Source organism: Myxine glutinosa, chromosome 5, assembly GCF_964187855.1.
Source record: "Myxine glutinosa chromosome 5, kmMyxGlut1.1, whole genome shotgun sequence".
In the NCBI taxonomy this organism is placed as follows: Eukaryota; Metazoa; Chordata; class Myxini; order Myxiniformes; family Myxinidae; genus Myxine; species Myxine glutinosa.
This window is the reverse complement of record NC_136265.1, coordinates 131,166,932-131,451,355: the sequence shown is the minus strand read 5'-3', so window position 1 is coordinate 131,451,355 and position 284,424 is coordinate 131,166,932. Positions and strand designations below refer to the sequence as shown.

The 284,424-nt window shown below is 46.2% G+C and overlaps 5 protein-coding genes across 10 annotated transcripts; 2 read left to right on the top strand and 3 right to left on the bottom strand.

Annotated features, from left to right (window-relative positions):
- Nucleotides 1-44,779: 44,779 nt before the first annotated feature.
- On the top strand, nucleotides 44,780-65,077 carry LOC137427066 (uncharacterized). Its single transcript, XM_078778726.1, has 5 exons — nucleotides 44,780-45,084; nucleotides 55,758-56,222; nucleotides 61,004-61,402; nucleotides 64,004-64,041; nucleotides 64,225-65,077. The coding sequence occupies exons 1-5, from the start codon at nucleotides 45,027-45,029 to the stop codon at nucleotides 64,312-64,314; spliced, it is 1,050 nt and encodes a 349-aa protein (XP_078634852.1). The 5' UTR covers nucleotides 44,780-45,026; the 3' UTR covers nucleotides 64,315-65,077.
- Nucleotides 65,078-78,532: 13,455 nt separating this feature from the next.
- Nucleotides 78,533-172,546, bottom strand: LOC137427067 (phospholipid-transporting ATPase ID-like). 2 transcript variants are annotated; one of them, XM_078778715.1, is made up of 30 exons: nucleotides 172,131-172,546; nucleotides 166,755-166,796; nucleotides 165,340-165,398; nucleotides 163,277-163,390; nucleotides 163,013-163,111; nucleotides 161,860-161,921; nucleotides 157,097-157,169; nucleotides 153,178-153,248; nucleotides 152,571-152,653; nucleotides 152,255-152,413; nucleotides 152,055-152,143; nucleotides 151,594-151,790; nucleotides 147,925-148,130; nucleotides 147,595-147,644; nucleotides 147,307-147,427; nucleotides 145,053-145,247; nucleotides 144,381-144,496; nucleotides 143,555-143,719; nucleotides 122,700-122,811; nucleotides 114,806-114,911; nucleotides 97,167-97,272; nucleotides 96,876-96,977; nucleotides 96,589-96,670; nucleotides 95,935-96,158; nucleotides 94,657-94,740; nucleotides 89,116-89,337; nucleotides 88,758-88,896; nucleotides 88,466-88,596; nucleotides 87,903-87,989; nucleotides 78,533-79,849 (listed from the first exon to the last, which is right to left on the bottom strand). In XM_078778715.1, the coding sequence occupies exons 2-29, from the start codon at nucleotides 166,783-166,785 to the stop codon at nucleotides 87,936-87,938; spliced, it is 3,252 nt and encodes a 1,083-aa protein (XP_078634841.1). In that variant the 5' UTR covers nucleotides 166,786-166,796; nucleotides 172,131-172,546; the 3' UTR covers nucleotides 78,533-79,849; nucleotides 87,903-87,935. The 2 variants fall into 2 exon arrangements, with proteins under 2 accessions (XP_078634841.1, XP_078634840.1); XM_078778714.1 differs by lacking the exon at nucleotides 87,903-87,989.
- A 17,095-nt stretch (nucleotides 172,547-189,641) lies between these two features.
- On the bottom strand, nucleotides 189,642-198,732 carry LOC137427068 (pre-mRNA-splicing factor SPF27). Its single transcript, XM_068116203.2, has 7 exons — nucleotides 198,519-198,732; nucleotides 194,406-194,498; nucleotides 194,183-194,253; nucleotides 192,135-192,296; nucleotides 191,895-191,945; nucleotides 191,703-191,783; nucleotides 189,642-190,121 (listed from the first exon to the last, which is right to left on the bottom strand). Exons 1-7 carry the CDS (start codon nucleotides 198,603-198,605, stop codon nucleotides 190,016-190,018), a joined length of 651 nt encoding a protein of 216 aa, XP_067972304.1. The 5' UTR covers nucleotides 198,606-198,732; the 3' UTR covers nucleotides 189,642-190,015.
- A 798-nt stretch (nucleotides 198,733-199,530) lies between these two features.
- LOC137427069 (uncharacterized) lies at nucleotides 199,531-231,315 on the top strand. 3 transcript variants are annotated; one of them, XM_078778711.1, is made up of 10 exons: nucleotides 199,531-200,746; nucleotides 208,555-208,752; nucleotides 220,799-221,174; nucleotides 224,305-224,368; nucleotides 224,645-224,697; nucleotides 224,802-224,925; nucleotides 225,896-226,050; nucleotides 227,147-227,230; nucleotides 227,333-227,524; nucleotides 230,637-231,315. In XM_078778711.1, exons 3-10 carry the CDS (start codon nucleotides 221,127-221,129, stop codon nucleotides 231,033-231,035), a joined length of 1,119 nt encoding a protein of 372 aa, XP_078634837.1. In that variant the 5' UTR covers nucleotides 199,531-200,746; nucleotides 208,555-208,752; nucleotides 220,799-221,126; the 3' UTR covers nucleotides 231,036-231,315. The 3 variants fall into 3 exon arrangements, with proteins under 3 accessions (XP_078634837.1, XP_078634838.1, XP_078634839.1); XM_078778712.1 differs by lacking the exons at nucleotides 199,531-200,746; nucleotides 208,555-208,752 and adding an exon at nucleotides 220,231-220,296; XM_078778713.1 differs by lacking the exons at nucleotides 199,531-200,746; nucleotides 208,555-208,752 and adding an exon at nucleotides 220,253-220,296 and having other exon boundaries at nucleotides 227,367-227,524.
- Nucleotides 231,316-232,399: 1,084 nt separating this feature from the next.
- Nucleotides 232,400-261,888, bottom strand: LOC137427070 (Y+L amino acid transporter 2-like). Of its 3 annotated transcripts, XR_013623572.1 has the most exons (11): nucleotides 261,672-261,888; nucleotides 259,262-259,778; nucleotides 254,717-254,842; nucleotides 253,893-254,037; nucleotides 251,676-251,799; nucleotides 251,314-251,417; nucleotides 242,048-242,144; nucleotides 241,717-241,863; nucleotides 237,624-237,804; nucleotides 234,472-234,684; nucleotides 232,400-234,396 (listed from the first exon to the last, which is right to left on the bottom strand). XR_013623572.1 is itself a non-coding variant. In XM_068116206.2 (10 exons), exons 2-10 carry the CDS (start codon nucleotides 259,737-259,739, stop codon nucleotides 234,629-234,631), a joined length of 1,458 nt encoding a protein of 485 aa, XP_067972307.2. In that variant the 5' UTR covers nucleotides 259,740-259,778; nucleotides 261,672-261,888; the 3' UTR covers nucleotides 232,400-234,628. The 3 variants fall into 3 exon arrangements, 2 of the variants coding, with proteins under 2 accessions (XP_067972307.2, XP_067972308.2); XM_068116206.2 differs by having other exon boundaries at nucleotides 232,400-234,684; XM_068116207.2 differs by lacking the exon at nucleotides 254,717-254,842 and having other exon boundaries at nucleotides 232,400-234,684.
- Nucleotides 261,889-284,424: the final 22,536 nt, after the last annotated feature.

The window sequence follows — 284,424 nt, the reverse complement described above, 5'->3', positions numbered from 1 at the left end:
AGTTTCATTCACAAATAACAGATGGTTAACATGGTTTCATTCACAAATGATGGTTGGTGTATATGGTTCCATTCACAAATGACAGTTGGTTTATATGGTTCCATTCACAAATGACAGTTGGTGTATATGGTTCCATTCACAAATGACAGTTGGTTTATATGGTTTCATTCACAAATAACAGATGGTTAACATAGTTTCATTCACAAATGATGGTTGGTGTATATGGTTTCATTCACAAATGACAGTTGGTTTCTATGGTTCCATTCACAAATGACAGTTGGTTTATATGGTTTCATTCACAAATGACAGTTGGTTTATATGGTTCCATTCACAAATGACAGTTGGTGTATATGGTTCCATTCACAAATGACAGATGGTTAATATGGTTTCATTCACAAATGACGGTTGGTGTATATGGTTTTATTCACAAATGACAGTTTATATGGTTTTATTCACAAATGACGGTTTATATGGTTTCATGTGAAGCTTTTCTTTCATTGTGCGACGTAACGATGAATAAGAAACACCCAACTCTGCAGAACGTTTCTGTCATATTTTTTTTTCTTGCAGATCTGAGGATGGATGTTTTAATGTTTTGAATTCCAAAATCAAGAATTTTTTTTGTGTCCACGCTGCGATATATATATATATATATATATATATATATATATATATATATATATATATATATATATATATATATTGTTACGGACGCGGTTAAGATGTTATTTTGACCGAGCGGTGGTATTACCGCGACCGAACAGTTTTTTTTTCCCGACGAGAACCCGATTCCACCCAAACGTTGGCCGTATCGCTCCGCGGCTGCTCAATATGGAAAACTCTAAAGCGACCGAATACAAAGAGGAAAAGGAATAAGACGAGAAGACGTACAGAAGAGTAATTGGATTTATTATTTACACATATAATCAAGAAGAAAGCAGTCACGTTTATTTACAGACGAGATTAGATACACAGTGCAACGCTAGCTTACCTACAGTCTTAATTAACCCAGGGACAGAACAAACACGGACAGACTCACGTGGGGAATGATGATAGGACTGGCGGGATAGGGAGGTCCAACTAGTTCTGCAGCTGATCGACTCGTGGGCAGCCGCCGCTCCTTCGCGGAGGAGCTGCGAAGCCGACAGCCGCCGCTCCGCTCCAGCCGCTGCTCCTCCTTCGCCCTGCTCCAAACTGCCGTCCAGGCCTCACGCTGCTGTGGCTGCAGTTTCGGTGGCTGCAGCAAATGCAGTTTCAGTGGCTCGAGCTGCTGCAAGTGCAGTTTCGGTGGCTCGAGCTGCAGTGAGTGCAGTTTCGGTGGCTCGAGCTGCAGTTCAACCCTGGACTTCTTCTCGTCTCTCCGTCAAAGCTCATCTCCCCTTGGACACACCCTGCCTGCGGGTTATATAGTTATAGGCCTGTCGAAGAATTTTGTGTATGACTCACAGGACTCCAATGACCGCACACAGGTTTACAAAAGGTCTGGTTTATTAACTGTATTTACTTCATTCCAATTACCAAAATGATACCGCATAATATAATGGATCAGGTTAACTCTTTTCGCTGGTCCTTCTCGTTCATCCGACACTCCCGTTCGGTCAGCGCTTCACGTAGCAAGTACTGTCGACTCCACGTTTGCTCTAGTTTATATGGACGAACTGGACTTAATCCTCTGTCCGCTGAAACGTTAATCCTTTCTCCGCTGATGCCCCGAGGTCATGCATTGCACCAAGTCCTGGCATCAACTCGCTCCCCTCCTGCTGTGATTTCCATTTACACAGTAGGAGGGTGCTCTAGCCTGGGGCCTTGACCAGGTGTTTCAAGAGATTATCATGTTCATGCACATTCTGCTTCGTTACCAGATTTAATCAATGAGTTACCAGGGCCAATCAATACGTTACACTGAGTTACACTTCCACAATTCCCTCATCTTTTTGTTTTTGTTTATATTAACCATTAATCTAAACATCAATATAAGTAAACAATCAATCACTACTAGTAAACATCATTACAAGTATAAGTAAATAATCAATCACTTTGGTAATCAAATTCCCTTAGGCATACACCGTCATCCTGCAAGAATCACAAAACATTTCGTTGGTCATTGACTCCTTCCATATTGTTCAATCTATTGCATTTGCATCACAAATATATTTTCAAAACAACACTTCACCATCACCAAGATACAACAATTTCACTTCATTTTCAAGTTTTGTAAAGCATCTGCACCATCTGGCAAAAAACGTTTGCCTCCACACAAATGTTGACTTTGTTTGAAAGGAAGGGCTGATCACTTGTGTTTGAATCCAGGTATGAAACATTTTCTCCTAATGTCTTCATAGCTCCTGCACTACTTCGTGTAGGATTTCGCTGTTGTGGTAACACTGCGGAGTCATAGACTGACCCTTCTCTCCATGTAGCATTCTTGCCACTTTTTTTGCTGTGAACCATAATGATTCCTTGAACAAGGCCTTCACCCAGTTGTAGTCGACTTGCCTCCTCCCTCATTGTGAGTGGGCAGCAAGTATTGGTGTGACGTTGATTGGCCAGCAAGATGTGGAACAGGGATGCCGGATGCATCCACACTGATGTTGGGACCATGGTGTTCAGGTCATTCATGGTCCTTACCAGGAGCAACCAGCAGAATCGTGCACAGCTGTTGTGACAAGGGCACAGCCGTTTTTTGCAGCTCCATGCTGGTTCCCCGGACGTTGGTGAAGTAATAACATATATCCCCGCATTTCACAGAGGTTGCAGGTAAAATGTCGTTGTCCTGCAACTTCTGATGTGGTGAATGTTCGAAGTCTTCGAACAAGAGTAAGTGATCGCCTTTCTTTCATATGTTGCAGTGTGATCCAGGCAAATGGTCACATAAATTTCCTTGGTGAAGGTAAGCATTCATCTCCAAGTTACACGGGAGAATGTCTTCATCATTCTTTGAGAAAGAGGGTGTATGCCACGATTAACTTCATTTTTTTTAGCCACAAATTTTCTTTCTCGAACTTCTTCCCAATTCCGTTAGCAATCCCTCCAAAATGTGATCTCGTCTTATCTTTATGCTCAGTCACATCTGAATCTGCTTTCCGCACACACTGGATCAGATAGGGTGCATCTTACCATGAAATCAGCATAATCATGTATATCTTCCGACAGTTTCACATTCAACAATTTGTTGTTTTTCCTTAACACAAAAAGTTATATTCATTTATATGCGTCACACAAATAATATTCAATCAGGTATGTATTTTATTACTAAACTAAGAATAGCATTGTATATGATTACAATCACAAACGGGAATACCTAATTCCCAACAACAATTTTCCCAAACCAACAAATTAAGCATAATGTATTATTACCATAATTCCTCTCCACTTTTTCTTTTCCCTCTTTTTTTTCCTAACAGTGTGTCACTCGTGGTGATATGAGTTCATTGATATTGTAATTGACACAACTCATAACATTGTCGTTATGCCATTATCTTAATTCTACTGTTTATGTCGCCATAAAAGTCTTCCTTTTCTGGTTCCACATTTCTTTCCTCATTTGTCACTTCATGCGTTATCATCGTGTTGTTGGTTACCTTATTCAAACACACCGTCACTAAGGCTTTCAAGCAAGCCACCACTAAAACAATTGCCAATATAACTACTAAACCAACAAACAAGTCTGCTACTCCTTGTATATATTCATACCTATGACATAGTTATATGTCGATGACATTTAACATTATATACCAAACTAACAAGCTTCCTAAAAGGTAAATAAAGAAAATCCCTTAATATGTAACATAATCAGATTATTTGTCTTACCCTGATCCCCCTATCTCCCGGGGTTGAACTCAATCCCCTGATCATGAGTGTAGTTGTGATACATTTTTCACTCATGCTGTATTAATATCAGCAGGTAATTGTATGTCATGTAGGCAAATAAATGTCACTATTCCAAGTAGGAATATCACATGTTGAAAATGTAATGTTTATCAATGCAAGGGGTGTTAAAATGTAATTCAAATGACTGTAAATCACGACTATCATTTATCTACCACTGAATGTTCTGCTGGGCTGCTAGGTGCAGCCTCATTTTCTGTGGGATCGTCCACCTTAGCCCCATGTGCTTGTTTGCAATGAGGGGCATGAATCCAACTTTCTATTTTGGGTCCATCTTTTTTTTTTTTTTTTTTTTTTTATTCTTATCAATCTCCTATGGTTTATCATTTCGTTCCAAGATACCGCAACCAAAGGTTTTAACCAAAGCTCTACCAAACTATTTCCAATTTGAACAAAAAATGCCAGTGAAACAATGATTCGAAGAATTAACTTCAAGGGGTCAATAAATTTATTCTATAGCCAGATCTAATTTTCCCATCCAATAGTTTGCCTTGCCACATGTCATATTATAACACCTTAATAAACCTTCGAAAAAATGTTTCCCATCTCAACAAATTTCCTTTTTTACAAATAGCCATGTGTAACTTACGTATTTAACTACAATTTCCTCTCAATTTGTTTGGCCTAACTGGCCGCAAAAGTGGCTGCCAGCATGCAGTACCGTTTTTTATCTACCAAGGAAGTGTTCCACACAAGACCTCTACCAAAATGTTGTTTGTAAAAAACAAATCTGGGATTTCTGATTACATGGATGCACACTCTCAGGACATTTTCAGGCTGCTGTTAACAATCCACTACGATGACTTAATTCCTTTACCCACAATCAAATAATTAGTACAAATTGAGGATATTATCCCTATCACATTCTTTTATAGATTCATTATGTTGGATCTAATTTTTCCCAATAATTTTCCACTGCTGTAAGGCGGAACAATAGCTCTCATAAGTCTTAGTAATATCGTACTTAATTTGCCCAGCAGAGAATAATTTATTTACTATCCTTTCTCATCTGTTAACCAGTGACTTTGTTTAAACTCCAGAACTGAAAACCCACAATAGTTCAAACCAGCAAAATTTTCTTTACTATTTTCCCATATCATCTATGCCTAAAACACATCCATACATACAGCACAATTTATATGCTGATAAAATTCAAGTTTATATATATAAAATCCATGAGCAGAGTATTCTGGGAAGTCAGTGTAAGACCTCTCCCAAATTTGGATGATTTTGTACTTCCTCATTTCCTTTTATGAAGCTCATATCCATAAATAGATGTTATTCTCATATACATTCTATCAAAAAATGGAATCCCAAAATTACTCACAATTTTACTATTAATTAATGGCTGCTCATAACCCAGCACATCAAATTTTTATATTCCATTTCCCTTGACAAAAGAGATAATGTTCATAATCAAATTATATTTCTATTTTATTTTACGGATTCTCTGGATATTCAATCCCATCCACATATCCCAATCCCATCCACATATAACTATCCATTTCCAGACAGGCACACTGTCGGTGTCAACAATCTTGTAAGATTGATACACAAAACACACACACACATGCATTATGCATATTTGTTTGCGTTGGAACCATTATTTACAGATCAGATGGGTGTCAATTTTATTTCAATTTCATAAAATTTGTCAATCAAATTCAAAATGCTTATAGACAAATAAACCAAAAGTCCATTCTTAGAAAACCCTTATGATGTCACATTGAAATTACCCTTTCTGCCTTCACAATAATCTATCCAAATTTTGACTACACACCCATTTGCATGTCAGTCGACCATTGACCTATCAATCGTGCGGAACAATAGTCCGAAATTCCCACCTGATCATCATGTGACTCTTGTCACTTGGTTTGCCAAAAAAATTGCAACGCAATTGTTCCAAACTTTGTAAATTTAAAATTGCTGTGCCCAAAATAGAAGATCCAATTTTGGCATTTGATCAATTAATTATTAATTTGTTAACAAGCAAAAAAGAAAAAATAAATCATTCTTGCTCTGAAAACTTTTCAGACACAAGAATCATCGACAGTTATTCATGTTTGTCCAGTAATCGAATCTGTTGAGGCCAATCATCATTTGGGATTTGCAGCAATGAAGGCCTAATCATTGTCTGAGGTACCGGTAAGCACTGGTACCCTTGATCTTGGTTTGCCCCATGACCTTGTCTTCCTGTTGACATACGGACATCTTCTTCTCCAATGTCCCATCTTTCCACACTCGAAACACCGGTTTCTGTCGTTGTCTGATCTGTGCACCTGTGCACTTGTATTGCTGGGCTGCATCTCTACATCCCTGAGTTGCCACTGCAATCTCTCGTTATCTCCTGAAACACGAAAAAATTCTCTGTACCGTCCTTTTTGGGGAGACAACTGGAAATCAGATGGGACAACTGTGACTTTCATTCCTAATTTCGAGGGCAGTTGTGCATTTGTCTCCTCCACTGTATCCTGTATCCTTTTTATTTTAAGTTCTAGTTCCGTTATCCGTTCTTGCTGTTCCCGTTGTCTGGATTCACCATCCCAAAGATGGAATGCAAGCCAGTCTACCGTTAGATTCTGTCTCTTCCTGGCTTTCAATCTTTGTTCCAATCTTTCCAATCGACTTCGCTCAAATGTACCATCTCTTGGAAACTCCTCATCATGTCCCTTTGTCCACAAATACCAATTCTCGACCTGCCTTATAGCTTCTGCACCATAACGGTCGTACATATGATGTGTACAAGTACCTTTTTGTGGAATCTCTGGTTGTCCTTGTGTATTCTTGCAGGCTCCATTTCCCATTCTGCCTTTTATCAAAGTAGCGTTGGATGTGTTGTAGTTTGTTCCTCTAAAGCTTCACTCGTACCTCCAGGAAGGGTCTCTCCACCTGTTCGCACGGTGATTTCCAGAGAATCTCCCTCAGCCGTGGCTTTTGCACAATCCAATCTCACAGATCAGTATTTGCAGATGAGCCGGAGGGTCAGTATGAAATGGGTGAATCCTCAGGTGTCCGCTCTGTTGACGGGGAAATCACACAATGGTAACCGCACATATATATCTGTATATAAACTCACCACCTTGCTCAATATTCCCAGGTTGTCTCCACATTGTTAATATCACGCAAAGATATCAAAGCTTCTTTCTTGAGACCGCATTTTCATCAATCAAACAATCAATATATTCAATTCAATTTATTCAGTTAAATTTATTCAATTAAATTCAATCAATTAGATTCAATCTCAATTAATTCATCAATAAATTAAATTAATCATTTTGGATGACTCCTTGCATAAGCCCTTTCCCCAATGATGTCAGGACAGGTCCATCCATTGACCGTCACCTCTGGTTCGTACCTCATGTTAATTGATGAATCACCGTCCTGTCCTAGGGTCATATCTGACATATTTCCCCATTTTGCCTGGTCTCCACAAATTTTCTTTGCAACCACTAAAGGCAACTCATCCTTCATTCGTGAGACAGCCAAAATGGATGGCAGATATTAAAGTTCATTGGGAAAAATATCTCATCATTTTTCTTTTAATAGTATCCAAAATCTCTTGGCAATATAAATTTCGTAAAACTCCTGAAATAAGACTGTAAAATTCCTTCAATCATGCTAAATTTTGAAACTCCATCGCTTGTAATACCCAATTTATCCCATAGGGCTTGAAAGTTCTTTCCCAAGTTCATGCAGCATTCTGCATTTGAACCCTATGATATCATTCATAATAATCATCATGATTTTATAGTCATGGTCCTATCATAATCATCTATTTAAACGAACATTTCCTTTATCACCACAGCTATGTGGTATAATCAACAATAGAATAAAACTGCACATAGCAACAGGCTACCTCATGGCCACTTAGTATACCTATTGACAATAAGTCATAACAATATCGAATAATCATTGAACAATTCAAAAATCGCTTCCCCTGCTCCAGCCGCAGCATCCGTGATATTTGTTTGCTCATTCACTATTCCTGATTCGTCATCAAGGATCTCCATCATCACACAGCGTACTTAATTCCGCATTCTAATGAGAATTCAACAGGAATTTACGACTCAAAGGAAAAAGAACGAGCAGACCTTTTGCAGGATGATCGTTACAAAAATCGTTACATATATTAAAGTATTTATGATGTCGACAAATCATATCTTAATTCTTACAAGATTTTGGTTCTTTGAATAAATCACAGCACCGGGAGAACCAGCTCCAAAAATGGATCTTTGTGTTTATTCAGCACCCTAGTAATTGGTTCTTTGTGTACTAATTACACAGCACCCAGGCCCCGCTCATATGGATCTTTGTGCAGCGCTACACAGCACCTGAGCAAAAGGGGTTTCATCTACATTTTCCCTATCTGGTGTACCATCCGTGATATTTGTCTGCTCATTCACTATTCCTGATTCGTCATCAAGGATCTCCATCATCACACAGCGTACTTAATTCCGCATTTTAATGAGAGTTCAACAGGAATTTACGACTCAAAGGAAAAGAACGAGCAGACCTTTTGCAGGACGATAACTGGAATTAGTCGTGAAAATATATCCAAATACACAAAAATACACACCCACACAAATAAACAACATTTATTCCGTTTAACAGAACAAACATTTCCTCTATCATGACATGCATGTCTTCAAAATTATATGCCCAAGAGAAAAAGTAAAATTAATTAAAACTGCGGGCAGTGATAATCCGGGGACCATACCGCTCCATCCTGATTGGACGGGTGCGTGCTAGAGTCGTTAATAACGACAGTCCAGATCCGATTGTTCAAAATTTTAACTCAATCGATCGAAAAATGAACGCAGGGATGCATTTTAAAGGTGCAGTGGCACTAACTGAGTTGCCACGAATATGGCCACGAAATTGCCAATATGGCCATCACAAAATATTTTCCTTAATCAATTGGCTCATAGCATAACCAATCTGTAAGTATTTCATCCGAAGATGTATTTCTGAGGACTTTTAATTAAATAAGTCATTTATAAATCAACGAGTTAATTTATTAAATGATTAATCAATAAATTAATATTTTCCTTGACAGCCACATCCCTTGGTCAGTGTTATGTCCAAATATCAGCTTCCTTAATCAAAAGGTGCCTGAGTTAATGTAATGTAATTACTGTAATAAGATTACTGCAATTACTGTAATGATTACTGTAATTACTGTAATTACCGGAACTGTAATTACTGTAATTACCTCAGGTAATTACTGTAATGTAATTACTGTAATTTAATAAGAAATGTAATTAATTAAATGAGTACTTCATTAATCGCTCATAATTAAATAACTCGTGAATTCTTATCCGGTTTATTTAACATTTGAGTGTCCCCAAAACGTTGGAGCAAAACGTTGCAACAACGAAAGTGAAACGTTGTAGCGACGTTGTGGAAACGTTAGCACAACCCAACATTTGAATGTTCCCAAAACGTTGGAGCAAAACGTTGCAACAACGAAAGTAAAACGTTGTAGCGACGTTGTGGAAACGTTAGCAAAACCCAACATTTAAATGTTCACAAAACGTTGGAGCAAAACGTTGCAACAACGAAAGTGAAACGTTGTGGCGACGTTGTGGAAACGTCAGCAAAACCCAACATTTAAATGTTCACAAAACGTTGGAGCAAAACGTTGCAACAACGAAAGTGAAACGTTGTGGCGACGTTGTGGAAACGTCAGCAAAACCCAACATTTAAATGTTCACAAAACGTTGGAGCAAAACGTTGCAACAACGAAAGTGAAACGTTGTGGCGACGTTGTGGAAACGTCAGCAAAACCCAACATTTAAATGTTCACAAAACGTTGGAGCAAAACGTTGCAACAACGAAAGTGAAACGTTGTGGCGACGTTGTGGAAACGTTAGCAAAACCCAACATTTAAATGTTCACAAAACGTTGGAGCAAAACGTTGCAACAACGAAAGTGAAACGTTGTGGCGACGTTGTGGAAACGTCAGCAAAACCCAACATTTAAATGTTCACAAAACGTTGGAGCAAAACGTTGCAACAACGAAAGTGAAACGTTGTGGCGACGTTGTGGAAACGTTAGCAAAACCCAACATTTAAATGTTCACAAAACGTTGGAGCAAAACGTTGCAACAACGAAAGTGAAACGTTGTGGCGACGTTGTGGAAACGTCAGCAAAACCCAACATTTAAATGTTCCCAATTTATCCCATTAAAATCCCATTAAATCCTATTAAAATTCTCATTTAATAGCAATCCCAATAATTCCGACCATAATTGAAATAAACAACGTCAGAACTTCAACAAAGATATGCAACATCTTGGTTGGTCAACGTCTTTATACTCATTTTGCTTGTCTGTCTACTTTTATTTCCTGGTAACACCTGAATACTTTCGTTTCCTAGTAACACCTAGTTTCCTTGTTACCTCTACCTATGATTTAATAACACTTTCCACAGTTAGACCCATCAAAAATTTTTTTCTAATAATCCTAAATTATTCACCTTCATCCGTTTTTCCACAAAATTACATGTGAAAAATGGAGATTTCATCAGTACTTGAAGGTGTAAAAATTTGACTTTGAAATTTTAAATCAACAAGCATTCTGATATGTGCCTAAACTATCTACAACTATTCTGCCATATTTTATTTGGAAGTCTTTTGCTGTCAGAACACAATTTGTCTGCTGTCAAAGGTTAAAGTTTGGCCTCTGTGACTCCTCAGCTAATGGTTACTTTTTTTTTTTTTTTTTTTTTTTTTACAAAAACAAATATCTTTTATATTTATCCCATTAAAATCCCATTACAATCCTATTAAAATCCTATTAAAATTCTCATTTAATAGCAATCCCAATAATTCCATCACTCAATTTTACCTTGCATCCTTACATTACATTACAACTCCAATTCATTCTTCAAGTCACAACCCAAAGTGACTTGAGAACTATACCCAGAGTTCTATACTACTAGGGCATGCCCGTACTATATATATATCTAAAATTATATCCCCCCCCTCTATTTACATGAAATGGTTTGGTCCATGAAATGTTTTGGTCCATTCGCAACGCCAAAGCGAACGGCGACAGAACCCTCGCCATTAATATCTATTGTAAGCGTGCCAAATCAATAAGTATCAATTTTTTCTATGAGCCTCGACCAGAGAGTGGTTGCTACTCACAAAACACTCGTCGCTAGCTGTTCCATTGTCTGCCGATTCCCACTCTGCTGTTTTTGTCTCATAATCTCCAAACAAGAACAGTACACATTTCCTGTAATTATCTCTCATAATCAGGATAAATTTGGAACAGCCCTTAAACTAACATCAAGCAGATCAATTTTTATATTTAGGTTGAGGTTTCACACAAACTGGTTAACTAAATAATACAGAATTATTATTATTATTATATCTCCGCCTTGGTGACCAGTTTATGTTTTGTATCCCACTGATAGGCCGGATCTGGATTCGGACCTGAACCAAAATCCAATCATTTCGTCGTGTAGTGATGGACCTGGACAAAATTTTATGCAATTTTTTTTTTTCCCATCGCCATCTTTCATCATAATTCTGGACCGGCATGAGGGGGGGTTGTCTGTCATGAATTTATTTGTTGATCGAACGAGGTTTAATTTGTCTAAATCCGACCAGTCGTTTCCAAAGATTTAAGCCTTTTTGTCGCAATACCATAAATTGGAATGAGGTAAAATATATATATATAAATATAATTCCCTTTCCCGGTTCCCTGTCGCTCGCCGAGCGCCGAGTGCTTTGAACAAGTGCAAAAAAAAGAAGTACTTTATACGTGTCGTGTGCGGGTGGGTAAACGAGTGTACCGGCCTTACACGTCCTGGAAGCAAGTGGTCGCAAGGTGCACACTTGCTCCGTTTGCTTCCAGGTCACAGTAAGGCCCTTTAATAACCAGCGCAAAAATACGTATTTACAGAAATCATTTAGAAAAAAAAACGAATAAATTGCTACAGTTGTTTATCGAAATCCCATTCGTGATGGCTCACGCCACCTATATCGCGGCATCGGTGCGCAAAGAAGCCCCAGACCACCTGCTCCCCCATGTATGTACACATAACTTCCAAGTTCGTAAATCATATTGGACAAAACAAGACACACTCACCTTTTACTTGCTTGTACAATTGATCTCAGCGGTGCCTCCAGATTGTCGAAGAATTTTGTGTATGACTCACAGGACTCCAATGACCGCACACAGGTTTACAAAAGGTCTGGTTTATTAACTGTATTTACTTCATTCCAATTACCAAAATGATACCGCATAATATAATGGATCAGGTTAACTCTTTTCGCTGGTCCTTCTCGTTCATCCGACACTCCCGTTCGGTCAGCGCTTCACGTAGCAAGTACTGTCGACTCCACGTTTGCTCTAGTTTATATGGACGAACTGGACTTAATCCTCTGTCCGCTGAAATGTTAATCCTTTCTCCGCTGATGCCCCGAAGTCATGCATTGCACCAAGTCCTGGCATCAACTCGCTCCCCTCCTGCTGTGATTTCCATTTACACAGTAGGAGGGTGCTCTAGCCTGGGGCCTTGACCAGGTGTTTCAAGAGATTATCATGTTCATGCACATTCTGCTTCGTTACCAGATTTAATCAATGAGTTACCAGGGCCAATCAATACGTTACACTGAGTTACACTTCCACAGGCCCCGCCCCTCAACCTTCGCGAACCTCCTCGATGTTTCTTTCCACACCCTCTCCAAGTCCAACCCCTTGTTCGTGGTTGGTTGAGTGGGGCTGACTCACTCCTCCCCTCTATGACGAGGTGGGGACCCGCCTTTCTTCCCCAACCCTGCCTCATGGTCAATGGCGGATGAAGAGAAAACCGCCCAAAATGCAGTTGGCAATGCGAATGGCAATTGACGAAAAGGGGGAATGGAAGTTTTGGGAGTGGGAATGAAGGGAATCTATCTCTTTCACTGGTGCAATGGAGTATTTCAATTAACGGGAGGCACAGCCTTACCCTAAAACACATAATAAGATATAAGCTATCGAACAGGGGTATTCTATGATTAGCTGTGGTGTGGATGCTTTATGGACTAATTATGGGACGCCCTTTGACCTTTACACAGCTCCGGAGGCAGGAGGCGCAGAATAACCATAATAATAATACACACAATAAAAAAAATACAGTCCTCATATCCGCAACAATATATATATATATATATATATATATATATATATATATGTATATATATATATATGTACATATATATATATATGTATATATATATATATATATGTATATATATATATATATGTATATATATATATATATGTATGTATATATATATATATATATATATATATATATATATATATATATATATATATATTGTAACGAATTTGAGAAGTGTAACGGTTTTGAGAAGTGTAACAATTTTGGAGAAAGTGTAACGAATGTGAAAAGTATGGTTTTGTTGTGTGTAACACCCTCGTAATGTAAATAATGGTCGCAGCCGTCCTCCTAGTTAATTCCATGAAACTTACACACAGGCCACGATATATCTTTTTTAAAAGTTTATTTCCTTAGTCTATGTAGGCTAAATATGTGTTTCCCACTAGATTGACTCTGCATTGCATCAAACGAAATAAAGCGTAGGCCCCTCCGATGATCCATGGCAGCTCAAGTGCCAGGGATTCCCCCACTTGAGCTTTGACAGCAACCGTTTATTGCAGTACTGAACTGCTGTGCAACGTGACGGCGCCTTACCTGCAGCTGCTGACCGGTTTTCGCCATTTGCGGCCATTACGAACAAGGGGAGTGGCTAGAGAAGACGGGTCGCCCCCCTCGTCATACGGGGGAGGAGTAAGTCGGCCCCGCTCATCCAACCCAGAACAAGGGGTTTGGCTAAGAGAGGGCGGAGCGGGAACCGCCGAGAAAGTGCGCGAAGGTTCGGTGAGGAAACCAACATCAGTCGCCGCGGGACGCACTCCACTTTCTTGCTCTTGCTCTGACCTGTTGCCTCTCTTGCTCTGACCCCGTCCTCTTGCTTGCTGTCGCTCGTTGTTGCTGGGGAGAAGGAAGACGCCTGAACGAGCAGGTGTGTGCGAGCCATCTTGCGACCAGCTGCGCTGCAGCTAAGGGGGCAGCTAAGGGGCCGCAGGCCACGAAAAGGACGCGCCAGGCAGCAATCCACGCTGGACCCTCCATTGCCTCCCAAAACAACCATCCATCCTCAAGCCAGACCTGCCTGCAATATCCCCCGTGTAAGTGTGAACGTCGTCTGTCCTAATCGTTGTCCTGGGGTTAAGTAAATTGACTAGTATAAGCTAACGATTCACTGTGTGACTGCTTCTTCCATCCATTGCTTGTAAATAACTTTGATCGCTCCTTCTTTTTGCTTGTGTTTATAATAAATCCTGTTATTCCTCCGTACTCTGTCTTCTTCTCTCTTCCTCTTTACATTCGGTCGCTTTAGGGGTTTCCCGATTGAATATCTGTGGTGCGATCTGGTCAACGTTGGGGGAGTCGGGCCAATCGGGGATCCTGTAACGGTCGCGGTGGACCATCCGCTCGGCCCAAAATAACATCTTAACCGCGTCCGTAACAATTGGTGTCTAGGAGTGGGATATGAGGCCCGAACCAAATTTTAAAAAACGTGTAAAAAAAAAATTTGGCCAAAATTACGAGCTGCCGAAATTTCGTTGTTTTATAAAACCCGAATTTTGAGATCGCGCCATGGACAATCAAGGCGATCGGATGTTGGTGGGGGAGATAGACGGGTTAGGGGTAACCCAGGACCTCGGGGAAATGTATATGGAGGATGTGGTTGAGGGGGTATCAGACGCACAAAATGGCGCTCTCGCGCACGAGGTTTCGGGCGCACAAGATGGCGTCCTCGCGCACATGGTTGTTGCGGCACCAAATTTAGCCGCGCCCATGGTCGCGGTAGCCGAACCCGAGATGCCAATGAATTGGAACCTGTTTATGAAACAGATGATGGCCTTTATGGTAAAAACAGACGATAATTTCAAAGGGATGGAAAACAGGATAGGGGGCCAAATGGAACAATGGGGAAACCAAATTGAAGCAACAACGAACGGAATGAGGGCCGATATGGAGCGAATCGACAAGATTGGGGACAGAATGGGTGACCACATGCAAAAATGTGGGGAGACCATGGATCGCATGGTGGGCGAAAGGGTCCCAGGGGTGCCCGAGGAGGTAACGCGGGTCGAAAAGCGCTGGTTGAGCGAAGCGGAGGAAAGCGCGGGTACAATGACGGGGGTAGAAATCGCGACACGGGGTTTGGAAAAGCCGGCGACCGATGAGGTAGAGGGAATTTTATTAAAGCCAACGGTCGTCGAGGTGAGTAAAGAAAAAGCGGAAGTGGGCATTGAAATTGAAGAGATGACGGAGGTAGCCCGGGAATTGCAGGGAGAAATGGAAAATGTACAAAGTCCCTGCTCAAATCATGATGATGTACTCGCTAATCCAAATGGAAGTTTGCAGGTTTTGGTGCAGGGAGGAAGAAGAACCCCGAAGGTGAGACGTGCTGTGTATGGTGCGGGGAGATTTTGTAAGAGGATGTTTGGTGACAAAAGAATTTTCGCGCGCTTGGGATCGAGGAGGCATCCGGGCGTTGGTGAAGGGTCCCGTGTGAGTGGAAATGGCACGCGTGGGAGGAAAAAGTGTGCGTCGGCGAGTGGGTGTGTTGTAAAGTGTGGGAGTGAAACCGAGTGCGAGCGAGAATGTACGTCGGCGTGTACGGAGTGTACGTGCGAGGGTGAGAGTGACACGAGAAGTGAGTTGGTGGTGGAGCGGGTGCGAGAATGCACGCTTGGAATGGTTGAGGGTGTGCGAGGAAGCACACCTGAGTTGGTCATGGCGCGAGTGTGGGAGAGCCCATCTGAGCGCGTTAGTGGGTGGATGCCAGAGTGCACGCCCATGGTGAGTGTTATGGAGGACGTAACGGAGGAGAGGTGTGGACCGAGGTGTGCGCAAGAGTGTGCACGAGAGGTGTGGTGTGTAACAGGGAGAGCGTTGGTGGAATGTACGGACGGCGTTGGAACGCCGGGTTTTGTGAGGGTGAAAGGGGTAGCGTATGCGTGTGAGCATGCCGGTGAAGCATCGACGGTAACCGGGTTAGCGGTTAGAGCGACGGATAGCCGATGCGAGCACTCGGTGCGAGGAGCCCTTTGTTGGGTGCGAGGCCCGGCGCGGATCGAAGCTGCGTCGTTTCTCTTCGAAGCGTCGTTGCCGATTCGGGCTTCGCCCCGCCCCGCACGGTCGAGTCCGGGCCTTGTCGGGCCAGGCGACCGGTCCGGTTCAAGGGCGAGTGGGAGGAAGCGGAACGGTGCCCCCTCGTGGGGACGGGGTTCCGACCGGGGGAGATTGAGCCATCGGGCCCGGGACCGCAAGGTGCCGCGCCGAGATGGTGCGTGGAACCTCGGCCCAACCAAACCACCTCCCTTGAACCGAAAGCCGGACGGATTCAACCTGCAGGCAACCAAACCACCCGAATTCATTGCTCGGCTTTGCGAAGCCGAGTTTAATGATGTCATGACGCACCGAGGCTAGGATATAGCGGACTGTGATGATGATGGTAGTGATTTGATACGAAATTTATAATAGTGGGTAGAATTGGCAGTAAATGCAAAATTTTTGATTGGCTGAAATTTGGTGAGCAAAATTGATAGTGGGACCTCCCCGATGTGGTGGGATGGGCAATCCACCATCCCTCACAGGGGGGGGGGGGAAAGGAGCACTAGCTTATGGGGTTTATGGCAGTGAAAACTAGCCCGGGTGGGTTAGGATATTGTGTGTAGGGACCTAGCGAAGATGACATTAGGTGACGTTAAGATTAGTTAGTGACAAGGATACCTGTAGTGGGGACACAGGTAGTTTAGTGTGGATGATAATGACGTGGGAGCGCAATAGTTTAAAGGGACGACTGGGAAGCGCAAGTTTCAGAGGGGAGTAGTTAGATGAGATGATGCCGTGTGTTTGAGGATTGAACAGGTGTGATTGAACAGGTGTGATTGCACAGGTGTGCAACTGAACAGGTGTATGGAGCAGTGTATGAGGGAGTAGTGGTGATTGCGTGTTGTGTTGACCAAATGGTCCAGGAAGAAAGGAGGGTGCAGGTGGCACCAGGTGTGAGTGCACAGGTGTGCACCAACAGGTGTATGGAATAAATGGTTGTGTGGAAGACATGGAGTGTGGAATATATGGAGTATTGGAATGGATGGTCGTGGAGTGAGTAGGATGGAAACTATGGAGTGGAGTGGATGGTGCGGAGGTGTGAATGGGGGAAGAGTGGACCCCCATCACAGATACCCGGGAAGGGTAGTGTAATTGTTAGGTAGAGGGTATAGGTAAATTGTGGTTGGATATTGGCATCTGTGGTGCGGGTGAAAGAATGGTCTTTGGATGGGTGCATTAGTGTTGTGGAAATGGCTGGGCGTGTAGCCTGTTAGTGTGTGTAGTTGGTTGGGCACTCCACCACTGTGAGGATGTCGGCCAGGTGAGGCTGCAGGTGGGCTCTGGGAGCCGGTAGTTGTTGTGGATGGGGCCCGAGGATCCGGAGGACGGACCCGGGTAGCCCAGTGCCAGAGGGCACCAAGGGGTGACAGAGCCAGGAGGGGTCTTCCCCAGTTAGTTAGGTTAGGGTGAGGAGCTAGGTAAGCTCGGGTGGCAACTACAGTGGTGGAGGTGTGCAGGTGGGTAGACCTGCTGGGAGAGCTACACGTCACAGCCCAGAAATTGTGCAAGGGCACCGGGAGATGAATCGGGGGAGTGAGACCCCAAATTGAGAAGCACCACAGTTTGGTCAATGGGAATTGGTTTTTAGAACCCATAGTGTAAGTTGGCCAATGGATTGGCAGGGAGAGACCCCGGGTAGTGTAAAGTGTGTTAAAATCATTTCGAGGATAGTTAGGATGAAGGATCTCCTCGCACCATCTGCATCCACTCACCTGAGGTGACAGGTACTCCGCACCATGCCATGTTTAATTATTTTTGATGCAAATGTTTTGGATTGTGAGACGCATCATGACGTGGGTGTGACATTGTGCGTAATTCCATCTCTCCCTCCTTATGAGGATTGATGATGAATTGGTGATGGCAAATTTTGAAGTAGAGGGATTGGAGACGAATTTGGTGTAGAAGGGAAAGATGGGGAAGACAAGACGTAGTGACGAATTTGTAAAGGTGTAAATTCTTGTAAATATGGGGTAAGGGCAAGGGTAGTGTAGGTGACAGGGGGGGTGACGTACGGTAGGGACGAGTTTTTCTCACTTCGCTCTCCGTACGCACTTCACCCTGCATTGCCTTTATTGACGTGTACCCTTGTGACCCTACCCCTCGCTCATTTGTCTTCCCCCCTTTTGTCTCCCACTTGAGGACCTGTGCGCCATTGGGCGCCGAGGGGAGCGTGCGTGAGATGGCCATTGTGCGCACGAGATTCTCAGAACCAGCATGCATTGCGTTGATGTACCACTTTATGGACCGCTGTTCTGTGGCCAAGTACCACTTGATGGACCCCAGGTTCTGGGGCAGGGCACCTCTGTTGGAGACCGGCCATAGTGGCCAGGGAATCTTGCTTGCGGACCTCGGTAAGGCGGCACCTATGCCAAACAGGTGGACCACCCTTAGTTGGCCCCTGCGGCCCTAAATAAAAATGAACACAAGTTGTGCTTTTTATTATTTCCAAGTAGGCCGCATGAAGCCAGAAGACGTCGGGAAGAACATCGGCCCAGCAGAGAAAGAGAAGACCACCACCAGTTGTTTTGTTGTGTTTATTATGAACCGTGGTGACTGTGCACCGAGTGGTGCTTTTGGTGCTTTGTGGTGCTTTTGGTGCTTTGTGGTGCTTTTGGGTGCTTTGGTGGTATTGGTACTGGTGCATCGATGCAATGCGTGCTGTCTCCTCCCTCCCAACAGGAATTTCTTTTTCTTGTTCCCTAAAAAGAAAAAAAAACACAGGTCCTGGGTTGCGTTGTAAATAAGAAATAACGTCACTGTAAATAATGCTCCCCACCATAAATGTATAGTTTGAGAACAATTCCGTAATTCGGTTAGCTGTGGGCTTGAGTCTGTTAGACAGGGTGCAATGCAATAGGGGGACATACTTATTTGTGTTGTAAGATTGTCACACTCAGGGTCAGGTTAATTGGAGAGGGAATTACACCTACGTGTCACACTAAGTTAAAGTTTTGTAGGCCCGAGCCCGGGCCTGATGAAAGGAGGGTGCAGTGTAACGAATTTGAGAAGTGTAACGGTTTTGAGAAGTGTAACAATTTTGGAGAAAGTGTAACGAATGTAAAAAGTATGGTTTTGTTGTGTGTAACACCCTCGTAATGTAAATAATGGTCGCAGCCGTCCTCCTAGTTAATTCCATGAAACTTACACACAGGCCACGATATATCTTTTTAAATAGTTTATTTCCTTATTCTATGTAGGCTAAATATGTGTTTCCCACTAGATTGACTCTGCATTGCATCAAACGAAATAAAGCGTAGGCCCCTCCGATGATCCATGGCAGCTCAAGTGCCAGGGATTCCCCCACTTGAGCTTTGACAGCAACCGTTTATTGCAGTACTGAACTGCTGTGCAACGTGACGGCGCCTTACCTGCAGCTGCTGACCGGTTTTCGCCATTTGCGGCCATTACGAACAAGGGGAGTGGCTAGAGAAGATGGGTCGCCCCCCTCGTCATAGGGGGGAGGAGTAAGTCGGCCCCGCTCATCCAACCCAGAACAAGGGGTTTGGCGAAGAGAGGGCGGAGCGGGAACCCCCGAGAAAGTGCGCGAAGGTTCGGTGAGGAAACCAATATCAGTCGCCGCGGGACGCACTCCACCCTCTTGCTCTTGCTCTGACCTCTTGCCTCTCTTGCTCTGACCCCGTCCTCTTGCTTGCTGTCGCTCGTTGTTGCTGGGGAGAAGGAAGACGCCTGAACGAGCAGGTGTGTGCGAGCCATCGTGCGACCAGCTGCGCTGCAGCTAAGGGGGCAGCTAAGGGGCTGCAGGCCACGAAAAGGACGCGCCAGGCAGCAATCCACGCTGGACCCTCCATTGCCTCCCAAAACAACCATCCATCCTCAAGCCATACCTACCTGCAATATCCCCCGTGTAAGTGTGAACGTCGTCTGTCCTAATCGTTGTCCTGGGGTTAAGTAAATTGACTAGTACTAGGGCATGCCCGCCCGTACTATATATATATCTAAAAGTATATCCCCCCCCCCCCCCCTCTATTTACATGCAATGGTTTGGTCCAAAGCTAACGGCTTGCGAGTACGGTGACAATCCCCCCCCTCTATTTACATGAAATGGTTTGGTCCAAAGCTAACGGCTAGCGGAGTTTGGTAAAGAAATCGCCATAGCGTGCACAAATGCGCAGGAAAGCGAAAGAATCGCAAATTAGTAGTTTTAAAACAGTTTAATGGCAACATAGCGGCAACATAGTTTGCCAACGTGAAATAAATGAATACGCTCTCAAATGTGCCAAAAAAAAAAAAAAAACGCTACCCGTACGCTCTACCCCGCCCGTACGCCCGTAAACAAAAAAAACAACGCTCTTCGCTTCCGCCCTTCGCTCTGACTGAATTGGGAGAAATAATGCGCATAAGAAATCGAGAAATTATTATTTTCTCCGGAAGAAATCGAATTACGTACCGTAATGGCGCACGCGCTGGGCTCGGCATCAGCTCGCTCTCACATCCGCCACGCCTACGCAATAACGCGTTCTGTGATTGGATGCCGGAAGTGCAGTCCTCACTGTCCGGAAGGTCGTATATCGCAGTTACGATGAATCGCAAAGTCGTTTTTATTAGTTTTAAAACATAGTTTAACGCGAACATAGCGCCAACATAGTTTGCAAACGTGAAATAAATGAATACGCTCTCAAATGTGCCATCCGAGGCAGAGTGTGTTCGCCACGTTCGGCACACGCGATAGCTCGCTGCTCTCTGATTGGTTGAATCGTTTTTTGGACATAGCTCGGTAAGTAATTGTCCGATTAATATGAAACCTTGAAAAGGCACATCCTCGGGTCCCCAGCAATATACCTGGCAAGTTTAAAGTATATCGGACCCGTGGTTGTCGAGAAACAGCGGTCACAGACAAACAAACAAACGTACAAACAAACAAACGTACAAACAAACAAACACACAGAGATTACTGGAATTATAGATAGATAAGCTAACGATTCACTGTGACTGCTTCTTCCATCCATTGCTTGTAAATAACTTTGATCGCTCCTTCTTTTTGCTTGTGTGTATAATAAATCCTGTTATTCCTCCGTACTCTGTCTTCTTCTCTCTTCCTCTTTACATTCGGTCGCTTTAGAGGTTTCCCGATTGAATATCTGTGGTGCGATCTGGTCAACGTTGGGGGAGTTGGGCCAATCGGGGATCCTGTAACGGTCGCGGTGGACCATCCGCTCGGCCAAAAATAACATCTTAACCGCGTCCGTAACAATATATATATATATATATATATATATATATATATATATATATATATATATATATATATATATATATATATATATATATATATATATATATGTATATATATATATATATATATATGTATATATATATGTATATATATATATATATGTATATATATATATGTGTATATATATGTATATATATATGTATATATATATATATATGTATATATATATATGTATATATATATGTATATATATATATGTATATATATATATATATGTATATATATATGTATATATATATGTATATATATATGTATATATATATGTATATATATATGTATATATATATGTATATATATATATATGTATATATATATATGTATATATATATGTATATATATGTATATATATATGTATATATATATGTACGTATATATATGTATGTATATATATGTATATATATATATGTAGGGAGCTGTAATGCCCCTCCCCCTTTGTATATCCTTGCTGCTTTACCAATTACCAAGTATAACCAATTATATGTTTTGTTTTGACTTGCTACTGTACTCTTTCATGATACTGAGTTCTTTCTACTGCATTGAGGATGTGTAATATCCTAATAAGGAGTTCTCTGCCTTTGTGCTCTGGCCTGCGTGGGCGCAATCTCTAGTTCCCCTTTTTTAGGCCTTGAAGGCAACTCTTATCTCTCTTTGCCTGTTTCCTGTTTTTGCCATTATCTTGCAAGTTGACAGTTTTACGAGTGACCACTCCCCTTTGTACTTTCCCAAGCCAGCTGCTATACAGAAAGTTGTAAACATGTTGTCACATAATGCTGACCATCTCCTTATCAGAAGCTAACCCATGACTGGCCTTGGATGAACTTCCTTTAATTAACTGAACAACAGGATGGGACTATGGTGGGGGACCCAATGAGCCCATTCTGTCTCTATGTCTTGTGAGCTAACTCCACCCCTGACTTTCCTTTATATAAAGCAATGTTAATTGAATTATTTCAGAGCATCTTGTTGTACTGTTGGTCATTCCTTGTGAGTTTCAATGCAACTTTGCTGTCCTCAAGCTTGAGTACTCGAGTTCCAATAAATATATCCGTTGCTCCTTTCTTCTGAGTCTTTGAGTCCCAAGTCCTAAGTCCTCGTTCTCGGCAACTGGTGGCAGCGGTGGGATCAGTCTGGGCAGTCCGGGACGCGGTCCCAGGCAAGGGAGTGGTGAGAGACCAGCTGGCAATTGATCCGGGTCAGGTGAGCTGTGGTTTTCTTTTGTTTTTTCCTTTTTAGCCCGGGGGTCAGTCCAAATTGTAACCCACTCTCTCTTGCTCGGTCGCCGTACGTTCCGTTCCCTGCTCATACCTGTTCCACGAACCTAAATTTAATTACGGACCGCTTGGGTCCTGGAGCAACTGATTGTTTATGGACTCGTTAGGGTAACGTTACGTAAGGAGAAGTGCCCCACGTTGGGCGCCTGAGGTTAAGGGGTAATAGATCTCTGGGTTGTGAGGGTAAGGATAAGGGCGGCGTCCCGATCCGAGGCCTACCCGGGAGACGTTGGGTTTTAAGTAAGATCAGAACTATTATACGGGCGTAGGACGCCAGGAAAGTGCAGTAAGGGTAGGATAGACGGCTGTGTAGGCGGGCGAGCCTCTCAGGAGAGTAGGTAGCGCGGCCGTACCACGCGAGGCGGGCGAACCTCACGAGTACAAGACTGCGAGCCTCTCAGAGTTAGGTAGACGGCTGTAAACGCGAGGCGGGCGATCCTCACGAGTACAAGGCTACGTCGGTAAACTAAATTTTCCTAGGATGGGTAACAGTATGGGTAATAAGACAGTAAAGGCAGGTGAACCGCTTAGACATACCCCAGCATTTTTTATGTTTAAGAGGTATGGCTATGCTGCTGTGAGACCAGGGAAGTCATGGGTTGCATTGACGAAGGATTTAGGAGAACCGTGGCCCGAAGGAGGGTCTTTTGCGCTGGAAAAATTGGACGTATTGTATGAGACATTAGAAAAGTTCGAACAGGCCACGAAACACTTTCCGCCTGACTATTGGAAAGTCTTTGGCTGGTGGAAGGAAGAAGCGATGAAGCGACACGCAAAGTCGAAACAGGCCAGCTTGGCCGGTGAGGTAACTAAACTCAAGGGTCTGAGGAAACAGGCGAATAAAGAGCAGGATGAAGCGCTTAAGGAAATAGAGAGGCAGGCCAACGCGCGACTGATGCCGCTCGTTGAAAAACCAGACCCCGCGAGAGGGGAGGCAGTGACCAATCTACCCTCCCCAGCCCCAGTCCTAAGCTCTGTCCCAGGGTTTCAGGCACCACCTATCCTTTCTGCGCCCCCGCTACCACCTCCCTATAACCCCGCTACCATCGCGCCCCAGATACCCCAGAACCACCCGAGCCAGGGAAGGCCGTTTGCACAACTCGGGGCTAACGGAATAGATGACGGGACCGACATCGCAGGGTTCCCGCCACCGATAGGACCGGATGGGTTATACCCCTCACTGGTAGGTTGTAAGGGGAAAAGGACCTCACAAACTACCCCATCGGAATGTCAGGAAATAGAGGAAAGGAAAACATTGTGCCCTGTACAAGTTATCGGGGTTGACGCAGCAGGTCATGGGGTTCGGGAAAGAGTACCATGGAAAGAATCCTCTTTAACTGTAATGCGGGCAAGGATTCAACATTTGCTTATTGAGGATCCACGGCAGATAGTGCCGACCATGTCGAATTGGGTTTTGGATGGCGAGTGCGACTATCGAGACATAACCCATATGGGAGTGTCCGTGCTCCCACCCAAGGTATGGGAAAGGGCTAGACAAAGAGCACACTGGCCGGTGGCAGACCCAAGGGCTGGTGCAAACCCCCTGTTAACACAAGCGCAATGGGATGCTCAAAAGGTCCTGCTGCTAGATTCTATTGAGCAGGCGCTGTTGCCAGCAGGAGGTCCGGATTGGGGAAAGATCGGGGCCATAAAACAAAAGGCAGGAGAACCAATTGGAGAGTACCGAGAAAGGTTGGAAAAGGCCATTGCGCGCTGGGGAGGACTGGGTCCGATGCAGCTGGGAGGGCTACCCCAACCATTGGTAAATCAATATCTAATCGAGGGGCTTCGGCCGGTGTTAAAGAAACAGGTACAGACCGTCCTCTTCGGCTGGAAGGGAATGACAACCAACGAATTATGCGACAAACTGGAACAATGCCCGGGCTCCTCCCTAGAGGAGAAGAAGGATATTAAGGAGGAAATATTGCAAATGTTTGTCCAAGAGAAACGGGCTCAATTTAATCAGAATAAAAAGGGGGATCAGAGTCAGAACTACATACACGAACAGTGCCAGAAGTGGGGACCTGTTCGAGGTCCAGAGGAACATAGGAGGAGTTGTTATCCTCTTTTCTATAAGGGCCAATTCCCCAACGGAGAGTGGATCCACAACGAAAATGAGAACTGCGACGGTTGTACTGAGGAAGATTTTGGACTAGTTGATATGAACGAGGTGAAACAACAATGGACAATACCACCCCCTCTTCCCCCTCCTCCTCAAAACCCTCAAACTTGGACTGTGCAAGGGCCCCCTCCCCAAAATTGGTATCCACCAAGACCCCTTCTCCAAAACCCCGGACCACCCCCCAATAGTGGGATGCAGAACGGACCAAGGGGGAACTGGGCCCCGCCTCGGGGTCCGCCGCAGTGGCAACCAGTGAACCAGTCACATTGGGGGCCGCCAGAACGCCGGCAGGGCGGAAGGGGCGCTGTAGAGGGACGACCTATGCCCTCCGCACCACCGGTTCCGCAGGAACCGTGCCATTATTGCAAGCAGATGGGACACTGGATACGTGATTGCCCAAAGGCTCGTAAGGGGTTTCAGCCCCAATACAATAGAGGGGCCTATTGACGGGACGCTGGCGAGTCGCCCAAGGAGTGTCCTCTCTTGACCATGACACCGGCAGAGGAACCAACCATGATGTTGGACGTGGAGGGAAGACAATTAGAATTTCTCGTAGATACGGGCGCGACTCGCAGCACAATTAACAAGGGGCAATTGCCCTCTTTGCGCCCGACGGCCAGGAACGTTCAAATACTGGGTGTTTCGGGTTTACCCCAAGCGCTTCCTATTTCGGAGGAAGTGCGAGTAACATGCGGCCCGCTGGAGGCTAAACATGCATTTTTGATGACCACTACCGCCCCGACCAATTTGTTGGGACGGGATTTATTGTGCCGCTTGGGCTGTCAGATCTCATGTACCGAGGAGGGAGTTTTCGTAGACGTCGTGGAATCTAAACGCGACTTGGTAATGACGGCATTGTCTCGGCCCGGCCCCACCGTGTATTGGTGGCGCATGGATGAAGGGGCTCTGGCTACCTGGACGCATATCATAGATAATGTGTGTTTGGACAACGCAGTTCTGCGAGATTGGCTACAACTGCACGAAATTTCGATAAAAACCTTAAAGGATAGTCCACCCCATTGCACTGCGTACTATGATGCAACGGGCGACGACGAGAATTATCGAGAAAAGGTTAAGGAAAAGCTGGGCGAGCGCACGCCTCTACACTTGTCACGGATGTGGATCGGCCGCGAGGGAATAGGAATCGAGGCAGTCCTAACCTCGAGTCAGCGTGCATTGACCCGATACCCCGAAGGAGCGGCCGCCCATGTTACCCTCACTACTGCCAAGGGGTGGCCGCCGGAAAGTGTAGGTTGGATGGTAGGGAGGTTACGTGAAGTTCCCCTACAAGGTTATCGGAGTAAGAAGGGCCGTTGGACTTTGAAACGGCTCCAAAATGGCGAAGGGTTCTCAATTGACTTCAAGACACAACGGAGGGATGGAACGTTCGAAGCAACAGAGTTGCCTCCTAAGGGCACCTATGCCATGAGGGCAGTGCTGACGGACCCGGGTGAGTCAGATTACCTCCTAGCGGAGGTGCCAGACAATTTATGGCCCAAAAGCGACGGTGAGGTTGGACGGATGCGAGACGCCGAACCTCTAGTGATAGCAGTGCAGCCGGGGATGCGCTTGCCAAATGTAAAACAGTATAAGCTACGACCTGAGGCCGACGTAGGCATAGCACCAGTGATTCAATCCCTAGTGGAACAGAAGATTATCGTGGAAACTAACAGCCCATGTAATACACCAATTTTGCCAGTTAAAAAGCCGTCAAAGGACAAATGGAGGTTTGTACAGGATTTAAGGGAGGTGAACAAGGTGATACAGGGCATACACCCACTAGTTCCAAACGGAGAAACCCTCATGATGTCAATTCCACCGGATGCAACATACTTCACGGTCATCGACCTTTGTTCTGCGTTTTTCTCTGTGCCCATCGCGCCTGAGTCACAATACTTATTCGCTTTCACCCATAGGGGGCGCCAGTATACTTGGACAGTACTACCTCAGGGGTTTTCAGATAGCCCCACTCTGTTTTCCCGGGCGCTGCACCGCGACCTGGCGGATGTGGAATTGAAGGGAGGGTCAGTGTTACTGCAATACGTTGACGATTTGTTGATTTGCTCCCCTTCAAAGGAGGCGTGCGAAATGGATTCTTTGGCCCTATTAAAGGCCTTGGCGGCCAAAGGCCACAAAGTAGGCAGACCAAAACTTCAGTTTGTGCGGCAGGTTGTAACTTACTTGGGACACGCCATTTCGCATGGAAAACGAGAATTGGATGCTGGACGGGTGACCGCTATCATGGAGCTGCCTCGCCCTCGCTGGCAACGACAAATGCTGCGCTTCCTAGGTATGACGGGATATTGCCGCACTTGGATACTTGATTTTGCGCTGCTGGCTAAACCACTGTACGAGGCGACCAAATCAAATGCCCCGGACCTATTGATATGGACGGATGAATTGAGGCGATGTTTTGACGGGCTGAAACAGGCGCTGGTTACGGCACCGTCATTAGGACTCCCGGATTATGCGAAACCATTTACCCTTTACACTCACGCCGTGGGAGGTTTCGCCCAGTCAGTTTTGACACAGACCCATGGGGATAAGGAGCGGCCGGTGGCCTACTTTAGTAAAAAGTTAGACCCGGTCGAACAAGGGTTTCCGGTGTGCTTGCAAGCCGTGGCAGCGGCCAGGTACGCAGTAGAAAGAACAGCGGACATTGTTATGGGACACCCAGTAACGCTACGAGTACCGCATTGCGTCACTTCGCTGTTGTCACAGCGAAGCACACAGCATTTGTCTAACACTAGATTAATGCAATACGAATCCGCACTGATCACTGCAGCCAACATCACGATCGAACGTTGCACGACGCTCAACCCAGCCTCACTGATGCCCACTCCTGAGGAGGGCGAACCTCACGTGTGCTCCGACGTTGTGCAGCTAGTCTCCACGGTGCGATCGGATTTAAAGGACAATCCCTTAGAATATCCCGACTGTACATATTATGTCGATGGATCAGCTAGGCGCGCATGGGACGGGTCTCTGTTGTCCGGGTACGCCGTGTGCTCGGATAGCGAAACGGTAGAGAGCGGGCGTCTTCCACCTACATTTTCCGCACAGCAGGCGGAGCTGTGCGCCTTGACCAGAGCGTGCAGCTTGGCGGAAGGCCTTGCCGTCAACATTTACACAGATTCGGCCTACGCTCACGGCGTAGTCCACGATAAAGGAGCCATCTGGAAGATGAGAGGTTTTCTCACATCTGCCGGTTCAGTGATAAAGAACGGCGCGCTGGTAGAAGGGCTCCTCCGAAGCATTTTACTTCCCCGCGCTATCGCGGTAATTAAGTGTCGTGGCCACCAAAGGGCGGACACTGACGTTGCCCGGGGCAACGCAAGGGCGGACGAGGCGGCAGGAAAGGCCGCCAACCAACAGATAGAACGCAACATGCCGATGGTGACACGAGCACAGAAGACAGCCGCACAGATTGCTGACATACCGACTGCGGGACCACCCGCCACACCAACTAAGGACGATATCATAAATTTGCAAAATGCTGCACCGACGGCCGAACACGAGGTCTGGCTCAAACGAGGAGCGATACGCCCTGGGCCAGGGGAAATGTGGACCCTTGATGAAAAACCTATAGCACCCCAGGCTTTACTGCCCTGGCTGGCACGCATGGCTCATCAGAATGGTCATGTGTGCCAGAGGGGGGTGATGGGACAGATAGACTACACTTGGGCAGCGCCAGGACTGTCACGGATTGTATCCGAAGTGTGCCGATCGTGTGTGGTCTGCCAGCAACACAATAGAGGGGCGCCACCGAGACATGCACATGATGGGGGACGACCCCCGCCTAGTGGGCCGTTCGCAACTATTGAGTTCGATTTTACAGAATTGGAACCAAGCATGTCGTTTCGCTATGTGTTGGTAATCGTAGATACGTTCACCAAATGGGTCGAAGCATACCCATGCGTCAAATCCGATGCTCCGACAGTAGTGAAGCGCCTCGTGCGGGATTTTATGTGCAGATTTGGCATTCCCCAGATAATTTCGTCAGATCAAGGAGGCCATTTCACGGCGCAGGTGGTTAAGGGCATTCTGAAGGCGTTGGGCGTTAAACAATCCTTCCATTGCGTCTACCACCCACAGTCCTCAGGACTTGTGGAACGAACGAACAAGACTTTAAAGAATAAACTAGCGAAACTTTGCGCAGACACAGGCTTGAGGTGGCCAGAGGCTCTTCCGCTTGCATTGATGAGCATTCGTTCCACCCCGGGTCGCACTACGGGCCTTTCCCCCCACGAAATATTAATGGGACGACCTATGAGCTTGCCCGTTTCAGCACCAACAGACATGTCCACCCTTGCTTTGCCAGTAATGGATGACATGCTTTTGAGATTTTGCATAGGCTTGTCGAATGTGGCACGCAGCATCCATGCTCGAGTACGAGAGGCGCTGCCTGAACCAATAGGCCACGCCATCCACAACTTTCAGGCCGGCGACTGGGTGCTCGTGAAGCACTTCACCCGCAAGGCTGCTTTGGAGCCACGGTGGAAGGGACCATTCCAGGTGCTACTGGTCACACCGACGGCAGTCTTCTGCGAGGGTAAACCTTCGTGGATCCACGCCACCCATTGTAAGTTGTCCATCCCCGCACCACAAGCCACACAAGACACCGCACCTCACATTGCTGCAGACACCACACCTCACACCGCTGAAGACAATGCACCGTCTAGGGCACCACAGTCTCCTAAGGGCGGCGATGACGGTCATGATGATGGGAATTCTGGGCAGCTGCCTAACAAACCCCGCCAAGGATAGGCTTCTGCAGTTTAACCCACTGAGAGAGGATCTCCCCAAATACCCAGGACACGACAACTACACGTTATTTAAACTTTACTCCGTCAAATACATAACGGCTCCCCGGGGACAGGGGATAGTAGTACATTGCTGTGAGTTGGAGACACATTTCAAGTGGTTATCTGTAAGATGGATGGAAGCCATGGTGGTACACAATGGGACACCACAGGCACGCATGACAACCCCACGCATAGTCTTAACTAAAGTTAGACAGGTGGAAAATGGAAGGTTTACTGGGACCGTGAATAGTCACGCCGCCGCAGGATATCAATGGGGCACGGGCATCGACAATACTACTCTCCTACTGTCGCATGCCCTCGTCGGCCCACACACCACGATAATACTTGAATGTGGAATATGGCCCCCGCGCACGCTGATTAGAAGGAACAAAAAGAGGGGAGATACCCAACACCAATTCCGGCCTAGTTGTGCCGCCTACGTCATTAAACCCCCTCCTGCCCAGGAAGTAAGAAGGAAGCCAGAGGAGAACACATACTGGAAGGTCGCACGGCATATGGCCACAGTACAGAATAGGACACAGTGTTGGATGTGTATGCACCTTCCCCGCACCAGCACAGCAGGCATACCAATGGTAGTGTTACCCCTATCACTCAATGATTTGTGCTCGAAGCCACTAGATACCAAATGCATTAGTACAACCCTGACAAGCCAAGGTTCTGACGGAACTGCGTGTAAACGAGTTTTCCAGTATTCACCCCCCATCCAGTCCCGACACTTTGAGGAACGTCCGGCGCCGGTTTGGGTCAAGCCGGCATGCGGGGCCCTCTGCTTAGAAGGAAAGGGCCAAGTAATGGTAGGCAAATCCGTGTGTAGAGATACCCTTCCCGCGGACCCGAGAAAAGGGAAACACACGCTCCTAGTGAACGTTACAAGCTCGCCCTTGCATAACCTCACACACCTCCAGTTGGCATGGAAAGGGGAAAACGGGACAAACACTATCCCAGGTCTTCTCACTTGCATGACCACCCATTTAGTGGCCCCGCACGGGACCATGTTTGTATGCGGGAATAAAGCTTACCCGTATTTACCTGATAATTGGGGAGGAATTTGCTATTTAGGATCAGTTTTCCCAGAGATGGAAATGCGACAGCACTTGCATAATACCACCGCACTCATAAGGACACAACGAAGCACCTATTGGCACGACGACGACACCACTACTTTACACGGCGCTGATTGGGAGAAAGCCGTTAGCTTCTTCTTCCCATGGGCTGGGACGGTCATGAACAGTTACCGCATTGACAAAATTGCGTTAATCTTAGAAACTGTGGCCAACGCCACCGCTACAGCACACGACGAAATGTTGGACACAGTTGTCCATCTGCGTACAATGGTTATGCAAAATAGGGTTGCATTAGATATGCTATTGGCAGAACGAGGAGGGGTATGTGGGATAATTGAGGGTAAATGTTGCACTTTTATTCCTGACCCCTCACAGGGTGTCAGTGCTGCTATTATAACGTTAAGGGAAAGCGCTCACTCATTGACAAGGGATCGCTTGGATCGGGAAGCCTCCCACCAGTGGCTTACCGACTGGTTCAAGGGGTGGACAGGCACAATTGTAAAGTGGGTACTAACCGCCTTGGCAATAGTCCTTGGAATCGTGGTTTGTTGTGTAATAATCAAGGCTTTAGTCCTTGCGTGTGTGAGGAAGTTTTCCACAGGATGGACACTGAAGACGACACCGGAAAAGGCCATGGTGATGATCGACCAGCGGATCGCGGGTCCGGATGACACACCAGCTGTCAACTCAACTGCCAGTCGCGGATCCTGGAACGACGACCTGAACGAGTCCCTGGGCCGTGACAATGAGATCTCCGCTTCCGAAGATTGTTCTTCCATTGCTGATATTACCGATAATGATGTCGAGTACACTTATGCGGACCTCGAAGCATTTCAGGCTACCAGGAGGCCGTTTAAACTGGGCCCCGACACGTCGGAAGAAGAAATCGACGATTTCCTGAAGGATTCCTCTCGTTTCTTCACGATATGCCATGCCGTGGCTATGACTATGGGCCGTCCACTCCGCAGGCCTACGCCACCTGAGAATAATGTTACTGATGATGTTACCAATGATGATGTGGGCCACTTGCGAGGGTCCCCGGCTGATGTTTATGTTTCAATGCAGGCTCTGCCTCTCCATGTTTCACGAGCTCACCTTTATGTCTCACAAGCCCGCAGAGAGTCAAACGCCACTGACCCAGTTCGGGATTTGGACCCAGCTGTGAACCCAAGCCCGGATGGAGAGGAACTCGATCGTGACAATACTCTGAGTTCCGAGTCTGATTGTTTTGGAGATTCGCCCTTGAATAACAGCGAAGCAAGCAGCATCGCCTCGGACGATCTCGACTTTGACCCAAAGGAAGTTTCTCTCCCACCTTTGGATCGTTATGCTTTATTTTATGGCCATAGGTTTGAGCCACCTGATACTGACGATGTTGTGTCTTCCCCAGATCACCAGCACGTAAGAGACCTCTTGAACATGAATATCGATTGAGCGCTGAAGATCGACAAGGATTTCACTTGGGGAAGCCTGGGCGAGCTCCAGTTGGGGAGGAGTCCGGCTGCACCTCTGTGGTCCAAGGGTGGGTCGGAGATCTTCCTGGGTGTGGACCCCGGTGGAACCAGAGGTCTTCGTTGTGGATTTGGCGCGCTATTCGATCTTCATGTCTCTACGGTCTCACCTCATACACCCATCTACACCCGACTTACATCATACATCCACTTACACCCACTTGCACCCACACACCCGCGGATCAGCCTGCTGGGTTCGTTGTGCGGTACTGGGTACGGGACATGCTCACTGGGCTGCATTCGTGTGGTACGTTACGTTTAGTTACACCCTCTCTCTCTCCCACCTCTTTTGGTGGATTTTGTGTGCCATTTGATCACTCTGCTTTTACGGCCTTACATTGCATACTCACATACAGACGCGAATCATCCTACTGAGTTTGTGTGGTGCTTTGGTACGGGACATTCTTACGGGGCTGCCTTCGCGTGATATGTTGAATGATTTTTCTGTTTTTGTTTGAAATAAAGGCCTTTGATTGGCTCGTAGATAACTTTGTATCTTAGATCCAAAAGGGCGGTATGTAGGGAGCTGTAATGCCCCTCCCCCTTTGTATATCCTTGCTGCTTTACCAATTACCAAGTATAACCAATTATATGTTTTGTTTTGACTTGCTACTGTACTCTTTCATGATACTGAGTTCTTTCTACTGCATTGAGGATGTGTAATATCCTAATAAGGAGTTCTCTGCCTTTGTGCTCTGGCCTGCGTGGGCGCAATCTCTAGTTCCCCTTTTTTAGGCCTTGAAGGCAACTCTTATCTCTCTTTGCCTGTTTCCTGTTTTTGCCATTATCTTGCAAGTTGACAGTTTTACGAGTGACCACTCCCCTTTGTACTTTCCCAAGCCAGCTGCTATACAGAAAGTTGTAAACATGTTGTCACATAATGCTGACCATCTCCTTATCAGAAGCTAACCCATGACTGGCCTTGGATGAACTTCCTTTAATTAACTGAACAACAGGATGGGACTATGGTGGGGGACCCAATGAGCCCATTCTGTCTCTATGTCTTGTGAGCTAACTCCACCCCTGACTTTCCTTTATATAAAGCAATGTTAATTGAATTATTTCAGAGCATCTTGTTGTACTGTTGGTCATTCCTTGTGAGTTTCAATGCAACTTTGCTGTCCTCAAGCTTGAGTACTCGAGTTCCAATAAATATATCCGTTGCTCCTTTCTTCTGAGTCTTTGAGTCCCAAGTCCTAAGTCCTCGTTCTCGGCATATATATATATATATATATATATATATATATATATATATATATATATATATATACACAAAGAATTAAGTTAAGCACCCCTACACAACGAATTAAGGTAAGCACCCCCTAATATATATTCTTTGTGTATATGTATACATTGGCATATATTCTAAGGTATGTGAGATCAAATAATGATTGGTATGACATTAGCAATTATCCATTGATGAAATTGAGTGATCAAAGTGAAAAAAAGTGATTGGTTGAGTCAGTGATCCGATCACGTGGGTCCTACACACGTTATTGACGCAAAGATCGCTAGAGGTCTTCTCAGAACAATGACTGTACGTTAGAAAACATAAACGTCATCCACACTGTCCGTGATGGACCTATAGCTCCATACTTAAATTGAGGTGAAAATATGCCTAAAATTCCCAAAAAATTTCACCTTAAATTATTCAGAATAAAATATTGAAAACGGCATGATTGTTATGTTTTTATGTGACCATAATATCACTTCTCCAGAAAATATAGCAATATCATGGGTATATTACACTGTTTTGACGACAACAAACTTGTAATGTGCGAGGTTGTAAAAAAACCGGGGGGGGTGCTTAACTTAATTCTTTGTGTATATATTGTTATGGAATCCGATGACGGCGTTCCCCTTACCAAGGGGGGGTTAGCCCCTTGTCTTGTATACTGGCCATCGCCGATCCTGGTCCTTGTAACGCTCCTTTGCGGGGGGGATTGATCAGGGTTATTGGTCCAGGTATTAGCCGAATACCTTTATCAATCCCTCCGCAAAACAGGGAGACAAGTACTGCTGGAATCCTGGACAAGATGGTATTTTGCCGAGCGGTTTAGCAGTCCGGAATCCGAGCCGTTAGCAATTACTAACCCGATTGTAAAGCGGTTCGGCCAAAAATCGTGTCACAGGTACTCAATTGACAGAAGGGACGAAAGCGATCGGATGAGAAAAAAACCAAACGGGTAAGAAATAACAGGGATTTATTTACTACTATCCAAGACTAAAGAAGAGGACGAACGAAGGTAATTTACAGAAGAGAAGACACAGTGCAATCCTTAGACAAGCTTACTTATACCCCACAGGACAACACAAACAGACTCACACGAATAGGGAATTGCAGGCAGGAACGAATGGAGGGATGAGAAGGTTCAGGTGGGACAGCAGAACGGCCGGGCCGGGAGCGAGCAGCCGCCGACTCTCCACACTCGGGTCCACACCGCCGGGCTGCTCACAGCAGCGCGTCGGAGCTTGACGTGGCAGGGCTGGTTGAAACAAAGTCTCCCTTACTCGTACTCCCGCAGGTTGCGCGACGCGCTTCTCTCTTCACAGAACTCAAGCGCCTTCCTTCAAGAAACTGCCTTCGTGCTCCCTCGCTCATCCGCCCGCTCTCCTTGCTCGTCTCCTTGGGGTTTTCACGCCATGGGTTTTATATCCGCCCCCCCCCCCCCCCGTGGAACTTTCACGAACCTGCTCGATCGTTCTCTCTCCACCCTCTCAAGCCATGGCCACTCACTCCTGGTTGGTCGATCGGGGCTGGATGACTCCTCCTTAGATGACGAGGGCTCTCTGGCTCCACCTTTGATGACGAGGTGGGGGCTTCTGCGAGATGGAGCACATGGGCAATGGTGGCTTGGGGCAATTAAACGAGCCAACCCAAAGGGGGGCAGCGAACGCTGCTTCATTGGCACTTTTAGGAAGCCATGGGGATACCGGATGGGATCCTATCTTATTTGATTTGATGCAACGGAGTGTCAATTACTGGGAACAGATCCTTAACTGAAACACAGAATAATGAAATAACTACGAAAGGGCCTATGATTTGCTACGTGTTACAATGTGGACTAACTAAGGTGCGATCATTTCAATTAACAGCCAATTAAGGGGAATGTACACACGGGTTATTTATAAGGAAATTTAATACTAAATTTACATGTGAAGGTTCTAAAAACCGTAACACAGCACCCTCATTCCTCTCGGCACGTCTCGGGCCGAAAAAACTTTACTTAATGTGACACGCAGGTGTAATTTCCCTCTACAATTAATCTGACCCTGAGTGCGACAGTTTTAAAACACAAATAAGTATGTCCCGCTACTACGTTGCATCCTACCTAACAGATTCACGCCCACAGTTAACCGAATTGCGGAATTAATTCTCAAACTATACATTTAGCCGGTGGGGAGCATTATTTACAAATGACATTATTACATTATTTACAAAACTGCAACCCAGGACCTGTCATTTTTCTTTTAGGAAACAAAAAGAGAATCCTGTGGGAGGGAGGAGACAGCATGCACTGCATCGACGCACCACCTCACATGCCCGGGGGATGCAGAATTGAGATTCTGTCATACATCCCCGAGCATGCAAACACCAAAGCACCAGTTAAAGAGCACCAATCAAAGAGCACCAATCAAAGCACCAATCGGTGCTACATTGCACAACACATTAAAAAAACACAGCTGGTGGTCTTGATCTTGTTCTGCTCCCTCTGCTGGCCGTCGTTCTTGATGTTGTTTTTCTTGTGGCTTGCTGCCTATTTGCACAATAATAAATAAATAAAGCACAAAGCGTGTCCATTTTTTATTTATAGCCCACAGGGGCCAGCTATGGGTGGTCCACCTGTAGGGCAAAAAGGGGGCCACCTCTCCGTGGTCCGCAAGCAAGATCTTCCTGGGCCATCGTGGCCGGTCCCAGCAGAGGGGTCATGCCCCAAAACGTGGGGTCCATAAGAGGTGCTCGACCACAGTACCGTGGTCCATAAGGTGGTGCATGGCCGCAAGACGTGCGGTCCATAAGTGGTGCATGGATGCAGGCAGCTGGTTGCGGGGATTCAGGCACGCAATTGCGGCTCCCACACGCTCTCCCTCAGTGCCCAGAGAGCACGGCCCATGGGGGGGGGGAAAGGAAGACAAAGCAGCAGAGTTAGCGAGGGGTAAGGTCACAAGGGTAGACTGGGGTATGTACAAATGTTTAGTAGAGTTTCGAATTTTTGGTTAAGGTTAAGGTTTGTGGTTAAGGTAGGTTTTGAGTGTTGTTTGTTTCCTCCCACCACAGGAGTGACGAATCGAAACGATTGTAAATATTTGATTGCATGATTGTTAAGGTGAGTAGCATGTTAAGGAGAACAAGTAGGAAGTTCCGGCTCACTTCCCACAGCCCTCCTGATTTATTTCATAGGGTAATTAAGTGTGAGACAGTAAGTGTTAAGACTGGAATGGTAGTGCCTGCAGTGAACCTAGCAGGAGCTATGGTTCCGGGGGGGGGGGGGGGGTGGGGGGGCTGTGTTATGTCGGGGGGTAGAGGAATATCTAGAGCCAGATAGATCTGTATAGGTAACATGCTTCGACTGTTGCGATAGGGAATCTACCCTGTAATAAGTTCTATGTTAGTCCGGTTTGTCGGGATAAGCTGTATTGGTGTCCCTGCTATGAGGGAGCAGGGCGTGCTAAATAGTGCAGGGATTATGGATAAGATTCCTTTCTTCGTCGTCGTCCCTGTCGCCAAACCTTTGTCCCTTATGGCAATGCATACTCATATAAACACTTAGATAGGTCCTTAGTGCGCAACATTAAATAATTCCCCTTCCCTTACAATGACCTTGGAAGAAGACAGGCAGGAAGCCAGATCGGGGCACTGCCGGATGGCCGCCGCCAGCCACACCACCAGCTGGCCTAGCAACATTGCGTGAGACAAGCTATAACCAAGCCACAGGGAACGCGTGATTGGTTGGCGCAGAAGGCGCGAGCCGTGAACCAATCAGCGCGGAAGGCGCGAGAAGGCTCGGCAGATGGCTGGCAGCTACGAGGCTCTGGTTGGTGGCACGCCAAAACTGACGTCACATGCAAAGTTAGAAAAAAGGGCTCGCTGATGTGCTTCGCCCTCTTCTTCGTGCTGGGCTCTTCACTCCTCGTTGTTCGTTATTGGCTCTTGGCTCTTCGTATTGAGAGGTCCTGCTGGTCGTTGGTTCGCCATCTTCGTGGTGCTTGGAGCAGTGCTCGCTGCTTTTGGTGCTGAGTGAACGGACCTCGTGGGCGGTCGACGAGGCACCTGGAGTGGGGCGGGTCGCTCGGGCCTGGTGGAGCGCGTGGGCGAAGCAGACGGAGGGTTTCTTCACGCCAGAGCTTGGAGTCACATTGGACGGTGGACAAGACTGCAGACAGTTAAGAGGCGCCACATTTCACACGTACACGATGGACAGTTATTTTTGTAATTCATTTTCCTTTGTCTCGTTTCTGAGGTGAGGTGTGCGGGATCCCGATTTAGGACATTTTGTTACCGGCGCGTATTTTGCTGTCCGCTATCTCTTGTAAAATAAACCCTTGTATTATTTTCTGTATATACCTGAATGCAGTTTTCCGGGTGATTTATTTAATTTGCAGCAGCAATGGGAGGCGCCCCGAGAACAGGTAAGACTGCAGGGGTCTTGCCTCCATCCCGCGCAATTTCGTATAGCTTTCTATCTTCGAGTCCGCCATTGAGTTTTCGCCTCGAGAGCTAAGGCCTTCGCGATCGGCTTCCGTGACCACCTGATTTTCATCAAAGGTGGCCACACGACAATATATTTAATTTAAAAGCAAAAACGATAGCACTTAGGTGTAATTTGTTTTGAAAGCAACTAACTAGACATATTGGCCGATGTATATTCCAAATTTCAGCTTGTTTCAATGTATAGCCCTTGGGATATGAGCGCCAACACATCTTGGGCGGACGGATGGATGGACAGACACCAAAGTGAAGTCGAGGGTTTTCTTAATAAAACTCAAGAATGCGGAATAGGACATTGTTGAAATTTGGAACATATTACCTTAACATACAAAGCATTTACTTCTGAAAATTTCAGCCGATTTCGCCCATTAGAAGCCGAGAAATTTATTTTCAGTCCCTATGTTAAAGTTGCATACAGAGAAACTATCCCATATATAAATGGAGGGGCGCTTTGTGCCTCCCTTTGATTTTGGAGTGGATTTACCCAGCCATACAGGTAGAAATCATAAGTTGCCTTTTCACCCTAGTGGGGGAGGAGGGTATGGGCAGGTGTGGGTACCTGTCCATAACCTGACTCTGGGTACCTCAAGCACATTTGCAAAGCTTGGTGGAGATTGGCGCAGCAGTTTTTTCCTATGGTTTTCAGGCCTACACATATATTCAGATAATTTATTTGTGGGCATGGGAGATTGGTGAGGGGAGGTAGCTTAAAACCTTGCGCAAATTCTGAAATACCAACACCCACAATTTGGGGCGTCGAGGTGCTACAGTTTGGCCGTGAAAGAATAACGTACAAATGCACAAAAAAACGCAACAGCAAAACATTTATGAGATGTTAACCTGAACAATCTTGCTTTTTCCTCCACCTTGATGTTACATGCCATTAGTAGTGGGGTACCATAGTGAAAATGTCGTTACACGGTGGACAAAAGCACAATTTTTTCACCAAAGCATCTCCATGGTATACCTTCGAGAAAAAAAGTAAGCTCCAAAAAAAATGATGATGGGAAGTGTAATATCTGACGTCATTATGACGTCATCAGCTAATTATGATGTAATCATATATAAAAAAAAATCAATGACTTAGAACTAAGGTGTTAAGTGCATTTTAACATCAAAATATGTTTCCGCGGTCAAGGATTTCAATGCACTTTTCATTTTTTATTTTAGACAATCTTTAAAAGATTTATGATGTCATTATGACGTCATAAGCGAATTATTTTGCAATCATAATTAAAAAATGAATTAGTTAGAACTCGGCTATTACGTGTATTTTGACATCGAAATATATGTTTCCGAGGTCAAGGAATTCACTGCAATTGTCATTTTTCTTCTTAGACAATGTTTAAAAGATTTATGACATCATTCTGACGTCATCCAGCAAAAAAAAAAACTACTAGATTCGTCTGCACACAAATTCGTTTGATTAGTTAACATCCACATATCGAGAGTTCATAATAATCTTCCCGTTGAGTTACAGAATTTAAAACACCACTAGAGGATTTTTTTCCAGTAATTTAGACTGAGCTATTATTAGTTACACTTCATCATTATGTCGTTAGCTGGTTTAATAAAGGGGTAAATGACGCAAAATTATATATGTTGCATCAAATGTATATGCATATACATGATACAAATACTCGTGATTCTGTCCCATTTTGTAGAAGGGGGGTACGGCTGATTCTCGTGGCAGAAAAATACACCTGGGTCACCTTCACGTAGCTGGTTTGCTATGTACAGACGACCAAATAGACTAACATCATTCTGCAGAGCAGCGATCTTTTTAGCCGCGTCGCAGACGCTGGTCATAGAGTGCCCTCTGCTGTTGTTGTTGTTCTTCTTCTTGTTCTTCTTCTTCTTGTTCTTGCAGAGAAGACAAAACCTCAAAGCTCCACCCATTCTGGGAACCATAGCTCCACCCATTCTGGGAGAGGCTTCATATAAACAAATATCCACCATTTTATTAACTCGCATAGCTTTGAGGCCTGTTTTGTAGGCCCGTGGTGTCTTCCTCTCTCACACAGTTTTATTTCAAATCAAATTCGATATATCATTTCATTTTTCACAGTCGCTAACATAGTTTTAGACTCGGTTGAAAAAAAACGGGAAGAAAATCCGATGAAAGTTGCCCTTTATAGAACGAAATGAATTCTCAAAGGCCTGTAACTTCAAGTCCATTGAGATTTTTTTTTTTAAATCGCGGCATGGTCAGTCATACACCGCCCGAAATAACAGACGGGAAAATGCCGAGATATATATATTTTGTTTAAATCGCGGCATGCTCAGTCATACACCGCCCGAAATAACAGACGGGAAAATGCCGAGATATATATATTTTGTTTAAATCGCGGCATGCTCAGTCATACACCGCCCGAAATAAGAGACGGGAAAATGCCGAGATATATATATATATTTTTAATCGTGGCATGGTCAGTCATACACCGCCTGAAATAACAGACGGGAAAATGCCGAGATATATTAAAAATTCGTCGCCACACACGGGAAATTGCCGAGATATATTTTCACTTTGCACAAAAATAACATCAAGTAATCGAATCAATAGGAATGTCCTGTGCCTATAACATCGACGTTATAGGCGCAGCTGCATCTAGGCATTGTGTAACATCGACGTGGCTTTTGTTTTAATTAAAACTTTTTGTACTTGTTAGTTTTAGGATTCCCCTTTGTCTTCATTGGTGTCTTGAAGAGCGGGAGCGAATTCTTCTTGATTGGTGCATGAATGGATTTTGCTTTATCGATGAAGACTTCCCGTCTGAATGTTTGGTACTGCTCAGAACCTAATGCCTCGATTCTCTGAACTGTCTCCACAAGTGATTCATCAGCACAGTCACGAGAGTGCAAGACCACCAAGTCAGAATGATCATCAAGGAAAGGATTACCGTATTCACTGATCGTCTGGATGAGGCTGTTAGTTTGATTTCGAAAGGCTGCTTGCACTGATTGACCTTCTTCATGATGTTGGTACTTTACTTCAGGGTCCTCTTCAGGTAGGTAGTCACTTTCAAATTGTGTCAGCAGCCTGGCTCGCTCTGGACCAGCTATCATCCAGCATCGGAAGGCATCTGGATTTTCGGTTAGGCCCACAGCTCCACCCTTGCCTTTTACTTTGGCATTCTCTTGTTCGTGGACTTGATCGATGGGAAGCGCGGTAAACCTCTTTTGTGTTTTGTTCACAACCCAGTGCTTCTGGAAGTCCTTTGTTAGAGCGGCTGGCAAGGATTGCATGTCTCGGAGGTGGACGGAAACCCGACGGCAGTAGTTGTAGTAGTCCAGTGCAAAAAATAGAAACATGAGACTTTGAAGAGACTCAACATAGAGAAGAAAGTTTTTCTCTCTGTGCGCACGAATGAATATCATGATCAAGATCTCTGTTCGCAGCACTATGTCCCAGTACTGGAAAGTCGGACTCTTCTTTGCCATAGCCAGTCTCCAGGCCTCAAACGTCTCACTGTCACTGGACACAGCAGCTTGCTCATATGCTTCTTGTTGTAACCGTGATAGAGCTAAGGCAGTCACTTGGTGGGCATGTCGTGTCCGTGTCACATGAGCGGCATTGATGAAAGAGTTAGCTGTACCAGATGTTGCTACACCTGAATCAGTTAGAGCTACAGTCCAGCCACTCTGATCTAGGAAATCTCCCAGTGCATTCCACAAGGCCTTCTCCAAATGGAACCCGCCAAACATGATCAGGAATTCATTTTCACCATGAGTTGCAGGCCAGGTCCATTGAATATACTTGCAGTTCGCAAAAATTGGACAGTCACAAGTGAGTACTGGAATCTGGCCAGGGTTGAGGAACTCTGTGATGGACTTCAATATGTTCATGGCGTGCTTGATCATGGCTGGTGAGTCTGCCTTCTCTTGAAATAGTGGTAGAAGAGTAATCAAGGCAGAGGGATCGAGCGGAGGTGATTGCTGAGATGCATGATAGGCAGCCCATGAGATCGTGTCTCCCTTCTCACTTGCATTTCCATCGAGAAGCTTGGAAGCATGCTGAATCCATTTCTCCTCCTTTTCTTTTGCTTCTTCAAGCCTCCCATTTACAGGTGTCATGATGACCTGTGGTACACTGGTATTTGATGCTTTCAGATGTACTGATTGAATTATGCTAAACGAATCTAGAAGGTGAGGTTTCTCATTTGGATTTGCAGGAAGAAAGCAAGTTGCCACCCGAACACGTCCGAGATTATCTTGTGTAGGAAATTGAATGACACTTATACAACTTCCATGGAACGATCCTTTGGCTGTAGTGGAAGAGGGATTATGGTCGATGTTATCCAGTGCACCAACAGTGAAGAGACCTTTCCTGAGAATAGATGGGCACACAATTTGGTCAGCAGTGAATTGGTCACACATTGCAGATGACAATTTATTCTCAAGTTGCAGAACCCGGCTGTATGAGATGCTCAACCCTAGTTTAGCCAGTTGATCACTGAGTGTTCTGTTCCTTGTCAATGTGTGGATATTCAAGCCAATGTATACTGGAAGTGGAGGTTCTCTCTCAGGAGACTGTCGTTTGGGAGTAGCCAGTTTTGTGCACCTTTTCTTTGAATTGTGGAGGAACAACTGGGCGATTGTTTGAGAAGCCTGTGTGTCATTAACATCGCTCTTCAAGTTTGGTCCATAAAGGATCATTGATGACAGGAGTGTAAGACTGGGAAGCATTGTCTGGCACTTAGGGGGGAAACTGCCAGAAAACCTGAAATGTGTTTCTCCAAACATTTCTTCTCTGCATATTTTTGCTACTTTTGCAAAAAGTAGCGCTTCTGATTGATAGTCATGTTCATGCAGAGCATCTTTCAGCATTTGTTGCATGCCTTCTGGAAATACAAGAACAATGTTCTTGCCATCTGTCTGTTCTTGCACACCGGTGTCGGCAAAGTGCTCAAGAAGCCTGCTTTTCAACCGGCTCTTGTTAATTGACACATCATGCCCAAGATTTTGAAGACAGCGTTCATACATCTCATGAAGATCTGAAAACTTGAACAGGTATGTCCCATCCTCAACGGCAAACTCAACATAAGACACCAACTCCACAAACGCTCTGGCATCTGCTTGTTCTCTTTCCGTGTTGGAAGAAACACCTTCACGGCGATGAGCCCGATGTCTGTTTCTGTATCGTGTTAAACAGTTGAGGTGGTACTTGGCTTCTAGGGCGATTAAATCACCCCGTTATTTTGTACAAGAGTTGGTCATCCTGCATATCAGTTGCCATCTTTCTGAGGGACTGATCAGCGCCAAATGTTTGGAAGTTGTGTAATTTTTGGTCGCCTGTTTTTTCACAGAAGATGCACACATGCTTGGCATCAAATACCGACTGCCGCTTTGACCGTCGCATCTCAAGAGCTTCGGCTTCATGTTTTCTTTTCCTCATTACTTGTCTGTTGAGTTTGGAATTGTTGAATTTCTGATGGCAAGAACGATGCCAGGAGGCATTATTTTTCACAAAAGTTTCTACTGTTCCTTCTGTTACATATTCTACATCAACTGGCAGTGCATTTATTTTTCTGAACTCCTCAACATTTCCCAGGAATGCAGCGTATACTTCTCTGGCATTACGTTTAAATCCTTTCTGTGGACAAGATAGTTTTTCCGGTGTAGTTTTCTTGCAGATTATGCAAGCACTCCAATCCATGATGACCTGAAATTGAAAGGAAATAGTCCACATAAGCATAAAAAGTACAATATCCAAACCAATATTATACGTTCCAATGCTGTAATTTGATGGAAAATTCATAAATACTTTTATTGGTTTCTTGCATGTCTAAATTTGAATAGCTAGACGAAGATCGTGTATATTCCAGGGAATGTATTGTTTGAACATGGTCTTAAATCACATTTGAGACCGGGCACCCTTGCATTTATCCCCTAATTCTTATGTTTTATTTTCATTTGTTTTGTTTTATTTTTTTTATTTTTTTACACATTTGAGTAATGACATCACTGCAACATAGTGAGCTTAAAAAGGCTTATATATAAATTACCTGTTTCTTGAAATATTAAATTAATGACTCAAAATCTCGGCACAGTACTTCACAACCTAATGTTATATTTGTGCTAATATCTTGTTAGTCTATTGTGACGTCATTATGACGTCATTAAATACACTTCCTGTCATCAGATTTTTTGGAGCTAACCCTCTTTTTGATCTTTATACATGGGCAAAGCTTTGGTGAAAAAATTGTGCTTTTGTCCACAGTGTAATGGTCCTTGGCATTTTTGTTAATAAGGTACCTCACTATAGTGAGTGGTCTTTATAAGTGAAGAATTGTTCTGTGTGAATAACATTTCCCTCCAGCGCAACATCCCCTTTTTTTAGTGAATGTTCTTTCCCAATAGTGTCTCCTATCTCATAAAGCCATCTGCTATTTCCTCCACATGTTGTGAGACTAAACGACAGAATTTCGAGAAAAAACACACTATATGAGGAAAGGACATTGGCCGGTGACTCCCGGCATCACACATTTTGATCTGGGGGGGGGGGGGGGGGGGGGTCGGAGGACTTTTGTATAACGCAGGTCAAGGTCGATGCGAAATATAAAGACCAACCGAATGAGACAAATAAAGCCACAAGTACGTTGGGGATCGGAAGAAAGCAGTGGAGAGACCGGTACCGAGCTGGTGGTCCTCAAAAGCGAAAGATGGCGGAGCCGTGTGGTCTTCCTAAAGCAGGAAAATGGCGGCACCAGGAAAGCATCGAATCATACAGTAGTTTCTACAGATATCCATGTTTTCAAAACACAAATTAAAGAGAATCGAGAAAAGCAGAAGTGTGCGGTTCGTGCGGCACATATTGTGTCAACCTAACGGTTAAAATGACACTGAAGTCCTTACCCTTGTGTGTGGTAATACTGCGCAGATCTGTTACAAAACCTTCAGAGAAAAAAAATGTAAAAAACGTCAAAATGTGGAACTGGGGAAAGAACTTATACGGGGTGTGTTCTCCAATACGAGATCATGTGGGGAAGAGGAAGCGATATTGTGTTTGGCATGACTGGGGGAGAGATCACCTGATGATATTTGCGGAGGTAGACACAAGTATTGGTAGATTGATTGGAGTCCTCAGTGTTGAGGTATAGATCTCTCACAACTCGTCGTCCTCACTTGATAACCTGCACCGCATTGACTTGGAGATCCTCGCTCCGATGAGACATGTTTTCCTTCTCTCTCTACGTTTCATTCCTGATGTTATGCGGGTTCTACTGCACAGGTAAGTTGTTCGGTGAACATTCTATTTCAATCCTCCTGATACATGTTCTTATCGTGTTTGTGAGTTCCATGTCTGCCTTCCCTGTCGGAATTTTTTAATACAGGAAAATCCTTTTCATAAACAAATAATTATTTCCCATCATTACCATGAAACAGTTACTTTACCTGTGTATTCACCTGCCCGCCATAAGCAGGTGAAGGACTATCTACATATTATGGACGGAAACATTATTCGTTTTCCCTCCGGACATCTGATATATATTTATTTATCTCTCAGGACTTTTTATAACGTTACATGTTTATAAAAGTTAAAATGTAACTTTGGGCTCACTTGTATCCACAATATGTCATCATCATCTCTTGTCATCCCCAGTTCTCTCTCATGATGTTTATCACCCCATTAACCTTTCCGAAGTCTACAAAGGGTTCTGTCTTCAATCTCTTTCCACATTCTCTTGTCTCCTTCTTCCCTCCAGGTCTTCAAAACAGTTGTTTACCACCATCTCAGATCATCTCCCATTTAAAACCATGATATTTTTTACCTCCGCCACCGAAGGTGGATGGAGGTTATGTTTTCACCCCTGTCTGTTTGTTTGTCTGTCTGTGAAAAAGATATCTCAAAAAGTGGTGGATGGATTCGGCCGAAATTTGGCGAAGAGGTAGCGGATGTGACGAGGACGAAATGATTAGATTTTGTGAAGATCCGGATCCGGCTAGTATAATTTTTTTTAAAGTGATTCTTCACCATTGGGAGATATAGGGCCAAAAACGATACATAACAGGATATCTCAAAAAGTTATGCACGGATTTGAACGAAACTGGTGGATCGGTAGGGTGTGTAATAAGGAAGAATTGGTTCAATTTTGGTGAAGATCCAGATCCGGATCCCGCAAGTATAATTTTAAAGTGATTCTTCACCAATTTGGTGATGGGGTTAAAACCCACATAGAGCAGGATATCTCAAAAAGTTATGGACAGATTTGGACAAAACTTGGTGGACATGTTTTGTGTATGACAAGGACAAATCGATTAGATTTTGGTGAAGATCTGCATATACAGGGTGATTGAAAAGTAACTCCCTATTTTAAAATACTTATAATTTATTTCTTAACTATAATGTTTACAAGAAATGGATATAAGAAGAAAGCGTATAGCATGAAGTTTTATTTAAAATTCGATATGGGCACCAGAATTCGCCAGCAGCTTCTCAAGCCGCTCGGGAACCGCGTCAACCGATTTCACCAGGAACTCTTGTGGGATGGAAGACATAACTTCTCGTATTCGCCTTTCAAGTTCTTCAAAAGTCGTTGATTTGGTACAGTAGACTTGCTCTTTTACCCAACCCCAAAGAAAAAAGTCACATGGTGTTAAGTCAGGGCTCCTGGCTGGCCACTCATACGGACCACGACGACCCATCCATCTCCCAGGGAAGTGGGCATTCAGCCATTCACGAACAACAATAGCAAAATGTGGAGGAGCGCCATCTTGCATGAAAATCAAATCTTCAACATTCTCCGAAGCACTGATAATTGGCCAGATTTCGTCTTGCAGCATGGTGAGGTACCTTTTGGCATTCATGGTATCGTGAAGAATGAAGGGACCTACAATCCTTTCCGAAGTCATTCCACACCACACCGTTACCTTGGGCCGATATTGCGTTTTTTCAGAAATAACACGAGGATCTTCTCCTGCCCAGTAATAGCAGTTGTGACGGTTCACAAACCCACCGATGTGAAATACCGCTTCATCAGACCAGAGGATATTTTTAAAGAGATCAGACCAATCTTCATACCAAGCCAGCATCACCTCCCCAAACTCCATGCGAATGTCGCAGTCTTCAGCAGAGAGTGCTTGACAGTAGTGTGGCTTCCAAGCATGCCATTTAAGCTCCTTTTTGAGCACAGTTCGTACTGTGTGAAAGGAGAGCCCACTTTCCCTTGCTGCTTGTCGAATTGACTTTCTTGGGCTATGTGTAAACATTTCTTGAACTGCTTGCACTGTCTCCGGGTCACTGGACTTGGAAGGGCGACCGCTTCTTCGAGTATCAGATACAGATCCTGTAGCCATGTTTGCATGACAATTCTTGATCGTCTTTGCCTCAACTTGAGCATGTGCTCCTTTAATGGTCCTACACCATCTTTGCACTTGAACAACGGATTTCCAAACTTCGTAACGTGCCGCTAGCTGTGCACGCTCCTGCAGGGTAAGACGCCCAGCCAAGTTTGTAGGGCTTCCGAATTTCAAACAAAAAATAATCTGAAAAAAAACCAACACAGATTAAATTCTCATACATTAAGGAACAAACACTAAAAATTTGAGAAAAATATTACAATAAATAAATAATGTCTAAATATTTTAAAATAGGGAGTTACTTTTCAATCACCCTGTAGATAGTTTAATTTAAGTGATTCTTCACCATTGAGAGATCGGGCCAAAACGATATATGGCAGGATGTCTCAAAAAGTTATGGATGCGTTCTGACAAAACTAAGTGCAAAAGTTGGTTTGGTGACAAGAACAAGCTGATTCGATTTTGATTCAAGTCTGGATCTAGATACGACCGATCAGTCGGATACAAAATGCAAACTGTTCACCTGGCGGAGGCATGCTCTCTACTGAATGCCGTTCTAGTTTACACCTGTTAAATCACCCCACCTACCTCCGCCCCTTCGACTATAACGCGCACAAAATTGTGCTTCTGTATCAAAGATGTCTACCACTTGTGTTCTCCACTACTCATCATCATTATCCACATCGCCTCTTTGTCTATTTCCATCTATTTTCTCCCTCAGCCCTGCTGTTGGAATTTCCTCCTTCTCCTTCTGCTGTTCCTTTTGATATGTTGTGCCCTGGTCTATTCTGAGTTCTAGCTCTTCCACGAACCTTGACTCTGTTGATACTTCCTTGAACCTTGATACTTCCTTTATAAAGTCCCACAATTGGCAGTGCAAGTTAGAGCAGACATTGAACCATGAAGTCCAAGGAACTGTCCGTAGAACTCCATGATGGAATTGTGAGGAGGTGTAGATCTGGGGAAGGGTATAAAACAATTTTTGAGCGTTTAAAGTTACTGGGTGCACAGTGAGCTCCATCATTAGGAAATGGAAGGAATATGGAACGAGCCAGACTCTTCCTATTGGTAGCTGTCCGACCAAACTGAGCAACCTGGAAAGAAGGACCTTGGTCAGGGAAGTTACCAAGAACCCAATGACCAATCCAACAGAACTACAGAGTTCCTTGGCTGAGAAGGGAGAACCTGCCGGAAGGCCAACAGTCTCTGCAGCAATCCACAAATCCAGGCTTTATGGGAGAGTGGCCAACTCATCCCCCATCTAACACCATCCTTACCATGAAGCATGGTGGTGGCAGCATCATGCTATTGGGATGCTTTTCAGCTGCAGGGAGTGGGAGACTTGTAAGGATAGAGGGAACAATTAATGGAGCTAAATACAGGCAAATCCTTGAGGAGAACCTGCTTCAGAGTGAAAAAACCTTAGATTTCGGCGAAGATCTACATTCCAACAGGACAATGACCCCAAGCATACAGCCAATCCCAGGTCACCTGTGGGCAAGGTGTAGAACCTGTCAGCCCCCCTTACCAGGGTAACGTTCCGCAGCCTTGCAGTTTAAATGGCAGATGGCTCTGCACATCTGGTCGATGAGAGTCCAGTCAACTCCAACAGCACAGGTGGAAGAGGGACACCATCCAACAGCTCCAACAGCACACCGTCTATACCACACACTTACTCGTGTGTACCAGCCATAGAAACACAACTTTTTTGGAGCTAACCAAAATGACTAAAAGGCAAATGACAAAAAATTGGCAGAACAACTCAAATTAGTGAAACAGTACTCTGATGACATTGATATGTAATTTGTCCCAGATAAGTGTGCCAAGTGCACATTCATATAAGGCAGACCAACAAAAACGGACAACATAAAAATTGACACAAATACAACAACACACGAGCTAGACAACGAAGCATCATACAAATATCTCGGAGTAGAAGAGGGCGACCAAATATGTCACAAATGCGCAAAACAATCACCGTAAAACTTCGACTATAACGCGCACTTTTTTTTACCCAAAAATATTTTAAAGTCAGAGGAGCGTATTATACATGGGTCTAATGTTTTTGTAAGTTTTTTTTTCAGATTGAAACGAACGTCGAGGACGTCTTCAAAAACGGAAGTGGCAATACTCAAAGAAGAAGAACAAAGAATAGCTAAATGTTTAATATAGAATATATAATCTGTAAGTTCACAATCATCAAGTAAGTAAACCAGTGTTCTATAAAGTGTTGATTTTAATGTCTGGCAAGTTCGAAAGATATTCTACGAATGAAAAAAATTATACTGGTAATTGAATTGACGTTGGAAAATAAATATATATTGTTCGATTATTCCCCTTGCCCGAGGAGAGGGTATTGCATTTGAGTCCGTTTCTTTGTTTGTTTGTCTGTCTGTCTGTCTGTCTGTTTGTCCGCACAGAATAAATATGATTTTCTTTGCAACCGTTGTTCGGATTGACAGGAAATTTTCACCATAGGTGCAACTCCACCTGTTGAATTTTTAAATTATAATAATGACGTCATGGGTCACGTGGTTCGGCCGCCATCTTGGAAAAACCATGAAACTTTGCACCTCTATGTCTCCAAAAGTGCTGAACAGAAAAAATTGAGACGTGGCTCATTGTAAAGAACTCTCCATGGGGAATAAAATATGTTAATGATCGTGTCACAGGTGCCTCCATTATGACGTCATAATTTGACAAGTACCAAACTTTATCCGATCAAGATGAAATTTCTTGAGTGCCATGTCGGCATGAACTGGTGGAGAAAAAAAATGATGACGTAATGGGTCACGTGGTTCGGCCGCCATCTTGGAAAAACTGAAAAATTTTGCACTTCTATATCTCCAAAAGTGCTGAACAGAAAAAATTGAGATGTGGCTCTTTGTAAAGAACTCTCCATGGGGAATAAAATATGTTAATGATCGTGTCATAGGCGCCTCCATTATGACGTCATAATTCGACAAGTACAAAACTTCATCCGATCAAGATGAAATTTCTTGAGCGCCATGTCGGCATGAACTGGTGGAGAAAAAAAATGATGACGTAATGGGTCACGTGGTTCGGCCGCCATCTTGGAAAAACTGAAAAATTTTGCACTTCTATATCTCCAAAAGTGCTGAACAGAAAAAATTGAGACATGGCTCATTGTAAAGAACTCTCCATGGGGAATAAAATATGTTAATAATCGTGTCATAGGCGCCTCCATTATGACGTCATAATTCGACAAGTACAAAACTTCATCCGATCAAGATGAAATTTCTTGAGCATAATCTAGGAATAAATTAGTTTAGAAAAATAATAATGATGACGTCATTGGTCACGTGGTTCGGCCGTCATATTTGATTTAACACAAAAGTCTTAAAAACCACTGAAAATACATCCTGGCGAGGGTTTGCAATCTCTGATTGCTCTTTTTCTTGTTTTGTGAGTTGTAATTATGTACAACTGATAAAACGATCTCCCCCATCCACGTGACGCCTTGAAGGTGACCATGTTTGGCAGCGTCTTCGCAAGCATGACAGCTTTCACACGCACCTCCGAAATGCTGACGTCACCGCCTTGTTGCCGACGATCTGTGACCCAATCGACCGAATATTCGGCTATTTTGCTTCGTGGGAGCGACTGCAGACGCTCTTTCTGTCGCCTCCAAAGTCTGATGTTCACCTCAGATATTCCATCGAATTCCCCTCGTGTCCATAGTCTGATGTTCACCTCAGATAGTCCGTTGAATTCCCACCCAGCACCTCTGTTTCCGTGATCTTCAGCGTATCGAACAATGTTTCGTTTTTCTAATTACGCTAAGAAAACTAGTGGAAATAGAAGTCTCTGGTAAATCTTATGAACAACTGAATGAAGCTGTTAAAGAACACTTGGGTTTTATAATAAAATATAGCCAGTTATCAGCAACTTGAGTACCACGTGATTGTCATCCGACAGCTGACGGTGGATGGCTTCAATGTTGGACTGAAGTGGGAAGATGCCAGTCGCTGACAGGCCAAATCCCACAAACTCATGTCCGGCAAAGCGAACATACACTTTTCACCATTCAATGTGAGGTTGTGTTTGGCGAACGCCTAAAACACTATGTGCAGGCGCTCGTTGTGGATGGGTGTATCAGTCCCGTGTACAACAATGTCATCTAGTTAAACTGCCACTTCTGGAATCCCTGCGAGGATCGAGGACATCACTTTCTGAAAACAGCTTGGGGCTGAGCTGAGCCCAAAAGGCATCCTAGTGTAGCGAAATATTCCAGCCTGGGTGACGTACGCCGTGAGGTCCCTGCTATCGGGGTGGAAGGGCACCTGGAGATATCCCTGGTGAAGGTCAACTTAGAAAAAACGGTGGAGCCATAGAACTGGGTGGTCAGTTCCTCTGATGTGGGCAGGGGGTATTTCTCTGGGATGACAGCCCTGTTTACTGCATGAAGGTTCACACAGATACGCAGCCCTCTCGACTTTTTCCTGAAAACCACCAAGTTGGAGATCCAAGGGCCGCATTGACCGGTTCAATAATTCCAGCTTCCAACAGGAGCTTGAGATCAGCAGACACTTCGTCACGGAGAGCAAGCGGAACGCGTCGCAGTGGCTGGATGACTGGGATTACCGTAGAGTTGAGTAGGTGCTGGTGGGTAAAGGCAGTGAGGCAACCCAGTCCATGAAACAGCGTGGGTCATTCCTGTTGCTATGGGGAAGCGACCTGCGGAACAGCTGACCCACTGGCATCCATCAGGGAGAAGCCTATCTTTGTGAAGAGGTCGAGGCCTAGGAGGTTGGCACCCCGGCGGGCAATGTGGAATGTGAACGCAGTCAGGTGCTTGGTGCCGTAGCGCACAGGCAACTGGAGGGTGCCCACAATGTCGATTTTGGAGCTACCATACCCGCAGAGGGCAGTAGTGGGGTGTTGTAGCGGCTGATGAGCGAAAAACCGTTTATAAGTGTCTAGGTTGGGCAGAGATACTGTAGCCCCTGTGTCCAATAGTAGGGGCACGCACACACACACATCATCTCGCTGAACGGCATGGGTCTTGAAAGCCACCGGTCTGGAGCACACACACATTGTGTATAATTGTGGGCGCTGTGTGGGGAGGTTGTGCCCTTTGTGGTGCTGTCGTTGTGGCAGGGGCAGAGCGACGCACTTTAGTAAAGATTTAGTTTGATTTAGAGATCTAAAATCTTTAGATTTGCTGCACTAAAAAATGATTTCGTTTGCGACAGTTTGCGACAGCTCACGTCTCCCAAGCCGAGCGCGATAATATAAGTTCCAAAGGACCGAGTCCAGCGAGTCCACGGAACGGGAGGCTCTCCTGGCAGAGAGAGGAAAAGAGGAGGTGGTGGAAGAGAAAACTCAGCCATCCTGGTCGCCAAAATGTTGTGTTAAAGGAGGGACACGACCGCAGAGATGAGTTTCGAGTGGACTGCTTCAATGAAGCACACAACGTCGGCCAACTCCAGCCCAACATGGCGGGTGCCGTAAAACATCATTGGCCGAAAGCAAACGTAAAGCAAACATTCATTCACAGAACTGACGTAACATGCCAGTGTGCAGACATGACGGGGGGAGGGGGATCCTTGTCACAATATAATTCATCGATTTAAAATGTCCACCTCTGAAAACGATTTATAAAAAAGATAATTTTTAATCTCTAAGTGAGATTTGCTGCACTTGTGTATCAGCTCCATTACGAGGCTTCGCCCATGTAATGTATAAAATGTAAAAAAGATAGTTTTTAATCTCTAAGTGAGATTTGCTGCACTTGTGTGTCAGCTCCATGACGAGGCTTCGCCCATGTCATGTATAAAATATAAAAAAGATAATTTTTAATCTCTAAGTGAGATTTGCTGCACTTGTGTATCAGCTCCATTACGAGGCTTCGCCCATGTCATGTATAAAATGTAAAAAAGATAGTTTTTAATCTCAAAGTGAGATTTGCTGCACTTGTGTGTCAGCTCCATCACGAGGCTTCGCCCATGTCATGTATAAAATGTAAAAAAGATAGTTTTTAATCTCAAAGTGAGATTTGCTGCACTTGTGTGTCAGCTCCATTACGAGGCTTCGCCCATGTCATGTATAAAATGTAAAAAAGATCGTTTTTAATCTCTTAGTGAGATTTGCTGCACTTGTGTGTCAGCTCCATTACGAGGCTTCGCCCATGTCATGTATAAAATGTAAAAAAGATAGTTTTTAATCTCAAGTGAGATTTGCTGCACTTGTGTGTCAGCTCCATTACGAGGCTTCGCCCATGTCATATATAAAATGTAAAAAAGATAGTTTTTAATCTCTAAGTGAGATTTGCTGCACTTGTGTATCAGCTCCATTACGAGGCTTCGCCCATGTCATGTATAAAATGTAAAAAAGATAGTTTTTAATCTCAAAGTGAGATTTGCTGCACTTGTGTGTCAGCTCCATTACGAGGCTTAGCCCATGTCATGTATAAAATGTAAAAAAGATCGTTTTAAATCTCTAAGTGAGATTTGCTCCACTTGTGTGTCAGCTCCATTACGAGGCTTCACCCATGTCATGTATAAAATGTAAAAAAGATAGTTGTTAATCTCAAAGTGAGATTTGCTGCACTTGTGTGTCAGCTCCATTACGAGGCTTCGCCCATGTCATATATAAAATGTAAAAAAGATAGTTTTTAATCTCTAAGTGAGATTTTCTGCACTTGTGTATCAGCTCCATTACGAGGCTTCGCCCATGTCATGTATAAAATGTAAAAAAGATAGTTTTTAATCTCTAAGTGAGATTTTCTGCACTTGTGTGTCAGCTCCATTACGAGGCTTAGCCCATGTCATGTATAAAATGTAAAAAAGATAGTTTTTAATCTCAAAGTGAGATTTGCTCCACTTGTGTGTCAGCTTCATTACGAGGCTTCGCCCATGTCATATATAAAATGTAAAAAAGATAGTTTTTAATCTCAAAGTGAGATTTGCTCCACTTGTGTGTCAGCTCCATTACGAGGCTTCGCCCATGTCATGTATAAAATGTAAAAAAGATAGTTTTTAATCTCTAAGTGAGATTTTCTGCACTTGTGTGTCAGCTCCATTACGAGGCTTCGCCCATGTCATATATAAAATGTAAAAAAGATAGTTTTTAATCTCTAAGTGAGATTTTCTGCACTTGTGTGTCAGCTCCATTACGAGGCTTAGCCCATGTCATGTATAAAATGTAAAAAAGATCGTTTTTAATCTCTAAGTGAGATTTGCTGCACTTGTGTGTCAGCTCCATTACGAGGCTTCACCCATGTCATGTATAAAATGTAAAAAAGATAGTTGTTAATCTCAAAGTGAGATTTGCTGCACTTGTGTGTCAGCTCCATTACGAGGCTTCGCCCATGTCATATATAAAATGTAAAAAAGATAGTTTTTAATCTCTAAGTGAGATTTTCTGCACTTGTGTATCAGCTCCATTACGAGGCTTCGCCCATGTCATGTATAAAATGTAAAAAAGATAGTTTTTAATCTCAAAGTGAGATTTGCTGCACTTGCGTGTCAGCTCCATTATGAGGCTTCGCCCATGTCATGTATAAAAGGTAAAAAAGATTGTTTTTAATCTCTAAGTGAGATTTGCTGCACTTGTGTGTCAGCTCCATTACGAGGCTTCGCCCATGTAATGTATAAAAGGTAAAAAAGATAGTTTTTAATCTCTAAGTGAGATTTCTGCACCTGTGTATCAGCTCCATTACGAGGCTTCGCCCATGTCATGCATAAAATGTAAAAAAGATCGTTTTTAATCTCTAAGTGAGATTTGCTGTACTTGCGTGTCAGCTCCATTACGAGGCTTCGCCCACGTCATGTATAAAATGTAAAAAAGATAATTTTTAATCTCTAAGTGAGATTTGCTGCACTTGTGTGTCAGCTCCATTATGAGGCTTCGCCCATGTCATGTATAAAATATAAAAAAGATAATTTTTAATCTCTAAGTGAGATTTGCTGCACTTGTGTATCAGCTCCATTACAAGGCTTCGCCCATGTCATGTATAAAATGTAAAAAAGATAGTTTTTAATCTCAAAGTGAGATTTGCTGCACTTGTGTGTCAGCTCCATTACCAGGCTTCGCCCATGTCATGTATAAAATGTAAAAAAGATAGTTTTTAATCTCAAAGTGAGATTTGCTGCACTTGTGTGTCAGCTCCATTACGAGGCTTCGCCCATGTCATGTATAAAATGTAAAAAAGATAGTTTTTAATCTCAAAGTGAGATTTGCTGTACTTGCGTGTCAGCTCCATGACGAGGCTTCGCCCACGTCATGTATAAAAGGTAAAAAAGATAGTTTTTAATCTCTAAGTGAGATTTGCTGCACCTGTGTATCAGCTCCATTACGAGGCTTCGCCCATGTCATGTATAAAAGGTAAAAAAGATAGTTTTAAATCTCTAAGTGAGATTTGCTGCACTTGTGTATCAGCTCCATTACGAGGCTTCGCCCATGTCATGTATAAAAGGTAAAAAAGATAGTTTTTAATCTCTAAGTGAGATTTGCTGCACTTGTGTATCAGCTCCATTACGAGGCTTCGCCCATGTCATGTATAAAATGTAAAAAAGATAATTTTTATTAATCTCTAAGTGCCATGACGGTTTGCTGTACTTTGTCCTCTTCACCATGCAGCCGGACTCGCAGGACGTGCTCGAGGAGCAAGGAATCTGGACACGGAAAATTGTACGATTGAAGAAAAGGGAACGAAACGTTTGGAACTTTGTGTGGAACGGGAAGTGATCGGGCTTCGAGGAGGTTCTGCAACCTTTCCCTGTTCATTCACTTATCAGAGCAACAAGTGGAAGATTAAAAATCTGACTTTTGTTATTTTTACACATCACTCCAAGAACGGGAAAAGAATAACAGGTTATCGTGATAAGGGGAGAATTGAAAAGATGAAGAGATTTGAAGGGAGAGTGGAGAAAATGGAGAAACCGGAACAAGGATTGTGGTCTATGAAGATCAATAATCTGAGGGTCGAGGATGAGAACACGTATGTTTGTCGCTTCACGTTTAACGAGAGTGAAGACGGAATAAATTGGAGAATATCGGGATTTACGCCGAGAATTGGAAAACGAACTAAGCTTCGGGTCGATGGTGAGTATATGTTTTATTATGTTATTCTCTTAATCCTAAGAGCCGCCATTTTGTCTGAATCTCGATATTCCCAAACGCTGAGAGAACGAGCGGCAAATGTGATCGGTCGAGTTGACGTGAATTGGTGTAATATTTTGTCACAGTACTACTAAACTGGACATTTTTGGAAGTGCCAACCAGACTATTTGTGTTCTAGTGATCAAAATATATAATTCCATTGAAATAAAATAAAAAGCTGCAAAGAAAAAACAAACAAAACAAAACTCCGGATACGAGATTTTTAAGTGATTCTTCACTGTGGAGTGTGATCTGGCCAAACGATACATAGCATGATATTTCAAAGAGTTATGGACGGATTCGGTTGAAACGTGGTGGAGAAGTTGGGTGTGTGACGAGCACAAAGTGCTTCAAAGCACACTAATACTTCATTTTGGTGAAGATCCGAATCCAGATCCAGATACGAGATTTTTAAGTGATTCTTCACTGTGAAGTGTGATCTGGCCAAACGATACATAGCATGATATTTCAAAGAGTTATGGACGGATTCGGTTGAAACGTGGTGGAGAAGTTGGGTGTGTGACGAGCACAAAGTGCTTCAAAGCACACTAATACTTCATTTTGGTGAAGATCCGAATCCAGATCCAGATACGAGATTTTTAAGTGATTCTTCACTGTGGAGTGTGATCTGGCCAAATGATACATAGCATGATATTTCAAAGAGTTGTGGACGGATTCGGTTGAAACGTGGTGGAGAAGTTGGGTGTGTGACGAGCACAAAGTGATTCCATTTTGGTGAAGATCCGAATCCGGATCCAGATACGAGATTTTGTTTCATAATTTTTAAGTGATTCTTCAAAATTGAGAGATGGGCCCAAAATTGATATACATCATGATATTTAAAAATGTTGTGGACGACAAAAGGTTGTGGATAACAAAAGGTTGTGGATGACAAAAGGTTGTGGATCGGTCTCACTAAAATCCGAAATGGACTCAAAATCCGAAATGGAGCGAAATGGACCTTCAAAATCATCGGAAATGGATTGGGGTTAGGGTTAGGGTTACGGTTAGGGTTAGGGGTTAGGGTTAGGGGTTAGGGTTAGGGGTACTTAATTAACATTACATTTTATTCATTCCTCACCTGTTTTAGATCAGTATTTTAACATTTAATTTTACTACTAAATCACCATCCATTTCGGATGTTATTGAGGTTGGTTTAATATGTTGTGTATGAAATGAAATGAAAAGTGTAGGCTATGGGGAGGTTATTGGTTATTTTGAGGTCCATTTCGCTCCATTTCGGATTTTAGTGAGACCCATAACAAAAGGTTGTGGATGACAAAAGGTTGTGGAAGACAAAAGGTTGTGGATGACAAAAGTTGTGGAAGACAAAAGGTTGTGGATGACAAAAGTTGGTGAATGAGTTGGTTTAGTGACAAGAACAAGCGTTACGCCTTGGTCCCCCATCGGTGAAGTGATGCGAGTTGACAAAGTGGAAGACGCAAGGCGGCCATCTTGGATTTTGACGTGGCGACCCAATTTTCAATAGCGTTCTTCCTTATGCCGAGATACACCCACACACCAGATTAGAAGTTGGTACTTCGCTTATTTTTCAAGATATTCCGCTCACAATGTTCAAACATTTATATGGTGGCGGCCATCTTGGATTTTGACGTGGGTTGCACCCACACACCAGATACGAATGCGGTCCTTCGCTTACGCACGCACGCACGCACGGACGGACGGACGGACACACGGACGGAGGGGAAAACCACAGTCCCCCTTTCGCTCCGCTGTGCGACGGGGGACAACAAGCGGACTAGCTTTTGGTTCAGGTCCGAATCCAGATCCGGTCGATCAGACTCAAAGTAAGATGTGCATTAATTTCTGCATATTGCAGGCCATGAGCTACCTCTTTGGACAAAAACTCCAACAAGAATGCAAACGATCCACATGCTACAGTTTGAAGTTGTACGCAACCTTCAGAGTCCCAGCTATCATATTTTCTGGCCCCGGAAACTGAGCCGCTCCTGTCACCAGCGTGCGACTCCACATTTGGTGTCTCTCCTCCAATGATACCGCTGCTGGCTCCGGCCAATGACTTAGAACCTGCTCGTAGAACTACAGACCCGCTTAACTGAGCACACGAGACGGGACACACAGGCACTGCACCTCATCCCGTCTGTGATCTGCTTGTTCGGGACAGGTAGACACAGAAGCCATTAGTGAGCTGGTGGATTTCTACCAATATGACCTTCCATCACCAATAACAGGTGATAGAGATGCGCAGCTGGCAGATAATGGGGTTCCAACCACAGCAAGTCAACATCAGACTTCCCAACGACAGCAGCAAAAACCCTCAAACAGACAGACAGACATTCTTCCCCAACATCCACTGCCTGATGCTTCTCTTCTGCAGGATGTCCGTAACATCATGGAAGTGTGAACGCCCTATTACCGGACTGAGACGTCATAAGACTCACGTCAGGCCAACAATGCATGAAGATCAAATGAATGGCCTTCTACCAACGCACATTCACTATGGTGTGGACTTAATATGAATGGCATCACTGATGACTTTACATGACGAAATCCACGAAGAATGGAGCTTCTGGACATCCTTTAGTAGAGCTAGTGGACTACAAGAGCTAACGATGTACAAATAGGAAACTTTCACTTCACTCAGTACAATTCTGGCTGGCACAAGCTCACATACATCACTATTGAAGACAATATCTCTCTTTTAGTTCAATATTGTCAATTAAAAAAATAAAAGAAAGACAAATATATTGAGTTGAATAAGGCTTGGTGGTAGATTTTGTGATCTGTGAACATCTTAACCTCAAGTGAAACCCCCCTAAAAAATTTCTGGATCCGCCCCTGATACGCATATGCAATTCTATACAATTTGCCAAATTCAGAGCTAATGCATTGCTACACTGTCGATTCGTATTCAGATTCGTGTTCTGCAATGTTCAAAATATACAACTCAATCGAAACTAGAACAGCACTCGATACCTCCACCAGGCTGAACAATTAATGTTGTTGTTTGTTGTTGATAGGCCGGATCTGGAATCGGACCTGAACCAAAATCTAATCAGCTTGTTTTTGTCACTTACCAACTCATCCACCAAATTTTGTCATAATCCGTCCACAACCTTTTGAAATATCATGCTATGTATCGTTTTTGGCCCTGCCATTCAATGGTGAAGAATAATTTAAGATTTAAAAAATTAATCGTATCCGGATCCGGATTCGGACCTTCACCAGAATCTAATGCGTTCGTCCATATCACACACCAAACATGTCCACCAAGTTTCGGCCGAATCCGTCCATAACTTTTTAAGATATCCATTATCCATCTCCATATTGTTTTGGCCTTATCTCAATGATGAAAAATCACTCAAAAATTCCAGTAACCAGACTAGATTTCGTCCAAATCTGTCCGCAACTTTTTGAGATATCCTGTTCACAAACAAGCAGACAGGGGTGAAAAAACAACGTCCATCCACCTTTGATGGCGTTGGTAAGTAGTTCCTCCATCATAGAAATAGACTGATAGACAGACAGAGTGAACCAATTGCTTAACCCCACATTGTGCTTCCTCATGGGGGTAACAACCACTTCTCGAATTTCTATAACTAGCAGAGTACCCGCCCTACTGGCAATCTTGTTCCAGTCATGCAACACATTTTCTGCCATCTCTTGTTGAGGATATTGTTACGTTTATGAGGGGAGGTGAGTGAATACCATAGGAAAGGTAGGATCGCATAGGAATAGTATGGACCGTGTGATGTGTAATAGCATTTCGATGTAATAAGTAGGGAAAATGTCGCTAAAGGTTGTGATTAAATGTGCACAATACGGAGGGTTGTGCCGTGTTAATTAATATTAGGGCTTAAGGTTCATTTCCCTTGTTGGTCATGCCCCCTGTGGCCATTCCCAACGATTATATCATCAGCCGGACAAGTGTAGCATCGGCTGGCCAATATTCACGCTCCATGGGACATGACAGAGCAAAAACCCGCCTAGGAGAGGCGGAGTTACAATGGTTTGATGGGCATGAGGCAGGACCAGCAAGCCACACCCCCTCGCCCCCCCTTCCTCCCTCCCCCCCACCCCCGAGTGACGCGGCCCAACGACGTGGGCGGGGCGAGCATGAAGGGAGGCTTCAAGGAAGGTTCGATAATTTTTTTTGTGCTGGGCTCTATTTGGTGTGCTGCAGGATGTGTCCGCGTTTTCTTCCGTAAGTGGAGGACTTTATTTACCCCGTCAAAGGATTGTGGAGTTTTGGACAGCCCGAAGAGAAAGAGGGCCATCTTACTTGCTTGCCTCAATCCTGGTCACCCAGCGTTCGACACGCGGCTTGGTCGCCATTATTTTTCCAGGCCTCTGGCCTGTTGTGGCTTCGGACTTTGACAACTGCTGACTTACTACAGAAACCATTTGGGCCAGCTGAGTGCCAGAGCTTTTCCTTTTTCGTACTTTCCCCTGCATGTGTTTTTGTGTCCGTACAAGAGGATCCTCCACTTAGAATCTATTACCTCAGTCTTTATTTTAATTATTCTCATTTCATGCCTTGCTTTATTGTAAACTAGCTGAATGCACCTGGCGTTGCCCGGGTCCGGGTTCTGGGTTTGTTTCCCGGGTTCGGGTTTGGGATCTGTGAGATAAAAAAAGGAATAAACCGCGGCCTTGCGAAACAGCGAAGCAAAGCAACATGCAGTAAACAATAATTATATATTACTTAATAAACTTTTTTGTTTGGTTTTGATTCCATACAGTGCAACCAAAGATCCTGGACATCTCGAAAGAGTTTGTGAACTCCAGTAATTCCTGGAGGGTGATTTGCGAAGGCGAGGCCAAGCCGGGACCTAACATCACCTGGTTGAACCCAAAAGGACTCCCCGTCAATGGAGCCAAGATCGCATCGAGTCCAAATGGGAAAAATGGATTGCAGAACATCATCAGTACCTTTACCATCACAGGAGAAGACCCAGAAGGGCAATACACCTGCCTTGTGAAGAACAAGTACGGGATGGCCCAGGACCATGTGATTTATTTGACCAATACAGGCAAACAATGGATTGTGATTGGATGTTCAATTGCCTTGAGTTTGGTTCTTCTTCTTCTCTTTGCTGTTGGATTGCATATTTACCGGAAAAAGCGAAACCCCAGGGAAGGTAAAAACATCTCCACAGTGACTGCAAACCTCAACTCTTTTTTCCTAGCTTCTCCCGTCTATCGAACCACCTTCCTCTGTTTCACTCTTCCCTCCAGGGCTTCACGCAAGCGGTGCCCCACCATCTTGTGTCATCACCCATCCTGGCCCATGATCATTTTTCTCCCATTAACCCTTCATAACCCAATACAACCCTCAATTACTTGCTGGCTTCAGTGTTTCCTTCCCTCCTCCCTTTCCTCTTTTCCAGTTCGGTCATTCCCTTGATGTTTGTCCCAATGTCAATTCTACTTTGCTTTTGCATGAGCCTTGCTCCTGTGAAGAAAGACAATACCAAGAAAGATGTAATGCAGAGCATGGCACTTGCAAAATCCAAATAAAAACAACAGTTGCCATGGAAACGGCAATTTGGTAATTTGGAAAATTTGACCTATCAAGTGTTTTACATGATTTGATGTGCGTAACAAGTTCGGTTGATACATTTTCTAGTTGCGGCCTACCTAATAAGCCTTGACCTTAACCTTCGACGAACTTTGATCACATTTTTCTCACGTTGATACAAATAAGCTGTTTCCGTTTCAATTTGATATCTGGGAAAAATCTTAGATATGGTGAAAAAATAAATTCACAAAAAGTCTTTTGATTATAAAGGGGTGAAATTGTTGTCATAGAACCCGTTGATCTGTCAAAACGGCTACATCGATCATTCTGATTTTGATTGAACCAATTTGCAAATGCTGCTCAAATTCCAAATCAATATAATGGAAAATGACGACATGTGAAATTGATCATCGATCTCAAAAAAGAGGGTTCAGTGATCCATTATGCGACCTTTATCAAAGTTCAGGTCCATTGAATGAAGTTTAAAAATAGTATGTAGGTAACAGTAACGTAACGCAGCTTACGTGTAGCGGCACACTTGGTAAGGCAGCTTATGTGGAGGTACAGTTGGTAACAGCTTACAGGGAGATGTACTGTTGGTAACACAGCTTACATGGAGAGGCACAGTTAATAACACAGCTTACTTGGAGAGGCACAGTTAATAACACAGCCTACATGGAGAGGCACAGTTAGTAATGCAGCTTACCTGGAGAGGCACAGTTGGTAACGCAGCTTACATGGAGGCACAGTTAGTAACACACCTTACATGGAGAGGAACAGTTGGTAACGCAGCTTACATGGAGAGGCACAGTTGGTAACACAGCTTACATGCAGAGGCACAGTTAGTAACACAGCTTACATGGAGGCACAGTTAGTAACACAGCTTACATGGAGGCACAGTTAGAAACACAGCTTACGTGGAGAGGCACAGTTGGTAACGCAGCTTACATGGAGATGCACAGTTGGTAACGCAGCTTCCATGGAGATGCACAGTTAGAAACACAGCTTACATGGAGGAACAGTTAGTAAAACAGCTTACATGGAGGCACAGTTGGTAACGCAGCTTACATGGAGATGCACAGTTGGTAACGCAGCTTACATGGAGATGCACAGTTAGAAACACAGCTTACATGGAGGCACAGTTAGTAACACAGCTTACATGGAGGCACAGTTGGTAACGCAGCTTACATGGAGATGCACAGTTGGTAACGCAGCTTACATGGAGATGCACATTTAGAAACACAGCTTACGTGGAGAGGCACAGTTAGTAACACACCTTACGTGGAGAGGCACAGTTGGTAACACACCTTATGTGGAGAGGAACAGTTAGAAACACAGCTTACATGGAGAGGCACAGTTAGAAACACACCTTACATGGAGGGACAGTTAGTAACACAGCTTACATGGAGGCACAGTTGGTAACGCAGCTTACATGGAGATGCACAGTTAGTAACACAGCTTACGTGGAGAGGCACAGTTGGTAACGCAGCTTACATGGAGATGCACAGTTAGTAACAGCTTACCTGGAGAGGCACAGTTGGTAACGCAGCTTACATGGAGATGCACAGTTAGTAACAGCTTACGTGGAGAGGCACAGTTGGTAACGCAGCTTACATGGAGATGCACAGTTGGTAACGCAGCTTACATGGAGATGCACAGTTAGTAACACAGCTTACGTGGAGAGGCAGTTAGTAACGCAGCTTACATGGAGGCACAGTTGGTAACGCAGCTTACATGGAGATGCACAGTTAGTAACAGCTTACGTGGAGAGGCACAGTTGGTAACGCAGCTTACATGGAGGCACAGTTGGTAACGCAGCTTACATGGAGGCACAGTTGGTAACGCAGCTTACATTGAGGCACAGTTGGTAACGCAGCTTACATGGAGGCACAGTTGGTAACGCAGCTTACATGGAGGCACAGTTGGTAACGCAGCTTACATGGAGGCACAGTTAGTAACACAGCTTACATTGAGATGCGCAGTTGGTAACGCAGCTTACATGGAGATGCACAGTTAGTAACACAGCTTACATTGAGATGCACAGTTGGTAACGCAGCTTACATTGAGATGCACAGTTGGTAACGCAGCTTACATGGAGATGCACAGTTGGTAATGCAGCTTACATTGAGATGCACAGTTGGTAACGCAGCTTACATGGAGATGCACAGTTGGTAACGCAGCTTATAAAATACACTCAATATCTGTTTTTTTTATCCCACAGGAAACTCGACCCAAGCGGATGTTGGACTTCGTGAATCAGTAAGTTTGTAGAATTATTTAATTAAATTTCCCATTTATTAACTGATTTAATGATTATTAATTCACAGAACATAACCACGAGAGCAGGCTGGTAATTTATAAAAATACAAGTTTAAAGTTGGAGTACCGGTACGTACAATCATATAACAATGTGATCATTGCATGTTTACGTTTCTCCAACAGGGACAGAGAGAGGAGGCGTCGTACATGGCTCTGAAGAAGAAGCATCACGAAGAGTCCCAGCATCAGTTGTACGATAACTTGCGATGTTGATCGGACCCAGCACATCTGTTCCCTTTCAATTAACTAGGGCATGCCCGTACTATATATAAGCTAGGACGTGCCCGTACGTGGGTGCCCGTTCCTTGCCAAAAAAAAAAAAAAAAATTTGTGTAGGGGTGTGTGTGTGTAAACATCCTAGGGCGTGCCCGTACGTGGGTGCAAAAAATCATGCGTGCAAACAACAACAACAAAAAAAAACTTTGAAACCACGTGGCAGTAACGACCACAGAACCCCCCCCTCTATTTACATGAATGGTTTGGTCCATTCGCAACGACCACAGAACCCCCCCCCTCTATTTACATGCAATGGTTTGGTCCATTCGCAACGCCAAAGCGAACGGCGAACGGCTAAATCGCCATAGCTCGGTAAGTACTTGTCCGATTAATTTCAAACCTTGAAAAGGCACATCCTCGGGTCCCCAGCAATATACCTGGCAAGTTTCAAGTATATCGGACCGGTAGTTGTCGAGAAATCGTTGTCGCATACACACACACACACATACACACACACATACACACAGAGATTACTGGAATTATAGATAGATACATTCATTCTTTGATACATATTATGTTCCTTACTGAATTAACATTTCTTTGAGAGTAATTGGTTTGAATTATTAGAATAACTTGGATATTTGGAGGCATTCATGATATTATCTGTTGATATGTTACCTGGTTCGTTTCTATAAACAGTTATCTCAGACCTCTCAAGTTACTGGATTAATTTGATGAAGAGCTGATTTTGAAGACCCATTTCAATTTGCCTATGTTTTTCCTTTGCATTTTACACGAACGCCATCTTCAATTCGATCTGAGGTTCGAGGAATGATGTTGATTGAGGTATGCCAACCACAATGGGTAATGCCAACTCTTCCTCGGAGCTAAAAGCTTTCTTCACAAAAAAGACGAAGGGTGAGAGTCCGAAACGTCAGTTTCTTCTTACTTCCAACTGTGGTTCAGTGTGCATCGATCAACGTTGTTCTTCAGGAGAAGTCATAAGTCCCAAGACACCGTCTTACCTGTTTATACCATCTACCAAGGTGATCCGTAGGCCCCAGGTTTATATGGTTTCATTCACAAATGACAGTTGGTTTATATGGTTTCATTCACAAATGACAGTTGGTTTATATGGTTTCATTCACAAATGACAGTTGGTGTATATGGTTCCATTCACAAATGACAGTTGGTGTATATGGTTCCATTCACAAATGACAGTTACTTTATATGGTTTCATTCACAAATAACAGATGGTTAACATGGTTTCATTCACAAATGATGGTTGGTGTATATGGTTCCATTCACAAATGACAGTTGGTTTATATGGTTTCATTCACAAATAACAGATGGTTAACATAGTTTCATTCACAAATGATGGTTGGTGTATATGGTTCCATTCACAAATGACAGTTGGTTTATATGGTTTCATTCACAAATAACAGATGGTTAACATAGTTTCATTCACAAATGATGGTTGGTGTATATGGTTTCATTCACAAATGACAGTTGGTTTCTATGGTTCCATTCACAAATGACAGTTGGTTTATATGGTTTCATTCACAAATGCCAGTTGGTTTATATGGTTCCATTCACAAATGACAGTTGGTGTATATGGTTCCATTCACAAATGACAGTTGGTTTATATGCTTTCATTCACAAATGACAGTTGGTTTATATGGTTTCATTCACAAATGACAGATGGTTAATATGGTTTTATTCACAAATGACAGATGGTTTATATGGTTTCATTCACAAATGACAGATGGTTAATATGGTTTCATTCACAAATGACGGTTGGTTTATATGGTTTCATTCACAAATGACAGATGGTTAATATGGTTTCATTCACAAATGGCAGTTGGTTTATATGGTTTCATTCACAAATGACAGATGGTTAATATGGTTTCATTCACAAATGACGGTTGGTTTATATGGTTTCATTCACAAATGACAGATGGTTAATATGGTTTCATTCACAAATGGCAGTTGGTTTATATGGTTTCATTCACAAATGACAGATGGTTAATATGGTTTCATTCACAAATGACGGTTGGTTTATATGGTTTCATTCACAAATGACAGTTGGTTTATATGGTTTCATTCACAAATGACAGTTGGTTTATATGGTTTCATTCACAAATGACAGTTGGTTTATATGGTTTCATTCACAAATGACAGTTGGTTTAAATGGTTTTATTCACAAATGGCAGATGGTTAATATGGTTTCATTCACAAATGACAGTTGATTTTTATGGTTTCATTCACAAATGGCAGTTGGTTTATATGGTTTCATTCATAAATGACGGTTGGTTTATATGGTTTCATTCACAAATGACAGTTGGTTTATATGGTTTCATTCACAAATGACAGTTGGCTTCTATGGTTTCATTCACAAATGACAGTTGGCTTCTATGGTTTCATTCACAAATGACAGTTGGTTTATATAGTTTCATTCACAAATGACAGTTGGTTTTTATGGTTTCATTCACAAATGACAGATGGTTAATATGGTTTCATTCACAAATGACAGATGGTTAATATGGTTTCATTCACAAATGACAGTTGGTTTATATGGTTTCATTCACAAATGACAGTTGGTTTATATGGTTTCATTCACAAATTATGGTTGGTGTATATGGTTTCATTCACAAATGACAGTTGGTTTACCTGGATTCATTCACAAATGACAGATGGTTTATATGGTTTCATTCACAAATGACAGTTGGCTTCTATGGTTTCATTCACAAATGAAAGTTGGTTTATATGGTTTCATTCACAAATGATAGTTGGTTTATATGGTTTCATTCACAAATGACAGTTGGCTTCTATGGTTTCATTCACAAATGACAGTTGGTTTATATGGTTTCATTCACAAATGACAGTTGCCTTCTATGGTTTCATTCACAAATGATAGTTGGTTTATATGGTTTCATTCACAAATGACCGTTAGTTTATATGGTTTCATTCACAAATGACGGTTGGTTTATATGGTTTCATGCACAAATGACAGTTGGTTTATATGGTTTCATTCACAAATGACAGATGGTTAATATGGTTTCATTCACAAATGACAGTTGGTTTATATGGTTTCATTCACAAATTATGGTTGGTGTATATGGTTTCATTCACAAATGACAGTTGGCTTCTATGGTTTCATTCACAAATGACAGTTGGTTTATATGGTTTCATTCACAAATGACAGTTGGCTTCTATGGTTTCATTCACAAATGACAGTTGGTTTATATGGTTTCATTCACAAATGACAGTTGGTTTATATGGTTTCATTCACAAATGACCGTTAGTTTATATGGTTTCATTCACAAATGACGGTTGGTTTATATGGTTTCATTCACAAATGACAGTTGGTTTATATGGTTTCATTCACAAATGACAGTTGGTTTATATGGTTTCATTCACAAATGACAGTTGGTTTATATGGTTTCATTCACAAATGACAGTTGGCTTCTATGGTTTCATTCACAAATGAAAGTTGGTTTATATGGTTTCATTCACAAATGATAGTTGGTTTATATGGTTTCATTCACAAATGACAGTTGGCTTCTATGGTTTCATTCACAAATGACAGTTGGTTAATATGGTTTCATTCACAAATGACAGTTGGCTTCTATGGTTTCATTCACAAATGACAGTTGGTTTATATGGTTTCATTCACAAATGACGGTTGGTTTATATGGTTTCATTCACAAATGACCGTTAGTTTATATGGTTTCATTCACAAATGACAGTTGGTTTATATGGTTTCATTCACAAATGACAGTTGGTTTATATGGTTTCATTCACAAATGACAGTTGGTTTTTATGGTTTCATTCACAAATGACAGTTGGTTTTTATGGTTTCATTCACAAATGACAGTTGGTTTGTATGGTTTCATTCACAAATGACAGATGGTTAATATGGTTTCATTCACAAATGACAGTTGGTTTATATGGTTTCATTCACAAATGATGGTTGGTGTATATGGTTTCATTCACAAATGACGGTTGGTTTATGTGGTTTTATTCACAAATGACGGTTTATATGGTTTCATGTGAAGCTTTTCTTTCATTGTGCGACGTAACGATGAATGAGAAACACCCAACTCTGCAGAACGTTTCTGTAATCTTTTCTTTTTTCTTGCAGATCTGAGGATGGATGTTTTAATGTTTTGAATTCCAAAATCAAGAAATTTTTTGGCGTCCACGCTGCGATATATATATATATATATATATATATATATATATATATATATATATATATATATTGTTGCGGATTTGAAAATCCTGTGTTTTTTTATTTATTGTTGGAAATATCACCCTCCGTGTTGTGTGTAAAGGTCAAAGGTCGTCCTCCTTAGTTACTCCATATACATACACGTAGCCAATCATATACCCTCTTAAATAGTTATCTCCTTATTCTATGTAGTTGAAGGCTCTGTTCCCACTAGTTAACACTGCATTGCATCAAATTGAAATAATATAGATTCCCTTTCATTCCCATTCCAAAAACCTCCATTTCCAACTGCGTCATTGCCATTCGCATTGCCAACTACATTTGCCGCCATCACCTGAGGTAATCTCGGAGAAGAAAGGTGTGTCTCCACCTCGTCATAGAGGGGAGGAGTGAGCCAGCCCCGAACAACCAACCAAGTACAAGGGGTTTGGCTTGAGAGGGCGGGGAGAGAACGCTCGGGGAGGTTCGCGAAGGTTCGAGGGTGTGGCCTATATAACCCGCGGCGGGACGCCCCCACCTCAGATGAGATACGAGAGATGAGTAAGGGAGCCCCACGAGCAGTTCTGCAGAGAAAGAACCCGTCACGCAACGCCCCCACGAGAGAGATGCGTCAGATGGGAGATGAGCTTTGAGTCAACCACGCAGCTTTGAATCCACCACGCAGCTTTGAGACCACGCAGCTTCGACCCGCTGCTACGCGGGAACCAGATTGCAGTGGCAGCGGTGGCATCGGTGGCCGTCGAGGTCCAGCCCGACGTCCCGTGCGGGATCAAGCTCCAGCCAGCGTCCAGCTGAACCTTCCTCTCCTTCCAGCCATTCGTCCCTGCCTCCATTCCCCATTCGTGTGAGTCTGACCGTAGTCTGTTTTGTGTGTCTTGTCCTGGGTTAAGTAAGACTGTTTATAGGTAAGCTAATTATTTGCACTGTCTTCTGGTTCTTCCATCCTTCTGTATTTATTTTATTATCCTTCCTCCTCTTTGGTTCTTTTTATTGTGTAAATAATAGCTCGTAATAAATTATATTTGTATTTCCTACCTTTGTTCTTCTTTCCTTTACATCTGTTTCGTCCTTGTCTTTTCCCTCATTGAATACCTGTGGCACGATTTGGCCAACGTTACGAATTGGGTCTAGTTCTTGTTAATAGTTCGTGCCGCGGTTGCTAAACCGCTCGGCAATTAACATCTGTCCGCAGTCGCGAACGGGGTTGCGCACCTGTCTCTCCGGAGGGAGCTGTGCAGCGTCAGGGACCACGTCGGTCAGTCATAGATGAGGGGATTAATCCCCCCTCGATAAGGGGAACAGAGGCCGACGTTGGGTTCCGTAACAATATATATATATATATTATTTTTTGCCCCTACCAGTCAATGGTGAAGAATCACACCAAGTTTTTTTGTAACTTTCTGATCCGGATAGGGATTCGGATATTCATCAAAATCTAATCAATTCGTTCTTGTTACACACCCAACCTCTCCACCAAATTTCGTCCGAATCCGTCTACAACTTTTTCACATATTCTGTTAACAAATAAAGATATTTTAGAGGTTGGCAAAATGAGTACCAGTTTAATGGCAATATGGCACTGCATCAGCAGGACAGCAGCGCTTCCAGAAAAAAATGATGCAACCAGCAGCCACAGGCTGAACACGAAACGACAACAACTGCTGATTCTGGAGATCATTGATGAACCTCGCCACTCACTACTTGGTACTTGGTACATTTATGTCTGACTTTATACACAACATGGCAGGATAATCTAGAGGTTCTCACACTCTTCTCTAAGCCATTTAGCCTGGTTTCGAATCCCGACCCAACTCTAAGCTATGCTGGTGTTTCACAGGCATAACCTGATCGTTCGTTTTAACCTGTGTATGATGTGTATATCCCAAATAATAAACGGAAACGCGAACAGGAATCGGGAGTACTCGCCGATGATTGTAAGAAGATAACGATACAAGCCGGATGCTGGCAAAGGCCCTTTGAAATCCATAGCTAATCTCTCCCACGGCCAGCTAGCTTGAATCAAAGTCCCCATGTCTGGTTTGTAAAAGTGCGGTTTCAGTTACGCGCAAACAGGACACGCTTGACACAAATGACAAACGTCCTCCACGGACGGAGTAGGGCAAGTTCCGGCTGCACATGAAAATGCGCCAATCGCGTCACACCCGGGTGGCATAGCGATTCATGAAGTTTGCGGAGATCCTCACCTGTGTTGAGGCCCGCGCACACTCCGGGCCGAGACAACGCATCCGCAGCTAAATTATCCTGCCCTGGGCAATACATGATCTTGAAACTGTAGTCAGCCAATTTGATGCACCACCGAGTTATCTTTTCGTTTTTAATGCGCTGTGCATGTCGCGTGTCATACATAAACACAACGCTCTGTTGATCGGTAATTATTTCAAACTTCTTGCCAAGCAAATACGGCCTCCATCGTCTTATTGCTTCTATCATGGCATAGGCTTCTTTCGCGACAGCAGAATGGTATCTCTCACTATCCGAGAGGGTGCGAGAGAAGAAGGTGACCGGTTGCCCCCCCTTGGGTCAGGGTCGCCGCGATGGCACATTCGGACGCGTCAGTTTCCAAGACAAAGGGTATGTTCTCATCCACCAAGGTTACAGCCGCGCTAGCTATGTCTACCTTCAGCCTTCGAAAGGCGGCCTTGGCTGCCTCAGTCATCGGGAATGTTTTGCAATCAACAAGTGGATGGAGCTTCTCGGAGTAATTCTGGACCCAGCGAAAATAATGTGCAAACAAGCCGAGAGCCCGTCTCAAGGACGAATGATCACGCGGTGCCGCCATGTCTAGCAAGGGTCGCAGGCGCTCTTTGTTGGGTGTTATCTTCCCTTGGGTCACCGTGTACCCTAAAAGATCAATCGTCCTCGCGGAGTAGTGACATTTGTCCTCATTGAAAGTTAGATTAATTATATTGTCGTGCGACATGTAAAAACCGCCGCAGATTAGCGTCGTGGTCCGCTTGATCTCGTCCACACACTGTGAGATTACAAAGGTACACAAAGACATCCTTTAATTGCTCCTTGGCAATTATGTCATCAATCGCCCTTTGAAAGCACGCAACGCCGTTGGTTACGCCAAAGGGCAAACATGTGAATTGACACAACCGTTGTCCCGACTCGAACCCCGTATGGAGTTTATCTGCCTCGCGAATGGGTACCTGGTGATATGTGCTACGCAAATCGAGCGTACTATAGACAGCGTAATGAGCAACCTGTCGAACTAGCGAGTCTAGACCGGGAAGCGGGTAGGCACCCAGCTGCGTGAATCTATTTATAGTTTGTGAATAATTGATTACCATCCGCTTGTGATGATTCTCAGTTTGGACCACCAATACTTGAGCCCGCCAGGGTGATCGGCTCGGTTCGATAATCCCCTCCTTTAAAAGCCGACTAGTTACCTCGGTGATGAATTGCTCGTCGGTCCGTGAGTGTCGTCTCGACTTAATCGCGACCAGCGTGCAGTCAGAGGTTAGACTCGGGAATAGTGACAGCGGATCTATAGACATTCCTTTCAAAGCACACACAGAGAGTGTAGTTTCCCCATTAAACATCATCTCCAGACAACCATGCCGATGAAGAAAATCATGTCCCAACAGTACGTCGGCACATAGAGTAGACAAAATCATCAAACAGACATCCGGATACCTCGTGCCATTAACCACTAACATGACATGGCATTCCCCTTTGGTGCGCATCCAGAGCGACTGCAAAGCCATGAAAATTCTTCGCGAGGTCCCCAAAACCGGCCATGACTTTTTGTGTGATTAATGTTAGCTCTTTCACGAGCCTCGACATTGTATACAAAAAAAAAAAAAAAAAATCCGTGCCGTCGTACAAGGGCCATGTTGACGTAGCTCTCTGTCGACCCTGTGTCCACAAGAGCGTTAGCAGACAGACCTTCGATCAGCACCGGTACCACGGCGCTCGCCAAACCTTGCAGTCCGGACAGAGCCGGGACTTCTATAGGCCCGAGTCGGGCCTCGCGCGTCGCGGTGATCCCACCCAGAGTCGAACGCCGCCCTCTCAAGGCACAGCAACGTTTGCAAAATGACCTTTACTGGCACATGTGTGGCACGTCACGTCCCGTGCCGGACATGTGGCTCAAGGGTGCTTTCAATTGCCACAGAAATAGCACTTAGTATTGCCTCCGAAAGAGGCGGTCGCCGCCAGGCTCGTACCTTCGGCTCCGAGGACTTCTGGCTGGCTCGGCTCCATAGGGGTATCAGCAACCTCACGCTCCATGGTAGAGGAAATCTCCGGACGTTTCTCCCCAGTGAGTCCGGCAGTTACATAAGGTAGACCATATGACTCCGATTGAGCCTGTGCCAACTGTAGTACTCGTGCCTGATCATACGCCTCTTGTAGGGTCAGGGTGGGTTTCTAAAGCAAACGTTGACGGATCGAAGGTGTATGAAACCCGGACACAAAGGAGTCCCGCATAAGATCGTCACACATTTGTTCATGAGTTCGAACCTCATGTGCACATTCCTTTCCCAGCCGACGTAGTTCTTGAAGGAATTGTTCAAGCGATTCCGAGGGGTCTTGCCTCCGAGTAGCGAGCTTGTATCGGGTATAGACCACGCTTTGAGGCTTGATGTAGATACTCCGAAGCGCCGCCACCGATGTCGCATACGTGGGACAATGTGAGATGTAGTCGTGGATGGTGTTAGTCACGTGACAGTTGAGAACAGAGAGTTTCTGCGCGTCCATGATGTCAGCATATGTCTCCATGTAACTTTCGAGCAAACATAACCAATGTGCAAGCTGGCTCACTGCGTCATCAGCTTGAGGATCCCCACTGAAAGTAGGTAGTTGCAGAAGCTTGTTCATCTCGAACGGGGACAGGAGATGATTCAGATTAAGTGTTATAAAATCACAACCGCTTTCTCGATCCGAGTTTAATCTGAATCAATCTCAAACAGCATCGAAGAAAGAATACATAACAGCCATCATTCATGTACACTGATAGGCATCAGGAGTATATATAATATCAGGTACAATTAAGCAAGCCTCATGCAAATATGATTTCCTCACCATCCTAAGTAAGCACGTAATGGTCACAGGTCTGTCCCTCGCTTTCAGCGGATGGATATTTATAAGAGCACTTCAGTGGGCAAGAGATGTTACTACACCTGGGTTATAACATGACTTAGAGTTCCTATGTTTCACTACAACGAGCAACCCTCAATATGCCACTGAATCTCAGTAAAGTGTGAATGGGAACAATGAGGACATTGAATAGTAGCGATTGAAAAGACAACAAAGATTTCCAAACTGAGATTTCATGTACAAAGAACAATTGGGACATTGAAATGATTGAAAATGTTGAATAACATTTGTTCCTGCTGGGTTTAGAGTCAGTAGCTGATGAAGTGGTTGTTGTGGTAGTGTTGTTATACAATTTTAATAAACCATTGATCAGGAGGTAGCACATCAAATAAGAAACAAGTACAGATACATTCAAAGGACACCACCCCCGTGCCAATTAAATAAATAACATATCCTCCAACGCCACGGCTACAGTGCAGCACGTAGAGACGCAAACACCAGGTTATGCTATTAGGCTTCGGGTAACAAACCCACATGCATGTGGGTAAACGACAGGAGTAACTACCTATATCCAGGATCACTGCTTACCTCCACTTATTCGGTCTCCTCTTCTCCCACCTATGGAACCAACTTCCACATTCTCTTCAATCTCATTGTTCCCTTCAGGTCTTCAAAACAACCGTTCACCATCATCTCAGATCGTCCTCAATCCAAATCCATGATCGTTTCTACCCTCGTCAACCATTCCCCCCACCCCAATCCCTCCTCCTCCAAATTTCCAGTTTTCCCTTCTGAGAGTTTTCTTCTGTATCCATCTTGTCCATGCACTGCATCCTACCTCACATTCCTTCCCACTCCCATTTATTTGTCCAAGTTTCCCCTCTATCCTGGCCTTTAACTCTGCTGTTGGTGTTTCCCCCTCTCTTAACTATTCCTTTTGTCCTGTTGTGTCCTGATCAGTTCAGTGTACTAATTCTAACTCTTCCATGAGCCTCGGCTATGTCTTCAAATATATATATATATACACTAAACAAAATTATAAACGCAACATCCGACATTTTGAAATAATTTATGAATGTTACGGTTCTGTTGATAAATCCGTTACGGATTCGTCCGTGGAGAGGACTTCTCCAACGTCCCAAGGGCCATCGAAAATGTGCGTTCGCCCACTGTAGTCGGTTCCGACGGCAAACATCTGTCAGGTCAAGACCCTGGTGAGGACGACAGGCGTGGAGATTGATTTCTCTGAGACGATTTCTACGGTCTGTTCTGTGATTGGTCGGTTATTCAGACCAACCTTCTCTTGTGCTGTCTGTGAAGCTGGTCGAAGACGATCACGCAGGTGGAAGAGCCGGATGTACCGATCCGGAGCTGGTGTGGTAACACGTGGTCTGCGGGCATGTGGTTGATTGGCTGTCGTGCCAAACTGTCTGAAACTGCGCCGCAAGCGGTTGATGGTGGAGAAATGCACATTGCACTGTGCAGCAACAGCTCTGACGGATATCCCAGCATTCAGCATGCCAATGGCGCGATCCCTCATGAATTGTGGCATCTGTTGCATTGTGACGTCTGACAAATCTTGTCATTTTTGGGTGGCCTTTTATTGTCCCCAGTACAAGGAGTGTCTGAGTAATGCTCACGCTCTTTGAAACGTGACAGTACATGCCACCATTGCCACACCCAGCTGGTGGGAGCAATATCTCATAACGGGAGTGCCACAACATTGAAAACGTTTCAACACCCTTATATGCACTCAAATTCAAGACTCATCAACCTTTTGTACATGCAGAAAAATAGAGGTGATATTTTACTGCAACGATCATAAATTATTTCAAAATGTCGGATGTTGCGTTTATAATTTTGTTCAGAGTATATATATATATACATATATATATATATAATAAGACATATATATATATATACATATATATATACATATATATACAGTATATTGTAATGGATTTGAGAATCCTGTAATTTTTGTAAATATCACCCTCTGTAAATAGTAATTCTTGTAAATACCTCCGTTTTGTGTGAAAAATCAAAGGTCGTCCTTTTAGTTAGTCCATCGCATGCACGTAGAAAATCATAGACCTCTCTATAGTTATTTCTTATTCTATGTTAGTTTAAGGCTCTGTTTCCCATTAATTGACACTGCATTGCAACAGATTAAATAAGATAGCTGTTTGTCATGGAGTGGTGGCTTTACGAAATTACAGCATGAAACAGTGTGCTATTGCTCGGCAGTATGGTATCACTCAAGGTCAGGTGTCAAAGATCCTGAAACGAAATGCTCAGAGGGGTGTCCCTACTCCAATACCAAGGCCAGGACGTCCCCGCAGAACCACAAGGAGGGATGATCACCAGCTGCACCGGTTAGTCCGCAATGGCCGTACCAAGTCGGCTAATCAGCTTAGGGCTGAGTGGCAGCAACTGACAAATGTGCCTGTATCCAGAAGGCTAGTCAACCAACGACTGGTTCAAGCAGGCTATCGTGACAGGCGTACCCTGAGAAAGCCACGCCTGACCAGACAACACCACCAGCGCCAATTGCAGTGGGCCAGAGAGCACCGTCAATGGCAGCCAGGACACTGGAATCACGTGACCTTCAGTGACGAGTCTAGATTTCTGGTCTATCGTCAAGATGGTCACGTCCGAGTGTGCAGACAGGTGCATGGAGCCTACAACAAAGATTGTATAGTGCCAAGAGTCCAAGCTGGAGGTGGTGGGGTGACCGTTTGGGCTGCTTTTCATGCAGGGGGCAAAACTGACCTGGTTGTTCTGAATGGAAACCTGAACCAGTTCAAGCACAGGGCCATTCTGGAAGAAACATTGCTTCCATTTGCTCGTGCAGCCTTTCGAGGAAACTTTGTCTTCCAAGATGACAATGCACGGCCTCATCGTGCTCGCATGATCCAACACTTTCTTGCTGACCGTGGTGTAGAGCATATGGAGTGGCCTGCCATGTCCCCGGATATGAATCCGATAGAGAACTTGTGGGCAGAATTAACGCGTCAAATCGACCACTTGGACCAGCAGCCGACCTCTGTGCGTGAATTGCAGCAGGCTATTGTCACTGCATGGCAAGCGATTCCTGTCCAAACCTTGGCAAATCTCGTGAACAGCATGCCTCAACGTGTACGTGCTCTCCTGAATGCTCGTGGGGGTTACACGAAGTACTGAACTGTAATTTTACTGTCCGTAATCCCAGTCGTAATTTAACTTTTGTTTTTGTTATAAAAAAAATTTGGCTAATGTGCAAAATAAAGAGATACTTCTGGAAAACGTACAGAAGTTTAACACAGTACTGTCCATGAATTGAGTTCGATATCAGTTTACATCACTTTCAAGGATCAATTTATTTGTTTCGAAATGTCAAATGTGGTTTTTGTTTCTTTTAAAGGTCACATTAACAAAATCTAGAATAATTTCAACATAATTCCAATGAACTTTTGGTTCTAAGACATCTTGAAAAGTAAGTTCACCCCCACAAAAAAAATATTCCATATTAAATGCCATGTCTGTATATATATTTGTATTGTGTTGGCACTGAACTACTCCCTCAAACTTTTGTGAAATCGTACCAAACTTCTGGTATGCACCTATCTCTCCCGTCCGTATGTCCTAAGGGTATTTTTTAAGAGAAATCTTCCAATGTTTTTTTTTGGGGGGGGTGATTTTTTCCGGGAATTTTTTTTTTCAACTTAAGAACAGTTTCAAGATGGGGAGAGAAGGGGAAGCACACAAACACAACATTTGAGAGCAGGGAGATGTGTGGGAGGGAGAGGGCTTGGGGTGAGGAGGCATGGGAAGGGCGGGCGGGGGGGTGGGAGAAGTATAAAACACAAGGACACCAAGGACTTCCAGGACAGAAGTTGGTATTTCAAAAAAGTGGATTTGGGGTGAAATTAGTGGGGGTAGAAAAGATCAAGGGTTTGGATGGGGGAAGATAAGAGATGGTGGTGAACAGCTGTTTTAAAGACCTGGAGGGTGGAGTGGGATTGAAGAGAGTGAGGGAGTTTGTTCCAGAGGCGGGAGAAAAGAGGAATGAAGGAGTGATGGTGAGCAGAGAGTCTTGATTTTGGCAGTTTAACCATAAGAGGGTTGCAGGCAGATCTTGTGCGACCTGTAAGAATATTTGGGGGACAGAGCCCAGAGAGAGCTGGGGGGGGGGGGGGGCAAGGCCAGAGAGGAGTCGGTAGAAAACGAAAAGACCACCAACCTGCCTGCGGTGAGTGAGTACAAGTGAGTGAGTGAGTTTTTTTTTATTTTAAACGATTCATATAAACACCCGTTGAATCAAATCATACGCAAATCATCAAAATCTAAACAGTATCTTTAGAATTTCAATAAAAGCCACATCACTGTTCATATCGGTAAATATTATTCCATCGTGTTTCAAATCGTGATCGATACATTATGATCGTCATGATCGTGAATCGTGATCGATAATCGTGTTCACAATCGCTATGTCGTATGTACTCCCGATACGTGTACCAAATTCCCGATACGTGTAACTGTACCAAATCAACAGTTAAAAGGATTTTGAGCCGATAGCTGTTACGGCCTTGGCAAGATCGATGGAGACGGCGATCTGTTAGCGTATTCACCGCCCAAATAGCTATGTGGAATTCTCTCATGTAGAGATTAAATGTCTTTGAACTTTTCCCGAGGTCATTATTTACTTTTAATGATGTTTATATACGAATGATGTTTAATGTCTAATGAGGTTTATATTGGTTTTGGGTGGTCCTTTCCGCATATCTCGTGGGATTGTAAGTTGGAGAGACGGCAGTGACGTGATGGCGGCGAGGGGGATGGAATTCTCTCAAGCAGGGATTCAACGCCCATGACGGTACCCGCTGCCCTACGGGCGGGGCTTCAATTGGGAGGCCCAAATGAAAAGGTAAAATATCAGAAATTGAAGGCTTTTTTATTTTAAACGATTCATATAAACATCCGTTAAATCATATCGCACGCAAATCATCAAAATCTAAACAGTATCTGACTATAATTCACCAAATGTCCCACAGTGATCGATAGGCTACACTATGATCGTGATGATCGTGATCGTGAATCATGATCGATAATCGTGTTCACAATCGCTATGTCGTATGTACTCCCAATACGTGTTTCCTTCAGTTGAAATGGGTTAGAATTCTCTCAAGCAGGGATTCAACCCGTGTCCTTATAAAAGGTCTTTGTCCGAGGTCACCGAGTCCGATCGAGTCCATGCAGCGATCGGTGCAGCAGTTTGTGCGGCACCCGGGAAAACAACATCGTCACAATGAGAACAATGAACGTTATGCGAACGCGAATGTTATGCGGGAGTCCAAATCTGAGAATGCTGGAGACTAAAGCTGAAATTTGGAAAACTAAATAGCCTATTTTACTCCTGGAGATCCCAGGATTATCCACCCAAAATATCTTTGCGATCGGTTCAGCAGTTTTTATGGTACCTTCGAACAGACAGACGGACGGACATTTGGTGAATTATAGTAAGAAGATGTGGAAGAAGAAGAAGAAGAAGACGTCTCAATACACAGATGAGCTTTGCATTTTCAGATGCTTTCTAGTTTAGTGTTTTTTTTAGGCCAAAATAAACCGACAGAATCCCTCATCCCACAAAAAATCAGTGAGAGGAACAAGTCTATGCACTTCCTCCCCCAATCCCACCAAACCCATCTCACCTGCTCCAAACATCTTGCTTGTTTTTGTCATAATGCATGCTTATATCTATACAAGTGGGTGGGTGGACATGCATTATGCAGGAGTGATAGAATATGAAAGTAACACCAGCATGATATGATGTTCCAAAAGACTTTTTCTTTTGTCTAGTGTGTCTCATTGAATGTTCCAAAAAAATACTTGGATAGTTTGATTTCCTAAAATAAGCTGGGAGGCAACCTTGGTTCCAGCAGTGGCCATCCTGTGTCCCTCAAAGCTTCCCTGTCCACGCGTCATGACACACACACCGAGCTCTTCAATGGGTTTGAAAGAGGCATAAGGGGCCTATGCCTGTCACGATATGTTTGAAAGGTACTCGAAGCTGACCAGGTTTGGACCAAAGTGGTTTTGCGGTTTTCGCTTCGCCACCTTGTTAACTCCACGCATGACCAAGGTACCGAAGCCTGGTGAGTGGGAAAAGGCGTAGGCCGATCGCCGGGACGGGGCGGGAAGCTTCTTGCGCTTCCGGAATGGTGCAGTGCGATGGAGTTTTGCCATGCAGGCAACCTGAAAGAAAGGCAAAGTGAGTGTGAAATAGGTCAAGCTGTAGCCATCTTGGACAGAGAAATAGACATGGAGTCTTTTTAGCTTGCGTCGGACATCATTCTTACTGATACACTTGCACGTCATACTGATCATGGAATCATTTGGATTCATTCAATATACGTAAACAGGCTGGGTCATTGTCACCTGATCAAGATGGGGTTATTTCTACCTCAGTAAAGCATCAAGAAGATTGTTGTTAGTGTAAGTCATAAATAAGAAAAGTCATAAATAAGAAAAGTCACAAAAATTTGACCATAATGGCATTAAAGGAGGGAAGTACACCAACAACAAAGTAGAGGAACACTTAATGGACGAATAGTTGAAGGGAAGAAACGTGTAGAAAGAAAAGAAAAAGGACATTTATACCTCCAGCAAAATAACTACGGAGAACAACACAGCAATGATGGGTCAAATGACCAAACAGCTCGTTAAACTCAGTGTAGTCCTATGAAGATTGGGGGCCCTTTTTAGATCGATTTATATTCTGCATACCGGAAAATAAATATTTAAACACGCAACAAGTACATTAGCTAGTTTGCGATGAACTCCGGAAATACATCAGCCATGTTTGATTGATTCCCGACAGATAATCCAACTTCGAATGTGCAGGTGCAATCCATGCTGTGCCCCTCTAACTGCTGGAGGAGTCACATGATGTTATTTCATATTTTTACTTTAATTTGATTAAGAAATCTACATTTTTCTTGTAACGTTGCATGTGAAAACTAGAAAGAGCAATCGGAGATTGCAGACCCTCGCCGGGACGTGTTTTCGGTGGTTTTTAAGGCTTTTGTGCTAAAACAAATATGGCAGCCGAACCACGTGACCGATGACGTCGTCATCATTTTGTCCCCCACCAATTAATCCCGAGATGATGCTCAATAAATTTCATCTTGATTGGATGAAGTTTTGTATTGTTGAATTATGCCATTGAAGGAACTGCGCTCCAACGCGAGTCGAAAGAATTGACGCGACCAAAGACGGAATTCGTCCGAGTTGCTTTATTGAAACAAAACAGCTCAGGTATTCTGACAAGCCCGTTTATCGGGCAGCAATATATATACACATTTATGTCGGGAAGTTTGCCCGGCAAAAGCTATACCGGGCATGCCCGGGTGTCAAGGGCGAGCCTTGGAAAGGCGAGTCTGGACCTGCCCGGGCGTGTTTGGCTGCGGCCTGGCAAGTCGAGGCTGGGCGTGCCCGGGCGCTCTGGGCGAGCCCTGGAAAGGCGATAGCGGGCATGCCCGGACGCTCTGGGTGAGCCCTGGAAAGGCGATAGCGGGCATGCCCGGACGCTCTGGGCGAGCCCTGAAAAGGCGATAGCGGGCATGCCCGGACGCTCTGGGCGAGCCCTGGAAAGGCGAGAGCGGGCATGCCCGGGAAAGACGAGACCGGGCGTGCCCGGGAGGTTCGGGCGTGCCCGGGAACAGTGAGTCCGGGCATGCCCGGGAGAGGCGCGTCTGGCCGTGTTCTGGCCGGTGCAAGGCGATTGTGTGCATCCAGCGGTAACCGCTACACATGCCCCTCCAGAATCGACCTGCACCGGCAGGGTCAATTTAAGGGGGGTCCGGATGACCCGGCCAAAGCGACCCCTGGAGGGTCGTGGGGAGGGGTCCGACGTGGTGGTGGGTGGTCGAGCAGGGGGAACTGTGGACGGGGGGCGGCCTCCCAGCGGAGGAAGGGCCAACCGTGGTGGTCGGTCGACGTCCATGTGCGCCGGTTTGAGGCGGTCCACAGAAATCTGGTCCGGCCGGCCGCCGAAGTCGACGATGAAAGACTTGTCGCCCCGTCGCAGGACCCGGAAGGGCCCGTCGTACGGCGGCCGGAGTGGCCCCCGGTGCGCGTCATGACGCACAAAGACGTACTCCGCTGTGCGAAGCACCGGGGGGACGTAGGACTGGGGGCCACCGTGGTGGGACGTCGGCACGGGGGCAAATCGTCGGGCGGCCTCCTGGAGGTCCGAGCGCTGGCGAGCGGCGGACCAGGGACTGGTAGCGTCGGGCACGAATTCGCCCGGGACGCGGAGCGGCTGGCCGTAGACGAGCTCGGCGGCAGACGCCTGGAGGTCTTCCTTGGGGGCCGTGCGAAGGCCCAAAAGGACCCACGGCAGCCGGTCAGCCCAACCGTCGTCCTGAAGGCCGGCCATGAGTGCGGCCTTCATGGAGCGGTGAAACCGCTCGCACAACCCGTTGGCTTGGGGGTGGTAGGCCGTGGTGTGGTGCAGCGTGACCCCCAACGAACGGGCGACCGCGCCCCAAAGCTCAGACGTGAACTGTGGGCCGCGGTCGGACGAGATGTCCGCTGGTGCGCCGAAGCGCATGACCCAGGTGGCGATGAACGCCTGCGCCACGTCGGCGGTGGTGGTGGAGGCGAGGGGCACAGCCTCCGGCCACCTGGTGGTCCTGTCCACCATGGTGAGCAGGTGGGTGAACCCCCGCGAGGGGGGCAGGGGACCCACCAGGTCCACGTGGACGTGGTCGAAACGCCGTTCAGGCACGGCGAAAGGTGCCAGCGGGGCCTGGGTGTGGCGGTGGACCTTGACCCGCTGGCAGGCCGTGCAGGCGTTGGCCCAGTCGCGGATGTTTCGTCGAAGGCCGTGCCAGACGAAACGCGCCGACACCAGCTTCTGAGAAGCTTTCCGGCCCGGGTGAGAAAGGCCGTGGATGGAGGCGAAGATGCGGCGCTGCCAGGAAACGGGCACGATGGGGCGAGGCTGGCCCTGGGAGACGTCGCAGAGCAGGATGGTGCCCGCGAAGGGAATGTCGGCCAGGCGGAGGCCCGTGTCCACCGCACGGAGTGCCTGCACCGAGGCGTCGGTGGTCTGGTCGGCCGCCATGAGCGCGAAGTCCACGCCGAGGTGGACCGCGTTCGCGCTGGCCCGAGAAAGACAGTCGGCCACGGCGTTGTCTTTGCCGGCGACGTGCCGGATGTCCGTGGTGAACTCCGACACGGCGGAGAGGTGGCGCTGCTGGTGGGCCGACCACGGCTCCGTGACCTTAGCCATTGCGTAGACCAACGGCTTGTGGTCGACGAAAGCCGTGAACGGGCGGCCCTCCAGGAGGTGTCGGAAATGGCGAACGGCCAGGAATAGCCCGAGCAGCTCGCGGTCGAACGTGCTGTAGTTTAACTCGTTCGGCCGGAGTTGCCGGCTGAAAAAAGCGAGTGGCTGCCAAACCCCGTCCACCCATTGCTCATGGACGGCGCCCACCGCGTAGATGGAGGTGTCCATAGTGAGGGCGATGGGCGCGTTGAGCACCGGGTGAGCCAGCAGCGTTGCGTCGGCGAGGGCCCGTTTGGCGCTGGCGAAGGCCGCGTCCATGGCCGCGGACCAAACAATGTCATGCTTGGCCGGCTTGCCCCGGAGGGCCTCATGAAGGGGCCGCATGAGCTGAGCAGCACGGGGCACGAATCGGTGATAAAAATTCACCATGCCGAGGAACTCTTGGAGGGCCTTGATGGAACGGGGACGCGGGAACGTGGTGATGGCCTCGACCTTGGTCGGCAGCGGCACGGCCCCGGTCTTGGTGATGCGGTGGCCCAAAAAGTCAACGGTCGTCGCGCCGAAGTGGCATTTGACCGGGTTGACAATTAAGCCGTGCTCGCTGAGGCGACCGAACAGTGTTCGGAGGTGGAGGAGGTGCTCGGCGCGGGACGTGCTGGCGACGAGGATATCGTCCAGATAGACGAAAAGAAACGGCAGGTCGCGCAGCACGCCGTCCATCAAGCGCTGGAATGCCTGGGCCGCGTTCTTGAGCCCAAACGGCATCCGCAAAAATTCGAACAGGCCGAACGGCGTGATGACGGCCGTCTTCGGGACGTCGGCCGCCCGGACAGGTACCTGGTGGTAGCCCCGTATCACGTCAATTTTCGAAAAGATGACCCGTCCCGCCAAACGGGCGGAAAAGTCCTGAATATGCGGGATCGGGTACCTGTCGGGGGTGGTAGCGTCGTTGAGACGGCGGTAGTCGCCACACGGGCGCCATCCACCCCCCGGCTTTGGCACGATGTGCAGTGGCGAGGCCCACGCGCTATCGGAGCGCCGCACGATGCCGAGGTGCTCCAACGCGTCGAACTCGGCCTTTGCCACGGCGAGCTTGGCCGGGTCGAGGCGGCAGGCCCTGGCATAGACCGGCGGGCCCGTAGTGGGTATGTGGTGCTCGATCCCGTGCCGCACCGCGACGGCCGAAAACGTCGGCCGCGTGAGGGCCGGGAATTCCGCGAGCAGGTGAGCGAACTCGTTCGCTGCCGGGAGGGCGCACGCCAGTTCGGTCGGCGCGGAGCTGTTCATCGTGCACGCCAGGGAGCTGAAGGTCTCGGCGTTGACAAGGCGACGACGTTTGACGTCGACCAGCAGCCCGTGCGCGCAGAGGAAGTCGGCGCCCAGCAAAGCCATGGGGACGCAGGCGGTCACAAAAGTCCATTGAAAACGCTGGCTGCCGAAGCAGAGGGTGACGACGCGTGGGCCGAAAGTGCGTATGGCCGAGCCATTAGCAGCGACCAAAGAGGGGCCGCAAACGGCGTCCCGCCTGTCCTGCTCGGAGGTGGGTATGACGCTCAGTTGGGCGCCGGTGTCACACAGGAAACGCCGCCCAGACGCTTTGTCCCGAATAAACAGCAAGTTGCCCGAGTGGCCGGCGCTCATGGCTGGGAATGAACGCCGGCCCGGCCGTTTCCCGACCTGCCGAAAGTGCACGGGGGCCGGCACGTCCGAGCCTTGTGTCCGAACCTGGCGTGGTAATAACACCACGCCCGGTCAGGTGGAGGCCCCGGCCGTCGTGTCGGAAGCGGGCGGTGCGGCGTGGCGGCCACCAGTTGCACCGGCAGTTCGGCCTCCAACCGCGCAGGGCGCTCGGGCGTCGTCTCGGACGGCGGCGGGCTCCAGGTAACCGCGGCGATGTGCTGGCCCGCCGAGGAGATCTTATCGGCTTCCCTGGCGAGGGCGCGGGAATCAGTGATCAACGTGCCAGCCAGGGCGAGGCGTACCGGGTGAGGCAGCTGGCGAAGGAACAGCTCGCGGAACAGAAAATCCGGAGAGTGCTCACCGAGCAACGAGAGCATATAGTCCATGCGCTCTGACGGGCGCGTGTCGCCGAGCTCGGGCAGAGCGAGCAGGCGCCGTGCGCGTGCTGCCGGTGAGAGGGCGAACGTCGAGGAGGAGTGTCTTCAGCGCGTCGTATTTGTCAGCAGCCGGCAGGTGCTCGAGGAGGCTCAAGGCGCGGGCCGCGGTGGCGGAACCGAGCGCCGCCACAACATGGTGGAAGCGGGTGTCGTCCGCGGTGATGCCTCGCAGGGCGAACTGAGAGTCCGCCTGAGCGAACCAAACAGCCGCGTGAGCCTCCCAGAAGGTAGGCAGTTTAAGCGTCACTGCCGTATCCATGTCGGTAGGTCACCAATGAAGGAACTGCGCTCCAACGCGAGTCGAAAGAATTGACGCGACCAAAGACGGAATTCGTCCGAGTTGCTTTATTGAAACAAAACAGCTCAGGTATTCTGACAAGCCCGTTTATCGGGCAGCAATATATATACACATTTATGTCGGGAAGTTTGCCCGGCAAAAGCTATACCGGGCATGCCCGGGTGTCAAGGGCGAGCCTTGGAAAGGCGAGTCTGGACCTGCCCGGGCGTGTTTGGCTGCGGCTCGAGGCTGGGCGTGCCCGGGCGCTCTGGGCGAGCCCTGGAAAGGCGATAGCGGGCATGCCCAGACGCTCTGGGCGAGCCCTGGAAAGGCGATGGCGGGCATGCCCGGACGCTCTGGGCGAGCCCTGGAAAGGCGATGGCGGGCATGCCCGGACGCTCTGGGCGAGCCCTGGAAAGGCGAGAGCGGGCATGCCCGGGAAAGACGAGACCGGGCGTGCCCGGGAGGTTCGGGCGTGCCCGGGAACAGTGAGTCCGGGCATGCCCGGGAGAGGCGCGTCTGGCCGTGTTCTGGCCGGTGCAAGGCGATTGTGTGCATCCAGCGGTAACCGCTACACCATCATCATTAACATATGTTATTCCACATGGAGAGTTCTTTACAATGAGCCATGTCTCAATTTTTTCTATGCAGCGCTTTCGGAGATAAAGAGGTGCAATTTTTTTCGGTTTTTCCAAGATGGCGGCCGAACCACGTGACTGATGATCGATATCTTTTGTTTTTTGTCCACCAATTTATCCCTAGATGATGCTCAAGAAATTTCATCTCGATTGGATGCAGTTTTGTATTTGTCGAATTATGACGGCATAATAGAGGCACCTATGACATCATCATTAACATATTTTATTCCCCATGGAGAGTTCTTACAATGAGCCATGACTCAATTTTTTCTATGCAGCGCTTTCGGAGATGTAGAGGTGCAAAGTTTTTTTGTTTTGCCAAGATGGCACCCATATCATGACATATGACGTCATAATATCATAAAAAAATTAAACAGGTGGAGTTGCACTAATCATGAAAATTTCCTGTCAATTGGACCAACGTTGCAGAGAAAAATAATATTTATTCTGTGCGGGTGACCACGCATGTAGGACCGCGTGAAGGACTAAAAATACTCTTTCGATTTTGATGATTTGCGTGTGATATGATTTAATGGATGTATATATAAATCGTTTAAAATAAAAGACCCTTCAATTTCTGATATTTTGCCTTTTCATTTGGGCCTCCCAATTGAAGCCCCACCCGCAGGGCGGGTACCGTTGCTTGTCTTACTATAATTCACCAAATGTCTGTCCGTCTGTCCGTTCAAAGGTTCCGCAAAAACGGCTCAACCGAATGCAACGATATTTTGGGTGGGTAATCCTGGGACCCCCTGGAGAAAAACAAACTATGTTGTTTTTCCAAGTTTTCCAATTTTCGAATTTTTCAGTTTTTCCAAACACGATGGAATAATATTTACCAATATGAACAGTGATGTGGCTTTTATTGAAATTCGACAAACACTGTTTAGATTTTGATGAGGATTACGAACCTGCAGCGAATCCGGAAGTGGACAGATGACGGCAATGCGCGGGTTTGATAATATCCCAATACAACCGTCATTCAATCGTGATGTTTAATCGTTAAACGTTAATCGTGTTAATCGTTTTGTTAAAGTATCAATTGATGATTGGAATTGAGTGAATACAATTACGATTTTGAATTCGTAATTGTGTTCCCCCAACTGTACGGAACTTCACATCAGGATTTAAATACTTGTTTTTTTTTGTCACGAATGTTGTTAAAAGTTTATTTTTTATATCAATGTTATTTAATTTTTGATTGGAGTTATGCTGTTTGGAATGAAAAAAGAGATGTCGAGTTCAAGTGAATGATGAAATGCCGTGATGGTTTGTACTTTCTAAACGTGAAATTCGCGGATCGCCATATGCAGATTCGCCATTGACTGGGTATGGAACAAACGTACCTGTTTGTTTACGAACAAGTACGTTTTTCATAGAAGTCCTTCACGAACTTGCTGTCTATGTCTGACGTGCAACTGAAGGTGCTACAGTAATGTGGAATTTATTGGTTTCATGCTTTAGCATTCGCCGTTTCTGCATTGTTTGTTTGCTTCTGGCCTCCCACCCATGCCCCCATGCGTAGCACGGGTACCTCACTAGTTATTCAAATTCCAATGTACCTCATTGCATGTAGGGAGTCCTTTCCTTTCAACACTCCTTCTTCCAGACTGCAATTAATTTTGAATGCAAACCGCCGTTCTTCCATTCAAAATACTAAATTATGACTGGAAATATTGTGCTTGTCTATATCATGGAAATATCATGAGTCCACATGATATTGTAAATTAATAGCACGTTTATTTGTCAGAGAGGCCTGCAAGCCATACGTACCAGGCACTTGCTCAACATACCAAGCACTCAGCTTCCATTTTTTCTTGACGACTTCAAAAACACAGGAATTTGGTCTTTCGTTCTGCAGCGAACTTACACTTTCGTTTTAGCATTGTGAAGAAGAAAATCAAACAAATGTATACGGTATAACGGTACGGACTCAGAAAAGACAATGAATTGCGGACAATACGCCACTTGACTCTCTCACTGTGAGCTTGAACATGAAGTGGACGCATGATGTTCAAACACGTCCATTACGCCATGACGGAATAGTACAGTCTTGTACCACGCTGTCCTGGTCCAAACATTACATAACCGCATTTTATCACCATAAGAAAATGTACAAAAATGGTTTAACCATTTGAAATAAGGTAAAAAGTATCCCAAATCTTAAATGGCCATATCCCAGGCATTTCTAATTTTTATAAATAACTCAGCCAGATGGAGATTTCAAGACTGAAAAGGAGAACATGTCTGGGGGATACCGGAGGTATGGTAACCCGATTTATAGGTGGAAATGGCTCATCATACTGTTGTTACCATATAAGCTAGGCCAAGGTAAATATCATGTTGTTGGAGTGTGCATGTGACAGGAAATGAAGGTTGGATTAAAGATTTTTCTTAAAGGATGCACCACATGCAAGCAACGGCCAATTTTCCGACGATGTCGTCATTACCAAAAGTGTGTGGTGCATTACCAAAATCAATTGGAGAAATGAGGATGATCCCATAACAGACCACACTGTCCAGTTCCTCCAAAAAACTCCTCACCTTATGGGAAAGTGTTGGCGTTAAATCGATTTTCATGAATCGGTAAACGAGAGTGGGAAGCAGAGAGATTGTGACCGATAGCACGATGGTGAACCAGAATTCTGGCCGCCCCAGCACACTGCGAGGGGCACCTGCAGAGGACCAAAAAACACATTACCTTATAATTCTTACAGCGGCCTGTGACATGACGTGACAAACATGTCAAAGCAACATTAGGCCTTTGGTCCTGTACCACACGGAGTTACATCCCTCATTGTGCAGTAACGATTTGACATTGTAAGGTAATACATACCCACAAATGGGAACTCAGATGGAAATACAAAATGCATTCCATCACAGCTCATGGTGAAAATGACAGCAAAATACACTGCGGTGCTGCCCCACAGGAAGAACTGGTTCACTACAGTCCAGTACATGATATCCATCGCCATCTATGGAGGAAACACACCCTTAACGCAAGATCGAGACAGGCTTGATCTTGACGAGTAACACAGACCCGTTTACTTCTCAAATCTCATAGAACTATATGCCTAAAGCACAGTCTGTCTTGTTTTTTTGTGTTCAGGCACAAACGTCCATCACTTCCTTGGTCTTTATTTATTAAGCCAATATTGAGAGTTTTCAAACAGCAAAGGCAACAGCAAGTCCACCTGCAAGCCGACGACTACTAAGGTGCTGGTGCCGGCCACGAGGGCAAAGGTCTGGTAGTCCGCGGCTCCAGCGTATGCACCGAAGGGGACGAAGAAGAGTGCGAGTGAAGTGAAGATGGCTCGGCAGCATCCCGACATGAAAATATTACCGTTGAAAAGCTCCGATTTTCGGCCTGGGTCGTAAAGGCTTGGAAAGGCCAAGCTCCAGGAGGCCCCCATATCCTGCCATTACAGAGAAATGTAAATTTTTTGTATAAAATGTCAAGGTTCATGGAAGAGCAAGAGCACCGAGCATATCAAGGTGCAACATAACAAAATGAGCAGTACAAATAGGGGAGAGGGGGCACCAACAGCAGGTTTAAGGACAAAAAAGAGGGAGACTTGGACAAACAAGGGATGTGGGGAGGAATGAGTGGTTCGGAGTGAACAAGGTGGATAAAAAAGCAAACTTTCAAAAACAATAACTGCAAATTTGGAAAGAGGTGGGCTTAGGGGGATGACGTTGGTAAAAAAAAAAATCATGGTTTTGGAAAGGAGATGTCAACACACTTTGTCAACATTAAATGTCAACACACTTTTCGTGCCAAAGTGAGCATGGCGTATTTAGGGATAAATCCCACCCTCCCTCCCACCCATTCTTCCATGGAATGCCGACCTAAAGGATCTATCAGTGCTCTATCCTCTAAATGCCGAGTATCAAGTGAGGAAGCAGCACATACCACTTTTAAAGTGTTCGGTATGACTCGACTGGGGTCAAGGTCAGAGCCGGATTTAAGTTGAACTGCCGCTGGGACATTAGAGTAGTAGAGCCCTTCCCCCTCCCCCCCCCCCCCCCCCACCGTCTCCCCACCATCCCCACCAACCTTGAAAATGGGAAGAAAAAAATAAAGAGCTGACCTGCGTTACTGTGTATAGATATACAGTCACGTGAAAAAGTAAGTACACCCCATGTAAAGTTTTGACTTTTTCAACATATTTTAACATACAGCTATTTGATCTTCATTTCAACAAAACTGATAGATAAGAGTGATATAATATAACAAATATCATGAAACATTTACATTTTGTAGTCCATTGTATAATTTAAATAAACATAAATGCAAATTTAGCATGTGGAAAAAGTAAGTACACCCCCACATTTATCACTACTTCAAATGATGAAATCAGCCAACATCACCGCTTTGCACAAAAAAGGTGCAAAAACAGATCCTAGCAACTACAGACCAATCAGCCTCTTCCCAATTATCAGCAAAGTCATGGAATCCATCATTGCTTCGGATATGAAATCTTTCCTCTTCTCCAATGGCTTGATCTCTGATCATCAATTTGGTTTCAGACCTGGTCACTCTACTCTGGACATGCTGCTTCTGCTGTCTCAACAATGGATGGAGGTCCTCAATGCCAAACAGGAAATTAGAGCTGTCTCCCTCGACATATCGCGTGCCTTCGATACGGTGTGGCACCCCGCTCTGCTCACCAAACTCTCCTCCTTTGGTATCCATGGAAATCTCCACGCATGGCTGGTGGACTTCCTCTCTCGTCGTAGTCAACGTGTGGCCCTGAATGGGTTTCTCTCATCTCCTCTTCCTGTTCAGGCTGGAGTTCGCCAAGGCAGTGTTCTGGGCCCTGTGCTTTTTCTGGTCTTCATCAATGATCTCTCTGACTCTCTTGAAAATCCTCTCTATCTCTTTGCTGATGACTCCACTCTCTGCCGCTCCATTCCTCATCCCTCAGATCGGCAGTCTGCAGCCTCCTCACTCTCTGCAGACCTGGACAAAATCACATACTGGGCAAACAAGTGGAACATGTCTTTCAATCCTGACAAATCTCACACTCTTACGATGTCTCTCCAAAAAGACCGACTGGACAACCCTCCCATCTACTTTCTGAATAATCCTCTCCAAGAAGTTCTGTCACTCAAGCTTTTGGGTCTCACTATCTGCCATGATCTTTCCTGGGAAAACCACATTTCAAATCTGGCCTCCAAAGCCAGTGGCCGACTGGGCATCCTCCGTCGTGCGAAGTCCTTCCTTGGCACACCTGAGCTCCTCACCACATACAAGTCTTTCATCCACAGCTCAATGGAATACTGCTCTCCCCTCTGGGCTGGTGCTCCTGTCTCACACCTAGCTCGTCTTCACGCTGTTGAAACCAAAGCGTTCAGAATCATTGGAATCTCCAGCGATGACGCTATCTCCGAGGGCCTTTCACTTACGCACCGCAGGCAGGTTGGTGGTCTTTCCGTCTTCTACCGACTCCTCTCCGGCCTTGCTCCCCCAGCTCTCTCTGGGCTCTGTCCCCCAAATATTCCTGCAGGTCGCACAAGATCTGCCTGCAACCCTCTTATGGTTAAACTGCCAAAATCAAGACTCTCTGCTCACCTTCACTCCTTCATTCCTCTTTTCTCCCACCTCTGGAACAAACTCCCTCACTCTCTTCAATCCCACTCCTCCCTCCAGGTCTTTAAAACGGCTGTTCACCACCATCTCTTATCTTCCCCAATCCAAAACCTTGTTCTTTTCTACCCCCGCTAATTTCACCCCAAATCCACTTTTTTGAGGTGACTTTTGTCTTCTTTCCTGGAAGTCCTTGGTGTCCTTGCGTTTTATACCTATCCTGCCTCCCCCCAGGCCCTCTGCCTCCCACACATCTCCCGATGTCCCTGCCCTCAAATGTTGTGTTTGTGTGCTTCCTCCCCTTCCATTCCCATCTTGTCGACAGCTCCCACTTTTATGTGCTTTGTTTACTTGTTTGTTTGATTTGTTTGTTTGATAAATGTTAGCTCTTTCACGAGCCTCGACTCTGTATATACAAAAAAAAAAAACCTAAAATTAGAATCAGGTGCACCAGCTCAGGTGCAAATGATTAGAACATCGTTAGACAGGATCTTGGAGGAACCTGTCTTATTTAAACCACAGACATTTAGTTTGGTTTGCTCTTTGTTGTTGAAGTGTGCGGCGTCACCATCTCTAGATCAAAAGAGCTCTCTGAGGCCTTCAGAGAGAAGGTTATAGATGCCTACGAGTCTGGGAAGGGATTTAAAAAGATCTCCAAACAATTTGAAATCAATCATTCGACTGTCCGGAAGATCATCTACAAGTGGAGAAGATTCCAAACAACTGCCAACTTGTTCAGGCCAGGCCGCCCCAGCAAGTTCAGCCCGAGAGCAGACCGCAAGATGCTGAAAGAGGTCTTTAAGAACCCCAGAATGTCATCACGGGACCGACAGGTAGCTCTTGCCACTGTTGATGTCAAAGTGCACGAGTCTACCATTAGAAAGAGGCTGCACAAATTTGATTTACATCGGAGGTGTGCCAGGAGGAAACCTTTGCTGTCCAGAAAGAACATCAGGGCAAGACTAAAGTTTGCGAATGAACACCTCGGCAAAGAACAGCACTTCTGGAACAATGTGCTCTGCACAGATGAGTCAAAGGTCGAGCTATTTGGCCACAGTACCAGAAGACATGTTTGGCGAAAACCAAAGACAGCATTTGACCACAAGAACCTGATACCAACTGTAAAGCATGGTGGTGGAAATATTATGGTTTGCGGCAGCTTTGCTGCATCAGGGCCTGGGCAGCTCACCATCATAGAATCCACTATGAATTCTTCATTGTACCAGAGGGTGCTTGAGGAGAATGTGAGGCCATCTGTCGGAGGGTTGAAGCTCAACCGAAGGTGGACCTTGCAACATGACAATGACCCTAAACATACCAGTAAATCCACCAAGGAATGGCTGAAAAGAAAGAAATGGAGGGTTCTGGAATGGCCAAGTCAAAGCCCGGATCTAAATCCCATCGAGATGTTGTGGTGGGATTTGAAATGAGCTGTGCATGCAAGAAACCCCTCAAACATCGCACAGCTGAAAGAATTCTGCATGGAGGAGTGGGCAAAAATTTCTCCCAGTCGATGTCAGAGATTGGTAGACAGTTATAAGAAACGCCCACTTGAGGTTGTTTCTGCCAAAGGGGGCAATACCACCTATTAGAGCCAAGGGTGTACTTACTTTTTCCACATGCGAAATTTGCATTTTTTTGTTTTTGTTTTTTTGTATACAAGATCGAGGCTCGTGAAAGAGCGAAAATTAATCACACAGAAAGACAAACAGACACATTAAACAAATAACATCGGGAGCGGTAGACAAGATGGGGAGAGAGGGGGAAGGACACAAACACAACATTTGAGAACAGGAACCGAGAGACATGGAGACATCGAGAGATCTGTGGGAGGGAGAGGGCTTTTGGGGGGAGGCATGGGAAGGGGGGGGGGGGGTGGGAGAGGTATAAAACACATGGACACTGCCAGGACCTCCAGGAAAGAAGTTGGAATTTCAAACAAGGTGGATCTGGGGTGAATTAGTGGGGGTAGAAAAGATCAAGGTTTTGGATGGGGGAAGATAAGAGATGGTGGTGAACAGCTGTTTTAAATTCTACAATAGACTACAAAATGTAAATGTTTCATGATATTTGTTATATTATATCACCTTTATCTATCAATATTGTTGAAATGAAGATCAAATAGCTGTATGTTGAAATATGTTGAAAAAGTCAAAACTTTACATGGGGTGTACTTACTTTTTCACGTGACTGTATAAACATTTCGTTAAAACACTTTTTAAAATACTGAAGAAAAATCAAAATTAAAACTACTGAAGGTAAGAAAAGACCAGCAGGATCAGGGTCTTGAGTGCAATGATAATGTTGTCTTGGAGGCAAGTCAAGTTTAATTTCTGCACCCAGGCCTAGTTCTTCAGCATCGCCATCGTCATCTCTGATGGTTAAACTGGTTAAATTCACTGGTGTCGTTGCTGCTTATTTGTTTCTTCCACTTAACTGCACTGCTCTCCATATTCTGGAATGGCATTGCTGCTTCCAGAACGAATGAGTGATTATACAGAGAGATGCCTAGTGTTTCCATGAGCGAGGGGGGAAATCGATTTTCTGCTGGAGTTTAGGCCCTGGAGAAATGTCCCATTGGTCCTCCCCTAAATCCGGCTCTGGAAAAGTTCGAACCAGACTCATGCCATTCAAAAGTCAATCTTCTTCTTCTTTCTTATGCAGCACATGGCTGCGGGTAGCATCATTTGCTGGGGGAACTGCTGTGCTGCTGATGCAGTTTCCCCTGTAGGGTTCAAATCCAAACTAGATAGCTCAGAGGTGAGTGTGCATACCTCTCAACTGTACTTCCAGCCCCAAAAGTAAATGAGCACAACAGATACAAACTGTTGTCGTATGCAGACATCGAAAGTAGCAGCGTATTTACGGTTATTTTTGTTAAAATTCCCACAAGTGACTGTTGCAAGACTGCAATTGCAAAAGTCTTTTTGAAAAGATTTTAGAACTGAAAGAGGAAGTATAAAATTTGTGGGAACCTTTATATTCACTCAAAAGACAATATCTACTAGAGTGCTCGGCTACCCTCAATTGCTCAGATCACAAAGTTGTTCTCGTGATGAAACATCAAGAAACTCCAAACTATTTTTTCACAGTGTCTATGGGGGTCACAAAACAACAATAATGGATGTTTTTGTGGAAGACACACCTGGTCGAAAATGGCCAAAGCGAGTACAGGAAGAGATGTGAACACGAGGTTGTACAGAGTGATAAACCACTCATCATAAACCGTCTGCAACAACAAGGTGATGGACAACAACATCAAATCCAGTGATGGAGTGAACTCTCAATTACCATTCAATGACATTCTGTTTTAATCAAAGCACCTGTGCATCAGCCTCACCTTTAAGAAGGCTGGTCTGAAGAAAGCATGTGTTTACTTATTCAACAAGGAGAAAAATTCATAAAATGACACAGACCCGGTGGTTTTAGAAATTTTGCTGTATTGAGTTAAAGGCCGCCAGTCGGCCATCATTGGTCAGATTACAAATCGAGATCTTCTGCATATGTATACTATCATGTATTGTCTTTGTGCGAAGTTTGAACAAAATCGGTCCGTGCATATCCGAGAAATGGTTGGGGCTGCATTTAAATAACAAAATGGCTGCCAGTCGGCCATCTTTGATCTCATCTTGAAAACAAATGACGTGCATATGTAAGCCATCATTCATTTGCTGTGTGCCAAATTTAAATAACATCAGTAAATTAATTTCTGAGAAATGGTTGAGGCCATTTTTGGTTACCAGGTTCAATAAGGTTCAATACCGGTTTGTTTTTTTTACAACTAAAATGGCTGCCAGTCTACCAGTCAGTCATCTTTGATCAGATCGCAAAATAAAGTGAAGAACATGTATGCCATCAAGTACTGTGCTTGTGCCAAGTTTTAACAAAATCGGACAATGCATATCCGAGAAATGGTTGGGGACATGTTTAACTAACGAAATGGTCGCCAGTCTACCAGTCAGCCATCTTTGATCAGATCGTAAAATAAAGTGAAGAACATGTATGCCATCAAGTACTGTGCTTGTGCCAAGTTTTAACAAAATCGGACAATGCATATCCGAGAAGTGGTTGGGGACATATTTAACTAACAAAATGGCCTCCAGTCGGCCATCTTGGATCAGATCTCGAAGTAAATGGCATGCATATGTATACCATAATGTATTGTCTTAATGCCAAGCATAACATATTGGTTGGTTGCAACATGCAACACATCTAATGGGGGTTAATAACACATTGATCAAGTGTCTCGTTCTACTTTTTCACGAGGCACGTTATCTACGGTACTCCAGATATCTACGTTATCTACGTTATCTACGGTACTCAACGGTGCAGAGATGGTCTCTGCACCGTTGATTGAATGCAAAAAGTCATGAAGAAATGGCGAGAAGTGATTTTTCTCTACTCAACCGGTCACCACACAAACCTGCGCAGAGAAGCCATTGAAGAAGGCGAACCAGAAGTGAACGAGCGTGAAGGCGAAGTTTTTGAAAAAGAAATAAGAAAGGAACTTGGCCGTACGCTGGTAGGACAAGCGGCCGTGCACGAACAGGAGGCGTTGCAGGAACCGAAATTGGCCAAAGGAGAAGTCAGATGCAAGTGCGGCCTGCGTACCTTCTCGGCCCGTTATTCCTACACCGATGTGCGCAGCTTGGGAAAGGGACGAGAAGGCAGGAAAATTGGACAACGCATTAAATTTGGGATGACTACAACATGCCCAAATATAACCACTCACCTTAACTCCTTTGTCCCCATTTTCTCTAGTCTGCATGGAATCATCTTCAAACTCCTTCCTGTTTCCCTTCAAGATGGTGGCCAATCATGTCATTATCATGCTGTTTCCAAGTTCTAGAATGTTCTCTTCCATTCTTGCTAAGAATTGGTCCTTTCCCAAACCTGGATCGTTACATTCTCATGCTGATGCTGTTTTCCTATGACCTGCCAACCATGTCTACTATTGTCTGGTTTTTCATGTAATGATCCTCAACTCCCATGTAAACAAAGTCATTGAAACCAGTTTGCAAATTCTCGTTATGACACACAATTACTATGCAAAATAATACCATTGTTATAGAACCACCTTTAATCATGCCAACGTCATTGGCTCCATCTCCGATGGCCAACGTCACGACTCGACCTTCTTTCTTCACCAGATCTACGACCTGACATCGGCACAGACATGGCAACCCTGACTTTGGGATCATTTGGATTGCAGAGTCGTATAGAAGAGAGATATATTTCAGAAAGGTCAGATGGGTTTTCACCACAACTAGAAAATGATGATGCAAATTGTGGACAGGAGGTGACCAAAATAAATGTCGTACAACAAAATAGATGGCCCTGGCGCAACATCCGACGTTTCGGTACCTGGGCTTTCTGCAGTGGGGTCGAGCGACAGCATACCACGGCCTGGCAAGAAAAGGCCACCCGCAGGAAGTCCATTTGTGTGGGAGGCTCCAGCGCCAAGGCCTGCATCCGACAGACAGTCAAGCAGAATACACAATTAATCTCAGTCATTCACCAACCACAATAGGTTTACTACTCATACCAGGTGATTTATTGGTAACTAGACCATTGTTGATTCAGATAACAATGCATAGACCACAATCATTTCTACCAAAGATGTATTTTGTGATCATTTGGTGTCATAATACATACCAGGCTGGGTCCGTTGATAACCAGGGCATATGGTGCTGGCTGGCTCTCCATCAGCATTGATAACTTCGCGTGACTGCAAATTATATCGATCTTGGCTTGGAATGTTCTGTGTTTTAAGAAAGGAAAACATGCACGCACACGCACGTAGGGTCTTTAATGTCCACGAACTAATGATCTCGCCATCATCTCGCCATCTGAGGGATTGCCTACTTTCCTTTGTCCAGACAATGAAGCACCAATCTGACAGGTAGTTTATAGTCTGGTTAGGAAAGGAAGAAAAGAATGAAATATATACTGTGTATATATAATATATATATATATATATATATATCAGTAATTATGCGACTCCATACTGTGAGTGGAGAACCACCAGTAAGGTCTCCCATGCAGCCCTTGCTGCACCTTATCGGGAGCGACAAGCACCACCTGCCACACGGTACATTACCTCTTGTTTCCACCTATTACATGGAGTCAACCTGAATGTGGCTGGGAGTCGTAAAATTACTATATATAATTTATATATACAGTATGTATATAAAATCAAAAAACAACGTCCGTGAAGCCGTGTGATTTTATGTCTATTAATTACGTACTGTGTGAATGGCGTTTGCATTCTGTCTATGAATTACGTACATTTATTAATTACATACTGTTGGAATATACCTTTCGACCCTTTAGACTGCTGTTACCCCTTAGACCTTTGAAGACCGTTTAAGTTCCCCAAGACCTTTGTCCCCCCCAGGACCCTTAAGACCACAAAGACCCAAAAGACCCCGAAGACTCTTGAAGACCCAATCAACCCAAAAGACCCCAAAGACTCTTAAAGACCCAATAGACCCTGAGGACCCCAAATAACCAAAGACCCCAAAACCCCCAAAACCCCCCAAAAAACTCAAAGACACAAAATGGGAAACCACATTTCCAAGCTGGCCTCTAAAACCAGTCGCCGACTGGGCATCCTCCGTCATGCGAAGTCCTTCCTTGGCACCTCTGAGCTCCTCACCACTTACAAAGCTTTCATCTGCAGCTTGATGGAGTACTGCTCTCCCCTCTGGGCTGGTGCTCCTGCCTCAGACCTAGCTCGACTTCACACTGGAGAAACCAAGTCTTTCAGAATCATTGGAATCTCCTGTGATGAAGCTGATTCTGAGGGCCTTTCTCTCTCTCTCACCGCAGGCAAGTTGGTGATCTTTCTGTCTTCTACCGACTCCTCTCCAGCCATGCTCCCCCTGCTCTGTCCCCCAAATATTCCTTCAGGATGCACAATATCTGCCAACAACCCTCTTCTGGTGAAACTGCCAAAATCAAGACTCTTTGCTCACCTTCACTCTTTCATTCCTCTTTTTTTCTTGCCTCTGGAACAAGCTCCCACACTCTCTTCAATCCCTCTCCTCCCTTCAGGTCTTCAAGACAGCTGTTCACCACCATCTCGTATCTTCCCCCATCCAAAACCTTGATCTTTTCTACCTCTGTTAATACACACCAAATCCACCTCTTTAATTCTCTAACATCATTCCTGAAATTCCTAGTAGTGTCAATTTGTTTTATACCATGTACTCCCCCACCCCACCCCCCAGCTCTATCCCTTCCACAGATCTCCCAATGTCTCTGTTCTCTACTGTTGTGCTTGTGGTCTTCCATCTCTCTCCCCATCTTGTCTCCTGCTCCCAATATTATATGTTTTATGTGTCCGTTTATGTTTTTATTTAATTTAATGTTAGCTCTTGCATGAGCCTCAATCTTGTATACAAAAAATAATAATACCCCAAACACCCCTGAAGACCCAAAACACCCTGAAGACCCACAGCACCCTGAAGACCCAAAATACCCCAAAGACCCTTAAAGACCCAAAAGACCCCAAAGACTCTTGAAGACTCAAAAGACACTGAAGACCCCCCACCCCAAACACCCAAAATACCCTGATGACACAAAATATGCCGAAAACCCAAAATACCTCGAGTACGCAAAAACGCCAAGGACACTTAAAGACCCTGAACACCCAAAAGACCCTGAAGACCCAAAAGACCCTGAAGACCCAGAAGACACCTAAGATCCTGAAAACCTGTTAGACCCATTAGACAGCTTGGACCCTTGATCATTTAGAGCTTTACACCACTTGGACCTTTTTGGATAACAAATAAATTACAAATAAATAATATCACCAATATTACAAATAAATTTGAACAAAACAAATGTTTGTATTATGATTGGTGCAAATCATGATATTTTATCATCAGTGAGCAATTGAGTGTCAGAGCTGGGAGGATGGTCTAGACCCTAGAGGTACACACACTCGCCTCTAGGATTTCTAGCCTGGGTTTGAATCCCGACCTGGGTCTAAACTGTCATCCCAGGTTTTCACAGGCAGGATGATTAATCAAAGTGTGTGCGTCCCTTGGATGGACGTTAAATGGGCATCCCATCTGCTGGCATTAGTTGGTGTACGCTGAAGATTCCACGGTGTTCTTTGTGAAGAGTAGGCGAGCCATCGCTGGCACCCTGAACAAATATATTGTTACGGTTCGCGGTTAAGGATGTTATATTTGCCGAGCGGAGGCCCCGCGACCTAATTTCCCCAATTCACCCAAACGTTGGCCCGATCGCGCCACAGCTATTCAATGTGGACAACTCTAAAGCGACCGAATGCAAAGAGGAAGAAGAAGACGTACAGAAGAGTAACGGGATTTATTATTACACACACAAGCAAAAAGGAGCAGTCACGGTTATGTACAGGGACATGAAAAAGCAGGTGACACAGTGAAAATTACTAGCTTATACAGACTTAATTGACTACCCAGGACAGAACAAACAGAACAAACTCACGTACACGAATGGGGAACTTGTAGGCAGGAATGGCTGGTGGATGTTTGGCGGGATAGGGAGGTCCAACTGGTCCTGCAGCACGATCGGCTCATTGGGTGTTGTTGCTGCTGTGGACGCTGCTGCTGCTGCTGCTGTGGACGTTGCTGCTGCTGCTGCTGCTGTGGACGCTGCTGCTGCTGCTGCTGCTGTGGACGCTGCTGCTGCTGCTGCTGTGGACGCTGCTGCTGGCGAGCAAGGCGACGAATAGCAGGCTTTGTGCTTCCCTGGATGATCTCCTTTCTCTCTCTTGGACCTCACAACCCAGCTCTCTCTTTTGCACCTCACCACGCAGCTCAGCCTTGGACCTCACAACTCAGCTCTTGTCATAGCTCATCTCTCATCTGCTTGGGGAACGTCCTGCGGTGGGTTATATAGGCCCCGCCCCTCAACCTTCGCGAACCTCCTTGATGTTTCTCTCCACACCCTCTCCAAGTCCAACCCCTTGTTCGTGGTTGGTTGAGTGGGGCTGACTCACTCCTCCCCTCTATGACGAGGTGGGGACCCGCCTTTCTTGCCCAACCCTGCCTCGTGGCCAATGGCGGCAATTGTTGATTGGCAATGCGAATGGCAATTGACAAAAGGGGAAATGGAGGTTTTTGGGAATGGGAATGAAGGGAATCTATCTTTTTCACTTGGTGCAATGGAGTGTCATGTTAATGGACGACAAAGCCTTAATCTAAAACACATAATAAAGATATAAACTACTGAACAAGGATTTTATCGTGTCCTTCAATGTGTGCTTTATGGAATTAACTACCGGGACGCCCTTTTAACCTTTACACAACACTGGAGGCAGGAGGGGCCAGACTCAAGCAATAATAATAATACACACATTCAAAAAAATACAGTCCTCATATCCGCAACACTGCACCCTCCTCCTCTTAGGCACGTCCCGGGCCTACAACTTTAATTTAGTGTGACACGTAGGTGTAGTTCCCTCTACTTTTAACCTGACCCTGAGTGCGACAGTTTTAAAACATAGATAAATATGTCCCGCTGCTCCTTTGCACCCTGCCTAACAGACTCACGCCCACAGCTAACCGAATTGCGGAATGGTCTTCAAACTATACACTGACGGTGGGGAGCATTATTTACAGTCACGCTACTTTATTTACAAAACGCAACCCAGGACCTGTGATTGTTCTTTCTGGGGGGGAGACAGTCTGCTCTGCATCGACGCACAATGAAAGCACCCAAAACGCACCAACACACCCTCAAGCACCAATCGGTGCAGTCACCACAGTTCATCAATAAAAATAAATCAACAACCCCTAACCCTGCAGGTGGTCTCTTGCTCTTCGGCTCCCTCTGCTGGCTATTATTATTTTCTTCCAGATGTTGTCATTTTCTTTTGCTGGCGGCCTATTTGTATTAAAACTTGCACCCAACGTGTCCATTTTTTTAAATTTTATTTATGGCCCACAGGGCCGATTAGTGTGGTTCACCTGTGGGGCATCGGTGCCCTGTGGCCAAGGTCCGCCAGCAAGATTTCGGGCCTTCATGGGTGGTTCCAGCAGAGGGGCCATGCCCCAACCCTTGGGGTCCATAAGTGGTGCTCGGCCACAGACATGTGGTCCATAATGTGGTGCATCGATGCAGACAGCTGGTTCTGGGAGTTCCGGGCGCACAATGGCGGACTCATGCACGCTCCCCTCGGCGCCCAATGGCGCACAGTTCATGTGGGAGACAAAGGGGGGGAAGACAGATGAGTGAGGGGTAAGGTCACAAGGGTACACATCAATAAGGCAATGCAAGGTGAAGTGCGAACGGAGAGCGAAGTGAGAAAAGCTCGTCCCTACCGTACGTCACCCCCCTGTCACCTACTCTACCCTTGCCCTTACCCCATATTTACAACAATCTACACATTTACAAATTCGTCACTACTGTCACGTCTTCCCCATATTTCCTCTATTCCAAATTTGTTCCCACAATCCCTCTAACTAGAATTTGCCATCACCAATTCATCATCAATCCTCATAAGGAGGAAGAGATGGAACATCAAGCACAATGTCACACCCACGTCATGATGCGTCTCGCATTCCAAACATTTGCATCAAAAAATAATTAAAACCACCTGGCATGGTGTGGAGGTACGTCATCTCAGGTGAGTGGATGTAGATGGTGCAAGGAGATTCTTCATCCTAACTATCCTCTAAATGACTTTAACACACTTTACACTACCCGGGGTCTTTCCCTGCCAATCCATTGGCCATCTTACACTATGGGTTCTAAAAACCAATTCCCATTGACCAAACTGTGGTGCTTCTCAATTTGGGGTCTCACTCCCCCGATTCATCTCCCGGTGCCCTTGCACAATTTCTGGGCTGGGGCGTGTAGCTCTCCCAGCAGGTCTACCCACCTGCACACCTCCACCACTGCAGTTGCCACCGAGCTTACCTAGCTCCTCACCCTAACCTATCAAACTGGGGAAGGCCCCTCCTGGCTCTGTCACCCCTCGGTGCCCTCTGGCACTGGGCTACCCAGGTCCGTCCTCCAGATCCTCGGGCCCCATCCACAACTACCGGTTCCCAGGGCCCACCTGCGGCCTCACCTGGCCGACATCCTCACAGTGGTGGAGTGCCCAAACCAACTACACACACTAACAGGCTACACGCCCAGCCATTTCCACAACACTAATGCACCCATCCATATTCCATTCTTTCACCCGCACCACAGATGCCAATATCCAACCACAATTTACCTATATCCTCTACCTAACACTTACACTACCCGCCCCGGGTATTCGTGATGGGGGTCCACTCTTCCCCCATTCACACCTCCGCACCATCCACTCCACTCCGTAGTTTCCACCATACTCACTCCACGACCATCCATTCCAATACTCCATATACTCCACACTCCATTTATTTCACACAACCATTCTTCATTCACCTGTTGTTGCACACCTGTGCAATCACACCTGGTGCCACCTGCACCCTCCTCCTCTTCCTGGACCATTTGGTCAGCACAATACTCATCACCATTACTCTCATACACCTGTTCAGTTGCACACCTGTGCAATCACACCTTTTAACCATACACACGGCATCATCTCACCTACCTACTCCCATCTGAAACTCGCGCTTCCCAGTCGTCCCTTTAAACTATTGCGCTCCCTCGTCATTATCATCCACTCTCATCTACCTGCGTCCCCACTACAGGTATCAGTCACTACCTAACCTTAACGTCACCTAAGGTCATCTTCTAGGTCCCTATCATTATCCAAACCCTCCCTCGGCGAGCTTACACTGCCATAAACCCCATAAATCTAGTGCTCCTTTGTGCCCGCTGTGAGGGATGGTGGATTGGCCTTCCCATCACATGGGGCATCTCCCACTATCAATTTTGCACACCAAATCCAACAAATCAAAAATTTTGCCAATCATCTGCCAATCATTACTGCCAATCCTTTGCCAATCATCAAATTTTGCCTTTTTCTAATTTTGGGTCCAAAACACTAACCTCATCACCCGTCTACTTACTAGATCCTCTCGGTGCGCCAATTCACTTCTAAAGCTCGGCTTCGTACAGCCGAGCAATGAATGCGGGTTCTTTGGTGCCGACGGCTGGATGCGTCCGACACTCGGTGCAGGGAAGGACGCTTACCCGGGCCGAGATCCCACGCACCACCTCGGCACGGAGCCATCCCATGGCCCGATCTCGACCTGCCGGAACGCCTCAACAAAAAGGGGTCGCCATGACGACCCTTCCTATCGGGCTGCCCGCTCCGCTTAGTGGAGCACGGACGCAGCCGTTCAAAGCGCGGCCCGGCGTGGATCGCGTACGGCGGTTCTTTCGAAACCGCCGTGGTTCGGATCCCCGCTGGTCCTCGCGGCACGCGAAGCTGCTCGGCGCGCACCGAGGGCCCGATTCGGATAAATGTCGTTCTAACCGCTAACCCGGTTACCGTCGATGCCTCACATGCATGCTTACACCCCGCAGCCCGTTCCTTGCTCATACATCCAGCTGTTCCCATGCTCCTCGTCATTGCACCTTCTCTTACACACCCAGGTACACTCATTCTGCTCACAGACTTGGTCACACACCTGACCACCGAACACCTTGGCACACACTCGTCGTTCGCACACCTCACTAACACACCTCTTCACGCCCCCTCCTCGGTCACCTCCTCTGTGACAATCACAGGTGTGCTCTCATTCGCACACCCAACCACGTGCCTCACGACCAATTCCAGTGTGCATTCCCACACACGCTCTACCCTTCCAGGTGTGCATCCTTCCATTCCAGGTGTACATCCTCTCTCACCTGTCACAACCAACTCACGCTCCGTGTCACTCTCACTACTTTCACCACCACTCTTGACAGCGCACTCACCCTTACTCTCGACAGCGCACTCTTTCCTCATGCACCTGTCCGTTACACACCTTTCTCATGCACACTCTTGCGCACACTCTCCCGTTACTTCCTCCGTAACACTCACCACAGGTGTGCATCCTCCCTTACTCTTGACAGCGCACTCTTTCCCCATGCACCCGTCCGTTACACACCTTTCTCGCGCTTCCTCTTGTGCACACTCTCCCGTTACTTCCTCCGTAACACTCACCACAGGTGTACACTTTCTTGTTACATCCTCTGTAACACTCCTCACTACGCGCTTCCATGTGCTCCCTCGCACACGCGCTACGACCGACTCACTCTCGACAGCACACTCACTCCTCGGCGCGCACTTTTTCCTCACACGCCCCAGAGTCGGACATTCTCGCACACCTCCTCCGCACACCGGACCTGTCGCACACTTCACCAACGGCCTTTCACGAACACCCGGATCCAAATCAATCCCCAAGCCGACTGAAGCTCCCCTCACATCATATACATTTCCTCGTATATCGCCACTCAGTGCACCACGTCTCCGCACCTCCTTCGCCACCTGCAAACTCTTTATTTGGTTAGCGAGCACATCATTATGAGTTGAGCACCGACCTTGTACATATTCCATCACCTCCTCCTGTATTTCTCTCTTAGTTTCTGTCCGTCTCTTCTTAATTTCACTCACCTCGTCTTCCACTTCCTCTAATTTTTGCTTCACCTCTTTTATTTCCTGGTGCGTCTCCTCTATCTCGTCCTCTAAGGCTACCGTGACCGTCTCTATGTGCATCCTCACCTGCCGGTCCTTTGTCTCCATTACCTCTGTCACCTCGTCCAACCTCATTGTCAGTCCCTCACGTACCATCTGACATTGCCTCTGTGTCGCTATCAAGTCACTTTTTAATGTCGTTTTGTGTCGCTTTTAACCCTCCTAGTACCGCAGTGTTCTTTTGTACCTGCTCCACTAACTCCGTCTGTCCCACCGTCAGCTGTTCCACCTCCTCCGTCAGATCTTCTATTCCCCCCTGTAACCTAGCCGTTCCATTTCTCACCTCTTTCTCCATACGCTTTTCACCTCGCTTTACCTCCTCGCGTACCCCCGAGACCTCCTCACTTACACCTCGTCGTATCTCCTCTTTCATCTCCTCCATCTCTTTTGTAGATGCCACCCTCATCTGTCCCAATTCATCCCTCTGAGCATCCAATTTACTTTCTAACCCGATTTTCACCTCCTCTATCTGCTCTCCCATTTGTTTAATTCTCGGGCGGATTGCTCCCCTATTTCCCGCAATTTGCCTTCCATCCTATTTTCTAACCCCATTAACCCATTTTCACCCCCTCTATCCCATTGTCTAACCCCTCAAATTTCTTGTCTAAACCCTCAACGGTACCCCTCATTGCCCCCATTTGGCCCCCCATTTCGCCCATTTTGCCCCCCATTTCGCCCATTTTGCCCCCCAATTCGTCCCTTATCCGCTCACCCTGAGCATCCATTTTTGCCATCATTTGAATCATAAAGACTCGCATGTACTCTGGCATCTCTGGCTCGGCTGCCGCGACCACGTGCGCAGCGCAATTTGGTGCTGCTAAGGTCACGGGCGCGGCAAAATTTGGTGCCGCTACAACCACGTGCGCGATGGCTCCATTTTGTGCGCCTGATACCCCCTCAACCACATTGCCAATGTTCTCCTCCTCCCTTTCATCCACATACATTTCCCCGATGTCCTGGGTCGATTCTACCCCGTCTATCTCTCCCACCGACATCCCGTCGCCTTGACCAGCCATGGCGCGATTTCAAAATTCGGGTTTTGCTTTAAAACAACACAAATTTCCAGCAGCTCCAAATTTTGACCAAAATTTTTTTTCCTCGATGTTTTTAAAAATTTGGTTCGGGCCTCGTATCTCACCCCCAGACACCATTTGTTACGGTTCGTGGTTAAGGATGTTATATTTGCCGAGCGGAGGCCCCACGACCTAACAGTTTCCCCAATTCACCCAAACGTTGGCCCGATCGCGCCACAGCTATTCAATGTGGACAACTCTAAAGCGACCGAATGCAAAGAGGAAGAAGAAGACGTACAGAAGAGTAACGGGATTTATTATTACACACACAAGCAAAAAGGAGCAGTCACGGTTATGTACAGGGACATGAAAAAGCAGGTGACACAGTGAAAATTACTAGCTTATACAGACTTAATTGACTACCCAGGACAGAACAAACAGAACAAACTCACGTACACGAATGGGGAACTTGTAGGCAGGAATGGCTGGTGGATGTTTGGCGGGATAGGGAGGTCCAACTGGTCCTGCAGCACGATCGGCTCGTTGGGTGTTGTTGCTGCTGTGGACGCTGCTGCTGCTGCTGTGGACGCTGCTGCTGCTGCTGCTGTGGACGCTGCTGCTGATGCTGCTGTGGACGCTGCTGCTGGCGAGCAAGGCGACGAATAGCAGGCTTTGTGCTTCCCTGGATGATCTCCTTTCTCTCTCTTGGACCTCACAACCCAGCTCTCTCTTTTGCACCTCACCACGCAGCTCAGCCTTGGACCTCACAACTCAGCTCTTGTCATAGCTCATCTCTCATCTGCTTGGGGAACGTCCCGCGGCGGGTTATATAGGCCCCGCCCCTCAACCTTCGCGAACCTCCTTGATGTTTCTCTCCACACCCTCTCCAAGTCCAACCCCTTGTTCGTGGTTGGTTGAGTGGGGCTGACTCACTCCTCCCCTCTATGACGAGGTGGGGACCCGCCTTTCTTCCTCAACCCTGCCTCGTGGCCAATGGCGGCAATTGTTGGTTGGCAATGCGAATGGCAATTGACGAAAGGGGAAATGGAGGTTTTTGGGAATGGGAATGAAGGGAATCTATCTTTTTCACTTGGTGCAATGGAGTGTCATGTTAATGGACGACAAAGCTTTAATCTAAAACACATAATAAAGATATAAACTACTGAACAAGGATTTTATCGTGTCCTTCAATGTGTGCTTTATGGAATTAACTACCGGGACGCCCTTTTAACCTTTACACAACACTGGAGGCAGGAGGGGCCAGACTCAAGCAATAATAATAATACACACATTCAAAAAAATACAGTCCTCATATCCGCAACACTGCACCCTCCTCCTCTTAGGCACGTCCCGGGCCTACAACTTTAATTTAGTGTGACACGTAGGTGTAGTTCCCTCTACTTTTAACCTGACCCTGAGTGCGACAGTTTTAAAACATAGATAAATATGTCCCGCTGCTCCTTTGCACCCTGCCTAACAGACTCACGCCCACAGCTAACCGAATTGCGGAATGGTCTTCAAACTAACAGACTCACGCCCCCCAAATATTCCTACAGGTCGCACAAGATCTGCCAGCAACCCTCTGATGGTTAAACTGCCGAAATCTCGGCTCTCTGCTCACCTTCACTCTTTCATTCCTCTTTTCTCCCGCCTCTGGAACAAACTCCCTCACTCCCTTCAATCCCACTCCTCCCTCCAGGTCTTTAAAACAGCTGTTCACCACCATCTCTTATCTTCCCCCATCCAAAACCTTTATCTTTTCTACCCCCGCTAATTCACCCCAGATCCACCTTGTTTGAAATTCCAACTTCTTTCCTGGAAGTCCTGGCAGTGTCCATATGTTTTATACCTCTCCCACCGCCCCCTTCCCACGCCCCCCCCCCCAAAGCCCTCGCCCTCTCTCAGATCTCTCGATGTCTCCATGTCTCTCGGTCCCTGCTCTCAAATGTTGTGTTTGTGTCCTTCCCCCTCTCTCCCCATCTTGTCTACCGCTCCCTATGTTATATGTTTTATGTGTCGGTTTGTCTTTCTGTGTGATTAATGTTCGCTCTTTCACGAGCCTCGACCTTGTATACAAAAAAAAAAAAAAAAAAAAAAAAAAAAAAACTATACACTGACGGTGGGGAGCATTATTTACAGTCACGCTACTTTATTTACAAAACGCAACCCAGGACCTGTGATTGTTCTTTCTGGGGGGGAGACAGTCTGCTCTGCATCGACGCACAATGAAAGCACCCAAAACGCACCAACACACCCTCAAGCACCAATCGGTGCAGTCACCACAGTTCATCAATAAAAATAAATCAACAACCCCTAACCCTGCAGGTGGTCTCTTGCTCTTCGGCTCCCTCTGCTGGCTATTATTATTTTCTTCCAGATGTTGTCATTTTCTTTTGCTGGCGGCCTATTTGTATTAAAACTTGCACCCAACGTGTCCATTTTTTTTAAATTTTATTTATGGCCCACAGGGCCGACTAGTGTGGTCCACCTTGTGTGGTCCCCAGATCCACCTTGTTTGAAATTCCAACTTCTTTCCTGGAAGTCCTGGCAGTGTCCATATGTTTTATACCTCTCCCACCGCCCCCTTCCCACGCCCCCCCCCCCCCCAAAGCCCTCGCCCTCTCTCAGATCTCTCGATGTCTCCATGTCTCTCGGTCCCTGCTCTCAAATGTTGTGTTTGTGTCCTTCCCCCTCTCTCCCCATCTTGTCTACCGCTCCCTATGTTATATGTTTTATGTGTCGGTTTGTCTTTCTGTGTGATTAATGTTCGCTCTTTCACGAGCCTCGACCTTGTATACAAAAAAAAAACAAAAAAAAACAAAAAAAAACTATACACTGACGGTGGGGAGCATTATTTACAGTCACGCTACTTTATTTACAAAACCCAACCCAGGACCTGTGATTGTTCTTTCTGGGGGGGAGACAGTCTGCTCTGCATCGACGCACAATGAAAGCACCCAAAACGCACCAACACACCCTCAAGCACCAATCGGTGCAGTCACCACAGTTCATCAATAAAAATAAATCAACAACCCCTAACCCTGCAGGTGGTCTCTTGCTCTTCGGCTCCCTCTGCTGGCTATTATTATTTTCTTCCAGATGTTGTCATTTTCTTTTGCTGGCGGCCTATTTGTATTAAAACTTGCACCCAACGTGTCCATTTTTTTTAATTTTATTTATGGCCCACAGGGCCGACTAGTGTGGTTCACCTGTGGGGCATCGGTGCCCTGTGGCCAAGGTCCGCCAGCAAGATTTCGGGCCTTCATGGGTGGTTCCAGCAGAGGGGCCATGCCCCAACCCTTGGGGTCCATAAGTGGTGCTCGGCCACAGACATGTGGTCCATAATGTGGTGCATCGATGCAGACAGACTCAAGCAATAATAATAATACACACAATCAAAAAAATACAGTCCTCATATCCGCAACAATATTATATAATAAATATTATATAATATATTATATTGTAGCGGTTACCGCTGGATGAACACAATCGCCTTGCACCGGCCAGAACATGGCCAGACGCGCCTCTCCCGGGCATGCCCGGACTCACTGTTCCCGGGCACGTCCGAACCTCCCGGGCACGCCCGGTCTCGTCTTTCCCGGGCATGCCCGCTCTCGCCTTTCCAGGGCTCGCCCAGAGCGTCCGGGCATGCCCGCTCTCGCCTTTCCAGGGCTCGCCCAGAGCGTCCGGGCATGCCCGCTATCGCCTTTCCAGGGCTCGCCCAGAGCGTCCGGGCATGCCCGCTATCGCCTTTCCAGGGCTCGCCCAGAGCGTCCGGGCATGCCCGCTATCGCCTTTCCAGGGCTCGCCCAGAGCGTCCGGGCATGCCCGCTCTCGCCTTTCCAGTGCTTGCCCAGAGTGCCCGGGCACGCCCAGCCTCGACTTGCCAGGCCGCAGCCAAACACGCCCGGGCAGGTCCAGACTCGCCTTTCCAAGGCTCGCCCTTGACACCCGGGCATGCCCGGTATAGCTTTTGCCAGGCAAACTTCCCGACATAAATGTGTATATATATTGCTGCCCGATAAACGGGCTTTTGTCAGAATACCTGAGCTGTTTTGTGTTAATAATGCAACTCGGACGAATTCCGTCTTTGGTCGCGTCACTTCTTTCGACTCGCGTTGGAGCGCAGCTCCCTCACTGGTGACCTACCGACATGGACACGGCAGTGACTCTTAAACTGCCTACCTTCTGGGAGGCTCACGTGGCTGTTTGGTTCGCCCAGGCGGACTCCCAGTTCGCCCTGCGAGGCATCACCGTGGACGACACCCGCTTCCACCACGTCGTGGCAGCGCTCGGTTCCGCCACCGCGGCCCGCGCCCTGAGCCTCCTCGAGCACCCACCCGCTGCCGACAAGTATGACACGCTGAAGACGCTCCTCTTCGATGCTTTCACCCTCTCTCTGGCGGCACGCGCACGGTGCCTGCTCGACCTGCCCGAGCTCGGCGACACGTGCCTGTCCGAGCGCATGGACTATATGCTCTCGCTGCTCGGTGAGCACTCTCCGGATTTTCTGTTCCGCGAGTTGTTCCTTCGCCAGCTGCCTCACCCGGTACGCCTCGCCCTGGCTGGCACGTCGATCACCGATCCCCGCGCCCTCGCCAGGGAAGCCGATAAGATCTCCTTGGCGGGCCAACACATCGGCATGGCTACCTGGAGCCTGCCGCCGTCCGAGGCGACGCCCACGACGCCCGAGCGCCCTGCGCGGTTGGAGGCCGAACTGCCGGTGAAACTGGCGGCCGCCACGCCGCACCGACCGCTTCCGACACGACGGCCGGGGCCTCCACCTGACCAGGCATGGTGTTATTACCACGCCAGGTTCGGACACAAGGCTCGGACGTGCCGACCCCCGTGCACTTTCGGCAAGTCGGGAAACGGCCGGGCCGGCGTTCATTCCCAGCCATGAGCGCTGGCCACTCGGGCAACTTGCTTTTTATTCGGGACAAAGCGTCCAGGCGGCGTTTCCTTTGTGACACCGGCGCCCAACTGAGCGTCATACCCGCCTCCGAGCAGGACAGGTGGGACGCCGTTTGCGGCCCCTCTTTGGTCGCTGCTAATGGCTCGGCCATACGCACTTTTGGCCCGCGCGACGTCACCCTCTGCTTCGGCAGCCAGCGCTTTCAGTGGACCTTTGTGACCGCCTGCGTCCCTATGGCTTTGCTGGGCGCCGACTTCCTCTGCGCGCACGGGCTGCTGGTTGACGTCAAACGTCGTCGCCTTGTCAACGCCGAGACCTTCAGCTCCCTGGCGTGCACGATAAGCAGCTCCACGCCGACCGAACTGGCATGCGCCCTCCCGACGGCGAACGAGTTCGCTCGCCTGCTCGCGGAATTCCCGGCCCTCACACGGCCGACGTTTTCGGCCGTCGCAGTGCGGCATGGGATCGAGCACCACATACCCACTACGGGCCCGCCGGTCTACGCCAGGGCCCGCCGCCTCGACCCGGCCAAGCTCGCCATGGCAAAGGCCGAGTTCGACGCGTTGGAGCACCTCGGCATCGTGCGGCGCTCCAATAGCGCGTGGGCCTCACCACTGCACATCGTGCCAAAGCCGGGGGGCGGATGGCGCCCGTGTGGTGACTACCGCCACCTCAACGACGCTACCACCCCCGACAGGTACCCGATCCCGCACATCCAGGACTTTTCCGCCCGTTTGGCGGGACGGTTCATATTTTCCAAAATTGACCTGATACGGGGATACCACCAGGTACCTGTCCGGGCGGCCGACGTCCCGAAGACGGCCGTCATCACGCCGTTCGGCCTGTTCGAATTTTTGAGGATGCCGTTTGGCCTCAAGAACGCGGCCCAGGCGTTCCAGCGCTTAATGGACGGTATGCTGCGCGACCTGCCATTTCTTTTCGTCTATCTGGACGACATCCTCGTCGCCAGCACGTCCCACGCCGAGCACCTCCTCCACCTCCGAACACTGTTCGGTCGCCTCAGCGAGCACGGCTTAATTGTCAACCCGGCCAAATGCCACTTCGGCACGACGACCGTTGACTTTTTGGGCCACCGCATCACCAAGACCGGGGCCGTGCCGCTGCCGACCAAGGTCGAGGCCATCACCACGTTCCCGCGTCCCCGTTCCATCAACGCCCTACAAGAGTTCCTCGGCATGGTGAATTTTTATCACCGATTCGTGCCCCGCGCTGCTCAGCTCATGCGGCCCCTTTACGAGGCCCTCCGGGGCAAGCCGGCCAAGCATGACATCGTTTGGTCCGCGGCCATGGACGCGGCCTTCGCGAGCGCAAAACGGGCCCTCGCCGACGCAACGCTGCTGGCTCACCCAGTGCTCAACGCGCCCATCGCCCTCACTACGGATGCCTCCAACTACGCGGTGGGCGCCGTCCATGAACAATGGGTGGACGGGGTTTGGCAGCCACTCGCTTTTTTCAGCCGGCAGCTCCGGCCGAACGAGTTAAAATACAGCACGTTCGACCACGAGCTGCTCGGTCTATTCCTGGCCGTTCGCCATTTCCGACACCTCCTGGAGGGCCGCCCGTTCACGGCTTTCGTCGACCACAAGCCGTTGGTCTACGCAATGGCCAAAGTCACGGAGCCGTGGTCGGCCCGCCAGCAGCGCCACCTCTCCGACGTGTCGGAATTCACCACGGACATCCGGCACGTCACCAGCAAAGACAACGCTGTGGCCGACTGTCTTTCTCGGGCCAGCGCGAACACGGTCCACCTCGGCGTGGACTTCGTGCTCATGGCGGCCTACCAGACCACCGACACCTCGGTGCAGGCCCTCCGGGCGGCGCACACGGGCCTCCGCCTGGCCGACATCCCCTTCGCGGGCACCGTCCTGCTCTGCGACGTCTCCCAGGGCCAGCCTCGCCCCATCGTGCCCGTTTCCTGGCAGCGCCGCATCTTCGCTTCCATCCACGGCCTTTCTCACCCGGGCCGGAAAGCTTCTCAGAAGCTGGTGTCGGCGCGTTTCGTCTGGCACGGCCTTCGACGGAACGTCCGCGACTGGGCCAACGCCTACATGGCCTGCCAGCGGGCCAAGGTCCACCGCCACACCCAGGCCCCGCTGGCACCTTTCACCGTGCCTGCACGGCGTTTCGACCACGTCCACGTGGACCTGGTGGGTCCCCTGCCCCCATCGCGGGGGTTCACCCACCTGCTCACCATGGTGGACAGGACCACCAGGTGGCCGGAGGCCATGCCCCTCACCTCCACCACCACCACCGACGTGGCGCAGGCGTTCATCGCCACCTGGGTCGCGCGCTTCGGCGCACCGGCGGACATATCGTCCGACCGCGGCCCACAGTTCACGTCCGAACTTTGGGGCGCGGTCGCCCGCTCGTTGGGGGTCACGCTGCACCGCACCACGGCCTACCACCCCCAAGCCAACGGGTTGTGCGAGCGGTTTCACCGCTCCATGAAGGCCGCACTCATGGCCGGCCTTCAGGACGACGGTTGGACCGACCGGCTGCCGTGGGTCCTTTTGGGGCTCCGCACGGCCCCCCAAGGAGGACCTCCGGGCGTCCGCCGCCGAGCTCGTCTACGGCCAGCCGCTCCGCGTCCCGGGCGAGTTCGTGCCCGACGCTACCAGTCCCTGGTCCGCCGCACACCAGCACTCGGACCTCCAGGAGGCCGCCCGCCGATTTGCCCCCATGCCAACGTCCCACCACAGTGGCCCCCAGTCCTACGTCCCCCCGGCGCTTCGCACAGCGGAGTACGTCTTTGTGCGTCATGACGTGCACCGGGGGCCACTCCGGCCGCCATACGACGGGCCCTTCTGGGTCCTGCGACGGGGCGACAAGTCCTTTCTCGTCGACGTTGGCGGCCGGTCGGACCGGATCTCTGTGGACCGCCTCAAACCGGCGCACATGGACGTCGACCGACCACCACGGTTGGCCCTTCCTCCGCGGCGAGGCCGCCCCCCGTCCACAGTTCCCCCCGCTCGACCACCCACCACCACGTCGGACCCCTCCCCACGACCCTCCAGGGGTCGCTTCGGCCGGGTCATCCGGACCCCCCTTAAATTGACCCTGCCGGTGCAGGTCGATTCTGAAGGGGCGTGTGTAGCGGTTACCGCTGGATGCACACAATCGCCTTGCACCGGCCAGAACACGGCCAGACGCGCCTCTCCCGGGCATGCCCGGACTCACTGTTCCCGGGCACGCCCGAACCTCCCGGGCACGCCCGGTCTCGTCTTTCCCGGGCATGCCCGCTCTCGCCTTTCCAGGGCTCGCCCAGAGCGTCCGGGCATGCCCGCTATCGCCTTTCCAGGGCTCGCCCAGAGCGTCCGGGCATGCCCGCTATCGCCTTTCCAGGGCTCGCCCAGAGCGTCCGGGCATGCCCGCTATCGCCTTTCCAGGGCTCACCCAGAGCGTCCGGGCATGCCCAGCCTCGACTTGCCAGGCCGCAGCCAAACACGCCCGGGCAGGTCCAGACTCGCCTTTCCAAGGCTCGCCCTTGACACCCGGGCATGCCCGGTATAGCTTTTGCCGGGCAAACTTCCCGACATAAATGTGTATATATATTGCTGCCCGATAAACGGGCTTTTGTCAGAATACCTGAGCTGTTTTGTGTTAATAAAGCAACTCGGACGAATTCCGTCTTTGGTCGCGTCACTTCTTTCGACTCGCGTTGGAGCGCAGCTCCCTCAATATAATACTAACAAATATATTATATAATAATATTATATAATAAGGTCATCAGTACCTTAATTCCTGGGAAACCTCTTCAATCGTGGAGCCACAAAGAATGAAGAGCTCCGTTGTTGAATCGGACAGCAAATTACAAGAGTAACCGATATTCACCGCAGTCTCTGGAAGAGAAAAATGAAACTTCCTCATTGATTATACAGTTCTTGGATTTGATGTACATGTCACATGACTTCCTCTTCGTAAAAGACGATCGTCTTTAATGTCGACCAACTAATGCTACTTGACTGGACATCGGACTTAACGGCCAGCTGAGGGTTGGTGCAATTTGTGGTGCAACACCCGGCATGCAAAACACCAATCCGATGGTTTATATCGTTGGGTTGGGAATGAAATCCAGGCTAGAATGCTCAAAAGTAGCATGCTTCCTCTGCAACATCCTGCCATGCACTTTTGCACCTGAGATATAAGAAAAATTATTTCATTGTTTCTAATTAAATTTCTGTACTATATAGATGTGGACACACACAGACAGACAGACAGACGTGACATGATCCACACAATTGATTACCTTAAATGAAGTGCTGGAAGTGTCCACCACCACAAGTTGCAGGCACAAATTCATACTTCGCAGCATGCTCTCCGACACAGAGTGAAGCATTTCTTGGGGAATATTGCTGGTTGTGTCACCGATTTATTGATTTTAATTCACCAAGAGTGTGTGGATTTGTAGCGTACACTATATCCTTCAAATATCCCCACAAAAATAAACCAGGGGAGATGTAATATCTGGGGATCAAGGTGGCCATAATGACTTGGACACTACATGGTCACCAAAGGTTAGCCTAAGTTCGTTCATGTTGTTTCGCAAAGTGTGACTCCTGACACCATCTTGCTGAAACAATCCTTGTTTGATTTTGTGTAAAGCCCCTGTCACACCTTGACGATTTAGCCAGCGTATGCCGACGTATCAAAATTGAGTGCTGGTGTGAGTCATAAGCTGGCATACGTCGACAAATTTTGTGCATGCACGAAATTTGTCGACGAGCTCGGCGTACTACGACGTATGCCAGCGTGCTTCAGCGTGCTCTTAACGTAGCCAAATTTTTCATACGTCGGCATACGCTGGCTAAAACGTCAAGGTGTGACAGCGGCTTAAGGTGCCCAAGAAACTCATGGATTATGGAGATGTAACATTCTGAGTTTACTGTTTCTGAGAAGAAAATTTGGCCAATAATGCTTTGCTGACTTAACAGCACAACAAGCGAAAATTTTTCATGCATTGCATAATGTGTTCACTTAGACATAAACGAGTGTTTTGTGAATTTACATGCCAAGAAAGTTGAAACCATGCTTCGTCTGTAAAAAAAAACACAACATCCAAAGCATCGTCTTGTTCTCTTTCCATCCTCTGGAGCCACTCACAGTAGGCCACACATTTCTCTTTGTCTGGCTCCAGTAACTGATGCAGCGCATGACTTTTGTAGCGATAACGTTTGAGTGTCTTGACCACCTTCCTTGCACTGGAATACGAATGTGAGCTTGTTGTGCTGAACGTCTCAGACATTTCTTCGGACTTGCTTCCATTCTTTTCTGCACTTCATACGCTTTCTGTGGTGTAACACTTGGCTGGCGCATGGACGTGCTTTTTAACTTTCATGCAACCTGTTTCTCTGAACTGCTTCACCAGTTTTCATATCACTGTTTTTGAAAGTTTCGTTTGAACACCAAAGCGACTTTTAAATCACTCAGTTGTCACTGAACACGTTGCTATTATGGTCCATGTACTCGTATGAACCATGCACCCTATTGTGTACATACGTTGCCATTAACCATAGCATTATTGATGATTGATTGATTATTACTCCCGCGAGGGAGTAATGCATTCGATCGTGTCCGTGTGTGTGTGTGTGTGTGTTTGTGAACAAGATATCTGGAAAAGTTCTGAACGGATTTGTATGAAAGTTGGTGGGATGAATGCCCTTGCGATAGGAAGAATTGATTAGTTTTTGGTGAAGCTCAGGATATTATTCCGGATCCAGGAATTTTTTGAAGGATTGTTTACCATTGGAAGATGGGGCTAATTTTTTTTTTTAACATTATCTTCTATATATTCTATATTTAACATTGTGATATGAAAATAGTTTTCATATTTGTTGTAAATGTAGTTTAAACTCGTGGTTATGCGTTAGAGCGGTGGATTTTGTTAGCAGCGTCGTCTTCAAGGTTCTTTTTTTTCTAATAAAGACATATTCTGTCATTTTAAAACCACCAAAGTGTGTATTAGGTTTCTCCGTTTCATAAAATGCATCGTTTGATACGTATAATGCTTTAAAACTGTTTTTTATTTTTATTTTTACCTCAGAAGAGATATTGTAGCGACCCATGGGTCCCCCAAAGCTCGAGACCAGCAACAGAATCTCCTGGCCCAAGCCGGTGACGTAACCGGCGGCCAAACCGCGGCGCCGAGGTTATAATCCTTTGCACCTGTCGGTCACATGACCACCAAAGCGTGCCTCGCCTGAGAGGCGGGGCTTTGGTTCTGATGTATGCTTTTTGGTTTGGATATATATATGCGAACCCGATAAACGGGCTAGCAGAGTTCCCGAGATGATTATACAATAAACATCTTCTCGGACGAGTTTGTGTCTTGTCCGTCACTTCGTCCGTCTCAAGCAGGAGCGCTGCTCCTTCACTGGTGACCCCGAGTTTATGACACACGATGGACACGGCAGTGTCCCTCAAACTGCCCACTTTCTGGGAAGCACATGCCGCCGTCTGGTTCGCTCAGGCGGACTCCCAGTTCGCCCTGCGTGGCATTACGGAGGACACCACGAAATACCATTACGTCATCGCCGCGCTCGACTCCGTGACCGCCGCCCGCTGCCTGAGCCTCCTCCAGAGCCCGCCCGCTGACGGCAAGTACGACGCCATCAAGGCACTTCTTCTGGGCGCTTTCGCCCTCTCCCCGGCTGAACACGCACGACGCCTGCTCGACCTTCCTGAGCTCGGCGATACGCGCCCGTCCGAACGTATGGACTACATGCTCGCGTTGCTCGGCGAGCATTCCTCGGATTTCCTTTTCCAAGAGCTTTTTCTCCGCCAGCTCCCGGCCCAGGTCCGGGTCGCCCTGGCAAGCACGACCATCACGAACCCCCGCGACCTCGCCAGGGAGGCCGACAAGATCGATTCGGCAAGCCAGCTCGTCGGGGTGGCTGCCGGGAGCCCGCCCGCCGCCCAGTCGGCGCCCGCGGCGCAGTTTCCCGCCCACCCGCCCGACGCCCGTGACGCAGCTTCCTTCCCGGAGGCCGCCGGGCCGGCGCGACTGGTAGCGGCGACGCCACGTCACTCGGTCCCAACGCGTCGACCGGAGCCCCCGCCAGACCCGGCCTGGTGTTATTTCCACGCCAGGTTCGGGCGGCGGGCCCGATCATGTCGACCCCCGTGCACGTTTGGCAAGTCGGGAAACGGTCGGGCCGGCGCTCACTACCAGCCATGAGCGCCGGCCGTTCCGGAAACCTGCTATTCATCGCGGACCAAGCGTCGGGGCGGCGTTTTCTCTGCGACACCGGCGCTCAGCTGAGCGTCATTCCCGCTTCGGCAGAGGACAGGCGGGCCGCCATTTGCGGCCCCTCCTTAATCGCGGCCAACGGCTCCGCCATCCGCACCTTCGGCCCACGCACCGTCGCCCTCCGCTTCAGCAGCCAGCTCTTTCGCTGGGAGTTCATGACGGTGGACGTCCCCATGGCTTTGCTCGGGGCCGATTTCCTTTGCGCCCATGGGCTGCTGGTCGACGTTAAACATCGGCGTCTCATCAATGCCAAAACTTTCAGCTCGCTGGCGTGTGCCTTGAGCCATTCCGCGCCCACCGAGCTTTCCTGCGTCCTCCTGTTGGCAGACAACTTCGCGCGTCTCCTCGCAGAGTTCCCGGCCCTCACGCGACCGACGTTTTTGGCCGGCGCGGTGCATCACAGCATCGAGCATCACATTCCCACTACGGGCCCGCCGGTGTACGCCCGAGCTCGCCGTCTCGACCCAGCCAAACTCGCCGTCGCCAAGGCCGAGTTCGCCGCGCTAGAGCGCCTCGGCATCGTGCGGCGCTCCGACAGCGCCTGGGCCTCGCCGCTGCACAACGTCCCGAAGCCGGGGGGCGGATGGCGGCCATGCGGCGACGACCGCCGCCTCAACGACGCCACTACCCCCGACAGGTACCCCGTCGCGCACATCCAGGATTTTTCCGCCCGGTTGGCGTGGCGGACCATTTTTTCAAAAGTGGACCTGATTCGGGGGTACCAACAGGTGCCTGTCCGCCCGGCCGACATCCCAAAGACGGCCGTTATTACACCCTTCAGCCTCTTCGAATTCCTCCGGATGCCCTTCGGCCTCAAAAACGCGGCACAGGCGTTCCAGCGCCTGATGGACGGCGTGCTGCGCGACTTGCCATTCCTCTTTACGCCGACATCCTCGTCGCCAGCACGTCCAGAGCCGAGCACCTCCTCCACCTCCGGACGCTGTTCGGCTGCCTCAGCGAGCACGGCTTGATCGTCAACCCGGCCAAATGTCACTTTGGTGCGGCGACGATCGACTTTTTGGGCCACCACATCACCTGGAACGGCGCCGTACCGCTACCGGCCAAAGTCGAGGCCATCGCCGCTTTCCCGCGCCCCCGCTCTGTCAAGGCGCTGCAGGAGTTCCTCGGGATGGTGAACTTTTACCACCGCTTCGTGCCCCGAGCTGCGCAACTCATGTGGCCCTTGTACACCGCCCTCCGCGGCCTGCCGGCGAAGCGCGACGTCGTCTAGTCCGCGGACATGGACGCTGCTTTCACCGGCGCGAAACGGGCCCTCGCCAACGCCATGCTGCTGGCCCACCCGGTACCCCATGCTCCCATCGCCCTCACCACAGACGCCTCCGACTATGCCGTGGGTGCGGTTCATGAGCAATGGGTAAACGGGGCCTGGCAGCCACTCGCATTCTTCAGCCGGCAACTCCTGCCAAACGAGTTGAAGTACAGCACTTTTGACCGCGGGCTCCTCGGGCTGTACCTGGCCGTCCGCCATTTTCGCCACCTCCTGGAGGGCCACCCGTCCATGGCCTTTGTCGACCACAAGCCATTGATTTTCGCCATGGCCAAGGTCACGGAGCTGTGGTCGGCCCGCCAGCAGCGCCACCTCTCCGCCGTGTCGGAATACACCACGGACATCCGGTACGTCGCCGGAAAGGACAACGCCGTGGCCGACTGCCTTTCTCGAGCCAGTGCCAATGCCGTCCACCTCGGCGTCGATTTCGCCCTGATGGCGACGGACCAGGCCACCGACGGCACGGTGCAGGCGCTCCGGGTGGCGGACACGGGCCTCCGCTTGGCTGACGTCCCCTTCACGGACACGGTCCTGCTTTGTGACGTCTCCCAAGGCTGACCTCGCCCCGTTGTGCCGGTCACCTGGCGGCGGCGCATTTTTGCTTCGCTCCACGGCCTCTCACACCCGGGCCGGAAGGCGTCCCAGAGGCTGGTGTTGGCACGTTTCGTCTGGCACGGGTTGCGATGGGACGACCGCGACTGGGCCAATGCCTGCACACCCTGCCAGCGGGCCAAGGTCCACCGTCACACCCAGGCTCCGCTGGCTCCTTTCACCGTGCCCGAGCGACGTTTCGACCACGTCCACGTGGACCTGGTGGGTCCCCTGCCCCCATCGCAGGGGTTCACCCACCTGCTTACCATGGTGGACAGGACCACCAGGTGGCCGGGGGCCATGCCCCTCGCCTCCACCACCACTGCCGACGTGGCCCAGGCGTTCATCGCCACCTGGGTCGCGCGTTTCGGCGCACCGGCGGACATCTCGTCGGACCGCGGCCCACAGTTCACGTCCGAACTGTGGGGCGTGGTCGCCCGCATGTTGGGCGTTACCCTGCACCGCACCATGGCCTACCACCCCCAGGCCAACGGGTTGTGTGAGCGGTTCCACCGCTCCATGAAGGCCGCACTCATGGCCGGCCTCCAGGACGACGGCTGGGCCGACCGGCTCCCGTGGGTCGTTTTGGGCCTCCGCACGGCTCCAAAGGAGGACCTCCAGGCATCCACCGCCAAGCTGGTGTACGGCCAGGCCCTCCGCGTCCCGGGCGAGTTCGTGCCCGACGCCACCAGCCCCTGGTCCGCCGCGCACCAGCGCACGGACTTCCAGGAGGCCGCCCAACGTTTCACCCCGGTGCCCACATCCCGCCACGGCGACCCCCAATCCTACGTCCCCCCAGCACTCCGCACGGCAGAGTACGTCTTTGTGCGCCACGACGTGCACCGGGGGCCGCTCCGGCCACCATACGACGGACCCTTCCGGGTCCTACGACGGGACAACAAGTCCTTCGTCGTCAGCATCGGCGGCCGGGCGGACCGGATTTCGGTGGACCGCCTCAAGCCGGCCCACATGGACGTCGGCCAGCCGCCACGGCTGGCTCTCCCACCGCGGCGCGGCCGCCCCCCGTCCACTGCACCCCCCCCCCCCGTCCGGCCACCCGCCACCACACCGGACCCCCCCCCCCCTCCCCCCGCGACCAGCCAGGGGTCGTTTCGGTCGGGTCATCCAGACCCCCCTCAGGTTGACCTTCCTGGACCAAGTCGATTCTGGGGGGGCGTGTGTAGCGACCCATGGGTCCCCCAAAGCTCGAGACCAGCAACAGAATCTCCTGGCCCAAGCCGGTGACATAACCGGCGGCCAAACCGCGGCGCCGAGGTTATAATCCTTTGCACCTGTCGGTCACATGACCACCAAAGCGTGCCTCGCCTGAGAGGCGGGGCTTTGGTTCTGATGTATGCTTTTTGGTTTGGATATATATATGCGAACCCGATAAACGGGCTAGCAGCGTTCCCGAGATGATTATACAATAAACATCTTATCGGCCGAGTTTGTGTCTTGTCCGTCACTTCGTCCGTCTCAAGCAGGAGCGTTGCTCCTTCAATATCAACATTTAGTTTTACCTCAGCGAATGTCAATCACGGTGTCAGTATTTGATGAACTTATAAAGACTTAGGTGAGTTATAAGTGTGACCAGCATGTGCACGGGATTCTTACCAGAAGAATGAGTGGTCGCATTAGTTTGTACGACTGAAAATGAGCGAATTTTGTTTTGACGTTTGGGCCAGTTTTATATGTTGTATCCCTAAGGAATGAAACGAACGTTTTTCCTGGCTTACAATTTTATTTGAAGTTACACATGCTTCAAAATACACTCACTTATATAGAATTGAACGCTGAAACCGAAAATGTAAGTGAAATTGCGTTGTTTTTTTTAAACATTATCTTCTATATATTATATATATATATCTATATATATATATATATATATATATATATATATATATATATATATATATATATATATATATATATATCGTGCAGTGTCTGTCTTGTGTTGTCTTGTCTTGTGTTGTCACTGAACTACTCCCTCAAACTTTTGTGAAATCGTACTATTCCAACTTGACCCACGGCGGGAGTATGTGCTCTACTGAGTGGTGTTCTGGTTAGGATATTTAACGACCACTTTTATACACATTATGGCTAAATTGCATCAATGAAGGTAAATATGACAGTGAAAACGGTTAAATGTTACTGCCGGGTCACATGATAAATCACATGATACCTGATAAATCTCTCCCAGGATCATGTTACATCTTTCTGTAACTTGAGACAACAATTACGCAAAATATTAGGTTCCTAAGAGATATAGTTTTCGTGTATGGGAATTATTTATGGTTCTCGAATAAAATAATCACCCTGTATGTGGATGACGTGGGAAATGTGGATGACAAAGTTCCAATACGTGGCATTTTGAATTTCGATGAGGACATCAGAAATACCTCACAATAAACAATTGGACAATTTAAAATATTATTCATGTCCACAGCATCATTCTCTGATGTTAAAATGTCAACATTTACCATCAGACCAACCAATTGTTACCTTGTTTATCTCCAGTAAGGACCCAAACTCTCAGTTTGGCTGACAAAAGGCTCAAAATGGTATCTGGCACTCCTTCTTGTAAGCGGTCTTCAATTGCTGAAGCTCCAAGCAGCTGCGGGTTACAACTGGCTTCAAATACCGACAAGTTCTACTAAAAAACGCCAAATGTACCACATGAACAGAGATCGTAAATTCCACAGAAAACTTGATCCTATTAAAAGGTTCACATGGTGTGCACTACTATAACTGTGAGCAATGCATCATGGGAGTGCACAGTCATTCAGAAGGCATGTTAAGCCGGCTGTCTCAACCACGCTCACGTAAAAGACCCCGCCCATATTATCAAGATTAAGGCCATTTTTCTTAATCTTATTTAATCCATCTTATATCTTTTTATATATATATATTTATATAAACAGGAATCAAATTCCTGCGAGGGGCTAATTGTGAAAAAATTCTGACTCAATACGGGGCTCGAACCACGGACCTCCGTTGATAACGCATCAACAGCCCACTGCGCTATTGAGCCATCCGCAATCTCCTCAGAAATTTCCACACTTAACACTGCGAGCTTTATCATGGCCGATGTCTTACGTGCCTGCTAGGCAGACCCCAAATGTTAGCGTAAGTATATGCATGCGTATGTATGTGTGTATAAGCAGAAGTGCATTGAAGATTAATTCACCTACAATTTTCATGAACAGAAATCAAATTCCTGCGAGAGGCTAAGTATGTTTATTGGTAGAAACAGGAATTCAGTGTAAATATTCAGTGAAGATATTAGTGCAGGCCCATATGTCATAACAATATTGTTTGTGTTTTTTGTTTGTTAAAATTGATTTAGCAATGGATTCTGCTTCAGAATATTATAGAGATGTAAAAAAAATAGGGTTCCATTTTTTCTTTTACGTCTAATAGGTAGTAATTCGAAGAAATCCAAGATGGCCGCCATAAAATTTGGAAAATACACTTTTGTGCATATCTTTGTATCTAGATATCATATAAACATGAATAATATGTCCTTTTATATGTTTTCAGACCCAAGGAAGCCATTTCTGCCATTGTTTTTACAGAAAAATGCAAGGAAAATAAAATAGTGGACATATACCAGCCAAAGTGGGGTCGGCCGGCATGAAATCGGTTAATTAAGTTTCCACCATCTAGTTAAGGTCTGGTTTTGACTGTTGACGAAATGTGAATCTGAATAGTAGTATCTATCTTTGCAGGACCGACGACAGTTCAAGAGTGTCTAGAAAATTACACCTACCTTCAAGATGAGTGACTCACCACCCAGGAAGATTGAGAAGTCAGTAGATTTCGGACTTTGTTTTGTATGCCAAATGGCCATAGGGCAAACAGACTATACAACCTTTGTAACGAAACCAAAACTCTCCTCTGTCGAGAAACTGATGGCAGGTGCTGAGGAACAGTACACGTATGGTGAAACAACGTTTGCATCATTGAATAGACGTTTGCAATATTCCTCTGCTGAAGAATTGCTCGCAAAAGGTCTCCGCTACCATAAAGCTTGTTACAAAGATGTTACCAATAAGATGCACATTGATCGAGCAAAGGCTAGGTTTGAGAAAGGAACAACATCAGGCAGTGCCGCAGAAATCCGACTGAAAAAGAGAGGACGACCAAGTTCTAGTGATCTAGGGGAAAGCACGTCAACATCCAGAAGGTGTTCCCGAGAACAGACATTTGACGCGCTCAGATGTGTCATATGCCAGGAAGACAGAGGAAGTGAACTACACAATGTGTCAACAAAGAACATGGGACTCCAGATCAGAAACATTGGCCAAGAAACAAGTAATGACAATCTGAAAGTGAGACTGAACAGTGTCATAAGTTCGCCTGACCCATTGCAAGCAATGGCTGAGGACATGAAATATCATTTACCATGTGTAGTTAAGGCCAAACGTGCTATAGTTAAGACGGAAAAACAAACAGAAACAACCAATGTTAACTTTGGTCAGGTGTTATCAGACCTTGAACTCATTGAAATTGTTGAAACTGCGTTGAATGATACTACTGAAAATGCTGTGCTGAATATGAATGAAATTCATGTAACCTATGTCAATTTACTTAAGGAGCACGACTTTCCGGTCTCAGACAACCATAGTTATAAGCCATACCTGAAACAATTGATCCTAGACAACATTGCCGATGTTCATTTCAGCCGGCCCTCAAACAAAACAAAGCCAGAGCAGATTCTTTCCACAAAGCTCAAAGACCACATGATATCAAGCACAATTACAGCAGACAGCATCAAAGACGATTTTAAAGTACTTTTGCGAGCTGCGAAAATATTGAGGAAAGACATCGCATCTTCCCCAGCATGGAAATTTAATGGAACCTTTGCTGATTACAAGCCACCCCCGATGCTCAACATCTTCTGCAAGCATGCAGTCATGGGAACAAGGAAAGTAGGAAATAGCAACAGGGAGGACTCCATTGGTGTGAGTGCATCATTGTTGGCGCAGCACTTTGTCGGTGCTTATAAATCTGACCGACAGGTATCGTACGAACCAAGAAGCGAGGATGGATCATTCAAACAACGATTTGAAACTCCATTGAGTGTGGGCTTAGCTCTCGACATACACAAAAACACACGATCCAAGGTGCTTGTAGAGAAACTTGCACATCTGGACCTCGCCATCTCCTACAAAAAGGTCATGGAGATTGAGACCAGCATTGCCAACTCCGTACTGAAGCAAATGGAGTCCACCGGAGGCATCTGTCTACCACCATGGTTGGTTCAGGACACGTTCGTCTGGTTTGCCATGGACAACATCGATTTTCTAGAGTCAACTCCTTGCGGGATGAATACCCTTCATGGTACAGCAATTGCGATCTACCAGCCTGTATCACCGGAGAAATCACCCATGATACCACCAATTGAACTTGACCGGTCATCAAAAGCTCAAACGATACATGATGCAGTTGGCTGTAAAACGTTGACCTGCAAGAAGCCAGCACCCGAGAAGAGAAAGAGCGACTGCAAGCTGCTCACATCAAAACCCGAGACAGACAAGAACAAGAAAACCGATATGACCTGGATGATTGGATGCCTGAACTTCGAGGAAGAAGGAGAAGTTGACGTCAAACTCACAGCTCCGGGGACGTGGGGAGCCTTCAATTCCTTGCTATCTTCGTCCAGTGAGAAGACCAATGTTGCTCTCGTTCCTCCGTTGATAAGGTCGCCTCCTACAGACTATGATACACTGTACACGGGTCTGATGAGAGCTCACAACATCACAACTCGTGTTATGGGGAGTGAGGCAATCACAGTCATGACTCTCGATTTGCAGCTATACGACCTGGCGATGAAGCTGTGGGTGGAACGCGAGGACATCAGGAAGCAATTCCTCTTCCGACCTGGTGAGCTACATGTTGTGTTTTGGGCCTTAGCTGCATTAGGAAAATACGTGGAAGGGAGTGGAATTGATCAGGCATGGGTCGAGGCTGGACTTTTCTCGCCAACCACAGTGAGCCAAATACTAAATGGGAGGCACTTGTATCGAGCTCTGGAGGCACACATGGTAACACTGATCGCTTTGTACAACCTGTACTTCCAGAGATTCCTGGCAATGGAACCTGAAGAAAGGGCCTATCTGAACGAGTCATCTGTTCGTCTGGGAGAGGCATATCAGAGAGACATCAGCGGGAGCATGGAGCCAGAGAAGAATCTATGCGACATTCTCAAAAAAACATTGGCCATGATGGAGTCCAGAGATATGACCAAAAAACTGGAACAATTTGAGGTCAGCACAAACAAGATACAGCGCTTCATCCTGAACTACATGAAACAGTTTGAGACTATCCTTCTGTTCATTAGAAGTACAAGACAACGTGATCTGCTGCTGCATATGGAGAGCATCGAGTCTCTCACGAAGTACTTCTTCGCTCACGATCATCTAAACTATGCTCGGTTGCTCCCTCTCTACATTTCAACAATGCAGGAGACTGAAAAGCAGCACCCAGAACTGTGGAGGGAATTCATGAAAGGGAACTTCTGTGTGACAAAAGGATTGGCAGGCTTCACATCAATAGCCCCAGACCATGGCATTGAGCAAGAAAACCGTACACTGAAGGTGATTGGAGGAATCGTAGGGATAACTCAAAATGAGAAGGCGCTTGACAAGTTCTTCCTCATTGCACCTGAGCTGTCAAAGTCACTGCACGAGTTTGCGGAGGGATATGGTCTTGGTGAAAACCAGAGCAGAAAACAACACCACGAAATCACGGGGGGAAAGCTTTCCCGGGTGATGAGCCATGCCTCCAAGCTTTCTAGGGTGTTCCGTGAACATGGCGATCCATTTATGGAAGAGGAAGTAGACGAGGTCTACAACCTGCTCACCAAAGAAGTCATGAATGAAAAAGTGTCCAGCGACATCTTAGAGCGCGACGAGATCGGACAACAGATGTTCCAGCAATTTGCCACAGATCGTTTAGCTGAGGGAAAACTTTCTGTGTGGGACAAAATGACGAAAAGAAAACTTCGAACATTCAAGAGTTCGAATGCCACAACAGAAGTGAGATCGGGCGACAAGCTGATCAAAGTCAAAGAAGAGCGAGGATTGTTGCAGAGGTTCATCGTTATCTCACGGAGCCGACCAGAGCTCGACCTGAAAGAATGTATTGGCACCTATGAATTTGGCATCGTTCCACGTTCTTTATTTGCATCTGATGGATCCCTCTTGTTGGCATACGACAAGGCAAAAATCCTTCGTCAACTTGAGCATCTGGCTGAGCCTGAAGAGCAGGATGTACATGATCCACCAGGAGAACCTATTTCGACAGAAATCAATGAGCATCAAGACGCGGGAATTGCCGCTTTGAATGATGCAGCAGCACACGCTGGGGAAGAAACTAATGACCCATCAACTGACTATGAAATCTCAAGCCAAAATTTGCAGGAACCCTCTCAGATCAGCCAAAACCCAGACACAACCACAAGATCAGGAGTGATCAATGAAAACGAGACTACTTCTCGCCATAGAGTGATAAATCATTGATGGCATGGCTCTTGTTAACGGGATCTCCAAAACAGAACAAATGATTACATGCAGTGACTTTGCTCAATCGTTCATTGAACGCCTCGAAAATATTGCCGTGCATTATGATGACGTGAGGTTGGTATTCGACCGATACATCGATAACTCACTGAAAGACAAAATGCGCCTAAAGAGGACAAAGGGGAAATCAACATACTATCACGTCAGGGATAGTACATTGATCCAGAAGATTTCACTCAAAGATTTCCTTTCCAATGTGAAGACCAAGGCAGAGCTTACAGAGTACTTGGCTGTGAAGTGTCTATCTTACAGCAAGGCTCATCCAAACAAGTTGAAGAAGTTCATGGTGACATCAGGAACTAAGACCACGGGCAACACTGAAGTTCCAGACAGTCTACTCACGCACAGCCAAGAAGAGGCCGATACACTCTTAATTCTGCATGCTCTCACAGTCGACAAAGATGCAGAAGTTATCATTGATTCGCCAGATACCGATATCTTCCTCCTACTGATTCAGAGATTTCACGATCTACCACCTGCTACGAGGTTTCTCACTGGGAAGGGAAAGTTGAGGAGGAGCATTGCAGTCCAACCTAATCATGGCATGCTAGGAGAGAAACGTGCGTCTGCAATACTTGGATTCCACGCATTCACGGGAAGTGACATGTCTGGAAGGTTCGCTGGCAGGAGCAAGGACTGGTGCTTTAAGGTCTTCATGACATGTGACAACAAGATATGGGAGGCTCTGGAGTCTTTGGGACAAACTGATCCGTCACCAGAAGTGTGTTCCCAGCTGGAACGCTTCGTCTGTCTGCTGTACAAGTCTAAAGTTCACACGAAAGTAAACGAGCTTCGCTGGTTCTTATTCTCCAACCGTGCTGCTGAGGGAGAGAGTCTTCCACCTACCACTGGTTCGCTAAAGTTACACGTTCAGCGAGCACATTATATCGCAATGATATGGAGAAAGGCAGCAGAAAGCCATCCGTCCCTTCCATCACCTGTCGAGTATGGTTGGCAGTTACTTTCGGATGATGGGGTTTATGCCCCAAGTCGATGCCTGAATCCTCCAGCCCCAGAAGCAATAATGAATCTCGTGAACTGTGGGTGCAAGAAAGGGTGTATGGGAAGATGTAGCTGTCGCAATAACAATATTCCTTGTACTGAAGTTTGTGGGTGTGTGGGTTACAGTTGTAACAACAAAGCAAACATCAATGAACCGCGTGTGATAGATATGGATGAGGATGAATGAGGCATTCGTTTATGTGATCGTTTATGTTCATTCATCGTTTATGTTTAGGTGTGTGTGTATGTGTGTGCGTGTGTGTGTGTGTGTGTGTGTGTGCGTGTGTGTGTATTCAAAATAAATGTTATCAGTGAAGATTGTTTATTGAATCGATTCTAATTGGGAAATTATACGATCCGATTTCACGACGGCCGTCTCCATTTTGGCTGGTATATTGCCCACTATTTTAATTTCCTTGCATTTTTCTGTAAAAACAATGGCAGATATGGCTTCCTTGGGTCTGAAAACATATAAAAGGACATATTATTCATGTTTATATGATATCTAGATACAAAGATATGCACAAAAGTGTATTTTCCAAATTTTATGGCGGCCATCTTGGATTTCTTCGAATTACTACCTATTAGACGTAAAAGAAAAAATGGAACCCTATTTTTTTTACATCTCTATAATATTCTGAAGCAGAATCCATTGCTAAATCAATTTTAACAAACAAAAAACACGAAATTACTAATCGCCCTAGACTATATGTTGCAATGGGTGCAGCTGGTAACAGCTGGTAACCTTGACAACTTTGTTGCATTCTATCAGCTAAGATTTTCAATCCATGCTTGTTGTGCCTCTGGAGTACTGCTCGGGAGTGACGGTGATATGATGAAAGCTCAGCTGGGAAATGGGTTTAGGCATGTTTTGGGCCTACCGCCTGATGGAATATAACCAAAGTTCTTTCTATACCAACCGACCATCTCCAGGCACATAACCCTCTCCACATCGTTTCTTCAGCTCCGACCTTCCTCCTCTCTCTATATTCCTCATAGCTTTGCTTTCAGCAATTTCCAACAGCATTTCATTCTGGATTCCCATTCGATGATCCATAGATCAGTCGTTTCCATTTCACTTTTCAACATCGGTTTCGCTTCGAGATATCAGTTTATATTCGTCATTGCAACTTGTGATGCAACACAAATAGTGCACGGAAAAGGTCATCAAAAACGATTTTAAGGGAATTCTTTTCGATTTTTCGAAGCGGTCTATAGGGGGTTAAGGGGTGGAAAGGGTCGAAAGGGGGTTAAGGGGTGGAAAGTGTCTAAAGGGTGTAAAGGAGTGAAGCTGTACTTGTAGAAAAGAAATTACCTTGGGTTCACAAATAAATTAACTCTGGAGTGGAACACAACAATAACGGGCCACATGAACTCAACAACAGACAGACAACAGACACTGCCCAGATATATAGATATATAGATAAATGACTGTACCTGAGTTGCTGTTTCGTCATGGTTTCCACCAATCATAATTCAAACAATCATAATGCACAAATGTATTTGTAATATACGTGATATTACATTTTATAAACAATTGAAGTTGAAAAAAAAAAATTCCCCCCCCCCCAAAAAAAAAATTGGAAAGATTTTCTAAAAACATACCCTTAGGACATACGGATGGGAGAGATAGGTGCATACCAGAAGTTTGGTACGATTTCACAAAAGTTTGAGGGAGTAGTTCAGTGACAACACAATACAAATATATATATATATATATATATAAATATATATATATATATATATATATATATGTATATATATATATATATATGTATATATATTGTTGCGGATATGAGATTGGTCTCCATCCATATCCGCTTGTAAATATTCCCCTATTTCCCCAATACTTCCCAACTATCCCCAATCCCCCATTCCCTAGTCCCATTTTCTGTAAACAACACTCTGTAGCCCCGACCTCCCCCTATTTCTCCCATTAAATGTCGCATCCAGGTCCACCGCATCTCACGTAGACAACTATAGGACATCTTGCTAGTTATTCTTAGTCTATGTCAGTTAAGGACTCGTTTCCATTAATTCTGACTCTTCGTTGCACCAGAATGTGATTGTATGGCACCGTTAGAAAGTTTAGGACCTCCCAATACCTCCCCGCAGCTCTTCCTCATGGTACAACAACAACAACAACAACAGCGGCGGCGGCGCGGGGAGTGTGCGTCCTCATTCCAGCTTGGTTAGCCGCCATTGAACATGTGCTCCGACGGGGTTACCACGCAGGGGCTCGCTGTCAGCTCCTCGTCAAGGGCGGAGCCCGGTAACCCCCCGCACCCAATAGAAGCGGCGGACCGATTCCATCTGGGGTAGAGCTAATGAGCCGAGGGCGTGTCACTCCCCGCTGAGCATGCGCAGGAAGAGGGAGGTGACGTCAGATGCGCCCCCAGCTTGGAGAGAGAAGACGCCACCTTCCGAGCGCTGAAATACCTCCCCGCATCTCTGGACCGGACCGTGTTGATTCTGCCCCTGAGCCAAGGTGCACCTTGTGCTATCGACTGCCTGTCCTTCCTTGCCATCAATCCCCGTGTAAGTCAGTCTTGTTCCGTTTGTCTGTGGTCTGTCGGGGATAGATAAGACTGTGTTTAAGTGCCCATCTTTTCTGTGCTTTACCTCTTACCGTGTAATCTACCCCTTTTCTGCATCACCAATTATATCCTCCTCCGGAGGTCTTGAGAACTGTACCCCTTGTGTCGTGTCATTTATCCCAGCCGTTGTGTCCTTTCCATCATTGATTTAGCGTAGCGCGATTCGGCCAACGTTCGAGTGGAATCGGGCGGGATAGGGTTCTAATCGGGGAGTAACTGTTCGGACGCGGTAATACCAAACCGCTCGGTAAACTAACATCTAAAACCGCGTCTGTAACAATATATATATATATAATATATATATATATATAATATATATATATATATATATATATATATATATATATATATATATATATATATATATAATATATATATATATATATATATATATATATATCATATATATATATATATATAATATATATATATATATATATATCATATATATATATATATATATATATATATACTAGCGGGGTCACCCGTGGGAATCCCACGGGCATGGATGTGTGTGACATTTCGACATATTGAGTTATATGCTGCACATTCATTTTTACAAAATGGTTACTGGCAAGTCATCAGATCCAGAAATGGTGTGAATTTAGTTATTTCACATAATATGTGACCCCTCACTCCTCTCCACCTGACACTCTCCTGTCTCCACCTGACACTCTCCTGTCTCCACCTGACACTCTCCTCTCTCCACCTAGCACTCCTCTCCTCTCCAAACCCTCACATCCCTCTCCTTTCCAATCCCTCACCTCTCCAATCCCTCACACTCCTCTCCTCTCCAATCCTTCACACGCCTCTCCAATCGCGCCTCACACTCCTCTCCAATCGCGCCTCACACTCCTCTCCAATCGCGCCTCACACTCCTCTCCAATCGTGCCTCACACTCCTCTCCAATCGTGCCTCACACTCCCCTCCAATCACTCCTCTCCAATCGTGCCTCACACTCCTCTCCAATCACGCCTCACACTCCTCTCCAATCGTGCCTCACACTCCTCTCCAATCGCGCCTCACACTCCTCTCCAATCGCGCCTCACTCGCCTCTCCAATCGGCTTTCCCCGTCTCGTTTCTCTCCTTTTTCTCCCGTCTCGTTCTTTTTCTTGCTCCAAATCGGCCCGTCGGAATCGGAAATCGGCCCGTCTCGCCCGTCGGCCCGTCGGAATCGGAAATCGGCCCGTCTTGCTTTTGTGCTTGTGCGTAAATAAATTGTGTTCATGACACCATTTCTGGTGTTGGGCTAGCGGCTAGGGTGCCGGCTTAGGATCCTGGGTTCGAATCTCGGTCGATCGCCGAATTAATGCCAGGGGGGTTGACTCAGCCTGTCATCCTTCCGAGGTCGGCTAATTGAGTACCAGTTCACTGGTAATTCCCTGTTTGTCGTTGAAGGCGGCAAAAAGGGTTGGCGTCAGGAAGGGCATCCGGCCGTAAAACATTGCTTCAAAAAGGGGACAAAAAAACAACAACTACCACGGTCCCCGAAAAGGCCAACCCCCGCTTTGCGGGGAAAAATGGCCTCTAAACGGTGGTTTTTACACCATTTCTGGATCTGATGACTTGCCAGTAACCATTTTGTAAAAATGAATGTGCAGCATCTAACTCAATATGTCGAAATGTCACACACATCCATGCCCGTGGGATTCCCACGGGTGACCCCGCAAGTTTGCATTGACGTTCGTCGATGGACTCGTTCGCCCGTCTCATTCGTTTTCTTGCTGCATCCTGTTCAAGTCTGCGTTCTTCATCGATCGTCTCATTCATTTTGGAAATAGAAGTTTCCACGCAGCGCATGAATTGTCACGATCCTCAAGAGGAATTTGTCTCGTAATCATCAAATGATAAATGGCAAGTAAATTATATTGTGGAAAATTAAAGATTTCAAATAAACCTATTTAAAGTGTATTCGCACATAACTAATTTTAAAAAACGAAGAAATATCTCTCGGTAATTTCCTGAAACATATTTTACTTCCGGCTAATAATGTTGAATTAAATAAAAACGAAGAAATATATGTCGGCATCATTGTTGACGTTTTTGTGACGACTGTCATCAAACGAAAAAGTAATATATCTTAACGGAAAAGCAAAAGCGAATTTTTAATATATATCGACACGTTGCCGTCGGTGTCATGTTGGGCGGTGTATGATACACCATGACGCGATTTTTAAAAATATATCTCTGCATTTTCCCGCGTGTGTGGAATGTTCTCAATTATTGCTGACACCGAGTCCAAAACCATCGATAAAAATGAAATCATATGGTGAGTTAGATTGGAGATAAAGGCGTGAGAGAGACTCAATGGCCTTGAAGTTGAAGTTACAGGCGTTTGAGAATTCATTTCGTTCTATAAACGGCAACTTTCATTGGATTTCCTTCCCGTTTTTTTTCAACCGAGTCGAAAACTATGTTAGCGACTGTGAAAAATGAAATGATATATCGAATTTTTAATATGTATCGACACGTTGCCGTCGGTGTCATGTTAGGCGGTGTATGATACACCATGACGCGATTTAAAAAAATATATCTGCATTTTCCCGCGTGTGTGGAATGTTCTCAATTATTGCTGACACCGACTCTAAAACCATCGATAAAAATGAAATCATATGGTGAGTTAGATTGGAGATAAAGGCGTGAGAGAGACTCAATGGCCTTGAAGTTACAGGCATTTGAGAATTCATTTCGTTCTATAAACGGCAACTTTCATCGGATTTTATTCTCGTTTTTTTTCAACCGAGTCTAAAACTATGTTAGCGACTGTGAAAAATGAAATGATATATCGAATTTAAAATAGATATCGACACATTGCCGTCGGTGTCATGTTGGGCGGTGTATGATACACCATGACGCGATTTTAAAAAATATATCTCTGCATTTTCCCGCGTGTGTGGAATGTTTGTGGAAAATTAAAGATTTCAAATAAACCTATTTAAAGTGTATGCGCACATAACTAATAAAAAAAACGAAGAAATATCTCTCGGTAATTTCCTGAAACATATTTTACTTCCGGCTAATATGTTGAATGAAATAAAAACGAAGAAATATATGTCGGCATCATTGTTGACGTTTTTGTGACGACTATCATCAAACGAAATAGTAATATATCATAACGGAAAAGCAAAAGCGAATTTTTAATATATATCGACACATTGCCGGCGGTGTCATGTTGGGCGGTGTATGATACACCATGACGCGATTTTAAAAAATATATCTCTGCATTTTCCCGCGTGTGTGGATTGTTCTCAATTATTGCTGACACCGAGTCTAAAAGTAAAACCATCGATAAAAATGAAATCATATGGTGAGTTAGATTGGAGATAAAGGCGTGAGAGAGACTCAATGGCCTTGAAGTTACAGGCCTTTGAGAATTCATTTCGTTCTATAAACGGCAACTTTCATCGGATTTTCTTCCCGTTTTTTTTCAACCGAGTCTAAAACTATGTTAGCGACTGTGAAAAATGAAATGATTTATCGAATTTGATTTGAAATAAAACTGGGGGAGAGCAAGACACCACGGGCCTACAAAACAGGACTCAAAGCTATGCGAGTTAATAAAATGGTGGATATTTGTTTATAGCCACTCCCAGAATGGGTGGAGCTATGGGTGGAGCTACTCTGCAAACCGAGTAAGCCACACCCCGGACAGACACCCAACAGATAGACAGACAGACAGACAGAATCATCTACGGCTATTATAATATAGATATATATATATATATATATATATATATATATATATATATATATATATATCATATATATATATATATAATATATATATATATACATATATATATATATATATATATACATATATATATATATATATACATATATATATATATATATACATATATATATATATATATATATATATATACATATATATATATATATATACATATATATATATATATATATATATATATATATATATACATATATATATATATATACATATATATATATATATATATATACATATATATATATACATATATATATATATATACATATATATATATATATATATATACATATATATATATATATACATATATATATATATATATATATATATATATATATATATATATATATATATATATATATATATATATATATATATATATATATATATATATATATATATCTATATATATATATATATATATATATTGTTACGGACGCGGTTAAAGATGTTATTTTGACCGAGCGGTGGTGTAACCGCGGCCGAACAGTTATTCCCCGACTCTAACACCCGATTTACCCCAAACTTTGGCCGGATCGCGCCACCGCTATTCAATCGGGAAAACTCTAAAGCGACCGAATGCAAAGAGGAAAAGGAATAAGACGAGAAAAGGGTTGAAAATACTACGAAATTTATTTACTATTTACAGGCTCAAAATAGCCAAGGAAGAAGGAAGGATAAGAAAATAATTTACAGAAGATATTAGAGACACAGTGCAACGCTAGCTTACCTACAGTCTTAATTAACCCTGTGACAGAACAAACAAGGACAGACTCACGCGGGGAATGATGATAGGACTGGCAGGAGGTGAATGACTGGAGGGAGAGGAAGGTCCACGGGTACTGCTGCACGATCGGCTCGTTGGGCAGCCGCCGTTCCTTTGCGGCCCTGCTCCAAACTGCCGTCCAGGCCCACGCTGCTGTGGCTGCAGTTTCGGTGGCTCGAGCTGCTGTAAACGCAGTGTCGGTGGCTCGAGCTGCTGTAAACGCAGTTTCGGTGGCTCGAGCTGCAGCTCAACTCTGGACTTCTCTCGGACTCAACTCAAAGCGCCTCTCTTGGACTCAACTCAAAGCGCATCTCTTGGACCCAACTCAAAGCGCATCTCTTGGACCCAACTGCTTGGATTCCCTCTCGTCTCCCTGTAAAAGCTCATATGCCTTGGGAAACGCCCTGCCGTGGGTTATATAGGCCCCGCCCCTCAACCTTTGCGAACCTCCCCGATCGCTCTTCCTCCGCCCTCTCTAGCCAAACCCCTGGCTCATGGTTGATCGAGTGGGGCTAGCTCACTCCTCCCCTCTATGACGAGGTGGAGACACGCCTTTCTTCTCTGACCCTGCCTCGTGGTCAATGGCGGTTATTGGAGGGGAGGTAATTTCCAATCGACGAAAGGGGGAATGGAGGTTTTGGGAATGGGAATGAAGGGAATCTATCTCTTTCACTGGTGCAATGGAGTATTTCAATTAATGGGAGACACAGCCTTACCCTAAAACACATAATAAGATATAACTATCGAACAGGGGTATTCTATGATTGGCTGACGTGCATGCTTTTGGACTAATTATGGGACGCCCTTTGACCTTTACACAGCTCCGGAGGCAGGAGGCGCAGAATAAACAATAATAATAATACACACAATAAAAAAAATACAGTCCTCATATCCGCAACACTGCACCCTCCTCCTCTTAGGCACGGCCCGGGCCTACACCTTTTATTTAGTGTGACACGTAGGTGTAGTTCCCTCTACTTTTAACCTGACCCTGAGTGCGACAGTTTTTAAAACATAAATAAATGTGTCCCGCTGCTCCATTGCACCCTGCCTAACAGACTTACGCCCACAGTTAACCGAATTGTGGAATGGTCTTCAAACTACACACTGACGGTGGGGAGCATTATTTACAATGACACTACTTTTATTTACAAGACTAACCCAGGACCTGAGATTGTTCCTTTTTGGGGGGGGGGGGGGGGGAGACAGCCTGCGCTGCATCGACGCACCAGTACCAACAAAGAACACCATAAAGCACCGGAGTGCACAGTCACCACAGTTTATAATAAACCGTAACCCATTCATTCATTCATTCATTCATTCATTCATTCATTCACCCATTCATTCATTCTACCTTTGTATGTCATTTATATAAATATATAAATATATTATATGAATATAAATGGCATATGAATATATGCTTGTATGTTTATGTATGTATGTATCCCTATATTTGTATATACACGTGCACCGGAAATGTAACGCAAACCGTAACTGTAAGCTGCGCTTCACTTCCGTTGAACTTGGGGCCGGTGAGTGAACTTTGGCGTGGCTCTCCCTTCTGTATGCAATTTTTTACTCACATCACACATCTCACACACATCACCATACACACTTGACTGATATACATGCCTGCTGTTTTTGTAGACTCAGAAGAAGACCTTTGTTGGTCGACAGCTTGTCGAATTAAAGATCGAAGCCCTGAAGCTACGTCCGCGTCTTATTCAATCTCCCGATTATTTATTCAATGCAAATGAGACGCCCTGCTCGTACTGTGGAGTTTCTACTATTTCTCACAGTTATATATAATATATATATATATATATATATATATATATATATATATATATATATATATATATGTATATGTATATATATATACTGAAACGCAAAAGAAACTTACCACCTTTGAAACTTTTAAATATCAACAATAACACTGCGTGTAGTAAATGTGTGAACTTATTTGTGGATAATAGTGTCCTCACTGTCAGACAAAATGGTCACGGATGGTCACTTGAACCTTCAATGGTCACTTCATAGCACAGCTGTTGAACAGCCGTTTTGACTGTCAGTGATTAGCCAAGGGGTACGGGATGATTTTAATGAGCTGCACGTGATGTCTTGATATTGGCTTTAAAAAGGCCAGTGCAAAATGGGCATTTCAATCAACATGCCACGATTGTCAAGGGATCAATGGCAGCGTGCCCTGGGCATGCTGCAAGGCGGACTGAGCTACCGTGAGGTGGCACGTCGCCTTGGCTGTTCACACCAGACGATATCGGCCCTGGTGGACAGAGACACCCTCCACAACTCTGCAGATGACAGACCTCGATCAGGGAGGCCAAGAGTCACCACTGCAAGGCAGGACAGGCAGATGGTCCGAAGTCACCTGCGGGATCGATTCCATCCAGCATCCCGCACTGCGGCAGAAACTCCGGGGCGTGCAAACCCACGGATTTCCAATGATACTGCACGAAGACGACTGCATGACTATGGTCTGACTGCCAGAAGACCATACAGAGGCCCCGTGATGACGGCTGCCCATCGCCGCAACCGACAGAGATGGTGCCAGCAGCATCAGCGGTGGACCTTGGCGCAGTGGAACGAGGTTGCTTTCAGCGATGCGTCAAGGTTCTGTGTGGACAGTCCTCATGGGCGTGAGCGTGTCTGGAGAAGAACTGACGAGCGATATGCCAATTGTTGCGTGCGTCAAGCCAACAGGTGGGGTGGCCCAAGTGTGATGGTGTGGGCCGCCATATCAGGCCGGTACAGGACGCCACTGGTGGTTGTGGATGGGAATCTTAACGCCCAGCGGTATGTGGATAACATCCTGCGACCTCATCTGCTGCCATTCCTGCTAGACCACCCAGAACTGAGAACCTTTCAGCATGACAACGCTCGTCCCCATGCTGCTCGCTTTACCACTGCATTTCTCCAAGGCGAGAACATCAACACCATGCAGTGGCCTGCGCTCTCCCCTGACCTGAATCCCATGGAGCACCTGTGGGATGAGCTTGGGAGACGCGTAGTTGGCAGGGCCAGGACACGGGCAGAGCTGCTTCAGACATTGAGGACTGAGTGGGACAGAATCCAGCAGCAATCCATCCAAAGACTGGTAGGCAGTATACGCCGACGATGCACTGCCTGTATCCAAAACAATGGTGGCCACACACGCTATTGAAAGGGGACTGACATTGCACCCTGTGCTGTTCTGTACTGTAGAACAAACTGATGAGATGGTGTATCTTGGTCAAAAACTTGACATGTCATCAATAAAATGCCAATGTTTCAATTAGCAATTGTTGGTTTGTTTTATTTTGAACTGTTACAATTTTATTACATTTCAAACAAGTGGTAAGTTTCTTTTGCGTTTCAGTATATATATATATATATATATATATATATATATATATATAATATATATATATATATATATATATACTAGCTTGGCTCGGCTCGCTACGCTCGCCTCACCACGCGTCTTTACTGAGGAACGGGCTTATTTTGGCTGAGGATAATGACTGTACCTGAGTTGCTGTGTTGTCATGATTTACACCAATCATAATACAAACAATTACTTTGCACAAATGTATTTGTTGTGTTTGTGATATTACATTTTTATAGGCAATTTAGGTTGAAGATTTAGGTTGAATGGTTGTTTTTTTTCAAGAAAGAACCCCTCAGCACATACATAGGGGAGGGGTAGGTGCAGACTGGAAGTTTGGGACGATTACACCTCACCACCAAATAATTCAAAACACCTCACCACCACGTAATTCAAAACATCTCACCACCAAGTAATTCAAAACACCTCACCACCACGTAATTCAAAACACCTCACCACCATGTAATTCAAAACACCTCACCACCAAGTAATTCAAAACACCTCACCACCACGTAATTCAAAACACCTCACCACCAAGTAATTCAAAACACCTCACCACCAAGTAATTCAAAACACCTCACCACCAAGTAATTCAAAACACCTCACCACCACGTAATTCAAAACACCTCACCACCAAGTAATTCAAAACACCTCACCACCAAGTAATTCAAAACACCTCACCACCACGTAATTCAAAACACCTCACCACCAAGTAATTCAAAACACCTCACCACCAAGTAATTCAAAACACCTCACCACCACATAATTCAAAACACCTCACCACCAAGTAATTTAAAACATATCACAGCCATAAACACGTAATAAAAACACCTCACCACCACGAAATTAAAAACACCTCACCACCACGAAATTAAAAACACCTCACAGCCATAAAAGACGTAATTAAAACACCTCACAGCCATAAAACACGTAATAAAAACACCTCACCACCACGAAATTAAAAACACCTCACAGCCATAAAACACGTAATAAAAACACCTCACAGCCATAAAACACGTAATAAAAACACCTCACCACCACGAAATTAAAAACACCTCACAGCCATAAAACACATAATAAAAACACCTCACAGCCATAAAACACGTAATAAAAACACCTCACAGCCATAAAACACATAATAAAAACACCTCACCACCACGAAATTAAAAACACCTCACAGCCATAAAACACATAATAAAAACACCTCACAGCCATAAAACACGTAATAAAAACACCTCACAGCCATAAAACACATAATAAAAACACCTCACAGCCATAAAACACGTAATAAAAACACCTCACAGCCATAAAACACATAATAAAAACACCTCACAGCCATAAAACACGTAATAAAAACACCTCACCACCACGAAATTAAAAACACCTCACAGCCATAAAACACGAAATTAAAAACACCTCACCACCACGAAATTAAAAACACCTCACAGCCATAAAACACGTAATAAAAACACCTCACCACCACGAAATTAAAAACACCTCACAGCCATAAAACACATAATAAAAACACCTCACCACCAAGTAATTCAAAACACCTCATCACCAACTAATTCAAAACGCCTCACCACCACATAATTAAAAACACCTCACCACCACGAAATTAAAAACACCTCACCACCATGTGATTTAAAAACACCTCACCACCATGTGATTTAAAAACACCTCACCACCACGTAATTCAAAATACCTCACCACCACGTGATTCAAAACCACCACAACGTTATTAAAAACACTTCACAACCACGGAAACAAAAGTTTGCGGGAGTCGTTAAGTGAGAACACAGACACTGCCCAGATATGTAGATATATAGATAAATGACTGTACCCGAGTTGCTGTTTTGTCATGGTTTAAACCAATCATAATTCAAACAATTATTTTGCACAAATGTATTTGTAATATACGTGATATCACATTTTATAAACAATTGATGTTGAAAAAAAAATTCCCCCCCCCCCCCAAAAAAAAAAAATCGAACATTTTTCAAAAAAAATACCCTTAGGACATACCGACGGGAGAGATATGTGCATACCAGAAGTTTGGTACGATTTCACAAAAGTTTGAGAAAGTAGTTCAGTGACAACACAACACAACACAGGACAGGACAGATACTGCACAGATATATATATATATATAGATAGTCATGGCCATAAATATTGGCACCCTTGCACTTTTTTCAAATAACTCACAATTTTCTCTATAAATAAGTTTAAATTGACAAAAGTATTTGGTCTCCACAATTCTTTATTTCTCTGTTAATATTACAGAACCTTTGTTTTTGATTCAGAACTTAATATATCCTTTTAAATCAGAAAATAAAAATAAATGGCATTGACAAAATTATTGACACCTTAACTTAATATTTGGTACCACGGCCTTTGGACAAAATAACTGTAGTCAAGCGCTGCCCATAGCCATGAATGAGCTTCCTACACCTCTCTCCTGGCAGTTTGGCCCATTCTTCTTGTGCAAACTGCTCCAGTTCTCCCAGATTCGAAGGGTACCTTCTCCCAACTGCTGTTTTCAGATCTCCCCACAGGGGTTCAATGGGATTTAGATCTGGACTCATTGCTGGCCACTTCAGGACAGTTCAGCATTTTGTCTTGAACCATTCCTGGGTGCTTTTTGAAGTGTGTTTGAGGTCATTGTCCTGCTGCAAGACCCATGACCTTCGACGGAGACCCAGCTTTCTGACACTGGGTTGAACATTGTGCTCCAAAATGCCTTTGTAATCTCCTCATTTCATGATGCCATGCACACATTCAAGGCACCCAGTGCCAGAGGCAGCACAGCAACCCCAAAACATCACTGAACCTCCTCCATGTTTGACTGTAGGGAAGGTGTTCTTTTCTTTGAAGGCTTCATTTTGTTTTCTATAAACATAGAGATGACGTGCTTTACCAAAAAGCTCTAATTTGGTCTCATCTGTCCACAGGACATTCTCCCAGAAGGATTTTGGCTTGTTCAGGTGTGTTTTGGAAAACTCCAGTTGGGCTTTCTTATGTCTCTCTCAGCAGTGGGATCTCTAACCCTGGATCTCCTAACCATAGAACCCCTTTTCATTGGGTTGGGGACGGATGGTGCGAGTTGAAACCGCCATACCTTGTGTCTGAAGGTCATCTTGAATCTGTTTGGCAGTTGATCGAGGTGCTTTCTCCACCATTCGAACAATCCTTCGCTGCAATCTTCGATCAAGTTTTACCTTGCTACCACGTCCAGGGAGGTTGGCTACGGTGCAATGGGCCTTAAACTTCCTGATAACATTGCATACAGTGGACACAGGAACATCAAGGTATCTGGAGATGAACTTGTAGCCTTGAGATTGTCCATGCTTGGCTACAATCTTGTGTCTGACCTCCTCAGACAATTCTCTGGTTTTCTTTCCTTTCTCCATGCTCATTGCGGTACACACAGTGGCACAAACCAGCAGAATGACTCCTTTTCTCCATTCAAACTGGTTGAATGAGTGATTTTTATATTGCAGGTACCTACAACTCACCACAGGTGAGTTCAATTCCAAAGTAAAGGAGAATCACCTGCTTGAAATTAAATTATTTTAACAACTTCTAAAAGATGCCAATAATATTGTCCAGGCCATTTTAGGATTTCTGTGTGGAATAAGCTAAGATTTCGTAATTTTTCAGCTTTTTTGTTTTGTTCCACTGCAAACCAAAGAAATACATATGTGGATCCCAAAATATTTTTTAATTTCAACAATTTCCTGGACACAGGAACATCGCCACCCCCGCCACCCCCTACCTCACGGTCCTCAGAGGTCAAATCTGACTTCCCTCCACATCTGAAAATAAACCTTATGGTATGCACTAACTATGTTAAACATTTCATGCTTTTCTCATAAAATGCACAATTTTTGTGTTTATCTGCTGCACTATATTTTCTACATCTCCCCTTGTTAACCCCCTTGCCCGCATTTCATCTTCCACCATCTTTAGCCAAGTCTTTCTCGGTCTTCCCCGTCCTCTATTTACACATCGTAACCCACAACTTCCAAGTGAAAAACAAATTCTACAAATTTCAGAAAATTAATTAAAAATACAAAATTAGAATATCTTGGTTGGACAAGGGTCCACCCCCTGAGATATAACTTGGTGGAAGCACATTTTACAGCAATTACAGCTGTGAGGCTGTTGTTGGATCTCCACCAGAAACAGCGAGTCTCCAACATAACAACAGAGGTGATTGGTGGTCTATTTGAGAGTGAAGTATATTGGAATGGCTCCGTAACTCACCGTTAAATCGGTCTCGAGCTCCTCATAAATGGCGGCAACTTTCTCCTCCCGATCAACTATGTCTGTACTAGCTTGGTGCAACCGGATTGACCATTGTGTAAATTCCGTCTCGTCCAAAACACGCATCGCCACACAGAGGGTGCGGAGACCGTTTCCGGCAAAGATCTGAAACAAGAACATCAGCAAGGGACCAGAGCTGTTGTTTTACAACAACACATTGGAGTAAACGACGGTCCTTTTTGTCATTTTCAACCACAATCTCATGTCCAAACCACAATGTAATCCACCCCTGCCTACCCACTCCCCTCCCCACCTCTGCCACTCCTCCCTCCCCTCCGCCACCCTCTACCGACTCCCCTTCCCACCTCAGCCACTCCTCCCTCCCCTCCGCCACCCCCTACCCACTCTCCTACCCACCTCCGCCACTCTTCCCTCCCCTACCGACTCCCCTTCCCACCTCAGCCACTCCTCCCTCCCCTCCGCCACCCCTACCCACTCTCCTACCCAACTCCGCCACTCTTCCCTCCCCTCCGCCACCTCCTACCCACTCCCCTCCCTACCTCTGCCACTCCTCCCTCCCCTCCGCCACCCCCTACCCACTCTCCTACCCACCTCCGCCACTCTTCGCTCCCCTACCGACTCCCCTTCCCATCTCAGCCACTCCTCCCTCACCTCCGCCACCCCTACCCACTCTCCTACCCAACTCCGCCACTCTTCCCTCCCCTCCGCCTCCCCCTACCGACTCCCCTTCCCACCTCAGCCACCCCCCCCCTCCCTTCCACCACCCTCACCCACCTACCCACCTCCCCCCACGTTTGTCTCTCACATGCATATGTTCGGTGGTGATGGCTGCCAGCTGATCACTGCCTGCTTTCAGCCTTGGCAAGATGGAAGAGTCAGCTCCCTTGCAGTAAAGAACAAGCTTTCCTTCTGGTGTTTCAACTGTCGGGGTCCAGAAGAGTCATCATCATCGAGTGTTACATTACGCCAGGATATTTTGTCACCATTGGGCCGCACCTTTCAAAGAAGGCCACAGCACCTACATCTTTACCAGTGGGTTGCTGGTAAATTGTTGAGCAAAGTCCATAATTTTATCAAATTATTTAAAAACAAATGTGGTGACATGACCATTTCCCAATATATTGACAAAGTTTGAATGCGGATAAATATAATTAAACCAGATTCCATGTTAACAAGAAACACCTCTCTAAAGGTTGTTGAGGTGATGTTATTGGTGCGCACAACAAAACAAATAGTGGTGAACCGTGGGCTGCAGAGACCAACATGGTGTTTTACATGGATAAAATAATAGACCGATCAGACGGGTCTCTTCCAGCCAGATCAAAAATTCAGTCTTCGTATAGGGTTGAGAAATTGGGGCCTACATGAGACTTGGACTTTTTGTTTAAGTTAAGTGAACTTTGACGTATTTATTAATTTTTACATGGCCACCATGTTGTTGAAGCAGCTGCTCATTGGTCCACATTGGAAGACCTACCGACAACGCCCATGCGCCGCCTTTCGTTGGTGAAGTCCAGGAGAGCGACGACCCTCAACATCCGTCGCCCAACCGGTGCCGGCTCGTTCAGCTCGATGAGCTCGCGAGCGCGGGACTCAAATCGAAATGCGGCTGCTCGTGCTGCGTTCACTAGTGCTGCCTCATCTGGAGACTGTGCCTGGTACACCACATTGCCTGGCGGGTGTAGAGGGCATGGGGTCAGGGGGATGAAAGGGGCACATGTGAGACCCACTGTGCTATTACTACAAACAAATGTGTCATGTCTTTATACATATGCAATCATGATGGAGATCGGCAGCGGACGACATTTTCATGCAATAATTTGGTCTTTGTTTTAATTTTTATGCTCTGCCCCCGAAGGTGGTCGGAGGCATTATGTTTTAGGGTCGCCCACCCGTCCGTCCATCCGTCCATATGGGCTAAACCTCGTTTTTCTCAGCAACCACGTGTCCGATTGAGACCAAACTTTCAGGGTAGGAGCGACACCCATGTACAATGTTTTGATGATAATCGTGATGTCATAGATCACGTGGTATGACAGCCATCTTGGATTAAAGGCAAATATTTAAAAATATATTTTTCGGAAACCGAAGAATTGAAAAATTTGAAACTTGGCACATTGTCATGTACTACCAATGGAGAACAAAAGCATGATAATGGTGACATCATCAGTGAAGTGGTATACCAGCCATAAATGTTTTAATCGAATGCCTTATCCAAAAAATCTAAAATTGCATGCACATGATCTAAAACCCATTTGTATTGAACATTGAAATTATGATATCATAGGTCACATGGTTTGGCAGCCATATTGGATTCAACCTAAAACATTAGAAAAACATCTTCTCCCAAACCACCAAAGTGATCGGCTCGAAACTTTACGTGCGTCATCGACTAGGCATGGCAATTAAAAGTTGATCACGAAAATGTCATCAGTCACATGGTGTGGCAGCCATATTGGATTGAAGAAAAATATTAAATTGTAGCGGCTACCGCTGGGTTTTCACAATCGCCTTGCACCTATCAAGGACGCGGAGCGATCACCATGCCGGGCTCGTCCAGGACGCCCGGGCAGGCCCGCGCTCAACTTGCCAGGCCTCGGTCGGGACGCCCGGGCATGCCCGGGCATGCTCGCCCTCAACTTGCCAGGCCGCAGCCAGGACACTGGGCCACGCCCCCTCTCGCCTTTCCTGGGCAAACGCTCCGGGATAATATGTATATATATTGCTGCCTGATAAACGGGCTTTTCAGAGTGCCTGAGTGTTTGGTTTGATTAAAGCAACTCGGATGAATTCCAGCTTTTTGTCGCGTCCATTCTTCCGATCGACGTGGGAGTGGGAGCCCCAGCTCCTTCAAAATAATTATATCTCAGAAACCGCTTACCCTGTGGATGCAAAACTTTGCAAATATCATCCAACACCATGGCTGCATTTAATTTCAAAATTATGACGTCATAGCTCACGTGGTTTGGCAGCCATCGTGGATAGAAAAAATAACCTTATCCAATCAACACGAAACTTCACAAACGTCATCCCTACCCACCCATACATATGAGTGTACATTTTTGATGTCATACGTCAGGTAGTTTGGCAGCCATATAAGCGTGAAAGGCGATATTTAGAAAAAAAGAAAAAAAAACCCTCTATGAAACCGCCTCGCTGATCAATGTGTACTCGAGAACAGCAGAAGGAACTTAAATCAAACTTGTTTATTTTTAGGACAGTCAATGGGGGCATCTACCCGTTGTCACAGGCAGGGACTACATGGAGGCATATTGGTGACGCAGTCTAATTGCTCTAGTTTACAAGTCATCAGACTCAGTGGCATAATGTTTAGTGCGTCCGCTATAAGACTGAGAGGGCGCCGGTTCAAACTTGACCCTGGTCGAGTCATACTAAAGACTTTTAAAATGATAGGTGGTGCTTCTTTGCTTAATACTCAGCATTTAGAAAGGATGGAGCACTGACCATAGTTTGGCAACCATTGTGCATGCTGGATGAGCCTCATGGCCTCCCCCAGCATTTAATTCCTTGTGTGGGAACTCATATTTACATCCAAACTCACTTGTTTTTAGCATATCGTGTCCATGTCATCATGTTTTATATTAACACGTGGAGTTGAATCAAAAGCGATGAACTTCAGTCTCGAGCTGAGAGATCGGTCATGTTATACAAACATGGCGACAGAGATACTGGCAACGAACGACAACGGCACAAACTGTATTATCCTATACCCTTCTCATCCTGTTCTGCAACTACAGTGTGGCACAAAGCCAGTGCTCTGAAAAACTCCGTGACCTGCTCGTTCCACGTTCCTGCCTCGAACAACAGGGCAGCATCCATCTTGGGGGCATACTGTCAATGGGACACAATACAACAACATGGAAGTTGTTTCGGATAACATCATCCTCAGTAAATCTCTAATCTCTAACCTAACGTGTATTTGCTCACACGACGTTTCTCATGTTAAGGCCTTCACTTTACTACTTCTGTCATTTTATATACGATCCTATCAGTCTTACTTTGTCACCTTCCACAGTGTGCTCACTCTCCTGGTCGCTCTCCAAATTTCCTGCAACAATGTGAACTGTAGGTTAGGATCTATTGTTGTGTACTGGGCCTCAAACAACGTTTTCGTTTCTGATTTTAGACAAGACAATATATGCATTTATGTCTCAATCTTCAACGAATATAGTTTGGAGGAGAGTGAAGTCATCATACATTATGACGTCATGGCATCCTGCATATCTCCATGGACCAAAGATCACATGTTCATTACATTTCCTTCAGGATGAAGGGCCTATGACAGAGATCGCCACCTTACTCCTCCCACTGCCCTCGATGACACTAACCGTAAAGCTTTCCGTGCACGGAGCAGGCGATGAAACGCATGACGTTGCGCGTAAGGGTGCCCGTCTTATCAGTGAGAACACACGCAATCTGCCCGAGCTCCTCGCTCAGGTTGGTGCTGCGGGCGCGGGCTATCCCCGACTGCTGATCCCACATCCCCACGTCCCAGTATATGAATAAGCTTTGTCCGAAGCGGATTATCTCCATGCTGAGGGGTGGAGGAAGGAGATATAAGGCAAGGACGATCTCAAATAGTCATCAAACAAGAGAATGCGTTGAAATAGGTGATGTACGTCTCAAGTCGATTCATAATGATTGTGTCACTTTCTCTCAAGAGGAAATGCTTTCTGTAATATCAAAAGGTTAAAAAACAAAACATTGATTTAAAACAAAAAAAAAGTAAAAAAAAATTTAAATAAAAAAATTATTATTATTATTTTTAATTTTTTTTAATTTTTTTTTCCTTTTTTTTTTAATATAAAAAAAATTAAATTAAAAAATTTAAAAAACAACGCTGAGGGGTGGAAGAATGAGATATAAGGCAAGGAGGATCTCAAATAGTCATCAAACAAGAGAATGCGTTGAAATAGCTGATGTACGTCTCAAGTCGATTCATAATGATTGTGTCACTTTCTCTCAAGAGGAAATGCTTTCTGTAATATCAAAAGGTTAAAAAACAAAACTGATTTAAAACAAAACAAAAAAGGAAAAAAATTTAAATACATTTTTTTTAAAGTATTCTTATTTTTGGGATTATTATTTTTAATTATTATTATTCTTATTTTTTTATTAATAAAAAAAATTAAAATTTATAATTTAAAAATTTAAAAAACAAAACGCTTAGGGGTGGAAGAAGGAGATATAAGGCAAGGACGATCTCACATAGTCATCAAACAAGAGAATGCGTTGAAATAGCTGATGTACGTCTCAAGTCGATTCACAATGATTGTGTCACTTTCTCTCAAGAGGAAATGCTTTCTGTAATATCAAAAGGTTAAAAAACAAAACATTGCGACAAAGCTAAACAAATACACCTTAAGCCAAAGTCCATGGTTATGAAAAGTTTGTCAAAGCAATAGACATCCATGTTGCTAGGCCTGGCTGCAACAAGACCAAATTAAAAACAAGCACCCAGGCTCTAAGACCAAAATGCACTCTCTTAAAGGTACACCTGCTGTCCCTCTATGTTTTTATGTAAAAACAGGTAAAAATCCTGTAATAAATGATGGCTTGGAACAGTTTATTTGAAAGTACAGCCTCGTGAGTGTGCCAATGTCTGAAGCCTCGGCCTTGTGTCAAGTGTGTTATAGCTTCTTCATTTATTAAACATTCTACTGATGTAAGTGAATACTCATTTTACTCTGCGCACGTTGCACATCACATGCAGCGAATTTCATCTCCCTGCTCCTTGTATTTATTGTTGTTTTTAAAAAACGCTACTGTACACCACCCTTGAGGCTTGGTTTGTAAACCACCATCTACAATTCCAATACAAAAGACATAATTACTCTTTTATGGAAAAAGTTTTTCGAGTTTGTTTTATCCTCAAAAATAGACCCGTATTGAACACACATTCGTGGTAAAAGATTGGCCTTTAAAACCCACCCTTATGAAGGGAGACAGACATCTGTACAAACACCCAAACGGACATTGTATTTTATATGGTAGATGTTTTTTTGTTTTTTTACAAACACGAAAGTCAAAACACAACAAGCCTCTTTCTGCCCTCAATAATCACCAGCAATACAGAAATAAGCTCTAAAATGCCAGACTTTGGTGTCTGGGCCTACATGTTGTTTCACTTCACATTGCATGATGTGCATTTTTAGCAAGTTTTTGAATTTTACAGCCCAACATGTCATCGGTGATGTCAGACCCGAGTGAAAGATCAATGCAAGGAGAATAGGATGTGAGAAATTCTCACCAAAACTAGAGAATTTGCACAAAGAGAGAAGGGGAGAGGAAAGAGGAGAGCAGAGATCTCCCAAAAAGGTTTGCACAAGGACAATCAATGTCAACAGGAGTGCTTGGATCTTGGATATCACCAGCAAGAAAAAAAATAACATTCAAGAATGCAAGGCTAGTTTTGGTAGGCCTATACAACACCCCAAACTATTTTGGTAGGCCTATACAACACCCCCAAACTATTTTGGTAGGCCTATATACAATACCTGGTGTTGGCTTAGTGGTTAGGGTGCCGACTTGGGATCCTAGGATCCTGGGTTCGAATCCCGGTCGATCGCTAAATCAACGCCAGGTGGGTTGACTCAGCCCGTCATCCTTCCGAGGTCGGCAAATTGAGTACCAGTTCACTGGTAATTCTGTGTTTGTCGCAAGAGGCGACTAACAGGGTTGGCGGCAGGAAGGGCATCCGGCCATAAAAGATTGCTTCAAAAAGACGACTAAGGTGCGCAAAAAAGGCCAACCCCTGCTCTGTGGGGAAAAATGGCCTCTAAAGGTGGTTTATACAATACCCCAAACTATTTTGGTAGGCCTATACAATACCCCAAATTATTTTGGTAGGCCTATACAATACCCCAAATTATTTTGGTAGGCCTATACAATACCCCAAATTATTTTGGTAGGCCTATACAATACCCCAAATTATTTTGGTAGGCCTATACAATACCCCAAATTATTTTGGTAGGCCTATACAATACCCCAAATTATTTTGGTAGGCCTATACAATACCCCAAATTATTTTGGTAGGCCTATACAATAGCCCAAATTATTTTGGTAGGCCTATACAATACCCCAAATTATTTTGGTAGGCATATCCGAAACCCCAAATTATTTTAGTCAGCCTATACAATACCCCAAATTATTTTGGTAGGCCTATACAATACCACAAATTATTTTGGTAGGCCTATACAATACCCCAAATTATTTTGGTAGGCATATCCAAAACCCCAAATTATTTTGGTAGGCCTATACAATACCCCACATTATTTTGGTCGGCCTATACAATACCCCCAAATTATTTTGGTAGGCCTATACAATACCCTAAATTATTTTGGTAGGCATATCCAAAACCCCAAATTATTTTGGTAGGCATATCCAAAACCCCTAATTATTTTGGTAGGCCTATACAATACCCCAAATTATTTTGGTAGGCCTATACAATACCCTAAATTATTTTGGTAGGCCTATACAATACCCTAAATTATTTTGGTAGGCATATCCAAAACCCCTAATTATTTTGGTAGGCATATCCAAAACCCCAAATTATTTTGGTAGGCATATACAATACCCCAAATTATTTTGGTAGGCATATCCAAAACCCCTAATTATTTTGGTAGGCATATCCAAAACCCCAAATTATTTTGGTAGGCATATACAATACCCCAAATTATTTTGGTAGGCCTATACAAAACCCCAAATTATTTTGGTAGGCATATACAATACCCCAAATTATTTTGGTAGGCATATCCAAAACCCCTAATTATTTTGGTAGGCATATACAACATGACAAAATTATTTTGGGTGACTTTGAACACTTGTTACAAGGTTCATTCGGATGATTTTTTTTTTTACGGTAAAAATCATCCGAATAAACCTTGTAACACGTGTTCAAAGTCACCCCAGCATTCAAAGTCACCCCACTTTACGGTAGGCCAATGCGACACCGCAAATTCACGACGAACTGATGTGATGTGGTTCCCAGAGCTCACCTGACATACAACGAGATTGGTACGACTGTGTTAAGTATAATGATATAGGACCAGAACATGAGGAAACCCTCATAAACGGCGTTGTTCACAGATGGTTCGGCAGGGAGAAAAACGTGAAATTTTTCTCCAAAATTGACATCCCAGATCGTGTGTCCTATCGCGAGAATTGTGCTCATCGTGATCAGAAACACAAAAATCTGCAAAAACATCACACACGTACATCACTCCATCAATGACCGACTCAATCAGACACAAAGGTTATCCAATGGACCTGGGACCTTGAGAGTGCAAAATCCAGCGGAAGTTCAAGATCAAAAAAAGTTCTCAAACTAGAAAGTGCAAGCAGTCAAGACAGACGGCTCCAGGAAGCAACAACAACAATCACCACCACCATGTCGTTCAATGCAAAGATGATAACAATTATAATGGTCAAGATCATTGGAATGTTCTTCAATACTTACACACAAAACCAAGCGGTTCATCAAGTGGTCAATTGTGGTTCTCTTGAAATGAGACTTCCCGCTGTTCTGCATCAGTTTGCTGTCAGTACCTGAAGATTCATGGGAATTTATTTGAAATAATCGACTTTCTGAGGGCTTCCCTTTGCAAAAACAAGCCCTCCTCGTTCACTTGACTCCATGAAGGAGCGATTTATTCTTACCGGCATATATGGTCACCCCGAAGCACCAGTCGGTGTTCCGCAACATACAACCCCGCAGAAGGACATTATCGGAATTAAGGGAGATCTCGGTGTGTCCCAAGACCAGCCTTCCATTGAAACGATCCAATCGGTTGTTGGGTGGTTCGCAGATCACCATGCCTGGGGTCCACAAACTCGCAGTTATGGCGGATGAGTAATGATGTCATATGGTTTTCTATATGGGGTATTTATCATGGTACTGCGTTTACACCACTGTGTGAGATTTATTTTATTTTTTATATCAATGTAAGGTGTTCATTGTGCAGGATGTCGTTACCGGTGAACGTTGAAAGCTTCGCGACATCGTCGCCAAAATCTGCAGTTGTCTCCAATGCTTGTCTCGCTTTCAAGTTTGTTTCTCTGCAAAGATGAATTTAGAAATTAAATGAACTTTCCAAGACCTGTGGTGATACGAAGTAAACGGGGGAGGGGGTGGAGGGGCAGAGTGTTTGGGGAAGCAGGGTGGTAAATTGAGAACCTTTAAAAGGGTAGTAAGAGAATGTTAGGGGGAGGGTACGAATGATTGAAAGTTTGGGAAGAGATGGAAACAGGGGAGGAAGAATACCAGGTGGGGATAGAATTCCACCTTCTTTGGCTAGAAGAGCATGGGAGGAGTCGATTTGATTATATAATCCTAACCACTTGAGGTAATACATACATGTATGTATATATATATATATATACAGTATATATATATATATATGTATATATATATATATATATATATATATATATATATGTATGAGATGTGATCCCAGTCTCAAATCCCATATTATACCGTGTCATGCCAAAGAGATAAAGATAATCCCTCATGTTAAGGAGACTTGTGCACTCAGATCATTTGTGTAAAATCCACCTGTTGATTCATAGGTAAACAGACTCACCCATCCAGCTCAGCTGTTTCAAGGTAACAAAGACCCAGTGACTCACTGCTGCTCAGAAGCAACAGATCTGCCTTGGGATCACCAACAGAGTTGGTGAGGGTGGAGGAATATATCAAGAAGAACAGTTAGCTGAATAGAACATTTGCCTCATTTGGACTTTCCCTGGTTTATACCTGTGTTGAAGTCTATTTTTTTACTTTTATCAAGTAGTTAAAAGTAGTCTTGGGGTAGGCAAGTAATTCATTCATTCATTCATTCATTTCGGTTTATTGAAATAATTAAACTGGACAAGGCAGTTCGAAGACTTAATAATTATTAATTATAATACAATATATACAATATATACAATAATATATACAATAATATAATAATATAATAATATAATATACAGACTTGGCATTTAATATGGAATTTTTTTTTTTCTTGACGGGTTTACTTTCTTAACTCAGTATATCAATCTGGTGAGTTTCTTTTACAATTTGCTGATTTATTTGTTAAAAGAACCATGTCACTGATTGTCTGTCGCAGCAAGAAGTCAACAACAGGATTATATCACAGGTGGCGTGGCAAAATGTACGTACAGGTGCATTTGATGATTGGCTTCACAGTCGGGTACACAAGGGTTGTTGCGTTCTGTATTAGTGGAAAACAACTGCTGCACGTCTCCAAAAGTTATTGCCGCTTCCTCTGGAGATGGTCCGTCAACTCGACAATGCTCTTTGTCATGGAGTGGTGGCTTTACGAAATTACGGCATGAAACAGCATGCCATTGCTCGGTAGTATGGCATCACTCAAGGTCAGGTGTCAAAGATCCTGAAACGAAATGCTCAGAGGGGTGTCCCTACTCCAATACCGAGGCCAGGACGTCCTAGCAGAACCACAAGGAGGGATGATCGCCAGCTGCACCGGTTAGTCCGCAATGGCCGTACCAAGTCAGCTAATCGGCTTAGGGCTGAGTGGCAGCAACTGACAAATGTGCCTGTATCCAGAAGGCTAGTCAACCAACGACTGGTTCAAGCAGGCTATCGTGCCAGGCGTCCCCTGAGAAAGCCACGCCTGACCAGACAACACCGCCAGCGCCGATTGCAGTGGGCCAGAGAGCACCGTCAATGGCAGCCAGGACACTGGAATCATGTGATCTTCAGTGACGAGTCTAGATTTATGGTCCATCGTCAAGATGGCCACGTCCGAGTGCGCAGACAAGTGCATGAAGGCTACAACAAAGATTGTATAGTGCCAAGAGTCCAAGCTGGAGGTGGTGGGGTGACCGTTTGGGCTGCTTTAAATGCAGGGGGCAAAACTGACCTGGTTGTTCTGAATGGAAACCTGAACCAGTTCAAGTACAGGGCCATTCAGGAAGAAACATTGCTTCCATTTGCTCGTGCAGCCTTTCGAGGAAACTTTGTCTTCCAAGATGACAATGCACGGCCTCATCGTGCTCGCATGATCCAACACTTTCTTGCTGACCGTGGTGTAGAGCATATGGAGTGGCCTGCCATGTCCCCGGATATGAATCCGATAGAGAACTTGTGGGCAGAATTAACGCGTCAAATCGACCACTGGGACCAGCAGCCGACCTCTGTGCATGAATTGCAGCAGGCTATTGTCACTGCATGGCAAGCGATTCCTGTCCAAACCTTGGCAAATCTCGTGAACAGCATGCCTCAACGTGTACGTGCTCTCCTGAATGCTCGTGGGGGTTACACGAATTACTGAACTGTAATTTTACTGTCCGTAATCCCAGTCATAATTTAACTTTTGTTTTTGTTAAAAAAATTTTTGGCTAATGTGCAAAATAAAGAGATACTTCTGGAAAATGTACAGAAGTTTAACACAGTACTGTCCATGAATTGAGTTCGATATCAGTTTACATCACTTTCAAGGATCAATTTATTTGTTTCGAAATGTCAAATGTGGTTTTTGTTTCTTTTAAAGGTCACATTAACAAAATCTAGAATAATTTCAACATAATTCCAATGAACTTTTGGTTCTAAGACATCTTGAAAAGTAAGTTCACCCCCACAAAAAAAACATTCCATATTAAATGCCAAGTCTGTATAATAATATAATAATATAATAATAAATAATATAATAATATATACAATAATACAATAATATAATACTTAATAATAAGACAAATTATTTGTCAAGTTTACAATAATAATATATAACAAATTCTACCAACAAAATATCCTAAAATAGCAGAAAAGTAAAGAAGATCAACAAACATATTATGCATGTAATTGATTTTATGCATCGACAATTTTACATAACAGAATTAAGCATTTGAGTCAAAAAAGGAATTGTTGAATTCTTGTATCTCTAGTCTTAGCTAGGTCAAGATGTTGAGCATTCCTGAGTTGCATATTATATCGAGACACAGATTGTCGGGTAGGAGGAAGAATGTCATGGTGATGATCACATTTTAAAAGACCAAGAGCAAAATGCAAGAGAAGCTCATTCCTGCGTTCGCTCAACAACTGTAAACCAAAATGACAAAGTTGTTGCGCAAAGGACTGAATAGAAGGGTACGCAAAAAAACGGAGTGCACGCTCCTGGAGTCGTTCAATCTCATCACATACACACAGACCAACCGCTCTCTTATATAGTAGATACATTCAGGTGTGCAGGTATATATTATATTGTTACGGATCTCTACGTCGGCCTTCTTCCCCTTAAGAAGGGGGGATTAGTCCCCTTGTTCGTGACTGACCGACGTGAGTCCTGACGCTGCACAGCTCCCTCCGAAGAGGCAGGGGCGCAACCCCGTTCGCGACCGCGGACAGATGTTAATTGCCGAGCGGTTTAGCAACCGCGGCACGAACTATTAACAAGTAACTAGACCCGATTCTTGTATGTTGGCCAAATCGTGCCACAGGTTTTCAATGGGGAAATCACTAAAGCGACCGGACGAGCATGAAGAAGAAGGACAAAGGTAGGAAATACAAATATAATTTATTACCAATATTTACAAGTCAAAAGAAACCAAGGAAGGAGGAAGAATACGAAAATAAAGACAGAAAGGAGTAAGGAGACACAGTGCAAATATGAACTTATACAGACTTACTTAATAAACCCCAAGACAACGTGAAGGACGGACAAACGGGCAGACTCACACGATGGATGAAGGCAGGAACGAATGGCAGGAACGAATGGCAGGAGGCGGATGGCTGGACGGATGAGGTGGGATCTCCGGGCGGGAAGGATGCGGGTCCGGTCGGTGTGTGCGCGACGTGAGCAGCCGCCGTTAAAGCTCAATGCTGCGGCGTTCAAACTGCTGTGCTCCAAGCTCCGATCGTTCAAGCTGCTGTGCTCCAAGCTCCAATCATTCAAGCTGCTGTATCCGACGCATCCCTCTCACCACCTCTCGTCGGGGCGTTGCGGGACGGGTTATATAGGCCACACCCTCGAGCCTACGCGAACGTTCTCTCCACACCCTCTCAAAGCCAAACCCCTCGTTCTTGGTTGGTCGGCAAGGGCTCTCCTGGCTCCACCCTTCGATGACGAGGTGGAGACACGCCTTTCTTCCTCGACTCGACCGCGTGCTCAATGGAGGCAAATGCAGCAAACCTGGCACTTTGAAGGTGCCATGGGGGCGTCGGAGGGACCTATCTTATTTAATTGATGCAACGCAATGAATTTAGTGGACCACAGAGCCTTATACTGACATATATTAAGGACATAACTACCGAGGGGAAATCTATGATTGGCTACGTGTGTGCGATGGATTAACTAAGGGCGACCTCTGATCTTTACAATTGGAGGGTGATATTTACAGGGAATATTTACAACACACAAAAGGGTATATTTTACAACAAATTACACACAGGATTCTCAAATCCTCAACAATATATATGTGGATGACTCAAGGTGATGGTGTTGCTATGGTCTGCATCAGCAAAGCCAGGTAACCACTCACCGGGATGGGCTGGTTGTTTTCTAGCTTGATGATGTCACCCACTTTGATGTCCATCCAGACGTGCTGCCTAAGTCTTCAACGACACACGTGGACAATAAACCCCATGCAGGAAGAAAATGGCAACAGAATTCCAAAAATGAAATCACAATATGTCATACAAATCACATCAACTTTTGACCCATGATCCATTTGAGCCAACACAATTTGAGATGTGAAACCCTGAATGTAGATATTATTTAAATTGTGATAGAGAATGAAGAAATATGGAGGAGAGCAGCCAGCCAATCAGTTGATCCTACAATATGAGAGTGGTTATGGTGAAAGTCACACTTTTGGCAACATCTGTGATTACGTGTGACATATTGTCTCCCATCTTGGAGTCCGACAAAATGGTGATGGGTAGCGAACTTACCTCGTCTGGGCTTGATTCCCGACCTGGATCTAAACTGTCAGATTGGTGTTTCGCAGACACCGCAAGGTGTCCTCAGATGGAGGTTGAGCCAGAGGACCAGTCTGGCAGCACCTGTCCTTGATGGACATTCAACATCTCATGGTGTCTTTCAGTAAGAGTGGACGAATTATTGCTGGCACATGTATTATTTTTTTGTATACATAGTCGAGGCTCATGGAAGAGTTAGCACACTGAACGGATCAGGATGTAACAGACAAAAACAGGATGCAAAACATATATGCATGGAAAAGGAAACTCCAAGGAGGAAAAACTGCAAAATTTGGAGAAGGGATTTGGTAGGGGTGGGGTGGTTAACGAGGGAAGAAAGGATCATGGTTTGGGATTGGGGATGATCTGAGATGGCGGTGAAAAGCTGGCTTGAAGACCTGGAGGGAAAAATGAGACTGAAAAGAGTGTCGAAGTTGATTCCACAGGCAGGAAAAAAAAAGATTAGCAAATGAGTGGAAGTGACCAGTGACCCTGGATTTGGATAGTTTCACCAAAAAGGGTTTGGTGGTGGACTGTGCGAGCCCTGTAAAAACCTGAAGGGGGTGGAGGAGGGAAGTACAGAAAGAGCAGAGGGTGCAAGACCAGAAAGGTGACGGAAGAAGACAAAGAGACTACCGACCTGTCTGTGATGGCGAATTGGTAACCACAAAGACTCAGATTAATCATAGGATATTTCAATATTCTTGAAGGCCTTGGTTTCCACAGCATCAAGCTGAGCAAGATGTGAGGCAGGGGAGTCAGCCCAGAGGGGAGAGCAGTACTCTGAGCAGTACTCCTGTGTATGAAATCTTGTAGATGGATAGGAGTTCAGATGTACCAAGGAAGGACTGCCCAGTCGGCAGCTAGTTTTGGAGGCCAACATTGAAATGTCGTTTGAATGACTCATCGTCCTCAAGAGATTCCCAGATGGTCTTTTTGGAGAGGGATAGTGAGTTTGTAAGATGTGTCGAGATTGATGGACATACTCCAAAAACATAGCGTTTGACCTTTCTTTCAAGGTCTAAAGAGAGGGAAGAGGCTGCAGCCTGCCTGTCTAAAGGATGAGGGATGTCACGGTAGAGGTTGGAGTCATCAGCAAATATATAAAGGGGAATTTCCAGAAAGTCGGAGAGATCATTGATGAAGATCCAGACGAGAACTAGGCCCAGAACACTGCCTTGGGGGCATTCCAGCCTTGACAGGGAGAGGAGATTAAATGAGTAGGTTGAGAGCCACACATTGGCTACAAGAGTAGAGGAAGCCATGTGTGGAACTGGCCTTGGATGCCATAGGCACAGATTTTAGAGAGTAAGGCAGGATGCCAGACTGCATCAAAAGCACAACATAATGTCCAGAGAGATGGCCCTGATCTCTTATCTGACATTGAGGGCCTCCATCCATCGTTAGGTGAGTAGAGGCAGCATGTACAAGGTAGAGTGACCTGGACTGAAACCAAATTGGTGATCTGAGATGAGGTTGGCAGAGAAAAGGAAGGATTTCATATCAACTGATATGAACCAACTGGAGCAAAGGAAGTGTGGGAGACATTTGTGGGAAAGTTAGTCATCACCAACTCCAGAAGGGAGGATTTGCCATTGGTGGAAATCCAGGCTGAAACATTCACAGATTGAGTCAGTCCCATGGAGTCACAGAAGTCTTTTGCTGAAGTGTCATGGCTGGTGGAACCAATTCTCCAACAGCATTTACATTTCCATAAAGCGTATGAAAGTGTAAGTTTCATCAGAATATCATCATCTTCCTCATATTTATGATTTCACCCCTGTCTGTTAACCCTTTGAGTATGGATGACGTCCAGTGCCGCAACCCGCGAAAAAGTTTTGTGTGCGGATGACGTTACTACACGTCATTGGCTATACCTATAAATAGATCGTCAGTATGTGGTTGCATTCCCGTACCAAAATGCCAAATTAATCCCGTACCGGGGGTATTTTTATCAAAAAAAAAATCCCGTACTCAAAGGGTTAATTGCAAAATCGAAGATTTTTCAAGTATCTTGGTCGGTCGCCTTTGTTATTCTGTCTGTTTGTTTGTGTGTCACTTTCCTACAGGCCACAATTCTAAACTGATCAGAATGAAACCGTACCAAGTTGTTGGCGTAGTCACAACTGAGAAGCCCATTGATTTTGAGGTCAAATGTCAAAGGTCATCTTGAGGGCAAATTTCTAAAATCGTCATTTTTCATCTGATTGATTTGAAAGTTGAACAGCATTTACATAGTGCATCACTGAATTGAGAAACCAACCATTTTGAGGTCAAAATGTCATCTCAAGGTCAAACTTCTAAAATCATCAATTTTCATCTGAAAAATCATCAATTTTCATCCGATTACCTTGAAGATTAAAGAGCAATTTCATACTGCATTATTGAATTGGAAAACCAACTATTTTTGAGGTTAAAAGGTCAAAGGTCACCTCTAGGTCAAACTTCTAAAATCAGCAAATTTCATCAGAAAAACCATGAATTTAACAGGCCTGCGGATTTCACGGAAACGATCGTTACCGGTAGCGTGTCGGTAACGTGATAGCAAAAACACGGAACCGAAAGTATGTTTCCCATCGCAGAAAGGCAGTGTACGGCAAAAAGATGGAGTATTTACCTTCACGTGTGATTTTCAGCTGACTATTTTAGAAGTTGAGTTTTATTTCCAACAAAATTATGCCGGCAAAGCTCAAATCTCAAAGTACATGTATATGTTACCTGAAAGTAGAGGGGCCAACAGTTTTCAATGATTTCGGCAAGACGAACATGCAATTCGGTCAAGAAAATCTGTATTGAAATTTATATTTGAAGTCCTACTTTGATATTATACGTTTGATATTACTTAAAGTTTATAGGACACGCTTTTAAATACGAACTTTTTCACGTTGTTCCGATGTATTATATGGACATGGGACTTGCGGAACATCGCACAGTTTGCAATACAATCCATTTATTGTCCTATGACCTTTAGGTTGTTACACCGAAACTTATGGAAGTTGTACTGTGTTATTAAACTGTTCAGTTTGACTTGAAATAAGTATTTTGTTTTGATTTGTTTCTCTCTAATTCTGTGGTGGAGAAATTCTGAAAAGCTGTGAGTATCATAAACCTAATAATAGGGGAGGATCAACTAGTATGTAGAGTAGTAGTAAGCACAGTGCTATGCTAGACGCGGAAGGGTTCTCAAATTGTGCAGACCGAATAGAGGAGGAAGGGGGGTCAATTCGTTGTTGGTTTACATAATAGTTGAAGCATTAACGGTGTCCGTTGTCGTCTTGCGTTACAACTCATGAGACAGAAAATATTGTGAAAGTCAGTTCTAAAAAAATGGAGAATCATCGTATAACTTAAAATAATAACAAAACTTTATTTCATAAGGGTATACACAATCAAATTGACAGAATTTGCTCTTCCATGATAATAAACATCAACCTCAATAATGAACATGCGTTAATTACATTGCATACATGTAAATGACAGGATTTATTAACTGGAGACTACATTTTTAATTTTGTATTACAAATGTTTTGCTTTACAAATTCTAAAGGAAAAAAAATCGTTTCCCATTAGGTTTGGGCACGGAACCGGAATTTTGTTTGCCATCGGTTCCCATAAACTTACATCCCGGAACCGAAAAACGGTTACCGATGAGATCTGAAATCCCCAGGCCTGATTTACATCTGATTAACCTGAAAATTAAACAGTAATTGCATAGTGTATTGCTGAATTGGGAAACTAACTATTGTTGAGGTCAAGACATAAAAGGCCAAATCAAGGTCAACATTATAAAATCATCATTTTTCATCCGATTAACGCGACATTTGAACGGGAATTGCATATTGCATCACTGAAAGTGATCAATTTTTTTTTTTGAGGTAAAAAGGTCAAATATCAGCTCAGGGTGAACTTTCTAAAATCTATTTCCATCTGAAAAATAATCAATTTTCATCCGATTGACCTGAGTTTTGATTAAGATCGTCAATTTTAATCTTAATGAAATGGCCAATTTAATGTATCCATTGCAACGTTTTTTGGGGGGGGGGTGGGGAAAGGGTGGATTTTGTAATTATCGTGCTCTGCATGACATATTTCTTGTTTATCTGTTTGTCTTTGTGAGCAGGATATACGAGTATCTAAAAGTTATGGACGGATTCAGATTAAACTTGGTCGACAGATTGGGTGCGTGACAAGGACGAATTGATTAGATTTTGATGAAGATACACACATTCCAGGGTCAAAAATTCGTTTGTACTTATGAAATGACACAAATAAATACTATAGTGTGAAAAGACAGAAACAAAACAAACAAACAAAAAAAACTTACTCGCCATTTGACAACACTTGAGTCTTTCTGCTGTTAACCTGGTGATCGCTTTTATGACGAATCTGGAACAATAATGATGAGAGGGGGGAGGAAGGGGCATTGGTGTCAGGGAAGAAGGGGTAAAAATTAAATTCCACCATTTGTTCCATGTAACAGGTCGATGGTGACACCGGCATTCTTTTCAATGCACGATTGTTTTAACCCTTGGATGCAGTGATTGGGCCTCAGAGGCCCACAAGGTTTTTTTTGTTGCAAAAACTATGCTGTCCAATTTTTTTTTTTTATGAGCCTAATTTTCACGGACTTTCACGTTGTTACACAAAATTCAGTGACATAAATAAATAAAAATTTCATTCAGGCTCGTGGGAAAATCTTCATTCTTCACTTACAACCCAAAAATCCGACATGAATGCAGGCCTGAGGCCTTAGAGGCCCCGCATAAATGTTATTGTACTACTATGTTATATCATTATTTTCTTGATATGAGCTTCATTATATGCTCCGATAACATGGTTACAAATAATTCAGTGACCAAAATATTAAAATTTTAAAAACTTTACACGAATACATTTGTGGGGCCTTCGAGGCCCAATGGCTGCATAGGTGTAGGATTTTTGACAGTTGTGGTCATATACATTCTAAATAAAAGGATTAGTGAATCATATTTTTTGAGCAAATACTTCTCCATGAGCCTCAACTTTTTAGAGAAAAAAAGTTTAAAACCCAAGAACCAAAATTTATTTTGCAAAAAGAAAAGGAAAGATTCATTACATGTATGGGATTCTTCCAACTAATAGGATCAATGATTCACATTTTCTGAGCAAATACACATCCATGAGCATCGACTTGGATTGAAAAAGGATATGAAAGAATTTTATTTTATTAAAAAAAAAAAAAAAAAAACATTACACGAATAGATCCGTTGGGCCTCCGAGGCCCAATGGCTGTGTTTATGTAGGATTTTTGACGCCTGCATCTAAGACTCAAAGTCAAAATACCAAGGTCTGGGCTTCTCAGGGGACATTGAACACTAACATGGCCATCCCATGAGTGATCAGTCTTACAATACTGATCACAAATACATTGCTCGGCCTACAGGGGTCATGCTACCATTGGAGCATGTGAGCGAGAGGGAGAGATACATGTATCTTACATAATCGTCGGAGCCATCTTTGATGGCGGAGATTGCAAGGACTGCCACAAGAGGCACCACGGTCGTGTACCAGTCGAGGGATGAAATGATGGGCACCAGCTGTGATTGGCGGGAAGAAAGAGAGCGGTTGGGAAGGAGATTGGACTGAAAGCAAACTCCTTAGTTTTCACACTCTTGTCGCCATGCTACTTCAATAACCTTCAATTTAGAGCAATATTAAGGGGAAGAGCTTCCGGTACCGTCGGTACCGTACCGATAACAAACCTGCAGAATGAGTAACAGGAGGAAGTATATGTTCGCAACCCGCTGGAATTGTTCAAACAAATTCATCGGAAGAAAAGTGATTATGTTGTACTTTGATGTCTTTATGTAGTTCGTCTGCAAACAAGATAAATAAATAAACCACGACTGCACAGATTGACAACTTTTTCAACCTTTTAAGGATCACAGGATGAGGGATACACTGGCTTCCTGTATGGGTGCCAGCCCGATGGTCTGAATTCAACCAAATCTTTGTTCAAAGGAATTGAAGTTCTATGAATTGAAGGGTCAAGGTGGCAAAACAACCAATACAAAGTCGAGAAAAACTCACAAAGCACAAGATAACCGGAAGCTGCACTGACGAGAAGACTTCACAGATGTCACTCATGAACAGGATTCAGTGCGTGTTTACAACATTCACGGGAACGAGTACTATTGTCATGCAAATGAGGGAGACGAAATTAACGCCGATAACGAACCGGGCCTTGGAGGCCCGTAGAGTGTGAATCAGGGGTAGTGTTATGAATTCAACTTTTTCCTCAAAACCGAACGATTTTTTTTTTTTTTTTACAAACAACACAGGAATATGCGTCAGCACTTTATTGGAGTTTCCAGGAAAGGTCATGCAGATCAACGTTTTCATAATAAAGTTATTCCAAAACAAAAATCTGCAGGGCCTCCCAGGCCCATAGAGTGCATTGTCGGATTAATGTCATTTTATCCTGTTTATTTCAGACAATATAAAACAACAATTATAATCGTTTCGAAACACTAAAATTATCCAATGTGTTTGCAACAATATTATAAATTTCTGACAAAAAGAAAAGAAGAAAAAAATGAATTTTTCATCGGCCAGGGACAAACCAAAGTATTAATATTCAGTTAAAATAAGATCAAATTCACTTAAAATGATTTTTGCATTTAGAGAGATTCATACATGAAAGAAATTAAAAACAAAGAAAGAAAGAAGGAAGGAAGGACCCAAAATAGTACATGTAGTAAGGAGTACGATTGTACCTAACCCGAAACCTAACCCTTTTTTTCGTTTTCGGACCATCGGGCAGACACCCTTGTATGTAGGCCTAGTTCGTGTTTCAGCGTCGCAATACAGAACAAGAAAGAGCAATCAGAGATTGCAGACCCTCGCTAGGACATGTTTGTGCAGTTTGGTCCTTGGGATCCTTGGGGTCCTCTGGGTCTTTTAGGTCTTATGGGTCCTCGGGGTCTGAAACTAAACCGAGATCCGCTGGGAGGTTTTGTTGGTAAACGAATGAAATTACTATTTGTAGAAAACACAGAAAACACAGTCGACCGTCTTCTTATCCAAGTCAACATGGGTGTCGCCATATTGCCTTGATCGTGGTCATGTCGGATAGAACGTCACTTGTGATTGGTCAATCGTGCTAATTGGCTGAAATTGTACCGCGATGCTCTGTAATGCTTTTTCTGATTCGCCAAATTTGTCATGTGACTTCATATTCGTATCCACAGTTTTATTCATTTTTTTCGATTTATGTGCAGTCTTGTCATGGGGATAAAGATATTTGATGTAATAAATGAAGTTATCCCCGTAGTATGGATGAGGACGCTAGGTATCGACGTATTGTTGCCTAATTAGTAACTTTTCTGCCTGTGGAACCAACTTCCACACTCTCTTCAATCTCATTCATCCCTCCAGATCTTCAAGACAGCTGGTCACCACCACCTTAGATCATCCCCAATTCAAAACCATGATATGTTCTATCCTGGGTAACTTAACCTTCCCAAATCCTTCCAATTTTCCAGTTTCTCCTATGATACGCCGTCTTTTACACCACCTTATTTCTGAAGTAAAAAATAATTATTTGTGCCTGTTGTTTGTGTTTCCTGTTTGGAATGTTTCTGATTTATTTTTTGACAGAGAGACAGACAGACTGACCCAATCGCTTTTCCCCACTTTGCACATACATGCGTTGGGGTGGGGTAACAAGTCAGGTAAATCATCTTTTGCACCATTTCAAATGTAACAGCCTATAGTCATGATGGGCCGAACGTCCTTTTCCCCACCATCTCGCACACACACTCACCTTATAATGGAAACTGCTGTTGAATTCATTGTTATTCGCTTGCACTTGCCGTTCCGTTTCTGAAGGATTAATATTATTACAAATACAAACCAAAGAGAGAAACACAATAAAGTATGACGAAGAATTTCTCAATCAACCGTCACTGCACTTTTATTGGTGCATGAGGACCACTTGGTGCGTTTTTTGGTGAACTTAGCCAATGTATCTGCGTGGAATCATTGATCACAAGGTGGAATCATTGATCACAAGGTGGAATCATGATCACAAGGTGGAATCATTGATCACAAGGAGCAATCATTGATCACAAGGTGGAATCATGATCACAAGATGGAATCATTGATCACAAGGTGGAATCATGATCACAAGGTGGAATCATTGATCACAAGGAGCAATCATTGATCACAAGGTGGAAACATTGATCACAAGGTGGAAACATTGATCACAAGGAGCAATCATTGATCACAAGGTGGAAACATTGATCACAAGGTGGAATCATTGATCACAAGGTGGAATTATTGATCACAAGGTGGAATCATTGATCACAAGGTGGAATCATTGATCACAAGGTGGAATCATTGATCATAAGGTGGAATAATTGATCATAAGGTGGAATCATTGATCACAAGGTGGAATCATTGATCACAAGGTAGAATCATTGATCACAAGGTGGAATCATTGATCACAAGGTGGAATCATTGATCACAGGGTGGAATCATTGATCACAAGGTGGAAACATTGATCACAAGGAGCAATCATTGATCACAAGGAGCAATCATTGATCACAAGGAGCAATCATTGATCACAAGGTGGAATCATTGATCACAAGGAGCAATCATTGATCACAAGGTGGAAACATTGATCACAAGGAGCAATCATTGATCACAAGGTGGAATCATTGATCACAAGGTGGAATCATTGATCACAGGGTGGAATCATTGATCACAAGGTGGAATCATTGATCACAAGGTGGAATCATTGATCACAAGGTGGAATCATTGATCACAAGGTGGAATTATTGATCACAAGGTGGAATTATTGATCACAAGGTGGAATCATTGATCACAAGGTGGAATCATTGATCACAAGGTGGAATCATTGATCACAAGGTGGAATCATTGATCATAAGGTGGAATCATTGATCACAAGGTGGAATCATTGATCACAAGGTGGAATCATTGATCATAAGGTGGAATCATTGATCATAAGGTGGAATCATTGATCATAAGGTGGAATCATTGATCATAAGGTGGAATCATTGATCATAAGGTGGAATCATTGATCATAAGGTGGAATCATTGATCACAAGGTGGAATCATTGATCACAAGGTGGAATCATTGATAACAATACTACATTGAGTTATATAGTAAAGACTATTCGAAAGTTCTACAAAAGGGGATGGAAACAAAGTTCTTACCGACGGGAGATTTTCTCCAGAAGAACTTCATGTCCAATTAACCTGAAGAGCAAAACTTTTAATGCACCGAAGCTTTGGATTTTCTTCAAGGATAAAAACCGATTAACAAATTGTATTGAGATAAATAAAACAAATATTTCCATTGAACTGAAGTTCCAATGAGTCAGGAGGGTTCATATGAATTAATAATACAAATAATAATTGAGACCTGTGCTCTAGACCGGGTTTTGGAAGGTTCACAAGTCTAGAAATGTTAAGATTCTAACCAATCTTGGACTGATAATCTGAACGTGGTCCCAGGATACTTGATGATGGTGAAGGAATTTGTTCAGAGTGCCAGTTCGTTTGTTCATTCGTTTGTTGTTCGTTCGTATGCAGCACAAGTCTGCGGGGTAACATCATTGACTGAGGGTGCGGCTGTGCTGCTGATTGAATGCCTCTGCTGGTTAGGGCAGGAATTGTGAAATTAGGCCGTGATGCCGGCGATAGCTTGCCTACTATTCGTGAATGACACCGTGGGATCTTCAACGTCCACCAACGCTGGCCAGTTTAACATCCATCCGAGGGCCGGCACACCCATTAATGAATCACTCTGCATGTGAAACACCAGGGGGGCAGTTTATAGCTGGGTCAGGATTCGAACCCAGAAGATAGCTAAGAGGCGAGTGTAAGTACATCTAGGCCATCCTGTCAGCCGGAGTGCTGGTGATAACTTGCCGATATTCTGCAGAAGACACTGTGGTATCAGTAGCATCCGCCAACGACCAGTGATGGAAGATGGGTCTTCCAGATAAACGTCGTTACAATGGAGGGGACACACATTGATGCCTCACCCTGTGTGAGAAACATCAGGATGGTGGACTAGCAAGACATCTAAGATATCGTGATGGACCAGCAAGACATCTAAGATATCCTTATGGACAAGCAAGACATCTAAGATATCCTGATGGACTAGCAAGACATCTAAGATATCCTGATGGACGAGGAAGACATTTAAGATATCCTGACGGACTAGCAAGACATCTAAGATATCCTGATGGACTAGCAAGACATCTAAGATATCCTGATGGATGAGGAAGACATCTAAGATATCCTGATGGACCAGCAAGACATCTAAGATATGCTGATGGACTAGCAAGACATCTAAGATATCCTGATGGACCAGCAAGACATCTAAGATATCCTTATGGACAAGCAAGACATCTAAGATATCCTGATGGACTAGCAAGACATCTAAGATATCCTGATGGACCAGCAAGACATCTAAGATATCCTTATGGACAAGCAAGACATCTAAGATATCCTGATGGACCAGCAAAACATCTAAGATATCCTTATGGACAAGCAAGACATCTAAGATATCCTGATGGACCAGCAAGACATCTAAGATATCCTTATGGACAAGCAAGACATCTAAGATATCCTGATGGACCAGCAAGACATCTAAGATATCCTGATGGACCAGCAAGACATCTAAGATATCCTTATGGACAAGCAAGACATCTAAGATATCCTGATGGACTAGCAAGACATCTAAGATATCCTGATGGACCAGCAAGACATATAAGATATCCTGATGGACTAGCAAGACATCTAAGATATCCTGATGGACCAGCAAGACATCTAAGATATCCTTATGGACAAGCAAGACATCTAAGATATCCTGATGGACCAGCAAGACATCAAAGATATCCTGATGGACGACCAAGACATCTAAGATATCCTGATGGACGAGCAAGACATCCAAGATATCCTGATGGACTAGCAAGACATATAAGATATCCTGATGGACTACCAAGACATCTAAGATATCCTGATGGACGAGAAAGACATCTAAGATATCCTGATGGACTACCAAGACATCTAAGATATCCTGATGGACAAGCAAAACATCTAAGATATCCTGATGGACGACCAAGACATCTAAGATATACTGATGGACGAGCAAGACATCCAAGATATCCTGATGGACTAGCAAGACATATAAGATATCCTGATGGACTACCAAGACATGTAAGATATCCTGATGGACTAGCAAGACATCTAAGATATCCTGATGGACTAGCAAGACATCCAAGATATCCTGATGGACTAGCAAGACATCCAAGATATCCTGATGGACTAGCAAGACATATAAGATATCCTGATGGATTAGCAAGACATCAAAGATATCCTGATGGACCAGCAAGACATCTAAGATATCCTGATGGACTAGCAAGACATCAAAGATATCCTGATGGACTAGCAAGACATCTAAGATATCCTGGTGGATCAGCAAGATATCTAAGATATCCTGATGGATTAGCAAGACGTCAAAGATATGCTGATGGACCAGCAAGACATCTAAGATATCCTGATGGACTAGCAAGACATCTAAGATATCCTGATGGACGAGGAAGACATATAAGATATCCTGATGGACGAGCAAGACATCTAAGATATCCTGATGGACTAGGAAGACATATAAGATATCCTGATGGACGAGCAAGACATCAAAGATATCCTGATGGACGAGCAAGACATCTAAGATATCCTGATGGATTAGCAAGACATCAAAGATATGCTGATGGACCAGCAAGACATCTAAGATATCCTGATGGACTAGCAAGACATCTAAGATATCCTGATGGACTAGGAAGACATATAAGATATCCTGATGGATGAGCAAGACATCAAAGATATCCTGATGGACCAGCAAGACATCAAAGATATCCTGATGGCCGAGCAAGACATCTAAGATATCCTGATGGACGAGCAAGACATCTAAGATATCCTGATGGACGAGCAAGACATCTAAGATATCTTGATGGACGAGCAAGACATCAAAGATATCCTGATGGACGAGGAAGACATCAAAGATATCCTGATGGACGAGCAAGACATCTAAGATATCCTGATGGACAAGCAAGACAACTAAGATATCCTGATGGACAAGCAAGACAACTAAGATATCCTGATGGACAAGCAAGACAACTAAGATATCCTGATGGGCTCATAGGAGATCTAAGATATCTTGGTGGAGAGGTGGACTCAGAAAATCCAAGATATCCTCGTGGGCTCGCGCGACATTTAAGATATCCTGGTTAGCTCACAGGATATCCAATATATCCTGACAGGCTTGCAGGATATCCAATATGACATCCTGATGGGCTCACAGGACATCCAATATATCCTGATGGCTCACAGGATATCCAATATATCCTGACAGGCTTGCAGGATATCCAATATGACATCCTGATGGGCTCACAGAACATCCAATATTACATCAGGGTGACCTCAGAGAACATCCAATATATCCTGATGGGCTCGCAGGACATCCAATATTACATCCGGATGACCTCACAGAACATCCAATATATCCTGATGGGCTCACAGGACATCCAATATTACATCCGGATGACCTCACAGAACATCCAATATATCCTGATGGTCTCACAGGACATCCAATATTACATCCGGATGACCTCACAGAACATCCAATATATCCTGATGGGCTCACAGGACATCCAATATTACATCCGGATGACCTCACAGAACATCCAATATATCCTGATGGGCTCGCAGGACATCCAATATTACATCCGGATGACCTCACAGAACATCCAATATATCCTGATGGGCTCACAGGACATCCAATATTACATCCGGATGACCTCACAGAACATCCAATATATCCTGATGGTCTCACAGGACATCCAATATTACATCCTGATGAGCTCAGAGAACATCCAATATATTCTGATTGGCTTGCAGTATATCTAAGATGTCCTGTGCACGAGCCCTCATATCGTTAAAGTATCAACAAGAATGACACTCGGTAAAGCGTGTAACTCCGCCAGGCAGAAACAGTTTACATTTTGTATCCCATTGATACGCCGGATCTGGATTCGGGCCTGAACCAAAATCTAATCAATTGGTGCTCGTCACACACATAACCTGTACCTGTCGCCAAGTCTCGTCTGAATCCGTTCATACCCTTTTGAGATATTCTGCTCACAAGCAAACAGACAGACAGACAAATAGGGGTGAAAAAACAACCTCCATGCACATTTGCAGGTGGTGTCAGGAAACTATATGATGGTGGTCTCCAAAAAGTCAGAATTTTCTTCTTTCTGCATCGTTATCCAAATTACATGATCTGGCTGGATACTTCTCTAAAAGGTTCATCGTGACAATTTTTTTTTTTGTATACAACATCGAGGCTCGTGTGAGAGGTAACATTAATGACAAAAAAAAACAAAAACGGACACATAAGACGAAATAAAGGGAGCGGGAGACAAGATGGGAACAGAGGGGGAAGCACACAAGTACAGGGACATCGGGACCAACACAAGTACAGGGAGCAACATTTGAGAGCAGGGACATCGGGAGATCTGTGGGAGGGAGAGGGCTTGGGGGGTGGAGGCGTGGGAAGGGGTGTAGAGGGTGGGAGAGGTAAAAAAAAAACAAAAAAAAACACATGGACACTGCTCGGACTTCCAGGAAAGAAGTCGGAATTTCAGAAAAGTGGATCTGGGGTGAATTAATGGGGGTAGAAAAGATCAAGGTTTTGGATGGGGGAAGATAAGAGATGGTGGTGAACAGCTGTTTTAAAGACCTGGAGGGAGGAGTGGGATTGAAGAGAGTGAGGGAGTTTGTTCCAGAGGCGGGAGAAAAGGGGAATGAAGGAGTGAAGGTGAGCAGAGAGTCTTGATTTCGGCAGTTTCACCAGCAGAGGGTTGCAGGCAGATCTTGTGCGACCTGTAGGAATATTTGGGGGACAGAGCTCAGAGAGAGCTGGGGGAGCAAGGCCGGAGAGGAGTCGGTAGAAGACAGAAAGACCACCAATAACTTGTTTATCCAATTTAATAACAACAACGATAACTTAAATATTAATATAAACTACCATGGATCTTCTAAGACCAAAACGACATCAAATCCAAGATGGATGAACATGGGTCCACATCAGTCGGGGATAACAGGATGCTTGCGATTCCAAATCCTAAATCAATTTTCCCTCCTCAAGCACCTATTTATTTAGAACGTTGAAGACACGATGGGATAGACATTGCCAACAACTTTCACTCACAATTTGTTGTTGCACAACACAGCCAACACCTGGTCCTGAGGCCGAGGTTCCCACGGTGCACCGCTGTATGGAATTTTGATATCCATAACCGGGAATGTTTGAACAAATATTCGAGTTCTTATATCCACAAAAACAAGAATCGTCGATGGAATTTTCCGGCCGAGCCAAACGGAAAAGCTGAACTATTGGTCATATTTTCGGATTTGTACCAGAAAAGAGGGAATTTTTAACTTTGGGATGCTCGCACCCAAATAATGGCAGACCTCAAATCACGCACGTCATACTTCCTACGTCATCATCATACTCACACGTCACAGGATGACGAAGGCCTGCTTCGCTCGGACACCTTCTTGCAGTCCCTTCCAGAGGAAAGGCGACGATACGTCAGAGCCGCAGATAGACCATAAACGGTGAACCCTCGTACCTGTCTGTACGAGGAATCCAGCACAGGTGGCCTCGCCCAACTACAGTTATCGTCATTATCAAAGTCTCTTTTGCACTTTTCTGTCCGACATACAGTGCGGAAAACTCAGACGGCTTGCCCTTTGAAATCGATCAATTGCAGACGACTGCAGACAACATGGGTCCACATGTACATCAATTTCACCGAACCCATCAAGACCTTCTCCGCATCTCTTCCTCCATACATCCTATCGGAAAAGCATATTTTCCAATGATTCCCTGATCCAGCGTTTGGATGTTTCTTTAAAGGTTAATCATTGGTGGATTTTATCAGTAACGCATGGAAAGTGGGCGGGGCTCCCGCTCCCTCCTTTCCAACTGCACAAAGCAACACCCACGATGGGTGAGCCAGAATATTCATATTATTTAATTTATTAGTTTGCGGAAGTACAGAAGGGTGGGATCCATGAGGACCCAGAATAATTCAGAATGATCTGTAACAAGGGAAGGTAATATAAGACTCAGCTATGTCAACCAGACCAGGTGGGACAGGTAGATTATCTCCAGGTCTGCTCTTCTTCTCCTTCTGACTTAGTGGAAGAGAAGAGATAAGACTCAGGACGCACATCCTCTGGGATGACAGTGAATGAGTGTCCTCACCAGCAGGCCCCAAATATCATACAGTATTGAGAAGTCAAATAAAAGACAAGTTAATGCAGGAATGATCGCCCTGCAGAAGTAGTGGTGGCAGAAACAGTACATTGGTTTAAATTGGTATTAGATAGGTACCTGGAAGCATTGCGGATAGAGAGGGACATGGACAATGGCAAAACTGCTAGGTATCTTGGGTAATTGTATGCATGGGTAGCCATAGTGTTTTCTGTGAGGTCTTGTCTGAAGGTGAATATGCTGTCTGTGTTTGTTTTGTGGTCATCCTCCAAATGGGAGATGGAATGGTTGGAGGTTCTGCTGGGAGTCTCATCATTTAGAATGACCGGCGGTTCGAACCCTTCAATCCTCCATGCTTCCTGACTTGGCGCTTAACATTAAAAAAAGGATAAAAGATGGACAAACAACTCTCGATTGGCAATACTGGAGTGCAGGCTTTGATGGGCCCAAGGGTCTCCTCTCCTCCTGCATTGAAGTTTCTTCTTGAGGACAAAATATTGTAACGATTTTGAGAAGTGTGTAACGATTTTGAGAAGTGTGTAACGAATTTGAGAAGTGTAACGGTTTTTTTGAGAAGTGTAACAATTTTGGAGGAAGTGTAACGAATGTGAAAACGTTACAATGTGAACGTTACAAACGTACGGTACCACCCTGTTAATGTAAATAATGGTCGCAGTCAGCGTCCTAGTTAATTGCATGGAATATACACGCAGGTCACGATATATCTTTTAAATAGTGTATTTCCTTATTCCATGTAGGCTAAGTATGTGTTTTCCCACTAGATTGACTTTGCATTGTATCAAACAAAATAAGCGTAGGCCCTTCCAATTTCCCCAAAACCTCCCTTCCATTTGCCTTCCGCATTTTGGTCGGTTTTTCTCTTCAACCACCATTGGCCACGAGGTAAGGTTGGAGAAGAAAGGCGTGTCTCCACCTCGTCAGAAGAGGGAAGGAGTGAACCGGCCCTAACAGCCAATCAACACCGCGGTGAGTGACCCGGTAGGCGTGCCCTCGGAGTCGGCGGCTTGATTTCGCCCGAGGTGATAAAAGCGCCTGCAGGGGACTGCTTTGAGAGATGAGCTGGAGAGGAGCAACGAGGCTGCACCAAAGAGAGGCGGTGAGATGCGGTGAGATGCGAAACGCTCCAAGCCAAAGAGGAGAGGTACTCGGCAAGGAGACCAGCTTTGGAGAGACGCGCTGAAAGGAGGGAGACGGCCCCGCCCCAAGAAGAGGAGCAGGTGTGCCGAACCAGCGCGTGGCGTCTCCCGCAGTGGATACGCGACGGAGGGTTTCCCGCCAAAACCGCGAGGAATTGCGACCGGCGGCCTCCCGACCTTGCCTCCATCTCAAGCCTTACCTGCCTGCATTATCCCCTGCGTAAGTGTGAACGTCCTGTCCTGCTCGTTTGTCTTGGGGCTAAGTAAAAATGAATAGTGTAAGTTAACCATTCGCTGTGTTACTGCTTCTTCCATCCTTTGCTTGTGTGTGTATAATAAATCTGTTCTTCCTCCGTATTCTTCTTCTTCTTTTTCATTCTCTTGCGATCGCTTTAGAGATTTCCAGATTGAATATCCGTGGGGCGATCTGGTCAACGTCGGGTGAAATCGGGTTTTAATCGGGGAGTAACTGTTCGGACGCGGTTAAATACACCACCGCTCGGTCAATATAACATCTAAAAGCCGCGTCAGTAACAATTGGTGTCGAGGAGTTGGTTCGAACCTGGGACTAAATTTGTTAGGCCCAAATTTTGGAACACCAATTGTACTATTAGAGTAACAATTGGTGTCGAGGAGGGAGATCGGACCCGAAATCGGACCCGAAGCGCGCTTAACGCGCTCAAAATTACAAGCTGCCGAAATTTATTTTGTTTTATAAAGCAAAACCCGAATTTTGAGATCGCGCCATGGACAATCAAGGCGATCGGATGTCGGTGGGAGAGATAGACAGGGTGGAATCGACCCAGGACCTCGGGGAAATGTATGTGGAGGAAAGGGAGGAGGAGAAAAATGGCAATGTGGTTGCGGAGGTTTCAGACGCACAAAATGGCGCCCTCGCGCACGTGGTTGAGGGGGCCACGGTCGCGGAACCAATGAGCGCGACCCAAATGCAAGCCTTCATGACCCAATTCATGGTGGAAATGCAGAAAAATAACGATAGTGAGAAAATGGAAAGCAGAAAAATGGGGGCCCTTATGGACAGGCTAGAAGCCAAGATGGGGGTAATGGGAAACCAAATGGGGGTAATGAGGGACGAAGCGAGGGGTACCGGTGAGGAGTTAGACAAGAAATTTGGGAAGTTCGACAATAATTTTGAGGGGTTAGACAACGGGATAAAAGAGGTAAAGAATGGGTTAACGGGGGTGGAAAACAGAATGGCTGCCCAGGAGAATCAGTTAGAGGGGGTGAGAAATGGGTTAATGGGGGTAGAAAACAGAATGGCCGCTCAAGAAAAATCAAATGGAAGGGATGCAAAAGGGGTTAGAGGGGGTAGAAAATAGAATGGCTGCCCAGGAGAATCAGATAGAGGGAGTGAAAAGTGGGTTAGAGGGGTTAGAAAACAGTATGGAAGGCAAATTGAGGGACATGAGGGACCAAGCGGAAAGGGAAGTTAACCAAATGGGGCAGCAGATAGAGGGGGTCAGAATGGGGGTAGAAACCAAACTGGATGCTCACAGGGAGGAAATGGAGCAGATGAGGGTGGCATCTGGGCAGGAGATGCAAGTGATGGGAGAGGAGATCAGAAGAGGGGTAAGTGAGGAGGTTTCGGGGCTGCGCGAGGAGGTAAAGCGAGGCGAAAAGCGTATAGAGAAAGAGGTGAGAAATAATACGGCAAAGTTACAGGGGGGAATAGAAGATCTGACGAAAGGAGTAGAACAGCTGACAAAGGGACAAACTAAGTTAGTGGAGCAGGTTCAAAAGAACACTGCGGTACTAGGAGGGTTAAAGGCGACACAAAAAGAAATTAAAAACGAATTAATAGCGACGCAGAGGCAATGTCAGATGGTACGGGAGGAACTGACAATGAGGGTGGAAGAGGTGACAGAAGCAATGGAGACGAAGGACCGGGAGGTAAGGACGCACGTAGAAACGGTCACGGTAGCCTTAGAGGACGAACTTGAGGAGACGCACCGAGAAATAAAAGAGGTTAAACAAAAATTAGAGGAAGTGGGAGAAGAGGTGAGTGAAATTAAGAAGGGACGGACAGAAACTAAGAGGGAGATAAAGGAGGAAGTCATGGAATATGTACAAGGTCTGTGTTCAAATCATGATGTGATGCTCACTAACCAAATAAAAAGTTTGCAGGTGGCAGAGGAGGTGAGACGAAGTACGGAGGTGAGTGGCAATGTATATGATGTGAGGAAAGCTTCAGTCGGCTTGGGGATTGGTTTGGATCCGGGTGTTCGTGAGAGGCCGTTGGTGAAGTGTGCGACAGGTCTGGTGTGCGAAAAAAGAGGTGTGCGAGAATGTCCGACCATGGGGTGTGTGAGGAAAAAGTGCACGCCGAGGAGTGAGTGTGCCGTCAAGAGTGAGTTGGTCGAAGCGCGTGTGCGAGGGAGCACAGGGAAGCGCGGTGTGGTGAGTGTTACGGAGGAAGTAACGAAAAAGTGTGCGCGGGAGGACGCGCGAGAAAGGTGTGTAACGGACGGGTGCATGAGGAAAGAGTGTGCTGTCGAGAGTAAGGGTGAGTGCGCGACCGAGAGTGGAGGTGAGAGTAGTGAGAGTGAAACGGAGCGTGAGTTGGTTGTGACAGGTGAGCGAGGATGTACACCTGGAATGGAAGGAAGCACACCTGGGATGGTAGAGCGTGTGTGGGAAGGCACATTTGAGTTGGTAGTGAGGCACGTGGATGGGTGTGCGAATGAGAGCACACCTGTGATTGTCACAGAGGAAGTGACCGAGGAGGGGGCGCGAAGAGGTGTGTTAGTGAGGTGTGCGAGCGACGACTGTGTGCCAAAGTGTTCGGTGGTCAGGTGTGTGACCAAGTCGGTGAGCGGAGTGAGTGTACCGAGGTGTGAAAGAAAAGGTACGAGGAGAATGGGAACGGCTGCATGTATGAGCAAGAAAGAGGTAGCGTATGCATGTAAGCCTGCAGGTGAAGCGTCGACGGTAACCGGGTTAAAGGTTAGGTCGACTTTTAGCCGGATCGGGCCCTCGGTGCGTGCCGGGCTTCGCGTGCCGCGAGAACCAGCGGAGATCCGAGCCACGGCGGGTTCGAAAGGACCGCCGTGCGCGATCCACGCTGGGCCTCGCGTGGAGCGGCCGCGTCCGGGCTCCACTAGGCGGAGCGGGCAGCCCGATAGGAAGGGTCGTCATGGCGACCACTTTCTATTGAGACGTGCCGGCAGGTCGAGATCGGGACATTGGATGGCTCCACGCCGAGGTGGTGCATGGGATCTCGGCCCGGGTAAGCCTCCGTCCCTGCCCCGAATGCGGGACGTATCCAGCCGCTGGCACAAAAGAACCCGCGTTCATGGCTCGGCTGTACGAAGCCGGGCTGTAGATGTGAATTGGCGCACCGAGAGGACCTAATAAGTAGACGGGTGATGGTGATAGTGATAGTAGTGATTTGATACAACATTTAGAAAAGTGAATAGAATTGGCGGTAAATAGAAATTTTTTGACTTGTGGAATCTGGACGAACAAAATTGATAGTGAGAGACCCCCGATGTGGTGGGATGGCAAATCCACCATCCCTCACAGAGTGGGGGCAAATGCGCAATAGTTTATGGGGTGGCTATGACAACCGAGCCAGGGAGGGCTTGGATAATGATAGGGATCTAGAAGAGATTGACATTAGGTAACGTTAAGTTTAGTTAGTGACTGATACCTGTAGTGGGGACGCAGGTAGATTAGTGTGGATTATAATGACGTGGGAACGCAATAGTTTAAAGGGACGACTGGGAAGCGCAAGTTTCAGAGGGGAGAAGTTAGCTGAGATGATGCCGTGTGTGTGAGGATTGAACAGGTGAGAATGGAACAGGTGTGATTGCACAGGTGTGCAACTGAACAGGTGTGTGGAGCAGTGTATGAGTGAGTGATGGTGATGTGTGTTGCGTTGACCAACTGGTCCAGAAAGAGGAGGAGGGTGCAGGTGGCACCAGGTGAGATTGCACAGGTGTGCAACGACAGGTGAATGGAGGACAGGTGTATGGAATAAATGGTATGGAGTATTGGCCAATGGATGGTCGTGGAGTGGGTATGGTGGAAATTGTGGAGTGGAGTGGATGGTGCGAAGGTGTGAATGGGGGAAGAGTGGACCCCCATCACGGATACCCGGGGCGGGTAGTGTAAGTGTTAGGTAGAGGGTACAGGTAAATTGTGGTTGGATATTGGCATCTGTGGTGCGGGTGACAGAATGGTATGTGGATGGGTGCGTTGGTGTTGTGGAAATGGCTGGGCGTGTAGCCTGTTAGTGTGTGTAGTTGGTTGGGCGCTCCACCACTGTAAGGATGTCGGCCAGGCGAGGCCGCAGGTGGGCTCTGGGAGCCGGTAGTAGTTGTTGTGGATGGGGCCCGAGGATCCGGAGGACGGACCCGGGTAGCCCAGTGCCAGAGGGCACCATGGGGTGACAGAGCCAGGAGAGGGGCTGCCCCCAGTTAGATAGGTTAGGGTGAGGAGCTAGGTAAGCTCGGGTGGCAACTACAGTGGTGGAGGTGTGCAGGTGGGTAGACCTGTTGGGAGAGCTACACGTCGCAGCCCAGAAATTGTGCGAGGGCACCGGGAGATGAATCGGGGGAGTGAGACCCCAAATTGAGAAGCACCACAGTTTGGTCAATGGGAAGTTGGTTTTTAGAACCCATAGTGTAAGTGGCCAATGGATTGGCAGGGAAAGACCCCGGGTAGTGTAAAGTGTGTTAAAGTCATTTAGAGGATAGTTAGGATGAATGATCTCCTCGCACCATCTGCATCCACTCACCTGAGGTGACAGGTACTCCACACCATGCCATGTTTTGATTATTTTTTATGATGCAAATGTTTGGATTGTGAGACGCATCATGACGTGGGTGTGACATTGTGCTTTGATGTTCCATCTCTGCCTCCTTATGAGGATTGATGATGAATTTGGTGATGGCAAATTTTGAAGTAAAGGGATTGTGGGGACGAATTTGGTATAGGGGAAATATGGGGAAGACGTGACAGTAGTGACGAATTTGTAAATGTGTAGATTTTTGTACATATGGGGTGAGAACAAGGGTAGGGTAGGTGACAGGGGGGTGACGTACGGTAGGGACGAGCTTTCTCACTTCGGCCTCCGTACGCATTTCACCTTGCATTGCCTTATTGACGTGTACCCTTGTGACCTTACCCCTCGCTCAATTGTCTTTCTTTTGTCTCCCACATGACCTGTGCGCCATTGGGTGCCGATGGGAGCGTGCGTGAGGTGGCCATTGTGCGCCCGAGATTCCCAGAACCAGCATGCATTGCGTTGATGTACCACTTTATGGACCGCTGTTCTGCGGCCAAGTACCACTTGATGGACCCCAGGTTCTGGGGCAGGGCACCTCTGTTGGAAACCGGCCATAGTGGCCAGGGAATCTTGCTTGCGGACCTTGGTAAGGTGGCACCTATGCCAAAGAGGTGGACCACCCTTAGTTGGCCCCTGAGGCCCTAAATAAAAATGGACACAAGTTGTGCTTTTTATTATGTCCAAATAGGCCGCATGAAGCCTGAAGACGTCGGGAAGAACATCGGCCCAGCAGAGAAAGAGAAGACCACCACCAGTTGTTTTGTTGTGTTTATTATGAACCATGGTGACCGCACCGGATGGTGCTTTTGGGTGCTTTGTGGTGTTTGGGTGCTTTGGTGGTATTGGTACTGGTGCATCGATGCAATGCGTGCTGTCTCCTCCCTCCCAACAGGAATTTCTTTTTCTTGTTCCCTAAAAAGAAAAAAAAGAAAAAAAAAAACACAGGTCCTGGGTTGCGTTGGAAATAAGAAATCACGTCATTGTAAATAATGCTCCCCACCGTAAATGTATAGTTTGAGAATAGTCCCGTAATTCGGTTAGCTGTGGGCTTGAGTCTGTTAGACAGGATGCAATGCAATAGGGGGACATACTTATTTGTGTTTTAAAATTGTCACACTCAGGGTCAGATTAATTGTAGAGGGAATTACACCTACGTGCCACACTAAGTTAAAGTTTAATAGGTCCGAGGACGGACCTGAAGAAAGGGGGGTGCAGTGTAACGATTTTGAGAAGTGTGTAACGAATTTGAGAAGTGTAACGGTTTTTTTGAGAAGTGTAACAATTTTGGAGGAAGTGTAACGAATGTGAAAACGTTACAATGTGAACGTTACAAACGTACGGTACCACCCTGTTAATGTAAATAATGGTCGCAGTCAGCGTCCTAGTTAATTGCATGGAATATACACGCAGGTCACGATATATCTTTTAAATAGTTTATTTCCTTATTCCATGTAGGCTAAGTATGTGTTTTCCCACTAGATTGACTTTGCATTGTATCAAACAAAATAAGCGTAGGCCCTTCCAATTTCCCCAAAACCTCCCTTCCATTTGCCTTCCGCATTTTGGTCGGTTTTTCTCTTCAACCACCATTGGCCACGAGGTAAGGTTGGAGAAGAAAGGCGTGTCTCCACCTCGTCAGAAGAGGGAAGGAGTGAACCGGCCCTAACAGCCAATCAACACCGCGGTGAGTGACCCGGTAGGCGTGCCCTCGGAGTCGGCGGCTTGATTTCGCCTGAGGTGATAAAAGCGCCTACAGGGGACTGCTTTGAGAGATGAGCTGGAGAGGAGCAACGAGGCTGCACCAAAGAGAGGCGGTGAGATGCGAAACGCTCCAAGCCAAAGAGGAGAGGTACTCGGCAAGGAGACCAGCTTTGGGGAGACGGCCCCGCCCCAAGAAGAGGAGCAGGTGTGCCGAACCAGCGCGTGGCGTCTCCCGCAGTGGATACGCGACGGAGGGTTTCCCGCCAAAACCGCGAGGAATTGCGACCGGCGGCCTCCCGACCTTGCCTCCATCTCAAGCCTTACCTGCCTGCATTATCCCCTGCGTAAGTGTGAACGTCCTGTCCTGCTCGTTTGTCTTGGGGCTAAGTAAAAATGAATAGTGTAAGTTAAGGATTCGCTGTGTCACTGTTTCTTCCATCCTTTGCTTGTGTGTGTATAATAAATCTGTTCTTCCTCCGTATTCTTCTTCTTCTTTTTCATTCTCTTGCGATCGCTTTAGAGATTTCCCGATTGAATATCCGTGGGGCGATCTGGTCAACGTCGGGTGAAATCGGGTTTTAATCGGGGAGTAACTGTTCGGACGCGGTTAAATACACCACCGCTCGGTCAATATAACATCTAAAAGCCACGTCAGTAACAATATTATTAACCCGTTTACCATCACTTCTGTGTGTCTGTCTGTATGTGTGCCTGTCTGTATGTGGGTGTGTCTGTCGGTCTGTATGTTTATGTCTGTTTGTATGTGTGGCTGTGTGTCTGTCTGGGTATCTGTCTGTCTGTCTCTCTGTATATCTGTCTGTCAGTGTGTCTGTCCGGCCCGTAACTTTTTTACCATTTGAGTTTTGTCATCAAATTTTTCATCATCAACAAAGCTTTATTATGTTATTATGCAGAAGCCAAATTAATAATTTTGTCAAAAGGTCAAAATCACCTATAATCATCCAATTGACCTGAAATTTAAATTTACCATTTGAGCTTTGTCATCAAATTTTCAATAAAGCTTTATTATGAGAATATTGAGAAGGAAAATTAATAATTAAGTCAAAATGGAAAAGGTCAAGGTTGCATAAAATCATCAATTTTCATCCCATTGACCTGAAATTTTAACATTGTCTTTTTTTTTTTGTACACAAGATCAAGGCTCGTGAAAGAGCTAACATTAATCACACAAAAAGTCAAACCGACACACAAAACACGGGGAGCGGTAGACAAGATGGGGAGAGGGGGAAGGACACAAACACAACACCCAAGAGCAGGGACATCGAGAGAACCGTGGGAGGAAGAGGGCTTGGGGGGGAGGTGGGAGAGGTATAAAACACATTGACACTGCAAGGACTTCCAGGAAGAAAGTTGGTATTTCAAAAAAGTGAATCTGGGGTGAAATTAGCGGGGGTAGAAAAGATCAAGGTTTTGGATGGGGGAAGATAAGAGATGGTGGTGAACAGCTGTTTTAAAGACCTGGAGGAGTGGGATTGAAGGGAGTGGGGGAGTTTGTTCCAGAGGTGGGAGAAAAGAGGAATGAAGGAGTGAAGGTGAGCAGAGAGTCTTGATTTTGGCAGTTTAACCGTAAGAGGGTTGCAGGCAGATCTTGTGCGACCTGTAGGAATATTTGGGGGGCAGAGCCCAGAGAGAGCTGGGGGAGCAAGGCCGGAGAGGAGTCGGTAGAAGACGGAAAGACCACCAACCTGCCTGCGGTGAGTGAGTAAAAGGCCCTCGGAGTTTTTTTTTTTTGTTTTGTATACTGAATCGAGGCTAGCTTCATCGCAGGAGATTCCAATGATTCTGAACGCTTTGGTTTCAACAGCGTGAAGCCGAGCTAGGTGTGAAGCAGGAGCACCGGCCCAGAGGGGGGAACAGTATTCCATTGAGCTGCGGATGAAAGCCTTGTATGTGGTGAGGAGCTCAGGTGTGCCAAGGAAGGACTTCGCACGACGGAGGATGCCCAGTCGGCGACTGACTTTGGAGGCCAGCTTGGAAATGTGGTTTTCCGAAGAAAGTTCATGGCAGATAGTGAGACCCAAAAGCTTGAGCGACAGACCTTCTTGGAGAGGATTATTCAGAAAGTAAATGGGAGGGTTGTCCAGTCGGTCTTTTCGGAGAGACAAAGCAAGAGGGTGAGATTTGTCAGGATTGAAAGACATGTTCTACTTGTTTGAGCAGTTTAATTTTGTCCAGGTCTGCAGAGAGTGAGGAGGCTGCAGACTGCCGATCTGAGGGATGAGGAATGGAGCGGCAGAGAGTGGAGTCATCAGCAAAGAGGTAGAGACGATTTTCAAGAGAGTCGGAGAAATCATTGATGAAGACCAGAAATAGCACAGGGCCCAGAAGACTGCCTTGGGAAACTCCAGCCTGAACAGGAAGGGGAGATGAGAGAAACCCATTCAGGGCCACACATTGACTACGACTAGAGAGGAAGGTCCGCCAGCCATGCATGGAGATTTCCAAGGATACCATAGGAGGAGAGTTTGGTGAGCAGAGCGGGGTGCCAGACCGTATCAAAGGTACGTGATATGTCAAGGGAGACAGCTCTAATTTCCTGTTTGGCATTGAGGACCTCCATCCATTTTTGAGACAGCAGAAGCAGCATGTCCAGAGTAGAGTGACCTGGTCTGAATCCAAATTGATGATCGGAGATCAAGCCATTGGAGCAGAGGAAGGATTTCATATCCGAAGCAATGATGGATTCCATGACTTTGCTGATTAATTGGGAGAAGGCGGATTGGTCTGAAGTTGCTAGGATCTGTTTTTGCACCTTTTTTGTGCAAAGCGGTGATGTTGGCTGATTTCCAAGCAGATGGCAGATGACCTTGAGCAAAAGAGAGGCTGAAGAGAACAGGGAGAGGGAGTGAAAGAGCGGAAGAACGGGATTTTAGGACCCGTGGGCTGATGCCGTCAAGTCCAGTTGCAGAATCAGAGTCGAGGGTTGACAGAAACTTTTCCACCTTGTCAGGAGGAAAGGACACAGAGTCCAGGAGCAGCTGGGTACGACTGGGTATGGTGGGTACAGAGAGGGATGGGTTTGGGACACAAGATTTAAAGGCAAACACAGAGTTGAGGCATTCAGCTTTTTCACGTGCGGAGTCAGCTGTGTAGCCGTTTGAGGTAAGCGAGGGGATGGAGGGGGAACAAACACCAGAAACAGATTTGACCAGACGCCACCAGGATTTGGAAGAGGGAGACAGATAAGAGATATCGGTCTGGAGAACGGAGAGATATTGTTTCCTGGCTCTCCTGAGGATGGACACACACTTGTTTCGAGCTTTGTGAAAGGAAATGAGATTTTATTCCGTTGGATTTGCTTTCCAGGAGACGAAGGCAAGTTGTTTCTGGGCAACAGCCTCACCACAAGATTCCGTGTACCATGGACGGAAGGGTATGACAACTGAAGACGAGATGGGATAAATCTGTGCATGAGAGAGAGCAATTTACTTTGGAAGAATTCCCAGGACGAGTTGATGTCAGAGGCGGTAGAGATGGGAGACCTGTCCAGATGATTGATGGCTGCTTGAAGACCATGCCAGTTGGCCTGAGTGAAATGCCAGACTCGTCGACGCTGAGGAGGCTCTCTGAGAATGGTCAGAGAGATGTCCACTTTTACAAGCACATGATCAGATGAGCCGATTTGAGCAGAAGAAGAGCAGCAGACATTTGCAGGGAAGTTCGTCATAACCAAGTCCAGAAGAGAAGATGCTCCGTTGACTGAGATCCGGGTCGGGAAATTGACAGATTGTGTCAGGCCCAGTGAGTCGCAGAAGTTCTTTGCTGAGGAGCCATGGCCGGTGAGAGAGGTACCCACACCCAGCCAACTAGCATGATGACAGTTGAAGTCGCCACATATGAGGAAGAGAGAGTTGGGATGAGTAGATAGAAGTTGGTCCATATTATCAGATAGCGAGATGCAGATGGAGTCATCACTGTTTGGTGGACGGTACAACACACATATGAACAAAAGGTGGGAGCGAAGGGGAAGCCGTAGCCAGAGGTATTCCTGGGGGTGAGGTGGAGAGAGGGCAGTGCAGGGCGAGTGAGGGAGAGTTTTTGATAAAGATAGCAACCCCACCTCTAGGACGAGGCTCAGGTCTATCATACCGGAGGGAGTAACCCGGGAGAGATACTAAGGAATCAGAGACATCATGAAGGAGGAAAGTTTCTGTTCAGCAGATCACGTCTGGTTTGTCAGAAGCAACCTGTATGGAGAGATCAGTCAGGTTTGAGCGAAGGCCCTGGATGTTTGAGGTCCATACCGTTAATGAAGAGGAAGGGGGAGCATCGGATACAGAACAGGGGGAGGGAGGGGTAGGGTAAGATGTGGAAGAGGTAGGGAGAGCTGTTGAAGGTGCGTCAGAGATTTCAAAATAGCTCGGAGAAAGGGATGGATGGGGTGGACAAAAGGTTTGATGGCGATTGGGTGAGGCACAGTGAGGTGTTATTTGAGGAGGGGGAAGAGCGAGGCAGAAGGTTGGGGGAGATGGAGGCGAGAGTTGTAAGGGGGAAGAAGTGGGGAGGACGCTTTGAGGAGGAGGGGTGAGAGGGGGGAAACGGATAAGAAATGAGGGTGGGGAGATTTGAAGGGGAGGGGCGAGGGGGGAGTTTGAGGGGTGGGGTTAGGGGGGAGTTTAGGAGGAAAGGTACAAGGGGGGGATTTGAAAGGGATGGGAGATTTGGAGGGGAGGGGTGAGGGGGGAGTCTCGGAGGGGAGGGGCAAGGGGGGAGCACCTTTTGAGCTAGGTAGCTGATATTTGGACATGGCAGTGACCAAGTGATGTGGCTATAAAGGATATTTTTGATTTATTGATTAATCAATAAATCGATTTATTATTTATTAATCAATTAATTATTTAATTCTGGATTAATTAATTTTCAAAAAGTTACAGCTTCGGATGAAACACTGGTGGTTCATGAAACACTATTAGCCAATTGATTAAGATATTATTTTCCGATGAATATTTATCGATTTTAATTACGCAATTGATCAATCAATTATTGTACACCTCTCCTGCCCAATACAGTTTATATGAGCTGCAAGGGGTGCCGAAAGCCATGCTAGTATATATACAGTGCATTCAGAAAGTATTGAGACCCCTTCACCTTTTTCAGATTTTGTTATGTTGCAGCCTTATGCTGAAGTCGTTTAAATTAATTTTTTCCCTCATCAATCTGCACTCAGATATGTTGAAGGCAGCAGGAAGTTGGGGGTGTGAAGAGAATGACAGAGATCTGTAATCTGGTGGTGAAAGAAGGCCGCATTCCAGTGGATTGGGAACAGAGTACCCTCGTCCCTCTATACAAGGGGAAAGGTGACCCTCTGGAGTGTGGCTCGTACCGAGCGATAAAGTTATTGGAGCATGGAATGAAGGTATTGGAAAGGGTGTTGGAGAGGAGGTTAAGGAAGAAGGTGAAGATCGACGAAATGCAGTTTGGATTTATGCCAGGAAGTGGAATGACAGACGCGCTTTTTATTGTGAGGCAGTTGCAGAAGTACATGGAGAAGAGGAAGAAGTTGTTTCTTGGGTTTGTTGATCTGGAGAAAGCATTCGATAGGGTTCCAAGCGAAGTATTGACATGGGCATTGAGGAAGTTAGGAGTGGAGGAATGGTTGATGAGAGTAGTGATGGCAATGTACAAAAGAGCACGCACAGCTGTAAGGACGAAGGACAGGAACAGTGGTGAGTTCGAGGTGAAGGTGGGAGTGCATCAGGGGTCGGTACCAAGTCCACTACTATTTGTAGCTGTGATGGAGATGCTGGCTCAGAACGTAAAGGAGGGTTTACCGTGGGAGTTGTTGTATACAGATGATCTGCTGTTGATTGCGGAAAGTATGGATGGACTGAAGGAAAAGATGAACAAGTGCAAGGAATGTATGGAGACAAAAGGTCTGAAGGTGAATATCAGAAAGACGAAGGTGATGGCAAGTGGTAAAGCATGTGGTGAGGTGGAAAGAACTGGGAAGTGGCCATGTGCTGTGTGCAGGAAGGGTGTCGGAGTGAACTCCATTCAATGTACAATGTGCGCTGAGTGGGTTCATCAAAAATGCAGTGGTCTGAGAGGGTCATTAACCAGTGTGGCAGCTACATTCAAGTGTAAGGTGTGCACAGAGAGAGCTGCAGATGGAGGAAATGTTGAGTTGGATATTGGAGACGGCGTGAAGCTGGAAGGTGTGAAAACATTTTGCTACCTCGGAGACATGCTGAATGGAGAAGGTGTATCAGACACGGCAACGGTTGCTCGAGTGAGATGTGCACGGAAGAAGTTTCGGGAACTGAGTGGCGTGCTGACGAGGAGGGGAGTGTCGTTGAAGCTGAAGGGAAAGGTGTATGCTGCATGTGTGAGAAGTGTTATGATTTATGGGAGCGAGACATGGGTAATGAACGTAGAGCAGCAACGAAGGCTGGAAAGGGTGGAAATGCGAATGGTTCGGTGGATGTGCGGAGTATCGTTGAGAGAGAGGAAGACAAATGATTAATTGCGAAAGATGATGGGAATATAGCCTGTGATTGATGCTGTGAAGAGGAACAGGTTGAGATGGTTTGGTCATGTGTTGAGGAAGGATGAAAGTGACTGGTTGAAAAGAGTGATGGAAATGAATGTAGAAAGAAGTAGAGGCCGGGGAAGACCGAGAAAGACTTGGCTAAAGATGGTGGAAGAAGAAATGTGGGCAAGGGGGTTAACAAGGAGAGATGGAGAAAATAGAGCAAAATTGAGAAGATTGTCATGGGGACCGCAAGGCTAACCCCCGCTCTGGCTAGGAAAATGGCCTTAAAATGCCTGTTGTGTTGTTGTTGTGTTATCAATCTGCACTCAGTACCCCATAATGGCAAAGAGAAAACAGGATTTTATAAAGTTTTGCAAATTTATTAAAAAGAAAAAACTGAAATATCACATTGACATAAGTATTCATACCCTTTGCTATAACACTTGAAATTTAGCTCAGGTGCCTCCGATTTCTCTTGATCATCTTTGAGATGTTTCTCCACCTTGATTGGAGTCCACCTGTGGTAAATTCAATTGATTGGACATGATTTGGAAAGGCACACACCTGTCTATATAAAGGTCTCACAGCTGACAATGCATATCAGAGCAAAAACCAAGCCATGAGGTCGAAGGAACTGCCTGCAGAGCTCAGAGACAGGATTGTGTCGAGGCACAGATCTGGGGAAGCGTACAAAAAAAAAATCTCTGCTGCATTGAAGGTTCCCAAGGGCACAGTGGCCTCCATAATTCTTAAATGGAAGAAGTTTGGAACAACCAGGACTCTTCCTTGAGCTGGTCGCCCGGCCAAACTGAGCGATCGGGGGAGAAGGGCCTTGGTAAGAGAGGTCATCAAGAACCCGATGTTTACTCTGGCTGAGCTCCAGAGATCCTGTGTGCAGATGGGAGAAACTTCCAGAAGGACAACCATCACTGCAACACTCCACCGATTTGGGCTTCATGGCAGAGTGGCCAGACGGAAGCCTCTGCTCAGTGAAGGACACATGAAAGCCCGCTTGGATTTTGCAAAAAAGCATCTCAAGGACTCTCAGACTGAGAGAAACAAGATTCTGTGGTCTGATGAAACCAAGATTGAACTGTTTGGCTTCCGTCTGGCCACCACGGCCTTAAACACCACGTAGACTCAACAACAACAAACAACAGGCATTTTAAGGCCATTTTCACTGCAAGAGCGGGGGTTAGCCTTGCGGTCCCCATGACAATCTTCTCCATTTTGCCCTATTTATTTTTACATTTCGCCCGGTATCCGGTGTGTACCCCGGTTTAGAATAGGTACACCGTATCCCTGCGCATCGTAAGAGGCGACTAATGGTTGGCGTCAGGAAGGGCATCCGGCCATAAAAACATTGCCTCAAAAAGAGAACCATGACAATTACAACTACCACGTAGACTCAAAAGACCGAAAAAACCACAAGACCCTTGACGACGCGAAATACCATGAAGAACCAAAAGACCCCGAAGACCAAAAATACCGGAAAGACCCAAAATATCCCAAATACCATTAAAGAGCCACGTAACATGGCGGCGCGCTCGGTATTAAGTGATCTCTTTTTTTTTGCATACAAAGTCGAGGCACGTGTAAGAGCTAAAAGCTCTGAAAAAACCTTTATACTCTTATTCTTCGTTCGTAATCAGCCCAAGCCTGCAGGGTCGCATCAATGGTCGAGGACGTGGCTGTGCAGCTTCTGGTTACCCGAGCAACGATTTGTAACCTTTTCAGGGTGCCGGTGATAACTCGCTGGCTCTTCGCTAAGGATATCAGGGGATCTTTAACGTCCACTAACGAATGCTGGCAAGCACTTGTATACCATGAGCAAACTTTTACCTGTACACACAGACATAAGTGAAAACGTTTAAAGGTCAGTATAATGCACTTGTGCGATGCAAACAGTATGTTCATCCTGTTTGGGTGGGCGTTGCTCGAATCCAGGCCTCAAACTCCAGCTGATAACGTTCGATGGCTTCAGCATCATCCCACACGCGGCACGACTCCTGTCGAGCTGAAGATCCCCATCAGTGCGGCGAGGAGCGCAGAAACAGGGCGGAGTTTCAACACACACGTCACAGAGGGAAGGGTTACGTTACCCTGGACACAGCGTCATGGAATCCGTTTTTAAACGTCACTTTTACTTGGCAATGAGCTACGTTTATCAATTGCTTTAATTTATTTTGCTACAGCAAACTACACCCCTAACCTGAGTCCCACCTGACTTGTTTATACAGATGGTTGCTATGGCAACGGCATCCACTTATGTACAATTATAGAGGAAAAAAAAATAGGTTGAGAAGGCATACGTTTGAGCTGCACGTGACGGAATGGTGCAACACCTGTCAGGATGACAGTTTATTATGGAATCTGGTTGGAAATCGAACCCCAAATGGCCAGCTCAAAGGCCAGTTCCCCACACCTGCCCCATTCTGCCAGCTCATGGCTACACGTGACTGGGTAAGGAGAGTCGATAAGGTGTGGGTGTGCTCGGTGAGCATTATCATTCTCATGGGAAGGAATGAAGAAGGTAACCAAACCGCAGAATGAATGAATTATTAATTAGTTAAAACTTTTTTCTCACTTACATTTGTGGACAACTTTTAATCCAAATGGTCACACACAGTTAAACATAAACATCGTTGTCTCAAGAACATTCTTATATTTTGACCAAACGTTACATTTCGTATTAAAAAAATAATTACTGCTATCACAAAATCACCCGTTACTCAACTAACCAATTAATGTTCGTTAATTAACCATTTTGCCCATTTTGCTCCAACCCAACAGGTACCTTACATGAGCCTCGACCAATATGCTGACAGAGACAGAGGGATCAAGTCAGTGCCCAAGCAGCAGTTTTTGGTCTTGTCCAATCACACGATCTTAACAGGTAGTTACAGACATCCGCAACAATATTGTGGAGAAGAAGAAGCAGGGCTCATGAGGGTTAACCAATCAAGGTGAAGAGCTTGGCTGTTCCGAGCGCTGGGCAGAAACTTCAGTTTCCAGTCGTGCGATGACAGTCTCCAATTCATAATTCTTGCTCACCAGAGTAACCCAGCTGCAGAAAACAAGGATGAACCATTCGGAGGAGGCACGTCATGACGCATGCCAGCAGAACAGGTGCCCACAGATTTGAATATTCGTGTGGCCAGGTGGAATAACTTGGTATTCCGATGTACCATACTCTGTTACAGAGTGTCGGTGCTGCTGAAGTAGTTTCTTGGCAAGGGTTACAATGGGTGGTTTGCCATCGCCTTCTCAGCAGTAGTTCGGGCAGCAATTTGGAATTTGTTCATGGTGCCAGCGATAGCTCGCCTAATCTTCACCAAGGACACCGTGGGATGTTTAACGTCCACCAACTAATGCCGGCAGACGGGAATCCCAGTTTAACGTCCATCGGCGGGACGGCAGATACATTGATGAATCGCCCGACCTGTGAAACACCGGGATGACAGTTTATAGCTGGGTCGGGATTCGAACCCAGGCTCGACAACTCAAGAGATGTGTGCACATACCTCGAGACTATCCTGCCAACCAATTCACCCTAATACAGGGTCCGGCTGGGAGGTGTGACGATTTTCAGAAAACTCGTACAGTTATTTTTAGTCGAATTTCAATTTTTATTTTTTTAAAGACTACATATATAACGCCATTTAATACACTGTAACAAAGACATTTTAAAAATGTAATTCATGTTTGAATTGGGTATAACAATGCAAGTGGGGGGGTCCAGCACATGCGTGATGGCTGTTGGTTACTCGTTGTTAGGCGCCATTTCAGTAGCCATGGAGCTGTGGACGATTGAACATCGCGTCTTTGTTGTTGAGACGTTTATTCAAACGGGTAGTTCGGTGGTGCTTACACAGCGCAGATTTCGTACTCACTTCAATATTGGTCGACGTGGCGCCGTTCCGTCTCGAAACACAATATTGAAGTGGGTAAAAAAAACTTCAGGACGACTGGATCTGTGAGGCCGGGAGCAGCTCGGGGAGGTGATCGAACCGTTAGGACCCCGGAAAACATCGAAAGGGTACGACAAGCTGTGGAGGCCAGCCCTCGTCGGTCAGCGGTATGGCACGCTCGCGCTCTACGGATGTCAGACAGATCAGTTCGTCGAATTTTGCACTTGGACCTTCATTATCACGCGTACAAAATCATGGTGGTTCAAGAACTGCAGCAGAATTATTTCCTACGGCGGTTTACGTTCGCAGAAAGAATGCTGGAACTGCTGAGGGATGCTGGAACTTTTCCGCGCGTCTGCAAGAATGCTTGGACAAGAACGGCCGCCATTTAGATGATGTCATTTTTCAAATATGAATTACATTTTTTAAATGTCTTTGTTACAGTGTATTAAATGGCATTATATATGTCGTCTTTAAAATAAAAAAAATTGAAATTCGACTAAAAATAACTGTGTACGAGTTTTCTGAAAATAGTCACACCTCCCTGACGGACCCTGTACATGCAGTGTGGTATTCCATTACGGAACAGCAATGAGAAGTGAGAAAATAAAAGACAGTTCAGGTGGGACGCGTCTCACAAGGTTAATCATTCAAATTGACGACAATAAAGTCATCCCCGCCCGACATCAGATCCCAAGCGTCTTTCCATGAGGATACAAGCAATATCAGCGACATACGTTTCCTCCAACTGTTGCAACTTGGCGCCGGTGGCAAGCTGCTCGGTCTTGCGCTCGAAATTCAGATCTTGGATCGCTTTCCTGAGAGAGGCAGACGTGGGGCATTTAGCCAGTCCATTGGTACAAACCAAATGAACGGCGAGATACAGACGAAACGAGAAGGGAGAGGTCGTGACAAGATGGGAGGCTTACCGTAGCTTAAGAAGGGTTTTCTGTGAATGCTCTATCATTCTGACCATGAATCTGGAAAAATAAAGGAAATACACATTACTTTTGCAAAACAAACTGAAATCTATCCCAAGATCTAAAACTTCCATCGACTTGGATTATATCAAGGCTCTTGGTGTGAGAGATCGAAACCTCATTTTACGAAAGGAACCTGTAAAGATTCCATGTCAGTGCCCTGCCAGGCATGGCGTGCACGGTACGCACGCATTCCCAGCCCGCCAGACAGCAGGCCCGTGTGCTGCGAGCAATTCCAGGTTGTCGATGCGTGCTGCCTGATGCTCCAGCTGCGCAGAGGCATTGGAGACCGATTCTAACCAGGCAGCCACGTCGAGCCGCTGTCCCGGAGGAGGCTGCGGGAGCTCGTATCTAGGGGTGAGGGAAATATGGGAGAACAAGAGGCGATGTCAGGCTCGCGGAAAATTGAATTAATAGGGGACGTGGCTGGAAGAGAATAGACAAGTAAAATAACACGGGACTTTCAAAATGATGTATGAATGTCTACGAGGCCCTTTGCGCATGCGCTGTGTGTGTGTTTACAGTGACTGAGTTCTGCTCGTTCATCACTTTTAACCTGCCATTGCTAGCGCGAAATCTGTAAGTCAAATAGCCTTTTAAAAACAATTTGCAGCATTTAATTTAAACAGTGGCAATTTCAGGATGATTAACCATAATTGTTGTGTTCCTGGGTGAAAATTGGACTTACGGAAATGGGATAAATACCTGTAGATGAAACTGAGGTGTTGATTTCCTGTCATATCCGGTTAATACAAGTGAGTGGCCGCAGTGGATATATAAAGCAAATTCACATGTACGTACATGTACGTACACACACACACACACACACACACACACACACACACACACACACACACACACACACACACACACACACACACACACACACACACACACACACACACACACACACACACACACACACACACACACACACACACACACACACACACACACACACACGACCCTGGAACCAAAAAAAACTAGAGCGAGTCGATGGCGCACCTCCTGAAGTAAAGTTGAAAGATGTTGAAGACATCAGTTTAAAGCTTTATTGAAACAGTTGAAAGCTTCCCACCTAAAGCAAAGTTGAAAGATGGAAAAAGTTCCACCAGGGATGACCTAATATAAAATTGAGTCAATTTTTTCCCCCATTTTGACCCCCGTGACCCCAGGTACCCACCCCTTGGGGCATTAACCAGGGGTCGAATCCCAAAACATGGTTACATATTTCATGCATCTCCCAATGATTGCATTTACAAAGTTTCATTTTAAAATGTTTCAAATGTGACCATAATTGCATTTTTTCCGTCTTTGACCTTTGGGCAGAGTCAAAAATGATACTGCCCTTGCACCACATGCCATGTGGTAATCATAACTACCAAGTTTGGTAAATTTTTGCCCAACCGTTTAGGAAAAGATGGTGTGACGGTGGACGGACAGACTACAATATCCTCCCGTTTATAAAATAAAGCGTGGGGATAAATATGTATTTATAACAATCCTCTTAGCTCCTGTAACTTGTACCACTCCCTCTACCCCCTTCCTTGTCCCCCAACATGATTAATAGTATATACCGTCATTTGAAACTTACCTTGTACAATCCACAAGCCCCAGATATGTCCTTCCCATAGGATGATGGTTCAGAAGAAACTAATACAGATACACAGTCCATTAAACGGTAACGATCCGTCGGGGGTTTGGGTAGCACAGTGCACACGCCCGTCTACTCGGGCCTTGCACTGGCCGACATTGCTGAGAGTTTGCAGTATGAGCAGTTTCCCGGTCGGTGAGCTGAGAAAGGTCTTCAAGTCTTTTGTTGTGCAGAGGCACAGCCCTTCCTCATGGGTACATTTCCAAGTATTTTCTGCTTCTTTCAGAAGTTTTGTGAGCCATTTTAGGCAACACTCTCACACTCTCACACTCTCACACTCTCACACTCTCACACTCTCACACTCTCACACTCTCACACACAATTTTATGGTGCCTCGAACACTGCTGTTTCTAAGGGTTTCTGCGCATGCGCGCTGAGCATCCTGGGGAAGATTACATTATTTCCAAAGTCACCTATTGAACAATCAACAGGTAAAACAATTGATCCAAAGACATTTAGTCACCAGAAAACACTCGGACATGAAGACACAAGCACAGTTTCTACTACCAGGTTTGATTAGGCATCTGTTTGAGTGGAGTTTATGGAACACCTCCAATCGAGAGACGTGGATGGAAAATCTCACCGTTTCATGCTCAGAAGATCCATGGGCTGTCTCGCGGCGACGCGCTCAAACTCCACCCTCATCACCTCGGTCTGACCCACACACAAGATAGGGTGAGTGTATATGATAGGGTATGTTAACCATAGTTTCCCACTGCAATGGTCACCACAGGTGATGAGACATTTCAATGGGCAAGTAAAACTCTATAGCAAACAATACCTGCCAAAAATAAATCATTGCACACCTGGAAAGCCATGTAATCAACAGTAGGTAAGTAGCTCAGGTAGTTCTTCGTTGGACGATACCTCCTCGTCTCCTCTTCCACGAGTGCTGCTGCCTGGAGAAATGGAGCTGGAGTTTAATCATCCTGGAGCGAAACTCCATCCGCATCCGCAATCATTATCCGGAAACCATCGGTATTAGACTGATGCTTGCAATGTATTCCACTTTAGGGATTGTTTGGAACTTCAGTGAAATTCCTTCAGCTCTTCCCGAAATTATTTCAACTCTGCTGTCCTCTATCAGCTCCAGGGTTCTCCTGCTTCCATCAAAGAGCTTCACTCCTCGTGCTGAGACCCTATTCCCCACCCTTCTTCTACAATTATGCTCCTTGTGCTGTGATCCATCATCATCATCATCATTATTATTATACGGAAGTAAAAGGTAATCCTGTTTAAACTTCCGATCATTCTATCCATGAGGTTTGTATATGTCCCACTGCTTAATTATAAATTGAACCTCATTTATTGTGGGGTGTGCATGTTTGTTTGGAAATCAGAGTAACATTTGATGAGAGGACCAATGTTGGTCCAACCTGCTCTTAAATAATTGAAGTGATGGTGCAGTTACCACTAACTGAGGAAGGCTATTCTATTTCTCAGTTACTCTTTGACTGAAACAGTTCTTTCATAGAGTCGTACAACTCCTCTCCTTAAACATCTTCAGAGTAAGGCCTCTAGTTGCATGATAAATCTCTGGAACAAAGAAGTGCTCGGGATCCGGGGCTACTAAGCCTTTGACGATCTTGTAAACCTCAATCATGTCTCCTCGTTGTCACCTGTAGTGAAGGGAGAACATGCCCAGTTGTCTGAATCTTTCCTGATTAGCAAGTTGACCGAGTTCTGGTATGAGCTTTGTCGCTCTCCGTTGCACCCTCTGTCTTATCGGCATCTGCTTTAAATCTTGGATGCCAAATTACATTTCCATATTCTAGGAGAGGAGGGACCATGGAGTTTGGTAAGAGTGGGAAAGTTTCCTTGGTGAAGCTGGACAAGGTCCTCTTGATAAGAGCCAACATCTGATTGGCCTTGTTGACAGATACAGCTACATGCCTGTGGAAAGTTAGCTCGTTATTTATAACAACACCAAGGTCCTTCACCTTCTGTGTAACTTTTAGTTCTTCTCCCTTGAGATAGTACGTTTCATTCCGGTTTCCCTTGCCAATGTGCATAACCTTACATTTGGCTGGGTTGAATGAAACTTGCCAAAAATCGACCCATCTTGCAACTGTGTCTAGGTCCTCCTGTAATAATATCGAGTGTGCTCAGGTTGTGACGTCCCCATAGATTTTGTATCGTCAGCATAAATCTGGACATAGTTTTGTATCTCAGTCAGCAGGTCATTGACGAACAACACGAAGAGCTGAGGAGCGAGAACACTTCGCTGTGGGACTCCGCTGTTGACGCTAATCCAGTCGGAGTGAACACCATTAAGAGTGGCACGTTGGGTTATACCTACAAGGAATGCCTCGATCCATTTCAAAGGCTTGCCATTGATAACGTAAGCTTGGATTTTCTTAAGAAGGCGACGATGCAGGACCGTATCGAATGCTTTGCTAAAGTCCAGATGAAAGACATCGATTGATTTCCTAGAATTGATTAATTATCCCAGTCCATCTATCTATAATTCCACTAATCTCTGTCTGTGTGTGTGTGTGTATGCGACCGCTGTTTCTCGACAACTACCGGTCCGATATACTTGAAACTTGCCAGGTATATTGCTGGGGACCCGAGGATGTGCCTTTTCAAGGTTTCATATTAATCGGACAAGTAGTTACCGAGCTATGTCCAAAAAACGATTCAACCAATCAGAGAGCAGCGAGCTATCACGTGTGCCGAACGTGCCGAACAGACTCTGCCTCGGACGGCACATTTGAGAGCGTATTCATTTATTTCACGTTGGCAAACTATGTTGGCGTTAAACTATGTTTTAAAACTAATTAAAACTACTTTGCGATTCATCGTAACTGCGATTCGTAACTGCCGTTCGCTTTGGCTTTGCGAATGGACCAAACCATTTCATGTAAATAGAGGGGGGGATTGTCACCATACTCGCAAGCCGTTCGCTTTGGACCAAACCATTTCATGTAAATAGAGGGGGGGGATATAATTTTAGATATAGATATAGTACGGGCATGCCCTAGTTCCTCCAATTGCCACATCAGCTGAGAGGAACGTGAACGACCAGGAGTAAAACCATGCTGTGTCTCATGAAGGAGGTTATTATTGACGACATGATGCAGCACTACATCCGTCACAATAGATTCCATGGTTTTACCTACTACCGAGGTTAGGCGTATTGGCCTGCAATTCTCTGGCAGTCGGCAATTTTCCTTTCTTGAGGATCGGGATTACATTGGCTTTTTTCTAAATGTCCGGAAGTATTCCCTAATCCAACGGTTTCTTAAAGACAATTGCCAGTAGAGTGGATATAACATTAGCTAACTCCTTCAGGACCCTAGGATGATGAAATTAATCAGGCCCTGCTGACCTGCACCCACTGAACAGCTGGAGTTTCTCTTTCACCATCTTGGGTGTACGGTTTATGCTTTCTAGGTGTGCCCCGTTGAACTGCCAATTTGGCAGAGGCACTCCACTGAAGTCTTCATTGGTGAACACACTACTGAAGAGTTTGTTGAACACTTCAGTGTTGTCTTTATCTGTCATGACTTCCGTTCTGTCTTCCAGCTTCAGAAACCCGATACTGTTTCTGCTCTTCACTTTTGAGTTAACATAACGCCAGAAATCCTTCGGATTCTCTTTCATTACCTCCGCAAACAAAGGTGGATGGAGCTTATGTTTTCACCCCTGTCTGTCTGTCTGTTTGTTCGTTCGTGAATAAAATATCTCAAAAGGTTGTGGACGGATTCGGACGAAATTTGGCAGAGATGTAGCGTACTGTATGTGACAAGGATGAAATGATTAGATTTGGGTGAAGATCCAGATCCGGCTACTATAATTTTTAAAGTGACTTCACCATTGGGAGATAGGTCCAAAAACAATACATAGCAGGATATCTCAAAAAGTTATGGATGGATTTGGATGAAACTTGGTGGACCGGTTGTGTGTGTGACAAGGAAGAATCGATTCAATTTTGGTGAACATCTGAATATGGATTCGGATATGAGAATTATTTAATTTTCTAAGTGATTCTTCACCATTGGGAGATCGGGCCAAAAACGATACATAGCAGGATATCTCAAAACGTTATGGACGGATTTGGACGAAACTTGTTGGACAGCTTGTGTGTGTGACAAGGAAAAATCGATTCAATTTTGGTGAAGATCCGGATCCGGCTAGTAGAATTTTTAAAGGGATTCTTCACCATTGAGTGACATGGCCAACCAGGTGGAGGTATGCTCGCTACTGAGTGCCGTTCTAGTATTGTAGATGAGTTCAGTCTCGTATTCCTTATTGAGGTTCCAAGTTGCTTTACGTGGACTATCAGTATTGGTAATCTTCACTACATCCAGAAATTATGTATTTGTCCCACGCGCACCGCTTGCGTCGGCTTGTCCATCTGGCAGCGTAGATTTGTTTCTTATTATACCTTGTAGTTGTTTTTGACAACTGGAACAAATTTGTCAATTGCATTTATAATTTGCTCCTTAAACACATTCCAAGATTCCCTGCAGTCCTTTCCGGCCAAGAGATCAGTCCAGTTGTTGTCTGCCATCTTCTACCTCATAGCACTGTAGTTACCCATCAGTTTATTAACCCGCTGTTAATCCCTTGCCCCCATTAAGTGTAAATTTGTTGCCTCCCCACCCCCACCCCGACCTTCTATGAGTCTCGATACCTGAACAATACAACAATATGTATTCAGAGGGTGTATATTGTTGTACCGCAAGAAAGACTGGTTCCATCAATATCAATCACGCTAAACCACATCTCTGTGGTTATTTAAATTTGAAATGAGCGGAATTTTTAACATACACACAAACATTGTAAATGTTTCCTCATTGGGTATCAACAACTAATAGCCCAACAACGTGTTTAAAAAAAACAACCCTAACAACAACAACAACAACAAAAAGAAACCATTCACTATCACGATGTCCCAATGGCCGGATACGCACCGCCTGTCGCACGCCGGGCGCATCGTAACCAGAGTCAAAGTACGGGAGCGCATCTGCCGGAGCATCGGGTAGAGCAGGGACGGCCATGGATAATCAATGGAGGTGTAAGAGAGGATGAAAAAGGGGAAGATAAGCGAGCGTGACGGTAGAGTGCCCAACAGAGGGCGAAAAACCCACTAGGCCGCAACGCCAGTGGCAGAGAAGGATTTTGATTGGCGGACCAGCGATGACGTTAGTGCATCTTATTTAATTATTATTCGACTCGATTTATCCCAGTTAATTAATTCAAGTACAAAGCGAAAATTTTAATACATATATATTTGGGATATTTAAATACAAATTTACGAACAAGCAACCAAACAATACTTCCAAAACGCTGTTAATACTTTCAAGATGTATTTTGGGCGGTGCTTACCGGAAGTTCCCTCACGATTTGTTCTTCGCAATCGGAACATGACGTCGGCTTTTGAATGGTCATCTTAAACCATATGAGCTTATTGAGACGACATTCAGTGAACAGGATGAAATTTAATTACAAACTCGAACGACAGGAAAACAAAACCAAAAAAGGACGTTTGATCCAGTAAGAGGATTGCGACCTCAATCACAATTGTACATAAAATTCTGAATATACTTTTTACACATTTTAAACTATATATTGAAAAAGGGATATATAATTTTAAAATGATGTGTATATATATTTCCATTTATTAAAAAACAAAACATCGTCTCCCCGTCGGGGAATCGAACCCCGGTCTCCCGCGTGACAGGCAGGGATAATTACCACTATACGAACGATGAAGTGACACAAAAAGCTGTGAAAAAAATTCCTTCAAAAGCATGATACGTTTAATTGGTATCATTTAATTTACTTTTTGCCAAAAAAATATTTAATCTATATATTAAAGTTACGGCAGTTTTCCATCCGTCTCTTTCTCTTTCCGCCCATTGATTGGACAGCTGGCCTGACTCCACCCAGAAAACGTCATTAGTAGGAAGACTGACTGCACCCACCTGCATTTTGATATTCATGCAGTTCAGGTCGAATGCATCTTCATACGTCATATTCACAATACTGATGCCCTACATTTACATTTGTAAAAAATATAAACTTCCGAGAGCATGCAAGGCAGCGCCTCAAATTCCCATACACCGCCCATAAAGTGGAGTGCTTTCCGCATTCTTCAGGTACCTTCTCGTAGAAACTAAAAACAATGCAATCATTCACTACATCTCAATTTTTTTTTTCCTTGACATTTCCTCGTTGTGATTGTTGCTACTTCAGTTGAAGTTTGTCGTTTCCTCGGCTTCGCTTGGTCTCGGGTACAAAAGAATTCCTAAAATATTTATTAATACTGTACATGTTTTATTATAACGTATCCTGTCTCGGCCTCAACCTGGAGGCCTTTGTTTTAGTGTTTGTTTAGTTTGGTGACAAGAACAAGCCCCACCTCCTTTCGTCTCCGCCCCGACAATCAAAGTGCCACGCCCTCTTACAACTCCAGATATTTCAGCAATGACTCGCGGGCTTTTCCAGGCTTGGGCGCCAACAGAAGAATGATCCTGATTGGTGAATCGTGAACGGATGGTGCACGAAAGGAACCCCCATTACCACGGACCACCATCCGACGAATCACACGGATCTGTAACGGTTTATGTGAAATAACTTATCTATATGAACATTGTATCATGATCACTGCAATATGGTGGCCGAGTAGGAGGCCCAGTGACGACAAATACAAAAAACAGTTAATTATATATTTTGTTGTGTGATGTTGGAAACATGAATGCATCTGCAATAGAGACCACTCCGTGGATCACTCACAGTCCACTCACACAGTACGGGCATTTTATTTAAAAAAAAACTTTGGTCAACCTTGAACAAATTACAACTTAAAGTTAAAGTATCTCTGTTGTTTTCTACTCCTGAATAAGTCCTCCATCACATACAAAAAGTCTTAAGGGATCTTGGAAGGGGAAACATGTGAAAATCACTGGAATATGTGAGTCGGACCCAAAAATGTCATTTTTCCACATTCCAGCCTTTTCCAAATGTTAAAGCCTAAATGAAGGTTTCAGTGAACTGTTTCATTTCATTTATTATTTTGCAGGTACATCAAGACTGGTACATCAAGACATCATTGTGCCCCTGCAGGATTGCTAAAAAGTGAACCAAATCACCATGGAGTCGCTCTCCTGGCGCTTAAACGAAGAGGAGGACAACCCATGTGAGGACAAAATGACACAACAATAAAATAAAGATAAAAACAAACACATAAGGAAACAAAATCAGTTTGGCCAGAAATTGAGTTGTTGCCATTATCTTACTTTCCTCCCCCCCCACCCCACCCCACCACACCCCCCCACCCCCTTCCCCACAAACCCCACCCCCACCAACCCCACACCCCACCATAAAACCAACAAGTTACACATTAAATACAAGGTTTAAAAAAGTAGACATTACAAAAACGTGGACATATTCGGACGAAACTTGGTGAACACGTTCGGTGTGTGACAAGGACGAATCGATTCGATTTTGGTGAAAATCCGGATCCGGATACTACTTTTTGAGTGATTTGTCAACATTGAAAAGTTGTGGACGAATTATGACAAAACTTGGTGGATGGGTTGGTTTGGTGACAAGAAGAAGCCGATTAAATTTTGGTTCAGGTCGGATCCAGATCTGGCCTATCATTGGGATACAAAACATAAACTGTTCAACCTAGCGGAGGTATGCACTCTGCCGAGTACCGTTCTAGTTCAAACGAGTAATTCAAAACCTCTCGCTGCACTGGAAAATGTGGGGACAGGAATACAGGACTGTAAAATGTGGGGCTTGTAATACAACAACATCAACTGGCACGACTAGTAACGGTAAAACAAAACACCAAATTGTAATCATAATACTGAGAATCTTCACAATACACCAAAGGGTCTGCGGAGAACTTGACAGTGAACATGTACATGTTATATTATGCAAGAGAAGCATGGATCTGCATGGAAGGTGAGCAGTTCCCAAATTACCAGCATCTGCCCACCATGGGTAACCTGTGTCAATGTACAAGATGCGTTCAGAAGCCAACAATGTCATCATCTTCATCTTCACCTAATGCCAGCTGTGTTGTCCTTGTACAACCAGATCCTCTGCAGTTTCCACAAGCAGGAGTACACTCAACGTCGTGCTTCTTGCATGTGCACCTGAAGCTGCGCAGTCGGTCTGGCAGTTGCACCTGATGACCCTCAGCAGCTTCTCAAGAGCAGGAGTTCAGTGTGTCTGGAGCGGGACAAGCCCCTCGTCGGTCTTCCGCCATCCCCACTTTTTTTTGGGAGCGAGTCCATCCCCAGATCCCTCCCATTGTTGAACCTTAAAAAATACACGGAGGCTGTGTTGCTGCTGCTGATGGAGGTGGGAAGCTCTATGGTTGAATGTGAGATGTGCTGGAAACCACCTGCTTGTTCTGCAGAGAGTCCAGTTTTTCACTGAGTTTCTCATTGTAGAGGACCCCCAAGGCTTTCTCTCCTGCAGCTACAACATCATTGGTAAAAGCTGGCTGTGCATGAAACATCATGGCTTGCTCACGGAAGTGACTGCTTCTCTTTAATTTATTGAGGGAAGCTCCTTTCCCGATCCTGTAGATTGTAGAGGCAAGACGTGTCACATCTAAGAACAGCATGGAGGAAGGAGGAAGACGCGGAAACGAATTGGCTGTGTACGACATAAAGAAAAACGAGAACTCGATTCGGGAAAGTGTCGCAGCGAGTGCAGTACTCAGGACCAAAGTGGTTACACAGGTCAGGGATATTCATATCAAAGCAATGAAGAATGCATTACATGTGTGGGTAGAAGACAATCCCCAGAGGAACATTCCTTTAAGCGGACCTCTGATTCCTGAAAAGGCAAAGCCAATGTATGATCTTCTGGGTGGCATGGGTGGTGCTGCAAACACGAGTGATGTTGGTATGAGTGATGCAGGTACGAGTGGCCCCAGTCCCTTCCAAGCGAGCAGGGATGGTTTGTCCACTTCAAGCAGCGGTACGGTGTCCGCAATGTAAAGCTTGCAGGCGAGTGTGTCTCTGTGGACCGTGAGGCAGCTCAAAGTTTCCCTGCTCCACTCGCGCTGCTCATCGAGAAGAAGGGTTATGTACCGGACCAGGTTTTTCAACACAGAAAAGGCCGGCCTGTTCTGGAAGAAAATACACATGAGGACTTTGATCTCGAAGCGAGAGAGGACAGCATCGAGCTTCAAGGCTGCCAAGGACTGGGTATCTCTTCTCTGTGCCAATGCCAAAGGGGACTGCATGGTTCAGCCAATGATGCTGTAACGTTCCGAAACCTGTGTGCTCTCAATGGCAAAAACATGCCCTTGTATGAGCTGTGCTCCCACGTCAATCGGAAGAATGGACGCGACAAAAAGCTGGAATTCGTCCGAGTTTCTTTATTGTCACAAAACAACTCGGGTACTCTGAAAAGCCCGTTTATCGGGCAGCAATATATATACACACATTATCCCGGAGCGTTTGCCCGGGAAAGGCGAGAGGGGGCGTGGCCGGGCGTCCTGGCCGCGGCCTGGCAAGTCGAGGGCGGGCGTGGCCGGGCGTGCCCGGGCATGCCCGGGCGTCCCTGCCGATGCCTGGCAAGTTGAGCGCGGGCCTGCCCGGGCGTCCTGGACGAGCCCGGCATGGTGATCGCTCCGCGTCCTTGGTAGGTGCAAGGCGATTGTGTAAACCCAGCGGTAGCCGCTACACACGTCCCCCCAGAATCGACTTGCACCGGCAGGGTCAATTTGAGGGGGGTCCTGATGACCCGGCCGAAGCAACCCCTGGCGGGTCATGGGGGGGGGTCCGGTGTGGTGGTGGACGGTCGAGTGGGGGGCACCGTGGACGGGGGGCGGCCTCGCCGCGGCGGAAGGGCCAACCGTGGTGGTTGGTCGATGTCCATGTGCGCCGGTTTGAGGCGGTCCACCGCAATCCGGTCCGACCTGCTGCCGATGTCGATGACGAACGACTTGTCGTCCCGTCTCAGGACCCGGAAGGGCCCGTCGTACGGCGGCCGGAGTAGCCCCCGATGTGCGTCATGATGCACAAAAACGTACTCCGCTGTGCGAAGCGCTGGGGGGATGTAGGACTGGGGGTCACCATGGTGGGATGTTGGCACGGGGGCAAACCGTCGGGCGGCCTCCTGGAGGTCCGAGCGCTGGTGAGCTGCGGACCAGGGACTGGTAGCGTCGGGCATGAATTCGCCCGGGACGCGTAGCGCCTGGCTGTAGACAAGCTCGGCGGTGGATGCCCGGAGGTCCTCCTTGGGGGCCGTGCGGAGGCCCAAAAGGATCCACGGCAGCCAGTCGGCCCAACCGCCGTCTTGAAGGCCGGCCATGAGCGCGGCCTTCATGGAGCGGTGGAATCGCTCGCACAACCCGTTGGCTTTGGGGTGGTAGGCCGTAGTACGGTGGAGCTTGACCCCCAGGTTGCGGGCGACCGCGCCCCACAGCTCGGAAGTGAACTGCGGTCCGCGGTCTGACGAGATGTCCGCCGGTGCGCCGAAGCGGGCGACCCAGGTGGCGATGAAAGCCTGCGCACGTCGATGGTGGTGGTGGAGACGAGGGGAACGGCCTCTGGCCACCTGGTGGTCCTGTCCACCATGGTGAGCAGGTGTGTGAACCCCCGTGATGGGGGGAGGGGGCCCACCAGATCCACGTTGACGTGGTCGAAACGTCGTTCGGGCACGGTGAAAGGTGCCAGCGGGGCCTGGGTGTGTCGGTGGACCTTGGCCTGTTGGCAGGCTGTGCAGGTGCTGGTCCAATCGCGGACGTCCCGTCGAAGGCCGTGCCAGACGAATCGCGCCGACACCAGCTTCTGGGAAGCTTTCCGGCCCGGGTGGGAAAGGCCGTGGAGGGAGGCGAAGATGCGGCGTTGCCAGGTAACGGGCACGATGGGGCGAGGCTGGCCTTGGGAGACGTCGCAGAGCAGGACAGTGTCCGCGAAGGGGATGTCGGCCAGGCCGAGGCCCGTGTCCGCCGCCCAGAGGGCTTGCACCGTGGTGTCGGTGGTTTGGTCCGCCGCCATAAGCGCGAAGTCCACGCCGAGGTGGACCGCGTTCGCGCTGGCCCGAGAAAGACAGTCGGCCACGGCGTTGTTTTTGCCGGCGACGTGCCGGATGTCCGTGGTAAACTCCGACACGGCGGAGAGGTGGCGCTGTTGGCGGGCCGACCACGGCTCCGTGACCTTGGCCATTGCGTAAACCAATGGCTTGTGGTCGACGAACGCCGTGAAGGGTCGGCCCTCCAGTAGGTGGCGGAAATGGCGAACGGCCAGGTGTAGACCGAGGAGCTCACGGTCAAACGTGCTGTATTTGAGCTCGTTCGGCCGGAGCTGCCGGCTGAAAAAAGCGAGTGGCTGCCAAACCCCGTTCACCCATTGCTCATGTACGGCGCCCACCGAGTAGTCGGAGGCATCCGTGGTGAGGGCGATGGGAGCGTTGAGCACCGGGTGAGCGAGCAGTGTTGCGTCGGCGAGGGCCCGTTTTGAGCTTTGGAAGGCCGCGTCCATTGCTGCGGACCAGACGATGTCGTGCTTGGCCGGCTTGCCCCGGAGGGCTTCGTAGAGGGGCCGCATGAGTTGAGCAGCGCGGGGCACGAAGCGGTGATAGAAATTCACCATTCCCAGGAATTCCTGCAGGGCCTTTATGGAGCGGGGACGCGGAAACGTGGTGATGGCCTTGACCTTGGTTGGCAGCGGCACGGCCCCGTTCTTGGTGATGTGGTGGCCCAAAAAATCAACGGCCATCGTGCCGAAGTGGCATTTGGCCGGGTTGACGATGAGGCCGTGCTCGCTGAGGCGCCCGAACAGTGTTCGGAGGTGGAGCAGGTGCTCGGCCCGGGATGTGCTGGCGACGAGGATGTCATCCAGGTAAACGAAGAGGAACGGCAGGTCACGCAGCACGCCGTCCATCAAGCGCTGGAATGCCTGAGCCGCGTTCTTGAGGCCAAACGGCATCCGTAGGAATTCGAATAAGCCAAACGGCGTGATGACGGCCGTTTTAGGGACGTCGGCCGCCCTTACAGGTATCTGGTGATATCCCCGTATGAGATCGATTTTTGAAAAAATGACCCGTCCTGCCAAACGGGCGGAGAAGTCTTGGATGTGCGGGATCGGATACCTGTCGGGGGTGGTAGCGTCGTTAAGGCGGCGGTAGTCACCACATGGGCGCCAGCCGCCCCCTGGCTTTGGGACGATGTGTAGTGGTGAAGCCCACGCACTATCGGAGCGCCGCATGATGCCGAGGTGTTCCAAAGCGTCGAACTCGGCTTTGGCCACGGCGAGCTTGGCTGGGTCGAGGCGGCGGGCTCTGGCGTAGACCGGCGGGCCCGTGGTTGGTATGTGGTGCTCGATCCCATGTAGTACTGCGACGGCAGAAAACGTCGGCCGCGTGAGGGCCGGGAACTCCGTGAGCAGGCGAGCAAACTCGTTCGCCGCCGGGAGGGCGCATGCCAGCTCGGTCGGAGCGGAGCTGCTCAATGTGCATACCAGGGAGCTGAAGGTCTCGGCATTGATGAGGCGACGCCGTTGGACGTCCACCAGCAGTCCGTGTGCGCAGAGGAAGTCGGCGCCTAGCAGAGCCATGGGCACGTTTGTGGTTACAAACGTCCAAGTAAAGCGTTGGCCGCCGAAGCAGAGGGTGACGTTGCGCTGGCCGAAGGTGCGGATGGCCGATCCGTTGGCCGCAACCAAGGAGGGGCTGCAAACCGCAGACTGCCTGTCCTGATCAGAGGCGGGTATGACGCTCAGTTGGGCACCGGTGTCGCACAGGAAGCGCCGTCCGGACGCTTTGTCCGTGATGAAAAGTAAGTTGCCCGTGTGGCCGGTGCTCATGGCTGGTAATGAACGCCGGCCCGGCCGTTTCCCGGCCTGCCGAAGGTGCACGGGGGTCGGCATGTCCGGGCCTTCTGTCCGAACCTGGCATGATAGTAACACCACGCTTGGTCAGGTGGAGGCCCCGGTCGTCATGCTGGAGGTGGTCGGCTCGGCGTCGCGGCCGCCAATTGCGTCGGCAGTTCGGTCGTCGACCGTGCCGGGTGCTCGGGCGCCATGGGCGTTGCGTAGGACGGCGGTGGGCCTCAGGTCGCTGCTGCAATGCGTTGGCCTGCCGCGGAGATCTTGTCGGCTTCCCTGGCGAGGGCGCAGGGATCCGTGATCGTCGTGCTTGCCAGGGCGAAGCGTACCGGGCTATGTAGCTGACGGAGGAACAGCTTCCGGAACAGGAATGCAGGAGAGTGCTCGCCGAGCAGCGAAAGCATGTAGTCCATTCGCTCGGACGGGCGCGTGTCGCCGAGCTCGGGCAGGTCGAGCAGGCGCCATGCGCGTTCCGCTGATGGGAGGGCGAAAGCGTCGAGGAGGAGCTTTTTAATCGCGCGGTATTTGTCAGCGGCTGGCGGGCTCTCGAGGAGGCTCAGGGCACGGGCCGCGGTGGCTGAACTGAGCGCTGCTACCACATGGTGGAAGCGGGTGTCGTCGGCCGTGATGCCTCGCAGGGCGAACAGGGAGTCCGCCTGGGCAAACCAAACCGCCGCGTGAGCCTCCCAGAAGGTAGGCAGTTTAAGGGCAACTGCCGTGTCCATGTCGGTAGGTCACCAATGTCGGAGCTGTGCTCCCACGTCAATCGGAAGAATGGACGCGACAAAAAGCTGGAATTCGTCCGAGTTTCTTTATTGTCACAAAACAATTCGGGTACTCTGAAAAGCCCGTTTATCGGGCAGCAATATATATACACACATTATCCCGGAGCGTTTGCCCGGGAAAGGCGAGAGGGGGCGTGGCCGGGCGTCCTGGCCGCGGCCTGGCAAGTCGAGGGCGGGCATGCCCGGGCGTCCTGGACGAGCCCGGCATGGTGATCGCTCCGCATCCTTGGTAGGTGCAAGGCGATTGTGTAAACCCAGCGGTAGCCGCTACACCCTCATACTTAGCGTCGGGAAATGTTGGAAGGACTTCAACATCGCGCACTGCATCAACGCCATAAAGGACTTTCTGAATGAGGTCAAAGCCCCCACCATCAACGGGCGCAGTCAATGACTTCAGAGGCTTTCCCGACTCCACAGAAGAGAGGCGGACATCCACTGGGTTGGTGTGGAAGGTGGATGGCGAAGGCTTTGACGACATGTAGCCTGAGGAATTGGAGAAGGTCATCACCTCGCATGGTGTTGGAGGCCATCATTGAGGCTTCCAGGGAGGGGGAGGAGGAGGCAGCGAAGATGAGGAAGTGCATATGTATATATATATATGTGTGTGACTGGCTCTGGCAAAAGCAGACACTTTGGGGCAAAAATCAAAATTGAGATTTTGATATCGTCTGATTCCCCATGCTTTTCTCTTTCATTTGATATATACCTTACGTTAATTGGATGAAAATTAAAGAAGTTATGGTATTTTAATGACAATTATAATTTCATTCAAACAATGGAGATAATTAGGTTCAAAGTTCACAATACAGTTCACACACACAAACGATGTGCACACGTAGAGCTTTTCATTCATATCAAACATGTATGTCAGGGATCTCCTTCGAATTACGATGTATGGCTCGTCGTAAAACATCGAAATTTCGCGATCTTCGTGTCTTTTTGACCACATTTTGAGATTGATATTTCCAACTTTCCTGTTGTTTCTTGGGGAAATGTTTTGGTGCATAATAATCTAGAGAAGTTACTCTTTCTATCCATATAAAAATCTCAATTTGGTCCTTGTGGACATATTTTGACTCTCTTCGGCTTTTTCTCGCGAAGAGAAATGCCGACAAGTGTCTGCTTTTGTCAGAGCTTGTCACATATTCATTGTCCTGATTTATATCCTCAATTGCATCTTGCTGCAGGCAATCATTCTCGTCCTCGTTTTGCTCTTCTCGAACCTCTTCGTCGTTTTGCTTCTTTCTCAGGAGCTGTCCCTGTCAATATCATGTGACACACAGGACATGCATGATCAATGTGTAATGCACATATATGGCACGGGATATGGGGAAAAGGGAATGTCTTTTCTGATCACTCAGGTCTGAACAGACTACCACAACAAGCTCACCTGCTGTACCACCCACAACAAGCTCACCTGCTGTACCACCCACAACAAGCTCACCTGCTGGACCACCCACAACAAGCTCACCTGCTGGACCACCCACAACAAGCTCACCTGCTGGACCACATTGTGCCTCTCCAGGCACCTCCTCTGCCACCGGCAAACTCTTTATTTGGTTAGTGAGCACATATTCATGATTTGAACACAGACCTTGCACATACTCCATCACCTCCTCCCTTATCTCCCTCTTAGTTTCCCTCCGTCTCTTCTTAATTTCACTCACCCCCTCTTCCACTTCCTCTAATTTTTCCTTTTCCTCCTTCATTTCCCGGTGCGCCCCCTCGATTTCTTCCTCTAATTTTTCTTTTACCGTCTCTATGTGCGTCCTCACCTCCCGGTCCTCCGTCTCCATTACTTCTGTCACCTCGTCCAACCTCGTTGTCAGTCCCTCACATACCATCTGACATTCCCTCTGTGTCGCTATCAACCCGTCTCTGATGTCTTTTTGTGTCGCTTTTAACCCTCCTAGTACCGCAGTGTTCTTTTGTACCTGCTCCATTAACTCCGTCTGTCCCACCGTCAGCTGTTCCACCTCCTCCGTCAGGTCCTCTATGCCCCCTTGTAACCTAGCTGTATTATTCCTCACCTCTTTCTCCATACGCTTTTCACCTCGCTTTACCTCCTCGCGTACCCCCGAGACCTCCTCGCTTACACCTCGTCGTATCTCCTCCTTCATCTCCTTAGTAGATGCCACCCTCATCTGTCCCAATTCATCCCTCTGAGCATCCAATTTACCTTCTAACCCGATTTTCACCTCCTCTATCTGGTTCCCCATCCGTTTGATTTCCCGGGCGGATTGCTCCCCTACTTCCCGCAATTTGCCTTACATCCTATTTTCTAGCCCCCTTAACCCATTTTTCACCCCCTCTATCTGATTCTCCTGGGCAGCCATTCTATTTTCCACCCCCGTTAACCCATGTTTCACCCCTTCTATCCCATTGTCTAACCCCTCAAATTTCTTGTCTAACCCCTCAAATTTTTTGTCTAACCCCTCAAATTTATTGTCTAACCCCTCACCGGTACCCCTCGCTTCGTCCCTCATTGCCCCCATTTGGACCTCTAATCGCTCACTATCAGCCCTCGCTTCGTCCCTCATTGCCCCCATTTTGCCCCCCATTTCTCCCATTTTGGCTTCTAGCCCCATATTCGCCATTAGTATGGCTGCATTAATCTGCGCCATGAGGTCCCGCACATCAATCCCTCCCACTTGTGCGGCGGGCGCGGCCGCCGTAGCCATGTGCGAGGCGCCATTTTGCGCGCCCGTAACCTCGTGCGCGAGAGCGCCATCTTGCACGCCTGAAACCTCCTCAACCACCTCCTCATTGCCCTCCTCCATTTCTTCCCTCTGATCCTGGGTTACCCCTAACCCCTCCTCTAGTTCCCCCACCGGCATCCGATCGCCTTGACTAGCCATGGCGCGATTTCAAAATTCGGGTTTTTCTTTAAAACAAATTTCAGCAGCTTGTAATTTTGAGCGCGTTAAGCGCGCTTCGGGTCCGACCCCGCTCCCGACACCAATTGTTACGGACCGCGGATAAGGATGTTGGTTTGCCGAGCGGATGGCACCGCGGCCGAACAGTTACCCCGACTAACCCGATTCCCGAACGTTGGCCGGATCGCGCCACAGATATTCAATATGGAAAAGACAAAAGCGACACGGATGTGAAGGAGAAGAAGACAGAAGTAGGGAATACGAATATAATTTATTTACTATTTACAACCAAAAGTAACCAAGGAAGAAGGAAAGATAAGAAAATAATTTACAGAAGATATTAGAGACACAGTGCAACGTTAGCTTACCTACAGTCTTAATTAAACCCAGGGACAGAACAAACAAGGACAGACTCACGTGGGGAATGATGATAGGACTGGCAGGAGGTGGATGGCTGGAGGGAGAGGAAGGTCCACGGGTACTGCAGCACGATCGGCGCGTTTAGCAGCCGCCGTTCCTTCGCGGCCCTGCTCAAGAACTGCCGTCAAGGCCCCAAGCTGCTGTTGTTGCTGCTGCTGCTGCTGAGGCTGCTGCTGTTGCTGCTGTGGCTGCTGCTGCTGCTGCTGTGTGTCACGTGCTTTCTCCAGGACTCATCTGACTCGTCTCGTACTCAGTCCAACCACACTTTCGCTTCTTGCGCGCGCGCTTTTATAGCACCTCAGGTGATCAAGCCGCCGGCCTTCAGGACACGCCCATCGGTCAGCTCGCCTCGGCCCTGATTGGTCGGCACGGCCCTCTGGCTCCGCCCTTGATGACGATGGGCGGGCACGCCCTTCTTCCTCGAGCTGAGCACATGCTTAATGGCGGCTTTGGGGCGAAATCAACAACCCACAGCTGTAGCAAACCTGGCAAACTGCCCAGTGCAGTTGGCAATGGAGGCTTGGAGGGGATGTAGCTGGCAATTGAGGCTTGGCAATGGAAGTTTTGGGAGTGGGAATGGGGAATGAAGGGAATCTATCTTATTTCACTTGGTGCAATGGAGTGTCATCTTAATGGAAGACAAGGCCTTACCCTAATACACATAATAAAGATATAACTATCAACAAGGGGGAAATCTATGATTGGCTGACGTGATTGTTTATGACCTAATTATGGGACGCCCTTTGACCTTTATACATAACTGGAGTAAGGAGGGTCCAGAATAAAGCAATAATAATAAAAAACACAATAAAAAAAACGCAATCCTCATATCCACAATATATATATATATATATATATATATATATATATATATATATATATATATATATATATATATATATATATATATAAATATTATATATATATATATATATATTGTTGCGGATATGGGATTTGCATCCATCCATATCCGCTTGTAAATATTCCCCTATATCCTCAATACTTCCCAACTATCCCCAATCCCCCATTCCCTAGTCCCATTTTCTGTAAACAACACTCTGTAGACCCGACCTCCCCCTATTTCCCCCATTAAATGTCGTGCCCAGGTTCACCGCATCTCATGTAAGACAACTATAGGACATCTTGCTAGTTATTCTTAGTCTATGTCAGTTAAGGACTCGTTTCCATTAATTCTGACCCTTCGTTGCACCAGAATGTGATTGAATGGCACCGTTAGGAAGTTTAGGACCTCCCAATACATCCCCGCAGCTCTTCCTCACGGCTCAGAAACAACAACAACAACAACAGCAACGGCGGCGGCGTGCACAGGGAGTGCGCGTCCTCACTCCGGCTTGGTTGGTAGGGGGTGTTGGGAGGGCACGAGGCCTTCCCCACGAGCCGCCATCAAACATGTGCTCGACGGGGTTACCAAATAGGGGCTCCCTGTCAGCTCCTCGTCAAGGGCGGAGCCCGGTAACCCCCACACCCAATGGAAGCGGCGGACCGGTCCCATCTGGGGCGGAGCCAACCAGCCGAGGGCGTGTCACTCCCCGTTTTGAGCATGCGCAGCCGAGGGAGTGGTGACGTCAGATGCACGCTGAGCTTGAAGCAAGAGAGACGTCCCTTCCGAGCGCAGTGAGACCTCCCTGCATCTCTTGGACCGTGCTTGATCCTGCCCCCGAGCCAAGGTGCACCTTGTGCTATCGACTACCTGTCCCTTCCTGCCATCAATCCCTGTGCAAGTCAGCCTTGTCCCGTTTGTCTGTGGTCTGTCTGGGATAAGATAAGATTGTATTTAAGTGCCTATCTCTTCTGTGTCTTTACCTCATTACCTTGTTATCTACCCCTTTTCTCCACCACTAATTATACCCTCCTCCGGAGGTCTTGAGAACTGTACCCCTTGCGTCGTTTCATTTATCCCAGTCGTTGTGTCCTTTCCAATCATTGATTTAGTGTAGCGCGATTTGGCCAACGTTCGGGTGGAATCGGGTGAGTTGGGGAAGAATCGGGGGAACTGTTAGGTCGCGGCAATACCACCGCTCGGTAAATAACATCTAATCCGCGATCCGTAACAATTGGTGTCGAGGAGTGAGATATGAGGCCCGAAGCGCGCTTAACGCGCTCAAAATTACAAGCAGTTGGAAATTGTTTTGTTTTTAAAGGAAAACCCGAATTTTGAAAGTCGCGCTATGGCAGATCAAGACGGCTGGGTTCCGGTAGAGGAGAGTGAGGCAGGGTCGATCCAGGACCAAATTGAGGGACAAGAGGAGAGCGAAGCAGTGAGGGCGGCAGGTTCGCAAAATGGCGTCCTCGCGCACGAGGTTTCGGGCGCACAAGATGGCGTCCTCGCGCACGTGGGTGTAGCGGCACCAAATTTTGCCGCGCCCGTGACCGTAGCAGTACCAGATTGCGCTGCGCCCGTGGTCGCGGCAGCCGAGCCAGAGATGCCAGAGTACATGCGAGTCTTTATGATTCAAATGATGGCAAAAATGGATGCTCAGGGGGAGCGATTGGAGGGCCAAATGGGGGTAATGGGGAATCGGATGGATGCTCAGAGTGAGCAAATGACGGCTGATAGTGAGCAAATGAGGGCTGATAGTGAGTGATTGGGGGGCAGAATGGGGGGCAAAATGGGAGAAATGGGGGAACGGCTAGAAGCGAAATTAGAGGGGTTAGACAATGGGATAGAAGGGGTGAAACATGGGTTAGCGGGGGTAGAAAACAGAATGGCCGCTCAAGAGAATCAAATGGAAGGGATGAAAAAGGGGTTAGAGGGGTTAGAAAACAGTATGAAAGGCAAATTGAGGGACATGAGGGACCAAGCGGAAAGGGAAGTTAAAAAAATGGGGCAGCCGATAGAGGGGGTCAGAATGGGGGTAGAAACTAAATTGGATGCTCACAGGGAGGAAATGGAGCAGATGAGGGTGGCATCTGGGCAGGAGATGCAAGTGATGGGAGAAGAGATCAGAAGAGGTGTGAGTGAGGAGGTCGGAGGAGTGCGCGAGGAGGTGAGGCACTGTAAGGAGCGCATGGAGAAGGAGGTGAGAAAGGGGACTGTAAAATTGCAAGGTGGTATAGAGGAGTTGACGCTGGGAGTAGAACAACTGACAGTGGGACAAAAGGAGTTGGGGGACCAGGTAAAGAAGACCACAGCGGTAATAGAGGGTTTAAAATCGACACAGAAGGAGATGAAAAAGGACGTAGGGGTAATTAAAAAAGAGTGTCAGGCGGTACATGAGGACCTGACGAGGAAAATGAACAAGGTGGTAGAGGTGATGGAGGTTAAAGAGCGGGAGGTGCGGGAGCATATAGAAAAAAATAAGGTGGAGTTAGAGGAAGAACTTAAGGGGGCGCACGAGGAGATGAAGGAGGTGAAGCAGAAATTAGAAGAAGTGGAAGAAGGGGTGAGCGAAATTAAGAAGCGACGGAGAGAGGATAAGAAAGAGATAAAGGAGGAAGTAAAAGAATTGGTCCAAAGTCTGTGTTCGGATCGTGATGATGTGCTCATTAACCGGATGAGGGATTCGCAGGTGATGGAGGAGAAGCGAAGAGAAAGAGGACCCGGTGTAAGTGGTGACCAATATGGTCGTGCGTATGATGCGCCAGGTGATTTAATAAGCTTGGGGGTCGAGATAGACCCGGATGTTCGTAAGAGGCCAAGAGTGAGGTGTATGGCTGGTCTGGAGGGTATGGAACGAGGGTGCGAGCGAGAGGGTCCGGTGATGGGAGAGGTGCGAGGTGTGAGTGAGCAAGGTTGTGGTGGGATGGAATGGGTAGCGGGTTGCGGAAGTGTGACCCATGCATCGACACCAACAGGGGTAGTTTTTAGAGGGACAGGGGAGGCACGAGAGCCCCTTGGGGGTAATGTACTGTGGGGGCCCGGCCGGTTCGGCCCCGCGATGACCCCGCAAGGGGCGACGCACGGGGTCCGGCAGGCGGGCAGCGACTCACATACGAGGTGGTCCCACAAGGTCCCACTCGCGCCGTATGACGGTGGGTAAGGGTGGCATCCCTGCCACCCTTCCCATGAGTGGGGCAAATGCGCTATAGATTATGGGGTTTATGGCAGTGAAAACTAGCCCGGGTGGGTTAGGATATCGTGTGTAGGGATCTAGCGAAGATGACATTAGGTAACGTTAAGATTAGTTAGTGACAATGACACCTGTAGTGGGGATGCAGGTAGAGTAGAGTGGATGATAATGACGTGGGAGCGCAATAGTTTAAAGGGGCGACTGGGAAGCGCAAGTTTCAGAGGGGAGTAGTTAGATGAGATGATGCCGTGTGTTTGAGATTGAACAGGTGCGATTAAACAGGTGTGATTGCACAGGTGTGAGAACTGGACAGGTGTGTGGAGCAGTGTAAGGGTAGTGAGTGTTGTGGATCAGCGCGAATGCGCTTGGGGGAGAGAAGGGTGCAGGCGGCACCAAGTATGAGAGCACAGGTGTGCAAGTACAGGTGTGTGGAATACATGGAGTATTGGAATGAGTGGTGTTGAGAGAGTTGGAGTAAGTGGTACGGAGTGGTGTGCATGGTGCGAAGGTGTGGATGGGGGAAGAGTGGACCCCTTTTCACGAGTACCCGGGGAGGGTAGTTTAAAGAATAGTTAGAAGGTATAGGTAAATTGTGGTTGGATATTGGCATTTGTGGTGTGGATGCAGAATGGTATTTTGGATGGGTGCATTGGTGTGGTGAAATTGGCTGGTCGTGTGGCCTGTTAGTATGAGTGTGAATGGTTGGGCACTCCGCCACTGTTAGATGTCGGCCAGGTGAGACCGCAGGTGGGCTCTGGGAGCCGTTAGTGTCAGTGGGTGCCTGAGGATCCCGGGTGTGGATCGGGCAGCCCGTGCCAGAGAGGGCACTGAGGGGGTGAGAGTGCGAGAGGGCCTTCCCCAGTTAGTTAGGTTAGGGTGAGGAGCAGGTGAGCTCGGTAGGCAACAACAGTGGTGGAGGTGTGCAGGTGGGCGGACCAGCTGGGAGCGTCACACGACCCAGCCACCGAAATTGTGCGGGGGCACCGAGTGATGAATCGGGGGAGTGAGACCCCAACTTGAGAAGCACCACAGATGGTCAATGGGAATTGGTTTTTAGAACCCATAGTGTAAGTTGGCCAATGGATTGGCAGGGAAAGACCCCGGGTAATGTAAAGTTGTTAAAGTCATTTAGGAAATAGTTAGGATTGATGAACCTGTCGCACCATACGCAGCCACTTACGTGAGGTGGTGATGATGACTCCACACCTGTGTTCCTTTGTTCTGTGTTGCAGGAAAGGAGAATTGCTGTGTGGATTTGTGAGACGCATCACGACATGGATAAGACATTGGGGTGATTCCATCTCTCCCTCCTTAGGAGGGACTGATGATGAATTGGTGATGGCAGATTTTGATGTTGAGTTGGAGATGGCAAATTTTGATGAGAGTTGGAAATGGCAAATTTGATTGGTTAGGAGGGAGAGAAGACGAATTTGGTTTATGGGAGGAACGGGGAAGACAGTAGGGACGTTTGTTGATGTGTAAAGTAGATGTTTATGGGTAGTGTTGTGTTTTGTGGATACAGTAAGGGGTAAGGGAGGGGCAATGTAGGTTACCTGGTGGGGGGGGGGGGGGGGCGTACGGTAGGAACGTACCTGTCTCACCTGGTTCCCATGTGCCCCCAGTGTGCATTACCTAGTATTGCGTGCACTTTTACGCCCTTACCACCTTACTCACTTGTCTTCTTTTGTCTCCCACCTCCGAGGATCTGGCTTTGGGGCAGAGAGAGAGGAGAGAGAGGTGCTGGCTCCGCAGTTGTGGGCCTGTACTTCCGCTGCTTGCTGCCTGGATCGATACACCATATGGACCGCAATTTTGATGGCCGCCCACAATGGACCGCAGTTCTTTGGCGGTCAAGCACCACCCGTGGATGGACCTCTGGGTCAACGTGGCACCTATGCCATACAGGTGAACCACTTTTAGTTGGCCCCCCTGACGGCCACAATTCAGAAATGGACGCGGTTGGCACCTTTCTTTATTTCTAAAGAAGCCAGAAGGCCAAGTGCACTCCATGAAGGCAAGACCAGCGGCAGAACATCGGCCGGCTGCGACACCACCGGTGACTATGAACACTTTATTGGTGCACCTGATGGTGCTGACTGTGCGTATGGGGTGGTGCTTTTGGTGCTTGGACGGGGTGCTCTGCACATTATTAAAGGCCGTAGGGCCACAGGGCACTCGTGGGTTGGTGTATCGATGCTGGCATGCGTGATCTCTCTCTATGCATAACATCTGCATGTGTTCCTCAAAGAACAGGTCCTGGATCGTCGTGTAAATATCAGTCTTGTATAAATGATGCTCCCTACCGGCTGTATGTTTAGTTTGAGGATGCTTTCCGTGATTCGGTTATCCTGTGGGTGTGTTTCTGTTAGGAGAAGGGTGCAACGTCGCAGGGGGACATATTTACTCATTTGTGAACATCTGTAAAACTGTCGCACTCAGGGTTGAGTTAATAGTAGAGGGAACTACATCTGAGTGCCACACTAACGTAGGTAAAAATTTATCGGGTCGGGACGCCCCGAGGTAGAGAAGGGTGCAATGTTGCGGATATGGGATTTGCATCCATCCATATCCGCTTGTAAATATTCCCCTATTTCCTCAATACTTCCCAACTATCCCCAATCCCCCATTCCCTAGTCCCATTTTCTGTAAACAACACTCTGTAGACCCGACCTCCCCCTATTTCCCCCATTAAATGTCGTGCCCAGGTTCACCGCATCTCATGTAAGACAACTATAGGACATCTTGCTAGTTATTCTTAGTCTATGTCAGTTAAGGACTCATTTCCATTAATTCTGACCCTTCGTTGCACCAGAATGTGATTGTATGGCACCGTTAGGAAGTTTAGGACCTCCCAATACCTCCCCGCAGCTCTTCCTCACGGCTCAGAAACAACAACAACAACAACAGCAACGGCGGCGGCGTGCACAGGGAGTGCGCGTCCTCACTCCGGCTTGGTTGGTAGGGGGTGTTGGGAGGGCACGAGGCCTTCCCCACGAGCCGCCATCAAACATGTGCTCGACGGGGTTACCAAATAGGGGCTCCCTGTCAGCTCCTCGTCAAGGGCGGAGCCCGGTAACCCCCGCACCCAATGGAAGCGGCGGACCGGTCCCATCTGGGGCGGAGCCAACCAGCCGAGGGCGTGTCACTCCCCGTTTTGAGCATGCGCAGCCGAGGGAGTGGTGACGTCAGATGCGCGCTGAGCTTGAAGCAAGAGAGACGTCCCTTCCGAGCGCAGTGAGACCTCCCTGCATCTCTTGGACCGTGCTTGATCCTGCCCCCGAGCCAAGGTGCACCTTGTGCTATCGACTACCTGTCCCTTCCTGCCATCAATCCCTGTGTAAGTCAGCCTTGTCCCGTTTGTCTGTGGTCTGTCTGGGATAAGATAAGATTGTATTTAAGTGCCTATCTCTTCTGTGTCTTTACCTCATTACCTTGTAATCTACCCCTTTTCTCCACCACTAATTATACCCTCCTCCGGAGGTCTTGAGAACTGTACCCCTTGCGTCGTTTCATTTATCCCAGTCGTTGTGTCCTTTCCAATCATTGATTTAGCGTAGCGCGATTTGGCCAACGTTCGGGTGGAATCGGGTGAGTTGGGGAAGAATCGGGGGAACTGTTAGGTCGCGGCAATACCACCGCTCGGTAAATAACATCTAATCCGCGATCCGTAACAATATATATATATAATACATATATATATATATATATATATATATATATATATATATATATACATATATATATATATATATATATATATATATATATATATATATATATATATATATATATACATATATATATATATATATTGTTGCGAATATGGAATTTGGCCTCCATATCCGCTTGTAAATATTCCCCTATTTCCCCAATACTCCCCAACTATCCCCAATCCCCCATTCCCTAGTCCCATTGTCTGTAAACAACACTCTGTAGAGCCGACCTTCCCCTTTTTCCCCCATTAAATGTCGTGCCCAGGTCCACCGCATCACACGTAGACAACTTTCGGACATCTTGCTAGTTATTCTTAGTCTATGTCAGTTAAGGACTCGTTTCCATTAATTCTGACTCTTCGTTGCACCAGAATGTGATTATATGGCACCAGTAGTGAGTTTAGGACCTTTCCCATACCTCCTCCCGTCTTCTTCCCCAAACAACAACAACTACAACAACAATTACAACAACAACGACGCTGCGCGGGGGGAGTGTGCGTCATCACACCGGCTCGGTTAGCCGCCATTGACAATGCGCTCCGGAACATGCGCTCCACGGGGTTACCACGAAGGGGCTCCTTGTCAGCTCCTCGTCAAGGGCGGAGCCGGTAACCCCCCCGCACGCACCCAATGAGAAGCGACATGCCGATTCCATCTGGGGCGGAGCTAACGAGCCGAGGGCGTGTCACTCCCCGCCGGATATACGAAGCGACTCACCGGATGTGAGGTCAGATGCGCCCCCAGCCTGGAGAGAGAAGTTGCCACGTACGAGCGCTGAATACCTCCCCGCATCTCTGGACCGGACCGAGTCGATTCTGACCTTTGAGCCCAGGTGCACCTGCAGCCATCGATCCTGCCTTTCCTAGCCATCAAACCCCGTGTGAGTCAGCCTTTTGTCCCGTTTATCTGTCGTCTGTTGGGAATAATATAAGAGTGTGTCTAAGTGCTTATCTTACTATGCTGTCCCTCTTGTAGTTGTAATCTAACCTTCCGTAACAATATAACCTCCTCCGGAGGTCTTGAGAACTGAACCCTGGTGTCGTGTCATTTGAATCCCAGCTGTGTGTCTTTTCCTTCATTGACCTAGCGTAGCGCGATTAGTCAACGTTCGGGTATAATCGGGTAACTTGTGCAGACGTGGTCATACCAAACCGCTCGGTAAATAACATCTAAGCCACGTCTGTAACAATATATATATATATATATATATATATATATATATATATATATATATATATATATATATATATATATATATATACAGTATATATGTATATATATATATATATATATATATATATATATATATATATATATATATATATATATATATATATATATGTATATATATATGTATATATGTATATATGCATGTATATGTGTATATATGTATATATGTATGTGTATATGTACATAATATGTATATATGTATATTTGTATATGTATATGTATATGCCAAGAAACAGCTTCAGCAACACCAATGTTTTGTGGCAGTGTGGTACATCATCTATCTATAATTCCAGCAATCTCTGTGTGTCTGTCTGTGTGTCTGTGTGTCTGTGTGTCTGTGTGTCTGTGTGTCTGTGTGTCTGTGTGTCTGTGTGTCTGTGACCGCTGTTTCTCGACAACCACGGGTCCGATATACTTGAAACTTGCCAGGTATATTGCTGGGGACCCGAGGATGTGCCTTTTCAAGGTTTCATATTAATCGGACAATTACTTACCGAGATATGTCCAAAAAACGCTTCAACCAATCAGAGAGCAGCGAGCTATCACGTGTGCCGAACGTGGCGATCAGACTCTGCCTCGGACGGCACATTTGACAGCGTATTCATTTATTTCACGTTGGAAAACTATGTTGCCGTTAAACTATGTTTTAAAACGAATTCAAACTGCGATTAAATTAAAACGATTCATCCTAACTGCGATTTGCGAACTTCCGGACAGTGACGACTGTCCGGCAGCACGCTTTCCGGCATCCAATCACAGAACGCTTTGTTGCGTAGGCGTGGCCGATGTGAGACGAGCGGAGCTGAGCGCGTTACGAGCTGACCGCCATTACGGTACGTAATTCGATTTCTTATGCGCATTATTTCTCCCAATTCATTCATCTCCCAATTTCTCCCAATTCAATTCGTATCACTAATAAAAACGAATTTGCGATTCATTCGCTTTCCTGCGCGTTTGTGCACGCGATGGCGATTGCTTTACCAAACTCCGGAAGCCGTTCGCTTTGGACCAAACCATTGCATGAGGGGGGGGTTCTGTGGTCGTTGCGAATGGACCAAACCATTCATGTAAATAGAGGGGGGGGATTGTCACTGTACTCGCAAGCCGTTCGCCGTTCGCTTTGGCGTTGCGAATGAACCAAACCATTTCATGTAAATAGAGGGGGGGGGGGGGATATAATTTTAGATAGATATATAGTACGGGCATATATATAGTACGGGCATGCCCTAGTCGCAATGTAATTATCGTAATGTAACATCGGGGTACATCGTAATGTAATATATACCTGTATATATATGTATACATACACATACACATACACATGTTTGTGTGTAGGACAATCAAAACTTGAGTTTCTGCTGCTCTCGACACCATTCTGGAGTCCCAGACCTGAGAGACCACGTGATTCGCGACCCTCGTGGGTTTGACTCGCCTTCAGCCCGCGCTGTAAGCCCGCGCGCGGGACTTCTGTTCCCATGACGACCAGGAGCAGCTCATTAAAAGTCCGGGAGGGCGGGCTAACAGGGACTCCTGGGGACGGGGTCGACACTCTCAGGGACTATATGTAAGCTCTGGACCAGCATCAACATCAATCTGAACCACGATCGTCAGACAACAACGCGCAGCCCTCTCTCATCTCCCGTGGATCCGAACTCTCGCTCCAATGATGGATCCCTCCCGTGGCGTACTGGTGGAGACCTGTCCGAACCAGGTACGTCACGTGTGCTGAACGAACAATTTTTGAAATCATGATTTATATTACGAAAAGAAACGCTATACCCACTTTAACTGCAAAGCTGATAGAACGTCCCGTCCCCCCCCCCCCCCCCCCCCCCCACGTTTCACTCACAGTACGTACGTAATAAGTAGACCACGACACAAAGGCGGTAGGAGGGAATATTGATGGTCACAAAAAAGTAACTTAAAATTCGCAATATTGTTTAACACAGTGCAGACACATTTACATCTCTTAAGCATTACGTCACAAACACGAGGCGTTTGATTGCACAATCGATTTTGAGGGAAAACCTTGGGGAATCTTCTTCTTTTTCGAACAGGTATTGCAGTGGCCACCCTCGGCGCTGTGCAAGCCTCACGTCCCTTTTTAGCTCCAATATTTAAATATTCTGGCTTTTGTTTTAGCAATCAGGAGGATGACGTCATAAGGATTGCTTTTCGGTTAAAGTAATTTTCTATCCCAGGTTTATTGATGAGTGAAGAAGGCTTGGACACCTGTATCAGGAGGTATATACCCAGTTGCAAAATGTTCATAGTTTAAAATCGATAAACCCCTTTTCAGAACAAATCGGGTTAATCGATAGCATAGTGAGTGAAACGTTTTTATTGATAATGGCTTGTTGGGCTCGATTGGCGTCTCATACTTCTACCTGGATTCCTCACCTGTGTCCCCACGGCGGACCTTGTCTGCTCGAGGTGACAGCTTGGTCAATTAATCGTCTAATTGGAACAAGTGACAACATCCCTTTGGTATTAAAATATAATCCTGCGGGATTTGATCACAGACATGCAATTATAATAAATTACAGGTGCTGTCTCCCCATTATTATACCTGTCGCTGTACTTACAGAGCTCACCTGGTTACTCTCTGTGGTGTCAAATTATAAAGTTACACAATGACCTAATGTCTTCGTTTGTGACTTTGATCTGATGTTACGCAACTGTAGTCACAAGAAATGCCACAGTCATAGAGCCAATCAATATGGAGGGTTTGATCGATTGTTTTGTGCTTTGATCGATTGTCTATGAACTATCAATTGCTATTGAGAATTGTATTGATTAATTTATGAGAGTTTGATGGATTGTCTGTGAGAGATTTATTGTCCTTGAGAGTTTGATGGATTCATTAATTGTCTATGAGAGATCGATTGTTGTTGAGAGTTTGATCGATTGTCTATGAGAGATTGGTTATCCTTGAGAGTTTCATGGATTGTCGATGAGAGATTGATTGTTGTTGAGAGTTTGATCGATTGTCTATGAGAGATTGATTGTCCTTGAGAGTTTGATCGATTCATTAATTGTCTATGAGAGATCGATTGTCCTTGAGAGTTTGATGGATTCATTAATTGTCTATGAGAGATCGATTGTTGTTGAGAATTTGATCGATTGTTGTTGAGAGTTTGATCGATTGTAGTTGAGAGTTTGATTGATTCTCTGAGTGATCAATTGATTGTTGTTGAGAGTTTGATCGATTGTTGTTGAGAGTTTGATCGATTGTTGTTGAGAGTTTGATTGATTCTCTGAGTGATCAATCGATTGTTGTTGAGAGTTTGATTGATTCTCTGAGTGATCAATTGATTGTTGTTGAGAGTTTGATCGATTGTTGTTGAGAGTTTGATCGATTGTTGTTGAGAGTTTGAGCGATTGTCTATGAGCAATCAATGCATTATTGTTGCGAGTTTGATCGATTGTTGTTGAGAGTTTGAGCGATTGTCTATGAGCGATCAATGGATTATTGTTGAGAGTTTGATCGATTGTTGTTGAGAGTTTGAGCGATTGTTGTTGAGAGTTTGATCGATTGTTGTTGAGAGTTTGAGCGATTGTCTATGAGCAATCAATGCATTATTGTTGCGAGTTTGATCGATTGTTGTTGAGAGTTTGAGCGATTGTCTATGAGCGATCAATGGATTATTGTTGAGAGTCTGATTGATTGTTGTTGAGAGTTTGAGCGATTGTTGTTGAGAGTTTGATCGATTGTTGTTGAGAGTTTGAGCGATTGTCTATGAGCAATCAATGGATTATTGTTGAGAGTTTGATTGATTGTTGTTGAGAGTTTGATCGATTGTTGTTGAGAGTTTGATCGATTGTTGTTGAGAGTTTGAGCGATTGTTGTTGAGAGTTTGATCGATTGTTGTTGAGAGTTTGATCGATTGTTGTTGAGAGTTTGATCGATTGTTGTTGAGAGTTTGAGCGATTGTCTATGAGCAATCAATGGATAATTATTGTTGAGAGTTTGATTGATTGTTGTTGAGAGTTTGATCGATTGTTGTTGAGAGTTTGATCGATTGTTGTTGAGAGTTTGAGCGATTGTTGTTGAGAGTTTGATAGACTGTTGTTGAGAGTTTGATCGATTGTTGTTGAGAGTTTGATCGATTGTTGTTGAGAGTTTGAGCGATTGTCTATGAGCAATCAATGGATTATTGTTGAGAGTTTGATCGATTGTTGTTGAGAGTTTGAGCGATTGTCTATGAGCGATCAATGCATTATTGTTGAGAGTTTGATTGATTGTTGTTGAGAGTTTGAGCGATTGTTGTTGAGAGTTTGATCGATTGTTGTTGAGAGTTTGAGCGATTGTCTATGAGCAATCAATGGATTATTGTTGAGAGTTTGATTGATTGTTGTTGAGAGTTTGATCGATTGTTGATGAGAGTTTGATCGAATGTTGTTGAGAGTTTGAGCGATTGTTGTTGAGAGTTTGATCGATTGTTGTTGAGAGTTTGATCGATTGTTGTTGAGAGTTTGATCGATTGTTGTTGAGAGTTTGAGCGATTGTCTATGAGCAATCAATCGATTATTGTTGAGAGTTTGATTGATAATTATTGTTGAGAGTTTGATCGATTGTTGTTGAGAGTTTGATCGATTGTTGTTGAGAGTTTGAGCGATTGTTGTTGAGAGTTTGATCGATTGTTGTTGAGAGTTTGAGCGATTGTCTATGAGCAATCAATGCATTATTGTTGCGAGTTTGATCGATTGTTGTTGAGAGTTTGAGCGATTGTCTATGAGCGATCAATGGATTATTATTGTTGAGAGTTCGATCAAGTGTTGTTAATTAATGTACTGTGTTTATGTGATCATTTTCGAGTGACCGATCGTGTGTATCACAGCCACGCACTCAGAGGGCGGACAAAAGACACAGAAAACCTCCGAGCCCACCTATCGATTATAACGGTGAGCTGTTTCTCCCATAGTATTGAGAGTACCAACTACAATGCTCCTTCGTTCCTGCAATAAAACAATTCCCAAACATAACATAATGTAAGCATGTTCTGTTCAATCCTCGTATTTGATAATATATTGTGGAATAATTGCAGAAGGTGTATAAAATGTCCCCGCTATATTCACAACTGAAGGCACCACTAGTTCGTATGTGGTTGGTGGTGCCTCCAGTTTTGTTTGACATTGTCGGTTGCTGTTGTTGTTGTTGTTGTTGTTGTTGTTGTACAGAACTTAACACGATTGATGAAAACACTTGGCAAGGCTTGCAGCACGTAGATCAGGTAGGATCAATAAATCTGCTATGAATCCGAGCCGAGAAGATGCATACCTTGAGTCATTGAGACCAATCTTGTTTTCCACTATTCATCAATAACCATTCCCATAGCAAAGCCTGCTGTCCTGCCTCTCGAGCCTCTCTCCACTGCCCATGGAGCCTCAATCAAGTTCAGACCTGACACTCGGAACGAGTCTCAGCTCTTTTCTACCGGAACTCTCATACCTGTTGTTCGGTAAGATGGGCTCATCATATACATATCATATCATACAAAGGTGGCTCAATCATACACTGTGTTCAAAAAGTATCCGACCTTTATTTTTCGTGCATAAAAAAAAAGAAGCTAGGGAGGCGTTGATTGGTGCACGTATGTAGGCGATCCTAATGCACACGCGTGAATTTTTTCCCACCTGCAGAAGCTGTCATTCGACGGCAGACCGCCGATGAGTGAGGACATGTAAGTGAGCGCCGTCGGATTTTCGTTTTTGACAAAATGACGGAAAAACTTGAACAACGCTACTGCATCAAATTTTGTGTAAAGCTTGGTGATTCCCAAGTGGAAACGATCCGCAAGATTCAACACCGTTCATTCCATTATGAAGGAGGATTTGGGCTTCAGGAGAATCTCAGCGAAGTTCGTACCAAAGCTGCTAACGATTGAGCAGAAGCAACTCCGTTTGGAGATCGCACAGGACATGCTGGAGACTGTGAACAGCGATCCCAGCTTCCTCAACACAGTGATCACTGGCGATGAGTCCTGGGTTTATGGGTACGACCCAGAAACCAAGTTGCAGTCATCACAATGGAAGCATCCAACATCCCCGAGGCCAAAAAACACAAAATTTGATGCAGTAGCGTCGTTCAAGTTTTTCCGTCATTTTGTCAAAAACGAAAATCCGACGGCGCTCACTTACATGTCCTCACTCATCGGCGGTCTGCCGTCGAATGACAGCTTCTGCAGGTGGGAAAAAATTCACGCGTGTGCATTAGGATCGCCTACATACGTGCACCAATCAACGCCTCCCTAGCTTCTTTTTTTTTACGCACGAAAAATAAAGGTCGGATACTTTTTGAACACACTACGTACACATCATTCCTGCCACAAAGGCTGATGATCCGTTTAGCTCCAAAACCCAACTCAAAATTGAGTAGACCAGAGAGTGTGTGCACCTCGATAAGGTTATATTTTCCTTTTTTTCCCCCAGATCCTTTGTCTCCTGCCCCACCAAACGTCAGTGTTAATGTGGGCGAGTCATGGAACTCGCTTCCTGACCTTCTGTCGGCTCAGCTGGCAACGTCGACCCCTTGCAAGAAGAGAGCCAGTACAGGTGGTCTGGAGGTCCAAGACACAAGACACCAGGTATGATGGCTGAATGTGCAATGAACAAGGAGAAAAAGACATAAAATGTCATCGCCCCCGTGGATTTAGTAATTTTGCTGCACGAAGTTAGAGGCCGTCAGTCAGCCATCTTTGGTGGGCCAAGTGTGAAAAAGATCAGGAAATGCATATCCAATAAATGGTCGAGGACGTGGTAAATATTGGGTTTTTTTTACAACTAAAATGGCTGCCAGTCGACCATCTTTGATCAGATCACAAAATAAAGTGAGGTGCACGTGTATGCCATCATGCACTGTGTTTGTGCCAAGTTTGAATAAAATCGGACCATGCATGTTCAATAAATGGTTGGGGACACGTTTAAGTAACAAAATGGCCACCAGTCGACCATCTTTGATCAGATCGCAAAATAAAGTGAGGTGCACGGGTATGCCATCATGTACGATGCTTTTGCCAAGTTTGAACAAACTCGGACCATGCATGTTCAATAAATGGTTGGGGACACGTTTAATTATCAAAATGGCCACCAGTCGGCCATATTTGATCGCATCGCGAAACAAAATGAAGTGATGGCAAAACAAGATCTCGTAATCTCGTAAGAAAATGATGTGCATATGTGAGCCATCATTCCTTATCTGTGTGCAAAGTTTGAACAACACTGGCAAATGCATGTCCGAGAAATGGTTGAGGAAGTGTTCAACATCAGGCTTTTTTTAACAACTAAAATGGCCGCCAGTCGGCCATATTTGATCGCATCTCGAAACAAAATGATGCGCATATGTATACCATCGTGTATTGTATTTGTACCGAGTATGAGCAAAACCGGTCCATACATCTTCGAGATATGATTGTGAACGCACACACGGACGGACGGACAGACGAGACCCAATCCATAAGTCCCCGTTTCGGACTAAATCTAACAGGGGATAATAATCATCATAAATAACAGGTGAAGCTATAAGTTTCAGTGTTGTAGTTTTGGGTTGTCATAAGCAGTTGGATAATCTCAAGTCTATTTAACCAATGTGCACAGAAAACCTTCAAGCACACTCTACATAGTTACCAACATCACCTTCATGCTTTCATACCTTTTCCGTTCCTTCCATTCTACTGATTGCAGCAATCCGGGAGCAAGAACGAAGCACACAAGGTGTACCTGCAGCAGCTGCTTGAACATTCCCGCCAATTGTCCCAACTACTCGAGGTATCACAGTTGGGATGCCACACACAAATTGCTTTTGTGGACGGAGAGTGGGTTGGTGACGTTTCCGATGACATTTCTCATCTTAACATCCTCCCTTTCCAGACACTAACAGGTGACGATAAACTTGGATTTACAGAAAGTGACGCTGGGAGTCCTCCCTGCACCGGAAAGCGTGATCGTGAATACGGAGGACGTGAAGGAACTGGAAGTGAAAGCTCTTCTGAAAGTTTTGACCTGGTGTCAGAGGTTTTGGGAGAGATGACCAGCTTCGCTGACCTGCTACGAGATCCAGCGGTGAGGAAGTTATTTAAATTTTTACGTTCCTGAATAACTGTACTAGCTCTTCCACGAACCTCGATTCTGTATACAAAACAAACAAACAAACAAACAAACTGGGAATTCCTGAATAACTGGGATCAAACGCGATCTCAAGCCAACAGGTTTGGGATCATGTTTGTCATGACAGGAAAATCGTTTCTCACAGTGACTCAAGGTGGATGATTAATAGGTAGCCTCATCCATCGAATACATTTCGTTAAAAACAGTTATACAAGCAAAAAAAAACACCTGCAGTCATTACACACGTGAACGGAGGTGGATACATTGAGATCAGGTATGTCTCTGTTCCATCTCCTGAAACCCACCCATGTGTGGAGATAGCAGGCAACACACATACACACACACACACACACACACACACACACACACACAAATAAACACACACAAACACACAAATATATACACACACACACACACACACACAACTGGTTTTCGTCCCCGTCGCACCGCGGAGCGAAAGGGGGACTATGGTTCCCCCCCCCCCCCCCCGTCCTTGTGTGCGTCCGTCCGTGCGTGGGCGTGCGTGCGTAAGCGAAGGACCGAATTCTAATTTGGTGTGTGGGTGCAACCCACGTCAAAATCCAAGACAGCCACCGCCATGTATGTCTGACGCCATGTATGTCTGAACCTTGTGAGCGGAATATCTTGAAAAATAAACGAAATACTAACTTCTAATCTGGTGTGTGGCTGTATCTACGCATAAGGGAGAACGCTATTGAAAATTGGGTCGCCACGTCAAAATCCAAAATGGCCGCCTTGCGTCTTCCACTTTGTCAACTCACATCACTTCACCGACGGGGGACATAGGCGTAACGCTTGTTGTCCCCAGTCGCACCGCGGAGCGAAAGGGGGACTATGGTTTTCCCCTCCGTCCGTGTGTCCGTCCGTCCGTCCGTCCATCTGCCCGTGCGTGCGTGCGTGCGTAAGCGAAGGACCGCATTCGAATTTGGTGTGTGGGTGCAACCCACGTCAAAATCCAAGATGGCCGCCCCCATGTATGTCTGACGCCATGTATGTCTGAACCTTGTGAGCGTAATATCTTGAAAATTAAGCGAAGTACCAACTTCTAATCTGGTGTGTGGGAGTATCTCGGCATAAGGAAGAACCCTATTGAAAATTGGGTCGCCACGTCAAAATCTAAGATGGCCACCACCATATATATGTCTGAACCTTGTGAGCGGAATATCTTGAAAATTAAGCGAAGTACCAACTTCTAATCTGGTGTGTGGGTGTATCTCGGCATAAGGAAGAACGCTATTGAAAATTGGGTCGCCACGTCAAAATCTAAGATGGCCACCACCATATATATGTCTGAACCTTGTGAGCGAAATATCTTGAAAAATAAACGAACTACTAACTTCTAATCTGGTGTGTGGGTGTATCTACGCATAAGGAAGAAGGTTATTGAAAATTGGGTCGCCACGTCAAAATCCAAGATGGCCGCCGCCATGTATGTCTGAACCTTGTGAGCTGAATATCTTGAAAAATAAGCGAAGTACCAACTTCTAATCTGGTTTGTGGGTGTATCTAGGCATAAGGAAGAACGCTATTGAAAATTGTGTCGCCAGGTTAAAATCCAAGATGGCCGCCGCCATGTATGTCTGAGCCTTGTGAGCAAAATATCTTGAAAAATAAACGAACGACTAACGTCTGATCTGGTGTGTGGGTGTATCTACGCATAGGGAAGAACGCTATTGAGAATTGGGTCGCCACGTCAAAATCCAAGATGGCCGCCTTGCGTCTTCCACTTTGTCAACTCGCATCACTTCACCGACGGGGGACCGAGGCGTAACGCTTGTTTCACTTACGTTCCTCACAATTCTGTCTTTCTCTTATTCACACAGTCACACATACATATACATCCACACACACACATACATACACACACACACACACACACACACACACACACACACACACACACACACACACACACACTTAATTAATTGTACAGTATCGGTTGTTCCTAAACTTAAATATAAATAATTCAAAGGATTGTTGTAAATGATGTTAATTTCACAACATCCCATATTCAACTTTGAAATTGTAAACCTCAAACATAGTTCCTCTACCTAAAGCAAGAACCTTAACCTGCAAGAAATTGACTAGTTTCCCGACTGCATGGATCATCAGCCGGGCACCGTTCCTCCTCGAGGTTTCGATCTTTTCAGCCCAGGACCTCTCCAAACGGCGGATACACAACCTCAATCATGGATCCACATCAATAGATGGTAAATCAGTAGATCCACAACCTCAGTTGCGTCCAGGCAGTCATCTGCTTTTACCAATAGATGCAAAAATTTAGTATCATTGCTCGTGACCCCGGAACCAAACAAAAACCGTAATATATATTTACAAGGGCACTCACGGCCCACACACCTCCCACTCTCAACCGCATCCCCCCTCATCTCAAACATGATCAAGAGTAAATATCATCATTTTAAATTCACCCCGTGCATTGCCAAGTCCTAGATATGCCCTTCCCGTCAGATTCAAGAAGCACCCATACCAGACATGGTGTCTCCCTCTGGGAAGTCTAACTGAATGTTGGGAATGACGGCATCGTCTTTCCAAATGAAGACTCCAATAAATAAATCACCAAGCCCGCCATGTTCACACAAGGTAATCCCGCAAGGTTCAAAGTTCACTCACTGACAGGGTTGATCGGGGAGGTTAGGTAGAACTCGCCGTCCACAGGCCTTGCACGGGCCCACATCGTATGGGGCTTTTGCAGTACGGGCTGCAAGATATCAGCTTTTTGGGCGAGTTTATTCAGAAAGTTCTCTAAATCTTTCATTGTGCAGAGGCACACTGCTTTCTCTCAGGTACTTTTCCGAATATTTTCGACTTATTTTAGAATTTTGAACCCTTGTGAGCCATTTTAGGTAACGATCCTTATCTCGCACACAATATATAAGTTCCCTGTCCTGATGACTGCTGTTGCTGAAGGTTTTGTGCATGCACGCCGAGCATTCTGGGGTGGATTATGTCATTTTGAAAGTTGCAAATTGGATTGTAATTATCAATTGTAATCAAACATCAAAGTTTGTCTCTTGTTCTCGAGCAGCCCGGAAGAAAACGACCACGGACTGAAGACTTCGATGCGAGAACCATCGTGGAAGAGATAGACCGGCAGGAGGATCGAAAGAGACCAACGGACCACGAGCACAAAGTACCGAGGCCGGAGCACGTGGCGCAGATGCCCCGCTCAGGGCAGCAGAGCAGACCAGGGCATTGTGGACCGAACCACGGGATGTGCATATATCCGGAGTATGGACAAGGGTGGCCGAAAGACCTGACAATGTTTCGTGCCTGGCTGGGAGGTAAGAGGCAAGACCCTGGTTGGAGAAGTCCTCCAATTGGACAGGGGGCGCTTAGGACGCTCAGGTATCCTCAGGGCACTGTGTACGCATCTCGCTGCCCTCAGGGCACACACCGATTCTGTTGGCTACCTTGCACCCCCTGACATTTATACTCTGGGAGTTTTGGGAGAAATAAGAGAGGAACAATGTCCTGAGGGAATGCAAAGTTGGGGTTTAAACTAACGGTCAACCAAACGATTCAGTGTGAGTCATATCAGAATAAACAGCAAATCAAAACAAATAAGCCAACAGGTGAGACACTTCCGTTGTCAATATGTTTGGACGGATAAAATTCTAAGTGACTTTTGGGATCAGAAAAGGTTTTTAAAAATGCTTATTCAAGAAAGAGACCAATTGTTTAAAATAAACATTTTAAAAATCCAATGACAGGATTTATTTCTTTATTTTAAATCACAAGGATAGGTCGTTTGGTCCTCTTACCTGATATTCATTATAAAATTGATAAACGTGAAACCCAGAGGGACAGTGGGTGGAGTTGGGTAGGAAGATGGAGTGGTGTGGGAGGGAGGGTGGAGTGGTGTGGGAGGCAGGGTGGAGTGGTGTGGGAGGGAGAGTGGAGTGGTGTGGGAGGGAGGGCTGAGGTGGTGTGGGAGGGATAGTGGAAGTGAAGTGGGTGGAGTTGGGTGGGAGGGAAGGTGGAGTGGGTGAGGTTGGGTGGGAGGGGAGGGGGAGGTGGGTGGGTGGGAGGAAATGTGGAGGTTAAGTGGGTGGGGTTGGGTGGGAGGAGTTGGGAGATGTAGATGATCCACTGCCAGGCTTGGGAAGTGGGATTTACACATCTCTTGTTTATAATGACTCCTATCATGGCTGCCATCTAATCAGAATCTGCCAACACTTCCTTCGGATAGATTGAGCAGCGAATCATTCTACGTGTGCTTCCTGCGATGATCACAAACAAGTGATTGTGAAAACTAGTATTGACTTATCATAAAACGAGCAATGAGTTTTGGATCAAAAAAAATAATTAATCATCATCATCATCATCATCATCATCATCATCATCACCTTGGTTACCTTTTGTAACTGAAGCGTGAATTTGCCTGTAGTGGAGGAGCTACTGCACAGACAACTACAGACTGACATAATAAGTGGTGCAATTACCTGGTGTCCAGGGATATCCAAGAATACAAGACCACCTGTGTCCACCTGTGTACAAGACCACCTGTGTACGTTGGGCATGAATTTGCAATTTCTTCAAGATAACTCACCAACATTTCACTAAAGACATCGTGGGATCTTTATCATTCACCAAAGACCATATCTGGTAGTCGGTTCCTCTGGTTTAAAATCCCCCGGACCGAAGGTGCACACATTGATGCCTCGCCCTGTGAAACACCAGGATGGCGCTTTGTACCTGGGTCGAGATTCGAACCTCAGCTAGATAGCTCAGAGGTGAGTGCGCGTACCTCCAGGAAATCCTACAAGACCACTGTGCCACTAAAACTCCACGAAGGCATCAATAAATTATTTGAAAGGTTTTATTGAATTATTTTTTTTAAACATTATGACGTCACAACTGAAGGATCTCTGTTTCATTTGCACACCTGTTATATATTTTTAACACAAACAATAAACACCGATTTTAAATATGTATTAGATTACTCTGTTGTGGAGATTTTATTACTATCACTGCACCGAAAATGGTCATGAATGTCCTGTTTGTAACGAATGTCCCAGAAGATGGATTTGAAAAATGCAAAATTGTTTCCTCAAGTGATGCAAAGGAAAAGGCCTCTCGGTCCATCGCACTGTGCCATATCACAGCTCGTCCCTTTCCTCCATCCCTATCCAACCCTAACTGGACATTCCCCCATTCGTAAACATCCAAAAACATCTTGTCTGAATTCCTACCTAATGTACCCACATTTATCTGGATGAAATTCCTCCCTGATGTACCCACATTTATCTGGATGAAATTCCTCCCTGATGTACCCACATTTATCTGGATGAAATTCCTCCCTGATGTACCCACATTTATCTGGATGAAATTCCTCCCTGATGTACCCACATCGATCTAGTTTGAATACCCACCTGATGTATTCACATCGATCTGGTTGGAATTCCTATCTGATGTACCCACATTTATCTGGATGAAATTCCTCCCTGATGTACCCACATTTATCTGGATGAAATTCCTCCCTGATGTACCCACATTTATCTGGATGAAATTCTTACCTGATGTACCCATATTGATCTGGTTGAAATTCTTACCTCATGCTCCCACATCGATCTAGTTTGAATACCCACCTGATGTATTCACATCGATCTGGTTGGAATTCCTATCTGATGTACCCACATCGATCTGGTTGGAATTCCTATCTGATGTACCCACATTTATCTGGATGAAATTCCTCCCTGATGTACCCACATTTATCTGGATGAAATTCCTCCCTGATGTACCCACATTTATCTGGATGAAATTCTTACCTGATGTACCCATATTGATCTGGTTGAAATTCTTACCTCATGCTCCCACATCGATCTAGTTTGAATACCCACCTGGTGTATTCACATCGATCTGGTTGGAATTCCTATCTGATGTACCCACATCGATCTGGTTGGAATTCCTATCTGATGTACCCATATTGATCTGGTTGAAATTCTTACCTGATGCTCCCACATCGATCTAGTTTGAATACCCACCTGATGTATTCACATCGATCTGGTTGGAATTCCTATCTGATGTACCCATATTTATCTGGTTGAAATTCTTACCTGATGCTCCCACATCGATCTAGTTTGAATACCCACCTGATGTATTCACATCGATCTGGTTGGAATTCCTATCTGATGTACCCATATTGATCTGGTTGAAATTCTTACCTGATGCTCCCACATCGATCTAGTTTGAATACCCACCTGATGTATTCACATCGATCTGGTTGGAATTCCTATCTGATGTACCCACATCGATCTGGTTGAAATTCCTCCCTGATGTACCCACATCGATCTGGTTGAAATTCCTCCCTGATGTACCCACATCTATCTGGATGGAATTCCCACCTGATGCATCCACATAGATCTGGATGGAATTCCCACCTGATGCATCCACATAGATCTGGATGGAATTCCCACCTGATGCATCCACATCTATCTGGATGGAATTCCCACCTGATGCATCCACATAGATCTGGATGGAATTCCCACCTGGTGCATCCACATCGATCTGGTTGGAATTCCTATCTGATGTATCCATATCGATCTGGTTGAAATTCCTACCTGATGCTACCACATCGATCTGGTGGTTGGAATTTCCACCTGATGCACCCACACCGATGTGGTTTGAATTCCCACCTGATGCTACCACATCGATCTGGTGGTTGGAATTTCCACCTGATGCACCCACACCGATGTGGTTTGAATTCCCACCTGATGCTACCACATCGATCTGGTGGTTGGAATTTCCACCTGATGTACCCACATCGATCTGGTTTGAATTTCCACCTGATGTACCCACATTGATCTGGTGGTTGGAATTTCCACCTGATGTACCCACATCGATCTGGTTTGAATTTCCACCTGATGCACCCACATCTTCTTTGAGTACACACGTCTGTGAAGCGATCAAATTTGGCTCTGGAATATCAAGCCAATCATCCCTCTCTCCCCCCGAGACCTCTCCAAATGGTGGAAGATAAGCAAACAGTTGTAGCATTTTGCAAACAAACCTGATTTATTATACCTTCATCTCACAACAATTTCCCAGCAGTTGTGAGTACATTGTCATACAATCTGCAAAAACACACAGAAAATGCATAGTGGGATGATTAATCCAATAACATGGTAAATAATGTAAATGTGATCAATTGCGTTATCTTACAAAGTAAACGTTCGAGGAAAGTGCATTGGTAGGGAATATCACCACAATCAGGGCTGAGTTCAATGGGTCAAGGCTGAGTTCAATGGGTCAAGGCTGAGTCCAATGGGTCAAGGCTGAGTTCAATGGGTCAAGGCTGAGTTCAATGGGTCAGCACCGAGTTCAATGGGTCAAGGCTGAATTCAATGGGTCAAGGCTGAGTTCAATGGGTCAAGGCTGAGTTCAATGGGTCAGGGCCGAGTTAAATGGGTCAGCACCGAGTTAAATGGGTCAAGGCTGAGTTAAATGGGTCAGCACCGAGTTCAATGGGTCAAGGCTGAGTTCAATGGGTCAGGGCTGAGTTCAATGGGTCAGGGCTGAGTTCAATGGGTCAGGGCTGAGTTCAATGGGTCAGGGCCGAGTTCAATGGGTCAGCACCGAGTTCAATGGGTCAAGGCTGAGTTAAATGGGTCAGAGCCGAGTTCAAAGGGTCGTGGCAGAGTTAGATGGGTCAGCACCGAGTTCAATGGGTCAAGGCTGAGTTCAAAGGCTCATGGCAGAGTTCAATGGGTCAAGGCTGAGTTCAATGGGTCAGGGCTGAGTTGAATGCATGTGGTTTTTATGTTGATGTTGTAGGAAATATATAACCGGAGTAATAAACAAAGGTCAGCGAAAAGCAAACAAGATGGTTCAAGGACTTGGTGATAGGGAAGAGAAAGGAAAGGCAGTATGAAGCACTGTTTGGCAGGAAAATAGGAGATTCCACGGAATCCTCTGGAATATTAAGAACAAATCTAAACACATACAGGTTGGAGGAATGAAAAGACAAATGGAATGTGAAAGAAACGAAGTGTATCGGGGAAGAGTAAGGCGGGAATGGAAGTTTAATGTGAAGAGGAGGGAGAGGAGGACAAGCAAGAAGAATGTTTGGGTTGGAAGTGGAGGAGGGCTGGGATGGAGTCAAATATCCTACCATTTTGTGTTGCTATTACGTAGATTCCCCCAAAAGGTCATGAAGGTGATTAGAAATGTGTTTGCGGATTTTTGAGCATTTTCCTTTACATTTTATCAATTTTCTAACAATTTCATTTTATCAATTTCCTACCTGTTTTTTCATGTTTCTACAGACTTGGCATTTAATATGGAATATTTTTTTTGTGGGGGTGAACTTACTTTTCAAGATGTCTTAGCACCAAAAGTTCATTGGAATTATGTTGAAATTATTCTAGATTTTGTTAATGTGACCTTTAAAAGAAACAAAAACCACATTTGACATTTCGAAACAAATAAATTGATCCTTGAAAGTGATGTAAACTGATATCGAACTCAATTCATGGACAGTACTGTGTTAAACTTCTGTACGTTTTCCAGAAGTATCTCTTTATTTTGCACATTAGCCAAAAATTTTTTTAACAAAAACAAAAGTTAAATTACGACTGGGATTACGGACAGTAAAATTACAGTTCAGTACTTTGTGTAACCCCACGAGCATTCAGGAGAGCACGTACACGTTGAGGCATGCTGTTCACGAGATTTGCTAAGGTTTGGACAGGAATCGCTTGCCATGCAGTGACAATAGTCTGCTGCAATTCACGCACAGAGGTCGGCTGCTGGTCCAAGTGGTCGATTTGACGCGTTAATTCTGCCCACAAGTTCTCTATCGGATTCATATCCGGGGACATGGCAGGCCACTCCATATGCTCTACACCACGGTCAGCAAGAAAGTGTTGAATCATGCGAGCACGATGAGGCCGTGCATTGTCATCTTGGAAGACAAAGTTTCCTCAAAAGGCTGCACGAGCAAATGGAAGCAATGTTTCTTCCAGAATGGCCCTGTACTTGAACTGGTTCAGGTTTCCATTCAGAACAGCCAGGTCAGTTTTGCCCCCTGCATGAAAAGCAGCCCAAACAGTCACCCCACCACCTCCAGCTTGGACTCTTGGCACTATACAATCTTTGTTGTAGGCTTCATGCACTTGTCTGCGCACTCGGATGTGGCCATCTTGATGATAGACCAGAAATCTAGACTCGTCACTGAAGATCACGTGATTCCAGTGTCCTGGAATCATTGACGGTGCTCTCTGGCCCACTGCAATCGGCGCTGGCGGTGTTGTCTGGTCTGGCGTGGCTTGCTCAGGGGACGCCTGGCACGATAGCCTGCTTGAACCAGTCGTTGGTTGACTAGCCTTCTGGATACAGGCACATTTGTCAGTTGCTGCCACTCAGCCCTAAGCCGATTAGCTGACTTTGTACGGCTATTGCGGACTAACCGGTGCAGCTGGCGATCATCCCTCCTTGTGGTTCTGCAGGGACGTCCTGGCCTCGGTATTGGAGTAGGGACACCCCTCTGAGCATTTCGTTTCAGGATCTTTGACACCTGACCTTGAGTGATGCCATACTGCCGAGCAATAGCACGCTCTTTCATGCCGTAATTTCGTAAAGCCACCACTCCATGACAAACAGCATTGTCGAGTTGACGGACCATCTCCAGAGGAAGCGGCAATAACTTTTGGAGACGTGCAGCAGTTGTTTTCCACTAATACAGAACGCAACAACCCTTGTATACCTGACTGTGAAGCCAATCGTCAAATGCACCTGTCCGTACATTTTGCCACGCCACCTGTGATATAATCCTGTTGTTGACTTCTTGCTGCGACAGACAATCAGTGGCATGGTTCTTTTAACAAATAAATCACCAAAGTGTAAAAGAAACTCACCAGATTGATATACTGAGTTAAGAAAGTAAACCCAAGTCAAGTAAAAAAAAAATTCCATATTAAATGCCAAGTCTGTATCTTTCCAAAGGCAAATAAAATTATATATTTATCCTTTTAGCTCCTTGTTAAGTGCATTTGTTTATTTTCGTTTGTCTTACCAAAAAGAGACAATATGGTCGCAGGTGTTTGTCCAGATCTGACGCGAGCCAGGTAGTACACTGCTAAGCCAGCGAGGAATAGAACCGCACTAGCCAGGGAGGTAGTCCAGGTGTAGCGAAGTTGGAGGATGGCCAGCAGGATGGAGGGGATCAAACACAATGCTGGCACTGTCGGGGGCAACTGCAACAGGCAAGGAACTTTTTAGTTGGCAATTAAATGAAGGACTTGGGTGATTTTTAAGGAATTCAAGAAATGAGGTAACCAATTCAAGACATTATTGCTAAGTGCTGTAACACTACGATAACTTGGCCAATCAGTGAAACATTTTGCGAATGCTGTTCTTTGCATATTTTAGGACATATCTCTGCATTTTAGGACATATCCTGCATTTTAGGACATATCTCTGCTCACCTTCACTCCTTCATTCCTCTTTGCTCCCACCTCTGGAACAAACTCCCTCACTCTCTTCAATCCCACTCCTCCCTCCAGGTCTTTAAAACAGCTGTTCACCACCATCGCTTATCTTCCCCGATGCAAACCCTTGATCTCTTCTACCCCCGTTAATTCACCCCAGATCCACTTTTTTTTGAAATCCCGACTTATTTCTTTCCTGGAAGTTCTAGCAGTGTTCATGTGTTTTACACCTCTCCCACCCCGCCCCCCACCCCCCGCCTTCCCATGCCTTCTCCCCCCAAGCCCTCTCCCTCCCACAGATCTCCTGATGTCCCTGTTCTCTGCTGTTGTACTTGTGTGCTTCCCTCTCTCTTCCCATCTTATCTCCCGCTCCCTTTATTGTATGTTTTGTGTGTCGGTTTTTTTTTTGTGATTGATATTTGCTCTTCCACGAGCCTCGATCTTGCATACAAATTTTTTTTAAAATAAATGGTGCACATTCTGAGAAAGATGGAGCGATGGGAGATGCCGCATCTCCATTGGTTGTCCCTGTGGAAAGACCGAATTCAGTTGTCCATCTTATTGAGCTAGGCATTTTGGGAGTTTCGAGTATTTTCTCAGCTGGTTTACATTGCTGAAAATAAACATGGTACCGGTAATTTGACCAAAACGGACTTTTGGCCCACCCTGTACATGTATGACAGTCAAAGCCTGAATACGTGCAATGGAGCAGTCACACAGATGTCCTTCCCGAAATACTGGAGCACAGTCAAAAGCTTTGGCATTTCACTAAATTTGGCATTTGTGAGTCTGGCGGTTCACCCATCTCTCATTAGGACAGGTCTCCCTTACCACCTGCCCCTGGTGTTAACTCAGCCTGGGAATTCTTCCACAGAAATCTGCTGTCTCTCTTCTGCACAGATTCATCCCATCTCGTTTTCCATTATCCTACCCTTCTTCTGCCTGGTGGTGCACTGCATCCTGGGGTGATGCAGTTGCTCTGAAACAACTTGCCTTCTCTTTCTGGAAGGCAAATCTCACCGAAGGCCATTTCAATGCATTCCAAAAAGTCCACAAGAAGTTTGTCCACTCTCTGGAGAGCCAGAAAACAACATCTGTCCAACCTGAAAATTGAACTTTCAAACTTGTCTCCCTCCTCTAAAACATGGTGGTGCCTTGTTAAGTCCGTCTCTGGAGTATGCTCCCCTTTCCATCCCTTCTGTCTCTTCAAATGGCACCACAGCCGACTCCACTCGTGAGAAGGCCGAATGCCTCAATTCTGTGTTTGCGTACAAATCTCGTGTCCCCATCCCCTCACTCTCGGTACCCATCCTTCGCTGTCATACCCAACTGTTCCTGGACTCGGTATCTTTTGCACCTAAGAAGGTTGAGAAGGGTCTTTCAACCCTCGGCTCTGCCTCTGCTACTGGACCGGATGGCATCAGCTCACGTGTCCTAAAATACTGCTTTGCCGCTCTTTCCCATCCTCTCTCTCAACTTTTCACCCTATAATTTGTGCTTGGCCATCTTCCATCTCCTTGAAAATCCGCTAACATTACTGCACTGCATAAAAAGGTTGAAAAACAGAGCCCTCAACTACAAACTTATCAGCTTACTTCCGAATCATCAGCAAGGTCGTGGAATCCATCTTCAAAGTTCATATGAAAACCTTCCTTTTCTCCAACAACCTCATCTCAGATCACCAATTTGGTGTCACACCAAATCATTCCAACAACCTCATCTCTTGGACATGCTGTTTCTACTCACCCAACAATAAATGGAGGCCCTCAATGTCAGACATGAGATCAGGGTCGTCTCTCCGGACATATGGCATGCTTTTGATACAGTGCTGTGGCATCCCACCTCTCCACCTCCACCTTCCCTCCCACCCAACTCCACCCTCTCCACCTCCACCTTCCCTCTCATCCAACTCCATCCACTCCACCTCCACCTTCCCTCCTACCCAACTCCATCCACTCCACCTCTAATTTTCCTCCCAACCACTTCACCTCCACGTTCCCTCCCACCCAGCCCCACCCACCTTCCCTCCCACCCACTTCACCTCCACCTTCCCTCTCACCCACCCACTCCACCTTCCCTCCCACTAACCCCACCCACTCCAACTCCACCTTCCGTCCCACCTTCCCTCCCACTAACCCCACCCACCCACTCCACCTTCCCTCCCACCCACCCACTCCACCTTCCCTCCCACCTTCCCTCCCACTAACCCCACCCACTTCACCTCCACCTTCCCTCCCACCCAACCCCACCCATATTCCCTCCCACCCACCCACTTCACCTCCACCTTCCCTCCCACCCACCCACTCCACCTTCCCTCCCACTAACCCCACCCACTCCACCTACACCTTCCCTCCCACCCAACTCCATCCATTCCACCTCTAACTTTCCTCCCACCCACTCCACCTCCACCTTCCCTCTCACCCAACTCCACCCACTCCACCTCCACCTTCCCTCCTACCCAACTCCATCCATTCCACCTCTAACTTTCCTCCCACCCACTCCACCTCCACCTTCCCTCCCACCCAACTCCACCCACTTCACCTCCACCTTCCCTCCAACCCACCCACTCCACCTTCCCTCCCACTAACCCCACCCACTCCACCTCCACCTTCCGTCCCACCTTCCCTCCCACTAACCCCACCCACCCACTCCACCTTCCCTCCCACCCACCCACTCCACCTTCCCTCCCACCTTCCCTCCCACTAACCCCACCCACTTCACCTCCACCTTCCCTCCCACCCACCCACTACATCTTCCCTCCCACCTTCCCTCCCACTAACCCCACCCACTCCACCTCCACCTTCCCTCCTACCCAACTCTATACAATCCACCTCTAATTTTCCTCCCACCCACTCCGCCTCCACCTTCCCTCTCACCCAACTCCACCCACTTCACCTCCACCTTCCCTCCAACCCACCCACTACATCTTCCCTCCCACCTTCCCTCCCACTAACCCCACCGACTCCACCTCCACCTTTCCTCCCACCCAACTCAACCCACTTCACCTCCACCTTCCCTCCCACCCAACCCCGCCCACATTCCCTCCCACCCACTTCACCTCCACCTTCCCTCCCACCCACCCACTACATCTTCCCTCCCACCTTTCCTCCCACTAACCCCACCCACTCCACCTCCACCTTCCCTCCCACCCAACTCCACCCACTTCACCTCCACCTTCCCTCCCACCCACCCACTCCATCTTCCCTCCCACCCACCCACTCCATCTTCCCTCCCACCTTCCCTCCCACTAACCCCACCCACTCCACCTCCACCTTCCCTCCCACCCAACTCCATCCCTACAGTGTAGCTCTCCAAACTGTCGTCTGCCTATGGCATCCAAGGCCAAATCCACACATGGTCTCGTAGCCAACGTGTGGCTCTCAACGGAATCCTTTCATCTCCTCTCCCTGTCAAGGCTGGAGTACCCCAAGGTAGTGTTCTGGGCCCAGTCTTATTCCTGATCTTCATCAATGATCTCTCTGACTCTCTGGAACATCCCCTTTACCTATTTGCTGATGAGTTCACCTCTGCTGTTTGTGTTCCCTCTCTCTGCTGTTCCTTTTGTCCTGTTGCATACCGATACGTTCAGTGTTCAAGTATTACCTCTTGCACGGGCCTCAACAATGTATACAAAAAAAACTAAACGTAACCCAATACGTCACCACCCTCAGACGGTACCTCGAACAGCCAATGTACCACCAGCTTCGCCCACCGTAAATACAAGAGTCCGACGCATGCCAGCACCATAAAGAGACAGTAGGTGAAGACGATGTAATAGATGAGTGACACAATGTCGGCAAAGAAGTACACGAGAGTGATGACGCACTGCAAACACGAAACACCAGGCCCATGGTTAGCTGGGGTTTCTTGTTACCTGAAAAGCAATGTGGTAACATTGTTATGGATGCTCAGTGGCATCATGCAGGAAGTGATTGAGTGTTTTGAGCTTTTGCCCTCTCCAGCCAGACATCTTGCCGGTGAAATAGTGAGGAAATGTCCCTTCACTTACATTGAGGAGGAGGGCAGGCACCGGGGTGAGCCACGTGATGTGCAACATGGAGAACACATCTGGTAGGTCACCTTCGATGGATCCGTTCACAAACAGCCTGGAAAACATGAAGAGGCCCCATTCAAATCAAAATCCTAGCCAAAACCCTCATTAGGAGATTATTCCAACTCTTTGAAATGTGTATTAGTAACTCAGTGCTTGCGAAGGTGCGAGTCTGATGGGTGTTTGGTGGTGGGCAGGTGAGGAGAGTCAGTGCGGACTAATCAAGGAGACCCTCTGATGAAAGATTAATGGCTGAAACGACAGCCTTGCTTTCTTCCCGATGGTGCTGAGGACACCTTTGCTTTCCATGGCAGTTAGCACCCCTTTTCTTTCCATGGCAGTTAGCACACCTTCGCTATCCATGGCAGTTAACACACCTTTGCTTTCCATGGCAGTTAGCACACCTTTTCTTTCCATGGCAGTTAGCACACCTTTTCTTTCCATGGCAGTTAGCACACCTTTTCTTTCCATGGCAGTTAGCACACCTTTTCTTTCCATGGCAGTTAGCACACCTTTGCTTTCCATGGCAGTTAGCACACCTTTGCTTTCCATGGCAGTTAGCACACCTTTGCTTTCCATGGCAGTTAGCACACCTTTGCTTTCCATGGCAGTTAGCACACCTTTGCTTTCCATGGCAGTTAACACACCTTTTCTTTCCATGGCAGTTAGCACACCTTTGCTTTCCATGGCAGTTAGCACACATTTGCTTTCCATGGCAGTTAGCACACCTTTGCTTTCCATGGCAGTTAGCACACCTTTGCTTTCCATGGCAGTTAGCACACCTTTGCTTTCCATGGCAGTTAGCACACCTTTGCTTTCCATGGCAGTTAGCACACCTTTGCTTTCCATGGCAGTTAGCACACCTTTGCTTTCCATGGGAGTTAGCACACCTTTGCTTTCCATGGCAGTTAGCACACCTTTGCTTTCCATGGCAGTTAACACACCTTTGCCTTCCATGGCAGTTAACACACCTTTGCTTTCCATGGCAGTTAGCACACCTTTGCTTTTCATGGCAGTTAGCACACCTTTTCTTTCCATGGCAGTTAGCACACCTTTTCTTTCCATGGCAGTTAGCACACCTTTGCTTTCCATGGCAGTTAGCACACCTTTTCTTTCCATGGCAGTTAGCACACCTTCGCTATCCATGGCAGTTAACACACCTTTGCTTTCCATGGCAGTAAGCACACCTTTGCTTTCCATGGCAGTTAGCACACCTTTGCTTTCCATGGCAGTTAGCACACCTTTGCTTTCCATGGCAGTTAGCACACCTTTTCTTTCCATGGCAGTTAGCACCCCTTTGCTTTCCATGGCAGTTAACACACCTTTGCTTTCCATGGCAGTTAGCACACCTTTGCTTTCCATGGCAGTTAACACACCTTTGCTTTCCATGGCAGTTAGCACACCTTTGCTTTCCATGGCAGTTAGCACACCTTTTCTTTCCATGGCAGTTAGCACACCTTCTCTTTCCATGGCAGTCAGCACACCTTTGCTTTCCATGGCAGTTAGCACACCTTTGCTTTCCATGGCAGTTAGCACACCTTTGCTTTCCATGGCAGTTAGCACACCTTCTCTTTCCATGGCAGTTAGCACACCTTTGCTTTCCTTGGCAGTTAACACACCTTCTCTTTCCCTGGCAGTTAGCACACCTTTGCTTTCCATGGCAGTTAGCACACCTTTGCTTTCCATGGCAGTTAGCACACCTTTGCTTTCCATGGCAGTTAGCACACCTTTGCTTTTCATGGCAGTTAGCACACCTTTGCTTTCCATGGCAATTAGCACACCTTCTCTTTCCATGGCAGTTAGCACACCTTTGCTTTCCTTGGCAGTTAACACACCTTCTCTTTCCCTGGCAGTTAGCACACCTTTGCTTTCCATGGCAGTTAGCACACCTTTGCTTTCCATGGCAGTTAGCACACCTTTGTTTTCCATGGCAGTTAGCACACCTTTTCTTTCCATGACAGTTAGCACACCTTTTCTTTCCATGGCAGTTAGCACACCTTTGCTTTCCATGGCAGTTAGCACACCTTTGCTTTCCATGGCAGTTAGCACACCTTTGCTTTTCCATGGCAGTTAGCACACCTTTGCTTTCCATGGCAGTTAGCACACCTTTGCTTTTCATGGCAGTTAGCACACCTTTGCTTTTCATGGCAGTTAGCACACCTTTGCTTTCCATGGCAGTTAGCACACCTTCGCTTTCCGTGGCAGTCAGCACACCTTTGCTTTCCATGGCAGTTAACACACCTTTGCTTTCCATGGCAGTTAGCACACCTTCTCTTTCCATGGCAGTTAGCACACCTTCTCTTTCCATGGCAGTTAGCACACCTTTGCTTTCCTTGGCAGTTAACACACCTTCTCTTTCCCTGGCAGTTAGCACACCTTTGCTTTCCATGGCAGTTAGCACACCTTCTCTTTCCATGGCAGTTAGCACACCTTCTCTTTCCCTGGCAGTTAGCACACCTTTGCTTTCCATGGCAGTTAGCACACCTTCTCTTTCCCTGGCAGTTAGCACACCTTTGCTTTCCATGGCAGTTAGCACACCTTTGCTTTCCATGGCAGTTAGCACACCTTCTCTTTCCATGGCAGTTAGCACACCTTTGCTTTCCTTGGCAGTTAACACACCTTCTCTTTCCATGGCAGTTAGCACACCTTTGCTTTCCATGGCAGTTAGCACACCTTTGCTTTCCTTGGCAGTTAACACACCTTCTCTTTCCCTGGCAGTTAGCACACCTTTGCTTTCCATGGCAGTTAGCACACCTTTGCTTTCCTTGGCAGTTAACACACCTTCTCTTTCCCTGGCAGTTAGCACACCTTTGCTTTCCATGGCAGTTAGCACACCTTCTCTTTCCCTGGCAGTTAGCACACCTTTGCTTTCCATGGCAGTTAGCACACCTTTGCTTTCCATGGCAGTTAGCACACCTTTGCTTTCCATGGCAGTTAGCACACCTTTGCTTTCCTTGGCAGTTAACACACCTTCTCTTTCCATGGCAGTTAGCACACCTTTGCTTTCCATGGCAGTTAGCACACCTTTGCTTTCCATGGCAGTTCGCACATCAACCATCAGTTGATAAACCAATTATTACCGTGTTTTCATATATTAAACCCACTGTTACCAACAAACATGCATGGGGTGGACAAGATGGATGCAGAAGGAAATTAAAGGAGAGAAAACTGGAAAATTGGAAGGAGGGATTTGGGTGGGATTTGGCATTTAATGCACCACACAGTACAATTCGGTTCTCTCTCTTCCCAGAATTACCATTTAAACATTCTTTACGTATACCTGAACATCGGGCACAAAATGATATTTGTAAATTCCCTTTCTTACTTTTATTAACACACACACACACACACACACACACACACACACACACACACACACACACACACACACACACACACACACACACACACACACACACACACACACACACACACACACACACACACACTAAACCACCACCACCACAATTCAGACAACGAAGGAAGCAACAACCCTCCTGCCTTTTCAAACGCTTTGGGCGGGAAAACCCATTAAAGCCAGAGCGGCTGCTACTCCGAGGAGGACTCAAGCTCGTGGATGAATGATGATGGACAGCAGAAGGAGGTGTGGGCTGGTGCGCACACCAATGAGAACGCGCTGTTTTGTGTCAAATGGCAAGCCACGACCCTCGCTCCCGGGAATTCCACTTCCCATGAACTCTGATCCCACAAGTCTCCGCCCCGCTCAAGCTGTTTAAAAGGTGGAAACCCAGACCGATCATCACTATTGGCACGCGCTGGGGACCCCCGTGATAACTTGCCTGCCTGGTTGAGCCATCAACGAGTACCGATTGTGCTTGAGCCAGGACCAATTGCGCTAGAGCCAGGACCAATTGTGCTTGAGCCAGGACCAATTGCACTGGAGCCAGGACTGATTGCGCTGGAGCCAGGACCAATTGCGCTGGAGCCAGGACCAATTGCGCTGGAGCCAGGACCAATTGCGCTTGAGCCAGGACCAATTGCGCTGGAGCCAGGACCAATTGTGCTTGAGCCAGGACCAATTGCACTGGAGCCAGGACTGATTGCACTGGAGCCAGGACTGATTGCACTGGAGCCAGGACCAATTGCGCTAGAGCCAGGACCAATTGCGCTGGAGCCAAGACTGATTGCACTGGAGCCAGGACAAGCTGTGCCACACAGTACTGAGAGAATTACGCAACGAGTGTTCAAGCTATCTCCTACATTCATTTCTAATTCGTCTCCCCTGACTCACGAAAAGCATCACAATTATAAAGCTGTCAGTTTTTGTTTTTTTTTGTTGTTTTTGTATACAGGATCGAGGCTCGTGAAAGAGCTAACATTTATCACACAAAAAATCAAACAGACACACAAACCATATAATAACGGTAGCGGTAGACAAGATGGGGAGAGAAAGGGAAGCACACAAACACAACATTTGAGAGCAGGGACATCGGGAGATCTGTGGGAGGACCTGGGGTGAGGAGGCGTGGGAAGAGGGGGGGGGGAGGCGTGGGAAGGGAGGGAGGGGTGGAAAAAGTATAAAACACAAGGACACTGCAAGGACTTCCAGGAAGAAAGTTGGTATTTCAAAAAAGTGAATCTGGGGTGAAATTAGCGGGGGTAGAAAAGATCAAGGTTTTGGATGGGGGAAGATAAGAGATGGTGGTGAACAGCTGTTTTAAAGACCTGGAGGGAGGAGTGGGATTGAAGAGAGTGAGGGAGTTCGTTGCAGAGGTGGGAGAAAAGAGGAATGAAGGAGTGAAGGTGAGCAGACAGCCTAGATTTTGGCAGTTTAACCATAAGAGGGTTGCAGGCAGATCTTGTGCGACCTGGAGGAATATTTGGGGGACGGAGCCCAGAGAGAGCTGGGGGAGCAGCAAGTCCGGAGAGGAGTCGGTAGAAGACAGAAAGACCACCAACCTGCCTGCGGTGAGTAAGTGAAAGGCCCTCGGAGTTAGCTTCATCGCGGGAGATTCCAATGATTCTGAAAGCTTTGGTTTCAACAGCGTGAAGCCAAGCTAGGTGTGAGGCAGGAGCACCAGCCCAGAGGGGAGAGCAGTATTCCATTGAGCTGCGGATGAAAGCCTTGTATGTGGTGAGGAGCTCAGGTGTGCCAAGGAAGGACTTCGCACGACGGAGGATGCCCAGTCGGCGACTGGCTTTGGAGGCCAGCTTGGAAATGTGGTTTTCCGAAGAAAGTTCATGGCAGATAGTGAGACCCAAAAGCTTGAGTGACAGAACTTCTTGGAGAGGATTAATTCAGAAAGTGGATGGGAGTGTTGTCCAGTTGGTCTTTTCGGAGAGACATAGTAAGAGTGTGAGATTTGTCAGGATTGAAAGAGATGTTCCACTTGCTTGACCAGTCTGTGATTTTGTCCAGGTCTGCAGAGAGTGAGGAGGCTGCAGACTGCCGATCTGAGGGATGAGGAATTGAACCGCAGAGAGTGGAGTCATCAGCAAAGAGATAGAGAGGATTATCAAGAGAGTCAAAGAGATCATTGATGAAGACCAGAAAAAGCACAGGGCCCAGAAGACTGCCTTGGGAAACTCCAGCCTGAACAGGAAGGGGAGATGAGAGAAACCCATTCAGGGCCACACATTGACTATGACTAGAGAGGAAGTCCGCAAGCCATGTGTGGAGATTTCCATGGATACCATAGGAGGAGAGTTTGGTGAGCAGAGCGGGGTGCCAGACCATATCGAAGGCACGTGATATATCAAGGGAGACAGCTCTAATTTCCTGTTTGGCATTGAGGACCTCCATCCATTGTTGAGACAGCAGAAGCAGCATGTCCAGAGTAGAGTGACCTGGTCTGAAACCAAATTGATGATCAGAGATCAAGCCATTTGAGAAGAGGAAAGATTTGATATCTGAAGCAATGATGGATTCATGACTTTGCTGATAAACGGGAGAAGGCTGCTTGGTCTGTAGTTGCAAGGATCTGTTTTTGCACCTTTTTTGTGTGAAGCGGTGATGTTGGCTGATTTCCAAGCAGATGGCAGATGACCTTGAGCAAAAGAGAGGGTGAAGAGAACAGAGAGAGGGAGTGAAAGAGCGGCGGAGCAGGATTTTAGGACCCGTGGGCTGATGCCGTCAGGTCCAGTTGCAGAATCATGTGGCTTTTTCTCAGCATTGGGTTCCGCCTAGCCACTCTTCATAAAGCCTAGATTTGTAAAGTGCCGCAGAGACTGTTGGCCTTCTGGTAGGTTCTCCCATCTCAGGCAAGGAACCCTGTAGTTCTGTCAGAGTAATCCTCAGCATTTTGGTCACCTCCCTGACCAAGGTCCTTCTTGCCCGGTTGCTCAGTTTGGTGAGGTGGCCAGCTATAGGAAGAGTCTGGGTAGTTCCATATTATTTCCATTTCCTAACGATGGAGCTAACTGTGCTCTTGGGAACTTTCAACAATCTAGAAATTGTTTTATCTATGCCTCCTCACAATTCTATCTTGGAGTTCTATGGACAGTTCCTTGGACTTCCTGGTTGAGTTTCTGCTCTGACATGCACTGTTTCTGCTCTGACATTGCTCTGACATGTCAGTGCTCTGACATGCACTGACAGTTTCTGCTCTGACATCAACTGTGGGACCTTCTATAGAAAGGTGTGTTTCTTTCTAAATCATGTCCAATCAATTGAATTGGGCACAGGAGGACTCCAATCAAGTTGTGGAGACATCTCAAGGATGATCAAAGGAAATTGGATGCACCTGAGCTCAATTTGGAGTGTCATAGCAGTTGAATACTTATCGACTCGAGTCATTTAAAGTTTTTATTTTTAATTATTTTGTAAAAATTTCGAAAAATGAATATTCCACTTTGACGTTATGGGGCATTTTGTGTATATCAGTGACAAAAAAATCTTAAATTCAGGCTGTAACAACAAAATTTGAAAAAGGTCAAGGGGTGTGAAGACTTTCTGAAGGCACTGTGTGTGTGTGTGTGTATGTGTATATAAATATATATATTGTTACCCTTGTCCGCGACTGACCGACGTGAGTCCTGGGGTCCCAACGCTCCTTCTGGTCGGGAGGAGCCAGGGTATTTGGTCTACGAAAAGTCCCAAGGACCTGAGTGCCACTCCTGACCGCGAAGCAGGGGAGGGACTCACGCTCGAACCACGGTTTTAGATGGTCTAGTTGCCAAGCGGTTTTTAGCAACCCGAAGTTCGAGTCTTTAGCATTCACTAACCCGATTCCGAAACGTTGGCCAAAATCGCGCCACAGGTACTCAATCGAGAAATCACTAAAACGAAACGGATGTGAAGGAAAGAAGGCAAATGTAGGAAGAACAGGGATTTATTACTAATATTTACAAGTCCAAAGAAACCAAGGAAGAAGGAAAAATACGAAAATAATGACAGAAGCAGAGGAAGACACAGTGCAATACTAGCTTATCTATTCAGGCTTACTTATTCCCAGGGACAACACAAAGGACAGATGACAGTCAGACTTACACGGGGAAGGAAGAAGAAATGAATGGCAGGAGGTGGATGGCTGGACGGACGAGAAGGTGGGATCACAGGGTGGGAAGGATGCGGGTCCGGTTGGTGTGGCGGCGCGGCTCGAGGTGAGCAGCCGCCGACCCTCCTCAATCGTGTTCGCACGGCGGCGTTGCTTTGCGGCCACGGTCGAAACTGCTGTCAAAGCTCAAAGCTGCGGTGGTCAAAGCTGTGGTGGATTCAAAGCTGCGGTGGATTCAAAGCTGCGGTGGACTCAAAGCTCATCGGAGGTCTCTCGCTTATCTCAGGTCCCTCACTCATCTGACTCATCTGCCGCATCTCACTCCGCAGTCCTTCCCCACCCCCTTTTATGAGGCGCGTGGCGATCAAGCCGCCGGCCTGTTGGAAACGCCCATCGGTGAGCTCGCCTCGGCCTTGATTGGTCGCGAGGGCTCACCGATCCCGCCCCTTTAGGAGGCGTTGGCAAAGCCACGCCTTGTTCCTGGTGCTTGGCTGACTCCTCCCACCTTCTGCTCCGAGATGACCTCGTGTTCAATGGAGTCTTGGGGTGAAGAAAACCCCCCAAAGCAGTAGTGGCGAACGCCGCCGTACTGCCGCTTTTTAGGAGGCCATGGGGGTGTCGGAGGGATCCTATCTTATTTCAATTCAGTGCAATGCAGTGTCAATTAATGGGAGATAGAGCCTTAACTGATACACACAATAAGGAAATAACTATTAAGAAGGGTCTATGGTGGCCTATGTGCTTGTACATGGACTAGCTAAGGGGACGACCTTTGACCTTTACACACAAAACGGAGGTATTTACAAGAATTACTAGAGGGGCATATTTACAAACAGGATTCTCAAATCCGCAACAATATATATAGTGCATTTAGAAATTATTCAGACCCCTTCACTTTTTTCACATTTTGTTATGTTGCAGCCTTATGCTGAAATCGTTTATATTCATTTTTCCCTCATCAATCTACACTCAATACCCCATAATGACAAAGAGAAAACAGGATTTTAGAAAGTTTTGCAAATATATTAAAAAGAAAAAACTGAAATATCACATTTACATAAGTATTCATACCCTTTGCTATGACACTTGAAATTTAGCTCAGGTCCCTCCCATTTCTCTTGATCATCTTTGAGATGTTTCTCCACCTTTATTGGAGTCCACCTGTGGTAAATTCAATTGATTGGACATTATTTGGAAAGGCACACACCTGTCTATATAAGGTCTCACAGCTGACAATGCATATCAGAGCAAAAACCAAGCCATGAGGTCGAAGGAACTGCCTGCAGAGCTCAGAGACAGATTGTGTCGAGGCACAGATCTGGGGAAGCCTACAAAAAATATCTGCTTCATTGAAGATTCCCAAGAGCACAGTGGCCTCCATAATTCTTCAATGGAAGAAGTTTGGAACAACCAGAACTCTTCCTAGAGCTGGCCGCCCGGCCAAACTGAGCAATCGGGGGAGAAGGGCCTTGGTAATAGAGGTGACCAAGAATCCGATGGTCACTCTGACTGAGCTCCAGAGATCCTGTGTGGAGATGGGAGAAACTTCCAAAGGACAACGATCACTGCAACACTCCACCGATCTGGGCTTTATGGCAGAGTGGCCAGTCGGAAGCCTCTCCTCAGTGAAAGGCACATGAAAGTCCGCTTGGAGTTTGCAAAAAAGCGCTCAAAGGACTCTGAGACTGTGAGAAACAAGATTCTGTGGTCTGATGAAACCAATATTGAACTGTTTGGTTCCCGTCTGCTGATGGGATTGTAACTTACCTTGATGAGGTCATCATAGAAGAAATGATGCTTCCAAAGCAACAAATCACAACAGCAGCCTGGCCCAACCACTTGCCAAGTCCATAAGAATGATCGGCAAAGTTCTAGCAAACGACAAGAACAAATGACTTCATCAGCAATGGAGCAATTCAAACTTACTGCTGTCTTAAAGTGTTGTAAAACACACGGCGAATGATGAAACAAGCCTCAATGAAAATGCCAATGCCATTATACTGTATTGTGACAATAGTAATAATAACTATTGTTCCTCTCAGCTATCTAACAAATCTTTACTCCCACTCTTGGAATCAAGAAAGTTAACATTTTCTATGAAATATTTCCAGATGTGGAGACAAACTCACAAGTTGAATGGTCTGACCCGGTGTGACGACGATTTTATCCAGCATGATGAAGTAGGCTGTGTTGTCAAGGATGTAAACCACCATGACGAGAGACAATGAAAGTACAATCGCCAGAGGTAGTTTCCTGCGGGAATGTGAAAGGAAGGATTTAAAAGTGAGGTATAGATTGGCATACCAGGATGTAAAAGCAGGGCAGTAAACACAAATACAAGTATTAAAAAAAATAGAGGACCAATCATCCTGTAGCTCACAAGGCTGGTTGCCAAAAAGTAGAGTGACGGATAGTTCAGGGTAAAAACAAGAGCTGGATTTCGATGAGCCTTCGTTTTTGAGATATTGACCACTTCCTGTTTGATGATGTCACTTCCTGTCGTGTCAAAATTAGCCATTTTTAATAAGGTGCAACTCTAAGGTGTCTAAAATTCATATTTTGCAAGATATTGCCCACTTTCTGTATTATAATGTTTTAGCATGGAAGAAAGGATGTCCGATATTTTCGGATTCTGAGTCAATTCCTTACTAAACCGCCATGGTAAAAACTCATAAACCCCTGCCCAGAAACCGCATTAAACCAAAGCTCAAGCCTATTCACATATAATGAAACCCAAGACAAAATGATGCTGCTGCAATGTCACTGGCAGCCATATTATGGTTCAAATCAGCTTCTTTTAATCAAACATTCCCATAGGTAGTTGATAATCTATTTTAAGTTTTGCTTTAATCGGTTAAGCAGTTTGAGAGAGGAAGACGCTTGAAATGCAAAATGGCGGCCAGACTAGATCAAAATCCAAGTACTTTTGGGACATTTAAACCTTACGAAGACCTACCTATAGCTGGAGTGGGAGGATGTCATTAACAAACTTCAGGTATACCACACCAAAGATAATTTTACCGAAGTTTGTTTACAATCCCATCAGCAGTTTCGGAGAAGAAATTGCAAGTGTTTATGGATGGACGGATGGACGACGTGCCATCTTATTAGCTCACCTGAACTGCGCTCCAATAATTATTAGTCCCCTACCGGTGTACACCGGACGGGACTATAGGTTTGCACTCCGTCCCTCCGTCCGTCAGTCCGTCAGTCCGTCAGTCCGTCAGTCCGTCATGCAAAGAACAGTTTTCCGGACTTTTTTCCTAAACCCTTAAGGCTAATGATTTCAAACTTGGTACATGCTTTCCTCATGATAAGTTACAGATCAAGTTCGAACTTCACGCCGTTTCGATCATTTTTGACAAAGCTATGGCACTTTGTTTATTCTAGAGTTCTCCTCAAGCCGCACTGCGCGCCCTCAGCCTCGTCTCGCGAACGTCAAAAGCGCGACGCAGCGCGCGCTTTCGTGAGGGGCGGAGCCAAGCCGAGCAACATATATATACACATCAATCATTGATCGTGAACCGGAAAATATAATAAATTACTGATATTTAGCGACTCGAAAGATTCTTTATCAACAACTTATTTTCTCGTGCTTCTGCTGACCTGTCTGCAAGGTGTATACATCGAAGTCCCGAGTGCGAATCACAGGTGAGCCCATCCTGAGGTAATTATCGATTGGGGACGATTCAGAATCTGTGGGTGAATAACCCTTGGTAATTTCCCCAACAGTTTTCCGGACTATAATGTGGAGTGCGGTAAGTCAAATCTGTTAATATTCCTTGTTTTAACTCCAATTTACATTCTGTTTCCACTTTTAGTGAGAAGTAGGGGTCCGTGCAACCATTCGTGAACTTTATTTGGTGCAAATCGGATATTTTTAGCCGAGTTACCTCAGACCATGAGTTTGTAATTATATAATTCACACATAGTGCAATACGTGCAGGCTGCTCCACGGAGCGACCTTGCGGGCTTGTTTTAACTCCGATTTACATTCTTTTTCCCTTTTTAGTGAGAAGTAGGGATCTGTGCAACCATTCATGAACTTTATTTGGTGCAAATCGGATAATTTTTAGCCGAGTTACCTCAGATCGTGAGTTGGTAATTATATAATTCACACAGTTTTCCGGACGACAGACTGCCGGTAGGGGACATGTATTGCAGTGCAATACTCAGAATGCTTGTTAATATTAAGCTATTCCCCCCCCCCCCCCCCCTAAGTAGAGAAGTCAAACTACGCCTATGATGCCAGCCCCATCTTTCTCTCAACACATACACTTCTTGCTGAATGGTTAACGGTCTCCACATAACAATACTGTATACGTAAGCCTATATTAAATTATCACCTTTTCTGATGTTTCGTCTCATGTATCAGATGTTTTGGAATAGTTTGGCCCCAATAGGAGAAGACAGCAGCACAAAGAGCCAGAGAAATTGGAGTAATTTCCCAGGCAGATCCTCGAAAAACATTTTTCAGTTTGGATATATTACCTGCACAACAAAGGTAACAAGAAGAAAAAGACATAAAGTGTCATAGCCCCCGTGGTTTTAGTAATTTTGCTGTATGGAGTTAGAGGCTGTCAGTCGGCCATTTTTGGTCGGATTACGAAACAAAATCTTCTGCAGATGTATACTCTCATGTGTTGTCTTTGTGCCAAGTTTAAACAAAATAGGATCATGCATGTTCAAGAAGTGGTTGAGGACACGTTTAAGTAACAAAATGGCCGCCAGTCGGCCATATTTGATCGCATCACGAAACAAAATGATGTGCATATGTTATCCGTCATGTGTCGTCTTTGTGCCAAGTTTAAAGAAAATAGGATCATGCATGTTCAAGAAGTGGTTGAGGACACGTTTAAATAACAAAATGGCCGCCAGTCGGCCATATTTGATCGTGTCGCGAAACAAAATGATGTGCAATGCCCTCTTACTCCAAATGCAATTGGCAAATGCCCTCTTACTGGATCTCATCCAATTCACATCTGGTTCTGATGTGCCATGTATATACTCTGTTACAGAACGCTACAGTTTATTGGCAAGTGTTATGCTGGGTGGTTTGCCATTGCCTTCCCAACGGTGTTAATTCCCAGGAGGAATTTGTAACTTGTTCCTGATACCGGCGATAGCTCGCCTACTCTGTGAAAGGCAGCGAGTATAGGTTCCTGATCACCTTGTGACATTTTGACGATTCCAGCTGCAGCGATACTCAGAAGCACAAGGATCATGAAGCAATTGCAGAATCTCTGCAGTTTGGATCCCAATGTCACGAAAAGGGAGTTCAGCATCGTGAGAAAACCTTGATCATGTAACAGACGTCAAAAGTAAATGGGAGAATGAATAAAGAATGTAACAAATTTCTTTTTGAAACTTCTTGTCCTGAAATCTGTAATTAGCCTTGTGTGTCCGTGTGTGTGTCTGTGTGTGTTTGCGTGCGTCTGTGTGTGTGTCTGTATGTGTGTGTTTGTGTGTGTCTCTGTGTGTGTTTGTCTGTGTGTGTGTGTGTGTTTATCTATCTATAATTCCAGCAATCTCTGTGTGTGTGTGTGTGTGTGTGTGTGTGTGTGTGTGTGTGTGTGTGTGTGTGTGTGTGTGTGTGTGTGTGTGTGTGTGTGTGTGTCTGTGTGTGTGTTTGTCTGTGACCGCTGTTTCTCGACAACCACGGGTCCGATATACTTTAAACTTGCCAGGTATATTGCTGGGGACCCGAGGATGTGCCTTTTCAAGGTTTTAAATTAATCGGACAAGTACTTACCGAGCTATGGCGATTTAGCCGTTCGCCGTTCGCTTTGGCGTTGCGAATGGACCAAACCATTGCATGTAAATAGAGGGGGGGGGGGTTCTGTGGTCGTTGCGAATGGACCAAACCATTCATGTAAATAGAGGGGGGGGGGTTCTGTGGTCGTTACTGCCACGTGGTTTCAAAGTTTTTTTTTGTTGTTGTTGTTTGCACGCATGTTTTTTTGCACCCACGTACGGGCACGCCCTAGGATGTTTACACACACACACCCCTACACAAATTTTTTTTTTTTTTTTTTTTTGGCAAGGAACGGGCACCCACGTACGGGCACGTCCTAGCTTATATATAGTACGGGCATGCCCTAGTAATAATAATAATAATAATAAAGGAGTCTTATATAGCCCCATCAAGCAGAGTAAACTACCCTCATGTTTGTATGTGTTTGTGTGTGTTTGTGTGTGTCTGTGTCTGTCTGTGTGTGTGTGTGTGTGTGTGTGTGTGTTTGTGTTTGTGTGTGTTTGTGTGTGTGTGTTTGTGTTTGTGTGTGCGTTTGTGTGTGTTTGTGTGTGTTTGTGTGAGTTTGTGTGTGTCTGTGTGTGTTTGTGTGTGTCTGTGTGTTTGTGTGTGTGTGTGTGTGTCTGTGTGTGACTGTGTGTTTGTATGTGTGTGCCGTTGGTTGTTATCTCCATTTGCGGGTTTCAGGAGTGTGTGTATGTGTGCATGTCTGTGTCTGTGTGCATGTCTGTGTGTGATTGTAAGTGTGTGTGTGTGTGTGTGTGTGTGTGTGTCTGTGTGTGTGTGTCTGTGTGCGTGTCTGTGTGTGTGTCTGTGTGCGTGTGTGTGTCTGTGTGTGTGTGTGTCTGTGTGCGTGTCTGTGTGCGTGTCTCTCTCTCTGTGTGTGTGTGTGTGTGTGTGTGTGTGTGTGTGTGTGTGTGTGTGTGTGTGTGTGTGTGTGTGTGTGTGTGTGTGTGTGTGTGTGTGTGTGTCCGTGCCATAACCTTTTTCTTCTTTTTTCTGTTAATTTTTTCGTTAGAGCGATTGTCATCGAGTTTTCAACAAAGCTTTATTGATAAGGACATGAAGAAGACAAATTAATAATTTGGTCAAAAGGTCAAAGGTCAGCATCACAAACCGTCAGTTTTAATGCAATTGACCTGAAATTTTAAGAATTTCCATAATGGGTCACTGCGTTGGTTCAGCAATCAAAAGCTAGAAGACGATTGTTTTTTTTTAGATCAAAAGGTCAAGGGTCAAGGCTGCATAAAATCGGCAATTTTCATCCGATTGACCTGTATTTTTAAGAATTTGCATATTGGGTCATTGAATTGGTTCACCAATCAAAAGCTAGAAGCCAATTGTTTTTATGCATCCACTCCCGAAGGCGGCCGGTGGGTGGCATTATGTTTGGGGTTGTCCGTCCGTATGTACATCCGTCCGTACGGGCTAAACCTCGTTTTTCTCAGCAACCACATGTCTGATTGAGACGAAACTTTCAGGGTAGGAGAGACACCCACGTGTTTATGATAATTGATCACATGGTGTGGCAGCCATCTTGGATTAAACGCAAATAATTTGAAAAATCTTTCTCAGAAACCACTGAATGGAAAAATTTGAAACTGGCACATTGTCAAGTACTCCCAATGGGGAACAAAAGCATGATAATGATGACATCATAGGTGAAGTGGTATACCAGCCAAAAATGTTTTAATCGAATGCCTTATCCTAAAAATCTGAAATTGCATGCACATGATCTATGACCGATTTGGATTGAAATATTAAATTTATGACATCATAGGTCACATGGTTTGGCAGCCATATTGGATCTAACATAAAACCTTTAATAAAACAACTTCTCCCAAAACACCAAATCGATTGACTCGAAACATTATGCGTGTTATCGACGAGGCATGGTGACTAAAAGTTGATCACAAAAACGTCATCGGTCGCATGGTTTGGCAGCCATATTGGATTGAAGGAAAATATTAACTAATTATATCTCAGAAACCGCCTACCCTATCGATGCGAAACTTTACAAATGTCATCTAACACCATTGTTGCATATAGTTTGAAAAGTATGACATCGTAGGTCACGTGATTTGGTAGCCATATTGGATAGAAAAACGAACTTTATCCAATCAACACCAAACTTCACAAACGTGATCCCCTACCCATACATATGCAGAGTGTACATTTTTGATGTCATATATCATGTGGTTTGGCAGCCATATTAGCTTGAAAGCCGATATTAAAAAAAAAAAAACCCTTCTCTGAAACCGCTTAACCGATCGATGTGAAATCTGTCATGGCTGGTAAAAATGTGATACTTGAAAACAGCTGAAGGGATTTAAATCAAATGTAGGTTTATTTTTAGGAAGGTCAACAAGGGAATCTACCCCTTATCACGGGCAGAGACTACACGGAGGCATATTGCTGACGCAGTCTAATTGCTCTAGTTTTTCGATCAAAAGGTTAAAGTAGCATAAAATCATCAATTTCCATCCGATTGACCTGAAATTTTAAGAATTTGCATACTGGGTCACATAATTGGTTCAGCAATCAAAAGCTAGAAGCTGATTGGTTTTTTTTTTAGATCAAAGGGTCAAAGGTCAAGGCTGCATAAAATCGTCAATTTTCATTTTGCATTAAAAAAAACTGTTTTCGTCATGATTAGCATACAGAGGAAGAAGAATACGTCTGAATACGAAGCGGAAAGTGGATGGGCTTTGCATTTTCATCTGCTTTCTAGTTTCTTGGCGGAAAAGGGACCCTTCCTTCGATCTCTTCAACTTCAAGTCTGCAATCCCCATTTTATCCCAACACCACTTACTTAATCTCTTGATCCTTTAACCCTTTTGCAGTACTAAAGTTTTCCATAATTACTCCCGCTAGGGAGTAATGCATTCGATCGTGTCCGTGTGTGTGTGTGTGTGTGTGTGTGTGTGTGTGTGTGTGTGTGTGTGTGTGTTCGTGTGTTTGTGAACAAAATATCTGGAAAAGTTCTGAACGGATTTGGATGAAAGTTGGTGGGATGATTGCCCTTGGGATAAGGAAGAATTGATTAGTTGTTGGTGAAGCTCAGGATATTATTCCGGATCCAGGAATTTTTTGAAGGATTGTTTACCATTGGAAGACAGGGCTCTTTTTTTTTTCTTTTTTTTACATTATCTTCTATATATTCTATATTTAACATTGTGATATGAAAATAGTTTTCATATTTGTTGTAAATGTAGTTTAAACTCGTGGTTATGAGTTAGAGCGGTGTATTTTGTTAGCAGCGTCGTCTTCAAGGTTCTTTTTTAAAATTTATAATAAAGACATATTCTGTCATTTTAAAAGCATCAAAGTGTGTATTCGGTTTCCCCGTTTCATAAAATGTATCGTTTGATACGTATAATGCTTTAAAACTGTTGTTTTTGTTTTGTTTTGTTTTTACCTCAGAAGAGATATCAACATTTACCTCAGCGAATGTCAATCGCGGTGTCAGTATTTGATGAACTTATAAAGACTTAGGTGAGTTATAAGTGTGACCAGCATGTGCACGGGATTCTTCCCAGAAGAATGAGTGGTCGCATTAGCTTGAACGACCTCAAATGAGCGAGTTTTGTTTTGACGTTTGGGCCAGTTTTACATGTTGTATCCCTAAGGAATGAAACGAACGTTTTTCTGGCTTACAATTTTATTTGAAGTCACACATGCCTCAAAATACACTCACCTATATGGAATTGAACGCTGAATCCGAAAATGTAAGTGAAATTGCCTTGTTTTTTTTTGACATTATCTTCTATATATTCTAAATATATATCTGTGCAGTGTCTGTCTTGTCTTGTGTTGTCACTGAACTACTCCCTCAAACTTTTGTGAAATCGTACTATTCCAACTTGACCCATAGCGGGAGTATGCACTCTACTGAGTGGCGTTCTAGTTTCATTTGCAATGTGCTTCTTCCCAACTATGATAAATAAATAAATAAAAACCTACATATGATGAAGATGGCCGTGATTCGAACAGCAATGGAGCACGGACTGCAGTGATGAAAGAATGGTTGGAGAAGGTAGGTGCTCAAGATGAGAGCAATGGCAGCCTGAAACGCCGGCTCCAGCATCAGCAACGTCAGCCAGAGATGAATGAAAGTACGGAGACCCTCCACATGTACATGGCCTTGTGCTCTGGGATCGAAGGTGCTGTTCAACACTTCCGTAAGACATAGTGTTCCAAGAAGGGAGAAAAGTCCTCCAGCACACCAGATTGATGTAGCAAGGCCGTAAGACCCACTAAGTTGAAATATGAATGCAGAAGAAAAGAATATTCCAGGACTAAAGGCTTTAAACACAACAAGGCAAATGAAATGGATGAACGAATGCTCCTTCTTTAATCTTTCAATTCCAATCTGTGCTGTTTCCACCTCATCGTCCACGACATCGTTGACTGGAAGACTGTTGTACTCACTGTTTGCCATGTACAACTCCTTGACTCAATCCCTGCACTGCACTATAACCTGGGAACACATGACATCCAACAATCATTTTTTAAAAACCATCACATGTACCTTATATTCAGATGTTGTTGATTCAATGACTTGTCTGCTTGCTGTGAAATGCCAAACCCATGCAGTCAGTATAATTGTAGCTGAATGACCTGAAGACAGCTGACAGTGGACGGAGGGCCGCAGAAGGGCGAACATGCATGCACAACATGGTAGTGAAAGGGTAGGGGTCAGTGAGAGTAGCATTTCCATGAGATAGTCATACCGATCCGTCAGGTTGGAACTAGAGTGGGAAAAACGTGAGTTAGTCATACCGATCCTGAAAGCTCATGACTGTACAGGTAGCTTGTTCTCAATTTTACCACATAAGGTATTTTAGAGGAGGCCATTCTCTCCATAATGCCTGCTCTGCACCAATCCCACTATCCATCACCCATCCACATACAAGCTACCTCCAAGTTCTGCCAATATCCCTGTACCCCTCCATCCCCAAAGCTTCCAGGTACCTATATATAATTCCAGTTTCAACCTTTCTACTGTTTCTGCAGCCACTACCTTTGCAGAGGGACCATTCCATGCATTAACTTGTCTTTTATTTGACTTCTCAATACTGTATTATATTTGGGAGTCAATTGTTGCCTGTTGCTGAGGACACTCATGCACTGTCATCCCAGAGGATGTAGCTTCAAATCCAGAAGCATTCCAGAAGGAAGGCAATATTTGGGATTTGGATTTTTTTTATCTTCAGGAAGTCTAGTTTATTTCAGGAGAACCTCCACGTCACAATTGGATTTCATTCCGCACACTATTCCTTGATGAGACCCTCTTACAGTCATCCCGCTCAGCACAGATGCACACAATCATCCATTCATACTCAAGCTACCTACAAGTCGTGCCAAACTCCCCATACCCCACTATTTCCAACGCATCTAGTACCTATCAAAATTCCATTTAAACTTGTACAGGACACTCCCTCTGCTGGCATTACCGTTCCAGGAAGACCTTTCCTGAACCCGAACCACTCTCCGACAAAGACCCCTGCATTAAAACGCTCCTAACTCTCGTTATTTTCTTTACTCTCAAGCGACACAAGTGATGGCCCCTGGATCTAACCCCGTCCACTCTGCTGAAAACCTCCACTTCATCTATCTTCTCCACACCCTTCATTATCTTAAACATCTCCACAAATCCCTTCGCAACCACCTCCTTCCCAATGTATAAAGTCCTGTCTCCTTTAAATCTTCATCATAGCTCAGTCTAGCTAGGCCGGACATCAATCTCCTACGTCCATGCTCCACCTCTGTGTCAGCACTGTCCTTCTTCAGATGTGTCGACCAAAACTGCACACAATTTTTTGCATAAGGCCTCATGCACTAACTTCCTATACAGTGTTTAACACGACCTCTTTCGATCTACAATGTATCCCCTTACAAAAACAACCTGAAACCCTCTTCTTACCTTTACCTGTAACTACCTGGCACTGTGCTGTCTGCTTACTCCCAAATCTATCACCACCTCAAGATCCTTGTCCTTGTCTGACAAGCCCCCCAGACTCCCCCTTGAATTATTTGGTTTGAACAGCTCCAGAGGCTTGTGGTTACAACAGTGGTTGGAAATGAACCACATTTTAAGGATTATGATACAAGGCGACTGTTTTCATGACGTAATCACAAGAAGGCCTCGTTTTGTTTATAATGAAACTTCCGCACTAAACCACACGGTGTTCCCACAAATGTCAACAACCATCAACAAGAATCAAAACTTTGTCAGTGTACTTTGTCTAATGCTGAGGCACAGCCATGGAGATTCAAATGAAGGAATAAAAGTTAAGAACATAAAATTAAAACAACAAAGGATCAAAATAAACACAAAGAGCAACATCAAAGGATCAAAAATGGAACTTACTTCGATTCCAGATGTGTTCCTGGTAAATTTGTTTGTTGTTAATATTCCAGTGGAACTAACTATACATGGATTTGGGTGTGATGACTTCCAGCAAATGGGAAAGTTCCACGAACGTTGCTGAACTGGTTAGACAACGTCATACAGGTACAGGTACAGGTACAAGTCCCAGCAGGAATGGAGGGTAAGCCTCGAGATCGATCCCTCCCCCTCCCACAGTCTGGAATACAAGATACAGTAATTCTGGGAAATCAACATTAACAACCAAATGTTGGGAGAGCTTTGATAACCGCCGTGGAAAAGATGGTGAAGTGACGTTTCGAGCTCTTTTTGCTTTGAGAAAACCCGAACTCGAACCTGAAACGTCTCTTCACCTTTTTCTCCCCATGGCGGGTTTAGCTTACCTCTTTAATCACACCTGTTGTTAGGAGGACGTAGAACGACTGTAGTCCTAATAGAGACTGGTTTCCCCTTGTGTGTCAGGGGCGGATCCAGGAATTTCAAGACGAGGGGGGGGGGGGGTGCATGAAACTATAGCGTTGGGGGGGGGTGTGGGGGGGTCTTCCCCCAGGAAATTTTTAAAAATGATTGTCAGAAACGGCATTTCGTGCGTTCTTGGAAGTTTCTGCAGCTCCTTGCATTCTTCCCTGGTCCAACATTCAGATTCGCGATGATTAATGGCCAGATAGAGGAACTGGGGAAACGACTTGCCCAGCTGTTCCTTCTGCTATAAATTGATGAATTTTGTAGGTGTGCGTGTGTGTGTGTGTCTGTGTGTGTCTGTGTGTGTGTGTGTGTGTGTGTGTGTGTGTGTGTTTGAGTGTGTCTGTGGTGTGTGTCTGTGTGTGTGTGTGTGTGTCTGTGGTGTGTTTGTGTGTATGTGTGTGTGTGTGTCTGTGTGTGTCTGTGGTGTGTGTATGTGTATGTGTATGTGTGTGTGTGTGGGTGTGTGTGTGTGTGTGTGTGTCTGTGTGTGCGCGTGCCTGCGGCATGTTTTTTGTGTAGTTCTACTGGAGCTTTCTGATATGGAATTTCTGATTTGTGTAGTTCTCGCGAAATGATTGTTATGATCTCCTGAGTTAATTAGGCTCATTAACTACAAAGAATCCAGAAGAATTCCCATGTTTCTAAACGCACCCCATGTTAAGGTGTATAGAGCAGCTTAATAGGTCCTTCCATGGCATGCCATTCTCATTACTAAATAAATAACAAAAACAACAAGCATTCTGAGTATTGCGCTGCAATACATGTCCCCTACCGGCAGTCTGTCGTCCGGAAAACTGTTGGGGAAATTACCAAAGGGTTATTTACCCACAGGTTCTTAATCGTTCGCAATCGCTAATTACCTCAGGACGGGTCACCTGTGATTCGCACTCGGGACTTCGATGTATACACCTTGCAGACAGGTCAGCAGAAGCACGAGAAAATAAGTTGTTGATAAAGAACCTTTAGAGTCGCTAAATATCAGTAATTTATTATATTTTCTGGTTCACGATCAATGATCGATGTGTATATATATGTTGCTCGGCTTGGCTCCGCCCCTCCCGAAAGCGCGTGCTGTGTTGCGCTTTTGACGTTCGCGAGACGAGGCTGAGGGCGTGCGGTGCGGCTTGAGGAGAACTCTAGAATAAACAAGAGATGTCCATTTAAAAAAAAAAATTTCGTTTAATTAACGATATCTGCCAAACCACGTGCCCTATCGCAAATTCCAAAAGGATATTTTAGTGCTGAACAGATCTGTGAAGTTTCCCCTCGATTGGATCAAAAATGAGGGAGCGGCTCGGTTTTAAAGGTTCATGTTTAAAAACGTCATAACTCTGAAACCATGTGATGCATGCCGTCATGCTCGCTGACTGTTTTGTTCGTCATGGGTATGCGATTCTGCCTGTGAAGTTTGGCCTCGATCTGTTCAGCCGTTGGAGAGAAAAAGGGGTTTTCGTGTTTTCACGAAAAACAATATGGGCGGCCGAACCACGTGACCTGTGACGTCATAATTACCATTAAAATATTGTTACAGACGTGGCTTAGATGTTAGTTTACCGAGCGGTTTTGGTATGACCACGTCTGCACAAGTTACCGATTATACTCGACGTTGACGAAGCCGCGCCACGCTGGCTCAATAAGAAAAAGAAGACACCCGGCTGGGTTATAAAATGACGACACCAGGGATACGGTTCTCAAGACCTCCGGAGGAGATTATATTCGTTACGGAAGGTCAGATTACAGGGACGAGAGGTACAACATAGAAAGACAAGCACTTAGACACAATCTTATATTATTCCCCAACAGACGACAGGCAAACGGGACAACGGCTGACTCACACGGGGGTTGATGGAAAGGACAGGCGGGTAGCGATGGCTCCAGGTGCACCTGTGCTCAAAGGTTAGAATCGACCCGGTCCGGTCCAGAGATGCGGGAGGTTTCACAGCGCTCGGAGGGGACGTTCTTTCACAGGCGGGCCTTTCTCTCTCAGCGCTCGCAGGTCCTTCTTTCTCCAGCTCGGGGCGCATCTGTCGTCACATCCGGCGCGGGGCCGCGTATATCCGGCGGGGAGTGACACGCCCTCGGCTCGTTAGCGCCGCCCCAGATGGAATCGGCACGTTGCTTCTCATTGGGTGCGTGCGGGGGGGGTTTACCAGGCTCCGCCCTTGACGAGGAGCTGACAAGGAGCCCCTTCGTGGTAACCCCGTGGAGCGCGTGGTCAATGGCGCTAATCGAGCCGGTGTGAGGACGCATCCTCCCCCGCTCCGCCGCCATCTCCCATCCCCTCCGTTGCTGCAGCCATAGTTGGTTGGGGAAGAAGATGGAAGGAGGTATGGGAAGATGGAAGGAGGTATGGGAAAGGTCCTAAACTCACTACTGATGCCATATAATCACATTCTGGTGCAACGAAGAGTCATAATTAATGGAGACGAGGCCTTAACTGACATAGACTAAGAATAACTAGGAAGATGTCCGAAAGTTGTCTACGTGTGGTGCGGTGGACCTGGGCACGACATTTAATGGGGGAATAAGGGGAAGGTCGGCTCTACTGATTGTTATTTACATGCAATGGGACTAGGGAATGGGGGATTGGGGAAAGTTGGGGAGTATTGGAGAAAATAGGGGAATATTTACAAGCGGATATGGAGGCCAAATTCCATATTCGCAACATTGCACCCTTCTCTACCCTCGGGGCGTCCCGACCCGATAAATTTTTACCTACTTTAGTGTGGCACGCAATGTAGTTCCCTCTACTATTAACTCTACCCTGAGTGCGACAGTTTTACAGATATTCACAAATGAGTAAATATGTCCCCCTGCGACGTTGCACCCTTCTCCTCACAGAAACACACCCACAGGATAACCGAATCCGGAAAGAATTCGCAAACTAAACATACAGCCGGTAGGGAGCATTATTTACAAGATTACGCTGATATCTACACTACGATCCAGGACCTGTTTTTGGAGGAACACATGCAGATGTTATGCATAGAGAGAGCGCGCTTGCCAGCATCGATACACCAACCCACGAGTGCTCTGTGGCCGACGGCCTTTAATAACGTGCAGAGCACCCTTTCCCAGCATCAAAAGCACCACCCCACCACCAATCGGTGCAGTCACCATTGTTCATTGGAATAAAAATAAATTCGACAACCCCTAACCCTGCAGGTGTCTCTTGCTCTTCTTGTGGTGCACTTGGTGTTGACTAAAAGTGGTTCACCTGTATGGCATAGGTGCCACGTTGACCCATAGGTCCATCCCCGGGTGGTGCTTGGCCGCAAACGAACTGCGGTCCATTGTGGGTGGCCACAAACATTGCGGTCCATATGGTGTATCGATCCAGGCAGCCAACAGCGAAAGTGCAGGCCCACAACTGCGTAGCCAGCACCTCTCTCTCCTCTCTCTCTCTACCCCAAAGCCAGATCCTCGGAGGTGGGAGACAAAAGAAGCAGACAAGTGAGTAAGGTGGTAAGGGCGCAAAAGTGCACGCAATGTAAGGTGATGCACACTGGGGGCACATGGGAACCAGGTGAGACAGGTACGTTCCTATCGTACGCCCCCCCCCCCCCACCAGGTAACCTACATGGCCCCTCCCTTACCCCTTACTGTATCCACAAAACACAACACTACCCATAAACATCTACTTTACAAATCAACAAACATCCCTACTGTCTTCCCCGTTCCTCCCATAAACCAAATTCGTCTTCTCTCCCTCCTAACCAATCAAATTTGCCATTTTCAACTCTCATCAAAATTTGCCATCTCCAACTGCACATCAAAATTTGCCATTACCAATTCATCATCAGTCCCTCCTAGGGAGGGAGAGATGGAATCACCCCAATGTCTCATCCACGTCGTGATGCGTCTCACAAATCCACACAGCGATTCATCTCCTGCAACAAAACAAAGAAAACACAGGTGTGGAGTCATCATCATCACCACAGGTAAGTGGCTGCGTATGGTGCGACAGGTTCATCAATCCTAACTATTTCCTAAGTGACTTTAACAACTTTACACTACCCGGGGTCTTTCTCCGGCCAAACCATTGGCCCTCTTACACTATGGGTTCTAAAAACCAATTCCCATTGGCCAAACTGTGGTGCTCTTCAATTTGGGGTCTCACTCCCCCCGATTCATCTCCCGGTGCCCTCGTACAATTTCTGGGCTGCGACGTGTACCTCTCCCAGTGGGTCTACCCACCTGCACACCTCCACCACTGCAGTTGCCTCCGAGCTTACCTGCTCCTTACCCTAACCTAACTACCAGGGGAAGGCCCTCTGGCACTCTCCCCACTCGGTGCCCTCTCTGGCACTGGGCTACCCGGGTCCATCCTCCGGATCCTCGGGCCCCATCCACAACTCTACCGGCTCCCAGAGCCCACCTGCGGCCTCACCTGGCCGACATCCTCACAGTGGTGGAGTGCCCAACCAACTACACACACTAACAGGCTACACGCCCCGCCATTTCCACAACACTAATGCACCCATTCACAACACCATTCTGCAACCGCACCACAAATGCCAATATCCAACCACAACTTACCTATACCCTCTACCTAACACTTACACTACCCGCCCCGGGTATTCGTGAAAGGGGTCCACTCTTCCCCCATCCACACCTTCGCACCATGCACACCACTCCGTACCACTCACTCCAACTCTCTCCACTCACCTGTACCTGCACACCTGTGCTCTCACACCTGGTGCCACCTGCACCCTTCTCTCCCCAAGCGCATTCGCGCTGATCCACAACACCCACTACTCACACACTGCTCCACACACCTGTCCAGTTGCACACCTGTGCAATCACACCTGTTCAATCCTCACACACACGGCATCATCTCAGCTAACTACTCCCTTCTGAAACTTGCGCTTCCCAGTCGTCCCTTTAAACTATTGCGCTCCCACGTCATTATCATCCACACTAATCTACCTGCGTCCCCACTACAGGTATCAGTCACTAACTAACCTTAACGTTACCTAAGGTCATCTTCTCTAGATCCCTACACACCATATCCTCACCCACCCGGGCTAGTTTTCACTGCCATACACCCCATAATCTAGTGCTCCTTTGCCCCCACCTGTGAGGGATGGTGGATTTGCCATCCCACCACATCGGGGGTCTCTCACTACCAATTTTGCACATCAAATTTCAACAAATTAAAAATTTGCCAATCACTGCCCATCATCTGCCAATCACTACTGCCAATCCCTTGCCAATCACCAAATTTTGTTTTTCTCTAATTTTGGGGCCAAAAAACTAACCTCATCACCCAGTCTACTCACTAATGCCTCTCGGTGCGCCAATCCCTGTCCAAAGCCCGGCTTCGTAAAGCCAAGCAATGGATGCTGGTTGTTTTGTGCCAGCGGCTGGATGCGTCCGGCAGTCGGGGCAGGGACGGGGGCTTACCCGTGCCGAGATCCCACACACCACCTCGGCGTGGAGCCATCCAATGCCCCGATCTAGACCTGCCGGCACGTCTCACCAAAAAGTGGTCGCCATGACGACCCTTTCTATCGGGCTGCCAGCTCCGCCTAGTGGAGCACGGACGCGGCCGTTCAAAGCGAGGCCCAGCACGCACCGAGGGCCCGATTCGGCTATAAGTCGTTCTAAACTCTACCCCGTCTAACGTCGATGCTTCACCTGGACGCTTACACCCCGCAGCCCGTTCCTTGCTCACACATCCAGCCGTGCCCATGCTCCTCGTACCTTTCCTTACACACCCAGGTACACCCATTCCACTCACAGCCTTGGTCACACACCTGACCACCGAACACTTTGGCACACATTCGTTGGTCGCACACCTCACCAAAACACCTCTTCGCGCCCCCTCCTCAGTCACCTCCTCTGTGACAATCACAGGTGTGCTCTCATTCGCACACCCAACCACGTGCCTCACCACCAACTCCAGCGTGCATTCCCACTCACGCTCTACCATTCCAGGTGTGCATCCTTCCATCCCAGGTGTACATCCTCGCTCACCTGTCACAACCAGCTCACTCTCCTTGTCACTCGCACTACTCTCACCTCCATTCTTGACAGCGCACTCACCCTTACTCTTGACAGCGCACTCTTTCCTCATGCACCTGTCCGTCACACACCTTTCTCGCGCACACTCTCCCGTTACACCCTCTGTAACACTCACCACAGGTGTGCATTCTTCCTTACTTCTGACAGCGCACTCTTTCCTCATGCACCTGTCCGTCACACACCTTTCTCGCGCACACTCTCCCGTCACACCCTCTGTAACACTCACCACACCACGCTTCCATGTGCTCCCTCGCACACGCGCTACGACCGACTCACTCTCGCCAGCACACTCACTCCTTGGCACGCACTTTTTCCTCACACACCCCAGAGTCGGACTTTCTTGCACACCTCCTTTTTCGCACACCAGACCTGTCGCACACTTCACCCACGGCCTCTCACGAACACCCGGGTCTATCTCGACCCCCAAGCTTATTAAATCCCCTGGCGCATCATACGCACGACCATATTGGTCACCACTTACACCGGGTCCTCTTTCTCTTCGCTTCTCCTCCATCACCTGTGAATCCCTCATCCGGTTAATGAGCACATCATCACGATCCGAACACAGACTTTGGACCAATTCTTTTACTTCCTCCTTTATCTCTTTCTTATCCTCTCTCCGTCGCTTCTTAATTTCGCTCACCCCTTCTTCCACTTCTTCTAATTTTTGCTTCATCTTCTTCATCTCTTCGTGCGCCCCTTTAAGTTCTTCCTCTAACTCCACTTTATTTTTTTCTATGTGCTCCCGCACCTCCCGCTCTTTAACCTCCATTACCTCTACCACCTTGTCCATTTTCCTCGTCAGGTCCTCATGTACCGTCTGGCACTCTTTTTTAATTACCCCTACGTCCTTTTTCATCTCCTTCTGCGTCGATTTTAAACCCTCTATTACCGCTGTGTTCTTCTTTACCTGGTCCCCCATCTCCTTTTGTCCCACTGTCAGTTGTTCTACTCCCAGCGTCAACTCCTCTATACCACCTTGCAATTTTACAGTCCCCTTTCTCACCTCTTTCTCCATGCGCTCCTTACAGTGCCTCACCTCCTCGCGCACTCCTCCGACCTCCTCACTCACTCCTCTTCTGATCTCCTCTCCCATCACTTGCATCTCCTGCCCAGATGCCACCCTCATCTGCTCCATTTCCTCCCTGTGAGCATCCAGTTTGGTTTCTACCCCCATTCTGACCCCCTCTATCTGCTGCTCCATTTGTTTAACTTCCCTTTCCGCTTGGTTCCTCATGTCCCTCAATTTGCCTTCCATACTGTTTTCTAACCCCTCTAACCCATTTTTCACTCCCTCTATCTGATTCTCCTGGGCAGCCATTCTATTTTCTACCCCCATTAACCCATTTTTCACTTCTTTTATCCCGTTGTCTAACCCCTCAAAATTATTGTCTAACTTCCCAAATTTCTTGTCTAACTCCTCAAAATTATTGTCTAACCCCTCACTGGTACCCCTCGCTTCGTCCCTCATTACCCCCATTTGGCCCTCTAATCGCCCACTATCAACCCTCATTTGCTCACTCTGAGCATCCATCCGGTTCCCCATTACCCCCATTTGGTCCTCCAATCGCTCACCCTGAGCATCCATCCGGTTCCCCATTACCCCCAATTGGTTACTCTGCAGTTTGAGGGACGCCTGCATTTGCGCCATAAATTGCTCCATGAGGACCTGCATCTGGGCCATCCCTCCCACTTGTGCAGCGGGTGCGGCCGCCGTAGCTATGTGCGAGGCGCCATTTCGCGCGTCTGCTACCCCCGCTGTTTCGCTCTCCTCATGTCCCTCATGTCCCTCAATTTGGTCCTGGACCGACCCTGCTTCACTCTCCCCTACCGGACCCCAGCCGTCTTGATCCGCCATGGCGCGACTTTCAAAATTCGAGTTTCGTAACACAAATTCGAAATTTCGCCGTTATAATTTCGTCGAGCGCAGTAACCGCGGGACCGCGCTCCGGATCGATTTGGTCGAGCGCCGTACGCGCTCCGGCTCGATTTTCCCTCCCAAAATTTGGGCCTAACTAATTTAGTCCCGGGTCCGAATCTCACTCCTCGACACCAATTGTTATAGACGTGGCTTAGATGTTAGTTTACCGAGCGGTTTTGGTATGACCACGTCTGCACAAGTTACCGATTATACTCGACGTTGACGAAGCCGCGCCACGCTGGCTCAATAAGAAAAAGAAGACACCCGGCTGGGTTATAAAATGACGACACCAGGGATACGGTTCTCAAGACCTCCGGAGGAGATTATATTCGTTACGGAAGGTCAGATTACAGGGCCGAGAGGTACAACATAGAAAGACAAGCACTTAGACACAATCTTATATTATTCCCCAACAGACGACAGGCAAACGGGACAACGGCTGACTCACACGGGGGTTGATGGAAAGGACAGGCGGGTAGCGATGGCTCCAGGTGCACCTGTGCTCAAAGGTTAGAATCGACCCGGTCCGGTCCAGAGATGCGGGAGGTTTCACAGCGCTCGGAGGGGACGTTCTTTCACAGGCGGGCCTTTCTCTCTCAGCGCTCGCAGGTCCTTCTTTCTCCAGCTCGGGGCGCATCTGTCGTCACATCCGGCGCGGGCCGCGTATATCCGGCGGGGAGTGACACGCCCTCGGCTCGTTAGCGCCGCCCCAGATGGAATCGGCACGTTGCTTCTCATTGGGTGCGTGCGGGGGGGTTTACCAGGCTCCGCCCTTGACGAGGAGCTGACAAGGAGCCCCTTCGTGGTAACCCCGTGGAGCGCGTGGTCAATGGCGCTAATCGAGCCGGTGTGAGGACGCATCCTCCCCCGCTCCGCCGCCATCTCCCATCCCCTCCGTTGCTGCAGCCATAGTTGGTTGGGGAAGAAGATGGAAGGAGGTATGGGAAGATGGAAGGAGGTATGGGAAAGGTCCTAAACTCACTACTGATGCCATATAATCACATTCTGGTGCAACGAAGAGTCATAATTAATGGAGACGAGGCCTTAACTGACATAGACTAAGAATAACTAGGAAGATGTCCGAAAGTTGTCTACGTGTGGTGCGGTGGACCTGGGCACGACATTTAATGGGGGAATAAGGGGAAGGTCGGCTCTACTGATTGTTATTTACATGCAATGGGACTAGGGAATGGGGGATTGGGGAAAGTTGGGGAGTATTGGAGAAAATAGGGGAATATTTACAAGCGGATATGGAGGCCAAATTCCATATTCGCAACAATATTCTACAGACCGAGTCCCTCCTATGGTGAAAATTTGATCTCAATCGGTCCAATTATTGCAGAGAAAATCTTTTTTAAAGGAAATTAAAACTTAAAATGGCACCGAGTTAAGGATCATCAGAATTATCAGAATTCCCAAAGTTCAAAGTGCCATAACTTTGTCAAAAATGATCGAAACGTCGTGAAGTTCGAACTTGACCTGTAACTTATCATGAGGAAACCACGTACCAAGTTTGAAATCATTAGCATTAAGCGTTTAGAAAAAAAGTCTGGACAACTGTTCTTTGCGTGACGGACTGACGGACTGACGGACGGACAGAGTGACTGACTGACAGACTGACGGACGGACAGAGTGACTGATGGATGGACAGATTGACTGACGGACGGACAGAGTGACTGATGGATGGACAGAGTGACTGACAGACTGACTGACTGACTGACGGACGTCGTGCAAACCTGTAGTCTCCTCCGGTGTACACCGGTAGGGGACTAATAATAATATTTTACAAAACATTTATTCCAACTCAAGCACTATAGCAGGCAGATATGCTGCAAGGCCATGAAAGCCGATGAAAATTTGGTCCATTTGGACCATCGGGCTCACTCGTAGTTATAAAATACCTGTGCACTCCCATAGTGTGAAATAATGGCGATGACGGACTGTGTGCTGGGCAAAGCCCGGCACCGCCATGCACCGAGGTTGTGAAGCTCAAGGCGGGGGATTCTCCCCACAAAGCCCGGCACCGCCATGCGCCGAGGTTGTGAAGCTCAAGGCGGGGGATTCTCCCCACAAAGCCCGGCACCGCCATGCACCGAGGTTGTGAAGCTCAAGGCGGGGGATTCTCCCCACAAAGCCCGGCACCGCCATGCGCCGAGGTTGTGAAGCTCAAGGCGGGGGGTTCTCCCCACAAAGCCCGGCACCGCCATGCGCCGAGGTTGTGAAACTCAAGGCAGGAGGTTCTCCCCACAAAGCCCGGCACCGCCATGCGCTGAGGTTGTGAAGCTCAAGGCGGGGGATTCTCCCCACAAAGCCCGGCACCGCCATGCGCCGAGGTTGTGAAGCTCAAGGCGGGGGATTCTCCCCACAAAGCCCGGCACCGCCATGCGATGAGGTTGTGAAGCTCAAGGCAGGGGGTTCTCCCCACAAAGCCCGGCACCGCCATGCGCCGAGGTTGTGAAGCTCAAGGCAGGGGGTTCTCCCCACAAAGCCCGGCACCGCCATGCGCCGAGGTTGTGAAGCTCAAGGCGGGGGGTTCTCCCCACAAAGATCAGATAGGACAGCGGAAGGTGAATTATTTTATTAATGGTAAATTATGCTATTTTGGAATAGACGGCGCTTGTGTTTCTGAATGAAAATGTCACACACATCATGTGGGGATATGGTGACGTCATGGTGCATGTTCATGAGGGCCAGAGGTGCCATCCGACTTTCTCCCATGGAATATTTTAGGTAGGTCTTCAGACGACGCAGGCAAGAAAATGAGCGTTCGGCCTCACAGGAGCCTTCAGGGAGGGTGCATCCAATATGGAGTAGGACTGATGGATGGAAATTCGTCTCCATCTATTGCGCAGAAACAATCCAGGAATGTGCTTGGAAGCGAGTTGTTGGGCCTCCTTCAACAAAACACCTGCCAGTCTCTAAGCTCATTCATCAGACCTGCGGGATGTACCATGTCGTTTTTCCAACGCAATAGCTTCTGATGTAGGTAGGGCTGGAATGTCGCAGGTATCGGCGATTATTGCAGATGACATCAGCAGAAACAGATCACCACCTTCCAGATTTTCAGCACAGAATCGGTATCCATTTCCTGGCCGAGGTGGTCGAGAAATGGAATCGACATGTTTGAGGTAGAAGAGCAAGGGAGTAATGGCGGCAGTGTTCGGACGATGGATTTGTCGTTTTACAACTGTCGGCATGGTGACGTCACCTCCTACAGATTCTATCATGGCCTCAACGTGATCGAACCACAGAGATAATTCAGTTTCAGCATTTGACCGGAGTTGAGTGAGCGCGTCCTTGTCGTCAATCATAGAGTATTCCTCCAGCACATCCATATGGAGTATTCCTCCAGCACATCCATATAGAGTATTCCTCCAGCACATCCATATAGACTATTCCTCCAGCACATCCATATAGAGTATTCCTCCAGCACATCCAACTTGAAAGACTCCGCAATAAAACAGGTCTCACAGTTCACTCCCAGGCCTACAAGGACCACATACAACACTACAAAGATGCCCTCTCCCGCGCCCGCTCCGCCTGCTACTCTCAAATTATCCACTCTGGCTCCGGAAACCCAAAAGCACTCTTCTCTACAATAAACAAACTCCTCAGCCCCTGAACACCACCACCCAGTCATTCACAGTAGACAACTGCATCTCCTTCCTTTCATTCTTCCAACGCAAAATTGAAAACATCTACAACAGCTTGACCACCGCCGCACCCGCTCCCCCTCGAACCACCTGCCCCCCCCTTATCCTGCCATCCCCTGTCTCAATTCTCCCCAGTCTCCCCTACTGACCTCTCTGAACTCCTCATCGGAATGAAAACTGCCACCTGCACTCTTGACCCCATCCCCTCCAGCTTTGTCAAGGCCTCCCTTCCTGCTCTCTCTCCACTTATCACTGCAACAATAAACTCCTCCCTGTCTACAGGCATCGTCCCACCATCCCTCAAAATTGCTGCTGTTACCCCCATTCTGAAAAAACCTGGACTAAACCCTGACACCCTAAATAACTTCAGACCCATCTCCAACCTACCCTTTCTGTCAAAGGTTTTGGAACGTGCTGTAGCCACTCAACTCAAACATCACCTCTCTGCCAATAACCTGTATGAAACATTCCAATCCGGATTCCGCTCCAACCACACTACTGAAACTGCTCTCCTCAAAATCACCAACGACCTTCTCCTCTCCTCTGACGCTGGCAACCTCAACATTCTCATCCTCCTCGACCTCAGCGCCGCCTTTGACACCATCGATCACACCATCCTCCTCACCCGACTTGAAACCACCTTTAACATTACCGGCACTGCCCTCTCTTGGATTAAATCATACCTCTCTGACAGACGTCAGTTCATCTCCATCAATAACTGCAAATCCCCCACTGCTCCCCTCCCCCAAGGTGTCCCCCAAGGTTCAGTTCTTGGCCCCCTCCTCTTCATCCTTTACCTGTCCCCCCTCGTTCACTTAATCCACCGTCATGGTCTCCAATTCCACTGCTTCGCCGATGACATCCAGCTTTTCATCTCCACCAAGTCCGTCTCCACCGACACCCACTCTATCCTGACAAACTGCATCACTGAAATAAAATCCTGGCTTCAAATCAACTTCCTCAAACTTAACTGTGATAAATCTGAAATAATCATCATTGGCCCAAAAACGCTCACCAAGTCCACCCATAACTTTGCCCTCAACATCGACGGTTTCCCAGTATCCACCTCCCCTCACATCCGGAATCTTGGCATCATCTTTGACCAAACCCTCTCCTTCGACAAATACACTAAACAAATCACAAAGACAGCCTGCTTTCACCTGAAAAACATCGCCCGTCTCCGTCCATCCCTCTCCTCCGTGGCTGCAGAAACCCTCATCCACGCCTTCATCACTTCCCGTCTGGACTACTGCAATAGCCTCCTTTATGGTTCACCCTCAACAATCACCAATAAACTCCAATACATTCAGAACTCCGCTGCCCGTCTACTCACCCATTCCCGGACCCGTGACCACATCACCCCCGTCCTTTACAAGCTCCACTGGCTCCCCATCTCCCAGAGAATCCAGTACAAAATCCTCCTCTTGACCTACAAAGCCCTCCATAACCTGGCCCCATCCTACCTGGCTGACCTCCTCTCCAGACACACTCCCACCCGCAACCTCCGCTCTGCTGGTACCAACCTCCTGACCCCCCCCCCCATCCGGACCAAATTTAGATCCTGGGGGGACAGGGCCTTCTCCATCGCTGCTCCCACCCTCTGGAAGTCGCTACCTCACACCATCAGAGACTCCTCCTCACTCACCACATTCAAAACATCACTCAAGACCCACCTGTTCAACACTGCATTCAACATTTAACCCACAGCATCTAACCCCTGACTATCTCCTCTCCTTCTCCCTCCTTTGTGCTTTGAATATTTCCCTATTGATTCTTCTTTTTTGCAATTGTTTTTATGTTTTGCTATGCATTATGTTTTGCACTCTGTCAAAGCGTCTTTGGGCTTCCTGAAAAGCGCTATATAAAATAAATGCATTATTATTATTATTATTATTATTATCCATATAGAGTATGCCTCCAGCACATCCATATAGAGTATTCCTCCAGCACATCCATATAGAGTATTCCTCCAGCACATCCATGTGGAGTATTCCTCCAGCACATCCATATAGAGTATGCCTCCAGCACATCCATGTAGAGTATTCCTCCAGCACATCCATATAGAGTATTCCTCCAGCACATCCATATAGAGTATGCCTCCAGCACATCCATATGGAGTATGCCTCCAGCACAGCCATATAGAGTATGCCTCCAGCACATCCATATGGAGTATGCCTCCAGCACATCCATATAGAGTATGCCTCCAGCACATCCATATGGAGTATGCCTCCAGCACATCCATATAGAGTATGCCTCCAGCACATCCATATAGAGTATGCCTCCAGCACATCCATATGGAGTATGCCTCCAGCACATCCATATAGAGTATGCCTCCAGCACATCCATATAGAGTATGCCTCCAGCACATCCATATAGAGTATTCCTCCAGCACATCCATATAGAGTATTCCTCCAGCACATCCATATAGAGTATGCCTCCAGCACATCCATGTGGAGTATTCCTCCAGCACATCCATATAGAGTATGCCTCCAGCACATCCATATAGAGTATGCCTCCAGCACATCCATATCGAGTATTCCTCCAGCACATCCATATAGAGTATGCCTCCAGCACATCCATATGGAGTATGCCTCCAGCACATCCATATAGAGTATGCCTCCAGCACATCCATATAGAGTATGCCTCCAGCACATCCATATAGAGTATTCCTCCAGCACATCCATATAGAGTATGCCTCCAGCACATCCATATAGAGTATGCCTCCAGCACATCCATATAGAGTATTCCTCCAGCACATCCATATAGAGTATGCCTCCAGCACATCCATATGGAGTATGCCTCCAGCACATCCATATAGAGTATGCCTCCAGCACATCCATATAGAGTATGCCTCCAGCACATCCATATAGAGTATTCCTCCAGCACATCCATATAGAGTATGCCTCCAGCACATCCATATGGAGTATGCCTCCAGCACATCCATATAGAGTATTCCTCCAGCACATCCATATAGAGTATTCCTCCAGCACATCCATATAGAGTATTCCTCCAGCACATCCATGCCGTTGCGTTGCACCTTGTGGGCAAGGCCCTTTAAAGTATGTCGGCTGTTCTTCACTGAAATGAATACAACAACAAACTGAAAAGACGTTAGTGAACTTAGAATTCCCTGTGCAGACACGCGGCTATCACGATCCCACCTGCAGGAATTCTCATCACCGTCGGGATTTACAATCCTGTCCAAACAAATACAGACAAATGGATATAACTCTTCGACTGTCTCGTAACAAGAGTGTGTCTCCACCCACCTCGTCTTGCACAGACCTTTCAGTTTTTTTGCTGAGGTTTCCTCTTCTTGCTCAGATAAGGTACACACACACACACACACACACACACACACACACACACACACACACACCACCACAGACACACACACACACACACCACAGACACACACACACACACACACCACAGACACACACACACACACACCACAGACACACACACACACACCACAGACACACACACACACACCACAGACACACACACACACACACCACAGACACACACACACACACCACAGACACACACACACACACCACAGACACACACACACACACACACACACACACACACAAGACACACCACAGACACACACACACACACACCGACAAAATTAATCAATTTATAGCAGAAGGAATAGCTGGGCTCAGTATGGTTTTTTTACCGTCGCACTTGGAGTGTTTTATAATAAAGCAAAAGTGATTTAAAACCTCTGAGCGTTGGGAAGCTGCCTGGAATGTTCCTTGTTCAAAATCATCTGGACACGAGGGCCGTTTCAGGATATTCACACCTTATAATTTATCAAAAATCCAGAGGGGGGTGGGGGGGCGGTGCGCACCCCTGAACCCCCCCCGGATCCGCCCCTGTGTGAACAGTAAACCTGCATGGCTGCCTTTACGGTACTGGTATTTGATATTTTGCCGGTATTTCTTCATTCGTTTCGTTCATTCAACTTTGACTCAAAAGACACCGCAGATCCGCACTGTTATCATATAAACTTCGTGTATTATTTAACGTTTAATTAATTATATTGAATAGACGTTTGTAAGAAAATGTTTCCCACCAGGGGGAGACGATCCAAGGTGCGAATAACGTTTCCAACACTTTCTTTGTTTTGCTCCGACGAAGGGCTAATGCTCCAAACGGCCGAAACCTCGCTTTCCCTGGCGGCAAACGTAGCTACTTACTCATGAACGTCTCTCGGTTGATGAAGACCGATGTCTTATATCTTGTCCGAAACCGACCGGCATGAGCACTGACCAATACCGGCACAATATCTCACAGAGATCGGCACAATATCTCACCGAGACCGGCACAATATCTCACCGAGACCGGCATGAGCCCTGACCGAGACCGGTACAATATCTCACCGAGACCGGCACAATATCTCAGAGACCGGCACAATATCTCACCGAGACCGGCATGAGCCCTGACCGAGACCGGCACAATATCTCACCGAGACGGCATGAGTCCTTCCCGAGACCGGCACAATATCTCACAGAGACCGGCACAATATCTCACCGAGACCGGCACAATATCTCACCGAGACCGGCACAACATCTCACCGAGACCGCCACAACATCTCACCGAGACCGGCACAATATCTCACCGTGACCGGCACAATATCTCGCCGGGACCGGCGCAATATCTCACCGAGACCGGCACAATATCTCACCGAGACCGGCACAATATCTCGCCGAACCCGGCACAAAATCTCACCGAAACCAGCACAATATCTCACCGAAACCGACACAATATCTCACCGAGACCGGAACAATATCTCACCGAACCCGGCACAATATCTCACCGAAACCGGCACAATATCTCACCGAAACCGGCACAATATCTCACCGAGACCGGCACACTATCTCAACGAGACCGGCACAATATCTCACTGAAACCTGCACAATATCTCACCAAGACCGGCACAATATCTCAACGCGACCGGCACAATATCTCACCGAACCCGGCACAATATCTCACCGAAACCGGCACAATATCTCACCGAACCCGGCACAATATCTCACCGAAACCGGCACAATATCTCACCGAGACCGGCACAATATCTCACTGAAACTGGAAAAATATCTCGCCCGAGACCGGCACAATATCTCAACGAGACCGGAACAATACCTCACCGAGACCGACGCAATATCTCACCGAAACTGGCGCAATATCTCACCGAAACCGACAAAATATCTCACCGCGACTGGCACAATATCTCACAGAGACCGGCACAATATCTCACCGAGACAGGCACAATATCTCACCGAAACCGGCACAATATCTCACCGAAACCGGCACAATATCTCACCGAAACCGGCAAAACATCTCACCGAGGCTGGCACAATATCTCACCGAGACCAGCACAATATCTCACCGAGACAGGCACAATATCTCACCGAAACCGGCACAATATCTCACCGAAACCGGCACAATATCTCACCGAAACCGGCACAATATCTCACCGAGACCGGCACAATATCTCGCCGAGACCGGCACAATATCTCACAGAAACCGGCATGAACCCTGACCGGGACCGGCACAATATCTCACTGAGACAGGCACAATATCTCACTGAGACAGGCACAATATCTCACTGAGACAGGCACAATATCTCACCGAGACCGGCACAATATCTCACCGAGACCGGCACAATGTCTCACCGAGACCGGCACAATGTCTCACCGAGACCGGCACAATATCTCACCGAGACCGGCACAATATCTCACCGAGGCCGACACAATATCTCACAGAGACCGGCACAATATCTCACTGAGACCGGCACAATATCTCACCGAAACCGGCATGAACCCTGACCGAGACCGGCAGAATATCTCACTGAGACAGGCACAATATCTCACCGAGACCGGCACAATATCTCACCGAGACCTGCACAATATCTCACCGAGACCTGCACAATATCTCACCGAGACCTGCACAATATCTCACCGAGACCTGCACAATATCTCACCGAGACCGGCACAATACCTCACCGAGACCGGCACAATATCTCACCGAGACCTGCACAATATCTCACCGAGGCCGGCACAATATCTCACCGAAACCGGCACAATATCTCACCGAGACCAGCACAATATTTCAACGAGACCGGCACAATATCTCACCGAGTCTCGCATTCCATTATATCCTTAATAATCCTGTGGTATTCTTGATTGTTCCTTTTCCTGTTTCTCCTTTTTCTCTTTTCCACATCATCTTCATTGTTTGAATAATAACAGGTCCAATTTCTCACCCAAGCAAATGATTGTGTAGTTTTTCCTTTTTTTAAATCTCATTCTGAATTCCGCTGCAGGGATAATAATCGGATATGGAAATTATTTAATTTTTTAAGTGATTCTTCACCATTGAGAGATAGGGCCAAAAACGATACATAGCAGGATATCTCAAAAAAGTTATTGATTGATTTGGACGAAACTTGTTGGACAGGTTGTGTGTGTGACAAGGAAAAATCGATTCAATTTTGGTGAAGATCCGGATCCGGATCTGGCTAGCAGAATTTTTTAAGTGATTCTTCACCATTGAGTGATATGGCCAACCAGGTGGAGGTATGCTCTCCACTGAGTGCCGTTCTAGGTTATACTTGCACTCGGTGCTAATTCGGGCAGGAATATGTAATTTGTTCAGGATCCCGGCGATAGCTCGCCTACTCTTCGCGAGGGACACCCTGGGATCTATAACGTCCACCAACAAATTCCGGCAGATGGGACGCCCGGTTAACGTCTATCCGAGGGATGACAGACACATTTATGAAGTCACCCTGCAGTGAAACACCAGGATGACAGTTTAACCCAAGCTAGTCAGCTTTGAGGTGAGTGTGCGTAAATCCAGGCCATCCTGTCAGCACATTTGTACTGTTGAGGTTTCCTGATATGAAATAAACTCCGCTTAAAGATGTTTAAACACACGAGGGTGGTTCAAGTAAAAGTGAAACTTTTGTGATTATGTCTTGGTACGTTGCAACGCACCGTCTCCCAGCGTGCAATTCCAGAAATGATGTCACTTTGACAAATAAATGAGGTCACTTAGAATTAAGAGATGGAATCACTTTCCGCTGAATGACTATCATGCAGAAAGTACATATGCAAATAAGATTTAAGAAAATCTGAAAATAATTATATAATTCAAACAGTGCACACACACACACACACACACACACACACACACACACACACACACACACACACACACACACACACACACACACACACACACACACTCAAAAATAAACCAACATTCTTCAATTGACCATTGAAATGCAACAACCTCAAAACAATAGGCGTAAACAACAACAACAACAACAACAACAAAGAGAGTTCATAGAACACGATGTTCAAGTGTTCAAGTCTAAACTTAAATGAATAGAACAAGAAAGAGCAATCAGGTTGCACACCCTCGGCAGGACATGTTCGTGTGGTGTATTTTGCGTGGTGCTTGTTTCATGTCGTTTCGGATAAGGTTCGTTTTTCTATCCAACATGGCTGCCAAACCATGTGACCTATGACATCACCATTTGCACACTATATACAGCAATGGTGTGAGATGATATTTGTAAAATGTCCCATCGATAGGGTAAGCACTTTCAGAGAAACTTTTTTTGAATATTGCCCTTAAATTCAACATGGCTGCCAAACCATGTGACTGATGTCGTTTTTTCCCCAACATTACATCGCCATGGGTAGTCGAACATGTGGTTAAAATTTCGCATCAATCCGTTCACTGCTTTCAGAGAAGAACAATAATATAATTTATGCAGTTTGTGCATAAAATGCAACATGGCTGCCAGACTATGTGAAAAAAAACAAAAAAACACCTTTAGAGGCCATTTTTCCCCGCAAGTGGGGGTTGGCCTTTTTCGGGAACCGTGGTTGTTGTTGTTTTTCGGTCCCCTTTTTGAAGCAATGTTTTATGGCCGGATGCCCTTCCTGACGCCAACCCTTTTTGCCGCCTTTAACGACAAGCAGGGAATTACCAGTGAACTGGTACTCAATTAGCCGACCTCGGGAGGATGAACAGGCTGAGTCAACCCCCCTGGCGTTAATTCAGGGATTGACCGGGATTACGAACCCAGGATCCTAGGATCCTAAGCCGGCACCCTAGCCGCTAGCCCAACACCAGACTATGTGACCTATGACTTAATCGTTTTCAAACTTCATTCTCCAAGGCTAGTAGATCATGTGTGTGGAGTTTCACGTCAATCCAGTAAGCCATTCTGGAAAAGAAGATTTTGAAGGTTTTCATGTTCAATCCAATATGGCTGCCGAACCACGTGACCGATGGATTCTCCCACACAATTTTTGCAAAGATCACGCTCAAGAAATTTCAAACTGATCGGATCAACCATTCTACTTGTGTAATTATGACATCATAATGAAGGCACCTATGACATCTTCATGAATATATATTGTTCCCCATGGGAAATACTTGACAGTGAGCAATATTTAATTTTTTTCCATGGAGCGGTTTTGGAGATATGGAGGTGCAAAGCCTTTTGGTTTTTCCAAGATGGCACCTGTACCACCTGCCCTATGGCCCCTATGACATCATAATTATCATTAAACATTCTACAGGAGGAAGCGCTCCTTTGGTGAATTTTTCATGTCAATCGGACAACAGTTGCAGAGAAAGCATCATCATGTTCTGTGTGGACAAACAAACAAACAAACAAACAAACAAACAGATTCGAATGCAATACCGTCTCCTCCGGTGAGAGTAATAATGATGTTAAAGAGAGTTAAAAATATGAAGAAGTATAAATATATTCCAATATATACAGTACTGTAATAAGACCACGTTGAGTCGCAGTTTCAGAGATAGAGACTTTATTGATCACCATAGAACGCAGTGTGAATCGCCATGGTACATCGCCATAATCGGCGGCCTCTTCTTCATCCCGATAGCGCACCCTCTAACACGCCACGCCCACTTCCCTGGAGCTGCGCTTGACGGCTCCTATTACATACACCACCCGATAGAGCTTGTCCAAGTACTATAAAAAGTGGAGGTTCTTTTTATGCAATTTGTGTTCTACAGTGCACAACGATATCATTAAATTTAAATAAAGGTTTAAAGAGGCTTAAAGGCGTATAAATAAATAAATAAATTCCGGGTTTTGACAATGCTGAGTTCCAGGCTGAGACAACGCAAACTGGTGAAACGGCGGTAAAACCCGGATTAATTCTGGGTTTACAGATATATTAATTCCAAGTGCTCTAAAAGTGAAGGTATAATGGTGAAGGAAGGAAGGTGATTTGTGTTCTCCAGTGTACAAGTATAAAATTAAATCTAAATAAAAGTTTAAAGGTGCATAAATATATTAAGTCCAGGTTTTACCACCCTTTCACCAGTGTCTGTAGTACACTAGTACATCATCCTTTCTAAGACATTACATCAGTTATCCATGCCTGTTGTTTGTGTCTTTTATAACATCCGTAAAAACTATATTTGGAATGATTTTTTTATTTTGACTGCCAGACAGACAGAGTTTAAATAATCTCACTCCTCTGCGTGTGGGTTGTTCGGGACAAATTCAGAGACAAAGGACGGTAAAACTAAAGAATTATCTTCCTATTCATGTTCCGATTCGTGTGCGTGGGGTAACAACCTTGCTATTCATCTCCTTATGATTGATCAATTTTAATGGGAGGAATGTGGAAAGTTACTCATTGGTCGTTGTATGTGGTTTGTCTGTAGATGCCTTCACCTGTGCCAGTAGGCACGAGATCCGACATGGCGACATATGCATGGTTTCAGTTCCTGAAGAATAAAGAGATAAACTGCATCGTTTTTTGAACGAAGGAGGGTGTTGAACATCATTAAATTAATTTCTGGCTGGCAGCACAGATTGGTAATGACTCCCGTAATGACGAAAATCCAATACTAACCTGGTGAGGATTTCAAATCGAGTCGTCACAGTGTGGACGGTGACCGAGATGACGGTACTAACGCCATCCGAGGGTCACACATGCAAATGTCGAAAGATCGAATCCACGGGCCTCGGAGAACCATCACATTAAAGACAGATCTTGCTGAAAAACTGCACATGAGCATCGTCAATGTAGAAATAAAGACACGGTGGTTGAACATACGGTTAAGTTTCGCATCAATCCGTTCATTCCTTTCCGTGTGCAGTGTGCAGGAAGAGTGTCGGAGTGAACTCCATTCAATGTACAATGTGCGCTGAGTGGGTTCATCAAAAATGTAGTGGTCTGAGAGGGTCATTAACCAGTGTGGCAGCTACATTCAAATGTAAGGTGTGCACAGAGGGAGCTGCAGATGGAGGAAATGTTGAGTTGGATCTTGGAGACGGCGTGAAGCTGGAAGGTGTGAAAACATTTTGCTACCTCGGAGACATGCTGAATGGAGAAGGTGGATCAGACTCGGCAACGGTTGCTGGAGTGAGATGTGCATGGAAGAGGTTTCGGGAACTGAGTGGCGTGCTGACGAGGAGGGGAGTGTCGTTGAAGCTGAAGGGAAAGGTGTATGCTGCATGTGTGAGAAGTGTTATGATTTATGGGAGCGAGACATGGGTAATGAACGTAGAGCAGCAACGAAGGCTGGAAAGGGTGGAAATGCGAATGGTTCGATGGATGTGCGGAGTATCGTTGAGAGAGAGGAAGACAAA

Bases quoted from the DNA above. Each gene is read 5' to 3' on its own strand.
- LOC137427070 (XM_068116206.2), bottom strand. From the start codon at position 259,739: ATGGCAAACAGTGAGTACAACAGTCTTCCAGTCAACGATGTCGTGGAC. The intron at 251,418-251,675 runs GTGAGTTTGTCT...GTCGTTTGCTAG, and splicing joins CGGGTCAGACCATTCAACTT to AACTTTGCCGATCATTCTTA. The intron at 234,685-237,623 runs GTAAGACAAACG...GTGTTTTTGCAG, and splicing joins GACCATATTGTCTCTTTTTG to ATTGTATGACAATGTACTCA.
- LOC137427068 (XM_068116203.2), bottom strand. From the start codon at position 198,605: ATGGCCGTCCCTGCTCTACCCGATGCTCCGGCAGATGCGCTCCCGTAC. The intron at 194,499-198,518 runs GTGCGTATCCGG...CCATTTCTCCAG, and splicing joins CGCCCGGCGTGCGACAGGCG to GCAGCAGCACTCGTGGAAGA. The intron at 194,254-194,405 runs GTGTGCAATGAT...TGTGTGGGTCAG, and splicing joins TTGATTACATGGCTTTCCAG to ACCGAGGTGATGAGGGTGGA.
- LOC137427069 (XM_078778711.1), top strand. From the start codon at position 221,127: ATGATGGATCCCTCCCGTGGCGTACTGGTGGAGACCTGTCCGAACCAG. The intron at 221,175-224,304 runs GTACGTCACGTG...TGTGTATCACAG, and splicing joins TGGAGACCTGTCCGAACCAG to CCACGCACTCAGAGGGCGGA. The intron at 227,525-230,636 runs GTGAGGAAGTTA...GTTCTCGAGCAG, and splicing joins ACCTGCTACGAGATCCAGCG to CCCGGAAGAAAACGACCACG.
- LOC137427067 (XM_078778714.1), bottom strand. From the start codon at position 166,785: ATGAAGTTCTTCTGGAGAAAATCTCCCGTCG. The intron at 151,791-152,054 runs GTAAGTATTGAA...ATGTTTTTGCAG, and splicing joins TGAACCGCTTGGTTTTGTGT to ATTTTTGTGTTTCTGATCAC. The intron at 96,671-96,875 runs GTACCGAAACGT...TGCCGATGTCAG, and splicing joins CCCCACTGCAGAAAGCCCAG to GTCGTAGATCTGGTGAAGAA.
- LOC137427066 (XM_078778726.1), top strand. From the start codon at position 45,027: ATGTTTTCCTTCTCTCTCTACGTTTCATTCCTGATGTTATGCGGGTTC. The intron at 61,403-64,003 runs GTAAAAACATCT...TTTATCCCACAG, and splicing joins AAAGCGAAACCCCAGGGAAG to GAAACTCGACCCAAGCGGAT. The intron at 64,042-64,224 runs GTAAGTTTGTAG...TTTCTCCAACAG, and splicing joins ATGTTGGACTTCGTGAATCA to GGACAGAGAGAGGAGGCGTC.